This window comes from Puma concolor, chromosome A3, assembly GCF_028749965.1.
Source record: "Puma concolor isolate L17-30 chromosome A3, mPumCon1.1.hap2, whole genome shotgun sequence".
Classification (NCBI taxonomy): domain Eukaryota; kingdom Metazoa; phylum Chordata; class Mammalia; order Carnivora; family Felidae; genus Puma; species Puma concolor.
This window is the reverse complement of record NC_141669.1, coordinates 37,035,521-37,322,590: the sequence shown is the minus strand read 5'-3', so window position 1 is coordinate 37,322,590 and position 287,070 is coordinate 37,035,521. Positions and strand designations below refer to the sequence as shown.

Here is a 287,070-nt window from a genome sequence, read left to right as displayed (position 1 = left end):
CTGAGGGATGTAGGCCAATATGAAAGACCCGCTGCTTTCGGGGCCATCTACCCAAGGGGTCATATCCCTGGGCGGCAAGAGGTCCCCACAGGAGTGCTTTGTAAAGTTTGGTCTAATCATTCTGACAAACATTTAATTTCAGTCTCTTTTATTTTTTTTAAGTTTACTTATTTATTTTGAGAGAGAGAGTGTGTGTGCACACATGTGTGTGCATGAGAGTAGGGAAGGGGCAGAAAGAAAGGGAGAGAGAGAATCCGAAGCAGGCTCTGCACTGTCAGCACAGAGCCTGATGTGGGACTTGATCTCACAAACCGTGAGATCATGACCGGAGTTGAAATCAAGAGGTGAATGCTTAATTGATGAGACCATCCAGGCATCCCTAACTTCAGTCTCGCTTAGAGTCAGTACCATGTCCTGAAAATTTTAGGAAGTGCCCACAAGCATCCTCTCCCTATGGCCTGCTCACACAAGGAGCTGAACTTGAATGTGTTTTGTGCACCACCCACATTCTCAGCTTTCCATGTTGGGCCAAGTGTGTTGCTGATCATGCAGGGATCAGCCCTTATCTGGACATTGACACTCCTTATACATGTGACAACTAAAGTCATTTTCTAAAATCAGTAAGCACTGCATTCCTTCATTCTGCTTACTAGGCCATGCTCTTGTCCAGGGAATCGTTGTTTTCCTCTCCTGGAATAGATTAGATTAGAATAGAGTAGGTCTTTCCATCTTCTATTTCCTCCTCCCATGGGATGATGATAGGCATCAGGACAAGGGACTCTGCATTTTCACGGGCGTTTGTGTTCTGGTTGACACTGAGATGGGGTGGGTTCATGGTACCCCATGTTGAAACAGGTCTTGCTGAGGCTTGTTGGAAGTAGGTCGCCCCATATACCCTGGATTTGTTGGAGCCCCAATTTAGAAACAATTTCTTGGCAATGCTCTTGATCTCTTGATCATATGTGTTGTAATTAAGTAGGTACAAGAATTTCAGAGCCTTGGAGACCCAAGACCTTCCATAGAATGAGCATGCATATTGTCTCCTACATAAGGAATGCTACTGGGGGTCCAATGACTGGGGCTCATGATAACCAGATGACTTGAATCAAGAGTGTGAGTCAGGAAGTGAAATTCAGGAGGGGTGGATTGACTGTGTTGGTCTGTGGCCTCAAACACAGGCCTTTCCTGTCTCTCTTCCTTTGACAGAAGGTCTGTCTGGCTATGGTTTCATAATGTTGGGTGCCCTGTCTATTGCCGCATGAAGAGCCTGGGGGCTGGAAGCTAGGGGCTGGAGAGGACTGTGGGGGGTCTCCAAGGCCCCGTCCACATACCCCACCTGCAGACCAGAGTGGTCAGGGCTTGGGTAGGTTGCAGATGATGGAAAACCCAAAAGGGAGAAGTTTGCAAGAATTGGGGTTTGCTCTTTCTGCCCATGAGAAGTCTGAGTTGTTGGAAGTTCAGGGCTGTGTTGGAGGTTTAGGGTTGCTGACGCTGAGGCTTTGATGGCTTCTTTGACCTTCTCCTTAGGGTCATCTAGAAGGTGGCTGATACGGGTGGTGTGGGTTGGAGGGAGCGGTGGGCTATGTGGCTGGCACACCCTCTCTACCTGGTCATTCTGTTATGCAGGCAACCGTTTTGCGAAGAGTTAAAGTGCACTCATGCCAACGGGCCAGACTGGATTCCCAGGTGGGGAGGGGAAGTCCCAAGGCATGTGGGAGTTTTGGTGGGACTCATACTTCTTATGTTCCCGTGAGCTCCTCAGTCGTCCTGCTCAACAAGGCCAATGTCATCCTTTCCAACACAGTCGCCACCTGGCACTCCGTTCAACACCTAGATGCACCTGAGCCCTTGGCCTTACAGAGCTCACCCTGACTGCAGACAACACAGTGTTGAGGTGAAGGTGGAAGCATCGGTTATCTAGGGAGGCCCAGCATCCTGACCCTTGGGAATTGCCATGGGACAAGATGGTGGCACGGCCCCCACCACTCGTTTTCCCTTACTGCTTTTATCTGTTTTGCCTTCAAAACTTTGCCTCTCCTTCTTCCCTCCCACCTCTGCCTTGACTGTTCAGTTCAAGCAGGCTGAGTCACCATGCATCGCCGCACCCCTGCCCTTTCCCTTTCCCTTTCCCTGGGTGATTAAGGAGAAGCCACCGCAATTAACAAGACTCATGTCCCGGAGGCAGGCACCAATCTCAGGCCCTGGAGTCAATGGCAAGAAATGCACCTTGGTTTTTCTTTCACATAATTTAATTTCTCAGGCTCCCATTCTGCACAGGCAGAGGAAGCTTATTCTTGGTCAGTTGGCATCCTCTGTCTTTCCTGAGCATGTGCCCAGTGCTGAGGGCTGGGCCGGTTGCCTGGCCCTGACGCCAGAGTCTCTCCACTTGAATTTGTAAGATGCTTTCCTGCCAGTTCTTGGTCATGGGGCCCTGCTGGTCACTGCTGTTGTCTCTTGTTCTTGCTTGATCCCGACTCTGCTTCAAGCCTGCTCTCTCTGGGCCTGGGAAATTCTCAGGAGATCCCACCTCTCCTAGGGGAGTCGTGTGAACGTCACATGACCCAACTTCACATGTTGGGTCTGGCTTGCCAATTCTGAACTGTTAAATAGGTATTTATTCTGCGTGCCTCTCCTGGGGAATTTGGGGTTTGCTCCACCCAGGGCTTTGCTTTGGGGTCTGAGATTATCTTTCTGCTTCTTGGTCACCAAAAGGGCAGGGTGAGTATGTATGACACACGCTTTGGGGCACAGGCCTTTCCCAGAATCCTCCCCTCTGCTCAGGTGACCACTGCACAGCTGAAGTCAGAGACTTACTTTGTAAGGTCACACATTCCTCCTGGACCCTGGTTTTATCCCGGGACCTGAGATTTAAATTTTTTTTTTTTTAAGTTTAATTATTTTTGAGACAGAGAGAGACAGAGCATGAACGGGGGAGGGGCAGAGAGAGGGAGACACAGAATTGGAAGCAGGCTCCAGGCTCTGAGCCATCAGCCCAGAGCCTGACGCGGGGCTCGAACTCACGGACCGGGAGATCATGACCTGAGCTGAAGTCGGACGCTTAACCGACTGAGCCACCCAGGCGCCCCCCCGGGACCTGAGATTTAAACCCAAAGGGAAAGGGAAAGGCTTCCATTTCCTCTGCTAAGTCATATTTGGCAGAAACAGGGAACACAGAATGACCCCATTACATGACCTGGGAGAGGAGCCTTGGGAGCGGAAGAGCCCCATTGATACCTCAAGAAATTCCACCAAATCTGTGTAAGGGGAAAACAGAAAGGAGGGCGAAGAGAGGTTTTTCCCTTTTAATACAACACAGATTAAAGTTTGGGCTGTTTTGGTCCTTTAGATGGCAGAGAATTTCAGAATATATGAGTAAAAATAAACTCACTTTTCAATGCTCTTGGGGTCCCTTTTTTGGATGATCAGAAATTAAGAAACTTAGTCACACTATTTTACTTAAAATATATTTTTTGAACTTGTAAAGTGATCTGCTAGGCTATCGAACTTTTTAGGTGCACCCAAAATAACACCCTATTTCTGAAACCACCGTATTTTACACTTTCACTTCCCACATGCACCAGCTCGGTGACAAGAAACCATCTGAACAATGTGCGGAATTGAGGTTCTCGGAAACACACCCAGGACCTGTTGTTCGCAGCGTGTCTGCTCAGCCGCTCCTTCTGTCCGACGTGTCCCCATCCTGTTCACCACCCGCGCCCCCCCACCCCCCTGCAAAATGCTGCCTCTTCTTCAGGGACCAGCTCTGGCGCAGTCTTCCGACATCACCTGGCTGCCCTCCTCTCTCCTGCCAGCAGGAGAAGCGTTCTCTGCCTGTGTTCCATCCTCCATTAGAGCATCTCTCACTGGATTAGAGACACGGGGTCACCCGAGTGCCCCCTTCCTCTGTGTTGTTGCTGTCTATGGTTTACACACCTCTTAGGTGTAGTGCCTAATGTTTTAGGCCCTCAGAATCTGAAAGTCTCCCCTAACCCTACCTGTTGAAAAAGGTGTTATCCCAGTGTGCGTGGGTAGATTCTTTAGGTCCTGGGCATCTGAACTTGCTCTGGGCTAACATCTGTTTTGATGGGATCACAACTGTGAGAAGAGAGGGACGTGCAGCCATCAGTTTCCCTATGGGTAAGCTACTTCTTTCTCAGGGCCAGCTCTTTATTTCTCAATCTCCTGGGCTAATGTCATGCCAGACATGTAGTGTCATGGGCTGAAAATGTATCCCCCCCCCCCCCAAAATCTTTAAGTTGACATCCTAAATCCACATCGGAATGTGACCTTGTTTAGAAATAAGGTAGTTGCAGACGTGATTAGGTAAGACGAGATCACACTGGAAGTAGGGTGGGTCCCGAATCCAGTATGATCGGTCCTTCTGAAAAGGGGACACCTGGACACAGACATGGGAAGACGAAGGTGGAGATTGGGGAGACGCTTCCACATCAAGGAACCCCAAAGATGGCAAGCAGATCACCAGAAGCTGAGCTAGAGGCATGGAAAATAGATTTTCCCTCAGGGCCCTCAGAAAAAAATCAACCTTGCCGGCATCTTGATCTTGGACTAGTGGGCTCCAGAACTGTGAGACAATAAATTTCTGTTGTTTACCCCCAGTCTGTGGTACTTTGTTAAAATAGTCCCATAAAGGAATACACCTCGTATATCTTCTGAGTAAACAGTAATCAAGCAAATGAATGAACGAATGAATGAAACTTTCCGGTAGCAAAGGCCCACTGAATAGCATCTCACGCCAACTCACGCGCCAGTCCACACTTGTCCGATGACCTTAACGTTGGGAGAGCCATGTTCCTGGGCAACTGGTTGAATTTTGTGATGTGGATATGAAATATCGGGTATCCCACAGGCTTACTGATAATTAATGAGATGACCTTAAGGGTGTGGGGTAGCAGTGTGAGAATCTGTGCTTCTAAGAGGGTCTCGGATTTTTTAAAAATGGAGGATAGAACAAATGAGAAACTTTTCAGTCTTTGACGTGTATTAATATGAAGTTATTTTTGAACGTTTTATTCTTTCAGGAAAATACTTGTTTTTTCAGGGTAGATTTATTAAGGAGCATACCCATCAGGGCCTGAGTTGTGTTAAGAGATCTCCCCTGACTCCAGCAGGCTGGTTTTGATCTGAGCCTCCAGTCTGCTGTATCAGCACTTGGCAGGATGGGGTGGGGTGGGGTATTTACAGGGTTGAAGACCAAGGTGGGATCTCACACCTCAGTCCTCACTCATCGGTGCCATTTAGCTGTTGTTCACACCCTCTGCCCCTTGTACCCAGATGTAAGGAGTCCTCATCATTTGTTTTTATCTGTGCCTCTCATCCAGTTCACTGATGCCATCCAAGTGAATGTTTTATGTTAGAGCAGTGTTATGGGTTACATTTGAAAGGTGTTGTGGGTTAACCCCTGAAGATGCTGCCGTCCTAACCTTATATGACTGTGACCTTGTATGAAAATAAGGACTTTGCAGACAATTCAGTTACGATGAGGTATTAGGGTGAGTCCTAATCCGGTATGACTGGTGTCCTTACAGAAAGGGAGAATGTGGACACACACACTCGCACGCCCACAGGGATTGCGTCATGTGAACATAAAGGAGGAGATCGAGACATGCATCTACAGCCAAGGAATGCCACAGGTTGCCAGCAACCCCCCACGAGCGAGGAGAGAGGCATGGACACATTCCCCCTCACAGCCCTCAGAAGGACCCTGAAGACACCTTGATCCTGGGCATCCAGCCTCCAGAACTGGTTTCATCTCCATGGTTGAAGCCAGCCATCTGTGGTATTTTGTTACAACGGCCCTAGTGCACTAATACAGGAAGTGATCTGAACGTTTCTGGCCACGAACAGCGGCTCATTTGGAAGAAGGTTGCCAATTGGCCCTTTCCCATATCTGAGCATCTTGCATTTGAAGAAACAATTCTGGGCTGTTTGAGGATACTTGCAAATGCCCGTCTTAGTCACAGACTTTTTCAAGTCACGCTGTGAAGAATTTATTTACATATATATATTAATGTTTATTTATTTTTGAGAGAGAGAGAGGTAGAGTGAAAGGGGGACAGAGGATCCAAAGTAGGCTCCAGGCTGACAGCAGAGAGCTCGATGTGGGGCTCGAACTCACAAACCATAAGATCCTTACCCGAGTCGAAGTCAGACACTCAACTGACTGAGCCACCCAGGTGTCCCTGAAGAATTTGTTTTTAATAGCAGTCTTTTCCTTCCTGGCTTTCTTCCCTTCTCTTTTGCTTCCTTACTTGCCTCTCATTCTTTCTGGCACATAGACTGCCTACTATTAATGACGAGAAGTGCTTTGGTCTGGTCCTGCCGATAGATGAAGGAGAAGCACAGGGTCAAAGCAGGTTGTTGCGGTCTCAGTGGCAAAATCCTTATGTTGAAGCCCAACCCGCCATGTGATGGTATTTGGAAATGGGGCCCCTGGCAAGTAATTAGGTTTAGATGAGGTCATGGGGGTGGGGCCTCTTATAAGAAGAGGAGGAGACTAGAGCCCTCTCTCTTTCCTTTGTGAGAAAGCGGCCGTCTGCAAGCCAGGAAGAGGGCTCTCACCAGACACCGAACCTGCTGGCACCTTGATCTTGGACTTCCAGCCTCCAGAACTGTGAGAAATAAATGTCTGTTGTTTAAGCCACTTGGTCTGTAGTATTTTGTTACAGCAGCTGGAGCAGAGTAAGACAGAAGCTTTACTTTTTTGCTCCAAAGGGGCTGGCCCTCCTGGGATGGAGGAGAGAGCTGTGAATGCTGGGTTTTGAATCTGACCACTAATGACTGGCTGCTAAATCAGAGCAGGGACATACCAGCTGTGCCAAAAAAGAGACAGGGTGTTTTCCAGCCTCTGTTGAGTGGGTTTAGAAACTCAAATACATATGAATTCTCATAGCCCCACAGACTTAAGCTAGCTTCACCCCAATTGGAGAAAGCCAGTCCCCTGCCTGCCTTCCTCAAGCACTACCTCGTTCTATGTGCCAGAGGGTCCTGGGGCCTCAAGGATGTGTCATCGTTGAGACCCTGCAGGTAAGAAGCCCACCACCTCTTATGCAAGCATGCGTTAAGGGAAAGGGGGACGCAAAAGGTATCATTAGTGGCACAAGGGAGGGACTGTTCGTTTCTAGACATGTGACATCTCTTCCAAAAATGTTGCCAGATGTTTCCTTCTCGGCAGCCCATCCCCAGAGCTTCAGTAAAGGTGGAGACTATGGAGACTCTAAAAAAACCTTGACATGTAGGGGCGCCTGCGTGGCTCAGTCAGTTGAGTGTCTGACTCGTGGTTTCGGCTCAGGTCATGATCTCACGGTTCATGAGTTCAAGCCCTGTGTTGGGCTCTGAGCTGACAGTCTGGAGCCTGCTTGATATTCTCTCTCTCTTTTCCCCTCTCTCTCCCCCTCCCCTGCTCATGCGCGCGCTCTCTCTCTCTCTCTCAAAATAAATATATAAATTAAAAAAAAAACCATTGACCTGGATAAACTTTCCACAGAATTCTATGAAGTAGGTAAGTTTGCATCATTTCCCCCCCCCACCCCGCCAGCTTACAGCCTGAATATTTTGCTTTTGCAAATAAGTTTGATTCTGTTCAAAACCTGTCTATTCAGTACCTACTCTTTGTAAGCAGTGGGTTAGATCCCAGGGAAGATAATCACACGTGGGACATGGTACATGCCCTCAAGGGGACAGTCTTGTGACGGGGAGAGGCCATGCACAGAAAAATTACATACAGTGTGAGGCTGAGTGTCCAACACAAGTTACAGAGGATGGAGGAGGGAGAGGCCAGGTGCCTAGAGCGCTGCCTTGGACGACACCTCGGGCGTGGCCTAGAGGATCGAGGATAGTCTCATCCAGTGAGGGCAGGGGGCTCCTCTGCATCTTGACAGGTGGGGAGATTTTAGAGAGAACTGGGAGGCCTTCTGGTTGTGTAAGAGGAGTCTGGAGGCAGCTGTGTGTTTGGGTTCGCTGGGGTGCTGGGAGCAGAAATCTCATGACGGGGTGTAAGACTTGAGACGTACATAGACAGAGATGGTTTCTGCCTTGGGAACAGATAGGATTCAATTTTGTCTTCCGGGTCCCGGCCGTGAGTAGCCTACAAGGTGTTTGGGGCCTAGAGGTGACATATCCCAAAACCAAGTTGTAGGGAGGTCAGTCGGGTGGCAGAGCATGTGAGCCAGGAGACGGGAAGGGGAAAGAAGAAATGCACGAAGCCTGCCCCAGGACTCAGGGGCCGGCTGGACGCACAGACCTGGAGTGAAGGGCAAGGGGGTAAGCCCCCTGAGCCTCTGCATCCTTGACCAAATTCGACATGGATGGCATTAAAGCATACCGAGTTTGTCCCCTCTCAGTGCTTGTTCCCTTTCCATAAATATTCGTATTTAAAAACCCATCTCTTGGGGGCACCTGGGCGGCTCAGTCGGTTAAGCCTCTGACTCTTGATTTCAGCTCAGGTCATGATCTTACGGTTTGTGAGATCAAGCCCCGTTTTGGGCTCTGTGCTGACACAGTGGAGCCTGCTTGGGATTCTCTCTCTCCCTCTCTCTCTGCCCCTTCCCTGCTTGCGGCTTTCTCTCTCTCTCAAAATAAATAAATAAACTTTAAGAACAAAACAAAACAAAAACAAAACAAAAAACCCATCTCTTGCTTTGGTAATGAATAGGGGCTGAATTCCACGCCCAGAGGGGACTGTCTTGTTTATACTCGCTTCATGGTAAATGGCACTGAGGACATTTTTAAAGACACTGAAACTTCCTTTTCCATTTTAATCAGTAATAACTTTTACTTTGGCAAATGGAGGAACGATTGAATACTATTTTCTCAAACCTCCCTGACAATGCAGAGATGCCCACTGGGGAGCCTGGGAATCTATTTGGCAGAGGGAGCATCTCCTTTTATTCCCGTACGGGGAGAGACATAAATTTGGGGAGTGCTTGCAACCTTCCCTAGGTTTCTGTGGCCCACGTTAACAATCTTCTCAAGTGCATTTCAAATTCTCTTTCCAATGAGCTGCAAAAGTACTTAAACCATTTATTTGCTCTGGTCCTGAAATCAGAGATACTTAGTAAACCCCCAAAGTGCCTGAACCATGAGGAGTCGAAGGTAAAATGACATGTTTAAAAGTTGCCGTAAATGCTGGCAACTGGACGTGATGATAAATCTGAGCCGTTTCACGTGGTCAGTTGGGTCAGTAATAAAAGACGTGAACTTAAAATATATTTCTTCTTGCCTTTCATGGCTATAAAGATCAATAAATTTTGTAAAATTTAAAGATAAAGCGTGAGACATTGTGGAGTTTATGTGAACGGCTTGCATCGTGACAGTAACCATGTCGTGGCCCTTGGAACAGAGTAATTTACAGCTGATGGTTTCTTGGCAAAATATATATGCATTTTGGAGGTAATATTTAAAAATCACCGAGCACATGGTTTCTGATAAAATGCATAACTCAGGTGCTCGGAGTTGTTTTATAGGAAAAATATGAATGCGCATCGTGCAGCTAGAGTCCGGGCACGTCGCCCCTCCCTTGGGAATGACAAGGATGGAAACCTGGCTCCCGCCAGGGAGTGATAAAGTGTGCCTGTGGAAAATGAGTCCTGGATTTGAGCTCAGTGCCAGAGTGCTCCGAAATTCAGGGCTCTCCCAGGACTGTCTGCATTGTTCCTGTCTCCGCTGGGACCCCTTGAAGCTGCAGGGGCAGGCAGGGCAGGGGAGGGAAAAGACCCCTTCCCTTTGGGAGGGAAGACTCCCTGCCTGAAAGGGAGACCTTGGGGCATGTGCTGTCACCATGTCAGTGGGTGCACTGGGCCCCCAACCTCCACCCAGACTCGAAGCCTTGCTCTCTGACACTTGCTTTGAGAAGACCAGGGAGAGTGATGGAGACTGGCCTTCACACCCAAATTCTGCTTCACGTGGAGGCCCGCGGGTTCTCTTTGTGTAGGGCCGTGTGTCTGTTGGAGGGCTAATGCACGCTCATGCTAGTTGTGACAGCACTCTGCCCCCTGTTTAGAACAACGTCTTTCCGGGTATAGGGCCTGGGTGAGCCTGGAAACCGTGAGCTCTCCAATTAGCTATTCAGTGTTAACTGGTATTTCATCGTAATGGTGAAGATGGGTCGAGGGAGCGTTGAGAGTTGAAAACAAGGTGGCTGACCTAGTTACATGGGCTGGGGGTGACAGTCGGGGAGAGCCTTTTTGAGATAATGGTACGCGATGTCTGAAGGATGCTGTGGGAGGTATAGGGAGGAGGAGTCTCAGGCAGAACAACAGTGCCTGCGGTGGTCCTGGGGGAGGAAGGGGTTTGGCGTGTAGGACCAACGGAGGTGGGTGGGACACAGTGTGGGAGGTTAGAGGGGTGTGGTACAAGGCTGCGGGAAAAGGCAGGGGCCAGGCCCGAGAACGTTGGGTATCCAAGAAAGGATTTCAGCGGGAGAGTGGTGTGAACAGATTTGCGTCGTAAGAACATTGCTCTGGCTTCTGCATGGAGAAGAGATCGGGGGTGGGCGGGTCGAGTGACAGAAGCAGTGAGACCCGTCAAGGCAATAGCAGTAGACCCAACAGGAGGTCAAGGAGCCTGGACTCAGAAGGTGGCCATAGAGTCAGAGAGGAGTGGACATATTCAAGGTGTCTTTGGTGATAGCATTGACAGACGTGGTTAGTTCTTTTTTTTTTTTTTATGTTTATTTGTTTTTGAGAGAAAGAGAGAGAGAGAGCACAAGCAGGGGAGGGGCAGAGAGAGAAGGAGACAGGGGATCTGACGGCAGAGAGCCCGATGCAGGGCTTGAACCCACCAACTGTGAGATCATGACCTGAGCCAAAGCCAGATGCTCAACCGACTGAGCCACCCAGGTGCCCCAGATGTGGTTAGTTCTTGATCTGACATCGTCTCTATTCATCGCTTTCTTGCACCGTCCTTGCCAGTGACAATCACTCTAACCCGTGCGGCTTCTGGTTGTTGGAAGGGAAATGGCCACACATCCCCAAAGGTGTGTGCCCTTTCACTGCCTCACACACACCTGCACAATCTCCCACAACATACACTTGCTAGCCCTGAAGTTGCCGACGAAGGTTTATTCCCTCTTGGATTCCAGTATTTGTCAGGATAGACTGAGTTTTGCTGCAGTAACAGATTTTCCCATAATCTCAATAGCTTAAGAGAACAAAGGTTGGTGGTTGTGAATGTGTCAAACGAGTGCGGTGCTCTGCTCCACACTGTCACTCAGGGACCAAGGCTGGTGAGAGCACCTCTGCATTGAGAAGAGATACTCATGAGCCTCTTCCTTGTGTATCCCTGCCACTCAAGGTTCTTCCAGAACTAACAGCCATGACCCCTGTTTTACTACGAGGAGGCTGGGAGGGGCACCTGGGTGGCTCAGTCGCTTAAGCGTCTGACTCTTGACTTCGGCTGAGGTCGTGGTCTCCCAGTTCATGAGTTTGAGCCCCATGTTGGGCTCTGTGCTGACAGCTCAGAGCCAGGAGCCTGTTTTGGATCCTATGTCCCCCTCTCTCTCTGCTCCTCCCCTGCTCACGCTCTGTCTCTCTTTGTCTCTCAAAAATGAATGAACATTGAAAAAAACTTTAAAAAGAAAAGGAAGCTGGACAACGTAGAGGAGCTCCTGCAATGCTGGATAATGAAATGAGACATATGGTGGGTATTTCTGTTTCTGCCACGAGCCCAGATTCAAGACACAAGAGACCCAATTAGGGGAAATCCAGAGAGAAAAGGATTCATAACTTTGCACACAGGGCAGGGGAGGTGGTTCTATTGCGGAGGGGCTAGTGTCCCAGAGCTTGGAAAAAAATGCGTAGAAGAAGAAGAAGAATTAATAAGAATTTCCCTTTTTCTTCTGTCACCTCACAATATTTAGTAATAGCTTAGTTTGTTTACGACAGTACATAATGCCCGCCCCCCTGCCAAAGCCATGTCTGATGGGGCCACCACAGGCCCTGTGGCCTGGGGTCTCGCCTGGATCCCCATCTACCCTTCCCCAAGTGCGGCACAGCATGGCTCCAGATGGCCCCCGGGGATTCCTGACTGTGGTCCCCGCCTCCAGGCTGTGCTGGATAACCAACGTTGTGGAGAAGACAGTATGCCTCCTGAGGCTTGGTCGTACAAGACTTTACCCCTTCTGCCATGCTATGTGGACGGCACAGATGGTTTGCTCTGGGGAAAGCTGGCCGCGGTCTTGTGAGGACACTCGGCATCCGGCAGCCCCTTCTGGAGAGGGCCACGCGTCAAGGACCGAGGCCTCGTGCCAACGGCCAGCATTCACGTGCCAGTGCTGTGTGGGCACCTCCCCTCATTGGAGGTGGACCCTCCTGTGCCATCGGGGCTTTCGGATGACCGCGGCCCTTGCTGACATCTGCCCGCAATCTCAAGAGACACCCCGAGCCCGATGTCCAGCTAAGCCACTCCCGAATTCCTGACCCCCCTAAATTTTATGAGACACCAAATATTTGTTGTTATTAAACCTCTAAGTTTTGGATTAAATTACTATGTGGCAATGGAAGACTGATACACCCCAAATTCATCAGACTGCTCCTTCTGCCCCTGCGGGCTTCCACCATAGGACATTTCCAGCCTCTCCTGTGGACTTGACTGCCCCAGCCTTTGTGTCCCCACAGCCTGCGGCTTTTCACTTGACTTCACTTTATTTCTATTAAAAAAATTTTTTTTTCTTAACGTTTATTTATTTTTGAGAGACAGAGAGTAACAGAGAATGAGCAGGGGAGGGGTAGAGACGGAGGGAGACACCGAAGCCAGAGCAGGCTCCAGGCTCCGAGCTGCCAGCACAGAGCCCGACGCGGGGCTTGAACCCATGAACCGCCTGATCATAATCTGAGCTGAAGTCGGACGCTTAGCTGACTGAGCCACCCAGCCGCCCCTACCAGACTTCACTTTATTTCTAAATTGCATTGAAGTGGTTTCTTTCCTTGTCAGCCTTTTTCATGTGAGGACAACAATTCTGTCTGGCTCACTCTTAAAACCTCCGACTTGGTGGCATAATTTGGTAATAGCAGCAAACACTCATATAGCTCTCAGTTCATACGGCATGGTTCTAAGAACTTTACGTATATTAACACGTTAAATCGTCCCATAACCCCTGACCGAGGTACTGTTATTAGCCTCAGTTTTAAATCTGAGGAAACTGAGGCACAGAGAAGTTAAGTAACACACCTAAGGTTGCACAGCAAGTAAGTAGCAGAATCAGAATTATGAAACCCAGCAGTCAGGCTCCAGAACCCCTGCTCTTGCCTTGTTCTGCCGTCTAATTTGGATCGTGTTTCTTGGGAACGGAATGAAACACTCTCAGGCGGACCAGGTACTCAAGGGACTAGGAAAAAAGATTTCTTAGAAAAAAGGAAATAGTGAGAGTAGTAAGTCAGGGGATGACGGGAAAGGACTTGCTGGCCAGGTTAGAATCCCAGAGACACAAAGAGACTTCTCTTGCCTGGCAGAATAGTTTTCCAGTTTCTAGATTAGAGGCTTGATTGCATTTGGGATTAAATCTATAGGAAACGCAGACAAGGGGTAGATCGTGTGGTCTGTGAAGTTAGGGAAGTCTGAAATAAAAGAGAAATAGCCCAAAGGGCATCTTTAGTATTTCTGTTTGTTTCCATGTCTATCTGGCCGTGAACGCCTTTGGGTGGGTCATCCGAGGTCACTGCTTCCTCCAGGGCCCTTTCGAACTTGGTGCATTTGGGTAAGTGTGGGGAACAGACACAGAGGACCAGGCGTTGCTGCGGGTTTGCTGCTTCCCCGTGGGCGCCTGGAGCGTGAGGCAGGAGGTGAAGCGCCAACCACCAGAGCAGGGGGTGAAGTTCAGGACCACAGAGCCGAAGCCGGCAGAGGAATTCCCCAGGAGGACAGACAACGCCCGTCGGAAAAGGTCCAATACAGCCTACTGTTTGCAGAGCACGAGTTCTTCCCGGGCTTCGTCCAGAGGATGAAAAGTCCAGGCTGTCAAAGTAAAGAATGTGTCTGCGATGCTTAAGAGGAGACGTAATTGTCATCACAGCCTGTTAGGCGTGCGCTAGGGTAGGAGATGGTCTTCAGGGCAGGACCGTGTGCGGGGAGGGGGTCTGATCCTGCAGACCTCACCTGCTCCGGGGACCCCTGGTCCCTGGCAACATCCGCGGGTGTATCTGCAGCGAATCTGTTACCCATGCTCGGACCCCCCGCACCAAGGTCTCACTTTCTCAGCCACTGATAACAGTAAGGGTCGGCTTTGCAAAGACCCGGACGACTCGATGGTAGAGTGAGGGAGGGTGGTCATCTGTCTCACCGGCAGCAATGGGCAGAGGGAAGAAAAGGGCTCGTTTCTGGTGCGGGATACACAGAGACAGAAAATTGTAGGAGCGCATCGTGGCCTGTTTTGCTCCCCTTAGAACAGCTTGTCCCGCAGAGCTTGGAAGGAAGAGCGGCCCAAAGAAGAGCCTCCCTTGTGCCTTCCTCAAGGATGCTGTTCATGACTCATCCACCGTGGGTGGGAGGGATGCTGAGGGAGGACGAGGTGGGGATGCCGCCACGGGTCAGCACTCGTACGAGCCGCTTCTCCCAGACCATGCTTTCTTTGTGGCCAATGGACAGTCGAACCATGAGGCTGCCTGGGCCACTTTCTTCACGGTGGCTGCTGGGGCACCCGGAGCTTGTGGAGTCCACAGTGCGCATGGGCCACCTGCGTGACTTTGTCTTACTTTTCTTATCATTTCTTCCCTGATTGCTTATCCCGTTGTATTTTCTGTATTTTGATAAGCTGGCTTAAATTCACTTTGGAACAAGGTAGGGGATCGACTAAGAAATAGATCAGTGTTTGTAGCTTAGACAGTGGTGACTATGCAGTCCATCCTGGGAATGGGGATTCCACGGTTAGGGATGCTTGTCTAGTCCTAGGGGAATGAGTCAATCCCTTCTCTCCTTGGCTGGAAGCGTATCGTTTTTGGTGGATTCTTTGATTCGGAGGATACTTATTATATGCCGGAGGCTGTGGTATGTCTGGAGCAGGTGATTTTTTTTTTTCCAACGTTTTTATTTTATTATTTTTTGGGACAGAGAGAGACAGAGCATGAACGGGGGAGGGGCAGAGAGAGAGGGAGACACAGAATCGGAAACAGGCTCCAGGCTCTGAGCCATCAGCGCAGAGCCTGACGCGGGGCTCGAACTCCCGGACCGCGAGATTGTGACCTGGCTGAAGTCGGACGCTTAACCGACTGCGCCACCCAGGCGCCCCTGGAGCAGGTGATTTTTACAGAGAGCTATATTCCGGTGGCAGGACACAGGCAAAGAGTCTGTAAGGGGCAGTGACAGTAGTTATAAACGGGGCCTTCCTTCCTTGAAGGAAGTAAACAATTGGCAGAGAATGAGAATGGGGTGTCTGAGCCATATTATGCCGCCATACCAAAATACCACAGACCAGGTGACTTCAACAGTAGACATTTATTTTTCATATTTCTGGAGGCTGGAAGTCCAAGGTCAAGGTGCGGGCAAGGTAGGTCTCATTTTGAGGACTCTTCTCATGGCTTGAGGGAGACTAGCATTTGGCCGTGAACTCACAGGGCCTCCAGTGTGTTTGCACACGGTGGTGGTGGGGCACAAGTGAACTCTCTTGTCTCTTATTAGTGTCCTTACACTAATCTTCTTGTATCAGGGTTCTATCCTTATGACCTCATTTAGCCTTAAAAGCCTTCCTAAGGGCCCCGTCTCCACATATAGTTAGTTGCCTTGTAGTTGGGGCTTCAACCTACAGATTTTGGGAGACACAAATATTCAGTACATAAGAGGGATGGGCTGGATCTACATTCTATGGAATATGAGGGAAGCCCCCTGTGAAGAGGGCAACACATAAGCCGAAAGGGAAAGGAGGAGAATGAGTGGGCTGTGGGAGAGGTGGGTGGGGAAGAGTGGGAGGGTGCAGAGGGAGGGCACAGCCAGAGCAAAGGTCCTGAGGCACCACTGAAGCGTAGTGTGACCGGAGCTGCTCAGCACGTAAAGATAACACAAGTTGGGTAGAGAGGTGGGCAGGGCAAGGTGGTGCAAAGTCTTGTAAAGCAGCCAAAGTAAGGAGTTCAGGTTCAATACTGAAACCACTGGGGTGTCATGGAAGGATTTTAAGTGGAACAATGTCGTGACCTGGGTCGGACTCCAGAAGCTGTGTGGGAGGGTGATGGATTGGAGGGCTTGGGAGTGGAGGTGGGGGACCGAGCGAGGAGACTGCTGTATCAGTTTGGGTCACTTGCCTAAAGTGAAACTCTTCCCGGGTGGGAACGAGCGCCTTCATGATAACACCTGGCACCTATCCCTGCTGACCTGCCATCGTCCTAAACATTTCACACATGTGATCTCATCCTAGAAAAGACCCCGTGAGGCAGGTGCGTCTCCCGAGAAATGGAGGCACACATGGGTTAAGGAACCTGGGTTCTCCCATAGAGCGGGTATGGGGTGAGAAATTTGGAGGGCCTGGCCTGAGCCAGCACTGCCACTTGGCTTCTGGCTCCTGGGCAGGAGGCGACAGGAGGCAACTACAGGGAAGATGCAGCGTGGGAAGAGGGACAGTGGGAGAAAGATGCGTGTAGAAGGAAGGACAGCGTTGTGTGTTGAAGGCATCCGCCCTCCAGGATGGTAAAGGGAAGAGGGCCCAGCACTGGACCTGGTTACCTTGGGAAGGACATGTTCTCTTGTCCCTAGGGAGGGACACAGGGGTTCCGAATGCAGTGTTTACAGGTGTGGGCCACAGGGACTCGTGGTGAGATGTGCTGCTGTCCCCTTCCTGCTGGATGCTACAGCGGTCGGCACCCCTTCGGTTTTACAGGGTGGAAAGGATGTGGTCCAAGGGTCCAGACGATGGAGCGAGACTGGCTGTGGAGCCTGGGGAAGAGCATGTGACCGCTCAAAAGCCTTTGTTCCATTTCCTTGGCTTCTTTTTTTTTTTTTTTAATTTTTTTTTCCAACGTTTATTTATTTTTGGGACAGAGAGAGACAGAGCATGAACGGGGGAGGGGCAGAGAGAGAGGGAGACACAGAATCGGAAACAGGCTCCAGGCTCTGAGCCATCAGCCCAGAGCCTGACGCGGGGCTCAAACTCACGGACCGCGAGATCGTGACCTGGCTGAAGTCGGACGCTTAACCGACTGCGCCACCCAGGCGCCCCTTCCTTGGCTTCTTAACAAACAGGCCTGGCGTCCCCAGACTAAGGAGGTGAGAGGGTGGCTGTGAGAAAGTAAGGAAATTTGTAAAAAAAAAAAAAAAAAAAAAAAAAAAAAAATTCTTATGAGCGTCAATATCTTTTGAGCCAACACTTGAGGGACCTAATTTCCTTAATACAGTAATAACAAACATTTCCCTTCTGTTCATGACTTCATGTGTAAGCCACTGAATTGACAGTAAAAAAAAAAAAAAAAGGTTAGATACCCACTTTAATTTTAATAACTGACTTCAGGAGAAAGACAATATGTCACTGTGGGGTCCCTGTGTTTGGGATGGACTAGCGAAACCCTCACCTGGGTGTTTCTGATGCTGCTCTATGCACCGAGCCGCGATTTAAAATTCTTGCAATGGCTTTAAAATTCCTAGTTTTATCAACCTAGGTGAAATAATAAACTGTTTTTAGTTGCTACGGCGGAATTTATTTTAACCAGCAATAGTAGGATCGGTTCTGGAGTCAAGACTGCCCTTACATTTTACTCCCGACCCCACCAACGTGCCTCTGGGAGGGGTTGCTTCTGTCTTGCAGCTTCTGGTGAACTGTAGGCAAAATGCGTGTGATGGGTTTTCTCTCAGATGTGTCTTGAGGAGTTATAAAAAAAAAAAAAAAAAAACACACGTAGAAGCACTTAGATCAATAAATAGCTCTTCTTACCTTCCGTGTTTGTCCCCATCTAATAATAGGATTACCTAGGTCCAGAGTCTGCCTGGCCCAGGAAAAGGGGAGACCCAACCTTTCCAAGTGGGACAGATTCCCTAGCTGTGTTTTGTATGCTGGATCTCCTCCATATCCTTTGGCCATGGTCTGTGTGGGTACTGAAAAGGGGAGATGAATTAATGCACAAGGGAAATGGAAAAGGACTAGTGTTTGGCAGGTACCAGGGCAGGGATGGAATCCTGTGATGCTGGCCAGGCATCAGCTTGAAGACTACACTTCCCAGCTACCTTTGCAGCTGGATGTGACCAGAGAGGAAGTGTTGTGTGGGAATTCTGAGGCGGTCCCTTAGGGGAGGCGAGTGAGCTGGGCACTACGATTCCTGTTTTGTCCCTCCTCTCTCCCCCTTTCTGGGATGTGGATAGGATGGCTGGAACCACAGGTGACTCTGAATAAGGAGGTCACGCGGTGCAGACGGTAGGGCAGAAAGACAGATGCATCTCGTATGTGTTCTCTAGATGAATCCGGGTTCCTTAAGCCATCTGTGCCTCTGCGTCTTTGGATGCAGAATGAGTATTGATATCACACCCATCTCCCAGGGGCTTCTCCGAGAGGAGAGAATATGTATCAACTGTTTAGGATAAGGCAGCCCACAGTGGTAGGTTAAGGCTCGGGTTCCCAGCTGGCAAGAGTGTTTGTTTGGGCCGATTAGCCCCTGATGACCTTGTGAAGCTCCCGGATTAGCCCTGGATTGCCCGCTTTCTGTCTTCGATGTGAGAGAATAAACCCTCATCTCTTCAAGTTGCTTTTTGTTTGTTTGTTTGTTTAAATCTCTCTTAACTGTAGGCTGAGTTTAATTTCTAACGAACATACCCGCCAAACGATTATGTAAGAGGTGAGAACAGGAGCAAAGCAGACGGGCTTACACCTCCCTTCCTCTCCAAGTTTTACCCAGTCCCAGGAGGTGGTGTATTTCTTCTCCGCTTCTCAGCTACCTAGTGATTGCCGGCCGAAATCAGAACTGCTAGCCGATACAGGGTCTTTGCACAAATTAGAAAAAGGCACCCCTTTCCTAAGACAGTTCCTTGTCACCTGCCAGAAAAATGTCTTCATGCAAACTGACCATGTCTGGGATGGGAGAGGAATGTGGCCTTCAGGAACATGATGTTCCTGCACCAGTGCCTGTGGCCTCCTGAGCCAGTGATGGCTGCCACACTGGGGTCGATGCTCCGGCCAGTCCTAGGCCTTGACCTTCTTTTCTGGGTCTTCCACCTGTCCCTGGCCCAGGCCTTAGAACAGCCAGCTAGGGGGCTGGGAGCAGAAAGTCGCCAAAACGATGTGAGATGGGACAGAGGACAGGTTATAGCAAGTTCCTGGTGAGTAATTACTCTTTACATGAGTGGCTAATGTCTGTCCCAATCATTTGGACTAGTAAATGGGCAAAAGCTGTGATTGTGGTTCATATTCTGGCCCCCATTTCAAGCTTCTTGGCAGGCTCAGGCCAAATGTGCAGGGCCGCCTCCTTCAAACTCCCCAGAGATCTCTGGGGCTCCTGAGCTCCCCACTTGCCCCTGTGGCTTTTATTGTGAACAAGACAGACAGGGTCAGAGACAGCTCTGTGAGATCTTGCTTACATAACTACAGTCGCTGGAAAGGAAAGAAAACCCAGGCCTTGATTTCATGCCTTTTAGATGATCCTCAGTCCATGTTTCCAGGGCTGACTTCAGGATAATCCTTCTTTTCCTCTTTAGCAATTTCCCCACACCCCTGCCTGCCCACCCACGGTGGATTAAAGGAACGCAAGAGAACATCCTAAGCTCCAGACAGGAAGGTGCCAGAGTTCTGAGATTACTGCTCTTGACTCTATAGGATGGCCAACACCAGTCTGAAGAAATATGATCTGACACAAAAGTGCTCATGGGACTTCAGAAATTACCAGATTTGCTGTGAGAAAGTTAGTTGCCCTAAAAAAAAAAAAAATTCTTAGTATGCCATAGTTTAAGTTTCTTTTGTGTGTGTGTGTGTGTGTGTGTGTTATTGAGAGAAATTTTTTTTCCTCTTTTTAAAATATAATTTATTCTCAAATTGGCTTCCATACAACACCCAGTGCTCATCCCAACAAGTGCCCTCCTCAATGCCCATCACCCACTTTCCTCTCTCCCCTCTCCCCCACCCTCCATAAACCCTCAGTTTGTTCTCTGTATTGAAGAGTCTCTTATGAGTCTCTTATGAAGAGTCTCTTATGAAGAGGCTCTTATGAAGAGCCTCCCTCCCTCTCTGTTTGTAACTTTTCCCCCTCCCCCTCCCCCATGGTCTTCTGTTAAGTGTCTCAAGATCCACATATGAGTGAAAACATATGGTATCTGTCTTTCTCTGACTGACTTATTTCACTTAGCATGGTACCCTCCAGTTCCATCCATGTTGCTGCAAATGGCAGGATTTCATTCTTTGAGAGAAAAAAAAAATGTAAGTAGCTTTAACTTGTTCTGCAAAGAACATGAAAGCTAAATCTTCTTTACACATAGGAAATAATATTATAGACCAAGGGAATTAGAACACATTTACAAACATCCCCAAATGTATACAATAAAATAAATGCTGTTTTCTTCAGAGAAGCCCCTTGGGCGATGTGGACATATTCTAGCCAAGCCCTGAAGGGACCTGACCCAGACTTGATCTGGAATTATCTTCCCTAAATTCCCTCAGAACCCCAGGATGGGCCACAAGGGCACCAGCTGGCTGGGAGCAGACATGCTTCTTATTCCTGGCCCCTCTTTGGTTTACTGCTTGACTTTAAACAACTTTAGACTGTTTCTAGAAAGCCAATCTACCTCCATAGGACAATTTGCCACCATTTAGGATACTGATGAGAAAGGCCACAGTTTTGAGGCATTTTCCCAAATGTAATTAAAAAAAAAATTTAATGTTTATTTATTTATTTTGAGAGAGAGAGAGAGAGAGAGGGAGGGAGAGGGAGAGAGAGAGAATGAGCAGGGAAGGAGCAGAGAGAGAGAGAGAGAGAGAGAGGGAGAGAGAATCCCAAGCAGGCTCCACACTGTCAGCATAGAGCCCGACTCGGGGCTCGATCTCACAAACCACGAGATCATGACCTGAGCCGAAATCAAGAGTCAGACACTTAACCGACTGAGCCACTTAGGCACATGTTGCAAAACATGTTTTGAGCAATGGAAACGACATTGTGAGTGAGTGTGTGACCTCCCACAGGGAGGACGTTGATGGGGGGGCGGGGTGGCACTCGCTGAAAATCTAATTCAGATGTATTTTCAAAAAGCAGCTTTGAGGAGTGCATCTGACTTGCCTCCAGTCGAGGTCTACACTTCCTGTGCCGAGTGGGAAGAACAGAATTGACGCTCCCTAGCCATAGGAATGCGATTGCGAAAGAGGGAGCTCTCAGCCCCGTATGTATGTTCTAGATGGAACTTGAGTGGTGGCTGAACAGGACAAAAGCCAAACTTTTGTCAATACTAAAAGTGCTGTGAGTCAAGTGCTTCTAAATATTTCTTATCGGTAGAGGGGAAACTAATCACATACTGAAAACATCATGTTTCATTAAAAGGCACATGTCCAAAAATAAAAGGCGGGCAGGGGAAGGAAACATTTTAACCCAAGACTTTCTGGGTTTGATTCGGTCAAAGTGTTGGAGTCGCTGGGGGCATTTTCGGCAGTTTGTGCTGCGGTGTCTCAGCCTGTACTAGGTCCGTGGACTTAGGGTTCTGTATTTGCAAGAACAAGCTAAGTCAAGAGATCGGCAGTCAGGCCGCTGTGAGAGCGTCTTGGAGACCTGTCAATATGCCTGCTTAGCTCCCTGGGCAGGGCTCAGGGGAATACCTCCCAAGGGAATGAGCAGGTGATGGACGCCTTTGAAGACAGGCAAAAAACCTTTCGACGCTTTGTGACAGGCTAGAGTCACAGGGCACAGCCTGTGTGGTTTCAGGGCTCCTGCACCCACAGGTGCTCACGCCTGGTTCAATGCTCTGCTCTTGTGGTCTTGCAATGCCGAATACTTTTTGCTCAAACGACCCCAAATTCTGTGTGCGGTGACTCCTGAAAATTATGTAACTGATCCTGATTGTTGTCAGTGACCCCGAAAATAACAGCTTGGGTACTTTAGATGGCTTCTGGTGGGTGAGAGAGGTCATGTGACTTCAGACGCTACTGAGTTTGTTATGAGGAAGTCACTGGCTCTCCTAGTCTCTCATCCTTAAAATGTAAAGGGTTCTTCACGGTGCATTTCATCCACTGTGGACACTGTTAGTAGCTCCTGAACTTTAGCGGACACGTGTTACAGATATCAGCAAGCCTGCTGATCTGACCGCAGCCGCCACCCCCCACCCCCACCCCAGCCCGGACATTGGAAGTGGGAGGCTGGTGGGTGAGAGGAAGACGTCCTTTTGGTCAACCCCTCATTTCCACAAGTTGCTAATTATGCGACTGTGGACAGACCAGCGGTCCTCAGACGGTCACTCACAAACCCGCCCTGCGTCTGGAATCAGTAGGCTACCTTCAAACCACGGACTCAGGCAACGGCCGGAGGTGATCTACGGAGCTGACTGCCGAGTTCGGAGTGGCTGGTGGGAGACACGGAATCCGAAGCAGGCTCCAGGCTCCAGGCTCCGAGCTGTCAGCACAGAGCCCGATGCGGGGCTCGAACTCACAAACCGCGAGATCGTGACCTGAGCCGAAGTCGGTCGCTCAGCCGACTGAGCCACCCAGGTGCCCCTCGAGTACAGATTTTTACATTTTCTCCCCTTTTGCTAAAATTGGAATCTGCCACCATCAGGTGACAGGGGTTCATCACTCAGGTGGTCTGTCTTCCACAGCTGAAAAGTATTCCTAAGCAGGGAATACTTTTGCCCAAAATGATTGTATTTTAAAAAATAAATCCCTGGGGCACCTGGGTGGCTCCGTTGGTTAAACGTCTGACTCTTGGTTTCGGCTCAGGTCATGACGTCACGGTCATTTTCTTCCATCCACTGAGATTGCATCCAGGGGGTGTGAGGCTGGAAGACATACTCCACAGAAGCTCCCTGTGGGCTCCTCCTCTCTGCACCTCCGTGTCCTCGTGGGTCAGCAGGCAGCCCAGGCATGCCCCGCACCAGGCTAGTGACCAACGACACAATCCTAGACTTTCCTGGGTACCTTACTCACTAACTCTCAGCAACAGGCTCTGTAGTCCCGTCCCTCTTTCTGGCTCTGTGGTGTTTCCAAGTGGGAATCCCCTGATTCCTGTGGTCCACATGGGGCAGAGATTTGGAGGTAGAGGCTCTAGACCAGTTCGAGTCCCGACTTCCACCATTCAAAAGCTGTGTGATACTGGGCATGTGCCTCAAGTTCTCTGTGCCTCTGTTTCTGCATTTATAAATGGGAAAAATAATAGTGCCCCTCTCAATGAGCTGGTTAATCCATGTAAAGTGCTTTAGGGCAGTGCCTGGCCCATGGCAGGCTTAAATGTTGGCCATCGTCTCTGGTTTTCTCACGTGGAATTCGCAGCACCGGCCGCTGGTGTCCAGCCCAGCTGTGGGCAGCCCGCATTTCAACAGCCCAGGGACCCGAGACAGCCCAGGGTGGACCCGAATGCCTGGAGTATCCCTACCACACTCCCGTTGACTGCTTTGGTCCCACGCGTTGTCTGTGGATGCCTTCAGTGTGGAGGTGGAAGTGAGGAAAGGAAGCCTGGGTCCTTATCAGCAGCTTGGGACGAGCTCAGGTGTGACCAGAGTGAGGCTGCAGGGCTGGCCCCGTGTTCCCAGAATAGTACGAGTGGAGAGAACGCGTTTGGGGCGTGTGACGAAAGGGCTGATTGGATTGTCGGAAAAGGTTTCTGAAACTTAGAGTGTTTTTGAAGACATAGAATTTTCATGCTTTCTACTGTATATGGCAACTCATCTCAGAAGTCATTATTAAATTGTAATGACAAAAATAATGCCGCTGTTACTATTACTAATAACGAAGAGTGTGTTGACAAAGTGCTAGGCACTGGTCATGAGGGATCGCACAGGTATGTATTTTCCCATCGGAGCCTCAAAAAACCTTTGTGGGTGACAGGTTAATGTTAAATGATTCGAGTTCTAAAATAATTGTACGTTTTGTTCGATCGATCGTAGCAGCAACATGAGCGGAGCAAATGCCTTTCTGAGTAATGATACATACTATTCATATTCTGCATGAACATAAATATGTGAAGTAAACCCATCAGAGTTTGTTGACACGCACGAGATATTCTAATGCACTGTCCTGACATCCCTATTTGACAGAGGAGGACGGGGACTCTAGGGCGCTTTCCCCGGGTCACAGGCCCTTGGAGGTGGCTCGACTCCAGGCCCCCAGCCCTTGTGAGACCCGCCTCTCATTCTGCTCACTGCTTCTATTGAGCGGATTAAATAATTTAACTAAGAACGGCTGTTGACCGCGTCACTTCTTAAGTGCTTGAAAATAGTTCTCCTAAGCAGGGAATACTTTTTCCCAAAATGATTTATCGTGTTTTTTTATTTAATTTCATTAAAAAAAATTTTTTTTAATTTTAATTTATTTCTGAGAGAGAGAGACAGAGCGTGAGAGAGAGAGACAGAGAGTGAGTGGGGGAGAGGCAGGAGAGAGGGAGACACAGAATCGGAAGCAGGCTCCAGGCTCTGAGCTGTCAGCACAGAGCCCGACTCAGGACTCAAACCCGCAAACTGTGAGATCATGACCTGAGCCGAAGTCGGACGCTCAACTGACTGAGCCACCCAGGTACTCCAATGATTTACTGTGTTTAAAAAAATTCCCCGGGGCGCCTGGGTGGCTCAGTTGGTTAAGTGTCCGACTCTTGGTTTTGGCTCAGGTCACGATGTCGTGGTTTGTGAGTTGGAGCCCTACGTCGGGCTCCACGCTGACAGTGCAGAGCCTGCTTGGGATTCTCTCTCCCTCTCTCTCTGCTCCTCTCCTGCTCTCTCTCTCTCAAAATAAATAAATAAACTTAAACAATTCTTTAAAAAAATATTAAAAATGTAAAAACTCCCCTAATTTGAAGGCATTCAGGTCAAGAGTCTGTATTTCCTGTGTATAAAACCTGCGCCCCACCCTGCACCGCAGCAGGCCTCAGGGGAGATGCCCCAGCAGGACCACATGCTGCCCAGGGTGCCCTCTGCTCCCTCCAGCAAGCGCCCACCTCCCTGAAGCTCATCGTGGCTTCCCTGGCAGCATCCTTCATTTTACCAGCGACACCTGCAGCCAGCAGCAGACTGGAGGAAATGGGGTGGCTCCGGGCCCCTGCCCGGTCTTCAGGTGAGGTCCGTGCTCAGGGCACAATGCACCATTGCACCCATGGCAAAGGGAAAAGCACCTGTCAGCGCCGGTTGTTCATGGAGTTTAAGGTCATAGACAAAGAGGGGTTTGCGTTTAGACGGTGAGCCGTGGGATGTCAGAACGAGCTCCAGTATTATTTAGCATGCGTCACGCTCGAGGACCTTAGGGACACCGACCTGTTCCCCGGGGCAATGTGTGAGCCTCGCCACAGTGGTGTCATTACCGTGAGTCCTCTGGCCGCGCACTGCTCGCTCTGCCCGGGGCCCCTCCGGGGCTGATGTGCTGTTGGCGCGGCCTCGTGAACACGGGGTCTGGTTGGTGCGATGCTGAGAGGAAGTGTAGGTGGTCTGGATGGCTGTGCAGCCTGACCTTGATGAAATAGCAGCTTCACTGCCCTCCCTTAGGCTCTGACTCAGGTCAAACCTGCCTGAACTTTCCGGATGATCTGGGAAAATGCCATCCGAGCCTGGACAGCTCACTTTTCACCCAGCAACAGAGAAGAAGGGGGCAAAGGGTTGCCTCCTTCGAGGCTCCTGCCCTCCAGCCACACCCTTGTCTATTACAGCCTTGAGGGCTTTAGTGCCACTTCCTCCAGGGAGTCTATCCTGACTACACTCTACCCCCACAGGGTTCCACACTCCCCTGTGTTCCTGTTTCCACTGCACAGCTGGTCCCTCTTCTCATCACATCCTACTGAAATTCCTAGTCCTGTAGCTGTCCCCCTTGGCCCTGTCAGGGCTGTATCTTAGCTGCCTTGGCATTCCTGACTTACAGGAAGGGTGGTTACTCATCTCTGCCTTTTTAAAAATGTTTATTTATTTTGGAGAGAGCGAGAGAGAGTGTGTGAGCAGGGGAGGTACAGAGAGAAGGCCAGGGGCAGGGCGGGTGGGGGGACAGAAGATCTGAAGCGGGCCTTGTGCTGACAGCAGAGAGCCCGACACGGGGCTCGAACTCACGAACCATGACATCATGACCTGAGCCAAAGTCAGACGCTCAACCGACTGAGCCACCCGGGTGCCCCAGTCATCTCTGCCTTCTTACCCTGACCTAGTCTTCCTCAGTGGATGATACCCTTTGTCCTGCTAGTCCCCTAGTCAGGAAGTCACGGGCAGTGGAGTCAGTCTTCGGCATTTTGGTGAGAGACGGCCCTTGTGACTTCACACCCCGGCAGCAGTATCCTTCTGGATCTTTCCCAGTGGGCATCACGACACCATAAGTATTCCGTCTGCACACAGCCACTGAGCCCCGACTGTAGCCTGTAAGCAATGAAACGGTTTCTTTCTCTTCCTCTCCTGCCTTCTTCCGATTCCATTTTCTTACTATAAACTTAAAAACAACAACAACAACAACAAACCCTCCTCCTTATCTGTATGTATATCACCTACTGGCATCACTTAACAAAAAAGCCTCAAGGGTCAAGTCCCTGAGTGTCAATAGTGGAGGCGCTGAGCTCACGGACTGCCAGAAACCTTCATTATATCATCTTAGCTCTGGTGGTATTGATGTTTTTTAAGTTCCACCCACTTATTCAGAAGGAACACAGGATCATTCCTCCCTCCAATCACACCGGAAGTCCTGCCATGCTTGATGACGCCCCCCCCCCACCCCCCCAGCACCTTGCTGGGAGTCCAGGCGCCGTGTAAGCCCGCACCCCCAGATGCACAGGTGAGCGGCTCCCCCACCCAGCTGCAGCCAGTACGATGTCCTGCTACATGACAAGCCCTCACTGTCTCATGGCATCTGGTGGACAGTTGACCCCGGAGCTCTTGCTACCGTCGCTTGAAAAGAGCCTGCCAATTCCTGAGAGTCTTTGCCCTTTTCATCTCAGTTTGAGATTTCACAAGGCAAAACCTAGGTCTTTGAGGAGAGCCCACCCTTTAGCTAATTAAGGAGGGCAGAAAGAGTAAAATGCTTCTTACTAAGGGGGGAAAAAAGAATCCGAAAGGCAAGAAACTGTACCTTTCTTCTCCAACCCCCATTTGGTAGGTCTGTTGAGGAGGAAATGCTGAGCCTGCTGAGGCTTAGTTGGGTTGGGAGTCTACTGCTTATTCTAGAAACATCAAGGTTCCATGAGCATGTCCAAGCCTGTGGTTTTCTTAGGCACAGAAACAGGCAGCTAGTCTGACTCCCAGAGTCCAAACTCTTACCTCCCGAATCATGAGAAGGATCTGGAGAAAAGGGAAGAGCAAGTGCAAAGGCCCTGAGGCAGGAAGAAGCATGGTGTGTTCAAGGCACAGAAATAGCTATGGCAGTGAAGGAGAAGGTGGAAGGATGTGGACCTGACCTTGGCAGACAAGAGAAGGAGATGAATCCCTTTGTGGGGCAGTGGGGGCCACTGGAGAGGCAGTTTCCCTCTGTGTGGCTGGAGATGCCTCTGTGCTCGGGAACTGCAAAGGCCACTGTCACACTGATGTCCATGAAAGGAGGGACCTCCATCATTGACTCGTGCTCCCAGGGGTATGGTAATCCACCCACTCCCTCTGGGCCTGGCCTGTGAACAGCGTGGGACATTGGCAGGTGGCAAGCCCGTGGGGGGCAGCCCGTGGCTCTGACTGGCTTGCAAATGCTGAAGACAGCAGCCAAGTCTGCTGGGATTTCCATACCACCTGCCTGCTTGTCTGCAGCTTCATAACCTTAAGGCCCCGCCTCCTACCCCATCAAAAAGCCACACTGGTGCTTCCCAGCTCCTAGGGCAGGAAAATATCTTAGCACATCTGAGTGCAGTCACGGACGATCCCTTCAGGCCCTCTCCAGAAATAAATGCGGTGATTCCTGGGGATTGCCAAGCAACAGCGATAACATCTTACACACAGTCTTCAATCGTTTTGCCATCGATGTTTGCTTTCATCTCAATTTTCTAAAAAAAATTTTTTTAATGTTTATTTATTTTTGAGACAAAGAGAGACAGAGCATGAACGGGGGAGGGTCAGAGAGAGAGAGGGAGACACAGAGTCCGAAACAGGCTCCAGGCTCTGAGGTGTCAGCACAGAGCCCGAAGTGGGGCTCGAACCCACGGACTGTGAGATCATGACCTGAGCCGAAGTCGGACGCTTAACCGACTGAGCCACCCAGGTGCCCGTCAATTTTCTAGTAAACGTATCTGTGTCAAGGACCACAGCGTCTGTACATAATTTTCTCTTTTCTCTTTATTGACAAAGTATTCTAAGGTGTATATATTCTAAGGTGGAAAAGCTGCTGTAACCATATTCCGTCACAATAAATCACATCCCCCAAGAATGACTTAACCATTTTTGAACAGAGAATATATTCACACAGTTTAAAAATGAAAACCAGGGGCGCCTGGGTGGCTCAGTCGGTTGAGCCTGCGACTTCGGCTCAGGTCACGATCTCACGGTCGGTGAGTTCAAGCCCCGCCTTGGGCTCTGGGCTGATGGCTCAGAGCCTGGAGCCTGCTTCCGATTCTGTGTCTCCCTCTCTCTCTGCCCTTCCCCCATTCATGCTCTGTCTCTCTCTGTCTCAAAAATAAATAAACGTTAAAAAAAAAAATTTAAAAATGAAAACCATATTAAAATGTATGCAGAAACAAGTTTCTCTCCCACCCGTCCCATAGGCCCCATAACCACTTCCTGGTAACTGATTTTAATTAGTACTCACCTATCATTTACAGTTCCCGTACGCGAATACAAACAAGCAAAAACACGAAACAAGAGGCGTCCTGTTTTGTGTCTTGCTTTTTCCCTGTACCAGGCCTTAGAGGTCTTTCCATAGCTCCCCCTCCTCTGTCACAGCTGCATAGGGGACCAGTGTCGGGATGGACTGTTTGCTTTCACCCTTCCCCTGTGAAGGATCCTGGCCAACTCACTATTATTACGAGCCCTGCTGGGTAAGCCCACAATCCCCTCATTTCACACACACGCGGGCAGGGCTGTAGGATAGATCCTCAGAAGGGGAATTGCTGGGCAAAACGCAAATCTCAACATTGGTACATGTTGCCAAATTGCCCCTCAATGGGGTTCTATCGTAATTCCCGCCCCCCACCATCAGCAGTGAATGAGAGTACCTGCTCCCCTCCCCCTCAACGGCCTTTCTGATGTTGTTAACATTCGGGATTCTGCAGGGGACTGCTGGTAAATGCTTAACAGCCACCTGTCTGAAAAGCACCCCCCAAAACACGAGAAGTGTAAAAGCCCTGATTTGCAGTGTCTGCTGATTTCCAGCTACCACCACGAAGTCTCTGACCATGGATTTGGGAAGAGCTGGGCAATAGCACACCATCGCATGCTGCTTCCACCACACTGACACAAGTGATGCAGGTCACACGGGTGATACTGAAATGTAGTAATGTAATCAGGAAGTTCTGGGTTTTACTTCCTCTGCTTTTAATCTAATGTATTAATTACAAGTTTATATAATTGGGGCGCCTGGGTGGCACAGTCGGTTAAGCGTCCGACTTCAGCCAGGTCACGATCTCGCAGTCCGTGAGTTCGAGCCCCGCGTCAGGCTCTGGGCTGATGGCTCAGAGCCTGGAGCCTGTTTCCGATTCTGTGTCTCCCTCTCTCTCTGCCCCTCCCCCGTTCATGCTCTGTCTCTCTCTGTCCCAAAAATAAATAAACGTTGAAAAAAAAATATTTAAAAAATAAAAAAAAAATAAAAAATAAAAAAAAAAACAAGTTTATATAATTAAAAATTGTAATAGTGGCTGCATTTAACGACTGGCTTGCTAAATTCCTGAAAATTTAATAACAGGCTCCTGTGAGCTAGTTAGAGCCACATCAGAATACTACTGGAATTTTGCCAACCCTAAGAAGACTCCATGCTGTCAGTGCAGAGCCTGACATGGGGCTCAATCCCACGAACCATGAGATCATGACCTGAGTCAAAATCAAGAGTTGGACACTCAACTGACTGAGGTAGCCAGGTGCCCCTATTATGGTGGTTTCATAGGTTTAGGGACCATTTGCATTTCCTTTTCCGTGAAAAGTCTCCTCATGTTCTTCGTTCATTTGTCCATTGGGTTTTATGCTTTCTCTTATTGGTTTCTAGGAGCTCTTTATACATTAAGGCGATTATGTCTTGTCTGAGTTAGGAGTTGCAATGTCTCACCCTAGTCTGCTATTCACCTTTTGTGTTTGCCTATGATATACATATTGTTTGGCCACAAAAAAGTTGTTCTTTAAATGTAGTTGAATGTTTTCATCTTTTACAGTTTCTGGATTTTGAGCAATAGTTAGAAGGCTGATATAATTAAACCGGATGATGCAGCAGGATGATATAATTAAATTTTTCTAATCCTGAGTCTCACACAAACAGTTTCTTGTTCTCTAAACAATCTATACCATTCCTGTATCCTGCTGAGATCCTTTAGATTGGACTTGGTCTTTTTCTTTTGAGGCAGGTCCTTGTTTTAAAACCCTTCTCACTCAGGGATATCACAAAGATGCCTGCTACTGTGAAGGATGGGCCCGGCACCCTTTATTAGCAGGAAGTGCACGTTGAAACCATAACCTATCTATCAAGTGTTCAACTAGTTTTCGGACTAGTATTATTTCCAACGCGGGGAGTATCTTCACTTCTATATGACTTCCCATGTCGGATGTCCTGCTTGATCCAGCTCTCTCCATCGTACACAGAGAGCCAAAAGCTCCAAGTAGGGTGTTAGTGCGTGGTTTGTGTTCCAGAAACTTCAGCTGGATCACCAACTGCAGAGGTGAGGACCCCGCCGGGGGATTTTCGCCTGCACCCTCAGCAGCCCTGACAATCTCCTTTGACTCTGCATCAGCATCCACGCATTTCCGGGGTCCCTTGAGAAGGCGCACGTGTGGTTTGTATGGTGTGATCTTAGAACGCACTCCTGTGGAAGTTTCTACGGCAGTGTAGCTGAGAGCCCCCTGACTGTTTACAACGAACTTTTATTTTCAGCCTCTCATTTTTGGTCCAGACGTTCGAAATGAAGAAACGGATCCTCAGATATGATAAGAGGTTTGTCCAAAATTGCCCCATTTCTCCTCCAGCTTCGGGTACTGCTTTTCGGCATATGCCCTGTCCTCAATGAAATGAGGAGCATTTGAGATGACGTGACTTTCCCAACTCTCATCCGGGTGTCCACGTCATGGTCCCAGGACAGGCATGACTTAAGATGGCGGTCACTGGCTGGTTTTCTTCCGGAGGCGCTCTACCTGGGTCGTCAGGAGGAGCAGTGATCATTCATGCGGTGCTCTGCTCTCGGATCCCAGTCTCCCTTGGCCAGGAAGCCTCGTTGTCACAACACTTGCCATTAGGAAAACATACGACAACAATAATAACCAGTAATTATTGAGGGCATTCCGTATACCAGTTAATGTCTATGTGTTTAATCCTCATCCAATCCTGTTAGTATTATTACTGTTATTTTCTAGAGATGGAAATAGAAGCTCCAAGAGGTTATGGAACTGGTCCGAGGCCTGACCAAGGAAATACTTGAGTCAGGTGGAGATACAGATCTGTAGTAACCCATGGGGATTTCCCAGACCCACTTGGGATTTCCAAACACATTCTTGTTTTACAATCTTCAGACACAGAAGTCCTCACTTGACAGGAGGCCACGTTCCTTTACCTTGTAGGAAATGCAATGACAACGACTCACCGTTGGGGGAGAGCTCTGATCTCTCCTTTGTGGCCATCCCTGCTCTTAGGCTGGACTGCCCACTTTTGATGGAGACAGCCTTGAAGTTCTCTGTGTCTACGGGAAGGAAGGAGAGGGAGCCTGTTTTTCACTTTTGCTGCCATAACTAATTTTATTTAGGAAAGCATTGTGTCTTTTGAGAGAGAATTGTAAACACCAGGAGAATAAGAGGACCTCAGAGTGAGCTTGTGTGTGCTCCAGACTTCTGCTAGCTCATGACGGCTTCCTGACCCCAGCAGACTGGCAGCTCCTGGGCTCACGGGACGGACGTTGGCCAGGGGCCAGTGTCTGAGCTGAATGGCTTGGGCCGGGCGGTGATTCTCCCCAGCCAGCATGGCAATGGGCCCACTCCTGAGAAGGCGCCTTGGCTTGGGAAAACACACTGTGGGTTAGACATTGGCATTCAGAGCAGGGGTCTGGGGCCAGAGACATGACCAGGCATCCTCTGGGAGGCCTGGCTTTGTGCTGGGCTGCTGCGTGTTCTCAGGAGAACCGGGCCCGGCTTAGGAAATGTCCTGTCACTCAAGAGGAAACCCGATGCCTAAGAACTGATACAGTTAGGAGACTGATAAAAATTAGGCTGAGAAGTGGAAAGCCTAAATGTGGAGCCATAATGTTTATTTTTCCTTGAAAATACCTTCCTTCCTGCTTATCTCTGATTATGAATATACAACTTTTCCAAGAAAACTTGGAAAAATAAATAAAAATCTCTCATGATCCTTTCACCCAGAGATTTAGCTTCTGTTTTTTAAAAGACTACATCCTACCAATCATTTGATCAGGAGCACAAAACCAGATTAATTGAGACCTCTGATTCGTGGCACTCAGTATCATCAAATGCTTTCTTTTTTTTGTTTTTTATTTTTTATTAAAAATTTTTAAAAATGTTTATGTGTATTTGAGAGAGAAAGAGGGAGACAGAGCATGAACGGGGGAGGGGCAGAGTGAGAGAGGGACAGAAAATCTGAAGCCGGCTGCCACAGGCTGTGAGCTCTCAGCACAGAGCCGGATGGGGGGCTCGAACCCACGGACCGTGGGATCATGACCTGAGCCGAAGTCAGATACCCAACCGACTGAACCCCCCCAGGTGCCCCTGTTTGTTTGTTATTTTTAATAAGGAGCATCCCCACCCAACATGAAAACTAAGTACTTTACAATGATCTCTAAAATTTAGGGGCTCAATTTTTACCCTATATGTACACATCTCTCTGTCTACATGGCTTTTTTTTTTTTTTTTTTTTTTTTTTTTTTTACCGCTTATTTAAGCACAAGCTGTATACACACCTTTGCATGACTCTCAGGGGGGTTTTGGTGAGATTTCATCATTCAGGTTGTTTTCCACTGCACTGCCCTTTGCATCTCAAAATGGACTGCCCATTTATCTCTTTCTGTGCAAGGGCAGTCGGGGTTACGAGAGCCACCTGAATATGCCCTCTCATTTATCTCTGGGGCTGCAGCAAAAACCCCCCCAAGCCCAGGCAGGTGTTGGGTCAGCGTGCCCTTGAACATCTTCCATAAAGGAGAGGCTTCAGCGTCCCCCGCGGCTTCCAGAAACCGCTGTGGTCAAGCATGAGTGTTTCCATCTGAACCAGCACCTCCTGATTATGGAATTCACATGGTTTTAAAATGACTTGGTAGAAATGTAAAAAGCCGTTATTCACCGTCATGTGCTTCTCGGTCTTCTCCAGAATGTAGTTTGCTTTCTATGTTGTTTCTTGTCATTGATTTCATCCTTTGGCTTTTCTTCTCTGCACCCTTGATTTCTCTTTAAGTTTCAGACCAGTATTTCGGGTGTGTTCATACCCCAGCCTTCACTCAGGAGGCAACTTAGGATCGCTCAAGAGCCAGTACAGCTGGTTCATAGACGTGGGAAGAATACCTCCCTTCTGCCCCACTCCTCATCCTCTTTTCCCCTCTGCTCCAGATTTTCCCAGGTCTTCCCCACCCCATGTCCCCACGCCTTGCCTTCCTTCCAGGGTTTGTGGTGCCTGATCTTGGATGAGTCACATGCTGTACGTAGTGAAAGCCTTGTCTTTTGGATGCACTCATGAGGGCAGGAACAACTTCGATGCTCATTTGATATTGAAAGATACCAGGCAAATAGTAAACGTTGCACAGTATTGCTACAAATAAATGATTTAAAAAACAGATCAAAATCCACAAAAGCAAACAACAGAAACAAAAAAACCCCAGCATGCAAACATCCAAAACAAAACCCTTTTGTAATGTAATTAGCATTTCCGCCCAACTCTATTTGGGCTTTTGACTTTCCAGGGGCTTTTGACTTTCCAGACGCTTTTGCTATAGGTGCATAGGGCTCGGTTTTGTTTCTCTTTGATCATATGCTCTCCTTGTCCCCATCTTTGCACATGTGCTCTCCTCCTCTGAAACCAGTCCAGAGCCCCCTGTATAGGCATGTCAAGGTCAGGCCAGGCCAAGCCTGGGTGCAGAGAAAGGAACTGCATGGGAGAACGTGAGGGGACTTTTGTTGGATGTGGGAGCCTGATGCACAGTCCAGGCCCTCTGACATATCCAGAGGAGACAGACCTGAGTTCTGGCCCAGACTTGCCACTTACTAGCTGTGCAACCTTGGGACCGCCAGCCAAGCTGTCAAAGCCTTCGTTTCACATAGATCGAGCGAGGTGAATAATGGTTCCCACATTGTCACAATGTCGTGATGGATGAAAGGAGATCGAGTATGTCATATGTCACCAAGAAGTGTTCACTTAATGTTGACCACGCTTCTCCTTCTTCTCAACAATGATAACAACGCTGGAGGGAAGGGTTGGCCCCCACCGGGGCTCACAGCCACCAGGGACGTAGCACAGGCCACCCACCCCATCTGGACGCCAGTCTCCTGGTCTCTTGCTCCTGCCCCTGCTTCTGGGCTGTTTCCTCCTTGCTGAACGTTTGCCCATGAGCCCTGCTGCTGCTTGTGCTTTTCCCTCAAGGTTGGCCTCCTGGATGCCTGCCCATACTGGCACTTTTCAGCCATCTCCTGACATCTCCGTGCACCTCGATCTCTGGTGACTTACTCTGCTCTGTGCTCCCAGGGCCCCAGGTATGCATCCTTGTCCTTGCACGTACCATGTGTCTAGATGGCAAGGGTGGTGAAGACAGGAATAGGGTGCCCTCGTCTCATTCGCTGGTTCCTGGCAAGCATCTGGCCGCAGGACATGCTCCAGTGCCTAGTAGCCGAATGCACGAAGCAACGAATGTAAAGGAGAGGAGGTGGACGGGTAACTCTTCTTCCTTCGGTGAATATAGCTTTAACAGAATGTTCCTTTCTGGTTGCAAGACCAGAGCAATTCATGTCAAACACTTGACTTGGACATCTTTGTTTCTCTTAGTGATCCCTCAGATCAAGGCAAAAATATATCTACGTGTTGATAGTTTCATTAATGTCCTTTCCAATCATTTCATTTGGAGTCTACGCAATTCATCTGAGCAAATATTCACACAGTACCCATGGTATTATTATGCGGCCACGGCTGAGAAGAGGATGGTCAAAGTTCCTGCCTGAACGGAATTCACATTCTACAAGGCAGCGAGAGGTTGAACACCTAACCAGTAAGTATTCCGGGTGATTTCATTTTAATAAGAGCTACCCAAGGCACCATTGCCGCCACAAAAGAGTCAGAGTGGAATGATGGGCCGTGACTGGTGGTGATGCGTGTATATGGAAGATGGGTCCCGAACGGGGAGGGTGGCTGCCCGGTGGGGGGCAGGGAACAGCATTCTAACAGAGGAATGGCCAGTGGGAGGGCCACGGTGTAGCAGAGTCAGCATGTTTCAGGGACAGAAAGGAGGCCAGTGTGCCAGCGCACTGAGGAAGGGGGCCCGAGTGACGAAGTAGACAAGCATCTCGCTTGCATAGAAGTGCCTCATTTTCCGTTGCCCAGTACAGAGGAGGCTCTTTGTTCTTTTCTTTAACGTTTATTTATTTATTTTTGAGAGAGAGAGAGAAAGAAAGCACGAGTGGGGAAGGGGCAGAGAGCGAGGTAGACAGAAGCCCAAGCAGCCTCCCCACTGTCAGCGCAGAGCCCTATGTGGCGCTCGAACTCACGAACCATGAGGCATGACCTGAACTGAAGTTGGAAGCTTAACTGCTCCCCCCTCTTTGGACTCAGTATGTGGGTGCTGAAAGTACCACGCGTCCCAAAGCCATGGGCATCCTTAGCAGAGAGCGTTTCCAGGGTGGAATCTAAGTAAACAACGTGACAGTGAAAAGGATGCCGTCTTAAAAGTCTATGAAAATGGATAACAAATTGAAAACGCTGAAAAATGAGCCCGTTGGGGAAACATGTTTCCTTCATTTGCCTTCTGTCATGATATCTGAAAAGCTACGAAAGGACATTAAAGCTCTGGGAGGGAGCGCTGATGAACTCCTCTGATAAAATATCAATTATCTTATTTCAAATGAAAAGGAAGCAAAATCAGCACAGACCCTGTACCAAATTTAGAATTGGCGCGGAGCGCCAACATCCTGCACCTCACCCCAGACGTGCCGGGCATGCATCTAAGGCTCCAGGCTCAGTGGGTGCCAACAGAGGAAGAATTTTCATTGTAAAGCTATCTAGCGTGGAGGGTCAGAGCCCTCTTGGACAACAGCAGCAGCAACCGCAAAGAGCTGTGTTTTCTTGAGAAGTCAAACCCTTCCGGAAGAGCCAGGGGGAACAGAGCCGGCGCACGGGAAACAAGTTGTAATCTCCGAAAGTTCCTTTGTGGAGGGAGAAGACGCGGGCCCGAAGTACAACACTGCGCCGTCCGCTGAGCAAGTGCTTTTTGTAAATTACTCTCTTCTGGAGCTCTGCATTGTTTCTGATGTGGATAAGCCATCTGGCATCCAAAGCAAGCTCAGCTTAAACCAAGAATCCAAACAAATGATAAGGACGGTGGTACCCAAGTTCAAATGCCTGTGAAAGCAAAGAACAAAAGGAATTGATAGATGTTGCTTGGAGGAACATGATGATTTTCATCCGGGCTTCTAATTTGCCTACACTGACGTTTTGGATGGAGCGGCCTATCGCAGTCAAGGTACTCTCTCTCTCTCTGTTTTTGTGGACTAAGGAAGAAACACACCTACAAAATGAATTTAAAAATGCAGGATTAGATATGTCACACACATGATGAAATTTAAAAAATGAACACCAAAGACCAGCTACAATTATGACATACTTTTCAGAAAGATTTCTGGAAAAAATAACGTGGTGTGGGTGAGAGAGCAAGTCTTTTGACATTAGAAAACCCAGGAATTGAGCAAACGCCTGTATGTATTCCAGAATCGCCCCCTACCCTGCAAGTAACAAGTGTTGCACGATGAATCCAGCTTAAGAAAAATGCTGTAAAGGAGAAAGTCCACAGCCCTCTCCACATCCCGATGAAGAGGGTACATTCTTGACGCTTGTAAATATGAAGTACTTACAAACAAAATGGCTTAGAAAAGCAGTAGGTGTCAACACGAGTTTCTGATTTCAGTCAGGACGGCAGTGCGTCTCTACCTCAAACAAAAGGCAGACGCTGTGCTTTCTCCCGAAAAGGAATGGAATTCAAAAGGACCTTTGTTCCACACCTCCTTTCAGTTCTGGTCTCACAGCCAAATGGGTTGTGGAAGACCACCTAAACATTCAAGCGAAAGACCCTGCCCCACATCCCTCTTAAGAAGCCCAGTGACTGTGCACTTAGAACACGAATGGCTTACCTTCCATGAGATGCACTGGGAGGGGGAAATATTGGGAAGAAATAAAAAAGAAAATCTGAAGCCGAGTGAAATTAGACACAAATGAGACCTTCTTAGCAGAGATGATGAAAAGAGATCAGTAGTTCACCAGTGACTTCCTTGATGGAATGATTTCAAAGCAGCTACAAAAAAAAAAAAATCAGAATTTTAGGAGTTCACAAGCTGCGGGGAAAATAATTCTACATATGATGTTTTAGATATAAGGAAATTGCAGTCGTCGGTTGGCAAAATTTTTCCTCTTCAACTCCAGTATTTGCTGGATTTTAGTTCCAGCCCAAATGGAGTGATTCCATTCCTCCCAGGCCTTTCCTCTTACAACTAAAAAAAAAAAAAAAAAAAATCCTTGGACATAGCATGACCAACATAGGAAGTCTCTGAAAGGGGAAAAGAAGAAGGTGGACTGCTTAGGGACGTCAGGACTTGAGGAATGACACGGTGGGGAGCTCAGTTTGTTTGTTTTCCTTCTAAATGGGATAAAGTGCTGGAATACTTTGTAACTCAGAACCATCAACAGACACAAACAAACGAACAAACAAGGCTCCAAGAAAAGCCTGCGTCTCCTCAGCCAGAAGACTAGGAAGTGAGCTTCCTAGGAGAACAGAAAACCTTTGCAGGGCACCCGCCCTACAGCAGTCAAACACCAACCGAAAAACTGTCCCGGTTCCAGGATGAGAGAGGACTAATCTTCTATATGTTCCGTGTCCTGTAGGTGGAAGCAGGTGGTGACTCTCTCATTCCCTTGGGGGGGGGGTGCGGTGGGAGGAGGAAGGAGGGGGGGGGAGAGGACACCCCCTGGTAGAGGCAGGCAGCACTTATACCCCCCAGCCGGGAAACCATATGGGGAGCAGGTCTTTCACACTCCTACTCGGCAGACACAAAGGTGTGATACTTTTACCTCAACATTAATTTGTAAAAGTCCGGAGAAGTTGTCCCCATTTACCACTTGTTGTTCTTCCTTCCTGAAGTGCTACACTTCTTCTGTTACCATTTTCTTCCTGTTTAGAGAAAATTCTTTAGTCATTCTTCAAAGAGAGGCTGCTGATGACTGAGCTTCTTCTGCAGTCTTCCTTCATCTGAGAAGGTCTTCTTTCCCCTTCCTTCCTGCAAGGTAATTTTGCTGGATATATAATTTGGGATTGCCAATTTTGAGGGGTTTGTTTTTGTTTTTTAACACCAACAGGATGTGGTGCTGCTTCGTTCTGGCTTCTGTGATTTCAGAGGAGGAGTTGCTGCCATTCACGTCGCTGCTCCCCTGTAGGTAATGCCTCGTTTCTCTCTAGCCTCTTTCAGAATTGTTTATTTGTCTTCGGTCATTAGAAGTTTAATGACGATGCATCTTGGCAGGTAAAGCCCACCAGTCAATCAACCCTCCTCGCCATGGGGATCAGATACAGAGCCTGCTTACCCTCCAACAGCAGGCTTCAGACCCTTGCCAGCCCACGGGGTTATTCAAACGCACCAATCACGTCATCCCACGGGATACAGGGGTCACCCCATACTCTTGGTACTGCAAAGTCTGCCTCCCATGCCTCCTGTTGGTTAGTGAACCAACTGTATTCCACAGTGCAGGCCCCACGTGGCCCTGACTCCTCCTTCCCCAGGCTGTGAGTGTCAGTAATTAACAAATTGCTATTAATCTCATCTGACCCGTGTTGGGTGTGAGGTCTTCCGTTATCCCTATAACATCAGGATGGGAATCCCTGACCAATGTAGTGAAGAGAAGGTGTTCAAATGTGAATGATCTAGATCCAATAATTAAAAGACAGAAGTTGGCAGATAAAGAACAATAACAGCAACAAAAAACCCCCCATAGACACAACTTGTCTTATACGCTCATGTATAAGATAATCACATTAAATTTAACCATATAGGTGGATTGGAAGTAAAAGGATGGAAAAAATACACCATGGAAACATTAAAAAGGAAAAGAGTAGGTATGTTAATGTCAGATAAAGTAAACTTCAGAACAAGGAAGACTACTGGGGACAAAGAGGGACATTGCTTAATGAGAAAAGAATCAGTACTCCAAGAGCGTAGTAATTTCAAATGTAAATGCACCAAACATCAGAGCTTCAGAATAAATAGAGCCAAGCTGATTACAATCAGGGGCTTTAATATGCCTAACTCAGTAATTTATAAAGCTACTATATAGACATTCGACAAGGATACAGAAGAACTCAATGCCATCCATCAACAGGATCTAACTGACATTTACAACATTCCATCCAGCGGCCTCAAGATACACATTTTTATTTTCAAGCATTCATGTAACATTCACCAAAACATTCTGGGTCGTGAAACAAACTTCAACAGATTTGAAGCCATTGGAATCATACAGAATAAGATCTCTGACCACAATGGTATCCAATTAGAGGTCAGTAACAGAAAATTAACAGTACATTCTCAGAGCACTTAGAAATTCATTTGTCAAGGAGGTAACCTCAAAGGAAATTAAAAAGTACTTAATTCTGAATAAAAATGAAGAGACAAAATATCAAAATTTGTGGGAAGCAACTAAAGCAGCAGCACTGAGAAGGACATTTATAGCACTAAATGCTTACGTTAGAAAGCAGGAACGATTTCAAATCAGTAATCTGAATTCCTACGCTCCAGAGAAAAAGAACAGCAAAATAAACCCAAAGGAGACCAAAAGAACTGAACTCAGTGAAATTGAAAACCAACAATAGAGAAAAATCAAGGAAAGAAAAACTGGTTCTTTGAAAAGATCAATAAAATTGATAAACTTCTAACAAAATTGACAACAGTAAAGTAGAGAAGACACATATTACCAATACCAGAAATAAAATACTGAATTCAACTCCAGATCTTTCTGTCATTAAAGGATAAAAGGGGACACTAAAACAATTTCACACAATTCAACAGCTTTGATGAAAATGAACCAAATTCTCTAAACCACAAACCACACAATTCACCAGCATGAAATAGATAACCTAAATATTCCTATAACTATTATATAAATTAAATCTATAATTTCAATCTTCCAAAAAAATTCCAGGCCCAGCTGGTTTTACTTGAGAACTCTAGCAAACATTTTTAAAGTGGCAGGGCACCTGGGTAGCTCAGTTGGTTAAGCGTCTGACTTTGGCTCAGGCCATGATCTCACGGTCTGTGAGTTTGAGCCCCGCATCTGGCTCTGTGCTGACAGCTCAGAGCCTGGAGCCTGCTTGGGCTTCTGTGTCTTCCTCTCTCTCTGCCCTTCTCCCACTCACACTTTGTCTTGCTCTCTCTCAAAAATAAACATTAAAAATATTTAAAAAATAAATAAATAAAAGTGGAATGTTGGGGGACACCTGGGTGGCTCAGACCGTTAAGCATCCCACTCTTGATTTCGGCTCAGGTCATGATCTATCTCACGGTTTGTGGATTCGAACCCTGCATCAGACTGTGAGCTGACAGCCAGAGCCTGCTTAGGATTCTCTCTCTCCCCCTCTCTCTGTCTCTCTCTCTCTCAGAAAAAATAAAAATAAAAAAATAAAGAAGTGGAATATGGATTTCAATATAAAATTAAAAAATATAGGATCTTCAAAAGGAAACATAGGAGAAAATCTTTGGGACCTATGGCTAGGCAGAGTCTTAGATATAACATCAAAAGCACCACCCACAAAGAAAAAGAAAAAAACCCAATACGTTGGAATTCATCAAAATTAAAAACTTTTGTGCCATGAAAGACTCTGTTAATATACTAAAAGGACACGTTGCAGAGCATATTTTTAAACACATGTCTGAGAAAGGCCTTCTATCTGGACTATGTAAAAATCTCTCAAATTCAACAGCAAGAGACAAAGAATCCAATTAGACACGAGGAGAAGACACACACATACATTTCACCAGATAGGCTATAGAGACAGCAAATCAGCACACGAGAAGAGGTTCACCATCACTGGCCTTTGGGGAAATGCACGTTAAAATCACAACACTTGTCACTACGCACCTGTTGAAATTGCTAAACTAGAAAACAGGGACTTATTGCGGTGCTGGCAAGGCTGTGGGGAACCTGGATCACTCCTATGTTGCTGGTGAGAATGAAAGGTGTGTTAGCCATTCCGGAAAACAATTCAGCAGTTTCTTAAAAAACGAAACCGGCAACTACCATGTGTCCTAGCAATTATACTTCCGGGTATTTATTGCAGAGAAATGAAAACGTATATTTGCCCAGAAACCTGTACCGTCATGTTCACAGGAGCTTTATTCATAATAGCCAGAAAGTGGAAACCAAGCAGATGTCTGTCAGTAGGTGAACAGGTAAACGAGCAATGGTACCTCCATCCCCTGGAGTACCGCTCAGCTGTAAAAAGGAACAAACTAGTAACATACACAACGACGTGAAGGGATCTTCAGAGGAGTAGGCAAGGTAAAAAAAAAAGCCAGCCCCCAAAGGTGACATCCTATATTATTCCGTTTATATAATATTCTTGAAGTGGCAAAATCCTGGAAATGGAGAACAGATTAGTGGATGCTGGGGGTTAAAGAGTGGGCTGGGGGAGGGTGAGAGAAGTGGGCACAGAACGGTGACACGAGGGAATCTTGCTGGGATGGAAATGTTCTGTCTTGACTATATCAATGTCAGTATATTTTGCTACACTTTTACAAGATGTTACCATTGGGGAGACTTAGTAAGGAGGACACCGGGGTGTCTGCGCAGTGTTTTACAACCGCACAGGAATCTATATTACCTCAAATTCAAAGTGTAATTTAGAAAATGCTGAAAAAGACCAGTCCCTGCCATAGCCTTCCCCCAGAGAGCCATTTTTATCTATTTTGGTTGTATTTCTTTGAAACTGACTTCTACGATATTCTGTATGCTTGGATGGCTAATCTCTGACTTCTTAATGGAAGGTAATTTTAGATCGATCTCCAGCTACTGGCACTTTAGGGTGGTTAAAAATTTAATTGTCGAGGCAAAATTGTAACTGAAAATTCAACGGCTGTTGTTTTGGGAGTCGTCCGCTTTCCGCATCGTCTATTTTCTCTGCGCCTCCTTTGTTCTGTTTGTTTCAGAGTTCTCACGGTGCTGGGTACCCCTGCCTCTGTTTTCTTATTTGTGAATCAGGGCCTACAATTTTGATCGGCAGCCCGGTCTGCCTGTGCGGTGGGGAGAGGGCAGGTTTGTTAGTAGGTAGGCTTCCCTGGAAGGTACATCAGCAGTGAGCTGGTCTTTCCTCAGTGGACCTCAAATGTCAGAACTGGACATTCTCTGGCCTGGCCAGGGGCGGGTTTGGGGTGGATGGGATGACACCTGCTAGCTGCTCTGTGCAGGGTCAGGGTCAGGGTCAGGGTCAGGGTCAGGGTCAGGAACGGTTGTACTGGGTTCATCCATGTGTCTCACAGCTGATCATGACTGAGGACCACGGGCCATTTGCCTGGTGCCTGGCCCCGTGGGTTAAGGAGGGCTTCTGGAGGCTCTTGTAGCTCGATATGCAGTCTGTCTTCCAGACCTTATTTCCACCACTGTCCCCTCCTCCTCAGGAACCTGAGACCCCTGTTGCAGAGTCCAGAGGGTTCTACCACCTATTGGTGCCTCCTGTCTGCGGGCCTGTAGATGACAACTTCCTCACTCTCCTCAACATCTCCCTCCTGTTCCCTTTTCCATTTAGTCACTGACACCTTCGTTTGCTTGCAGGTTTTTTCGACGGTTTGGTGGGGTTTGGGAAAGGAGAGGAGATCAATGTGTGAGTCTATGATCTTCGTCCGGAGTAAGCTGAACAACGGTCACATTTCCTGCTTCCCAAGGTGCCATTGTTCATTTAATCACAGCACAGGCAGGGCAAAAGGAGCGGTCCCCATGTCACGTGTTCACATCCATTCTAAGACGCGTCCTGATCCTAAAACAACAAAGTGTTCCGGAACTGGGGAGAGAGTGGTGAGTCCGAACTTTCCTCCACGTCTGAAATCCCCAGTTACTTCGTCTTCCTTGGAGTCCGGTGAGTGCCTCTCTGAAAAGGAGGGCAAGTGAGAAGAGAAGAGAGTTGGGAGGAATAAAGATGGCAATAAGCTCTGTTCACACCACTGCACGTATCCCTGCTTCACTGTGGAGTCCGTATTCCTTCCCTTTTCCCAGAAACAACAATCAACCCAAGTTTTAGGAGTTGATTTCAAATACAAAGAATCGAGAGTCTGGATTGGGCCAAAGCCAGATGTGCTGACATCTGAGCTTGCAGGGTGATGTCTGGGGGATCTGAGGGATGGCTCTGGGCAGGAGTCGTCTGGGGGCTCGGTTGACTTCAATCCCCTGAGACCTGACCGCGTGACCCATACCCGTGGGACCTTGGGCAGGAATGTCTTTGCTTGGATCCTGGCCAATCCTCAGGCGCCACAAATGGAACATTTAACATGTGGAGAATCTTCATATCGAAACAGCACAAAGGACAAGGGGCACGTGAGGAGAGTGGGGGTGGAGGGCATCCGCCAGACCAGGGTCACTCAGTGTCTTACTTCAGCCCTAAGAGCAAGGCCAAGCCTGGGTCTAAACAGAGAAAGGAGATGTGTCTCAACCAGACGGGACTGTCACGTCAGCTTTGAAAAAGATGAGGTGGGGGTGCCCGGGTGGCTCAGTCGGTCCAATGTCCGACTCTTGATCTTGGCTCAGGGCATGACCTCACGGTTTGTGAGTTTGAGCCCCGCATCGGGGGCTTGAGGTTCTCTCTCTCCCTTTATCTGTGCCCCTCCTTGCTTGCACTGTCTCGGTCTCTCTCAAAATGAAACAATAAACTTAAAAAAAAAAAAAAAAAGAGGAGGTGGAGGGCAGCTAAGGATGGCCTGCAGGCAACTTCTGCGGAGACGGTGATGGCACATCCTGGGAAGAGAGTGTGGCTTTGTCTGTCTCTTGGTGCAGGAGAAAGTATCTCCAAAGAAGAGAAGCAGCACATCTTCCCCTTCGAAGTGGAGATCTCTGGGAATATTGATTTCAGCACCTTCTTAGCAAGAATGCCTGTAGGGTTGGACCTATGGATAACATTTTTTTGGCTTCTTTTTTACTTACTCATAGTTTCTGCGTGTTATATCACGAGCACCAGATACTTTGGTCACAAAAGAGCAAAGGAATGCGAAAAGGAATTTCAAATCTTGCATACCTCGCCTTGGTTGGGCCTTCGGAGCCCGGTTTTCTTATCTGTAAACTGGGGATGATGACAATGCCAGACTCACAGGCTGAGTGACAGGTGAACGTAGACACCTGGCACGTCACCTGCCCGGGGCAGAAACCTGTTGTTACAATTTCACGTTGATGTTGGTTGTCCTGGTGACCTGTCCTGAGCCATGAAATGACCTGTGCGCCTGGGGACATGTGGGATGGCAGGAAGGGCACGAGGACAACTGTACTATAAAAGCTTTGTCTTGCCTTTGAGGAATTGTAGGGTTGCCGGGTTTAACAAAAAACAAACAGGACACCTAGTTCTATGCGAATATCGGATAAAGAATGAATAATTTGGGGTGTAAATATGTCCTATGCAATATACTTGGGGATATGTGTATACTGAGAGTCATTTGTTGTTTATCTGGATTTCAAATTTCACTGGGCGTCCCGTAGCTTATCTGGCAGCCCTCCTGTTCCGCAGTGGCATTCACTTCCTGTGTTAGTCACCTGTCATCTCTGCTGTCACCTCTGTGGGCTGCAGTGGAGTGACGCTTTGGGGCTTGCTGACCCTCTGAGGGAATGTAGCCTGGGCGTTTTCCATGTCCATGATTCTCATTGTGGGTCAAGGGCACAGCCAGGCTCGAGTCGGCCCCACCCCTCCTGGGCCCTCTTTCCCAAATCTGACCCTTCTGTAACCTTCTTGTGGGTCCTCTTTTGATGTTATTGGCCTCAGATCTGGCCGCCTTAAAACCTGGGCTTGCCACGAGGTCAGGGGGTAATGGTCTGCTAGACCATTGAGGAGCCTGGGGTCTTCTGGGCACACGTTCAGCGTTCCTCTTTCACAAAGGGGAGGTCTGTTAGGCAAACCTCAGACCCTGGAGAGCGGGGAGGCAGGGTCCAATGCTGGCCACCCTTCTTCCCCATCTTCCTCTTCCAGTGCCTCCCTGCCCACGACCCGACATTTTCAGCCTTTAGGAATTCCAACTAAGTCCCTTGCTCAAGGCTAGCAATTGAGTTGGTGGCTCTGGTTGATGGTGGGACCAGGATCACTGCCTCTTTCTGGGCCTTTCTAATAGGTTCTGCTGTCCCCATCCCCCCCACACCCCCACCGCCCCCCCCCCCCCCCGCCCCGCCTTGTTCTCCGGCTGCTGCCCCTCTAACACGTTCCCACAGTCAGATGCTTTCATGGCCTGTTGTAGCAACATCCCCGAAATTCCCGAGGGGCCTCGGCCTGGCCAGCGTGTTTCCTTTTCTCAAGTGTACGTGGGAACGGGACTGTCTGCCGGGATTAACAGCGCACATGATTTCCTAGACTCTCTCAGCGCCTGCTTCCTGTTGGGGGCCCCTGAGCTCTGAGCCATGTGGGTCCCGCGTGCCCGAAGCGTGGGCGTGGCAGAGCCCTGGGGCCCTCCCGGGCCCTCCAGCTGACGGCCACTCCCCTGCCTGCCTTAGCAGACACCCAGTGCAGAGGTGTGTGGAGAGGCGGGTATTGGCTCTTCTAGAGTTGACTGTAAGATCTTCAGGAAATTTGTGAGTTGGTTGTGGGCCCTGGCCCTTCTTAAAAATTATGTAGACTTGCAATTGAATCGACTGTATGAAAAGCAAAGGTAATGAATAGCAATGAACTCAGAACTTAGCACTTCCTATTTATTTCAGTACGGTTTTCTGTCATCGGTGCTCTTGAGTTATTTACATCTGTTGTTACGTGTGCAGTGGGAATACTCCACTGCATGACGGTGTGCGGCTGCCCAGCTCTTCCCGATTCCGGGCTCAGTGACATTGTCACGTTGGTAACTTGACACGGACCCCACAGGAGTCTTTACCCCACGGAAGTCAGCAAATCTTATAAATTAGTGCTTTGTTCTTTGGAGACCTGGTGGTTTTTGTTTTTTTGACACAGAGAGAGAGAGAGAGAGCGAGCATGAGCGGCGGATGGGTAGAAAGAGAGAGAGAGAATGAGAGAGAGAGAGAATCTTAAGTGGGCTATTCGCCCAGTACAGAGTCCCACTCGGGGCTCAACCTCACAATGGTGAGATCACGACCTGAGCTGAAATCAGGAGTCACACGCTCCACCCACAAGCCACCCAGGAGCCCCCGGAGAACTGGCTGTTAAACTTTTATCGGCACACCGCCGCTGATGTGCCATTGGCTTGTCTATTGAAAATAAGCGATCACACCATTTGAGTACGGTGCAAACGGGTGCCAGCCTGGCCCGCGACATCGCTGGTTTAAATTGGAGATCCTCCCCTCTCTGCTGCCCGGACTCCTGAAGCTTCTCTGGACCTTGGCTCTCCCAGCTCGTCCTCCTCACCCCTCCCTGCCATGCCGCAGCTTGCTGCCTCCCCACCTGGGTAGGTTCTCTGCCTCCCCACAGTGACTCTCGAGCGTTTGTTACGTAGAGCCCCTTGGCCTTTCAGCCAAGTCCTTCTTTTCTTGCCACTATGCTCTCTTTCTCCGTTCTCCTGATCACATCACAACATGCCCTGGGCACAGTTTCCTTAACGCTCACCGGACCCTCCTGGGCTGCACTAACACACTATTAACATTACCAAAACCAGTGACAGCTGTCTATACCTGTGCCCATGCTACCTGGACAGGTCTGCCATATGCATTTCTTCCTCTATCCTGACACCTCTGGGAGAAATGAGAATTCGGGGATATGACTGCATTTCATCTGGAGGAGACCTTTTCAGACCGCCCTGACCAGCATACAGAACCTAAGGATTTTATCTGACGAGGAAGGTGCGGGGTGGGGGGGACTTCACCCACAGCCCTTCAAACTCCAGACCACAGAGAACATTTCGTTGTTGAGAGATGGTAGTTGAGACTGTGGGCCTTGTGAGCAAGACAGTTAAGTAGCTTCACTACTCTTACTGGCTGAGCGAACTGGGGCACTCTGCCTCAATGTCTTCATCTGAAAAATAGGATAACCTTAGTGCTTGTCTCATTGGGCTGTTTTGAAGTTTAAATGAATTAATACACACAACTCCTAGAACACCGCCCCGCTAATAAAATGTTAGTCGTTGTGCGTTACTGGAGCTGTGCGCAGAATTATATTCGGTGAAATAATTCTGCTAAGGAAGAGGTTAAAAACCAGTGACGTAGCCCCCAGGCTTTTGTTTTCTATGTGACAAAATGAGGCTCAGGCCTAAGCACTAGACCTCCACACGGAGGCCAGAGAGGTCAGGGGCAGCCAAGGGGAGGTCTCTCTATAGCTTTATGTATGCCCTCCTTCCTGCAACCTGTAATATCCTCAGTATGAACAGCATTGTGCTCTGAGAGCTGGGCTTGACTTCCAGCTGCAGCCGGGAGTCTCCATCTGTGATTTGGGGTGACAGTCACTTGTAGCACGAGTCATGGGGGCTTAGGTGAGCATACGTGTCCAAGACAGTGGAGATGCCAATGGTGATGAATAACACTGGGTGGGGTGTTTTTCTGTGTGCGCGTATGAAGCTCTGTTGCCAGAGAAGTTAGACTCTAGTAGGGAAAACAGACAATAAATGAACGATCATGATATAATATAATATCAGGTGGCAATAAGGAAAAAAATCACAGGGCAAGGGGCTGGACAGAGGCAGGGTGTTAGGCCAGGCACCTCTCAGGACGCCATCTTGCCCCGTGAGTTTGTGTCCAGCGCTCCGTGGGCCGATTGGGGGGCTCACTTGCTGGTCCCTCGACAACCGCTGTACTGTCATCTGAGCTCCTCTTCTTCCCACAGCCTCACCTGTCTTCCCTTCCTCTAGGTGGGGCCCGTAGAGAGTCTCATTCAGCACTGCTCCTGGCACTCTCCTGGGGAGGGGGGAGATTAAATGTCTTTGCAAAGTCACAAGCCCTGGGTCCTTGAGCTCCTAGGAAGACAACTCTCTCTGGGGTGCCTGGATGGCTCAGTCCGTTGAACCCCCAACTCTTGATTTCGGCTCAGGTCGTGATCTCACAGCTCGTGGGATCAAGCCCTGTGTCAGGCCTCATGCTGACAGTGAGGAGCCTGCTTGGGATTCTCTCTCTCTCACTCTCTCTCTCAAAATAAGTAAATAAACTTAAAAAAAAAAAAAAAGACAGTTCTCTCTTGTACTCCTGCCCCTCCAGCCATGCACACTAGTGGGTGTTCCCGAGGGGTGCCCTTCCTGGGATCCAGGATACTCCCTGGGCCCCTCTGAGGGACACCATAATTTGCAACCATTTCTTTAAAGTTCAATAACAGAACTTTTAAGGGAAGCGCCGATTTATAATTTTTCTCGTCATGCATTCACAGGTGCTGAGAGCGCTTCACGATGTTGTAAAAGATACGTGATAATGGGGTGGACTGCAGTATGTTTTCGCGTACCACAGGTGCCATTTCCCCCCCCACAAGTGACTCTGGTGCTGTGGTCAGGATGGGTTTTGTCAGAATGATTCTAGAGTGTGAGGGCTTATGCCGTCAAGGGCCTAGGCTGTAGTTGCCGTGATGAACGGGGACCCCGGCCCCGGGGGCTCCGGTTTTCTGCACGGGGGCAGAGCGCCAGCGCTGGTTGGCTGTGATGGATTGGGCACGGCCCGAACACGGACCCTGCCGAGGACCTCCTCGGGACAGTATAAATCACTCTAACTGTAGAGTGACCCTCAGCGGCCCACATCTCCCCCTCGGCAGCTGCTTCCCAGACACCCTGCTGGCTCTAGTTCTCAAGTGTGTTTTCTTGAGAAACCCCCCGCCCACCTCCTTCCCCCCGACCCCGTTCCCACCCCCCACCCTTCTCTCTCCTCCTTGCCTCCTCCCCACACCCTTCCTCCACCATCTCCATCCCACCCCAGGCTCCTGAACCTAAACCCCTGTTGCCAGCTCTTCCCCATCCTCTGCTCCCCCAGAGCTGTCCACACGTCTCTGCAAAGCAGAGACACCCCTGGCCTCGGCTTGAGGCAGACTAAGTTTCCAGCGGCTACTGGAACCCGATTTACACACGTGCCCCATATGGTGGGGACTGCCGCCGGGGTCTTGCTTCCAACCAGCCGTCTTGGCAGAGCAGAGGGCTGCCTCCCGAAGTGGCACGATTCCTCCCAAAGACCCCTCCCAGGGTCAATAGTTACTTGCAGAAAGTTTTAGTGGAAACATGCAAATGGAGACGAGAAAGAATGAAACCCTCTTGGTCTGTAGCACATTCCACGGGAACCAAGAGCCGGCCAAAATTGGAGCGTGTTTCTGGAGTGTGATGGGGAAGGTGCAGGGTGAGGGTGACCCAGGCAGGACCCATCCTGTAGCTTTTGCCCAACACATAGAAGGCTAGACCCGGGAGGCAGTTAAGGCCATTTTAGGCAGTTTTACTGCCCAGGGTGGTGGGTGGGCTCTAAACCAAATGCCTGGCGTGTCCACATCTAACCCTGGTCAGGCAGCAGGTGCAGAACCAGCATCAAGTGATGCCCTCATATGCCTGCGCCCGGCATGCTGGGGGCAGGTGCACGGGGTGGCCGGGCCCTGCAGTGATGGTCAGGTTCTCTGGGGCCACCTGACTCCAGACAAGAAGGCTTCACACTTGAGAGCACTCAGGAGCAGGGCCTCTCCGCCAACCGAGGTACATCCTGAACAGGCTGGGTCTCACAGGGCAGCCTGGTGGGATGCTATTATCCTTGGGAGGTGTAGCTCCCTCAAACATCCCAGTCCTGTTCAGAGATGTTCTACCACGTTGGCTGGAGTGGGTGGAGTGATCTGAGGCCTGGCAGCCTGGGCCGACGTCTGGGGGGAGACTAGGAGTACCACAGTGGGGGGCCCTTACTTGCTGGCATCCTGGTTGAGGAGGGGCCCCCACGACCCGCTGCTGCTCAGCTTAGCAACAAAGGAGAATGGAGTGCGGCCGCCGCTGAATTAGTGCAACCAAATTTCTCTGAATTGGAATCGTGGAGGTTTGCAACTTTTGGAATAATACCAAGTTTCTCTGGGCGAAAAACAAAAAAATCACACAACTTCAAAGCAGTGGAGTTGTGGGTAAGGCTGGGGAGCGTGAACGGATTGCCTTTTGTTTCAGCGACTGGGCAGGTAGGTCCCACGGAGGTCCTTTGCTTTCTGGTGCAAACCACGCTGCTCATGTGCTATGTGATTCTTGGGCTTTTGTGGATTACCGCGCAGTCGTTTTAACTTTTGCCGTGTTATCATCTTTAAAGCGGAATCAAGATCATCTAATTAGCCGAGGGATGATTCTGGTGCCAGCGTTGAAAACAACATACCCGCATTCAGTAACTTTGAGATGAAAGTTAGATCAGATTGGATGTCGTGAGGAAGGCTGGGCCCAAACCCCAGGAAACACCAGTCTGCTGTGTTTAGGACAAGCATCCTAAGAAATAGTGGAGATAATGCTGAAAATAAAAGTAACACTAAAGATCCACAAATAGCCCCTGGCCCCTTACTTTGCGGTCAGTGCAAGGGAAAAATCACTCCGGTGTGACCTAGGCTTCTGCAGCCCATTCCTCTTCTAGAATGTTCCATCCTGCATCCTTAGAGTCACCCTCCCAGGGCAGATCATTTCCTGACAGCTGCAGCTGGATTAACACTAGATGGGGGGTGGGGGTGAGGGAGGGGGGTGGCCTCAAAGAAGGGTGTGCACATTTTCAACCCCTTCAAGACAGGGGTCAACAGATCCACTCCCGGGTCCATGTCCATGCATCTAGCCATTGCTGCACCCGCTGGATGCACATAGAAAACGGCGAGGAAGTGGCACGTGTGCGGCATTGGATTGGAGGTGGTGAAGGGACCCTGACTTCTTCCCCATGCACTTCTGTAGCTTTTGATTATCTATAATGATCACATTGCCAGTTTTTAAAAGTGGCCAATTAAAAACAACGCGGGAAGAGGGACAGCAAGAAGGAGGTCAGTGGAAGATCCCCATACAAGGAGGCCAAGCGTCTGTCTCGCTGCTGGCTGTCCTAGTGCTTCTCTGCAGAATAGTCACCTGCAACAAGGACATCGCATGCCTCCCTCACACATCCTCGAGCCAACGTGGTCCTCACCTGTGCAGTTCCTGGCCTGGCCATGTGCAGAAGCTCAGGGGGAAAAGGGTAGCCAAGGTCTGCCAGAAAAAGGAGGGGACCCCATCTTTGTTCCAAGGAGGGGCCTCTGCAAAGAGCTGAGGCAAGTCCCTTGGCACTGGAATTGCTTGGGAAACGGGATAGCCTTGGCCATCAGACCACTTCCAGGGAAATGGCCAATAGCTGGGGGTGTGGGACCTTTGTGACCCTAAGAGACAGAGAGGTGGATATTGAAGTTACTGCAAAGGGGTGAGTCAGTTCTGTACTAGTAGCGAGGGAGGCAACCTGCTGGGCATAAGCCAGGGAGAGGTTGGCAGACTCCAGACCTTGCCCTGTCATTGTGAGGGGCGCGGGGGTGCCATCTCATGGAAAAGGGAGCTAGGGGACATGTCCCGATGCACAAGCACTCACTTAGATGGGGAGGGTCCTGGTGGTTCACCCAACTCCAGCATGACCACCTCCAGGGACCCCGCTGAGGCTCCACAATGTCTACACGCTGCCTGCCGGGTGCTCAGCTACAGCTCTGTTGGGCGCTGCTCTCTAGAGTTGGTGTCACCTTAGTGACAGGGAAGGACTGAACGTGCAAGCCGGGGGGCAGCGTACACAGTTAACAGGCTTCCTGACTCTGACCGGTTCTTCCCCATCCTAAATCCAATCACGACCTAATCGTGTTGAGCGTCATTTTGCTAAGAGTAGCAGTTAGCACCTCGGGGCCACGCAAAGTAACAGTGTTTAAACGCAGACCAGGCAGCCAGCCTTGAGTCATAAATGAGCATTTCTGCTGCACACATTCGTGCAGGCGTTCAGGCCAGAAGGGGATCCTGGTACCTTTGCTGTCTGTGTATGTGGTCCACACATTTCCACTCATCGGGACAGCAGACATTGTCAAGAGCTGCACCGTGAAACGAGATGATTTGCTGGCTTTTTTACTTTTTTTTTTTTTTTTTTTTTTCTTTGCAAAAGATAGTACAAAACAGAGGTTACCTTGAAACTGGAAAGAGTAAATTCTGGGTTAGCATGCTCTCACGGGTTTTAGCTCCTGTCCGTGGGCAGTTTGCAAACGTTTCCCTCCTCCTCTCGCCATTCATTTATAAAGAAACCTCCTACTGGTGCTATTAAAATAAGAGCTTACTCATGTGCTTAGTCAGTACTGAGAAGCCTTTCTTTCATGTGCACCCTATGAATGAGTTCTGAAGTAGCAGGCCTAGAAAACGAAACTGCTCGGAGAGAATACGAAAACGATTTGAAAGGGTGCCAGAAAAGACTCTGGGTGCACATGGAGGTGGTGGGGGGACATTGGCTCACGGGAGTGTCCCCAGGCCTCCGGGTTGTGACTGTAAAGGAGCAACCACGAGAGCTGTTGTGGGAATACGTGGCCCAGGTTTACCCAATGGAAGACCCACCTGTTACATACACCACGGGGGCTGCTTCTCCTAGTGAACGAGCCACTTGTAGACGCAAGGACTCATGGCTGCCTGTCGATTACGTGGGTGTAATTAATGCCCTGACGTTGGGTCCTGGCTCTGCTATTTATTAGCTGTGTGGCCTGGGGCAAGCTGCCTAACTAGCCTGAGCCTCGGTTTCCTTGCTGTAACCTGCAGATAATAGCAGCATTTACCCCAGAGGGCACCCCCATCCCTATCCCTCGAGCTCCACAGTTAGATCGACCACGATCCTAGTTATAAGAGTCTCTACTTCCGATCTGTGTGTGGCTGTCTTCGTCATTTATTATATAATCAGTTATTCCCAATAATATCATGAGCTCCCGACGACCCACTACCCAAAATGAAATCTCTGACGAGGACAGCAACCTACATCTCACTAGATAGTCCCCAGGGTGTCCGTAACCCCTACTCTCCACTCCTGAGGTCACTGTCCCCTTGAATCCCACATTCTTAACACTCCTGATTCCCCTTATTTGATTTTTGGCTTCTGTAGTTTTGGAAAATATGTATATTTTTATTTCAATTGTTTTTAACTTTATAAAAGGGCATGCTACACGGAACTTTGGGGGACTTGCTTTTTACGTGTGACGATAGATTGCTAAGATCCGTCCATAGTATTGTGTGTGTGTAATTCATTTGTTCTGACTGTGGCAGCATAGGGAATGAATACGCCAGAGTGTAGTCGCCCCTCTCCCTGCAGAGGGGCACCTGGGAAGGGGGAGGTCCAGATCTGTACGAGTTAGAGCCGTGCTATTATACTCATCCTGTGCGCATCTGCTGCTATCAAAGGGGAAGGGCTTCTCTCCTGGCGATGAACCTTGAAAGGGAATCACGACAGGGAATAAATGAAAGTTCAACATCAGGAGATATGCCAAACCTTTTTCTAGAGGCTTCTGCCAGTCCCCAAAGCCACAGACTTCAAGTTCTCCAACACTTCATGGTGTTAGACCTTTCATTTTTTTTTTTTTTTTTTTTTTTTTTTTTTTTTTTTTTTGCCAATTGGATGGGTACAAAATGTTATTGTGATCTTGACTTGTGTTTGTCTTCATGTCTTCATAAATTTATTGGGCAGATGTGTTTCCTCTTTTGCGAAATACCTCTTGGTGTCTTTTCCCCATGATTCTCTGGGGTTGTTTCTGCTTTCTTTTCATAAATTGATTTGTAGCACTTTTACGTATATTATGGATAGTAAATCTTTGTGGTAGATACTATGAATATCTTGTTCCAGTTTTTAGCCTGGGCTTTCACTTTTAATTGTTTTAAAGTTTTTATTTAAATTCCAGTTAGTTAACATGCAGTGTAATATTCGTTTCAGGTGTACAATTTAGTGATTCAACACTTCCATACGTCACCCTGTGCTCATCATGGCAAGTACATTCCTTGAGCCCCATCACCTTTTCCCCCATCCCCCCACCCACCTCCCCTCTGGAAACCATCAGTTTGTTCTCTATAGTTAAGAGTCTTTCTTGGTTTGCCTCTCTCTTTTTTTTTTTTCCCCTTTGCTCATTTGTTTTGTTTCTTAAATTCCACATATGAGTGAAATCACATGGTATTTGTCTTTCTCTGACTGATTTATTTCACTTAGCATTATACTCTCTAGCTCCATCCACATTGTTGCAAATGAAGCTTTCACTTTTAAAGGTACCTCTTGGTGAATAAAAGTTCTTGGTTTTGATATAGTTAAATTTATCTTTTTAGAGTCAACTTTATGTGCTCACCTAAGAAAATCTTTAGGTACCGGAAGGTATAAAAGGTAGCCACCTGTATTATCCACTATGAATTTTAAAATTTGTTTTTGACATTTCATTTCTGAATCTCTCTGGGGTTATTTTCCAGATATGGTTTGAGGGAGATAGCCAAGTTCTGTTTCACACATAGATATCTATTTTTTCCAGCTCCCTTTATTGATTACTGTCCTCCCCTTGCTGACCTTCTTTATCATCTGTCACAGACCAAAATTCTTTATACACACGAGTCTTTTTCTGGGATCTCATTCATACCCTTGACGGGTTTTTCTGTCCAGCCTCATAAAAGTCCAGATGTCCCATGAGGTACATATCCCTTGGTTCCTTTACAGAAAGGTCTGGCTATTTTGGTCCTTTACGCTTTCAAATGAGTTTAGAATCATCTTTCCAGGTTCTGTCAAAAAGAGAACATAATGGGAATTTGGTAGGAATTACACTGAACGCATAGATTCTGTTAAAATATCAAATCATATTATCTATAAATATCTCCCCATTTATTGAGGTCTTCTTTAATATGTCTTGATAAAGCCTGAAAGTTTTCCTCATGGAGACCTTTCATCTATTGCTAGATATATTCTCAGGGAATCGATATTCTCTGATACTTGTAAATGGTGTCACTTTAATTATGTTTCCTAGTTCTTCGACATATATATATATTTTATATCTTCACCAAATGTTATCATTTCTAAGGGTCTGTAGATTTGTGGAATTTTTTTTTTTTTTTTTTTTTTTACTTTTATTTATTTTTTTTGAGACAGAGGGAGACAGAGCATGAACGGGGGAGGGGCAGAGAGAGAGGGAGACACAGAATCGGAAACAGGCTCCAGGCTCTGAGCCATCAGCCCAGAGCCCGACGTGGGGCTCGAACTCCCGGACCGCGAGATCGTGACCTGGCTGAAGTCGGACGCTTAACCGACTGCGCCACCCAGGCGCCCCTATTTTTTTATTTTAGAGAAAGGGGGTGGGGAGAGGGGCAGTGGGAGAGAGAGAGAATCCCAAGCAGGCTCCACATTCAGAGCTGCACCTGATACAGGGCTCAATCCCATGACCCTGGGACCATGACCTGAGGCCAAAATCCAGAATTGGATGCTCAAGTGACTGAGCCACCCAGGCAGCCTGTGGACTCTTTTGGTTTAACTCACTGTCTTTTGGGTATATACCCAATAACACCAAGATACACATTTCCTTCTCAAAAGGTGTTTGTTCTAGAGTCTCTGTCCCAGGTTGGCAGCCAGAAGAGGGAGAAGCTTATGGATTCTCATGGTGTGAGGTGAGGCCCCTGAACTCCTCTACTCTTTGGGACATGGCAGGTGTTGGTTGGGCTGGGGCTTGCCTGGTCTACCCTTTGAGCATCTGGGCACCACTGGCCCTGGCTGGCCCTCCAGGTCCTTTGGGATTCCCATGGTTCACATCTCTCTGACCTTGCAGATTCTCTCAATCTCAGCCTGTCCTCAGGCCTTTTAAGGGTCAACTCATAGCTATACCTGTTTCCCCTCACAGAGGACACACCAGGGCCAGGATACCCCTCCTCTTCTCCCTGCATCTGTCCACTGGAAAAGGGCCTACATCCCCTTCCTGCCAGACCAGGCTAGACTTCTACCGAAGGCTTCCAACTTCTCTTCATTCAGGCTTGTAGCAAACTTCATGGTCAGGTCGGCCAGGCCTGGGTCTTGACTAAGGGAACCTTTTAAAATCTAGAATAATGCGTGTCCTTTCTCAACCAGACCTATGTCCTTATGACCTCTAAAAATGTCAGTTTTGACCTGCAATTCTCTTCCAAGCATTGTCCCTGTCAGCCCTGGTAATGGCTGGCGTTGGCGCAATGAGTAAGACTGAAGTTGTGTGGAACAAGCCTCTTGGTCCGTGCAAGTGTCTGTCTTTATGGACGCAGGATCCTGTTCTCCCCTTCCTTAGCCCACCCCTGAACTAATGAAAATCTGATCCGTCTGTCCTCTGCTTAGTTACTGCCCGCGATGCTGGAACTCAACACGCCTCAAAGAATGGCCTCCGACTTCCAGCCTGCAGATCCCTGTTCAGCATCCACTTGATCTCCATTCGGCCTTTACCAAGGACTTACTATGGGTATGGCTCCGTGAGAGCCCAGAGAGGGTGGGACAGAAGAGCTGCCTGCCAGCTGCTTGAAGAAGTAAAACACGTGCATAAAGGAACGCGTAGCAGACACACTTATGCGGCAAAATCCAGTATAACCGGGAAGACAGGTCCAGAGAATCAAGGAAAAGCAAGACCGTTGTATACTACGTTTCCTGGCTCCTATAAATAAGAAGGCTGAGCGATGTTTACCCTCTTGGCCCTAGTGGGTTGGAGCACACCTCAATCCTGAGATGCAAGTCGGTGTTTCTGCTGCTGTTCCTGCTGATGCTTTTAGCTTAATTACCTCCATGATTTTCCAATGAGCGGTAGGGATACCTCAAAAACCATGTCTGCAAAGAATTCCGATTTGTTCATCGGTGGACAGTGAAAGGGTGTCTTAGGTGTGGGCAAAGGTGAGGAAGCACAGAAATGTGCACCGAGGATGCCAATTCTGAATAAGGAAGGGATGCTCATTCTGAGACCAATCTACCCTATGTCCTCACACGTGTATTGTATTCTTAAACATTTTTATCCGAAAGTATTTGCTGCGTTGTGTCAATAGAATTGATAGCATCCTACTACGTTATCTTCTTAACGCCTTGTTATTAAAACTTAGGTGCTTGATGTGGTCAAAGGGAAAAACAGCCTAATGAGACGATGAACGTTTCCCGATGTTCCTGCTTTGTACGTCGTAATTCCCTTTTCCTGGAGTTTGGTGAGGATGAGGGAGCTTGCGTCTGGCAACTGGGGAGGATGCTCAGCAGTCACAGGGAACCAAGCGAGAATGGTGTCCGTCAGAGAGTGAGCTGTGTGCATTTATTTTAAAAAAATTTTTTTAACGTTTATTTATTTTTGAGACAGAGAGAGACAGAACATGAACGGGGGAGGGTCAGAGAGAGGGAGACACAGAATCGGAAACAGGCTCCAGGCTCCGAGCTGTCAGCACAGAGCCCGACGCGGGGCTCGAACTCACGGACCGCGAGATCGTGACCTGGGCCGAAGTCGGCCGCTTAACCGACTGAGTCACCCAGGCGCCCCTGTGCGCATTTATTAATACAAACCCCAAGATGCCAGGTAGCTTTTGTTACTGCGCATGAATCAGAGAGAAAAGAGCTATCTCATCTTCTGAGGAAATAAACAGACGCACAAATAAAGGTTTGCCTTCAAGTCCTTTGTGCTGATAAGAATAGTAGCATTTTTGATCATTTATCGCTTGCCGGTCGTTGTTCTAAAGGCCAGGCGCATATTCGCTCATTTCTTCTTACTACACCCCGTATGGTCAGTGGTTATATTATTCTCACCCCCATTTGACAGGTAAAGGCACGAGTGGAGCATTAGCCTGTCTGGAGTTGCACGGCTAATAAGCAGCCAAGCCGGGACGCCCACCCAGCAATGCGGCTCCAGGCCTGCCTGCTAACCCCCCTCTTCTTGGCAACTGTCTCCACAGAGGAATTCAAGAGGTGGGTGGATTTGATGTCATACTTTGTATTGGGCCCCTTTCCATTCACGTCCCTTGGAGTCTGCTAAGATTGGAGCTGGAGAAAAATTCCCTAGTTCTCTCTCTAAGTGTAGGGGAGTTTCTGGCGGCTTCTTCGGCCGGCTCAGGCTTCATCAGGGTGGGCATGCCCCCCCAGGAGCCCCCTCTCTGCCGTGGTCCACTCCGCCCCAGGCGTGGTGCTGCTGTAGCAGCGGGACTTGGGCAGGCACTGGTGGCTCATGGGAGGTGGTGTGCTTCATCCTTTATGTTCTGGGTCTCTTGATGTGGTTGTTTTCACCATTCTTCAAATCCTTTGAGTTTGGTTGTATAGGAAAAAGGCTTGTGTTTCTAATTTCCCTTTGGAGGCCATCTTGGGTCTGTGACGTGCGGAGGTGTGGACAGAGCGGCAGAGGCTGCCGGGACACCCAGGAAGTGGAAACCAGAACAGATCTCACCCCACCTCCGGGAACAGGCCAGCTCTAGCCTCTGGATGGGATTTCCGAGGAAAGGGGAAAGCAGATGTTTGATTCTGTGCAGAGACACTTAACCTGGAGAATACTTACTCATACTTTTTGATGTTTCAGGCAGAGAAGTTCATATTTACCAGCCTTCTTCCCTATACCCATCCCCCAAATCCACTGACCCCGCTCGGCCACCCCTTGAGGCCCATTCCCACGCCACTCCCTGGAGAGCCCTCCTTCTGTTCCCGAGGCTGAGATGTAGGCACCAGACTCTGGGCTCACAGAGCCCATGGAACACGGACCACATGTCACAGCCATCCAGGTCAGGCCCCTCCCTGCATCGGCTCCCCCTGTACAGAAGAGGTGCAGCTAAAGTCCGGGTCCTCGGACACGGGCAGCTCAGGCAAATAACTTGGCTGTGGGTCTGCTTCCCAGAGGGGTCCTCTAACTCCGGCAGCCAGCGACTCCCAGGCCAGGCCACGCAGACTCCAGATCTTCTTGAAAGGTAGGTGTAGTGTGGGTAAGAAAGTAAGCTTATAGGGAACATCTTCGCCTCACGGTTGGGCATGTGTGTGCCAAGCCCTATCCTAGGTGCTGGGATGCAGCAGAAAGAGGTGTGCGGTCCACACCTGCAGCACACGTCCCACGAGGGAGCCTCGGTCTTTGCCGTGCTGGGTCCACACAGTGTCCACAGGTCATGACCACAAAAGCAAGGTGTTCCCAACAGCTTCAGGAAGAATCGTCACCAGTGATTTAAGAAGAGAATTCACTTTGCTGCTCTTTCTCAGTGACAAAAGCAGTTTCACACCCTTCCTCTCAGGAGAGCCCCCTTCCACCCCCCCTCCCACCCCAACCCCCCACCACCCACAAGTGAGCAAGGACACCTACGGCTGGTGAACAGGGAAGACTCCCCCAGGGATGTGGCCACCCATGAGGCAGGTCGGCTGGCCTTTGAGCGGAAGCAGACTTTTTAAAAATGTTTTTTAATGTTTATTTATTTTTGAGACAGAGAGAGACAGAGCATAAACAGGGGAGGGTCAGGGAGAGAGGGGGACACAGAATCTGAAACAAGCTCCAGGCTCTGAGCCGTCAGCACAGAGCCCGACGCGGGGCTCGAACTCACGAACCGCGAGATCGTGACCTGAGCCGAAGTCGGACGCTTAACCGACTGAGCCACCCAGGCGCCCCATGAAGCAGATTTTTTTAAAGGAAAAGACACACAAAGGATTTTTAGGGCAGTGAAACGATTCTGTCTGATGGATACTGTCATCGTACGTTTGTTCAAAACCTCTAGAAAGTACAACACAAAGAGTGAGCCCTGATATGAACTGTGGACTTTAGTTCAGGGGCGCTGTTCATGATCCGGGTTACTGGAGTGGGGGGCGGGCAGGGAGCACATGGGACTTCTTTGTACTTCTGCTTAATTGTTCTACTAAACCTAAAACAACTCAAAAAACAACTCTATTAATAAAATCCATTTAAAGTAAAAAAAAAAAAAAGTTATAAAAAAAGAGAAAGGAAAGAGGAAGATGTAGGGCACCTTCAGTTCCCTAAGGAGTGCGCATGGGGCTTAACCAGAGCGAGGCCTCATCAGGGAGCCCCCTCTGGACAGCCATCCACCTGTGAGCCCTGATGGCATTTGACACGGGGGCAAGGGCTGCTGACAGGACACGAGGCTGATGACAGATTCTCTCTGGCCTGTGAAAGCCAACGGGGCTCCATACATGACCTTGATCTGGGGGCGAAAGGCAACTGCCAGAAGGGAAACGTATGGCCTTGATCAGGAGAGGTCCTTTCCAGTCCAGACTGGCCCCTGCAACACTGTGCCTGAGGGTGCCCAGTGGAGGCACTACGGCCAAACCCAGCTGCTGGTCACCTCACCCCCCCGTGCCCCTCGAGCGGGCCTCTGGTCCCCAACACAGGGGCGCTGTGCTCCCACTTTGCACCAAGACGCCCTGTGGGCTAGCACAGCCTGGGCGAGACCGGCAGAAAACCCGAAACGATCGATTCGGGTTTTGGACCACCCCAAAGTCAGGAGAGAAGCTCTCAGCTTACAAGACTTGCTGAAAATTGAAAGGAAACACCTGAGAGTAAATGGAGGCATTTTATTCATCCAGAAATAATTTATTGAGCACCCGCCCTGAGGAAAGCACTGGGTAAGGTAACTATTGAATAAAGAGCTGGTGGGAATGATTTGGAAAATGTGACCCCCATTGCTAGCATTTGGCCAGCTGGTTTCTAGCGGGTGTTGTCCACTTCAAATGCCCACTGGGTGATTTGCAGGAGGCGGGCATCGTGCGGGCCTGAAAATATGTGCTGGCTCCAGACTTGGAGGGCTTGCAGAGTAGGGGAGAGGCAGGCCTTGGCACCCTTGTTGATACTCTTGATAATTGCTCTGGGGAGCAGGCGGGGGGCGGGGGGCGGGGGAGCAGGTGCCAGGCAGGGGGCGGGGGCGGAAGGACACAGACCCTCAGTGGGGAAAATGGCTGCCTTGTCCGTTTGGCAAGGTGAGAAGGGTGTGCCAACCCAAACCCACATCTCTCCAACATCACATAATACGCTCGCGGCGCTCGCCTCACATGCACTGGCATTCTGCTCACTTGTTTGCTGTCTTCATGATGAGTCACTCGTTGTGCTTAGATAACTTGGCCTAGAGTGCCCGCTCTCCACTGCCGCCAGACAGGAAAAGCCAGAATTACTTGCCGTTCGTCAGCAATATTAGATCGAAGCATGTGATCAACCTTACACTGATAGACAAAGACCCCGCGGTAACAAAGTGATGCTGTTGATTCTCTTACCCGTGGGGGGCCAGCCTCAGGCTTGTCCTCTCTGTGGAAAAGGAAGTTCAGCAAGAAGTTGGACCATTTAAATAGTCACTCTTTCTCCTTCACGGAGTCAGAAGGATTCAAAGGAATCGAGCAGGACAGCACTGTTTCTCTCCAAGACCCAGGGCCCAGTAACAGCTAAATCTAGAGCAAAGAATGCCCGTGGGTGAAATCTTGTGTCTTGCCCCTTCATTCATTACTGCGTTCCAAGAATGTCCTTACAGCATTTAGCATGTGCAAAACATCATGGCGGTTCAGTGGAGAAAGCAGGAAAATGAGCCAAGACCCTTATCCTCCAGGGACTAACAGCTCTAGTGAGGCAGGTAATAGCTGTACCCCCACTGTGGTCTAACGCCCATGGAGTAGGGGCCCTACCTGGGTCAGCACACACTGAGGGTGAGGGGACACTGGCAAGGAAGATGCTCCTTCTGTCAGGCTGAGTAAGCTGGACAGGCTGGCCTTGGAGCTGAAGCCAGAGGACTAACTGGGATTCTACGCAGAGGCTTCAAAGCAGAAAGGGAGGTGAAGACTTCTGAGCAAGTCGTGTTGTTCCATTAGATTTTAAGGCCACAGGGATAGGGGCTTCCAGAGGGCTTTTGGGGGACTTTGGGTCAGATTCTGGACTGCCCCCAATGCCACCAAGGAGCTTGGGGTTTTGGTAGACAAAGGGGAGTCACTGAAGGTGTTTGAGCAGAAGGTGAGAAGGAGCTGATCTTTTAGGAGGTTATTGGCGGTTTGTACAAGATGAGCTGGAGCCAGAACATTTATTCAGGAGGCAGAATGAAGCAGTTAGGGACAGAGGATGACATTCTGTGCTCATATGTCCACAGGAAGAACGCCCATAAATGTTGCCATGGGGTTATAACACACAGCATAGGCACCTTATATAACGCACATGCTTGTGTATATTTCATATGTACTTTTGGGAATGAACACATAGAACTTTGTGAATTTTCTTCATATTTGAAAACTCAACATATTGACCCTTGAAATGCCAAACGACAATAGAGTCATTATGCTTTGCTGACCACCGACTGGATCCCAGGCACTGTTCTCAGCCCTTCAAATAATGTGCTAATCATTTAATCCTTACAGTAACCCAATGAAGTAGGCATTATTATCATTCCTGTTTTATACATGGAGAAACTGATACGAGTTGGGTAACTTGCCTGAGGTCCCACAGATAACCTCAGAGTTCTCTAAGATAACTTGCAGCAGACTTCCTTTAAATAAAATTCCACCCAGGCGTTCAAAATGTAGTTCTTTTCGCAAAGTGGATTTCACAGTTTTTTTGGAACGGAGCAGTGGGCACAGTGAATAAAGTACTCGACAGGTGGGGTACCACACTGAGACTTTTTCTGCAGGGCCTCTGGCCAAGCTCACTTTCACATCAGCCGGTCATTAGCCTTCCTTCCTCGTTTCCGTATTACAGCTACCCTTCCCTTCTGTTACATTGACCCAGCAAACATTCTTTCTGGCTTTTGGAAAAGTTTCCCACCTACCTACCAGGCTATGATAGTTGGAATAAATGTTTAATGTGACACCCATCCTGGTCCCCGGGAGATGCCACCAACTTCTTTCTAGAGAGTTTGCTCCTTTAGGAACATTTCATTCTTTAGAGTTCTCGATTCAGTTGATAGATTCCTTTCAGTTGTGCTGATTTGTTTTAGGGAACTGCCTTTTGAGTCTGGAAAGGATTCAGTGGGGGATGCGAAGGTCCCACAGAGAGCCCATGCAGGTCTGCATAAGTGACAGGAGTTCAGTTCAGCTCTGTTTACAGTTAGGCCATCTACCGTGTCCAGACTCGGCCAGTCCTGACCTTAAGGAAGGAGGGACAGTCCCAATGGGCCAGGGGCAGAGATAGGTGGTTTCCCTCTGTGTCTCTCCCTAGCAGGGTGTGTTGGTCTATTTTTTCTCATCCAAGAATTTGAAAATAAATACTTTGTTCATTGTCAGTAGTCAAGCTTTGTGATTGTTTCTTTAAAGGGTGTTTTCTAAGGTGGAGGCCAGTCTGCTCCATGTAACAGTGTATCTATCCGTGCTCAGTGAATAGCAGTTTGGGTGGGAAGGCCAAGTCACAGGATTTTGGGAGTGTGTCTGCTCAATGTGAGGCCTTGTACTCACCGCCCCATCACCCGGATTCCCGGGGAAGAAAGCAGAGCCAAGTGGAGAGGGGAGGAGAGAAGAGAGGAGGTGGGAAGAGGTGGAGAGAAGAGAGAGCTGTAACACTGGGGTTTCTTTCTTGCAAGACAAACACTGTGCAATGAAGATACAGGCAAACATATTTAAAGAGTTGAAGGAAACCGAGCCTCAAACTAAATAATTGTTGCTAAGAAAGACATTCCTTATCTGTCATAATATTGAATTTTTAACTTTGTGTTATAGAAAATCTCAAATATATACATAAGGGAATATTATAATGAACCCCCATATATCCATTACCTGCCTTCAACAGTTACCAACTTAAGAGTCCATTTTGTTTCATCAAAAACCCCATTTGGCCACCGTCTGGATTTTTCGAAGCAAATCCCAAATATTGTATCGTTTTGCCTGTAAGTATCTCAGTGGGCATCTCTAAAACATATGAACTCTTGTTTTTCTTAAACATAACCACAATGATTATACTTTTAAGGAATGATTTTGAGAAAAATTCATGAGGTTGGAAAAATAAATTTCCAGCAGGCACACTCTTCTTATTACTTTTGGTTTTGAATGACTCTTTCTGTCCTTTAAAGCCTCCTTTGCAGCCTGACTCTGATCCTTCCGGAAGCTGCTCTTGGAGAAGTAAGAGGTGCTGTGTGAGAATGAGCCACTTAGGCATCAAGCCTCTGGATTCTGGGAGGAGTTGATCCAGAGCCCTGGACAGGGCTTTATAAATGCACCTGCCCTCTTTCTCGATTTCTGTCCATCTGACCCTCTTATGTGTGAACCATCTCTCTTCACGGCAGAAGGACCAAAAACAGCCGTTGTCAGACGGAGCAGCAAGTTGAAGGTCAAGGGTCTGCCAACACTATCTCTTTGAAATGAAGAGAAAGACTCGGCAGAACTTGAGATGCATCTGACATCCAGATAGTGTTAGCTGACTAGGTCCCAAATAGGAGTTGGCTGTCTACAGAAATGCCCTGTGTAGGTGATACGAATCTCAAATACGCTCTGACTTGATACATTTATAACAGTGAGAAAGTAGAAAGCTTCTTGTCATCATGCTCAAGTGGAATAGTTTGGTCTTTCCTGGGCAATTGGCTCTGGGATGTTATTTACACGATTCCCTAAGGGTCTTGGGGGATGCTGTAAAAGCTGTCTTTACGTGGGTCCCTGAATTTCAGGTTGTGGGTGTGGAAAATGCCACCCTGGGGAGTTGGCTCAGCTTACTGGGTCAGATCTGTCTGAGAACCTTCTTCACTAAGGTTTACAGTTCAGTTTCAGAGGTGAATGAACCGTTTCAGATGATCAAAAAGATATGCTCCTTCATAGCTCCCAGAGAATACTCTTTTCCTTCTGTAGTTACGTTAAAGCTAAAGGTTGCGGCCAGAGTAGGAGCCAATCCATTCTATCATCATCAATGACATGAGTGTTTTGCTCAAGTTCAAATGTCTACCAAGAGTCATTTTCTTTCCGAGGGCGTGTTATCAGTTTCATGAATATATGCTCTGCATTTCATTAGGCATTCTTCTAGCAAAACACGATTCTGAGTCATTTCTGAAATATCTGCTCTCGCCTGCAAGTTGTTTCTCAGTTTTTACCAAAATTGCCTTTTCTACTTACTGGCAGAAAAGTTTAATACCGCACAAGCCTAAAATGGGTATGCTGAGAAAAACACAGCACACCTATGGAGTTGTGGCCGTAACAGAGCATCGTGCTCTGGGCCACAACCTCCATCAACAGAGGTTAATCCACCTCTGGGCACAGCCTTGCAAGGGAAGGCTGAGTCCGAAGCAAAGTTCCGGACGATGGATATTCACCACTGTGGTTTTCCCGGAGCGTAAGCCAGAATGAGGTTTAGCGAGCTTGTCAGAGATGCCAAGTAAAAAGGTAAAAAGCTGCTCTATGAATCACAATCAGAGAGTGTTCGGGTCCCAGCCCCACAGCGCTGTAAACACCACTCACTCATTGTCAGCTCCAGCCCAGCCCAGCCTTGCCCCCGTTCCCAGGGGACGCGTTCTCTAGAATGAACGAGAAAATATACCCTCCCTCATACCAGCTATTAATGTGTTTCTTTCAACTAGAGGTATATATGTCTCTAACTCTATCTGTTGTAAAAATTGTCCGGCTTGCCCCCCGGACGCCCACCAACCCAGAGTCCCAGTCTGCAGTGATGCACTACTGGGTCTCTGTCCAAAGTGATCCCGTTTGGTTTAAGAGCTCGCTTTTGAAGGACACTCAGGGACAGGCATCGTCCCATAACTCTGCTCCGTCCCAATTCCTTGGGGGTGTAACCACTCCATCCCCTTCGAGGATCATCTGCTCTCTGAAGTACATGTCTTTGAGATGAAGGGTTTATTCTCCCTCTGCGAGTAGGGCTTTGACAGTGGATATCCACAAAAGATCCCCAAGAGCTTCTGGAAGCTTGGTTCTTGGAAGCCACCCGAACAGGCCTCTCTGTGTGCATGGAATTGCTGTCTATGCCTCTCTCCTTGACTGCACAAGTCCCCGGTGGGAATCTCAGCCTCTTGGGGCTCGGACCAGTTGCTTTCAGTGCAAGAGAATTGTTCTTGCTTCTTCTCGAACCACTGTGAGAAACTGGGTGTGACCGCATAGAAGTGTTGTTGTGGATCCCGGGATTTGCAACCCAGAACGGATAAAGAAGAACATTCCATAGTCAACTCGTTTCAACCACCCGTCTCTTTTTTCTTTTTCACATTTGCTGTGGCAAACTTGTATCCAAAATGCTATGAGGGATACGATGTGATAAGTTATGTCTCCCATTCCTGTCCCCGCAGAACAGAAAGGTCCAGCAGGAGAGATGAGCCAATAAGCCAACTCTAACCCAGGCTAAGTCAGATGCAGCCCTCCTAGAGTTTCATATATGCCTTTAAAATATATATATTTTCATTTAAAAAAAAACCCTTTTTTAGTGTTTTTATTTATTGTTGAAAGAGAGAGAGACAGAGCATGAGCGGGGGAGGAGCAGACAGAGAGGGAGACGCAGAATCCGAAGCAGGCTCCAGGCTCTGAGCCATTAGCACAGAGCCCGACGCGGGGCTCGAACCCACGAGCTGTGAGATCATGACCTGAGCTGAAGCCGGACGCTCAACCGACTGAGCCACCCAGGCGCCCCTAAAATATATATCTTTTCAAGTAAATACCCTTGAACCACCTTGGCCATTAATATACCGGGGCCTATAACAGGGACTAAATTAGTTCCTTCATGAGCAGGTTGGGAAGCCTTTCATGACACTGCTGCCCCTAGGCCACCAAAGTCCAGTTTCAGCAACGTCCTCTGAGTCAGGTTGGTGCAATTCTTTGAACAGCCTCTTGCATTTTGCTTCTGTTGTTTTATAAGAATGAACAGGAAACAGAATGGACGTGTACGATAGTAGTAAGAAGCTTCACCTGGGTGCATTGAAAGAGGGGAGGCCACGCTGAAAATCACTGGAAATACTGAAGGCTTTCATTCAATCGTGCATGCATTCCCTCAGTAGCCATTGAACAGCTACAGTGTACAAACAACTTTTCCAGGCACAGACCAAGGTCCCTGTCCTCATGGAGTTGAGTCTAGGGAACAAACAAGATACATAAAATATGGAGTGTAGACAATGAAAAGGACCAATGATGAAAGAGCAAAGCAGGGAAGGGGTGAGGAAGTAAAATCGGGGGACAGTATACTTTTAAAAAAATTTTTAAAAATGTTTGAATTTATTTTTAGAGAGAGAGAGAGAGAGAGAGAGAGAGAGACAGAGCAAGTGGGAGAGGGGCAGAGAGAGAGGGGGAGACACAGAATCTGAAGCAGGCTCCAGGTTCTAAGCTGTCAGCACAGAGCCCGACGCGGGGCTCAAACTCGTGAACCGCAAGATGATGACCTGAGCCGAAGTCGGATGCTCATCCGACTGAGCCACCCAAGAGTCCCTGGGGAGCGGTATACTTTTAAAAGGAGGGCCCCTCCCAGGACAAGGTAACTTTTGAGTAAAACTTGAAGGAAGTAAGAAAAGGACATAGATACCAGGAAGAAGAGAAATCTAGGCAGAAAGCAGCATGTGCAAAGGTCCTGAGGCTGGTGCCGACAGTGTGGTAATGGCCTTCTCCTGGTGTCGATGTACGTGTCTGAGTCTGGGTGGGCCTAAGGGGAGCAAAGGAGCATTTACAACAGGTGCTTGTGCGGGAGAGCTGGGACATGAGCCATTCCTGAACAGCGTTGGGTGGACTTCGCTCAGAGATGACCCACAGCCCAAATGACCCATCTGTAAACGTTGAAAACCAATGAAATTGGTTTAGCAATGAAACCACCGAAATGATTTCTCTTTCTCTGGTGTTCTCGCTCACTACTTAATCCCAGCGCCTCAAGGGCTGCCCATAGCTACTGCTCAATAAGGGTTTGTTAAATGGATGTTTCAGGAGGCCTGTGGGGACCTTCAGTGTGGCGGTTGTCAGGGAGCATCCTAGGCCTTGGATGAGTGTCTGCGCGGGACCTGCACTGCCTAACAGCCATGCTTGGAGACCGTGGGCTCGTCGCCTGGGGGCAGTGGGGCCGGGGGCAAGGTTCTGACAGGACCTGGTCTCAGGAACAGCAGGAACATCACTGGCACCTTGCAGATCCAACCGGCCCATCTTCAGTAATCGAGTGTTTCCGAAGCACCGGAGAAATAGTTAATTCAATCCCGTGTATCCTGAGCATGCTCAGTACCACGGAGCCTCAGTTTCCAAACTTTCCAGGCAAACTGCTCTCTCTCTCTCATCAACGTGTTAGAGAGAGAGGACTTGCTTCCAAAAGTGCCCTTGCTTTCAAGTTCAAGCCAAAAAGAAGCAATGTGGCTGTGCTTCAAGCTGATCCGTGCAGAATAACCGCAAATGCCAGCCCCGGTGATGGTTTCTAATTGAATGTGACTTTCTTTGTTAACGCCTGTCCTTGCCCCCAGCAGCAAACTGACAACCAGGACTTGCCTTTGTGAGCTGAAGTGATGTAGCTGATAACCCACAGCTTGTCTTAATTTTTTCCTGATAATCTCACCGTACTTTTAATGAGATCGGTGGCACACGCTTCGTTTCTGGGGCAAATTAATTTGTCCTTGCAAAACAGGGTGTCAGCGATTTTTACTTCCTTTGTGTCTGCCACAGAACGGGTTGTGTTTTCAGTGGCAGTTGATACAACCTAGTATTTCGGCGATTCTGCGGGGAGGACAAGCTTTTGCCAAGAGCAATAAAGCCAGCGTGACCACCATTACACCTCAGAGGATCGAAGTCTGGAAAGTGGTCTGCCGGCGTGTCTCCTTTCGTTGTCCAGGTTGAAGTAGGTTGTGACTTAGCAGAGGGCCGGAGAGACGGGCGAGGGAGCCAGCCAGCCGCTCTGCCTCCAGGCAGCCTGGTCGTGAGAAGCAGCGTGGCTGTGGAACGTGACCCTCTGTCCCTTCTGGGCTTTCACACCTGCGTCCTTTGTGGTGGTGACCTGGGCTTATGCCTTTGTATCGCTTAAGCCAGGAAGGGGGAAGCTGCTCTGGTAGCTGAGCACGTGGTACCCACGTCTTCCGTGGTCTCATTTCCAAGGTCTTCTTGCCATCGGATCAAATCCTCTATCAGAACTGGAAGGGTTTGGGCCACAGCATCAGTCATTATGGCAGTCGCCACGTTCTTTGCGTGGAGTTTTGACCTGGGCAGGTCGCGGAACAACACTGAGAATTAGCCATCTCTTTGTCAAGCCAGACAGAAAACAACGGGGCCAACTGAGTTTGCAAAGGCTGCTTTTACAGTTTTAGACTCCTAGAGTTTGACCTGGGGCATTTCATGCTGTGAGGGGTCCCATCAGAGAAGGGAAAGAGATGCTGGTGTCTTCTTTGATGAGCAAAGCAATGGGGTCCTGGAGGCTATGAAAGTCCCGCAGGGCGGGGTGGGGTCTTCCCATGGCCACCCAACGTGAAGAGCAGGTGGGGCTGGTCGATTTCACTACATCCTCTATTTAATTTCAAGAAACCAGTCAAGGATAAGAGAGGCTTCTCCTGCGCTCTTCTGTCCTGTTGGGGGTTGACCCTACTCTTACGGCTGGCTGTGGATTAGACCACACCTGCTAAAACCCGGCAACAGACGGCGATTTTGGGTGTCTGCGACACCATGTGGGAGGGCCCACGGGCCAACTCTCCTCCCTTCCAATTTACCGTTGGCAACCAGGAATGGCCAGTGGGTAGCAGGTGCCCAGAAGGTGAGCGTCTCCCTTGAGCTGAGGTCAGAGTTTTATTTTTCCTGCCTCGGAGTTAAAAGGAGCAAGTCATACAAGTAAGTTATTATGAGGCAGAAGGGACTAGAACCCACTGTAAGCAAACAGAAGCCGGGTATTGGGTAGATGTCGTCAACACAGGCCTGGACAGTAGAGCCGTATGGCACTTCGTAGCTCCCCCGCGGGCACGGCTTTTGCAGCCTGTGTCCCGGGCTGACATGCCTACGTGCCTGATACAGTCATGAGTAATTTTGGTTCTGAAAAAAGTTGTCCAGTTCAAAAATCATGTTCAAGACCAATGTGCGGGACCGTGTCTTGGGTCACGAGTCTTACCCAGGAACTTTGGTTAAAGTGATACAGCGGGAAGTTTGGGTCCTCTCAGATGCCCACAGGCCATGTGGATACGGAATCAAGTTAGTCTTTGCACCCGGGTGGGAATGTAGACCAACTAAAAGGTTTCAGAAGAGCCTGACAGCTGTTTCAAGCAAGCCAGAATCCAGATGCAGCCAGAAGCCATGTTCAGTTCATTACTGCTTGCCTCTCAGCCTGCCCCAATTTTTATAACACGGAAACCCTGATAACCTCAGCCTGACCCTTCACTCGGGCAGCACGTTTTTTTGTGTTAATGCGAACCTGCCAGCACCGCCGATGGTAACATTTACAGCTTGGAATAAAAACTGATTTGTGGTGCTATGAATAGAACAGCGTATAATTTTGTTTTTTCACCCGAGGCTATCAGGTTACTTAACGATTCCATACATCTTCATATTCAGAGGGAGGATAAAATAAACTGCTTCCCCTGCTCAGTGGCTTGGCCACCTGAGCAACCCAGCCTCTGAAGTCAGTTCCCAGTGGGAGAAATCGCGCTTTACCACATCTACCTAAATCAGTCTCTGCTGTTCCAGTTCTGACTCAGGATGCTGCACTGTAAACGGAACGGCTACACTGTAAATGTCAGGGTCTTTCATACCAGAGGGAGACTGAACTTCTTTTCTGGGGCACATGGAGTCCCATGATCTAAAAGACACTGCTTTGAAATAATGAAAGTGCTCAGAAGCAAAGAGTGAAGTTTGATCCTGCACAAGAATGATATCGTTTAACCAAGCCTCCAAAGTCTTCATTTTGGGGCTAGGTCAGGTGCTTTTGGAATGTCCCCAGCATCACCCAAGCAAATCATATACATTCACAGGCACGTCCATGCAAATGCATTTAATATAATATATACTCATGAATATGTACAAATAAATATCATGAACATAACCTAGCTAGCAAGTATACATGTTTTATATAAATATATTCATTGCGAAAGTATATTTAAAAAAAATTTTTTTAAATGTTTTTATTTATTTTTGAGACAGAGAGAGACAGAGCATGAGCAGGGGAGGGGCAGAGAGAGAGGGAGACACAGAATCTGAAGCAGGCTCCGGGCTCTGAGCTGTCAGCACAGAGCCCGATGCGGGGCTCAAACTCACAGACTGAGATCATGACCTGAGCTGAAGTCGGACGCCTAACTGACTGAGCCACCCAGGCGCCCCGCAAATGTATGTTTTTAATATAAATATCAATAATATGTTGTCAAATGAATGACTTCTTCCTTAAAACAGTCTGTGTCTTAAGTAGTCACCAAGACCCATACATTTCATATGAACATCCCCTCTGTATGTAAATCGATACTTACGGCACATTGTTTTTTATTTCGCCTCATAAAATGGAAAAATTGTTTTCTGATATTTTGGCTCTCCTAAATTTAAAATAGGACACTATTGACATTAAAAAAATAGAACAATATTATAATTTTAGCAGTTACAATTTTTTTTACCCCACCCAGAAAAGGAGTACTTTCCAAGCTTCTGGTTTCTTATTTAAAAACAAAAGAGAAAAAAATGATGACAAGTACAAGCAGAGTAATATTCAAATTATATTTAAATTCAAAATTAATATTTAAAATAATGTTATTGAAAATCAGTTCCAGACACATGGCAGATTTAAACGTGAAGGATAAAACGATTCCACTTTCAGAGGACGACATAGAATATCTTCACAATATTGGCAAAGGCAAAAATTTCTTAGTGAGGATACCAAAGGAGCACGAAAGGAAAAAGGGTTACAATAATGATATTGATGCAATGTCGGGTACAGAAATGGATTCTCACCTGGGTGAAAAAGAAGGGTGAAAGAGTCAGGAAGAGGGGGTGGTGAGCCCCTTCCCTTATCTTAGAAAGACAGGCTTCAGAGGAGAGTGTGGAGTGGCAAACAGGTGACAACTCCTTGGGGACAGAAAGGTTCACAGGCAGCAACACTGTCCAGCTACCACGTGGCGGGGTTTGTAATGTGCTGGCCCTTTAGACACAAGATCTCTTCCATCTTGCTGGTAGCCCAACGAAGCAGAGAGGACACCGAGGACATTGAGGTTAAGCAAGGTCAGATGACCAGCCCAAGGTCGGGCAGCTCATAAACGGTAACTGCGGAATTGGAGTCCACGTCGGTGTGGCAGGGCACCATGCTAGGTCCTCCTGGATACCGGGCACAGGGCTGGGTCCCCCACCAAGAGATTGCCCAGCGGTCCCCAAGCTCAGCATGAGTTTGTGTCTGCTCCTTTCCTGCCTTTTTCTGGCAAGGGCTCCTGTTTGGCCACACGTTCTGTGTTGTTTCATTCAAAGTATGAACGAACTCTCTGATAAGAAAAATCACAATATAATTTAATTCTAAACAAAGCAGGGATTCGAAGAAAAGGTGCTGTTGGCTTTTCTTATAAATTATATTTTCATCGGCAGTCTTTTCGGTTTGAAGATCCTATGATACAATTGGAGGACAGAGAACAATGAGAACAGCTCCTCCCTGTAAGTTCCAAGGTAATTCAAGGTGGCGGTTAACTATTGAGTGATTAGAGAAATGTGTCTTGGGACCTGGCCCGGACTCAATGTCCTTGCATCTCCTTCCTTCCATAGCGTCTGCTACACTTCACGTTGCTGGCCGTCAACAGCTGTCAGATTTATGAAGAATGAGATAATCACACTCATTTGGGGGGCTCAGGCTATAGGAGCACTTGGGTGCCAGGTAGCATGTTGATATCAATTAAAAACGCCAATACCCACCTGCTGAGGTTAGTGGCATTAAGAGAGTGGGTTCGGTGCACATGCCTGGATATCAGGCGTTTGCTTCTAAGGGTTAATCCTGTGACTGAGACTCAAAAAGAAACTTCAAGAATTAATGTTCAAACTTCCAGGTTGAATGTAACACCCATGTGATGTAGGGTATGAAGAAAAATCTGTAGCGCAGGTTTTGAATAGATTCCTTCGTGTGTGAGCCTAAGCGTGTGTGTGTGTGTGTGTGTGTGTGTGTGTGTGTGTGAGTGTATTTGACCCTTGGCGATGTCAAGGATGTGCACAGAGCTTTGTTGAGGTCCCAGTTTCTCTTCACGTCCCAAGTCTCCGATCAGGAGCTGTGCCTCTAATACCCATTGCTCCTTGAAGCTCGAGACCCTTGCTACTCGATGTGCAGACCTTGGATCGGCAGCAATGCGTCCCCAGGGAGCTTGTAAGAAATGCAGAATCCCCAGCTTCACTCCAGACCTAAACAATCAGAATGTGCCTTCTACCGAGACCCTCTGGGGACCCAAATAGCCACGGGCATTTAACAAGCTGAGAAACGCTGCCCTGCAGTGTGCATGCAGGTGACATTCCTCCTACTCTTTTTAGAGCATATTTCTACGGTTCTTCAGATCCTTGCTTTGGTGATTTTGTAATTAAACATGCTTAGGGACTGAATAGTTTAAAACTTGTTTGGCTTTCTCATGTTTGCTTGGCATCATGTCTGCAGTCTGGGGTTTCCTGGTCAGAAGTGTTTTCTCACCACACTGCTCCCCAAGCTCTTCTCTGGAGAACAGAATTACAGAGGAACGGGGTTCTGCAGCCAGAGGAACACTGGAAGCTTGCAGGATCTGGCCTCCTATGGGGCCGTCCGAGGGATGTCTCTGGGACCAGATGTCATCAGCACTAATGGTAGACTAGCAGAATATTTGGAACTGAGCTACAGCCCAGTCTCTGTCCTAGTAGGTGCCTACATTTGCGACCACATTTTTTTTGTTTGTTTGCTAAGAAAACAAACAACTCCCTCCCCAATTTAGACAAAAACATGTTTAAAATTCTATCATTCTATCATTCTATCTAAAATTCTATCATTCTATCAGCCACTTCGACTTTTTACATAAATGACTAATGGATTTAAAGGCCAGGCAGTTTAAAAAAATTTTTTTTCAATGTTTTTATTTATTTTTGAGACAGAGAGAGACAGAGCATGAGCAGGGGAGGGGCAGAGAGAGAGAGGGAGACACAGAATCGGAAACAGGCTCCAGGCTCCTGTTTCACAGAGCCTGACGCGGGGCTCGAACTCATGGACTGTAAGATCATGACCTGAGCTGAAGTCGGAAGCCCAACCGACCGAGCCACCCAGGCACCCCAAGGCCAGGCAGTTTTTAGAATCTCTTTTCCTTCTTGGATTTACCCCACTATTCCTGGCTTGACTGCAGTGAGTTTTCATGAAATTTGTTCTTTGTTGCTTTAGTGTGAACTTGTTGCAGGTATCACTCTCAGGCTCTGTTTTCCTCACTGCCTTTCCCTTCCAGCAGCCTCCATCTCTGGTTACTCACCCACATCTCATCCTTACTTGCCCCCACCCCGACTCCCAGGCCCCCAGCTCACTGTGGCTAGATACCCTGGGCCCCAACGTTTCTCACTGGGCCCTCAGTCTTATGTTCTACTTTTTAAAAAAAATTTTTAAGCTTATTTTACTTATTTTGAGAGAGGACAAGAGCATAGGAGGGGCTAAGAGAGAGAGAATCCCAAGCAGGCTCCGCAATGTCTGCGCAGAACCCCACGGGGGGCTCGAACTCACGAACCTCGAGATCATGACCTGAGCCAAAATGAGGAGTCGGACGCTTAACCAATTGAGCTAATCAGGTGCCCCAGTCTCATATTCTAAAAGGAAAAGCCTGGGAACCTTGACTCCCCAGTTCACCAATAAGGGACCCCATCGCAACTTACACCCATGCTTTACTGTTTTTATGGCCCATTCATGAAAATGGCATTCTTAGTGGAGGTCCCCATATCTCGCAGAGATCCAGCCACATTTCCGATCAGAAACCCACCCTAGCCTCACCGGCTCGGAGGCAGGGGACAGGCAAGAGGCCTTCAGGGACTCCAAGGTTAGCTGGGGCCTCCTGTCTTCTGTGCGGATCAGCGCACACGTTCATGACGTGGCCCTGTGTTCTCAAGCTGTATGGAAATCAGTTTTTTTGTAAAGCCAAATAATATTTTAATTGCACTGGGGGAGAGCTGTCCTGCGGTGAGTCGTTTGCACGATGAAGAAGCCTCCTGCGATGCAGTTAACGTAATAAAAGCCTACCCTGGCATCTCAGAATTTCTTAAAACAGTGCACACACCACACGTGCATATAAATACATTGATCGACACACAGATATATCAGATAGAGTCATGCTAGCAGCTATACAAGTAACCCCAACACGCCAGTGGCTTAAGGCTTGGGGAACAATCTGGCAACGTCCCTCCTGGGTGTCAGGCCTTCTCCTTTCCCTAGTGATTCAGAGACCCTGGCTTCTTCTACCTCGTGGCTTTCCACCATTCCGGAGGCCTTGGAGGCCTCTGCACCCGGGCAGCAGAAGACAGTGGAGAAATTCCATCTGCTTCTCAGAGCCTTGGCCTGGATAAGACCCATGTCACCTCCTGCCATCTCCCATTGGTGACAGTGGGACTCATGGCCACCATAGGCCACAGAGGGCTGAGCCATGCAGCTTCTGGCCACAACTTGGCATGAAGAGGTTGACAAAAACGCCTTCTCTCCCTCCCCTTGAGTGCTTATTCAAGGGTTCAATAAGCAAATTTCCTCTTAGATGTCTAACACTTCCTACGTGGAAGTTTGAGTGACGGCTGGTATCTTTAGTATATGGAAAGTGAATTGAGGCCCTAGGGAAATTTATTTGCATTTTTGGCAGGTGTGGGAGGAGAAGCACAGATCCTAAGGGCTTCCTGTGCTTTGCAAAGTCTGCTTTTTTCATCGTTACGATATCGATTTTAATTTGAAAAAAAAAAAAAAAAAGCAAGCAAGCGAGAGAGAAGTTAATCGCACAGAAGCAGCTTTGTGGTCTGTCACATAATGACACAAGACTCGGGGCTGTGGGGGACATGGGGCCTGTGTACCTCACCATCTGAATTCCTTTGGGTCTGGTTCTCGGGGTTCCAGAGGAATCATTCACCCTTTGCAGAACTGACCCAGGGCTCAAGCCTGCTTTGCACTATTGATACTTCTCTGGATCATAGCCCTACTGAAACCTGGAAATAGTATGTGGGTTTTTTTTTTCCCCCTAAAACATAGATGTACCAAGTTCTTGTGAAACTATAAGTAATCCAGTAAGCAAAACACGGCCCCGATCTCATTTGTTCTGAGTGCGAACATCACATTAATAAGGGCTGGGAGGGATCCAGCCTTGTGCCTGGAGACACAGGGCCTTGGAAGGAAGAACCCAGAAGTCGAGTCACATAAACTTAGGTGTCTCCTAGTTCTGCCACCTGAGAGCATCTGACCTTGGGTGAGAATCGTAGTTTCTTAGGCCTCCGCTGCCTTATCTATGAAGTGGGGCAAAATCACACACTTTGCAGAGTTGCTGTGTTGGTTGGAGACGCGGGGTACAGAGGCTGTCCCGCGAGGGGAGGGCGGGAGGTGATTTCCGTGGAATGCACTCCTCTCTCCGTGTTCCCTCCACCTCCTGGGGAAAGAGTCCCCCTCAGCCCCCTCCTCCCTGCTTTGACCATCGTGCAGGGCTGGCTCCAGTCCCAGTCCCAGATCAGATCTCGAACTAACCCGGTTTATTTGCCCTGAACCCCATGTTTGCTTCTCTGTGCGGCGCCTTCTCTTCAGGGTCTCACCGGCCCTACCCAAACACGTGCCCAATACTCCTCTCCTCTTTCCCCACCGGGCGTCTCCTCCTGCCTCCTCTGTTCCCATTTCCTCCCGTCCTCACTGCTCAGGTGCCCGGACGGTACCTCTTCCCCTTCCCTCTTCTCTCTCCGTCTCCGATGGCCTCCTTTCTGCTTCCCCACCAGCCCCTGTTCTTGCCTCAGCACCTTCCATGGCTCCGGTCTGCCCTCCACTTCGAGGCCAGTTGCCTCTTCTTACAGCTTCCTGCCCTTGGCAGCCAGTGCACCCCGCCTGCCGCCCACTCAGCGAGAGATTTGCTGGCGGCCGTCCCGCTCTAAGTGTCCTGAGTCTGAAAGAAACCCTTCATCTGATGGCCAACGTCCTGCGGGCTAATCTCATCTCATTCCTCTAGCTCCTTCTCCTGCCCAGATGAAATCATTCCAGTTCAATCTGCTTGAACTAAACGTTAGCCAATCAAAGCTATATATTGATATATAGATATATATTGATATATAAAGATATATATTGGTTATATTGGATGTTCATAAGAAGAATCCAGCTCTGTGTTCCCTATTGTAGTTTCCGAACTCACCCCCTTCCATTTCAGTCTTCCCTTGCCTAGAATATATCCTTCGCTTCCCACTCTCTTATCTTTTCTTTTTCTTTTTACCCGCTCCTTCTTTCGCAAAGTCTCTCACCCACGGGTGTTGGTGTGACAATGGGGGGTGGGGGGTGGGGGGTGGGGGGTGCGTGCTGGAGGGCAGTAGTGTGCATAGAGAAGACTGGGTCCAAATGAATGGGTTTTAAAGAGATGTTGCAAATAGTATTTTTTTATTGAAGTACATCAAACACAGTGTTGTATTAGTCTCAGGTGCACAATACAGTCATTCGACTGTACTATACATTATTCAGTGCTCATCACAAGTGCTCTCCTTAATCCCCATCACCTATTTCCCCCGGTCCCCCACTTCCCCTCTGGCAACTGCCAGTTTGCTCTCTGTGTTTAGGAGTCCATTTTTTTCACTTGCCTCCTTTGTTTGTTTTGTTTATTCAATGATACATAGGAGTGAAATCATATGGGACGTGTCTTTCTGTGTCTGACTTAATTCCTTTAGCATTATACTTTCTAGCTTCACCCATGTTGTTGCCAATGGCAAGATTTCATTCCTTTTTATAGCTGAGTAATATTCCATTGTGTGTGTGTGTGTGTGTGTGTGTGTGTGTGTGTGTGTATACCACACCTTCTTTACCCATTCATCTATTGATGGGCTCTTGGGTTGCTTTTGTATCTTGGCCATTGTAAATATCGCTTCAATAAACATAGGGGTGCATATTACTGAATTAGTGCCTTCAGTTTCTTTGGGTAAATACTTAGTAATGGAAATACTATATCATATGACATTTCTATTTTTAACTTTTTGAGGAAACTCCATACTGTTTTCCACAGTGGCTGCACCAATTTGCATTCCCACCAGCAGTGCATGAGGGTTCCTTTTTCTACACGATGTCAGAAAAATGTTAGAATTAGAAAACTTTCAAAAACTTAGTTTCCTTAAGCTTTAGAGTTCAACTTATAAGTTTATTATTTTACTTACTAATCCTATTAATTATACCTCCCAAATATTTTAAATAACATTAAACATCTAATATATTTCATTGTCTTCTTAAGCACTCCCGATGTCTGTGACAAGCAGAAATTTCCAGGCATTTGAAACATTTTGTAACTCCACTGAATTAAACTTACAACGCATATTTGGTTTATGTACAACCTTAGACAAATCGTGTTATACTTTTCAACTTATATCCAGATTCTAAACTCAAACACTTGATTATATGTTTTATTTATTTATTTATTTATTTATTTATTTTTAACGTTTATTTATTTTTGAGACACAGAGACACAGAGCATGAACGGGGAGGGTCAGAGAGAGAGGGAGTCACAGAATCCGAAGCAGGCTCCAGGCTCCGAGCTGTCAGCACAGAGCCCGACACGGGGCTTGAACTCACGGACCGCGAGATCGTGACCTGAGCTGAAGTCGGACGCCCAACCGACTGAGCCACCCGGGTGCCCCGTTGATTATATGTTTTATAACCAACAGGTTAATCTCTTGGATTTGTCAAAAAAATTCTGAAATATTATAAACCCTTTAAAGGTGAGACTTGCCAAGAGATTGGTCCTTCTGACCATGGGCCTTCCATCGAAGGTGAGGTCACCCAACTCTGGGTCCTTTTGAACCTGCCACTGCCTGGATTTGCATTTCTGGTTGTCTTCTTCATCCCCGTTCATTCTGGCATTGGCAACCCTCCACTGCCCTCCAATCAGGCCTTCACTTCCTCCTATCAACCATCAGAACCTCTTTCACCTTCATAGGTGCTTTCTGTGGAAGGGATTCTCTTTTCTTGCTGGATAAGCCCCAAACTCTCAGGGATGTTAAACTGACATACAGAAGGTTCTTCATCTGTTGCAGGCTCTGCCTCTGACATTGAAACCCTGCCCAGGACGGGCGCCTTGTCCGGACGGGGTCCCTCTCTTTTTCTGGGCCCGTTGAGGACCTGTTGTGTATGGTGTGGAATTGCCTGTCTGATCTCACATGTCTTTGAAACTGCAGTGGGTGCTGTGTGATTCACATCCTCTCCTCCCGGTCCCCATGGTCTCTAACATGTTCTAGGCAAGCAATACATAACTGTTGTCCTGCTGAATGCACTTACCCAGTGATGGAGGGCCAGATTGGGGCATGCTTAGCACAGGGTCAGACAGGCGACTGATAGCAGGGGCAGGATCCGCGTACCCACCCCCATCAGCTGTACCACATCTCACCTCTTTCCACTTCTAGTTTAGCTGCTAACATAAAACTAATGGGTCTGCTCTTACCCCCATATTCTCAAGGTGGCTTTTAACGGTAGAAACACTAATTCACATACCCTACATGAGAGAGACGCTGAGATCTTAAAATGTCATCACACTCTTGGTCCCTGGGGTTGCAACCATGGTCCTTCACTGCGGTTGTGGGAAAACGTTCACTTCTCTGTTCAGCGCAGCTTTGTGAAGTTGTAAAAACTGCACGAATGCCGTCATCTGGCGGGCTGGCTAGCTTAGGCTGCCAAAGAGGGGTGTGTATCAGATCTTATATTTGCGAGGCCTTTTTGGTAGCAAGACAGAGCCAACTCAGAAAGACGGAGGTCCCACAGGAAAGAGGAGAATTTTGAGAAGATTCAGAAGTATCTTATAGGATCAGAGAGAGGTTTGAACAGAGAGGCGTGGGAAGGGGTGGGACGCAGGTCTTGCCAGCCGGGTCCCTGCCGTTCAGAGTGAGCGGCAGGAACATAGCAGATGGAATCACAGCCCTGTGGATGGTGACGGCGATGGGCTTGTCATTTTCTAGATTTGCAGACTTCCTCCAGGTACCCAATTTCTTCACCGCGGGCTGAGCTGGCCTTAGGGAACACGCGGGTAGAACAGGAGGTTTGGTTCTCATGGAAAGGATTTCTGCCTCTGGAGCACATGGTATGCTGAGTCACAAAAATGTTAGGAGGAAGAAATGGGAATTGACTGATACTTTGAGCGAGAAAGGGGCGTGCATGTGAGAACGAGCCTTCTTGGTCCTTGAGGAAAGAGACCCAGTCTGGGGGCTGGCTCCCTACACACCCCTTGCAGAAGTCCGTCAGATAGTACTGGAGATTTCTTCCTGAGGGCGTCTAGACTGGAGACAGGGCAGGCTTCTGATCTGCTCTGTCTGGATCCACGCGGCCTCCCACTCGAGGACGAGGAGGGTCCAAGTTCCCCTGTGGTGATCAACCAGCAGAGGAAGGCCTGATATGGAGGGACAGGCAGGAGTGAGGCTAAAATCACAGGAGCCTCCTTCCGCTGCCACCAGCCATGGGGTCGCCCCAGACTAGCCGCGCTTTGCTTGCTCACCCGTGAACTGGGTGGTTGGACTACACGGATCCTCCAGTTTTCCAACAGGATTGGGATTTGACTATTGCAAATTAATGATGGGATTGGAACGTTGTTCTAAGCGAATGGCTACCACCTCCCCAAGTAGTTCCGGGGAAATATGTTTTCACATCATATTTTTTTACAGAGTTCTGGATTTCAGTTGACATACCTGGAGATGCCACGTTTAGAAATTGGTGAGTACATTTGAGTATCCCAAGGCCGGGGAAGGGTCTGGCCGGATGGTGTTCAGAGGCTGAAGTGGAAGAAGCTGAAAGACTCTCTTTCATCTGGAGCCAGGGCTGAGCCACATGTCTCTGCCACCGACTCCACCAAAGCAGCTCCAACAGATGGAATCAGGATTGAGTTCGGTGATGATTATGGAGCCTGCTTAAGGGTCTGATGATCTTTGAAGACTCAGCGCGTGACCTGATTTTTCTTTTTATCCTTTTTTGTTAAATGTTTATTTATTTTAAGAGAGAGAGTGTGAACGGGAGAGGGGCAGAGAGAGACGGAGAGAGAGAATCCCAAGGAGGTTCCAGGCTATCAGCACAGAGCCTGATGTGGGGCTCGAACCCACGAACGGTGAGATCATGACCTGAGCCGAAATCAAAACTTGATCGCTTAACCGACTGAGCCACCGAGGCACCCCTCTCTTTATCTTTTCATAATTAAACATTTTTTAATTGTGGTGAAATATACATAACATAAAATTTACCATCGAACCAGTTTTATTTTATTTATTTATTTAAAAAAATGTTTATTTATTTTTGAGAGAGACAGAGACAGAGTGTGAGCGGGGCAGGGGCAGAGAGAAAGGGAGACAGAATCCGGAGCAGGCTCCAGGCTCTGAGCAAGCTGTCAGCACAGAGCCTGATGCAGGGCTCGAACTCACAAACCGTGAGATCATGACCTGAGGTGAAGATGGACGCTTAACCAACTGAGCCACCCAGATGTCCCCCATCGAACCAGTTTTAAATGCACAGCTCAGTAGTGTTAAATACATTCATGATGTGGTGCAACCATCACCCCCATCCATCTCTAGAACTTCTCCTGTCATCCCAAACTGAACCCAGTAAATAATAATCCCCCAGTTCCTTCTCCCCCAGTCCCTGGCAACCACCTTCCATTCCACTTTTCTGTCTCTATGAATTTGCCAGATATTTCAGATAAGTGGAATTATATGATATTTGTCCTTAGGGCCTGGCTTATTTCGCTGAGCATAATGTCCTCAAGGTTTATCCATGTTGTAGTAGGTGTCAGAATTTTGTCTCCTCTTTAAGATTGAATGATATTCCATGGTATGCATGTTCTACATTTTGTTTATCCATTCACCCATCATGGACACTTGGATTGCTTCTATCTCTTGGTTCTCGTTAATAATGCTGTTATGGGGGCACCTGGGTGGCGCAGTCGGTTAAGCGTCCGACTTCAGCCAGGTCACGATCTCGCGGTCCGTGAGTTCGAGCCCCGCGTCAGGCTCTGGGCTGATGGCTCAGAGCCTGGAGCCTGTTTCCGATTCTGTGTCTCCCTCTCTCTCTGCCCCTCCCCCGTTCATGCTCTGTCTCTCTCTGTCCCCAAAATAAATAAAAAACGTGGAAAAAAATTAAAAAAAAAATAATGCTGTTACGAACACAGGTGTACAAATATCTCTTTGAGACCTTGTTTTCAATTCTTCTGAATAAATACCCAGACGTGGAATGACTGGATCATAGAGTGATTCTTTTTTTTGTTTGTTTGTTTTAACTTTTTTTTTTCCTTGAGAGAGAGAGAAAGAGAGGAGGCACAATCAGGGAAAGGGCAGAGAGGGAGGGAGAGAGAGAACCCCAAGCAGGCTCTGCACTATCAGTGCAAGGGGCTCGATCCCACCCACTGTGAGATCATGACCTGAGCCGAAATCAAGAGTCGGAGGCTTCACCAACTGAGCCACCCAGGCACCCCGCGGTGATTCTATTTTTGATTATTTGAGGAGCTGCTGTATCGTTTCCCATAGAAGCTGTACCAATCTACTTTCTTGCTAACAGTGCACAAGAGCTCCATTTCTCCCCAACCTCCCCAACACTTGCTATTTTCTTGTGTGCATGCGTGTGTGTGTGTGTGTGTATGTGTGTGTGTGTGTGTGTGTGTGTGCGTGTGTGATTTTTCTTTTTGTGGCCACATTTTTTTTCTGGCTGGTTCTCACACAGGCTTTCCTTGCCTCTCTCTAGCTTTGGGGACTGGCTGGTTTCCCAGGCGCAGTACCTTGGCCTGGGGAAGCCGTGAGAACTCAGTGCCTTTTGAAGGAGAGTTTGGTTTCTGCAGTGAAAGAACCTTCGTGCATGGGGAGCGTGGGAAGTCTTCCTGTTGCTAAGGAATGAAGTTGTCATGTAAACGGACCAATAGACCTGAGGAAAGGGACGGTCCTTCCAGGCTGGCGGGTCCTGTCTGCTGATGGATCCAGAGCAGTGGGGTTGGAAATGGACCATAAGAGCTGCTTATTGCCAGGAACTGAGCAGCCTGTGTGACTAAGGAATTCCTTTTGTATTCCTTTTGTCCTGTGTGCTAGTGAGGGGGTTGATAGAGAGATGTTGGTGTCTGTCTCTCCCGGGCAAGCCCAGCCCTCTCAGAACATTTTGTCTTCCGGGGTACCTGGGTGGCTTAGTCGGTTAAGCCTCGGACCTCGGTTCAGGTCATGATCTCACAGCCCGTGAGTTTGAGCGCCGCGTGGGGCTCCGTGCTGACAGCTCGGAGACTGGAGCCTGCTTCAGATTCTGTGTCTCCCTCTCTCTCTGCCCCTCCCCTGCTTGCACTCTGTCTTCCTGTCTCTCTCAAAAATAAAGAAACGTTAAAAAAAAGTTTTTTTTTGATAAATGAAAGAACATATCATGTTCTGCCAGGAGGCTAATTTAAGAGATTATGCCTCGATGTTCGCTTTTTCCTTGAGTAATATTGTGAACTTCCTTTCTTTTCTGAGGCCAGTAGTAGAAATCCAGTTATGTTTCCATGATATTGCTGCTTAGGATGAAATTCTTTCTAAGAAATAGAAGATGTCTCTGAGCAAAGGATGAGAGCCTTGTTCTGTAGTGTTCTAGAGTGCTATAAACACTGTCGTGAGGGGTGGGGGGACGCAGGCATGGAGGGAAGGAAGGAATCAAACCACTGCCAAAATAAATACCAGAGAAAGCCCCCAGGCTCCTCGATGTGTAGAATTTCCTCTGAGCTCTCTGCAAGACCCCAGGGACAGCCATTCATCACTTAATGCATTGAAGCAAATCATATAAAAAGGCTGGACAGATTTTTCTTTGAATTTAAAGTGGATTTAGAATGTACAATAAGAAATATTGCCCTTGCCGTGTAAATAACTTTTGGGGGAGTCGTGTCCCCGCTGTATGGGAGTGCTGTAGATCCTGACCATAAGCGTTTAGTGTGTCCCTTCCTGCCCTTCCTAGGGTGAGGGCGTGGGGGGGGGGTCTGGCATGGAGCCCCCTACCCAGCCACCCTCTTTGCCATTTACCCTTTTCCTTGCCCACCCTCTCTCTTACCCATGGCCACCCCCACCAACCGACATGCTTTTCATCTCCGTTTTGCAAAATCCTTTTTCCTTGACCCCTCTAATATCAAAGTAGGATTTGGCAGTCACATGTTGGTGCGACGCTTTTAAGTGGACTCACGTCAGATTAAAGCGTGTGATGAGTTTTATAGTTTGCTTTAGGCTACCATTTAAATGACTTGGATAATGAAATGGACAACCGGGTGGACTAAAATAAGAGTCTCATCTGACTTGGACAGCAAAGAACCATCCCTCCTTGCCTCTCGAACAGCCGCCAACATGGTTTCCGAGACCCTTGAAGCTGATTCTGAAATCAGTTCTCACTTCTGCATCAGTTCATACGTTATTGGGGAAATTAGTGGGTTTTTGCTTATGCTAAGAGTCTGTTCATTTGACCGGTAACTTCTTGCCCTCACACATCATATTCACGTGTACTTCAGTTGAGCAAAGTAATAAATAAAACATTTGTTGAATTTTAGATCCACAGAGACATGTTAGGAGGATTAAATACTCTTTGACCTTAATAAGGTGTCCCATGAGGAATTTGTCTTCAGTAAATCACAGAACAGGGTCTACTGGCCAGCCAGGTCAAATTACCTCCAATCATGGTCGGCTGATTTGATGCAGTTTGTTATTTTCCCCTTGTCTTTACCTGTGTGTTTTGCTCAATATTTATTGAGGCTCAAGGCACTGTAGAACAGCTCAGCCAGAAACCATGCCTGTTATTCATTCGTTCACTCACTCATTCTATTGAGCACCTGCTATGTGCCAGACTCTATGCCAAAACTTCTATCCAGGAGCAATATTTCAGTGAAGTTGGTATGGGCTAAGACATACAATAGAAGACTTAGGGAATAGACATGATGTTGCATATTAATCCAAGATAATCAGAGGATGTACTAGTTATCTGAAACAGCCTTAAAACAATAAGCACTTACTCTCACAGTTTCTGTGGGTCAAGAACATAGACATGGCTTAGCTGGACATCTTCGGCTCAACACCTCTGATATGGGTGCCGTCAAGTTGTTGGTCAAGGCTGCGGTCTTATCTGATGGCTCACCTGGGGCTGGTAGTATCTGCTTCTAATTTTACTCGTGTTGTTGTTGGCAGGCCTTGTTCCTTCATCACCTGGGCCTCTCTATAGGACTGTCTTATCATGTAGAAGCTAGTGTGAGAGCACAAAAAAAACAGAAGCTCAGTCTTTTTATACCTTGATCTCAGAAGAGACATTCCATCACTTCTGCCATATTCTTTGTTAGAAGAGAGTCAGGAAGTCCAGCTCAGACTCAAGGAGATGAATTATACAGAGGTATGAATACCAGGAGGTGGCTTCTGGCCTTAATATATCATATTAATGTGTAGTTTAGTCAGACATGTTAATAAATAAAACTTTTGTTTACTTCTATACCCAAAGATAAATGTTGGGATTTATTAAGTAGTATTCTAACTCCATATTACAAATAGTATTCTCCCAGGAGGTATGAGAGGCCATCATCAAATGGGGGATATCTGAGAGGCTATCGACTACAGAAGGTGTGTTAGTTAGGAATTGGATTTGGCTGCTCAGTGGCTTAAACACATAAGCATTTATTTTTCTAACATAATGAGAAATTTCGAGGCAGATAATTACTGGCCTTTGCTCAGAGGCTAAGGGCTTTGTGTCTCTTCCAGCTTTTTTGCTCATGGCCTCAAGGTCACTGCTAGAACTCCTGCCTTCATGTCTGCATTCCAAATGGCAGGAGGGTAGGTGAAGAATGGGGGGAAGAAGGTGAAAAGACTACCAGCCCAGTCTCTTCCTCCTTTGTTCTAGGAAGTGCCACTCAACAAGCTCCATTCACATTTCCATGGCTCTCCCTACCCGTTGTAGACCCTGGGGAATGGTAACCGTATGAACCATTTATCTCAAAGTGCCCACTGCCTCCAGCCTTTCCCCCAGCTCATGGCTACAGAGACCTGACTACTTTGCTACACCACCACACCCCCCTCTCAAGCTGATCTTGTGCCCATCAAGCCAATCATGGCCTCTGTTAGCTGCTGCTCTTGTGTTCTATGAGTTTGTGTTACCAGGCAGGGGGATTCCAGTACTCTCCCCAGAGCCTGCCCACTCTCAAGCTGACAAGGAAGGAAGCATTAGACTTTTATCGTTATGAATGGGAGTACAGAAATCACGGTACAGACAGCTTGGGAAGCCTAATTCAAATATCAGAAACTAACTTGGGGAAGTTGACAGTGTGAGATGTACTTAAGAACAGGGTCATTCATATGTCCGTTCGACAACGATCTGGCGAGCGTCTGGCGTGTGCATGTCACTGCCAGGGCCACCCCAGTGAATAAGAGAGGCAAGCATGTGGGCACCTTTGAGAGACCCACTGCCACCCTGTTTTGCCTGGGACTTAAGTCAGAGTCCTGGAATCCCATCTGCCTCTCTTGCCTATTCCTTATGATAGTGAGTAGTTAGAAGCTGGGAGTCCTGGAGAAAGCCGGTCCAGGTTCGAGTCCCTGCCTTGCCAGTCCTGTGTCCCCTCGGGTGAGCTGCTGAATGTCTCTGTTTCCTTGTTTATAAAGTACCTGCCTTATGAAGTTGTGGGAGGATTATGTGAGAAGATGCATACTGCTTAGCGTAGGGCCAGGGGCACTGTAAAAGCTGTGCACATGTCAACCACATAGATGACAGTGCCGATAAAGATGATGGTGATGACAGGGACGACGACGGTGATGGTGACTGTTTCCACTTTAGAATTTGATTACACTTTCCTTACTCGTGAGGAAGTGCATGTCAGTTTATATCACTTTTGTGATTGTCTACTTTTCTAATTACAGAGAAAACACTTTTCCACTGCAGATGGACCCTTTTGCCTCCCCGTCTCCCAGGGTAGGAGAGATTCCAGAACAACTCTTGATTGGTCCAGAGGCCCCGACAATTCTGCAGACAAGCAGCACCTAACTTAGGAGAGCACATGTGGTCCAAAGAATTCTTTTGAAGTCGTTAACTGTCGTTGCAATTTCCCAGAAATAAACTGATATAAATTGCATGTAGGTCTGCCCACTGAAGGTACACTTAGCTCCTTTTTAAACATTTTTTTTTTAAGTTTATTTTTGAGAGCGAGAGACAGAGTGCAAGCAGGGGAGGGGCAGAGAGAGAGGGAGACACAGAATCTGAATCAGACTCCAGGCTCTGAGCTGTCAGCACAGAGCCCGACGCGGGGCTCGAACTCACAAACAGTGAGATCATGACCTGAGCCCAAGTCGGATGCTCAACCCATTGGGCCACCTTAGGGTGCATTTAACTCTTAACGTGACTTGTCCGTAGCATTAATAGGATCAACCTGAGCCCTGGATCCAGGGAATTAGGGGGAGGTAAAGGAATAAGAAATAGGGAAGAAGAAATTTGAAGAAGACAGGAATGCTGAAATAGGGAAGTTTACCCATGATCACCTCTACCTCCAATGCTCAATGTGGTGTCCCCCTTCCCGTCCTTCTGCCCTTCTTTTGCTGAAGCTGAGCTCACTTCACCACGGAGAATAGGCCAGTGAAGGGACAGCAAGCCGAGAGGGCTGACCCATACCCTGCAAGAGGGCTAAGCATCTTTGGAGGCAATGGCTCCTTCACAAGAAAGTGCTTGTGAACGCAAATTGAGTTGTAATTGTCAACGTTTAAAGGCGTTTGTAAAAAGAGTCATTATGCAGTGAACTATAGCAAATGCTTCAAAATGCGCCAAGCACGTGCGAGGTGCTGGGGACACAGAAATGATCAAATAAGGCACAGCCTGTTCTCATGTTGCAGCATTTTTGTAGAAAAAATGTTTTGCTTTAGAAAAGCCAAATCAGACACCAGGGAGTCTGGCAGGGGATCCACGCCAGGGTCAATGTCTGGGGCTGTTCAGCTCGCTGTACCTGCTGTCTCCCCTCATCCAAGTCCAGAGCTCCCGTAACTCTCTGCGTTACAGGCAGGGATGCGGTTGCTGTGAATCGAGTGTGAATTAGGACAACTCCTTCTTCTCATGGAAATTAAAACGAGTGGTCTTAAAATCTTACCTTGCAATCGCTGGCATAGTTTACTTTTTTCTTCTTGTGTCTGGATTTTTCTCCCCCCCCGGGACTGCTCTGGTGTGGGGTTGCATCCTTGGTTCAAAGCCAATGTGTGTGTCTGCAGGAAAGAAAGTATGGATTAGTAAGACTGCTTTGCAGGCAAGAAACCAGCCCTGGAAGTGGGCAGCTGAACAAGTCCGGGCATGTCCTGCCATCCGGGACTCTCTTAGTTCTGGTTCCTGTTCAGGAGAGGAGGAGCAGCTCACTTTGGTGGGAACTTGCCTTTGTGAACTGAAGACACGGCGGGATGATCCCACTGAGGACCATGCAAGCTTCAGCATGAAATTAGACGCCCCCACCCGCCTCCAGGCACTAGGGAATTTTAATAATGAAGAAAATGCTTCTGTTGTAACGTTAAGTGAAATAAAGCAGGGCACAGTTAGGTATACAGTGTGAATACATCTATGCAAACAGATGAGGAGAGAAAGGAAGAGGGCAGGAATGGGCAGAGGGAAATACATCAAAATATTAACACTGCTTGGCCTCGGGCAGTGGGATGAATGGTCTCTACTCTTCTGTATTCTCTAGATTATCCCCAGACAGCATTTATAGCTTTTATAATAAAAACTATATAAGCTTTATATGAAAACATACATGCTTTCAAGATCTTAGTACTTTCCCGCAGCTTTAAGAACACCAGATAAAAGAAACCCCTGTTATTCTGACCAGCAGATGCTATCTTGATTAGTATGTATTCTCTCACCATTAACCATATAAATGTTAAACAGAAGCTGGTGGGAGCTATGGTTTGTTGGGTAATCAGCAGATGAAATCACCTGTGAAATGAAAGCAAAACAAAAATGATATGAAAACAAAAATTAAAATTTCATGAACTACATCCGAAGACGATTTCCTCTTAGGGGCAGGTTAAGAAGCATCCTAGGTAAAACGAAGGTATTTTTGCAATCATTTCTCATGCACAGAAAAGATGCAGACTTCAATGCTGTTTTCCTTTACTGCTTTGCAGATCTGTCTAGAAACTCCAGTGTCCAGGGAGGCAGCCTATAGGCTCAAGGATGACTCTCTTGCCTGAACTTGGCAAGTTCCTTGTTGTAATTTTTAATGTGGGATTGTGGCATTGCTCTGTTGGAAACTGTTAGTGCTCTGATCAAGTTTTTGGAAAATCTTCATATTTTCAAGTATTTATATAGTGTTTGTTGCGGACAATAGCATTTTCTTTCTTCCTCCCCCCTCCCTCCTTCCCTCCCTCCCTCCCTCCCTCCCTCCCTTCCTTCCTTCCTTCCTCTCTCTCTCTCTCTCTGTCTCTCTGTCTCTCTCTTTCTTGTGGTAGGAATATTTAACATGAGATCTACTCTCTTAAAATTAAAAATAGAATTACCATATGATCAAGCAACTCTACTTCTGGGTATTATGGGGAAGAACTGAAACCAGGATCTCAGATTTTTTTACACTCCCATGTTTAATTGCAGCATTATTCACAATAGCCAAGGTGTGGAAACAATCCAGGTGTCCGTCAATGGATGAATGGATAAAGAAAATGCGACAACATGGATGAACCCGGAGAACATTACGCTAAGGGAAATAAACCAGTCCTGACAAATACTGCATGATTCCACTTACATGAGCTATCTAAAATAGCAAAACTCATTGAACAGAATAGAATGGTGGGTGTTGGGGGCTGAGGGGAGAGGGAAATGAGGAGTTGCTATTCAACAGTTATAAAATTTGGGTTCTGCTGGGCGCCTGGGTGGCTCCGTTGGTTGAGTGTCCAACTCTTGATTTTGGCTCAGGTCTTGATCTCACGGTTCATGGACCCTGCCTCGGGCTCTGTGTTGGCAGCCTGCTTGGGATTTTCTCTCCCTCTCACAAAATAAATTAAAAAAACATTAAAAATTTTTTTGATTATGCAAGATGAATAAATTCTAGAGATCTTCTGTACAACAGTGTGCCTGATCAATTTTTGAAAGGCCTGACAGAATGGGGAGGTTCACCAAATCCAAGATGATGGTAGCCTTAAGGCTATTTGCAGACTCTCACATTCTTGTACCCAGAGTTGAGCAGAGTAGAGCCCACTGTATCGATTATGACTAGGGTTGGTCGCATATAATAGGAACCTCCAATAACAGAGGCTCCAATATGGAACGTTTTATTCTTTCATGTAAAAAATTCTAGAAGTGGGCAGTCTAGGGTCACATGGTGCCTGTCCATCGTGGCTAACTCAGGCAGTTTCTAGCTCCTGATCCTGCCGTCCTCAGGTGGTGGCCATGCCCAGCTGCAAGGGGGACTAACAAATATGGAATTGTTCTAGGAAGAATTATTCTGGGTTCAACTGAAAATCAGGAGCTCCATTATTTGGGGCAAAAGGGAGAGCAGATGTGGAGTTGGATAGTGAGCAGTGGCTGCCATGCCATAATTTGAGCTGTGTTTGGTAGAACGTTCCTGGATCCCCCGGCGATGCATGGCAGTCTCTCAGTAGGGTCTGATGCACCCTTTCTTGACCCAGAGGCCTATAAACAAATAGTAGAGCAATAAGATAAATTACCTGCCCCACACGGCAGAATAGGGCAGGATAATGACAATGGCATTGCCATTCCATGAGGGAAAGATGGGGCGGGGAAAGGGACACACAGGGGTGCCTGGTCCAGCAATTCTGAAGTCTTCCTGGCAGCCAGGGTGAAGCCCCTGTGAGATGGCGTCGGGAGGGGGGGTTGTCCCACCGTCTGTGGGCTTCTCCTTGGGGACCCTGCCTGTCCATTGTGCTTTGGGGTCCCTATTGATTTGGAGGGCCTTCCATCATCTTGGGAGACTGCAAATGATATGGGTTTGGAAACATGTCCTCAGTGGGAGCTGGGTGGTTTTTCTACCCTACTTCCTGTTGCTGGAAGGTTGGGGGTCCCACAGTGGAACAGTAAATGCTTTTTTTTTTTTGAGCTGAAATTCACATCGTGTAAAAGTAACCATTTCAGAGTGAACAATTCAGTGACGTTTAGTATAACCACAACATCCTGCAGCCAACACTTCTATCTAGTTCAAAACCTTTTGCATCACCCCAGAAGGAAATGTTGCATCCATTTAGTAGTTGCTCCCTATTCCTGCCTTCCCCGGCCCCTTACAACCACTAACCTATGCTCGATCTCTGTGCACCTGCCTGTTCTCCATATTGCATGTAAATGGATTCATGCAGTATACGATCTTTTGTGTTTGGCTTCTTTCACTGGGCATAATGTTTTCAAGGTTCAGCCCCATTAGAGTACGTATCAGCATTTCACTCCTTTTTATGGCTGAATAATATTCCATTGTATGTATCAAATCCTTCTTTCACAATTTCTTTGACAAGTCAGGTTCTGCAAAAACAGTCAGCTTCTGATCTGTCTGCTTCTGGTCGGTTCCGCCTGGATACAATCATACCCAGAGTGGTTGCCAACACACAGGTCTCAGCCCTACTTTATTTCCTTTCTTTCTTAGCCTTTACCTCTCTCTGTTTTGACTGAATGGTGGCTATCTTGGATCTTCCCAGAACACAATGTGGGGAAGGCCATGCCAGTTCAGGCCTCGGTCACTCAAAGACCTTCTCAGTTCCAACTCTTACTATTTGAAATCTACAAGCAGTTGACTTTTTTGACTTTGCAAAGCCCGAGTTTCTGAACTCTTTCTATTCCTTTCATGATAATAACCATTCCGTTGACTCTCAGACAGCATTGACTATAAAAAAGGGCATGATTTTGCATGCCACCAAAGAAATACACCTCAGCTGATTAAATCATGGCACACCATTTAGGGTCGATGCCATTACAATGCATATGTATATAAAAAGGGTGCATCTCAGAGTCGATGGCACGCAGTAATAATAGTAATAACATTAATGGCCAACACTAAGTGAGTTCTTACTATATGGCCAGGATTGTGGATATTATCTTGAGAGGTATCATTATTATGATCTCTTTTATCAAATGGAGCAGTTGAGGCAGAGGGAGGAGTCTGACAGCCTCTACATCTCTTGATTAGAAGACTCCTGCTGGGATACAGTTTGCATTTGCCAAACCATAGCACAATTGCTTTTCATTCAGTCGTCTGGTGACAAACATTTATGGTCACCTGTAGGAGTGTGCATGTGGGTAGGGCAGGATTTTCTTATCAGGACCTTTCAGTCTCATGGGAGGGGTAAAGGATTATAGTAAAATATGAAGGCAAGATAGGCAGATGGGATTTCAGTTGGCAACCTCATTCCTGGGCACCCTTTGTCCCTCCCCTGGCTCAGATTCTTCTGTGTGCTGGCAGTATCTTCTGTGGGGGGGGACTATGCCCCTCCATAGGGAACATGGACCCGTTCTTTCCTGATGTCATAGACCAGATGCTATGGAAGGGCGTTGATGGCCCAGCCTGGACCCATACCATGGCAGATACTGCTAGTTGCCAACTAAGAGCTCTGCTCCCCTTCTTGCTTAGTTAAAAAACACATTCTATGTCAAGTGGCAGTGCGTCCAATGGAAAGACTACCTTTCTGAGACTAGCTTGTGGCTAGGCAAGGCCCATGTGACTTAGTTCTATGTGTGGAATTATTACGTAGGATTTTCGGCAAGAGTCCATAATGGCGGGGGTGGGAGTGGCATTATACGCTTCTTTCGTCTTCCATGCGTCTCCCTCCTGCCCATCTGGAGACTGTGGATTTGTTGGCTGGAGTTCTGGAAGCCATCTTGGATCATGAGGTCAATTGGAGGTTGAAAGCCATGCTCCAGCATGGTAGGTGCCCACGTTCCTAGTGACCTTTAGAGGCTGCCACATCAGCCTGTTCTTCCGGTGCCAGACTGCTTTTACATGAGAGAGAAACAAAGTCCTAACTTAAGCCATTGTTACTTTTTTTTTTTTTTTTTTTTTTTTCAGAAACATGCAGCCAGACCAAATCCTAGTCGATGTACTTGCTCAACTGTATGAAAGGTGGTGAGGCACACTAGAACCATCGAACCGCCATTACCACATGAAAGGGGAAGGGGAGGGTCCACCAGGAAAGGGTGCTGTTAGACACAATGACAGCATATCCACTCCAAAAAGCTGCCACTTGCTGGGTGCTTACTAAAGGCCCAGCCAGCCCTCGGTTAAGCACTCTACTTGCCCCACTCTTTAATCCACACCAAAATGCTGTGACAAGACTCTCTCATGACCATGCTTACTCTCAGTTCACAAAGGAGAGGAGGAAGGCCCAGAAAGGTCACTTTCTCAAGTTGGGATGTGGTTCCCATCTGGGCCTCTTTGATGGAGGCACAAACCCTACACGGACCCCAAGAAGCTGGGTAGATGTGGAGGCTGTGAAGAGTGGCTTGATCAGATCTGTGGCTTTGTCGCATCACAAAAGTGAAAGAAACAGTTCAGAGAAGGGAGTGGTGTATGATAAGCCAGAGGCAGGAAGACATGGCAGACCCTGCAATACCATTGTTCCTGCAATGGAGGCGGGCAATACCTCTGAGTGAGGTCGGGGTGAATGATGCGAAGACCACAATGCTCTCAATGTAACTTCTACTCAAGCCCTCGATGGGGTTGACCCCTATTACATATGAGATTTAACCTGTCAGTTTCCATTAAGAGCCACTCTAGATTGAAGGCACTCTTACGTTCTCGTTTGATTATATCAATAACCCATCTGCGGCCATCAGGAAGTGTACTGATCTTTTTCAACCCAGTTAAAGTTTTTGATTAGGAACTGTTTCAAAGGGAAAACTCAGATCGCGTGAGGTGTGTGTGTCCACGTGAAGTGAAGTGAACATTAAGAAGGTAATGCTGATGCTAAAAACATCACGGGGCTTCAAATGGTTTGTTTGGTTTTGTTTCTCCAGTTATCAAACCTAAGGAACTCCCCAGTTACACCAAATCATGCAAAATGATGAAGACGACCATCCTCTGGGGTTTACAATGGAAGAAGCCATTCGTAAGTTCTTCTGGTTAGCCCAGAATGGAGAATTTGACTGCCTTGACTCTTAGTAATGATTTCGCTTTGTGTTTTTCTGGTTAACATTTCAATAGGGTCTGTCTTCACCAAACCAGAAACAGCTGATACAAACGGTAACTCAGAACGTTATTAACATGTTTGCCAGGATTAAATAATATCATGGTGGGTTGAATACTTACTCGTGGATGATGCACTCTTTACTAGCACTCCCCCAAACCTAGGCCATAATACTTTTTCCATTTGAGCACAACTTCTCCTGGCTTTCCTCCGCCTTCACTGGCCAAGGATGCTGGATTCCTTTCCTGTGTTCTCCCTCTCTATTTGTCATCCAGACCAGATCTTTAATTTCATCTTTAGAACTTTAACTCGCAAATCTACCTCCAACGTTGACCTTTCCCCCTCGACCGTTCCTCCCTACTCGACATCTCTGCATGGTTGCCTGAGAGGCATGTCCAAATGAAAACGACTGAAACAGAACCCACGATTTCTCCCTGCCCCAAACCGCCTCCTCCTGCACCACTCAGTGGCTCAAACTAAAAATCTGAGAGTTATGCTTGATTAATCTCTCTGTCAGTCCCCCCGAGCCCAATCCATTCATCAGTGTTACCTCCCAAACTTTTTTCTAATAGGTTCTCTTTTCCCCATCCCTGATGCAATCATCACATCCCCAACAGGACACCCTGGACTTTCAGTTTCTACTTAGTCGTACATGAGTGATTTACACTTAGCGGTAAGAGTCAGCCTTGGAAAGTTCAGATCAGACCACTCACTCTCCTGTTTGTTTGTTTGTTTGTTCGTTTACTCATTTATTTAATTTATTTTTAAATATAATTTATTGTCCAGTAGGCTAACATACAGTGTATACATACAGTGTGCTCTTGGTTTTGGGGTAGATTCCCGTGATTCATTGCTCGCATACAACACCCAGTGCTCATCCCAACAAGTGCCCTCCTCAATGCCCATCACCCATTTCCCCTTCTCTCCTCCCCCCCCCCGCCCCCCGCCATCAATTCTCAGTTTGTTCTCTGTACTTAAGAGTCTCTTATGGTTTGCCTCCCTCCCTCTCTGTTTGTAACTATTTTTTCCCCTTCCCTTCCCTCCCTCATGGTCTTTTGCTAAGTTTCTCATGTTCCACATATGAGTGAAAACATATGATATCTGTCTTTCTCTAACTTATTTCAGCCCTCAATGCCTCCTCATCGTACTTGGCATAAAATCTGAGCTCTTTCCCTGCTGCCCTCCCCAGCCCATCTTCTCTCCTTATCGCTTACCAAGCATTGGCCATGCTGGACTCTTTCGCGTCCTGTGGCCCATCAACCTCCTTTTGGCTTTGAGGGCCTGAGCATTCGCCGACTCCTTATCCCAGGATGCTGCTGGCAGGCTCCCAGCTGCCATTCAATTCCCCACTTCAATGGCATCTCTTCAGAGTGTCCTGTCTAGATGGCCTACTTATCTCAAGTAGTCCCCTCCTACCTATGCTAATTTGTTCACAGTTCATATCATTAGCTTGTATTTTTCTTGTGCGCTCATCTGTCTCACCACATCAGAATGTAAGCTTCATGAGAATAGGGCCCTTTGGTGTATTTTGCCCAGCTGTGCCCCAGGGCCTACAGCCGCACTCGGCACCTGGCAAGCATTCATTAAATATTTGTTGGATGGTTGAGTTCCCAACTGCTCCCATTTTGCTCCACGTCGTTTTCTAGCTTTTTGATTATAGTCTGCTTTGTTAAGTCATGTTTTGTAATCATGCCGCTCATTCACAGTCACTGGGTTTTAGAAGATGATGCATATTTAGTATGTGATTCATCCATTTGAAATTCTAGACTTTTGATTCTATCCTGTGAGTCAAATACTGTATTGATAGGACAACTTTCAAATAATCAACCACGCATACCTGGCATTTTACCAAGAGCACTTACGAATAACAGCCAATACTTAGAGATATAAGCACTTTACATCCATTATAAGCCAATTATTATAAGCCATTATAAGCCAATACTTAGAGATATAAGCACTATGCACCCATTAACTTTTTTTTTTTTTTCAACGTTTATTTTTATTTTTGGGACAGAGAGAGACAGAGCATGAACGGGGGAGGGGCAGAGAGAGAGGGAGACACAGAATCGGAAACAGGCTCCAGGCTCTGAGCCATCAGCCCAGAGCCTGACGCGGGGCTCGAACTCACGGACCGCGAGATCGTGACCTGGCCGAAGTCGGACGCTTAACCGACTGCGCCACCCAGGCGCCCCTTAACTTTTAATTCTTATGTAACCCTATGAAGTTGAAACTATTTTTGTCTCCATGTTGCAAATGGGCCGAGTGTATTAGTTTTCTGATGCTGTGTAACAAATCCCCACAAACCCGAGTGTCTTGAAACAGCCCCCATTTGTTAGTTCACACTTCTGTTGGTCAGAAGTCTGGGTGAGTTCACCAGGTTCTCTGCACAGGGTCTCACCCATTGAAATGAGGGTGCCATCAGGGCTGGGCTCTTATCTGAAGGCTTCTGGGGGAAAATCCACTTCCAAGCTCATCTGCCTAGTTGGCAGACTCCAGTTCCTTGTGGTTGTAAATCTGAGGTTCCTTGTTGGATCTCAGTTCTTAAAAGGCTGCCCTCATCCTGACAATTCTTGTGCTTGGAGTACCTGACTTCCTCTTCTGCCTGCAGCTGGGAAAAACCCTCTGCTTTTAAAAGGCTCACCTGACAAGGTCAGGCCCACCCACGAGTTCCCTTATCTTATGGTCCATGGACTTGGCCTTAATTACCTCCTTTCTATTTTTTTTTTTTTTTTTTACTTTGTTCGGTCCATTGATTTATCGATTCATTCAACAAATATTTATTAACAATCTGCAAGGTGCCTGGCAATAATGTGTGGCAGGGGATGGAGTACGGCACAAAATAGACCCAATCTTCACCCTCATGAAAGACACATTCTTATGGGGAAAAATTAACAAGAAGAAATTAGGGAAATATGTGTACAGCCAGTTAACAAGAAGGGGGCATCCAGAAGAGAAACAGGGGTCCCTTCCCAGAAACCCTTAGATTAGTGTGGGCCTGAATAACCAGGAACGAGAATAACATCACTGTGCAAACACTGACTGGTCCAAATTGCAATCTTTGCTCACAAATTATTTGCATCAGAAAAACTCCTAGAAAAGCCATATCAAGTGCTTAGTTTTCCTTTTTCTTTTTTACCACCTGACAGTGCTAGGGATCCCTAAACAGCACTGATGTCGTCAGTTTAAGTCTACGATGGGTCCTTTTGGGGGGTAGAAGATGAGGTGCCGGGATTGACCTTGAGCAGTTGTGTGATAAAGCTCCTAGCTCTGACCTCCTGCAGTGGTGCTGGCAGAAAGAAGCACATCTTGTTCCAAGTGAAAGAATCAGAGAGATGAGAATATGATTTATTTGAGCTGATGTTTCCAAGAGATGAGTGCCTGTGTCTGAGGAGGGCAGCCACTACTCTATACATCAGCCTGAACTCTGCCTCCCTGGAAAGGTCCAGTGTGCCCATGCTCCCTGCAGTAGAGACCAAGAGTCAGAGCTCTAGCTCCCCGTGGCCAGAGCTCCTGGCTGGCATTCAGAAGTAGCCCTCTGCACTGCACTTAGGCTGCTGTTTCTTGGATGGCTGGTGTCTGCAAGGTTGTTGGCCCTGCCATCAGCCACCACATCCTCAATTCTGAAGTTCCTTCGTATTTTTTTTTTTAATTTTTTTTAACGTTTATTCATTTTTGTGACAGAGAGAGACAGAGCATGAACAGGGGAGGAGCAGAGAGAGAGGGAGACACAGAATCGGAAACAGGCTCCAGGCTCTGAGCCGTCAGCACAGAGCCCGATGCGGGGCTCGAACTCACGGACCGTGAGATCGTGACCTGAGCCGAAGTCGGACGCTTAACCGACCAAGCCACCCAGGCGCCCCGGTTCCTTCGTATTTTAACTCACATGAAACGTAGAGGTAAACTTGAGAATCTGTATTCTTTTTGCACCTCTTATCTCCTAATTTGTCAGATGTCACCATGCGCCATGGTGTGAATCAATGCCAACCGTCAGGTTTAGAGTGGAGTAGACCTTTGAGATTATCGGGTCCAGGGATTTCGCCCCTGACATGCCTGGATACCTGAGGAGTCCAGGATTAGCACAAATAGTCTTTGTGTACAAAGTGTTGCACGGTGTACATTTTACTGCTCTTTCTGGAGAGCCATCTGTAGCTTTTATCAGACTCTCAAAGGGGTCTCCGTGCACCCAAAGTTAAGAACAACTGATCTAACCTAACCCTTTACAAATGCAGAAATAAGTGCTCCTTGAGGACCCTGAACAGGTGGCCAGTTAGTTACTGTATGAAAAACTCCAGGGCCAAGGACCTTCAGGAGGTTTGGCGATGGATGGGTGCAGTGGTATGCTGGCTTGTCCCAGCTTGAAAGAACTAATTTGTGCCTTTGTTCCCAACTAACTTTCAGTGACATCATGCTGGTAGCATGAAATTAACACTGGAGAGAGAGTTTGCGTCAGAGAAGTCAGGAAACGCTACAAGTCAGGGCTTGTTTTCTTCATTTATGTTTGGAAAGCCTATTAGCACACTGTTAGGTAGACGTAAGGAAGATGGAGGGGGTGACAGACAGGAAAGCCTAGGGCTTCCATTTCCTTGACTGGGAGTGTGGAGGTGCTGGCAGTGCCTGTGGGGACTCGGAGACGTGACTGACAACTGCCTATGTCAGCCCAGGAGAATGGCCCCATGGGCTGGGATAGTGGAGTCTCTTACTGAGAGAAAAAGGGGGAAATCTGGACTAAGAACCTTGGCAAATAGTCCAGAGAAGAGGCAGAGGGGAGGAGAGAGAAGAATGGTCAGGAACAGGAGGATGATTAGCACACTGGAGACATTAGGACATAACACGTGGCTTACTGAGCATACAATGCTTCATGAGTTCCTTAAACAGGGGAGGATGGGAGTGAGTGGTGGCTTATCTGCTTCAGTCCATGGTCAGCACCCAAATCTTAGGACTAATAAGGTGAGGGCATCAAGTCTTGGTAGCTATCTATAAAATAAGACTTATAGGATTCTTCAATTATTGAAGGCAATGAAAGGACCAAACCCACACTCTGTAGGGATGACAATTTCTACCTCATATAGAGGAGACACCAAGCCATAAAGACTATACACAGATACCTGAGCAAATGGAGAGACATACCATGTTCATAGATTGGAAGACTCAACATCATAAGGATGCTAATTCTCCCCAAATTGATGATGTATAGGTTTCATGCAATTCCTTTCAAAATCCCAGCAGGATATTTTGTAGATACAGAGGACCTGATTCTGAAAGTTATATAGAAAGAAACAAGAATAGCTAAAAGAATTTTGAGAAAGAAGAATAAAGGTGGAGGAATTACATTACCTGATTTTAAGACTTATCACATAGCTACAGTAATCAAGACTGTGTGGTATTGGGGAAGAGATGGACACATAGATCAATGGAACAGAACAGAGAGTCCAAATACAGAGGCACACAAATAAGGCCAACTGATATTCTACAAACTTTCAAAAGTAATTCGATGGAGGAAGGATTGTTTCTTTTCAACAAATGGTGTTGGAACAATTGGACATCCAGGCCAAAAAAAAACCAAAAAACAAAAAACAAAAAAAACCAAAAACCTCGATCTAAACTTTGTACCTTGTAAAAAATATTAACTTAAAATTGATCATAGATCTAAATATAAAATGTATAATACTAAAACTTTTAGAACAAAACAGGAGAAAAATAGTTATTACCTAGACTTAAGGCCAGGAAAAATTTTCTTAGATATGAGACTAACAGCACAATCCATAAAAGAAAGAAATCAATCAATTGGACCTCATTCAAATGAAGGGTCTTTTGTTCTGTAAAAGTATTATTGAAGAGGATGAAAAGACAAACCACAGCCTGGAGAAAATCTTTGCAAATCATACATCTGATTTGAAGACTTGCATCCAAATGTATAAAGGAAACTGTAAAGTCAATAGTTAGAAAAGAAACAATTCAATTAAAAAGCAGGCAAAGATTTGGACAGACCCTTCACCAAAAAAAGATACACAGATGGCAAATGAGCACACAAAAAGATGCCCAACATCATTAGGCATCAGGGAAATGCAAATTAAAGCCACGAGGAGATCACATTACACACCCATTGGAACAGCTAACACAAAAAATACTGACAATAGCTGTGCTGGGAAGGATGAGAAACAATTCATGCATGCATCGGTGGAAATGCAAAATTTCCCAGTATGGCTACTCTGGGAGACAATTTGTCAGTTTCTCATTAAGACATGCAAACAGTTACCATATGAACCAGCAATTCCACTGCTGAGTATTTACCATAGAGAAATGAGAATTTGTGTCCATGCAAAAACCTGTATGCAAATGTTCACAGCAGCTTTATTTGTCATAGCCCAGAATATCTCTCAACAGGTGAATGGATAAACAACCTAAGGTATACCCATACAATGGAATAGCACGTATAAATAAAGGAATAAATATTGATCTGCACAACTTGGAAGGATCTCAAGTGTGTGTGTGTGTGTGTGTGTGTGTGTGTGTGTGTATGTGTGTGTGTGTGTGTGTGTGTGTGTGTGTGTGTGTGTTGGGGGTATTTTGAAGGAGGGTGGTACCTCTGCATTTCAACTCCTGTGTCAGCAGAGCCCAGGAGGCCTTGCACCCAGGCCTCAGCACAGCTGGCCTCCCCCTCTCTTTCGGTGCAGAGAGGGACTCATCCCCCTGGCGTCAATCCAGCCCCGCAGCGAGGCACGATCCATCTCAACAATATTTTCACACCAACCTCCTCTTGGGGAAGCTAGACTTGATTCCCTTTCCAACCTGTGCCACCACGGACATTTTTCTCTAGTATTTTTCTCCCTTTCTTACGAACGCATGCCTCTTCTCCACTTCCCGAAATCCTGCCTCCTACATCCCTCGAAAGGCATCCTCATTACCTTAGTGAAAAATGCCACCTCCTCATCAAAGGGGACTTTCAGTTTAACCTGCAATGATTTAAGGTTTTTAGTAGAAGGACTACAGTCATGTACTACTTGGCATTAAATGTAAAAAATTGATGTCACTTTTCTTTTACTACGAATGACGAAATGTACCAGAGCATACGGAACATGGCGTGTGTGGGCCCCTCCTCGCCTGGTCAATGTCGGCTGCTGTGGAGGGCTCCCCCGGGGCCAAGCCCTCCCCTTGAGGAGCAGGTCTGGTCCTTCCTACTGCATCATCAGTTCTTTTCCCTTTCTAGTAAGTCATTTCTATCAGTTAAGTATCCCAATAAGTTGTTATCTCTTTTAGCCAAAAAGGACATTTCCCTGGACCCTATTTCCTTCTCCAGTCACAGCCAGTCCCAGAAAGCGGTGTCTCTTCTCACTCTCTTCCACTTCTCTCTCCCCTCTTCTCTCCTGTCTCTATTCAGATCTTCGCCTGCTCCTCCCAACACAGACCTTGCTTACCAAATCCATGATGCTCTCCAGCTGCCACCTCCATGATCTCACAGCAGTGCTTACACAGGTGGTCACTCTCTCCTCTTAAAGCTCCGTCTCCGCTTGCCCCCTCAGGCGCTACACTCTCCTGGCCTCCCTCCCACCTGGCTGGCCCCTGCCCCCCATCTTCCCCCACCATCCCTTCTCTGCTGGCTCCTTTCACCACACGATCTGCTAAAGCTGCAGGGCCCCCGGGCTCAGTTTTTGCTTCCTTTTCCCACACTCGTTCCTCTGGTGAACTCATGCACTCTCATGGCGTTGCAGACCGCATCCCATCTAACTTAAGATGCACCACCAAGTTCAAGTGCCACCAGGAAACACTGCCAATGAAACTCTTACCCCTCACCATTCCAACTGCAGGTTTCCCTTTACTCTCAGAGTCCTTGGACTGCCGTGGGGTGAGGGGTAATGCTTCTCTGGACCCAGCCCCCTGTGGGGGAACAGGATGCAGACTCTTCTCTCTATTTTTTCTCCCCCGTTCTCTTTACCTCCCAGGCTGTGGGATCCTAACATGGTGTTGGAGAGGTATCCTTTCACATGTGTGATTGTGTACATCGTAAATTTGTTCTCTGGGGTTGTACAGTGTACAACCTGCACAACTATATATTGTTGCCTGACTTCACTCATTTTTCCATATCGTGTTTTTTCTTTACTTATAATACCCTGTCCTAAACTTTCAAGACTTAAGAGTCAGAATGAGACTCTTACGTTCTGTTCATTCTTCCCTGTCATATGGCAATGGCCATAGTCATGGGCTTTGCTCCACTTGGGTACGCCTGACCCCATCAGTGTGATTAGAAGTAGCCAGGCCCTAGCTGACATAAGCTTGGGAGCCTATCCCGGAACCAGTCACAGTGACAAGGGGTGACATTCCCTTGTTTTGTTTAGCCCAATCCAAACTCTGCCCTGGGTATGGGGGTGGAGTCAGTCCCAACCAAGTGTCAAGGCTGCTACTAACGGGGGAGGGATAGGATGAATGGGGCATCCATGGGGTCTGCTCCACGAGGTCAAAGGCAGGGAAAGGATTTGGGAGATGGAAGTGACTGGAGCCTGTGTTGAGGCCCACAGACAGGAAAAGGTTCAGGATGTTGGAGGGAAAATACCTGTATTTGATTATTAACAAAATCCTAGAAAAGAAGTAAGGATAGAGCGCGGGGGAAGGACAGTGCTGAATTTACAACAAGGGGATGGATCTTCTTCCAGGCAAGAGGGTGGTGGGGAGACCCGTTTGCTCGAGTGACAGAAAGACCATTAGGGACATTCCCCAATGACCTCGTGTCCCCTATTAAGAGGAGTACTGTCTGTACAGGCATTGGCATCATGGACAGCTTTGTATACTTCTTGGGACGTGCCGGTGGGCAATTCTAACCAGTTTTTTCCATTAGCGAGAACTCTCACTGTTGTAAGGGATCGTTCACTCCAAGGCTAGGATTTTGATTTACTTCTCAAATGAATAGGAAAAACGTCTACGTTACATCTGCAGAATCTGGGAGAATGTACCATGATGTGAGGAGACGTGGGCACAAAGGCTTTTTAAAACGTTCCTTGTGGGAATTCATGTTGGTCTGGTGGTTAGGAATGGGGGCTCTGACACCAGGCGGCCTGGGTACGTATCTGGGCTCTGCAACCTTGGGCAGCCTTCTGGCTCTCTCTGTGCCTTGGTTTCTTTGCTAGAAAGTGGGGATGATTTTACTCATAGGGCTATTTTGAGGATCAGAGGCGGTCATATCTGTGCATGTGTAGGAGAGTGACTGGCATGTAACAAACACTCTTCAACATGAGCCATCGGCATCTATAAGAACCCTACAACATGTCCTCAGTCTGCGTACTTTAGGAGCGAAACTTGATTATTTTCCTAATTCACTGAAACCTAAATTTTCACAGTGCTATTTTCATTGGCGAAAGAGCATGTAGATGTTTAAATCGTGTTTCCATGCAGCCCTATCCAGAGGGTCATCATTGTTTCCTTTCTGGTGGAAGATGCAGAAATCAGCCAGCTGAAAGAGAGTCCACTCTAGAACATTCCATATTCACAACGATGGGAAGCAGTGCTACCGATATGCCTTAATGAATGCTTTATTTGTGAATGTGTTGGGAGTGGCCTCCTCCTTCTCACACTAATACCCTCTCCCTACTTCCCAGCCCAAACGAGAAGAGCTCTGGATGGAAGTACAATCAGGAATTTAGAGATAACATTCATAGGATTATTCAGCAAAATACTACATAGGGAGGACACAGTCCCAGTGACCTTCCACAGTGAGGGCTCAAACTGTCCTCTGGGAGGAGGCCCAGCTTCAAGTCTGAGGCTTTGACCTGGAATATTCCAGAAGGCTCATTGTTAACACTGTTACTGTGGAAGGTCCCGCTGCTAGGCAGGAGGATGTCCCTGCTATGCAGGGACCTACGTTTCTCCGAACCATTTCAAATTTCTTTCATTCATTCCTGGCGATTTTTAAAAAATTCATATATTTTTTAGTTCTCTCCCAGGGATTAATGAGTCGGCTTAATCCAAGTCTTCATAAATAAAATAAAGTCTGGCTTTTTATAACCCATAACCCCTGCTTCGATAGCCCCCGCAGACTCCTGGCATCAGGGTGGACTTCCCATGGGGCTGCTGGGCCCCCGCTGGCTAAGATATGTCCCTTGGGGATGACACATGATGCTGCTGAAGCCACATCTTTAGGCTGTTCGTGAGTCTGCTGCCCCATCCTCGTTCCCCCTTCTCCCCTAAGGAAATCACTGCAATGAAAACTAGCAGGTTTTCCGTTCTCCTGAAAAAAACAAAAACAAACAAACAGACAGACAAAACCCTGCAAGAAATGAGACTATTTGGCCAGCTGGCACACTACAACGTTCATGGGGAAGTCGAAGCACTTGGTCCTGTCTGATAGAAAATGCCCTACTTATCCTGTTAAAAGCACCTGAGATATAGAACTTATGTTTTCCCTAAGACGAATCTAGCTGTAAATGGAAAGTAGATCTTCTGACCCCGCCAGGATGAGGTCCACACTGCTCACAGATGCGGCTGGCCTGGGTCTTTTGCCCCCTCACAAAACGCCATTTCCTTAGTTTCTCTATATCCCTTAGGGGTATCAGAGTGTGGCCTACACAGCAGGAGGCACTAGGTCAAAAAGGGTTTAAGAGCATCGGTGTTCACGCACGGTCTTGTGTGTGTCGCCTTCTGGAAGCCACGGTCGTCCTAAAGCAATCATGGCCGCATGTCTTGGCTTCTTAGGAGGCTGCTGAATATCACATGGTCTTGCTCCCGTCTTAGTGTTTCATAATTTAAAAATGCAGGAAGCTGTGGAAGACTGCCCCACGCCCAGTATCATCCCAAAGAAAACTGGGGGGTGGGGGGCAGAGGCTACTCTCTGCTCCTGCGTGTTAACGTTCCTCAACAGCTTTTGAAAAGTTGATTGTTACACCTTCCTTTCATTTCTTGGGGTTTTCATATTCGCGTCTGGCGAACGCTGGAAGTCTGCAAGATGGATAGAAAAGGTTTGGTGAGTCCCTTAATCCGAAAAGCAGAACACACACCCTCCTGATAAACAGCTTGGGGGAGATCACGATTTGAGATCCCATGATCTGCTATGTCAGAGGAAGATCTGCAGAAGGAAACATGCACTGAGGTCAGTCGTGCCAGGGTGAAGTAAACCCAACCTCCTTAAAAGAGTAAGACAATATTCCTTTCTTCTCCCTTCCCTGAAATGCCCTGAAAAAGAGGAAGAGGTTCCTTTGGGCCGTGCAACCCAGGACAACGTTGCAGCGTGTATTTGAAATTCAAATGCACATGAGATTCGTGCATTTTATTTTTCCTGTGGCTCAAATCTCCTAAATAAAAAGCATTTCCCCTGGGTCGGCGCTCCCGCCCCCGTGCTGGCGAGGGGGTGGGGGACGGGGGGGGGGGGGTGCTCCATGTGAGGTCAGCGTTTGGGTCACTTTGCCAGGGGCAGGAGGCTGTTCTTCCAGGAAGGCCTGCAGAGACCCTGGGAACGGGACCAGCCCAGCTAGCAAGTATGAAGAGAATGTCGGAGAGGAAGTGGTGGCTGTGAGTCAGCGTGAGTCATCTTGTTCCAATGAGAATGAAGACTGAGGTGTGCGCCCTTTTTTTTTTCTTTTTCTTTTTCTTCTTCTTTTTTTTTTTCCTTTTTTCTTTCTCTCTCTCTCTCTCTCTCCCCTCTCTCTCTCTCTCTCTCCCCCCCCCCCTTTTTTTTTTCCTCTTTGGTCTCAGTCATGGGGACACCATTGGGAATGGAGGGAAGCCAGTGACTGCATGCTAGAAGCTTTCTAAGTTGCGCACTGATATTCCAGGCCGGCTGTGCCTGAGCCAGTGTGGGCTTAAGTTCTTCACGGCCCCGGGGCCCTGGGAAGGTGGAGCCAGCTGCTTCTCCCCGGTGAGTAGGTTTCTGTCATTTTTACAATCATTTCTATAGTCTGCCTCAGAGGCTCGGCTGGGTTAAAGCACTGCCCTCTTGGAAGGGACAGCGCATTCGAGACTTCAAGGATCCATCATTTTAGAAAAGTGGCTTCTTCTGCCCCTACCCCCAGGACGACTGTATTTTAGGCTGCTTGTCTCAGCCATTAATTGGGAGCGGGTAGCTATTCGTCGCATGTTATGCTGTCTTGGAATAGACTGTAATGCTTGGTTGGAAAAGAAGCTGTTTCCAGACTCCCCTCTGGAGCCCTAGGGAAGTTCAGAGATAGAGGTGGGTGAACCTGTGTTAACCCAGGGCTGCCGCGGCTGGGCCAGCTTGTGCTTCTCCGAGGTGAAGGAAGACAGCCCCCTGAGACATTTCTGGCTGCATGATCTGAGCCGCCCAGTTTCTAGTGCAAGAAATACGATAGAGAGGCAGAATTCTGGCTTCCCTCTCTATGGGTGTATGACTGATTCTGGGAACGTAGTTTATGCCTTTTCCTTTTGCTCGTGACTGAATATCACTAACTGTGGTAAAATCAGAAAGAAAATGTGCTGGGGGCTGGGGGCTGGTGGGCTGGGGGCCTGGGGGGCCTGGGGGCCTGGGGCAGTGGGTGAGGATTGGGTAGTTGAGCCCTTGAGGCCTGATAACGACCTTGATATGCGTTTCTCAGCCTGTTACTATTCTGATGAGACTGAGCCTTACAGTCAAGGAAACTACAGGAAACTTTTTTTTTTTTTAAATGTCATTCTAGTTACTGTAAATGAAACGGTTAAAATGTCATAAATACCTTGTGATAAACATTTTTTGAATTTGCTTAAAAAAACTGCACATCAGTAAGCAGGGGATGACAGGGAGCTTTTTCAGTAGGGTCATTTGAGTGTGTGGGCTTTCTGGGTTAATAATGAGTCAGCACCAATTGCTAAAATTGGAGCACCTCAAAGAGCACATGCGATCTGCCCCCGGGCACAGCACGGTGGCTGGCTGGCCCCTCCAGGACGTTTGGGCTGTTTGGTCTGTGGTTAGAATCGGCTTTGGGTGCGTTCCCTGTTCTGTGACCCCCACCCCCTCCCAGCTTTAGTCCCAGCCCTTCCTTGTGCCCCTGCGAGGCCCCTTTGCTAACAGGTCCCTGTGTGGAGACCCTCCCCTTTGGATGATCCTTTTTAGGGTCTGCCTTGACAGAACTGGTTGAGCATACAATTTGTTAAGTTAAAAATCCAGAGCTTGTGAAGGGCTGGGACAGCCCGGGGTTAAAAGCTGCCTCTGTTGTCGCGTGACATCACACTTGCTGGGGGACCGAGTGGCGCAGGGAGCGGGTCCCTGCTTGCGCTTCAAAGCTGGCATTCTGCAGGTGACACATAGCGGGGGGGGGGGAAGGAAGGGCGCGTCACCTTAAAATCAGAGAGTAGGATTCCGAGGAAGAAAATCTCCCTTGCATCTTACTCTTTTTATCTGTAAACTGAGAACTGTGTTAAGGAACACAAAATTTTTTAATAACTGGGGTTGCAGGTGGGCGGCTCAAAGGCCAAATGCAGTCCTGTGTGAGCCCACCCCCGCCCCCCATCAAATTCTGTTTGCCCGCCCAGGATTGGGTCTTTGTATTCAGCTGACTCTGGTGAGACCCCCTATTGGTTAGATCGCAGGCCCTGTGAACCCTAACGTGGCAAGGCTCTGATGGCCTTGGCTTGGAAGCCTTGGGCTTCTGGACCATGATATTCAGAGGCTGCTGGGAGGGCTCGGAGAGGTAGCATCTGTCCAGGGCTTGCTTCCAATAGGGCCTGGACACAGAAGGAACCCCATCGATGTTAGCTCTACTGGCTTCCCTCCTTACCTGGACTCTGGAGGTATCTGGGCTTGTGGCCCCTGAGCAGTGACTTTTCCAGGCAAGATCCCATGATTTCAGTGTCCTCGGTGGCAAGGCTGAGAGTCTCGAAACTCAGGACCTCAGCAAGGCACACACCAGGGATTTCCGAGGTGGGATCCCAGCCCACTCTGTCTCTCTCGATGAGTAATCTCTGTAAGTGCTCAGAGAAATGCCATCTTCATGGAGAGCAGAGCCCAAAAAGGCGAAATGCCCTAGGCCGTGCCTCAGTGGTTTGTCCACACTAGCACTTTCTCTTGTCCCCATTTCAGAGAACATGCCAGGTATCAGACGGGTGTTTATCACCGGCTCCCGTGTCTTAATCCTCCTGGATAAACGCTGTTGGGAAGGAGATATAAGCCTGCGGTGAACTGAAATGATCACTCTGATAATCAGGAGAGTCATGTAAAAAAGGCCAGAAATAAGGCCACGGGCAGGTCTGAAAACAGAGCGTTCATTAATACGATTTGCTGCTTTGTCATATTTTCCAACTACCAAAAGATGCTGATTCTAAGTGAGGGTGCAGGCAAGGAGTAAGAAAAGAAAGTAAGAAAAGAAAGATAGAAACTGGGCAGATCTATTTTAAAAGGACACCTACTGCAAAAAGAAAATGCTGACAATTTGATGACATTTGGAAATTGCCCAGTGCCCTGTGGCCATGGCTCCCTCAGCTTAGAGACTGGCCTGTCGCTGGCCAGCCCTGTCGACCACCCCTCACCCTTCGGCAGCACCCCAGCCTGGGCTCTGGTTACCTCCCTCCAGGAGGTTTTCACGGTCCCTGACGGGTGTCCCCGCTAGCCGTTGATGTACGGAGAGCTCACCCTCACGCTGGACAAGCTGCTGAACTTCTTGGGGTCTCACCATCCTCATTTGTGAAATGGGGTTAATGAGACGACCAGCCTCTTGGGGCCTTGGAAAGATCGGTGATGCTTAGCACGCAAGTTACAAGGGGACTCGGCAGCTGCTAAGTACATATCCACTGATTCAGACCTGCGCTCAGACACCTTTCTACGTCTACCTGGGCCCCGGGCCCTGGGGGTAGCCATAAAGAATTGGTTTTCATGCTCCTGGAGTGAGATCTCATCTGTGTCCTGCTCTGATTTGTAAGACCTTTATTGATTTGGTAAACGGAGGGTGCTTCAGGGGTCTCTCCAGGAAAACCCGGGGTTCTATCCTCACTGCTATGACCACCGTCGTTTTTATCGGTAACATCCTCGCAATGAGAGCAGCTCCCCCTTCCTTCAGCCCAACCACATGGTAGTAACTTTCTGTGCATTTCCTTTAACCCCCTGCCCCCAACGCGCACACGTACCCACCCTGGACGACAGGAAGGATGGCCAGTTGCTCAACCTATTCAAGGTACGGGAGTCCCAGGCAGGTGTATCAGACGGAGTGGCTGCTTCAAGATGTGCGTGGCTGACGGGGGCGGGGGGGGGGGGGGTCTTCGCCTCCATCAGGAGAGGAGAGTCAGGAGACGCAGGGGGCCAAGAGGGCGCTGTCTGTAATCCAGCAGACTGGGGCCGCAGGCCAGAAAATCCAGGACCACTGGCCTCAGACCTGCTTCCAGGGTGGAAGCAGCTGGATGCTGTCCTCATGCTTCCTGTCTAAAATGAGCTGCAGGCAACCTCTGGTGATTTGAAAATCATCGCAGTATATGGAGGTGACTCATATTGAAAACATTAAGTAAGGTACACTTAAAACTAAAACCAGGGTGAGCATAATATGGCCTTTCCTTGCCATTTCTGAAGATATCCAAGATCACGCGGTGCCCCAGAAGCCAAATCTTTACGCTCATTCGTCAGGGTCCGAGAGAAGGGACCACATGGGTCGCCTTGCTCAATCAGCCCTCTCTGGTATTGCAAAGTCAGGCATCGGGTGCTTTAGACATCTCTTTTCTGAGAGTTTAGGCTTTGGCTGCTGAGCATGGCTGTCTCAGTTAGAAACGGTACCACTTTGTGGGTGGTTTTCTCCCACAGCGGTTACCTGTGCCAAAATCCAGAAGCCCCTTTTTGTTCACAGCGTGGTGGCAGGGGAGTCGTGTGAGTCGTGTGCCGGGCCCAGTGCTTTGGGGCAGAGCTTGGGTTCCTCACAACTTCAAGAGGGTTCTGGTTAGACCACAGAGCTCAGGCAGGGAGAAGCCAACAGAGGATCAGAAGGAAGTTGGGTCCACCGGAAGGAGGAGAGGTTGGGAGGCTTGATGACTCCTCTGATTAAAAAAAAGAAGAAGAAGAAGAAGAAGAAAAACAATAACCATCTGGTTTTATTGCATTTTTTATAATCAAAAAAGCTAATGGTGATGGCAAATCTTATCCATTGCGGTTCTCCTGCTTAACTTTTGCATTTAGGATTGATTACCCTGCAACTGAGGGCTTCTGCCCCAGAGGCTTTTAGCCTTTCCCTCCATGCTGTCCTTTCAAAAATTTATCATACTTATAATATTGGAATTTTTAGCAATGGCAGAAATGTATCACTTTAGCTGTTCTCCCTGGACAAATCTTTCATAGAGTGTGAGAGGGATGCATGGGTTTCTACCAATGTAGACAGATATAAAGGAAATCTTTACAAAATAACAGTGGCTCCAGCAAGTGTCAAGCTTGCTTTCTCTCAGACAGAAAAAGATTGGAAGCAGGCTGCTCCGGGTGATGGTCAACGGGCAGCTAGTTCATTCATCTCTCTTTTCTGTTATCATTAGCATCGACTTCCTTCCTCAAAGTTATCACTTGGTTTTAATATGGCTGCTGGAGCTCCAGCCATCGCCTCTGCGTTCCACATAGGAGGAAAGAGGAAAGTGGAGGGATAAAAAGCTAAGCATTCTAGACATCAGGCTCCTTTAAAGAGCTTTCCCAGAACCCCCAACTAACCCTTTCTGCCTACATCTTTTATTGGCCACTGTTTCTGTACGGCAGCCAGAGGAATATAGCTTTTTAATTGGGAACATTGCTGCCCCTGACAACGTAAGGGTTGTTGACAACACAGGAAGTAAAGGAGAATGGATATAGGACAGACAACAAGCAGTCTCCACAACAGAGTGCGCCAGAAGACAGCTAGATTTATGCTTTACGGCATTTAGCTCCTCTGGGACCAGGGTCTACTTTGTGAAATAACCACATTGGGCTCATCAGAACTATCAGGAGGAGACTGGCTTCAAGAGCCCCGAACAACTTGGAGCGGGGCATTCAACGGGACAGAAACCGCTTGCTTTTTGTATTAGAGTCACATAAGATTTCTTTTCATGCCTCCATTAGCAAATATTTACCATTTCCCCAATAAAATAAAGATAATTCGAACACTGCTTTGTTTCCTGAGTGCTTGCTCGGTGCCGGGTGCTGTTCTGGATGCTTTGCAAATATGACCTTACTTAAGTTCGCACAGACCTGTGTGTGGCAGATCACCATTATTGTCCCCATCAAGCAGACGAGGAATCTGGGACACGGAAGGGTTAGGGGTGATGGCAAAATTACACCGTTAGTAAGGAATGGAGCTTGGCTTTGAACCCAGCAGTCCGGTTCTTTGACCCAGGGATGCGGAGGTGAAGCGGGCAGACCAGGTCTTTCCCATTTGTCTTTCTGGTGAAATAGACATGAGCCCAATAATGTCAGGCTGCTGTCAGTGCCCCAGCGGAAGGGCGCAGGGAGGTGGGGCGCCCTCACGTCTCGCAGCACCTCCTGCCTGGAGGGAACTCAGTCCAAGCTGAGCGTTCTTTCCCCCACAGAGCACATACCAGGAATCTCAGCTATGTCTGGGTTCATGACTCACCCCCTCCCTCGCAGCCAGCTTTTCCAGAGTCAGCTCCTGAGTCAGGACCACGCCCTTCCAGCCCTGAGGATACAGACGGGGCTTCATCCAGACTGGGCTTCAAAGCTTCGGCAGCGGTCCAGCAAAGAGCAGAATGGCCCAAGTAGAAAAGTTTCGGTTCCAAGGACATGCAGTGTATTCACATAATTCAACCTGCGCGAAGGCCAGAGAAGGTGAGCCTGTCACACCCTCTGCTCCACACGACCCCGTTATCTGGTGGCACAACCAGGGCCACGAGGATGCCTGAGAACAAGATGGATTTTTCGGTAAGGGGCGTCTGCTTAATTCTACCTCGGACCAAGTCCCCTCCTGTGTTTTGCTTGGCACCGTCCCAAAGCCTTACTCCGTGCCTCCATTTTCTTCCTCCAGCTCCTTTACAGACAGACAGATGGACTGGCCAATGAAACACACAGGCTGCGGTGGGTAGTGGGGATTTTAGGAAAGCTCCTTAAAGGAGCCTGGCATCTAAGAGGCTTAACGTTTTGTCCCCCACTTCCCTCCGTCCTCCTGTGTGGAATGCAGAGGTGATGGCTGGACCTCCAGCAGCCTCCTTGAAGTCAGAAGACAACTTGGAGAAAGCAAGCCAGTGCTAACGACGGCAGAGCAGGCAGATAGTCACAGGGCTTTGCCTGGAGATGTAACTATTTTTGGAGCGGGTTTACCTGCATGATGCAGAGGGAGGTATGAGAAATCACTGCTGAAATTCAATCTGTAGGTCAACCAGGAGGGTCTGTGGGGTGCCAGTTCCCTTTGTATGGAGCTGTCTTTTATGCCTCTGGAATAAGGAATGAGGAAGGACTCAGGGCTGCATACCTGGGTTATGGACTTTAGTCGCCCCTTCCTCATGTGAGAACATACGATGACCGTCTTGGTGTAAAGATAAATGTCATGCAAACGGGATTCATTGTTATGTATTCATATTCACTATGTTCAGGTTTTTCTTCTGATTTTGAAATAAACGGAAACATTTGATTTGCAAGAGTATTATGCAGAGGGTGGCCCCGGGAGGGCAGAGGGCAAGCACAGGAGGGCCTCCAGAGAAGGGAGCATGGGGGCTGGTCCCTGGAGGGGCGCCTCTGGATGGCGGGTGGCCCCGAGCAGCCTCTCTGCAGACGGCAGGTGCGCCCGGCTTCTCCTGGGGTCTTGATGAGCCTCAGCGGCCACGACACTCCTGTCACCTCTGGAAATGATACTGAGGATTTTCAGAGCAGATAGATATGCCCTTCCTGTGCCACCTTTCCCATCGTCCCTCATCTCCCCTATAATTGCTCTGCGTGTCCAGTTGTCCTGTTCAGTGGGAGGAATTTCGGTCTACAGGAGGAATTTCGGTCTAAGATATCAAAAATCTAACACTCCCTTATTCCTGAAGTCTCTACATTATATCAGATCTGCTTTGCACTCATGCTGCTGCTACGTTATCCCCTCAACCTGGCTGAGGGCACATTCAGATTTGGTCATTCTTGGGGATCTCTGTCCCAGTGCTCCTGGCATCCTCACACAGCCTCAGGGCTGTGAGATGCCAGAAAACCAGAGCGGGGCAATCTGCGATCCAAGGTGGTCACCACGATTCCCACTCGACACCTAAGACCCAGCACCTGTGGGGCTGCGGAGTTGGTTGGGGGCCCCCACTCCAGCTGGAGGGGCCCGCACGACCCGGTTGTCTGTCCCTGAATTTGGGCCCTTTCTGGAAACGTGCCCCTGCTTTCCTGACCATGCTGTGAGCTCACAGCCCGTGCAGCTGAGGAGTATCCGGTGGGGGGCCCCCTTCACATGCCTCATCCTGTCCGCTAACTGCTGCTGGGCCTCTCGTCACTTGGAGCCCCCCATCTTGGTGTGGGGGTGGGGGTTGGTAAGAAAGAACAGTGATGGCAGGGCACCCTCGAAGGACCAGGGAACAGCACTGTCCAACCGAACTTCCTGTGATGATGGAATGTTCTAGATCAGTGTTCACATGTAGCCACAAGCCACCACGTGTGGCTACTGAGCACTTGCAAAGGGGCCAATGCGACTGAGGAGTTGGACCTAAACTTCTATTTTATTTTGATTAGTTTCAGATTTCAATGCCCAAATGGCCACATGTGGCTAGTGGCTGCCATATTGGAAAGCCCAAATCTAGAGCATGTTTTCCTGATCTGGGCAGCTTTGAAAGATGGGCCATCGCCCTGAGGACGGATGTGGTACTGGTGTGAAGGGGTGAAGTTGAGTCTGGCTCTCAGTCAGTCCTCAGCGAGGTGGAGAGCTTCTGGGCCAGGAACTATGGGCCAGGCAGGTAGGGGGCCACCAGTGCCACTAGGGCAAGCCTTGTCCCCCCCTTCTGGGCATAAAACCTGAGTTGGGCCTTCAAGGTCTCCAGTGGCCCAGAAGAATGACCTGCCCAGCAGGTAGCCCAGGTTGGGCACCTGTTTTCTAGAGCACTTCTGCCGGTTGTGTTGATGGTTTCTTCAGGCCTCACCTGAGGCCCACACGACAGACGGTCCCGGCTTGTGGTACTTGACCCTGCACATTCCTGTCTGGGGAGACGCATCCTCATTTTTGTCTGCGTGGAGCTGTTCCAGGGACTGACCAGAGTGGCCTAAGGGAAGCCTCAGGCTTGGTTCCTGTCACTGTCGTTCTACAAGTCCCCAAGACGTGTCTTTTGACTCTTTCGGCTTTTTAAGGGAGAAGGATTAGCCCATATTCAGCCACGACAGACAGGAAACACACAAGCAGCCGGGAGATACGGTGAATGGGCGGAAGATCGCACACTCAGGCCCCAGGCCTGTGCCCCTCCTCCCCTCTGCCCTGTTCCACTGCAGCATCACAGCACAGCAAAATGATGCTCCCCCACGGTGCCCCTGAAGTCACCCCCAAATTCCAGGACTTTGCTTCCGGCCACTCCCCCAGGCACGGTGCTGTGTGTTCTATTCCACCGACCATCTGTCAGTGGGGCGGCCACGAGCCACCCGGATGAAGCCAGCTCAGCTCCGCCAGCTTCTCGCTGCCCAGCGCCCATGCCTGCCGGTCTCAGTCTCTTAACCTGTGAAATGGGAATATAGGAGTCACTGCCACAGAGGGCTGTTGTGAGGATGAAAGGGGTCAGTGCCTGAAGAAGTCTTAGCAAAGTGCTGCCCACAGTAGGTGTTACAGCAGGAGCTGTTGTTGTTGGAATTGCTGCCTTTTTGCTGTTTGTTCCTGACCAGAGACACCTTTCTCTGGGCCCCGGATCTCCACCCAGCAGTGGTCCATCCACTCCAACTTGGGCATCCGGGGAATCCCATCATCCTGCCTCCATGTTTCATTTTCTCCAGGCCCCGGGCAGCATGAGCTGTATTATCTTAGAGCTCGGGAGACTGATTCGATTGTCCAGGCCTTCAGTACTCATCGAGTGTGTATTGAGACCTATGGAGGCAGGGAATGAGCAAATGTGGTTGCTGGAAGGGCTGCTGGAGGCAGGTGCAGGTGGTGTAGGCCACGGGCCCCTCATGTATGGGGGGGGTCTCTGAGGGTCCCTCGAAGGGTCCCTCCATTTGAGTGAAGATCTGAAAGGAGTCAGTTTGTGCATTTTTGTGTTGCTTTGTTTTCTCTGCATGGATAGGGCAGCTAGGGTAGGTCCCTGGCTCCCCCTGGCTAGCTGTGTGACCACAAGTGAGTCACCAAGCGTCTCTGATGGTCTGTGGAGGGTGGTGAGGTGACCCACCATGGCGAGTGCTCAACAACCCAACTTGGAGCCACCATCATTAACAAGACACTCTTCACTGTTCATCAGGAGTTCTCCAGAGTCAAAGGGCGCTGCTCACCACAGCAGTCCCTCTATGTGAGCCCCAAGAGGGGCCATTTAATCTATACTAAAACCCCTTCTTTCCTTCCGGAGACAGCCCAGCCCATCTCAGCAAAGCACCCACTGAGAAGATATTCCATAAATAATCCAAAGCTTGTTTTCTGGTATTTCCACATTGTGGACCTCCCTCTGCCCCCCTGAAGCCATTCGGTCATATCCGTGGTCATAATTATGGTCCTAATTCAGCACATTCGGTAACATTCACTGAGCAATTATTCTGTCCCAGAAACAGCTGAATAATACCACGAGCCCCGGCTTCTTCCACGATGAGCCCTTCCAGCTGCGTGGCTGTCACCGCTGTGTTCAAGCTCTCCCTTCTTTCCGAGGTTCCTGAATGTGTGTGCTGAGGTGTTCGGCAACCTTGACCCCGTGCTGCCCTTCTGGTCACGGACGGCAGTGTTTGGCGTCCCGCCCTCAGATGAGTACAATGACCCGCCTTGTCCTGGATGCTAGGCTGAGGTTTGGGGCCAACCCATCCATCAGCCCCCACACTGCACTTGTAGTCGGCTTGCCTCCCTGCCTCTTTGTGTGGGGCTTGTGCAAAGCCACATCTCCCTCCTTTTGCACTTGGGTACTGACTTCTTTGTTGGTCTCTTAATTTATTTTTTAGCCCAAGTAGAACTTTACATTATCCTTGGTTGAATCTTCTAGAATTGGCCCATATAGTCTCTAACATGAAATGTGAGGCTTGACGTCATCTGCAAGTTAGAGAGGTGTTTCTCTTACGTCTGCACCAGAAGACTGTTTGGATCCGTGTAGACCAAGAGCAGAGAAGGGCAGCCCTCCACTAGCGACTGTCTTCAGGGTTGCCATTCTGGGGCACCTCACGGACAGCTCACCTTGCTGTGCAAGGTTTCACCGATGCTGACGATAGATGGCGAAACACGTCATATAATCAAATGTGTGATGGGACCCCGGTGACAAACGGGGCAGGTACTGATAATTTAGACACTCAGCCAGACTTCTCCTGATGGGTAGCCTTACCTCTTTCTGTCTCGTTCCCTCCTCCCCCCTCCTCAAATCCTGGCAGGTTTTGGCGAGGACAGCTAACCCTGGGGTCTGCTGTTGGATACCAGCAGTTTACCAGCAGTTAAATCTAGAACATTTAAACGCTCAGTTGTTGGGGGATTGTTGCTTTAGTTGGTTATGCATAGTCACATCCTCAGGGGTTGTGGGTTGGATGCATTCGATTCCAGATATGTGTGAGATATGCCTTTCAGCTAGGCCACTGAGCCCGGCCTGACACATGGGTGGCTGTCTCTGTGTGGCGGTCCTTTTGAAGTCCCCAGAAGTGCCTGCTCTGGGGAGGGGAGAGGAGAGATGCAGAATGAATACAGACTGCCACCCAGCAGCACAAGAGGTGACTGCAAACCAGAATGCTCCGGGTGAGAAAGTGAGCCACCCAGTCACTGTCTCACCTTCCCAAAGTGGGTATCATGTGCTCTGTGTTCACTGACTGAGTCCGTCACCAGGGGCACTTGGACAGAATGGAAGCAATCACTCGAGAGAGGCCAGATTACACTGTCTTTAGGAAGTGCTGCCCCCCTCAGCTCATGCCCCCCTCCCCTTGCCCTCTGGTTGCCAGAATTATTGGAATCTTCCAACTCTCATTTCTACCACTCTGTGAACACGAAGGGCCAGTGGCAAGAGACGGACTTCTTATTCAAATGGACATTGTTCTCCAAGTTTCAGGAAAGAGAGAGTTCCAGAACTTTCTGAGCCAACAGATTCCAAAGATCATTACAGTTACTCGGTGCTCTGCTGGTAGAAAAGGGGGGCCCCCTGGTTCTCATGTTGGAGGTTTTAATCTATATCTTGTGCAGGATTTAGGGGAGATTAACCGTGCGGCCTAAACCGTAGGTAGTAAATCAATTCGCTTTTGAAAGGGCCTCCTGGCAGCAGCAGGGGATGGAGAAACGAATATTTATGGAGCGGCTCCCATAGGCCCCGTGTATGCTGGGCTGCTTTCTATCCATTATCTTGTTCAACCCCCATATCCATCCCACGAGGGCTGGCAACTATTCGCCCATATTGCAGACGAGCAGACTGAAGTTCTTGAGAGTTTCAGGGTGCACAGCTCAAGGCAGAGCCAGAATGCCCACCAGCCTCCCCCAAAACACCACGAACCTCTCAGCGGGCCAGATGTCAGGCCTTGTGCGGCATTCTATTTCCCAGGACCGCATCCAGATTAAAGCCTTTGCGGATGGTTCAAATAAATCCTTCCCAAAATGGAGGACGACTTTTTTTTTTTTTTTTTTTGGAACCTGAGCAACTCTTGCATGACCTCAAGGAATCTTGCTGGCAACTCGGTGATTAGTCGTGGGGGGCACCCTCCCACCGGGGGCACCCTCCCACCAGGGGCACCTTGAGGGACTCACCTGGAAAAGGGCCCTCATCGAAGATGACACCGACTTTCAGCTGGTTCTTTTTGAGTCATATGGATGTCTTTTTTAATCTGCAAAAGTGACTAGGGAATAGAGTTTCCAGCTTTAATTAATTTCTTGAATAAGGTTCAAAAGTGAAAGTAATTAAGAAGGGGTCTGGTGAAAAGCGTCCTCGCCCCACTTCTCCTACTCAGTTGCCATTGACCTCTCCTCTGAAACCCTTCTCTTCGTTGTTTACCTGTCCGGAGTTTCTTTCTGCAAATGCAAGCAAGTAGTTGAATGAATCTTTTTCTTTTCTTTCCTACTTTCCATAAAAACTAGCACAATCGTTTTTACTGTTAAACTACTCTTGGGTTCTCGAGAACACCAGGTTGTATGTTCCCTGCATTTGGGGCTGCTGAATTTCAGAGCTAGTGGGGTGGCTATGCTTCCCCATCTCCAGTGTCCTGAGGGGAGGCATGCGCTTGTCCAGGCATTCGAGTGACAGGCGGGCACGCAGGGAAGGCACTGTGTTCCAGCTCCTGTCCCTAGCAAAGCCCCAGGGGGCCAGAGCGGGGAGGGCCATCGTGGGCGCTCTGAGATGCGCTCTAATGGCCTGGGACCACATTCCCCGGGGTGGTGATCTGGCAACTAGCCAAGGGCCAAAAGTGAGTGGTGACTTGGCCGCCCTGTGTTCCATGAGGGTCCCGGGTCCCCACAGTCAGCCTGGCACCAAATTGTATTTATAAAAGACACAGAGGAGATGATGGAGATTGAGAGCTGAAAAAAAAATCCATCTCAGAATTCTTTTAAACAATTCCCTCCCCTCCCCCCTCACCAGTGACAGCGTGTGTTCTCACTACACCATGAGGCACCCAAGTGGCCACGGCTGACGTTTCACAGCGCCTTCTCTGGGCCAGGCACTATTCCAAGTGTAACCCTCAGTGATGATCTCCATTTTTCAGGGAGGAAGCTGGGCCTGTGGTCACTTAGCTAACAAGTTGGGGAGCCAGAGTTCAGGCCAGACAGCCAGCCGCCCAGCCACAGCCGGTTTCTCACGGCAGCTCCTGGGCCCAGGAGGCTTCCTGGATTTTACTCTCAGGGCACCCACGGGGTGGAAAGACAGAAGACAGCACAGAGCCCAGGGGGGCCGGACGTCCGCACTGAGGCGCGACAGACAGCCTTGGGCCCCTGTCTGGGTGGCCCCGCTTCTTTCGGAGGACTGGCTGGCCAGTAGCCTCCTTGAGAGGCACATCCTGACCAGCACCGTCTCCACCGGCAGCAGCATTTTTGAGCTGTATGGAATTCTACACTTTTAACAACCTTTAATTTAACTCTTAGGGTAGACATCGACACTGACAGAAAAGAAAGCACATGTGTTTTTAAGAAGGCAATTTATTTTCAGGGGAGAGAGTTTGGGGGGAAACACTGGCAGGAGAAATAGCAGAGACTGTGAGTAGAGATCCAGACTCTGTGAGTCATCATTCAAGGCCTCTGTGTGTGTTACGGGCTGAATCGTGTCTCCCCGAAATTCACGTGTTGAAGCCCTACCCACCGCCCCCCCCCCCCCCCACCGGCCCCGAGTAACTCAGAATGAGACCTTATTTGGAAATGGTGTCATTGTAGACATAATTAAAGATGAGCTCATCGTGGAGGAGGGTGGCCCCTTTTCCAACATGGGTGGTGTCCTTACAAGAGGGGGACATTTGGACACAGACGGGCACACGCGGAGGATGTCAGGTAGAGACTGCAGTGGTTCTGCCATAAACCAGGGAAGCTGGGAGGGAGGCTGGGGTCCGATTCTCTCCCTGGCACCTTCAGCGGGAGTGTTGGCCCTGCCAGGGCTCGGGCTTCTTGCCGGCCGAACTACTGGACGCATTTCTGTGGTTTGAGTTTATGGTAGTTTGTTACAGCAGCTCAAAGAAACTAAAACGGTGCACATGCTTCCAGATGCGGAAGGAGGCTGCTGGGAGCCGGTTTCCACCCCAGGTCCAGCCCAGCCTGTTCCCGGGCAGTCCTGCTTTATCTAAACAACTAGGACGTTCTCAGTTTGTTTTAACTTTTCCTGAACTGCAAAAACGCGGAGGTCCAAAAGCGGAATTTGGTCTTTACGTGAGCTTTTTAAAAAGGGGGTGGTGGGTGGGGTGGGGGGAGAAGAAGAAAGAGCCACAACATCTTCATAGGTGACGGGATCCATGCTCTGGTGGGCCGTACGACGTGTCCCCAGGCAGGGCCGGCTTCCCGGCCACGGAATCCACGTGAGCGGAGGTCGGTCTAACCTCACTCCGAGGACCTCCCCCCACCAGCAATCAGCAATCGGAACTTTCACCCGCGTTGTCTGTTCCCAGTCCTTTCCCTTCCACCAATGTTCACAGGCATCCCTCCAAGTGACAACTTACGGAGCAAGCAGGGAGGCTCCCGAGGGCAGGGAAGTCACACTTTCCGTGGGGACTTTTCGCCGTGTTTCCTAGTTATTGAACAAGGGCGACTGTGAGCCTGACACAACCGTGGCTTCGACAAGCAGTTCAGAAAAACAGGAACCGCCAATTCATGAGAACTTAAAGAAAAAAATAGTTTAAAGAACTGAGAAATTGCCACATTATAGTGAAAGAATGTCAGGTTTTGGAAATGACACAAACGAGCAATTTTCACCTCGAAAACCTGGTGGAGTCAGTTACACAAGACGTAACCACACACAAACACGAGCATTTCTTATAATGTAAGGGCATTTACAGTCAAGAGTATTTCATGGAAAGTTATTTTAGTAGCAAGGGTAGCCTTCAGCAAATGAGTATTCGTCAAGAGAGTGAAACCCTGACTTCAAAGTCAGGAGGCAGCGGCTGAGTGCACTCGCAGGGTGCACCGGGGACCGGGGGACTGGGCCCAGCCAGGGGTTCGAGGCGGCTGGAGGCGTTGAGTCTCCGCTCACACGTGTGCTGGCTGGGATCCCCTTGTGACCCGGCAGGGCACACCCCCACTGCTGGGGCCCCCCGGGTCACTGCAGTTGGCTCTAAGAGCCAGCTTGAAAATTTTTCAATAATTCTTTTATTGTAAAATTGAGGGCATTATTGGCTGCAGGGAAAATGGCATGCAAACTTGTGACTGTGGGATGTAAACAGCCTATTACCTTAAGGTAGTATTTGAAGAAAATATAAAGGCACCAGGTGGAAAGTGTCCAAAGGGTGGAGGTGCCGTGTGACTGCCCCGGGGAAGAGAGAGGGCTCGGCTGGGACCCGGGTGGCGGTGCTTGGTCAGCCGTCCGGACACCAGGTGCGGGACTGTAGGTCCCGCAGGTGTGGGTGTAGGACACCCACAGGTCCCCCCGCAGAGCAGCCTGCTGGTCCCACTCAGGCTTGTTTTCTTCCAGTGTCGCCTGGGCAATCCATCACATAATTAAAGTTTCTTCAAACTGTCGAATGCTACAGTTCACGCGGGACTCTTTGCCCCAAATTTGTGGTCACCTTACTTTGCAGCTACATACAATTGGTATCTCTTCAGAAGGCTCTGCCTCTGGGGACGGACTTAAAAGTGGCCCTCCCTGGGGCACCTGGCTGGCTCAGTCGGGGGAGCTCTCGACTCTTGATCTCAGGGTTGTAAGTTCGAGCCTCACGGTGGGTGTAGAGAGGACTTAACAATAAAATCTTCACATCTTGCCAGAGAAAGACAAACGCCATATGATTTCACTCATATGTGGGATTTAAGAAAACAAACGAGCAAAGGGGGATAAGAAGAGAGAGAGGCAAACCAAGAAACAGACTCTTAACTACAGAGAACAAACTGGCGCGTACCAGAGGGGAGATGGGTGGGGGGATGGGTTAAATAGGTGACGGGGGTGAAGGGGTGCACTTGTGCCGGATGCAAGTGTTGAATCACTCTATTGGACACTTGAAACTGATATTGCACTGTGTGTTTAACTGGAATTTCAATAAAAACGTAAAATAAAAAATAAATAAATAAAATAAAATAAAACAAAATAAAATCTTCAAAAAAAAAATGTTGCCCTCCCTGCTGAAGAGTTTTAGGGCCTAAGTCCAACAAAACAGTAACCATGCCCTGAAAGAAGATGGAAAGGATTAAACTCCGCCTCCGGAAGCACTCATTTTATTTTTTTTTTAAGTTTTTTTTTTTAAATGTTTTTTAATGTATTTTTGAGACGGAGAGAGACAGAGCATGAGCAGGGGAGGGGCAGAGAGAGGGGGAAACACAGAATCGGAAGCAGGCTCCAGGCTCTGAGCCGTCAGCCCAGAGCCCGACGCGGGGCTCGAACTCACGGAGTGTGAGATGGTGACCTGAGCTGAAGTCGGACGCTCAACCGACTGAGCCACCCAGGCGCCCCTAGAAGTACTGATTTTAAAAACAGATACATTGGGGCGCCTGGGTGGCTCAGTCGGTTAAGCGGCCGACTTCGGCTCAGGTCACGATCTCACACTCCGTGGGTTCGAGCCCCGCGTCGGGCTCTGTGCTGACCGCTCAGAGCCTGGAGCCTGTTTCAGATTCTGTGTCTCCCTCTCTCTGACCCTCCCCCATTCATGCTCTGTCTCTCCCTGTCTCAAAAATAAATAAATGTTAAAAAAAATTAAAAAAAAAAACAGATACATAAATCGGGGCGCCTGGGTGGTTCATACGGTTAAGTGGCGGACTCTTGCTTTCTGCTCAGGTCATGATCTCACGGTACATGAGATCGAGCCCCACATCAGGCTCTGTGCTGACAGCAGGGAGCGTGCTTGGGATTCTCTCTGTTCTTCCTTCTCTGCCCCTCCCCTGCTTTCTCTCTAAATAAATAAATAAACAAACATTTTTTTAAAAAAGATGAAAAACACAAATACGTAAATTAGCGGATTGTGCTGGGGGGAGCTGGTTTAAAGAAGGGCTGTGGCCTACTCATGACTCTTTCATAAGTTGCTTTGCTCTCGTTCCTTTTTTTTTTAAACTCGAGGGGAGAAGACCCTCTATGTGGCCGAGCAGAACACTGCGCATTTAAGTGCTTCCACATTAGAGCTCCCGGGAGACCCCTCCCCAAGGGGCTCCCCCATGGTTACTCCAGGCCTGTCCTCAGAGCTGGACCGAGTCCCAGACTGCATGGCAGCAATGATGTTCTCACTGTCTCTCGCTTTTTTTTTTTTTTTAATTTAATTTTCAATTTTTTAAACTAAAAAAAAAAAAAATTGGTTATACCTTTCTTTCAGCCTGTTCATATTCTTTGTCTCCTCTTCCTCCTTTCCTTCCTTCTTTCTTTTCCTTTCTTTTTGGTTGTTCTTTTTTTTTTTAAGTTTATTTATTTTAGAAAGGGAGAGTGCAAGTAGGGAAGGGGCAGAGAGAGAGGAAGACAGAATCCGAAGCAGGCTCTGTACTGACAGTGGGGCTTGAACTCACGAACCATGAGATCATGACCTGAGCCTAAATCGGATGCTTAACTAGCTAAACCACGCAGGCACCCCTGGTTGTTGTTCTACAAGAGCTCTTCTCATATTCTGGGTCTTAAACCTTTGATATATATGTGCAAATTATTTCTCCCGGTCCGTTGTTCGACCTTTTACTTTGCTTACCGTGTCTTTTATTTTACAGAAATATTTAATTTTTATGTACTCCAATCTGTTATTATTTTCTGGACACCCAGGTTCTGGCTTGCTTAGAAAGTCTACTCCCACCCCTAGATTACAAAACTATTCTCACATACTTTTTTTTTTCTTGTGGCATTTTATAATTTTATCTCTCTGGTTTAAAATACCAAGTTCAGGGGCGCCTGGGTGGCGCAGTCGGTTAAGCGTCCGACTTCAACCAGGTCACGATCTCACGGTCCGTGAGTTCGAGCCCCGCGTCGGGCTCTGGGCTGATGGCTCAGAGCCTGGAGCCTGTTTCCGATTCTGTGTCTCCCTCTCTCTCTGCCCCTCGCCCGTTCATGCTCTGTCTCTCTCTGTCCCAAAAATAAATAAACGTTGAAAAAAAAAATTTAAAATACCAAGTTCATGGGGTTTTATTTTCCTTTACATCTTGAAGAAGAGGTATCCTGTCTTTCTTTAAAAGGATAGCCGTTTTTCCTAGTACCATTTATTAAGCAGCCTACTTTGTCCTGCTGAAAATATTTTAAAGGATTTCTTTGAAGTTTATTTATTTATTTTTGAAAGAGAGAGAGAAAGCCCACGTGGGGGAGGGGCAGAGACAGAGAGGGAGAGAGAGAATCCCAAGCAGGCCCTGTGCTGTCAGAGCAGAGCCCAACACGGGGCTCGATCTCATGAACCATGAGATCATGACCTGAGCCAAAATCAAGAGTCGGACGCTTAACCAACACCCAAGCACTGCCCCCCTTGCTGAAAATATTTTAAGTTTATGGGTTTAGTATTGGGGGACATAAATGGGGGAAAGGAGGCAATTTTGGTTGGGATGCAGAAGTCAGCGGGTTGGCTGGGCCTTGGGACTGAGGGATGGAAAGAAAGTGTAGAGATTTCGGGGAATAGGACATAGAAACGGGAAGGGGTCAGGGTGGATAACCGGGGGCCAGCGGACAATGAACATGGTGGAAGAAAGGTAGGGCTGCAGCAGAGGGGGCTGTGAGTGGAGAGCCAACAAGAGGCTTGGAAAAAATGGATCCAGCTGGCAGTCAGCTCACGGGAAAACAGATGCTCACGCTGGACACAGGCCAGGCTGAGCCAGGCCCCGGGGAGACTTGTAGGCACGGCGAGAATCAGGTTCGGATATTTCCGTATTGAAACATTTGATCTGACGTGTGCAAAGTAGGCACGAGATCCAGGTAGAAGAGAAGCCTGATTTTCCCGGGGCCAAGGAAAATATCCTGAAGAGTAGGAATGGACGCAGCCTACGAGAAGGAACCCGACCCCACCGAAGCGTGGAGGTTGAGTCAAACCAGATGATTTAGTGGAGCTCGAGTCTGCTAACAGCTTCTGAGGGTAGAAATCTAGAAAGAGCTCCCAGAGGGCCCGTCTGAAGCCCCCTTTTCAAAGAAGTCTTTCCAGGATGCTGTGCCGCGAAGTCCTCAGGGGGGAGACCATCAAGTCCTCAGAACTCTCCCATCTGGGTCCATGGCAGATACCAGCCGAACCAGCCTCATGGGCTTATGATCTGTGCAATCGTCCAGGGCTCTGTGCTCAGAATGCTCATACCTAGATTAATGTTCTGCTGTTGCCATCTTGAAATTCTCCATCATTTCCGAACAAGGGGCCCCGCACGTTCTGCATTCGGGCCTGGATGTAGGCCATGGGTCTCAGCACTCTTCCTGGGAGCCCAGACGTTCCTTATGGTCCTCCAGCACCGTGTTCCAGGGAGTCTTGCCGGAAGGCAGAGGCAGCAGGAGATGAAATGTAGTTGCCTTTCGTGACTGGATTCTTCACTACTGCTTTATGTAACAGCAGATCCTGATTTATGAAATGCGCCTTAAAAGCAACTTACAGAAATGCAGGGGTGGGGATAGAATTTGCAGTGAAATTCTGTCCCCATTAAAGAACCTCCAGCCACATGACTTGCTGTGCTTGGACCGTGTTCTCTGTACCAGGCGGAACCCACAGAGAAAGAAGGCTGCCAGCAGGAGGCCTAGGTGCTCTACTGAACAGATGACTCAGCCGTGCACTTATCCTAAAGGTTCCCAGAGCTAAGAGTCAGGGGCCCTGACACATGAGTTGTAGGAGGCCTCTGTGTCCCCATCAAAGACACGCTCCACGGTGGGGAGCTGTTGGACAACCTTCCTGGTTTATCCACCAATCCCTGGGGATTCCTGCAGATTGAAGGAATCTTCCTTTCTCTTTGGGATCCTTCTCTTACTACCCACTGTGTCCTACTGGTGCAAGGACTTCCCTAGACAGGAGCATCAGCCTGGCGGCAGCATTCAGAGACTAAAAGAGCACCAGTCAGAGGGGGACCCATTTCTACCACTCCTGCGCACTAGACCCAGGTACCCCCCCACTTAGGGAGAAACTTGCTGCCCAGTTATAGAGAAAGCACCGTAGTGCGTGATGCCAACAACATGGTCCCACTGTAATTCTCCTAAACACACAGTTATCTGGTGAGTTCTCCTTCTGGATTTGACAGATCAGGTTCCCAACAAGGAGAGTGCCCTGAGGACAGGGCTTGCTGCAGGGTTCTCAGACTCTGGTCGCTCACCCAACACCATGGCTTATGAAATGGAACCTCTGGGACATCCAGTGACAGTTGCCCCCATAGGAAACAGAAGTTTCCATAAAACTTCCTCTCTGCTGTGTTTATGCTCTGGCTGCTTGTGGGTCAGTTATTGGTAGCGTGGCAATGGAAGCGAAGGGGTACCAGTGAGTAGTGTAGAACATAGTAGATGCTATGCCCCAAGGGAATCCACACTCAAGTACAGAATGAGAAACTTCTGGGTGATTCAAGAGAAATTCGTTTTATTACTATTATTATTGCAGGACTTCTCAGAGCCTTTGGCCATGCTTTGTAAATATCCAAAATGGCATAACCTGGACAGTATATGCTAAATGTCGATGGTGGATGGAACCTTCCCCTCTTTTTTTTTTTTTTTTTTTTTTGTCGGAGAATTATATAGGACCAGAGTTGCCAAGACAAAACATACCAATGTTATCGAAATTTAGAAGGAATATGTGAGTACGGGATAAAAGAGAGTGACATTTGGATTGAAATTCAGAAAAAAATCAGAAAAGACCCCCAGATCTTCCCAGAGGGGAAGAGCAGCATGGCAAAGTATGGCAGCATGTGGCAGGTCTGGGGTTGGCTGGCAAGGGCAAGCTTGGGCGCAAGAGGAGACTGGGGCAGTTTTTTAGGACCTCCATTGGCAGCTCACAGTGTTGGGCCTTTCACCTGCAGGCAGTGTGCATGTGTGTGTATGTGTGTGTGTATGTGTATGTGTGTGTGTGTGTGTGTGTGTGTGTGTGTACAGTGCTTAAAGCTTTTGAGCAAAGGATAGGTTGATTAATGATGCACAGCTTCAGAAAAATGACTTTGTGGGAAGAACTAAGGACATCCTGGAGACTCACAGCCCTCGTGGAAGGCGGCCTCAGGATGGAAGCTACGTGTGGCCAGGAGGGAACGGACCCAGGTGGCAGGGTGGCAGATGGACACACGGTTCGAGGTAGAAGAGGCAGCACGGACGACTGGCTGAGGTTTGAAACGCCAGGCCGCCCAGGTCACCACCGACATTTCAAAAGCTCAGACCAGATGGTAACACCTGGGCCGGTACAGATGAGTCAGGAGAATGACTGTGACCATGTGAGGGGTGGGCCCAGAGTGGAAATAGTTTCTCCCACCCGAGCATTAAGAACATTACAGAGGGGTGGCACCTGGGTGGCTCAGTCGGTTAAGCGTCTGACTCCCAGCTTCGGCTCAGGTCATGATCTCACAGTTGGTGGGTTTGAACCCCGCATCGGGCTCTGCGCGAACAGTGCGGAGCCTGCCTGGGATTCTCTCTCTCTTCCCCTCTCTCTGCCTCTCCCCCTCTGGCGCTCTCTCTCAAAATAAATTAATCAATTAAAAAAAAAGATAAGAACATTACAGAGGGGTTGCCCCTCTTTCCCTCAAGTGGGTGCTGGCCGAGCAGCCACCAACAGCACGTGGGAATGCGTGCGTGCCAGGAGCACACCGCGGTGCCCGCCTTCGAAAGCTGTCCACGTGAAGAAGGAATAGTGACCGGGAGAAGGAAGAGGCCAGAGCAGGCCCTTTCACTATGATGGACAGCTTACTGTGGCTGGTCCAGAACCACAATCCTGGAGCCAACAGAATCCACTGCTCACCAAACTGCTTGTCCTGGAATCTCACAAATCTGCACATCGACTTTGTTAATAAACGGCTAAGGAGATAATTCAAACAAGCCCTGTGGTTTGGAAGTCACACATTTTGGTGCTTGATGCTCACGCATACGGCGAAGCATTTGAAGAACATTTCCTAGACCGAGGTTTGTTTCATGTTTGCATCAAACACGCAGCAACTCTAGACAATCTCCCGAAGAAATTCAGCTGGCCTCCGTTGTCGGTATATTCCCCTCTTATGGCCTCATCCCGTGCACATAGGTCTGTGTGTTCACATTTACGTATGAACACGCATGAGCGTGCCCTCGTATGCAAACATTGGGGTTTATGAAATTTTAATCCACCCTCAATCGAGGTATATAACCAGGACAGATTGATGGAAAGCTTTTAGGACTTGAAAGAACAGTCGTGATAGTCATCTTGCATTATAAAGAGCACCAACGTGTACCGAGGAGTATTTCTGCATTGCATGAGGAAGTAATGAGTTGTGAAAGGCCACAGTTATTTCATTAAGTGCAAAGGTACTGACGAGGATGCAGCAAAGAATCAGAAAGGAATCCTGGTGGAAACAGCTTACAGCCTTGAAGGAGAGAAGTCTAAGCACAATGGGAGCGCGAAGGAGGAAGGGAGAACGCTGGAGAGGGGCCGGAGGGTGACTTACCCTGACGCCCACGGTGCTCGAGAACGTGGTGGCATCTGGAGCAGGCCTTGAGAGGCAGGCGGATTTGGATGTGCGGCCGTGGCCACGGGAGGCTGTGCAGGTGTAGGGGTCCGTGTGCGCAAAGGCATGGAGGTGGGCGCGTCCCGGCGGTGGGCGTGTCCGGCGGTGGGCTCGAACAGGGGTGTCCTGTGCCCTTTGGCTGAAGAATCAGCACAGAGGTGGAGGACCCAGCAGGCAAAGTAGGTTGGTTCTGATCTGGCTGCTGTGACACAAATACACAAATGAGTACAGACCCTCAGGGAAGCGCCCGTAGGACACAGGCTTCTTTCAAGGTTGACTTTCTCAAACCATGGCTGGAATTCCGTTGGGGGGATTACTCTCAGAGCCCACGCAGCAGCCACCGGGATAAAAACCCTCATTGCCCCAGCTGGCTCACTTCACCTGACAGTTTCTAAAATCTCTCACACGGAATTTGTCACTCTATTAAGCATCCATAAAATGCACTTTGAGCCTGAAAAGCTTTTCCAAAAGAAGAGCTTGAAAATTGAACCTTAAGCAGCAGAAACCGTGACTTCCAAACCACAGGGTTTGTTTCAATTATCTCCGTAGTCCTTTATTAACAACGTCAACATGCAAATATGTGCGATCCTAGGACAGGCAGTTCTGGGAGCCGTGGGTTCCGCTGGTTCCAAGCAGCAAGAAAATTCCTTGTCTTAAGGACCAGATCCATTTGGAATATTCTTTATTAATCACGTACTACGGCATTAATATAATCCAAATTACCTAACTGTGGTCTTTCCTTTTGTGATGGTGGGCACTTTCTTCTATCATCAGAGACTTGTCACCGTGCCCAGCCTGAATTCGATGGCTTCTCTCCAACTATTCCAAGCTAACTCTGGGTGTGTGTCTATCTGTCTGTCTGTGTGCTTCTGTGTTGTCCATGCTGCAGTCCAGACTCTATACTGTTTTCCTTATTATGTAAGATTCCACTGGAAGGACATTACTAAGTTTTGTGAAATCAAAGCTCACATGTTGACTGAGATGCTGTGGGCTGAGGGTCCTCTGAAAGCTTGCAGGCTGGGGCTGCCTTGGTTGTGTCTGATGGCCCACAAGATATAAACCCTGGACACCTTGCAACTCTTTGTCACCAAGCAGAAAAACCAAAGGGATTTTCAAACCAAACTGGTTTGAGGTGTCCTAGGGCTTCCGTAACAAAATGTCACAGACTCGGTGGCTTAAACAGCAGAAATTCATTTGCTCACACTCCCGGGGGCTGGAAGTCCAAGATGAGGGTGTTGACAGGTTTGGCTTCTTCTGAGGCCCCTCTCCTTGGCCTGTAGATGGCCACCTTCTCCCTGAGTCCGCACCTGGTCTTCCCCCCCCCCCCCCACCCCGTCCATATGCTTGTCTTCCTTTTTAAAAAATATTTTTTAAAGTTTATTTATTTTGAAAGAGAGAGAGAGAGAGAGCCAAAAGCAGGGAAGGGACAGAGAGAGAGGGAGAGAGGAAATCCTGATGCAGGGCTCGATCTCATGAACCCTGAGATCATAACCCGAGCTGAAATCAAGAGTCAGATGTTTAACTGACTGAGCCACCCAGGCACCCCTTAATCTCCTCTTCTAATAAGGACAGTCACATTGGGTTAGGGCCCACTTGTGTGACCTCATTTTGCCTTAATTACCTCTTTAAAGGCACGATCTCAAAATACAGTGCTCTACTGCGGGACTTCAACGTATCAATTTCAGTAGAACACAATTCAGCCCATAACAATTGGTTTTAGGTACTGCCTTTAGGACTCCTCTCCATGCCTTTGTCTCACCAATGGATGAATCACACAGTAAGTGGCTAGATGAAATGCTTGGCCAATTAATACTGTCATGCTCAATTATAAAGACAAAATATGTCCACCTTTGCATTCTTTATTGCTGGCTTCTGTGGTTTAGATCTAGCAGCTACAAAAATTCAGAATTTTGCTAGCCAGAGTGTCAAATCCCATCCTGGTTTCAAATAGCACGTTTTCATCTCAACCAATTTTGGCCCAGGGCCCCTAGATTTCTAAGCACGATCCCCTGTTCCTGTGGTAAAGGGCTGCATCGCCTGCCTAATGACTTGCCCTACTGTTCCCTCTGATGGAGGCAGCTCTCGGGCTCAGCCGGGCCCCTGACCAGTCTCAGGCCCCGCACCGAGACCTGCCGATTCCCTGGCACCGCATCGTTGTCCCATGCTCTCGTGTCACTCCCGGCGCTCCTGCGTCAGCCCCACGAAGGCTTCCTTCCAGCCCGCCTCCCACAGGCCCTTTTCCTTACACCTCTCAAGTTCAAATTGTCCATGATCATCCTCCAGTGGGTGGACTATCTTTGGAGACGCTTTTGGCCTGAATCCTGCCCTGGATTTATGGGTTTTATGTTGCTTTGCAATTGTTGCCATTTTCGCCCACGTGTTCTGTTCACACAGGAAGTGACTAAGGTGAGGACCAGGTGAAGACAGACTTGTTCTTCTGTTTTATGCTTTTAAATATAATCCACTCCGCCCTTCCCTCAAGAGCCGTGGTTCTTTTATCACCGGAGCCCCACACACCAGGGTCTGAATTTCTAGCCCACTGCTTACTGGTCAGGCAAGTAGGATAATTCAGTTTGCATCCCGAGGTCTCAACATCCCCATCCATAAGATGGAGGTAAATGGTAACACCTTTTTCCAAGGCTGCTACTGATATTAAATGTGAAACTCTTAAAAAAATTTTTTTAATGTTTATTTATTTTTGAGAGAGAGAGACAAGAGTGTGAGCAGGGGAGGGGCAGAGAGAGAGGGAGATAGAATGTGAAGCAGGCCCCCGGCTCTGAGTTGTCAGCACAGAGCCCGCCATGGGGCTCGAACTCACGAACCGGGAAACCATGACCTGAGCCGGAGCTGGATGCTTAACAAAACAGACTGAGCCACCCAGGAGCCCCTGAGTTTAAAGCTCTTAATGCAGAGTTCGGTACTGAGTAGAGGCATGGAAAATGTCAGCTACGTGATTATTTTTACCCCTATTTTGCACATGCTGTAGCATTTTACAAAACTATTATTCCTTTCCTAGACTCACCTCCAAGGTGCCACCTCATACAAATCCACTCTAACTTTCACTCTACTCTGCGATGCTCCCCCCCAGTGACCCGATGCTGGACCACCAGACCACCTTCTCTAATGGCTGGAAAAATCTGGTTTGCATTGAACCAGTCTGTTTCAAACTTCTGACCCCCCATTCTGCCCTTTGGTGTAGCACAGTTCAATCTGTCTGTTCTCATGTTCCTGCAAGGCATTCTCAGGTCTAAAGTTCCTTTGACTGTTTCACATTTAATAAACAAATCCCTCTGCTGTCTGGCCACTCTCCCCTGAATATTCTCAGCTGCTTCCATCCTTCTAACTGTGGATCTTAGAAAGAGACAGGATGCTTCAGGTGAGGTCTGAGCAGCCCAGAGCAGAACCGGCCGGCACCTCACACCCCACTAAGCACCCTGGAGCCCTTTGCTTAGCTGGTGTCCACATTACACTTTTGTCAGTATCACATTTATTGTTAATGTAATCCTGTAAAATTTTTTTCCTCTTTAATTTCCGTTGCAAAAGACAAGTCTCCTATACTCTAAACTTATAGAGTTACGGTTTGGGGTTTTTTTTTTTTTTTTTTTGCATCTAAAAATACATAACCTAATAATACTGCCTTTGTGAAATGCATTAAACCATTAAACCATTATCTCACCAAAAGCCTCTGGCATTCTGTTTGTAGGTCAATAAATGTGCTCCCTGCAGAGAATGGGTCATCGGTAGATCTGACGACCACGTGACTATGTCGTTGTCAAGTCGGCCGAAGTGGTGGGCAGGGCAGGGCGGAGAATGTGGGCCTGGAGGGTGGCTGGAGGGAGACAGCCCTCCGCCTGACAGCAGTTAGAATTCTGGGCTCAGTCAACCAACTGCGAAACGACTAAACTTGTTTCTGAACACATTTCTCCATCGTGGCCTCTAGGACGTCTTTGGCGCTGCTGTCTTCCTGAAGCCTAGACAGGCCGCTCTCCCCATTTCCTTGATGTCCCAATCTCAGGCCCCCGCAACAAGAAAATGAGATCAGCTGCAGGTGACCCGGTCTTACTAAGCTGGCTGGCTCTTTCTTTCTCTAAGGTCTGCTAAAGCCTTATTTTTGGCGTTTTAGAATTTTGTCGAGTGTAACCAGAAAGGTCAGAGCTTCTGGGGTTAACTGCTTGCCCTTTTTAGCCACCAGAATAGCCCACGTCTGTGAATCCTAGAGCCGCCGACCAGAGCTCATGGGCTGGCTGTGGGCTGTAGGTCACTGAGGCGGGAGGCAGGACCCCGCTTGCAGTTCCTGGTACACTTTTAGCATCTCCACCCCCTCTTGGGCCTCAGTTGCCTCAAATGCTGCTTATGGTGCTTGGGATGGTTAACTCCTTTTGTGTCAATCTGGCTGGGCCACGGTATCCAGGTATTCAGCCAAACGTGATTCTAGATGTTTCTTTGAAGTTATTTCTGGGTGAGATGAAGATGTAAATCTGTAGACATGGAGTAAAGCAGATTGCCTCCACAGCGAGGGTGGGCCTCATCTAATCAGTTGAAGGCCTAACTAGGAAAAGACTGAGGTCCCTTGAGGAAGAGGGAATTCTACCAGTAGACGACCTTCAGACTCGAACCGTACCTCTTCCCCGGGTCTCCAGCCTGCTGACCTACCTTGTAGAGTTTGCACTTGTCAAACCACAATTCCGTGGCTCACTTCTTTAAAATACATCTTTCTCTCCCTCTCTCTTTTTTCTTTCCCTTTCTCTCTCGCTATGCGTCTTCTATTGGTTCTATTTCCCTGGAGAACTCTGACAACTACAGTCCTCTGCCCAGGGTTAACGTTACTTTGACTGGCAAAACAGATAAAATAGAAGGGAAGAAGTTGTGCTTTCTATCATGAGCCACACTCTTCTGTTTCTCTGTAGCCCACTTTGAATTGTTCCTTCCTGAAGGTACTCCACCAGGGCTCTGTTGAGCTGTAGGTGTTGAAGTGAGCACCTACTATGTGCTGCGTGCTGGCTCCCCTTTCCATATTTCATGCGTGCCCTTTCCATGCGAGCTAGGCTGGTCATGTGGCTGTGACGATCCCTGTAAGTACGCAGCTCTTTTTCCTCATTCTATTGTAGAGGAGAATTAAACATCGGAGAGCCTCCCAGCCCTCTCGAGCCATCCTTCCCCTAGGGACTCGGTCTACGCGAACGTGCCTTTTTGGAGCCCGCTTTCCCGGCGTGGCAGGAACGCCAGATTGGTGGAGCCTTCTCCTTGGTCCCTCTGAACGCAGCGGACGGGGGAGTTGCAAACCCAGGGCCTGGGGTCAGAGAGCCCTTGGTCTCAATCTAAAATCTGCCACTTGCTTGCAGTCCGATCTAGGGCAAACTTTTTAACCTTCCTGGGCCTCCGTTTCCTCATTTGTGAAGGGGATTTTGACAGCGCTCACTTCATGGAGAAGTCGAGGGGATTAGGTGAGAAAGGGTAGCTAATGACTTAGCAGACCGCCAGGCCTGGGAAAGGTGGCTCCTGCACTCACCAGACCCACCTTCTTAGGCCTTCTGAGCCGCGCTTTTCTTTTCTTCGCCCATCATTCCTGCCGGCAGCCCCTGGTGTTGCTCACGAATATTCCTTCTCTCTTCTGCTGCACACGCGGGGCAGGATTGTAGTTGCCCCGCCTTTGTGAAGTCACACACGCCTTTGTGAAGTGGCCCTTGTTTTGGCCAAAGAAATGAGTGTTGGACATGCGGCGTGAGGAACAAGTGCAATTTTGTCGGGACAGGCCACTACGATACGGGGGGTGGACTTTGTCCCCGCAACACAGCCTAGCCTGCTCTGACTGACACCCTCCTTAATCGTGTGAATATCTAAAATCACGCCGCCAATATATCCTTACATCTGTAGTATGTATAAATAGCATTTATCATATGAATGTGTTTACATAAATATATAGAAATATTTACATAAATGTATAGAAGTGCATTTAAATTCCTAAGGAGTTATTGGGGGGGAATTTTTTTCAATGCCCCAATTTAACTTCCTATTAAAAATAGGAATTCGGAGCAGGCGGTGCAATTGCCTAATTTACTCATATTGGCTGCGGTTGGAAAACGACCCAAGGAACTACAGTCAAGTTCCCAGTCCAAGGCTTGACCCTGAGCTGGATTCAAAGCCCCCCCAGAGTGCACTGAGAAGAGAGCATTCACGGCATTCTCCTGACTGTGGTGGAGAAGGAGGTGACATCATACGGGGCAGAGTCTCTTGAAAACTCCCCTTGGCCACTTTGCTCCTCCTGCACCTACGCTCCCTGAGGCAGCCTCGCGTCTTATCACCTCTCCCAGCACACCTCTCTTCTGGTCCACTCGGCTTCCCCTCCACGTGGCCCTTCCCCTCCACGCACCTCCGGGTCCTGCCCTTTGAGCCCTTCCCGCTTTTCCTAGGCAGCTGGCTAATGAGGCTTCTTTGCTTTGCTCTAACCTTTATTTCTTCCTCACCCCCAAACCTACTGATGGTCACCCCTTGACATCTTCAGAATCCACCTTCCTTGGAAGAGACGAGCAGGGAGATTTTCTAGAACTCAACTTAAAGTTTTAATGTTGTCGGGACGCCTGGGTGGCTCAGTCGGTTGTGAGCGTCTGACTTCAGCTCGGGTCATGATTTCACAGCTCGTGGGTCCGAGCCCCCTGTCGGGCTCTGCGCTGACTGCTCAGAGCCTGGAGCCTGCCTCGGATTCTGTGTCTCCCTCGCTCTCTGTCCCTCCCTTGCTCATGCTCTGTCTCTCTCTCAAAAATAAACAAACATTTAAAAAATGTCAGAAAAAATATTTAAAGAATATTTTTAACGTTGTCAATGATTCATTTTTTCCTGAAAATCGCTGGTGTTCGATTTTAATAGATCTTTCCTATCACAAAGAATGAGGTTCCATCTCTTTGATGGGGTTCAGTCTTTCTCTGCTGCATCAAAAGCAGTAGTGTCCAAAAGAATCAGTTATTTGCTAACTATACCTGAGCTGTTTGGGCCTTTCAAACTTCTGCTACCAGATTACCCTGAGCAGATGAATTCATGTGAGTCCCTGTGAAGTATTTCCTACCTTGAGAGCAGGTTTTTGGCCAGGCTTTGGGGGAGAGCTGTTTGGATCTCAGACACTCTCACAGAAGGTAGGTCCCAGGGAAGGTCCCCAGGGCATCCAGTGAAAGTTCATTCACTGTCCCCTGGGAGTACCTCTGAGACTAACTGTAAGCCATAGCAGGCACCATTTCGTGCAAGCCAATGTGAAGACGCGCCGATGTTCCCACTAGGGATTCAGAGACCCTTCTCCCTTCCCTGCATCAGGGCGATCTCACAGCTTCAAAGGAAAGAAGGAAGAGAAGAAAGACCACAAGCGTCTCTTGCAGAGTGGGAAGGAGACTCGGGTTCTCAGATCCCATCCAGGGGGGAGAAAGGGAAAGGGATTCTCTGCAGGCCAGGCCACTAGAGAGACTCCTGAAGCAAGGCCAACACACTCCCAACCCCCACCGGACATCAGCTAATTTTATTGACAGAGCTGTTGGAGAACATGGTTTTGGCGTGTGGGAGCACTGAGATCCCTAACGCCACACCCCGGAGCTAACCAGATGTGTCCATGAAGACCAGGAAGGGCTGGGCAACCATGAGCCTGGCCGCGCATGGCAGGGAAAGGAAAACCATTTTTGGGTAAATGGCTTTCAGAAGTGAGGCCGAATCTGTACATCTGGTAGTTCTGTTCCCGCATAGATGGAATAGTACATAGGGGTCAAAACCAAGTGCCTTGAGTTCTGGCTTTTTCAGAACCTCAGGCAAGTTACTGAACCTCTCTAAAGCCTCGGTTTTATGACCTACAAATGGAGACAGAACCCATCTCCTGGTTCGGCTCCTAGTGCAGGGACAATGCTCAGGCCAGTGCCCAGCAGGGAATTAGTGGACAGCCGGGTGGGGACTTAGCTGCAGCCACAAGCTTCCTCAACCTGGCTTCACGCCCATGACCTTTCACGGAGGCGCAGGCAGCCTCCGAGTTTGTTGGGAATCCCTCGCAAGGAAGTGTGGGCTTTGTCTTGCCTTACATTTGATCGATCTTGCAGTGGAGGCATGAGAACACCACACTCAAGGCGCGTCTGCTTTAAAGTGGAGTGACAAGTCACTTGAGGATTTCTTACTAGTCGGGGCTTTCCGAAAGGCGTTCTGTGCTTCGGTAGTTTTTGTCTTATAAAAGTTTCCCACCTGCAGTTTAGTTTATAATTATTTTAAGAGCTTTTTATAAATGAGCTAGATTTCCTTTGCACTCAGGATAATTTACAGAGTCATCAGTCACTCGGTGGCAGCTGTGAGCTTTACCCGAACCCGGCAAATGCACCTTGAAAGTGAAACCAAGCACAAGTGGGAGCAAGGAAGACCGCCTTTAAGGGAAGTAGAAACGACTCTCCCGCACACGGCCCCCGCCGTGTATCTGCTCGTAGAAACCCCTGCCATCTTCCAGAAAAACACTCAGAATCGTTCACGAGGCTGACGTGAATCCCGTAAACGAAATGGTAGTGATTTCAGCTTAAAAGAACGGTGCCGGTCTACGAGTCGTATTTAGGGTATCCCTAAATAATTGACGGAACACAAGGGTAAAAGGAAAGCCTGCCTCTGTGGCAGCCTCTTGACCCCTCCAGATTGCACTGTTTCCAGTTGGGAATTTTTTTTGTGAGTGGGATGTTCGCTTGAGTCACTCAAGGCAAAGCGTAAATGAATCACACGGAACGCAGACAAAAGTCACCGCACTTCCCAGATTCAAAGATGTGACTTGAATGGGAACCAGACATTTGTTTTCCCCAACCCGGTAAGATTCTCAGAGTGTGCAGGGCGGCCGGAACCGCTCTCGGTGGGGCCTGTCCCCCGGGGCCTGTCCCCCCTGTCCCCCCCCCCCCCCCCCCCCCCCCCCCCCCGCTTGGACCCACTGGGAGGAGTCAGAACAGCCCCCACCACCCCCAGCAGACTCCTGCTTTTAATGTGCGCGCCTTTCACCGCTCCATTTATGTTCCAAGTTTGGCGTTAGCCTCGGGCGTTGCTCCTGACACGGCTACTAATTCAATACTTTATATTCACAATTGCCCTTCTGAAAGGAGAATCTTGTTTCAGAATTGCACCTGGACATTTTAAAGTAAATAGGATGCAAATACTTAGCTGGCCTCGGGTGGACAGTAACTTCAGAAGGAAGAATGAATATGTAAGACTGCCATGGGGAAGGGGGGGGCGTGTGGGTGAGGAAAATAATTTGCATAATGGTGTTTGCTGCCTGGCGAAACTGAAACCCGGGCTCTGTGTGGGTGGGGCCTTGTTTCCTAACGTCAGCGCTGTCGCCCACGGACGCCCCCACTGACACATGGCGCCCTCCAGCCGCCCACAGAGGCAGCGGGATGGCAAGGCAGAGGGGCCGGGGCACCAAGTGTGAAACCAGAAAAAAACACCTGGAGCTCGGGCCGTAGGATCCCTGGTCTCAGCCTGGGAAGAAACACATACCCAACAGTAGTAGCCAGGAGCCACACAGACCCTCAGGGATCAGGTTCTGGAACACTCAAGCGGACTCAGAAATGGACTCAGGGAGAAAAAGAAGAAGAAGAAGAAGAAGAAGAAGAAGAAGAAGAAGAAGAGAAGAAGAGGAAGAAGAAGAAGAAGAAGAAAAAGAAGCAACTCTTGAAAAATGATTTATCCCCATTTTTCAAGACTTGTGTTGCCACACACACTGAGACCCCACTGAGACAGGTGGCTCTTACCCTGGACGGGGTAGCTCCTGTTTACTAGAGAATGGCTCAGAAGCCCCAAGGGTGTCCTAAAGGGGGGTTCCGTGGGCCAGCAACTTTGACCACCCGCTTGATCTGTATCCCTGAAGCATTGCAAGGCATTTTGGTTAGTAGTAATTTGACAATGACGCGATCTTACAGTTTCTGTCATGTTTGGCTAGCTAATGTCTCTAAGTGACAGGGTGAGTCAGGGGGTGGGAGATAATAGAATGTTTCTGATACAGGAGTGATGTGCTCAAAGTACCAGATTTTCCGCTGTAATATATACACTGCCCTGTAGAGTTGTAGGAATAGACGCGCTTCGTAGCCGTGTTTCTTTTCGCTCTGTCTTCAGCCACCCGACCTGCTGGTGGCCGCTCGGGAAACGCTGTGGGGGAGCGGTCCCACTCTGGATGTTCTCGGGGACTCTGAAGTCCACGTGCATGTCAGCCATTGCAAATCACTAAATCACGAATGTTCTGTGATATAGGCGCTCTTTTAATGTAAATAATGCAAATTCTTTAGTCTGTATTGCCAAACTCATGTTATTTTTTTTTTTTACATCGCCAGAGGATACAAATGTTAACTACTATCATCGTGTGTGTGTGTGTGTGCGCACGCGCGCGCGCGTGTGTGAGGTGGTGGTAACTCAGGCTCAGAGCACGAGCCTCACAGCTTTTTTTTTTTTTTTTTTTTAAAGGAAGATTTTTTTTTTTTTTTAATTTTTTTTTTTCAACTTTTTTTTATTTATTTTTGGGACAGAGAGAGACAGAGCATGAACGGGGGAGGGGCAGAGAGAGAGGGAGACACAGAATCGGAAACAGGCTCCAGGCTCTGAGCCATCAGCCCAGAGCCTGATGCGGGGCTCGAACTCACGGACCGCGAGATCGTGACCTGGCTGAAGTCGGACGCTTAATCGACTGCGCCACCCAGGCGCCCCAGAGCCTCACAGCTTTGAGATGGGCTTTGGCACTGGGCAGGAAGACTGCAAGGGGGTGGTGGTAACAGTCAGGAAAGGCGCTTTCTGGGCATTTTCGGTTATAACTTCATTTGCCATTCATTTGACCCCAGGATGAACACCATGGTCTTGTCTTGTCTTTTCTTTTCTTTTCTTTTCTTTTCTTTTCTTTTCTTTTCTCTTCTCTTCTCTTCTCTTCTCTTCTCTTCTTTTCTCTTTTTGTAATGGGTATAGCTTTACCCATGAACTTCTTATTTAAAAGTATTTTAATGGAACACTGAAAAGAAGGTAATAGACACATGTGTCATTCTGTTAGGCAATTGTGGGGTGTTTGCCCTGAAACCTTATAGATGAGGCCAAAAGATAAGAGCAGGAGGGCTTTATTTAGTTAACTTAAACTTTCTAACTGGGCTGTGTTACTTATCTTGTTACATTTTGGAAGAAGGAGGAAAAAACAGTCCTAAAACTAGAATTGGGTTATTACGTGTGCTTATTTCCACAAACATTACCTGGATGATTATGTCCCAGGTACCATGCCCCCCTGGGGGATAGTGCTCTTGTCCTTGGGAAGTGCCCGGAGGGCCAAATGTATGCCATTTGGCCTACATTTGGAAATGTAGGCAAAGAGAGGGAAATGAGGCAAAGAGAGGTCAAGCAATGTGTCCAAGGTCACACAGCAGGGTAGGTGGCAGGGCCTGGATTTGAAGCCAGATTGTTGGATCCCAGAGTGCATGGTCTTAACAACCATGTCGCTAAACCACACTAAGAACAAAGCACTCTGGGAGCACAGACCTTAACTCGGAGAGATCTGTCGGCTGGCATCCCCAACATGTTTCAAGAGGAGTTGATATTCCAGAAGCCAGGAAGGGTTAGGGCTCCCGTGTTGATTGGTGGCTTCTTCTGCTAGTGACAGTAGAAAAATAGTGTAAACCAGGGTCACTTGTTCACATCTAAATATATGGTCATGGTTTAAAGGAAGCTGGTTGTTTATAATCTTAGATCTCATCCAGTGTTACCAGTTCCGCATTGGTGAGGCTGGCATTCCTGTCCCACATAGTAAGATGTCACTTCTCGTGCACATAATTTGGGGCATAAAGTGGGTAAAAATATAACACTAACCAGAATGTTTCATCAAGATATGCTGCCCGGGGATTTCACTTATTGGCCCTAGAAAGTTTCCTTTAAGTCGTGAAAAAAAAAAAAAAATGCATTTGGAATGCTCTGACCTAGGCTGCAATCACCCGAAAGATGCAGAGACAGGCTGTGGAGAAGCCAGGGGCCCCTCCTGCCCTTTGGTGGCATTTTCGTGTTAGAAAGCAGGTAGGGGAGAAGAATTTTGTCCCACGAGAACTGAGCTTCCGACACTTTGGCCACAGACTTCTAGATTCCAGAACTGTGAGAAGATAAATTTCTGTTGTTTAAGCCACCCCCTGTGTGGTGCTGCGTAATAGAAGCCTGAGGGAACGAATACAAGTGCCCGATACATTTTTGTCGACTAAAAAGCAAGGCTAGATGGGTGGGAGGAAGAAAATGTCTCACAGCTAGGGCAAGAACAAACCATAGAGGTCTTTCTCAACCTGGGCAGAGAATTAAAACTCAGCGTTGGGGGCATTAGGGCACACTGGAGCTCCTTGAGCAGGGGAACCCAAGGCCAAGGTGACTATAGGAAGACTGGTGTGGGAAGGCTCCAGAGCTCTGAGCCAGGCCTGGGGACTGCAAGAAGGCTTGACAAGGGGCTAGTCGATAGCTGATGAGCAATGGTGAAGTGAAGGGGGTTCTTGCCTTCCTTTTCTGTTAGTATTTTCTCCTGGAGGAGCAGAAAAGGACCTCCGGTGGACCAGAAAATTAGAACTCCACCTGGAGACCTGCCCACAAGGGCTCCCCTCACTTGGAGGATGAAAGGGAGCAAGCTGTTCTCTAAGGAATTCAGAGTTCACACTCTGTTAATTTTATGTGCAGGTACAATTTTAGGGGGACCCAGTGCGTTCCCAGTACCAGCCAAAGGCTTTCACCCAGGAGAGTGGCACCCCTGGGAAGCAAAGAGTGGCTAAACTGGGGCATCCAGGATCAGAATCCATTCTTAGACCAAAAAGGCCCAAAAGGGAAAGCACATGGGCAGCAGTGGGGGCTGCCTCTAGGCCTGATGGGCTCCCTGGCATGACTTGGCCACTGCGTTTTAATGTCACCAGCTTTCTTTGCTTTTCGGCCCACTGCCAGTGGGGGGCTGGTTGGGATTCCTTCCTAGGTCCTTAGCTTAGGTGGATCTTGGTTTCGCGTTAAACTCCTGCTTCAGTGCCATGGCCCTTTTAGTTTGTACTCTGAGCTACACAGTGATGAATGAATGAAAGATCAGGGCAGATCATATGTCAAATCTCAGCAGATTTGCCCTTATCATTAGAATTGTTTCTACAAAGCAAATCAAAGCTGATTAAAGAGTACATTTTGATCAAAGTTGGATTCATATTTCTTGTTATTTCAAAGTTAAAGTTAATCTCTGTGAACATCTTTTATTTTACTATTTTAATTTTTTTAAATGTTTTTATTTATTTTTGAGACAGAGAGAGACAGAGCATGAGCAGGGGAGGGGCAGAGAGAGAGAGGGAGACACAGAGTCCAAAGCAGGCTTCAGGCTCTGAGCTGTCAGCACAGAGCCCGACGTGGGGCTTGAACTCACGGAGTGTGAGATCCACGACTTGAGCCGAAGTCGGACGCTTAACCAACTGAGCCACCCACGCGCCCCTCTGTGAACATCTTTTAAAAGCCCTTGTGATCCTGGGTTGTTCTGAATCTCAGCGGGACCCCAACAGTGTCAGGAAACCTATAGCATTATTTGTTATAAGCCTTTGTATCTTAAGTTCTTCAAACATTATTCTATCTTCAAGCAAAGAATATTGGGAGCTCAAAATAAAATCCCTGGGGAACTGGTGTTTTATAAAATGGCTAGATAAGAAACAAAAGTTGAAATTGGGAGGAATTCTAATAATTAAATCATGTAGCCCCTTGTCATTACTTAGTCTTCCCTGTTGCAGCAAACGGTTTAACTTGGTTTAACTTGGTTTCCTGTTGTTTTCCGTATGTTTTAACTCCCATTCCAATTTCCTATATAATCGTACAATAAAACAGAGTCTCAGAGGGACACTCCTGGCAAGCCTAGGGTGACATCTCTCAGAGTAGGATTTTTCATCAGATTAAGGCAGAGAGGCACAGAAGGGCTGCCTCCTTTGGACTTCTTTGGGTCTTTTGGTGTGTGTGTCTGCATTTCTGGTTAAATGGGGCAGACTACGGAATAATGCCAAATGCCTCGCAAAGGGAGAAGAATCCATACTTGTAAGCCTTCTCCTTTAGAGTGGATAATATACAACTACAGAGGCATTTCTGATTTAAGTAAGAGTCTTTCGGTTGAAAGTGACAGAAAACCCAACTCAAAGTGGTTTCAGCAAAATCTAGGATTTCTCATCTCACCTAAGTAAAGAATCTCAGAACAGGGTTGGCATTGACACCTCTCAAATGCGAGGCAATCAAGACAGATCGCCGCCTTCTTTTTTCTTCTCCTTCTGGCTCGGTTTCTCATGCATTGCCTCCCTTCTCAAACAGACTCAACTCCACGGGAACGTTGTCTTTCTAATTTTTCTACACACCGCTTAACTACAGGCAGTGAGTTGCTTCAAAAGTATTTTGCAATCCTGATAAAATATTTTGTCCACTCTTATGCCCAAGGAACAAGTCCACCCTTAACAGAAAGTATCACCTGAAGGTTCATCTGTGCTTGCGAGGCGAGAATGCCACAGGGATGTTCTTTCCAGAGTTGACCCAGGGAGTCCCCTTCCCAGAGCTGACCACTGAGAGGGTCGACCAAGGCCACTTGGCAAAACAAAACAACCCTGCATTTCTTTGTCATCCATGTTCCAGGCACAGCCAGTGAGTTCCCAATGATTACAACCAGCAAGCAGATGATGGCTGCTGTATTATTTGGTGGATTTCACCGCTTAGTGTGATTATTCAGTTCGCTTTTAGCCCCTCACTGTGCTTTCCAGAAAGACACTATTCGTTCTGCTAGAGCGTTCACAGTCTGTTTCTGATTAGTTAAACTGGTCTTGATCCGTGCTAAGTTCACATTTCAGCCTTGATTTATACCTTCTATCTGCAGATATGTTCCTTGTTACCCCATACAGTAGAGGCGTCTTCTCATTGACTCCTTTGCATTTCCATGCAAACAAGGTAATTAGTATCAGGAATACCTAGCAAGGCCATGCATGTTCATATCACAAGAGAACAAGACATGGAGGGTAGATAATAAAATTCCTGATGCTGGGGCATAGAAAGAAACCCAGGCAATTCACTGAGTTGATAATCCCAAATTTTCAAAATATTTGGTTATTGATTGATTGAGGAGAGAGAGGGTGAAGGAGAATCCCAAGCAGGCTCCATGCTGTCAGTGCAGAGCCCGACTCAAGACTCCATCTCACAAACCGTGAGATCATGACCTGAGCTGAAATCAAGAGTCAGACCCTTAACCGACTGAGCCACCCAGGCGCCCCAATAATCCCACTTTTTTAGTGTCCTTCTTGAGTGGGGAAAACCTGATATTGGAACTATTCAATGTAAATGAGACTCTGCGGAGTTTAGGACAAGAGGAGCAAAAGAAAGTTCCACACAAGTGAGCCTAGGCCTTTGACGAACACCTGTCCGTAAAGATACACTGCACACTCCAGCCTATTTTCAAGAGGAAACGTGGCCATCAAGGTTACCCTGTGGCCATTCATTCTCTATTCCCTCAATCTCATTGGCCTTGAGCTCAAATGTGGACAAGGAAGGGGCCTGAAGAACAACGCGGCAGCCAAATTAAGGAAGAAAGCCAGATTCACAGCAGTCACTGGTGATTGAGCAATGACCTCATGTCTTAGCTGGAATGACGTCTTAGCTGGGGCCCAGTCTTATGAGGAGAAATACAGATGTCTCAGTCCTTTGTCCACCTCTGAGCCTGCGAACCCGCAATTTGATCACATGCCCTTATCCCTTTCCAACACACCAAGTTTTGCAACAAAGGTTATAGGAGACATTTGGTTTTTTTGTTGTTGTTGCACACTTGGGTATATCTAGCAAAATGCAAAGTCTTATTGATCAAATGTGTCTTTTCCAGTGTGAAACTGGAAAACAAGCCCACTTAAATTTTTTTTTTTACTAATATATATTTTTTGTAAGATCATGAATTCCGTGGATTCATGGAATTCAGCTCTGTCTTCAGAGACATTTGAAGACCTGGAGTGGTTTCCATTAAAAATATCCAAATGAACCAGCATTTGAAAAAGGGTTTTGTGCGTATATTGTAAGACTTTATAGTGAGTGCTTTTGTTTTCTTTTCCCCCATTTATACAGACTTTTGTTCTGCTCTTCGATAAAATACTAATAAACAGGAAGCTGAAAAAAAAATGTGGTGCAATTGTTCTGAACGTTGTTTTTCTGGTGAGGCTTTCTGGGCCACGCCACACCGTCCTATTCAAAGCAGTCCCTGTAGGTGGTGGTGTTAATAAAGAAATGAAGTCGGCCTGAGCTTGCTCGTGGCTGCTAGCCTCCTGCTGAGGCCTCAGTCTCCAGGACCAGTGGGGCTTGCTCAGACGGTCTAGCAGTTTCCTTTTTATTTGTCCTGAACCAAGTTGCAGAATTTGAAGGAGGTAAAAGTTAGGCCATTCCTGTGGAAAATATCTTCTTTCTTCTTTACTCCTCATACTGAGTTCACAGGAATATTCTATTTCCCTTGAATGTTCAGTGTGTGTGTGTGTGTGTGTGTGTGTGTGTGTGTAAACACCAGGAACAGTATCATAGGAATGTACAACCTTTTTTATCTTTAGGACAGTTAGTTACCTATAACCCTGGTCTGTTGCCGTTTGAACAAGTTGTTAAGAAAACCCATATCTTGTTCCTTTTTTTTTTTTTTTAAAGAATGACTTTAATAATCATAGCCACAGTGACTCAGTGGCACGAGCTACAACAGAATTACGGGCAAGGAAAGATACCCCTGAGAGTAACCCTCACCGTCCCAGGACCTCTGCCTGGCCAAGTCCCAGCCTGGGTGAACTGGGGGGCGGAAGCTCCGGCCTCTGGAGCAATCAGAAGCCAGACTGGAGAAGCACAGGGATGTGTCCCTTCTTGGAGAGCTGTTGTCACTCATGGTACAATGCCTCCTTGGCTGTTCTAACGCTGCACTTGTGGGGTTTCAGGTCTCCCTTGATCTCCCACCTCTGAGTGAGGGCTTGCAGACCAAGGCCTGGAATTTTGGACCCTCCTAGGCCTTGCCTTTTCCTCCTCACCAGGATGTCACCTCCAGATTTCCCACAGCTAGAGAAGCCAGGTGGGAAAAAGAGGTGCAGAGTTGTAGGAAGGGAGAGCCGAGGAAATAAGAATTTCAGGGAGGGAGGAGGGTCCCTGACAAGGAGATTGAGGCAAAGAGAGCCATCCCTCTCCAAAAGCCCCCAGAGGGCCCCTTCCTCCACCACTGAGTGGGTGTTTTAATTTACAGCCACCCGAAGTCATCTAAATACCCCCACCTGCTCCAGTCAAGCCTGGACCCATGGCTGATGCCTGCACAATCCTAGACGGTTGCTTGCCCTTCTGCCCTTTTGTTTTTGTATTTATTAGAACTGAAACTAATGCTTAACACTAGAAGGAAAGGTAGAGATCCCAGGGTAGCAATCCCAGGAGCGTGAGGCTGGGCAGGAAGGGAAGGGAGAAAGGCAGTGGCCAAGTGTATGGACCTGCCTCCAGGGATTCCCACGGATCTGAGCTCTGAAGCCATTTAAAAAAGTTGTTATTAATGTCAAAAAAAAAAAAAAATAGAGGGACTAAATAAACATCTCCTCTGTTACTCGGCACCTGGAGAAAAGCAAACCTCCTGGGCATAATAGGATTTCACCAATTAGATATCCCACGAGGACTTTTCTGGGTTTAGCCCTCTCCGGGGAAGAAGTAGGATATGTAGAAGTGTGTGAACAGTCGCTGAGGTTCTGGGCAGAGGGTCCAGAGGGGAAAAGGTTTCTACATTGAGTTTTGTGTTTACAGGACCTTTTATGGCATAGCTGTAAAGAAGCCTGGTTCTTACAGGATTAACCACGTTTCCTTTAGGAGCGAGGCAGCCATTGTTCCTGGAGACAGCGAGCAGTGTTTTTTTCATTAACACATTGCACATTCTAGGGCCAAGTACGTAGATATTCAGTACCCTCATTCCTATTTTGGATATTTTATTTTCTGTTCAGACTCAAGAATTGCATCCACCTAAGTCAGCCCCCGTCAGTAAGTGAAATGTTCCAGCAATGAAGGGTCTAAATGTTTCCTAGACCAGACCCCTGCCATGTTTGTGAACAGAAGATATTTGGGCTCAGATTTCATGAATTATTAAGTCTTTTCTTAGATGACTGCGCTCCGCGGTTAGAGAGCAGATCAGTTATTTTTCTCTTTAATGCTAAGCGTTTTCACTGATTTCAGTCTTACTCATTAGAAAATAATCTGCTCACCCACAGATGCCAGGGGTTCCAGAACACAACCGCTCTACCTTCTCCTGTAGACATTTTAGACCTCCCCCCAACCCCGCTGTGGCTTTCACAGTCAAATGTGAGTTGACTTGCAGTCATTGGTGAGTCGTATTTTTGGAGTATGTTCATCCCCACTGACGGTGTGGGGGAGATAAAACATCCACCCCAGAGCCCTCTGAAGGTCACACACCCTTGGATTCTGCCGTCCGGACAGGAAGGTTTGGACGTGATTATCAAAAAAATGCAACGTGACTAAACACAAGTTCTCAATGGCCCTGCTGTAAATTTGTAGGGATTTCCATGACAAATGTTATTTTAGTCATTTAAAAACATCAGTGCACTGAGCCTAATCAGCACATTTTTATTTTTGACATTTTTATATTTTAGGAGGGATTGGAAATGAATTCGATCTTTTTCAGTTTGGAATTTCCCCAAAGGTCATCTTACCAGCTTTAGACCTATGTTGATAATGCTTTCATTTTACACATAGTTATTTTCTGTCCGGTTAAGTGATCACTCCTTGCCTGGTGGGTGGTCTAGTGACTTGGTGATTTCAAAATCCTATGGTGCAGCGGACGTGGACATAGAGGCTGGGCCAGACCCGGCCCGGCTGCTTGCTTGGGCAGTCAGGTGGCTAATCTGTGCAGCAGAGAGTATGTGGGCAGCAGAGGGTCCAAACAGGGGAGGACTTGGGTGGTGTAGTTTTAGAGCTTTACTGTTTGGTTGTTGGTTCAAAAGATCCAGTCTCAGGGCTCCTGGGTGGCTCGGTAGGTTAAGCATCCATCTCGTGGTTTCGGCTCAGGTCATGATCTCACGGTTCATGTGTTAGAGCCCTACCTGGGGTTCTGCACTAACAGTGTGGAGCCTGCTTGGGATTCTGTCTCTCCCTCTTCTCTCTCTCTACTCCTCCCCTGCTCATGCTCTCCCTCTCTCTCTCTCAAAGTAAATAAATCAACATTGAAAAAAAAAACAACCCACAAAAAGATCCATTCTGTCCTGTAAATATCTATAAATATACACCCTCTCTAGCCTCTCCCCCAGAAAATTAAGAGAGCCTACAATTAATTGTGCCATATGGAGAATTTGCTTTCCTAGAAGATTTTTCCCTTTTCCTAGGAAGCTTATTAATAAATCTTCTTGGTTACTGTAACATTTCAGATATCATAAATACACAGACACACACACAGACACACACACACACAAACTATGTGAGACTTTTTTAAAAGAGAGAAATGATATTAGTTGATTAATCAGGATTTCTTTTCAATATCAAAAAGGGCACTGGGTAATACCCTCAGTAGGAGAAGCTTCAAAAATTAAAACAAGTTGACATGTACCCAGTTCTGAATTAAAATGCACATTTGACTTTCGTTTTTTTTTCCCCTGTCAACCCTTCATAGTTTTTGCGGGACATCAGGCCTTTTCAGATCTAAGGCAAATATGATTTGGAATTATGTTTCAAATTCGAACTGTCATATGGCCATTCACGTGTTTTGCCATTGTTATGATATAGGAAATAATACTCTTTAATCAATAATTCACCTACTGGGTCAGTGATTTTTTTTACCTCCATCTTCCCTTGTATTTCATGACATTAATATTTCCTTGTTTACCTATTAAATTAATATTTTATATAAGCTCACCTATGAGATTCATACTTCATAGTTGCTCGCCTGGGCAAGCAGTTTTTCTGTGATGCCACAGCTCACTTGACTTGCCGTGTACAAGTCAAGAAAATTAGCAAGATGCATGTTGTTCCTTATTCTGCAAAACAAATGTCACACGCTGCCTTTATCAACGACTTTTGGTGCTAACAGATGAGTTTTAAAAATAAAACTTGCCTTTTCTATCGGCAAGGAACACTTCCTTTTCCCTCCTCCCTCTCCTTTCTGTTAGTTCTTTGAAAATTAGTAAACACTAAATAATCAACCCCAGTCGTCCCCATCTTCGGGGGAATTACTCACCATATTTTCTGCTTACAGTCACTAGGAGCTAATGTCGGGATCCACTATGAGCTTCCTGTTGTTTCACAAAACTTTCCTCAGCAGTGAGAGAGAGTTTGTGTACAGAGTGCTCACGGTGGGTATGAGATAGCACCCTGGTTTTATTTTACTTCTGAAATGACTTTTAAAATATCAGTTTTAAAAGTGTGTCTTTCACCAAAACCAAACAGTATTTCCCCAATGTTTCTCACTGGGTTCTCTCCCTGCAGGGATGCTATCTAGGCAGTTAGGTGTTTGGACTCAACTTCCACTTTGCCAATCTGTGAAAGAATTGCTCATGCCAGCAGCTGTAGAGAGGTCACTCTGTCGTGGTGTAATTTACCTGCCGCAGGACACAGGGGAAAAAAAAATGCATCGTAGAAAATAATCTGTGATCCTGTTCAGTCCTTATGAAGCTGAAGCTATTTGTGGATATAAAAAAGTGCTGTTATGGGAGCGCCTGGGTGGCTCAGTCGGTTGAGCATCCGACTTCAGCTCAGGTCACGATCTCACGGTCCACGAGTTCGAGCCCCGCGTCAGGCTCTGTGCTGACAGCTCAGAGCCTGGAGCCTGCTTCTGATTCTGTGTCTCCCTCTCTCTCTGTGCCTCCCCTGCTCAAGCTCTGTCTCTCTCTCTCTATCAAAAGTAAAAATAAATAAGTAAATAAAGTATTGTTGTGATTCCACTTCTATGAGACACCCATCTTGTACAACTCACAGCAGACTTGAGGTTAGCAGAGCCTCGGGGTGGAGGCATGGAGGCTAGTGTTGAAGGGTGCTGAGTTTCTGTTTGGGAGGAGGAAAAAGTTCTGGAGAGTAGCTGCAAAACAGTGTGAATGTGTTTCAGGCCACTGAGTTGTATGCTTCAAATGGTTAAAATGGTAAATTTCATGTTGTGTATATTTTGCCCCAGTAAAAACAAAACAAAACAAAACAAAACAAAAACACGTGCATGGAATGGAAACAGTGTCTGAATTACTTTGTGCAGTAAAGTTAGATGCTAGATGTGATTTGCAAAGAATTATAGAAGTTATAGGGGGGAAAGGTCTTCCGAGGCACCACGGAGTCCAGACCTCTGGTTTTGCAGGCCTGGAAGCTGAAGCCCCGAGGGAGCACGAACCACCCCTGAGTGCTGGCGAAACACCAGGCCAGGGCTCTTTGCTGACCCTTTGCCGCCCCTCCCCAGACCTGTCATTCCTTCTCATTCTAGCAAACGGTGCCGCTGATGAGATTCGCTTTGTGATAAAGACTTGCAGAAAGGCTGTTTTAATCCTGCAGCCTTTAATCTGGATGGTTCTTGAGTTAGTCGGGTATGTCTCTGGGGGACAGCCTCCCAGCCCGGAGGCCATCTCCACTGCACCCGGTGGCCTAAGAGTGCCGTTAGACCTGGGGCTTTCATTTCACGGGAAAATCGTGTTTGAAACCAAAGTGGCTCCCTGGTGGCAGCTTGCAGGTCACTGATTCTCCAAGTGGGTAGTTCGAGACTTCTCCTTGCACGCAGCTGCTATTGCTTTATGTGGGCTTTGGACTGGACAGGGTATCCCCGTGCTATTACTACCGTAATTCATATTTCCATACAGCTGCTATTCCTTTTTCTTTTTAATGTTTTTTGTTTTATTATTGAGAGAGAGAGAGAGAGAAAGACAGAGCATGAGCAGGGGAGGGGCAGAGAGAGAGAGCGAGAGACAGAATCTGAAGCAGGCTCCGGGCTCTGAGCTGTCAGCACAGAGCCGAGCGCAGGGCTCGAACTCGTGGACCGTGAGATCCATGACCTGAGCTGAAGTCGGACGCTCAACCAACTGAGCCACCCAGGCGCCCCCAGCTACTATTCTGGAGTGTAGCATTCCACTAAGGGAAGTACGTATGTGACAATCATCCATGTGATTTTTATAAGTGTCGTAAATTAGCTGGGAAGCTAAACCCTCAGGAAACAAATTTCAACAAACACTCTGCGGCCTTGGGATATACTTTCCCGAGACTTTTCTGTGATATGCCTTTATTTATTTATTTTACTGGTACCATTGAACAAGTGCTTGAAGCCACATTTGAGATAGATAGATAGATAGATAGATAGATATAGATATAGATATATAGATGTGTATATATATATATTAATTTCACCTTAGTGGAATTAATACTAATTATATTTCTTTCCACCCGAGTCCCGGTTGTAGACGACTTACCTACCTCCTAGCACCAAACACCCTGCCACACAGCATTTGATGGTAACACATCCGTGTTCAGCGTCAGCATTAATACTTCTGGGTGGAGGCCACGGCCAAATGAAGAAATTGCCTGATCAGGGGACCACAAAGCCCTAATGTGTGAGACAGGCATGACACAATTTTTCTTTCCAAATGAGGCAATACTTTTGCTTTTCAAAATGTGTCTTGCTGAAGAAAATGGCTGCTCAGTCCCATTCATTGGGATAGAGCGTGAGAGATACTATTTCGGGTGGATTTGTGACTGGGGATGAAACACCATCCCAGTCAGTGGGAAGCGCGAAACATCACTTTCCAGGTCAGGGCTGTTCCAGGCTATTTCCGCGGTCCGTTTTGTAATGCCACGAACGGGGAGTTTTAGGCTAAGGCCTATTTCCCCTACTCTGATAAGTGTTTTTTCTGATTCTGAGCTCCTTCAGAAACGGACCACGCACATGTAGTTGGGAATACCAAAATGGGGTAAAGAGGAAGGCCGAGAACCTGAAGTGGCCGAAGGAAATCGCTGAGGACAGTCTGCTGGGCTTGCCCGAATGGCCTTGAGTGGGAAAAGGAAAATAACTCTGACATACGTGAAGGTTATCGATACCCAGGAGGTAACAGAAGTGCTTGGCACGGCACAAAGGGTAACCAGAGTAATGGGGCGAAGCCAAGGGAGGACGTCCTGGAATTTAATATGAGAAATACGTCCAAACACGGGTGTGTCCATCAGAGTGTGAAATGGGCTTATCAGAAAAAAAAAAAAAAAAAAAAAGACAGGAAAAAACTAGCAGACTAGTGACATTGCAAAGAAGGTGAGAAGAAAAACCTAATGAACAGAAAGAACAAGCAAATGGGGTGTGTGTTTAGGGGGGCATCGGGCCCGGCCCAGGCTGCCGGCTGGAGGGACAGTGTAGATGTTTTACATCCAAGCAGCCGGCTGGTTAGGGCAGAAGAGGTTGACACCCGCAGACCTGCCCCTGGATGGGGAGCTGCTGGACAATCTTCCTGTGCCTGGAGTTAAGCTTTTTGTTACCTTAAGACCGTGGCTTCCCCAGCTTGGCAGTCAGTGTTCCTCTGAAAGCCTCTTTACATCGTGAGGTAGTGATATAGGGTCACGACCGGGAATTGCATAGACAGTCATAATGGGTATGGCTCTTATTTCATGGTATTTTGTTTAAAATCTTTTGACTTGCCAGGGCTGCCTGAGCGGCTCAGTTGGTGGAGTGTCAGACTCTTGATTTCGGCTCAGGTTATGATCCTGGGGTCGTAGGATCGAGCCCTGAGAGGGGCTTCTCTCTGGGTGTGGAGCCTGCTTGAGATTCTCTCTCCCTTTCTCTCTCTCCCTCTACCCCTCTCCCCTGCTCATGCTCTCTCTCTCTCTTTCTGAAATAAAATTAAAAAAAAAAAATCTTTTGACTTTCCAAGTAAGTTGCAGAATCGTCATTAATACCAAAACCTTTTCCCTTTCTTTAAAGTTCATTTATTAATTTTGAGAGAGACAGAGATAGTGTGAGTGGGGGAGGGGCAGAGGGAGGGAGAGAGCGAGACTCCCAAGCAGGCTCCGCGCTGTCAGCTGCAGAGCCCGACATGAGGCTCGAACTCACAAACTGAGAGATCATGACTTAAGCCAAAACCAAGAGTTGGACTCTTAATGGACTGAGCCATCCAGGCGCCCCTCAAAACATTTTCCATTAAAGCTATAGTTTATTAAAAGTGCCTAGAAATGCCCCCTGCCGCCTTCCTGAGTCATCTCCTTGGATTTGTTCTTCCCCTGCAGGCAAAGAGATTTATTTCCATAGCAGGGGTTTCCAGTGTCCTGTTTACAGACTTGAGATAATTCTTGCTGGCTTCATGTACTGACCTGCTTTTTAAATAGTCCTGTCATGAAGCTAGGTAGGCAAAGTGATATTTTTATAACAAGGCAAGACTGACTTTCCCCCAAGGGAAAGGACCGTGCTCCACAGAATAGTGAGACCAAATCTCCATTTCTCTTTAAAAGTTCTACCCCTGCTTATTTAAAACTGCATGAAATAAGTATCCGAATCTAGAAGGAGGTGGTGGCTTCCTCCAGGCTCTGTCTGGATGGGGTCAGTCTCCGTGTTGATTTCTCTCCCCTCCCTCCTTCCTTCTTTCCTTCCCAAACTTCTCTTCCTCCTCCACTTTTTCCTCCTGCTTTTCCTTTTGGGTCCCCGTCTTCTCTTTTCTGTACAATTTTTAAGAAACAACGTACATAAATTGCTTCAAAAAACAAGAAAATGTTATTTTTATATTTTCTCTTTAAAAAAAATTTTTTTTAAATGTTTTTTTTTTGAGAGAGACAGACAGACAGAGTGCGAGCAGGGGAGAGGTAGAGACAGAGGGAGACACAGAATCAGAAGCAGGTTCCAGGCTCCAAGCTGTCAGCACAGAGCCCGACGTGGGGCCCGAACTCACAAATCGCGCAAGATCATGACCTGAGCCGAAGTTGGTGGCTTAACCCACTGACCCACCCAGGCGACCCTATTTTTATGTTTTTTTCTTAAATAAAAAGACATGAATTAAACAGTGCAACCACCCGGTATTATTAGTCTGCAGGAAGAAAAGGAGGCCGAGGTAAGCTGCAAACAACAGAAACACAATTATTTTATTATCATTTTTCCTTTTTTTTTTTTAAATTTTTTTCAATGTTTTATTTATTTTTGAAGCAGAGAGAGACAGAGCATGAGCAGGGGAGGGGCAGAGAAGAGAGGGAGACACAGAATCCGAAGCAGGCTTCAGGCTCCGAGCTGTCAGCACGAGCCTGACGCGGGGCTTGAACTCACGAACCGTGAGATCATGACCTGAGCCGAAGTTGGACGCTTAACCGACTGAGCCACCCAGGTGCCCCTCGTTTTTTTTTTTTCAATAGTGGAGTGACTCAGAGAGGATTGTACTCCCACCAAGTGGGGGAGACAGGATCGGAGTTAGGGTGCCCTGGGGGCGAGGTGTGTCAGAACACTGGCAGGTGAAAGGAATAAAGAAGCCCCTGGGTGGTCTGAGAGGGGTGCCCCTTGGGCCCACCGGCCTTCCTGGTAACCACAGCCATCTCTTGGCTCCCCTGGAGTGGGACTGTGGGCCAAGCGGGAGACCCTGGTCAAAGGGCTCCCCTGGGAGAAGCCCTCTCTGCTAGTGGGATAGTCCTGTCTGCAAACATGGCCTCTCTAACCCCAACCCCCACCCCCACAGTGTGGCCTGAAACGAGGCCGGAAGAAGTCACCTGTTAGAGTTTTGCGGACATGCTGGAGCCTCTCCTCTGGGAGTGTGTGAACCACTGGTCCAGAAGGCTGAGCTCAGTGACCCAATGCCCACACCCCACCTCCCCAGTCTTTCCAGGGAACGGAGAGGGAGGGGCCGCAGGGGGAGGGGTGGCAGAAGAGAAAGGAGGTGCTGGGTGGCTTTAGGAGTTGAAGCGGGCATTGGGGTGGGCGGGGGTCCCTGGGAGAACCCTCAGGTACAAAGGAAGTCTAAAGTGGGCTTGACCCAGGCTGGCCTTTGTGAGGGAACGGAAAGAAAGCTGTGTCTTTTTCTCTTTCCTTCTATTCCTGTTACACAAAGTATTCCACTCTCAGCTCCCAGAGTTTGGCTGGTTCTGGCTAGTGCTGTGACACTGTGGGGGAGGGGGCCCAGTAACGTGATGACCCTGTGTGTGTGTGTGTGTGTGTGTGTGTGTGTGTGTGTGTGTTTAAACGGTATTATTTTTATTCATGTGAATTACCTTGCTAATCATTTCCCAATCTTTATGGCGATTGATATTATTTTGATATGTCTTCAAAATCCGTAAGATTCACGGTCTTGGGTCCCACTTAACACGCAGGAGTGGTAAATTCGATTCACTTATGTGGAGTGTCTCCTATAGGCCAAGCACAGTGCCCAGCGTAGGGACTTTGACAACGGACCAAATGGTGCCTAGAGCTTAATTAAGACCCAGCGCTAGGAACCAGCACCTTGCCCTTGAACCCAGTCCTGTGCCCACCTCCCCTTCTGCCCTGAGGCCCTGTGTGTTTTACTGGGCGAGAGCGCCCTCAGATTACCCAGACAGCACCACTCGCACGGCCCTGGGAGGCTGTGGCACACAGATGTGGGGGTCAGGGGGCCTCGCCCCGGGTCTTCTTGATGTGATTTGTCTAAGCAGCCACTTCCCTGGGCCTTTCTGTCTGTGAAACAACTTCATCTGTGAAATAAATGAATGGGCCCGAGCCCGTCTGCGCCGCCTGTCTCTCTGTGCAGTCTTGAAGTGTAGATGAAACCTTATCTACAACTGCCCCTGTGAGCTGGGAGCTCCTTTGCAAACCCAAAGGGAAAAGAAGAACAGTATTAGAATAGTCAATCTAATACGCTTCTAATTTCTGTGAAACGCACACTGGATTCCTTCCTTGGCATGAAGGCCTTTGCTTCCTCCACCGCAACCCACTTAGCCCACCTTGGAATAGACTCAGTGCATCAGCGTGGCACTTCCTCCCGATTTATCCACAGCGGCCTTCCATCCAACGTGCCCTCTTCTTTTTGCTGACCTCTGCCCCTGAGGACGTCTAGCAGAACAGAGGCCTGGGTGTGCCAAACGTGTTCTAGCCTTGGTTAGGAAGATCATACACCCACAAACCTCCGAAGCGAAGTGCTATTGAATTGGATAAACGGCCTTTGTGGAGCTTTTCTTTTCCGTTTTATTTCAAGGAGCTGCTGACGTGGTTAACGGGGCAAGTTTTGAAAAGAGTTTTGAGTCCGCATCGAGGGGAAAGGCTTCCTCCTTGCGCGCCCTAGGCGCTTGGGCAGAGTGTGGAATGGGTCAGTGAAAGAGTGAATTAATAAATTGGTATTCAGGGATGATTGCCAACAGGCAAGCCCGCGGGATAATGTTGATTTCAAGGTATGGCTGGGGAATCTGATAGAGGGAACCATCTGATGAGTGGTCAACTCGAGCTGTCCTTCCTCCCTAGCCCCTCAAGTGGGTCCTCTTCATGACTTTACAGGAGGAAGTCCCCCTCCTCCCCTGAGTGCATTCTGCACTTGCACCGACGGAACCAGCCTGACCCATCCTTGATGCTCACTGTAGGGCATGTGGCTCGGCCCCTCCATAAGGCGCTCAGTCCTCTAACAGACGGAAACTTAAGGCTCACCAAGGTGCAAAGCCAAAGTGATGAGCCTTTTCCAGGTCTGCTGATAATTTGTTTTTAGCACAAACTTGAACACCCAATAGGGAAGACGGTTTCCTCCTTGCTCCAGAAGGCCTCATGTGTAGGAGATGGTAAACCACTTCTCACACGCTGGTACTCCAGCCAAGGTGCTTGGTGCCGGCCAGGCAGGGTCAGCCAGCCACAGAATCTGTCCCGGAGAAGTCACAGTCGAGCCAGGCACGTGGCAATATGGACAAACAGCCTCTATGGAAGAGGCTCCATGGGATTTGGGATGGTGACCATCAACTTGAGTGGCACTGAAGAAGACATAGTAGGAAGGCAAGGTCACTGGCTGGGCCAACAGATGTCTGCCGTCCTCCCCTGACTCCTCACTTACTGTCACCTGCAGAAGTGGACCACCCGTCTGATGGCTTCCGTCTCTCTAGATCAGGATACTAAGAGGGACACCTGGGTGGCTTAGTCAGTTGAGCGTCCGACTTTGGCTCAGGTCATGATCTCGCGGTCTGTGAGTTCGAGCCCCGCGTCGGGATCTGTGCTGACCGCTCGGAGCCTGGAGCCTGTTCCGGATTCTGTGTCTCCCTCTCTCTGACCCTCCCCCGTTCATGCTCTGTCTCTCTCTGTCTCAAAAATAAATAAACATTAAAAAAGAAAGAAAGAAAGAAAGAAAGAAAGAAAGAAAGAAAGAAAGATACTAAGAGTATCTGGCTCAGAAGATTGGGCAAACTTGATCGTTTACACAATGTACCTGGGACACTACATCGGCAAATGGCAGCTGTCAGCTTCCTTCACCTCATTGTACCAGTCTGTGTCAGCCCTGGGACTCTAGTATGTCCTGAACAAGCAAGTCGACTCGTGCTACCTGACAACTGTATCCATCCACCATTTGTGAATGCACGAGGCAGAGTCTCACCAGTGCCCACTCTGCACCAAACACTGTCCCGGGAGGGGACTCAGGGAAGCCCTGCCTTCCTGCCCCAAGAGCCTGAAGGAGCCAATCTCGACATCTGGGACCTTGCAACTATGCCAGGGAGCCTAAAGCATGAGGCCTCTGGGTTGCCCGGTGACAAGGTCCATCCTCCCAGGGAGAGGTAGAAGGAGGTGCCTTTCAACCCACAGAGTGACATTTGAACTTCTGTTAAGTGTGGGGGGGGTGGTAGCACCGAGGGAGAGAACGGCCTGGACCATCTGCACCAACTCCTGAGTCCCAGCGGCCAGCGGGGGCCAGACTGTGGTCACCCCCAACGGGAGGCACATAAAAGGGCTGGGGAAGGCATGTCCCAAGAATCGAGGTGAGTCTGGGTTTGAGGACAGGAGTTACTCTTCACTCATTGCTGGCAAGAAGCAAACAGACCATTGGGACACCTATGATGTTGTGCTTCTAAATGAATCCAAACGGAAAATGACAATGGATTCCGAATTACTTCTTGGAAATAAATTGTGGGTAAATACCATTTGCTTCAAGCCTGGAAACCCTAGTTTCCTTTGGTTTGTGTTTTTAGATGCTTTGACGATGTGGTTTGCTTCTCTCCAAGAAAAAAAAAGAGAGAGAGAGAAAAGTAAATAAAGGCTGACAACTGAGTGAGATCACAGCCAAGAATTCTAAGAGCCCACAGTCACCTGGGGCACGACGGTTGGCAACAGGGGACAGAAATTCAATATGGATGTGAGATCCATTCCAAAGGCATCAAACCCAACACCGAGATGAAGAAAATATACATTTCATAATGGGGCCCACATTGCCATCCTTCTAAGGGGAAATGTAAATGAGGATGTTTTTAGGGATTATTTCCACTTTGTCACCAAACTGAGATGTTGTCCTTGCTCCCTGCCAAGGGAGGATTGTGGCTGTTGTTCTCGGGAAGCAGTGGGGCTCATCCCCTAGCAACAGGCAGCAGCAGAGAGAAGGCTTTACAAGCAGTGTCGCCTAATAAACGCAGTGGGAACAGTGTCAACAACAAAGACAGCCACCGAGGGAGGGACACTGGAGGCAGAGCATGTCGCCTCCCTGGCGGGAAGGGAGTATGCCTCCAGCCGTAGGCAGGTGGGAAGGAGGTCTCTATGAGGTGGGAAGCCCCTTTGATTTGCTGAAATGGAAGATCCCACATTTTATTTTGCAGGCGAGCTAGGATGGCCATTCTGAATTAGTTCCATCAGAAGTGCTTTAGTGCTGTATTGTAACTTTTTTTTTTTTTTTCTTAATGCATCCTACTCAAAACCAATCCATAAAGCAAATTTGCTGATCAGCTGTCCCTGGGACCTCTGTGTGCTAGCTCAGAACCTCATTCTGGTATTCAGAGGAACTTGTCAAACGGGGCCCTTTAGAATCTAGAAGCAGGGCTCCCCGGCGCTTGGGGGAGAGTGAAACTTCTTCATTCTAGCCTTCCTCGGAGACTGGCTTTGCTGGTCTTCACGCACCCGTTTTTGTAACTTCTCAAATGAATGTCACAGCACAGGCAAGAAGAGAGCTCTTAAATAAAGTCCAGGTGTTTGGGGTTCATAGAAGAAATCAAGGTTGTTATTTTCCACGAATGAGATGGTTGCCGAGCAGGTAACAGGTTGCAATGGTTATTGTCCTCTGCCTGTTCCCCGGGCCCCTGTGCTGCTTCCTTTTCTAACTGCTCTGTCAGAACCCGGGTGGGGATTTCCTCTGGCCTGGCTCTCCTGGGCTTGAACGGCAACCTATATAGGCAGATTTCAATGCTACGTTTTTTTAATCGTTTCATTTTATTTTTATCCTAAGTGTACTGCTGCATTTTTTTTTTTTAAACAAAATGATTAACAATGAAAGAGTTTGGTTTGGAGAGAAGCCTTTACAGAAAACAAACAAACTATAGAAAGTAATTCACGAGGAGTGCAGTATATAAAAAAACATTTTTTTTTCCTGTAACCTTTTAAAAACAACGTTACCAGCTGTGCTATCACAAGACTGCCCTTGACCTCCACAATGCGAATTAAGGCAGAAGGGTCGTAAGCAGCAGAGTTCCTATCTGACTGTACATTTTTGTCACCTATATCAACAACCATTTCCCTTTCTGTTTGAGAGATCTATGAGATCCCCTGCACGAGGTTCTGTGGTTCAGGGCTGGTGGTGGCTGCAGGGTAGCGATTTCACTCGGGTCTGCGACAGCTTGTCTTAAGCTTCATTTGTCTTAGAGCTTAATTTCCGCTCCCAACAAATCAGGCAAAATGGAAAGTGGCTTTTGGAAAAGAGTGGGTGAGCGACCGATCCATGCACCAAACATTCTTCTGGAGAGAGACGGTGGTGATTCACTTACCCATCTCTGAAGAAAACAGATAGTGTTATTACTTCTTGGTTGCTAAACCAACAGACAAAAAACTATGGACCCATGTTCCTGGCTGAAGATAGGACGTTTATCCCGGATCTTTTATTGTTCCTTTGATAGGACTTCTATCGAGACAGTTTTAATCGTGGTGAAACGTTTGGTGTCGCTCTGGGTTTTCCTCCTTGTCGTCAACAATTTGAGGTGTGAAGTGAAGGAAAGCCCGTGTTATCAGAATGTTCTTTCCAAGACAAGTCTCAGCGAAGAGGCAGGCTAGAGAGTTCGGACTCTTCTCTATTTCAGGCAACACCGTGCTTATCAATAACTCCCCCTGGGTGCTCTGTTCACGGTGGCGTGCTCGGCTCTGTCACCATCCCTGTGACGAGGTGTGAAAGTGGACTTATATTCCACTTGTCATCCAGGGGCTCCACTTTCTGTTTAGTAGATCTTCGGTAAGGAAGTGAGAAGACATGAGGAGATCTGTATTCAGTAAATAAGAGTTAAGTCTTGTCAGATTTCTGGGCTGGAATTTAACAAAACAAGGTCTGCTCACCAAAGTGGTTCCATCTAAACTAAGTACAGACTGGAGATAAATCTGACAACCCCTGACATCTTTAAATGTCAAATCCACCGCCCATCACAGATGACATCGTACCTAATGATCGAACTCCCTTTAAAATATATTCATGTAAATACATTTTTGTGAAACCACAAGCTGTTTCTCTCAGTTTTGTTTTCAGCTGGCTTTGATAAAGAGAGTGATTGGCATCCTACAGTTAATTAAACAGCTTTCAAGCCACCATCAATGAAAAAGTTTTAGGTTCAGAAATATACTAGGCTCTTCCTAGTCCAAGAGTTTCCACAGTGCTTTTTAATCGTGCTAACAGACCCTGCCAGAGCAGAATTACTTAGCTCTAGCCTGGGTTTACAACCCAAATTCTCCTGTTCTTGTCGGTCTGATCTGTCTTTGTTCACTCACTGTATCACTAGCATGATGGCTTCGGTTCAGACTAACAAGAAACGCGATTCCTGTCTGTGTTCACTCCGATACAACAGTGTTTAATACATTACACAGTCCTTATTCTTGTACACATTTCATTTTGTGACTAGAAAGCTACTTGTTTTCTCTTTGTGGAAAATAGAAAATAAAATGAGAGAGACTCCTTTCCAGGTCAAGAATTCTGAGTAACCAGGTTTCTCTCATCCTTGTCTGTCTGAGTTCTTTTTTCTTTTTCTTTTTTTTCTTTTCTTTTCTTTTCTTTTTTTTTTTTTTTTTTAACCAGTAGCAGTTATTTGTAGATTCTGGAAAACTGTTACTTGCTTTCAAAATAAATAAATAAAAAGCCTGGTCTTCTGATTTTACAGTTGAACCTTCCCTAACCCTTAAAGCCAGGTTACTTTACCAAAATTGTCATCAGTTCATACAGGATGGATTGGCTTCAAGTAGAAAGGGATATCTAGCAAATTGGGGGGGAAAACTCTATTTTACTTCCGCTTAGGAGTGTCTCTGAGTATAACAATGGTATTTGAAAATCTTGCCGTTCACAAAGGCATTTTGTGAGAAGAAAAGTTAGCTAGTTGCCCATGAAGTAATTATGCTGAAGACAATTTTTAATATGGAAGCGTTCACGTTTTGGTTCATAAACTCGTAAAGAAAAAAAGTGGGGAATTTCTTTTTAATGCTTCGAACATTTCTTCAGTGAAAGCTCTTCTACTGTGCCACTCGGCTCTTAAGAAATTCCCGGGTTACAGATACAATTGAGGGCGAACTCGAATCTGTTCCGTGAGCACGGCCTTTTTAGTTGTGGTAAAACAGAGTTAAAATGACACCCGTTTTGAAGAAAGTGCTTCAAGATCATGTCATGTTTCACTCTTTCCAGATGACTAAAATCATCATCATTTCCCAAGTCTTACCTCGGGGGAAGGGGACATGTGTGGTTTAAAAGAGTGGGCAAGTATTAGTTAAGGTCAGGCTTTTTCTGAATGTGAGCCTTCGATGGTGCTGGGTAAGGGCAAGGGCAGATCTTCTAGGGTAAAATACTCATACAGAAAAATCTCATAAAGTGACAAATTCAGGTGGTTACCATAGTCTTCTCTATTCCCTGTCATCATGCACTGTAGTGTTCATTCAAGGCTTTTTGGTTTGTGTGTTTTTAAATGCTCGTGTCTCGCTTTAAAGGTTCAAGCACTGAAAGGATTGAAACACAAAAGCATGAAGTGTAAAGTCTGAATCACATGTTTTAGGTCTGGAATTAAACGGCATAACCCATGACCTTGAATAGAAGATGTCATTACATGGATACTGTCACCGGGTCACGCTCACCAAAAGCAATGTCTCCCTCTCCCCAAGAGTGTTTGAAACTGACCACAAATGTGTCCAGTGATTATAAATTCCCCCCTGCTAAGCTTTCTGTCAGTCAGTGTGGATTTTCAGTGTCCTTCCTGAATTTTGTCATTTCTTTCTTTTTAGTTCTTTTTACTTGTTTATTTGCTGGTCTATGATTTATGAAGAAATCCACTTTCAGAAGAAATAATGACTTAGTCTCTGTGGGTGTTTCCTTTCTTTACTACCTGAAGAATTTTCGAGTATGAATAGATTACAAGAAAACAGACCTGTGCAAAGAAGGTAGAGGAAAAATATGAACTAACTTTTCAATTGTTTGAAATGAGGGGGGATACTGGGCTGAATCTACTGGTGTGTTTCAAATTGTTCCTCAAGTTAATTAGCCAAAGCACAGAGTAGCAAGCATTTCTTTCTAATATAGATGTTAAAAACAGCTTAGCTTTTCTAAATATAAATAGCAAAGACTAATGCTCTTAGTATTGCCTGAAAAATTTAGAAATGTCTGCAGGCTGTTGTGAACAATTGTGTCTTTATGGAGAGTTGTTTGGGCTTTTTAGAAACTCATTAATTTGATTGTAAGCGTCTGAGTGTTATCAGGAAAAGAAGCTTTAGAAAATGGTTTCAGAATGTGTCATTTTCTCCTTGGTTTAATCTGAGATGGTGTGTGGGCATGCTGGTATTTTAAAAGGCTAAAAATGGTGTATAATTGCTATGCCTTCAAATATGAGGTAGGGCTGCAAACAGAGAAGTTTTCTTCAATCGTCTCTCTCTGACATTCTGCTTGTCTTCCAAGTAGTAATTCTTGGATTTTTTAGCAAGGATTCTTTCATTCTTTTTTCATTTTCAATTTGTTGTAGTAATAATTCAGCAAGAACAAAATTTAAAAAAAAAACACACAACAAACCATGTCAGCTTTCTATCGTTTTGATCTTAATATTTAATGTTTCATAAAATTAAAACCCTGTGTTTTCATGTTAACTAGTTTCATTATTATTTTTTTTTTTTTTTTGTGAAATGATTTGCGGTATAAGACTGCCATTTGGTTTCAATATTAATCTATAAGATGAACTACGTGGGTGTCATTTATTTTCAGTAGTAAATAACTGCTTCACTGGTTATTTACCTTAGCATAATTCCACTGATTCCTCTAGGCTTTTGGTCTGCGTGGTCAAATAATACTTGATGTGTGTGTGTCTGTAAAATAAAAATGACATGCTACCTCATTAAAAGCAAGTTCATGGTGTAATGGTGACCAGAATTGGGGAATGTCATGTAGTTGGTTTCAAAATCCAAGCAGTGGATTATTCATTAATTATTCTTTTTTCCAGGAAAAGTCTGATTTGGTTGTTGCAAATGTGGATTTACTAGAATTCTTTTTTTTTTTTTATAAATCATTTATGTGTGTGTGTCATTTTAACCTTAAAAGGGGTTAATTTAGCAAGAATAGATACCTTTTCTGTTTGTATTGTGGCTTGTTCAATTTCTCATAAACTGTATTTGGTAGCTAAAATGTTGAAAGCAGTTTGGGAACAAAATGTCTGCTTAAACCATGACAAAATTGGCCACAATTTGCCGATTGGGCTGATAACAAAAGCCAGCAACACAAAATAGGTAGAAAAACAGTTTGTTCGGTGATGTGAGACCACTGAAGGTCTTTATGCAGGTTATTTTTTTTTCATTCTGGTGTTTATGTTGCGCTGGAAGATAAGTTTTTGCTCTCACCCATAGATTTTGATTAACCATTTCATCTAGTGGATTTCTTTTAAAACTCCAGAAAACAAAGCTGTTCACCTGGGCTCTGAGACACATCTGAGTTGAAATCCAGCTTTGCCCCTAAACCCCACGTCTCATTCAGGCTCCACCTGCTTGTAAATGTCTCAAAGCTCACAATTTGATCTTTTAAAGCAGCCCTGAAATGCCATTGTTTCAGGTTTTCACCATCGACTTGCATGGCTCTCACTAACTTTTTTGCAAGTGTCAAACAAAAATTACAGTTTGCAGTTTAAAAAAGAGCTCTCTCCCCGAGCATGCAGTTGAGAAAAACGCCAACAATTAAATGTACACATCGACTCTCCTATAGCTTCACAGACTGTGCAAAAATATCAGGGTTTTACGCGAGACAATACATGTTTTCAAGTGATAGAAAAAGACAACGGCACCCTCTCTCCTCTCCGTTGTTTTGACTTCTCCTGCCATGCCTGCGTGTGTGTGTGTGTGTGTGTGTGCGCGCGCGTGTGTGTGATGGTCTTATTTTTCTGTCTTAAAAATCAGATACTCCAGGGCAATAATTAGGATGAGGCTTATGTTTCTACTTATCTAATCTTTGTTTTCACAAATAAATACAAATAACTCAAACTGAAACTTGATGGCTTTGGTGATAATAAAATAGCAGCCACGGGGAAATTTTCTTCATTTTAATGTTCTTTCACAACCCACATTCAGTTTCGGTAGGAAAATTATTAACCTTTCAACAGCCTGCTAAGACATAGGCTCCTAATACACTCTGGAGGATGATTTGCAGGTTTTGGTTCTATTTTGAGACTTTGTTGTACAGTTTTTTCTTTTTCTTTCTTTCTGTCTTTCTTTCTGTCTTTCTTTTTCTTTTTTCTTTCCTTTTTTTTTTTTTTTAAGACCAAGGGCTTTCTTTGACAGCGATAGCAATGACTTGAAATCCTTTCGATTGATATTTTTTCAGCGCGTGCATATTTTACAGTGTTCGTATTTATATTTGATCACGGGCAGAGGGAGGGCTCCTATTTCCTGTTCTCCTGCTGTCTGAGGCTGTGAAAGAGGAAATGTTCTGTGGTCTCACCGGTTTTCCTCATTCTAATCCTTGGGTGGACATTGTGAGTCCCGTGTCCCCATTTTTCAAAATCCAGCTGAGCCGTATTTCGGAGAGGGCCAGTGGCTCTGTGTTAAGCATCTGGCTTGACTCCTGCCTGCCTGGGGTGGCCTCACGTCAGTGTCCGTCACTCCAGAGCAGGTCAGGCCCGTCTGGGCTTGTGGTCCTGAAGGTCTGCGTAGCCGCCAGCTTGCATGGAAGGCTCGGCACGGGGGTTTCTCCCTGGCTGACTGCTGTTTGGTTTACATCTCTGGTAGGGGCGTGCGGGGAGGTGATCATGATCTGGTAACTCCTGTGTCCTCACCTGAAACGCACAGCGGGGCAGAACGTGGGACAGGAGAGGCACTGGGCGCGTGGGGTGATCTCAAATGGCAGTTTCCATTTTAGGTGTCTTCTCCAAGTCTGGCTGGGACGGCCACACCTGCAGAGAGGGCCCTGAATGGGACGTGCCCTACGTCTGGCGAGGCTGGGCCTCGTGACTCATAGTCCCCTTCTCTGTTCCATCTCCCCCACCCTTGCAAATCCCCGGCCTCCCCAGTGCCCTACCCTACCTGTTCCCACCACCCCGACGAGGCGGACGGTGGAAGCTGAGGAACATCTTGTTATCTGTGCACACCTCCGTCTCTGCCACTTTCAGTGTCTTCCTCCTCCTCCTCTTTCTTCTTCTTTTCATACTTCCTGTATGGGGTTAGTGTTTTTCTTTCTTAATACTAAACAAACTATGTTTTTAATGTTTTTGGGGGGGCGGGGGGCGCCTGGTCATGTTGCCGCCTACCTGCCCGGTCGCGGGCTTCTGCTGGTGCCAGGTGTCGGTGCGAGCAGAGCTCTGAAGCCCAGTGAGTTTTGCCCCCACCGCTCCTCCCAGGGTAGCAGTAAGGAGGGTCGAGCTGGTGAAAACGTTATCCTCCTCAGGGAAAACATACTGAGAGCGAATGAAAGGAGAGCCATAGTGGGGCAGGGGGCCTGCAGCTTGGCTGAGAGAGCAATGTGATGACCGGGGGTGGGGGGGGGAGGGTAATCACTGGTGCGGGTTTAGTATCCCAAAGGGCTCAGCCTATGCCAGGCAGATGAGCAGTGCCCAAAAAAGGAGACTGAGGGGCACATCGTACCCACCTTCCTTCCCAGGTCACTCCAAGAACTTGTTGAAAGTCTCAAATAGCCTCTGAGTTGCTGGCTCTTTCCTGCCACCGTGGGGATCTCAGGAGAGAACCATCCGGTGAAGAACTTGCGAACAGTTGACTAAATGGAGAACATCAGTACATGGCCAATGTGCAGTCACCCGCGGTCACTAGGGACCAAGCCCATGTCCCCTTATCCAAGAGCATCACTAGGTCTTCTGAACATCAGTCACCACTGGGGATTCTTAGGCGTGTGTCTGAGCCACCCTGAGACATCCCTGGGCCCCACTGCCAAAGTTTCCAATCTAGAAGGTCCGGGAAAGGGCTTGCAGATTTGCATTTCTAACAAATTCTCAGGTGATGTGATGCTGCTGGTCCAAAGACGCGTGTTGAGAAACACTGGTTAGGGCCATGGGCCGTGGGTGATGGGAATACCTAAAAGGCCAATGTCTGATGGACCTGTTGGTTGTCTCCATTCTCCCTCCAGCGCCAAGTCCCTTCGTGCGCTCAGCACTGCCTCTACGATAAACCCAGTCCTTCAGAGTTTTGTCTCTCTTCGTAACTAGAGAGCAAGTTTACCCGTAGTTTTGGACTTCCACGGCGTCAACCAGACTACAGGTCTGCTAAAATGGGTTTGAGGTTTAGTTCTTTGAAAAGTGGGTTTTATCTCAAGGGTAGTGAAAGTGGCCAAGGTGAGGGGGTGGGGTGGCAGGACTGGACCAGGAAATAATCCAGTGAGGGCCACCCTTGGGTGGCCCAACACTCTTGTCTCCATTTCCATCTTCAGTACAGATGGAGGGAGGTATTTAATAGGTACCTCTCTGTACCAAAAGATGGGCAAACTTCCAAGATCCATGGGGGAGCGAGCTGATTGAATCACCTGTGAGCTCCTGTTCAGCCCAGAAAGGGGGCCGAACATCTTGATCGGGATGCGAGGTGGGAAGGTGGGTGGCACTATTTTACTAGCTACTTGCAGAACTCCCTGTTGTCTTCCAGGTGAGAGGGATGAGCCTACTAGCACCAGCCTGAGAGGGCCGATGCCACGCGTAAGGGAGGGCCCACGTCTGAAACTGTGTCTGACATATGGGATGTGCCCGATAAATGACGGCCAAGAGGACCTTGGGTGTGTTCTGGGGCAGCCCGGGGATAGGCTCGTGCTCTGCTAACAGGGGTTTTGAGGGACACGGAGTCTTTTCTGAACCACGTGTAGGTCTGTAATGATGCGTGGAACACTTTGCAAAAACTGCTTCTCAGGGGACATCCCCTCAGGAAAGGCTCTCGATCTGCTCAGAGTTACGTGGCTTTGGCTCTAGAAATGGGAGCCCCCTTCAGAAACCAGGGAAGGGGGGCCCCTCAAGCGTGGGCTTCTCCCTCCCCTGCCCTGACATGTCTGGCAGCCCAGAAGCCTAATAATTTACACAAGGGACCCGTATCACTTATCTCCGAAGTTAATCTGTGATCATTTTTGGCTGTGGCCTCGCAGTTTTAACTTTCTGAGAAACGAAAACCAGTGGAGTCCCAAGAGCTGGGCACCTTGGTGTTGTTGAATACACTCTATCCTCCTGGGCAGCTGTTTCGAAATCTCAAAAAGTTGGCTCCCAACCCTGTCAGACTCCACCATGAGTCAGCACGAACAGGATGTGAGTGCCTGGCCTGTCATTTTCCCAAGCGTTGACAAAGACTCTGGTGCAGAACAGGCTCAAGTGTGTGATCTGTACATGGGTGGCTGGGGGCTCTGGCTTGGCCTTTCAGCGGTGAGACATTGACAGCACCATGGATGTTACAGCAAACTGAAGTCTCTGGCTTTGCTCCCCCGCCCCCGTGCCCCGGTCCTTACTGCCTGGGAAAGAGGCTTGGGTGAAACCATCCAGTGAACCATCTGGTCTGGGGGTGGATGTCTGAGCTACTGTTTTCTTCCCCCTTCTCAGTTTCCCAGGCCTGGAGCCTTTCCTCTGCCATTAGGAACGGAAAGGGAAGGATCCGGGAGCTAGCTCAGGGAACATCCAGAAGGTCGCCTGGGCTCCATTTCGGGTCCACGACGAGGGCTTGTATTTGCGGTGTGATGTTTGTGACCCTGGGGCCATGCCTCAGATCTGAAGGAAAGTGAAGTTGTGTGTGCAGGGGGAGACCTACCTGGGGGGCCCTTCAATACTAGAGATGTAATTCAGCCAGACTGGGAGTGAGTACAGGAAGAACATGTGACCTTTGGGACTGTCCAGTGTGAGGCTGGTGGTTTCCACCAACTATCAGTGGATGCTGGCATGTGGGAAGCCACATGTGTGACTGGCTCTTAATTAGGGGCAAATCTTTTTTTTTTTTTATTTATTTTTTATTTTTTTTTCAACATTTATTTATTTTTGGGACAGAGAGAGACAGAGCATGAACGGGGGAGGGGCAGAGAGAGAGGGAGACACAGAATCGGAAACAAGCTCCAGGCTCTGAGCCATCAGCCCAGAGCCCGACGCGGGGCTCGAACTCACGGACCGCGAGATCGTGACCTGGCTGAAGTCGGGCGCTTAACCGACTGCGCCACCCAGGCGCCCCGTGGGGCAAATCTTTTAAAGTTCCTGAATGGGCTCTCTTAGGTTGTTTTTTGAATGGTAACTACATAGCCGGCCAACATGGAGCCATTATGGATTTTACTTATCCATGCAAGAGCTCCTGAACAAGCTAGCTCTGAATGTGGGGACCAGGTAGGAGGGATCCACATCTCGGTCCCAGCAGGGTCCCTTCCAGTCTGATCTTAGGACAGTTGCCAACTTCCTCCCTGCGGGTGCCTGTAAAATGAAGGTTGAGCACATGATCCTTAAAGCCCCGCCACGTCTCACTCTGTGATTTTGGTCAAGGTCTGCATGGTTGGATGTCTGTTACTAGAGTCTGCCCGGGCTGTCATACTTTGGTGTTTCATCCCTCAGAAGTGGGGTAACTGGAGGACAGCACAACGGTGACACTAGAGGACCCAGGTTTTCCCTTGCACCCTTCTCCCTGGCTGACACATTTCTTCGCTCCTATTTTTCCTTTGCCCACCCAGGAAGGCACTGCATACGAAATCTTGGGGTCAGTTTCCAGACGTCAGGTCACAATAGAAAATGCCAGCTCATAGGACACAAATCAGGAAGTTGGTCTTCCCAACAGATTCATCTGGGCAACGTTCTTCCCAGAATGTTAGATACCACAGAGCCAGATTTATCACCTTTCAGAAAGCCCGGTATTTCACTGCCACCGGCAAATGGGGCCCTTGACAAAAAACAAAACAAAACAAAGCAAAACAACAATAACAAAAACCCTCAGGCTGCAGGAGTTGATGTGAATCAGCTAACGCATTTGCACAGAAGGTTAGGGGAAAGGTAGAAGGAACAACAATACAGAGTTTCCAGAAATAAATACAGACTATCACAAGTGCCACGCGAGTGTTGGGAACAGCAGGGACAATGAGTGTTAAGGGGAGATTGAAACTCTGCCACTCGGGGCGCCTGGGTGGCGCAGTCGGTTAAGCGTCCGACTTCAGCCAGGTCACGATCTCGCGGTCCAGGAGTTCGAGCCCCGCGTCAGGCTCTGGGCTGATGGCTCGGAGCCTGGAGCCTGTTTCCGATTCCGTGTCTCCCTCTCTCTCTGCCCCTCCCCTGTTCATGCTCTGTCTCTCTCTGTCCCAAAAATAAATAAACGTTGAAAAAAAAAAAAAAAAAGAAACAAGAAACTCTGCCACTCAACAGAACTCTGCCGGCAAAGGCTCCAAAGTCTCCTTGTGCAAAAAGGGTTTGGGAAGCACACGATGAATGAATTTCAACAGCTTTCTTTATTTCCTAACTTCTCAGCGTCTTTTGTATGCTACTGTGCTTTGTGAATGAATCTCTAGGGGGAGGATGGAGTTTTTCCAAAATCGGGCACCCCTTTCCTCCCTTTTTACAGAGAATTTTGCGCCATTGACAAAGGTCAGGAAATGGGAAGGGCCAGGGGCAGCCGGTTTTCCTGGGAGACTCAGGGCTGCATCTTGGGCAGGTGGCACATGGAGGGGACGGCAGACCCAAGGAAGCTCTGAGTAGACAGGCAGAGCCCGTATCTTCTCTGCCCATCAGCAAGCAGTGCCCGGTCAGAGAACACGTCTGCAAAAGCACAGACTGGTGTGGATTTGACCTCCCTCCCATGGCAGTTCTGTCTCCTGCCTTCTCTTCCTCCCCTGGAATGTCTGAGCCACAGATTTAAACGCAAAGCTGGCTTGCAGGGCCATGATCTTTGGGGGAGGGGACATCATCTATCTTCCTGCATTGACCTGTCCCTCTGCCTGCCTTTGGAATGATCCTTTCACTTGTTTGGGAACTGAGAATAAGCTTCCGCAAACTACCTGCTGCTTGGGAGCCAAACCGTAACTGGTCTCAAGTGGCAAAGTGGTTTCAGTTAGACCCTCTGTCCTTAGAGCTGTCTCAGCCTTGTGCTGTCCTCAGGGCTTTTGTACGGTCAGGGGCCCCTTCTCTCTCCACCTCACTGAGACTCCTTGGTGCAAGTCGCTCCATTCGCGATGTTTTGGTGCACCTGCTAATTCTCTGGGGATGGAAAGAGGACAGGGGACCAGAAGTTCAGCCTCCATATTCCTTGTCCCTCCTCACTGGGCTGCAATTCCCCGGTGACCTCTCTCACGTCTCTTTGGACCCTTGAGGAGTGCTGCTCGGTGTAGCACCTGGGCAAACACTGAGCAAATACCAGACTTGTCCTGAAAGTCCTGTGTGACCCTTTAACAAGGCCAACAGGAGCACGTAGGGGAAGAGCCTCAATGTGCCCCAGCAGTAGACCCTGACCCAGAAGGTCAGAACTAACTTCAGCTTTCAGTAAACAGGTAGTGGGCTTCTGGGAACATCTGCCTTTTCTGTGTCTTGTGAATTATTTTTAAACGAACGCCCTGCTGCCCACCCGCACCCACCCCCCATCATCACCCCCGCAATTTTCGTTGATTATCGCTGTTTGAATAGGTGGTGATAAATTTGATTCCCCAGCTCACTGTGGCATTTATGATCTGTCTTTCCCTTTTCGGTTTCCATGTACTGGAGTGACTGTCTCTCAATGCGGTTGGCAGTGACCTGTGTTTTTCATGCATGTTTTTGTTTCAGAATAACTGGGAGGTGAAACAAGAAGCTCTATGACGCAGTTGATCGAAAATGACACAGACACAGAAAAGTCAGGACTCAGCCCCCTCCAGTGCCTCCACCTGCTGCCCACGGCCAGAGTGCAGGTGAAGGGTTTCCCCTGGGGCTTGATCCTAACTAAACCCCGGAAGACGTTTGGAACTCTTTTTCCACACCTACTCTAATCGTGGCCTGTTAATGATCACACTAAAATCATCAGTAACTTTGAGCTTCTACTGAAAACCTCTGTCTTCTCAGCTGCCTCCTTTTCTTCCCCCGCACCTCAGTCACCTTCGTTCCACGAGGTTTCTTGGGCTCATACTGTTATGGCATGTTCTAGAGTTGAGTTGGATGGGACCCACTCTGTCCCTCCCCCTTCCCAGCACTTACCAATATCAACAATTATGCTGTTTGTTCACTCATTAATTGGCCGTGTACCTCTCAACCTGCCTTCCAAATTTCAGTTCAATAAAGGAAGATTCTAGTCTGTCTCATTGCCCAGTCTGTCCTCAGCACCTGGCGCTCTGCTCAATAATTATGTGTTGACTGGATCCATCATCTTATCACTTCTCATACTGACTCTGTGATATTGAGTTGCCCAGTATTCTAACCACTGTTTGGTGGATGAGGAAATTGTGAATCCATTTACCTCTGGTGATCTAAGGTGGTAAATGGAATGGCCAACGTGGGGACACAGGCTTTCTGTCAGTATACTGGCCGGCGGGAAAGGTTGATCATAAACTGTCTATTACCTGGATAATCAGATTCTCACCTGAAACCAAGTTTTGCCTTGCAAATCAATGTCCTTAAGTTCAATCTCATTTGCTTATGTTCCTGGAAGATTAAAGGCAACCATGTAGCAGAGGGATGTGTCCTCAGTGGGGAGTCTGGAGTATGGGGCCCTTGTCCTCGCTCTGCAAGCTGTTGCCTGGGTGAATCATCTAACTTCTCTAGGCACTACTTTCCTCGGCAGAACACCAAGAAGACCAGATGATCCCAAAGATCCCACCCTGCCCTGAGGTTCCTTTCCCTTCTCTGCCAGTTCTGTTTTTCAGAGTCTAGAACTCTGAGGAGGCAGTGCAGAAAGGTATCGTGGGGAAACACAGGCAAAGCCCCTGAGAATACACAGAGCCCAAGCCCAGTTGTGGGTTTACGGACGTGCCCCATGGGGTGCTCACACATACCGAAACCCCTTTAGACACATCCTTATCCTGGTATGTTTCGTTCTCAAGAACAACAGGAGGAGCAAAATAAATTGAACACACAATTCTAGATGGATGGGGCAATGGTTCTGAACCCTGGTCAGACATCAGAATTACCCAGGAGTTTTCAAAAATCCAAATGCCCAGGCTCCACCAGCACCATTCACAACAAAATTTGGAATGGTGGGGGCAGACATGAGTATTTTGTTTTTTTTTTTTTACTCCCCAGGTAATTCTGTCATGTAGCCAAGGTGAAGAACGGTTGATCTGGGGCCATGTTGCCCAATATGGCTAGTAGCCATGAGCCACATGTATCTCCTGAAAACTTAAAACGTGGCTGTGTGACTGAGGAGCTACATTTGTAATTCCTTTTTATTTTAGTTAATTTAAATGTAAATATCCACATGGGGCTGTGCTTGTTGCATTGGAAAGCACAGATCTAGAACACAGGTATCATCACAGAAAGTTCTACCAGACAGCTCTGTCTGGGTGAACTCTGAGGCCTATAACCACCAAGTGAAATTACACTGAGTGCAAGGGAAGTTTAAGGTAATTATCTCAGTCTGTTAATTTGACTAGGGCCTGCTCTCCTGTCTTGGGCCTGCAATATATTTTTCATCCACCTCTTGAGCCCGGGCCTGGGCAGCAGCAAGAACGACACGCTTTCAAAGCAGTGCATGGTAGGATCCAGAAGAATTTACAATACCTACAAAGGTCCAAGGCTCTGACTCAAGTCATCTGGCATTTACTCTGGCTATCCCTTCAGTTTGCATCTTTGAAGCCCCAGCTCTGGAAAGGGAGCTGTCTGAATGATTGTTTCATTACCAGAATGTAGGACAGTGGGAAGCAGGCCTTCCAGGAAGAACTTTTGGAAAAGCAGATTGCCAAGGGGTGGGGGGGGGGGGGTGGGGGGGGTGGGGAGGGTTGGAGTTTTGCAGGAGTTTGGAGTTCTGTAGGAATTCAGGCTTTGAGATGGGCTCACTGAGGCCACTCAGCCAGCTCAGCCAGTTTGGGGTTACAGCTGGAGAAACAGAAGCCAAAGCTGAATCATTTTCTGCTTATCACTCAGAGACTGTCAGAGTTTTTTTTCTTTTTTTGGAGGGAAAGCACCTTACAACAAATAATAATACTATTTTGAATTTCGAAGCTTTCCCTTTTTCAAAGCACTTTACCACCTCTGACTTATTTTGTCCTCACAACAAGGCCATAACCTAAGTAGGGAAAGGGTTTTTAGTGCCTGTCTAACACCCTGAACAAAAGCTCAATATTACGGAAAGAATTAAATAGTAAAAGTGGAGACTCTGGGGCATTATTTTGTCCTCTCTGGTCACACTCAAGCACGTAGCAGCATAGCTAGAACCAAACATACCTGAATGTTGCAGTCTTACAGTGGATTGTGTTTTTCAAAAGAACATAGGCTTCACATTTGTTCTGTCTCATTTCACCCTAGCTTTCTAACTCCTGCGAGTTGATGGTTGGAGGCCATTTTTTCCTCAGAGGTTTGTGTGACTGGCAAAGGTGATAAATACACCTTCAGTGTCTCCCCACCCCCACCCCCAAGTTAGTTTTAAAGTGGAGTGTGGGACAGAACAGAGGACAGGGCCCCTGTGGGTCTCCATGGAAATATCTCTGCTTCCCTCCAAAGGACAGAACTGGAGCAAAAAAAAAAAAAAAAAAAAAAAAAGCCATAGACCGACACGGTCACCTTGGAGCCTTCAACTCTCTCTACGTGTAGAGCTGCCGAGAATCGTTTCAAACCTCACTTGCCAGTGGGGAGAAAACACCCAAGAGTCTGTGTTGAGATCAAGTGGGTGGCCTAGCCAGGACGGCCATCTCCAGCAGCGGGCATGGGAGTAGAGGTAGCAGGACCGAGGTAATGCCATGGTCTGACCTCTTTGGGAAGGTTGTCCCAGCCACTGTGAATTCTCCTGGTCATTCCATCATCTGGCCCATCTTTGGTATCTTATGTACCTAGGATACGATGAGAGGTTTTCAGATGCTTTACTGAAAGCAAGACGCACTTTCTGGGGCATTCCCCTAATCGACTGTTCTGGTGAAGCTCGTCAAAACAGGAAATGAGGTTAGCATGGAATGACTTTCTCTTAGAGAACTCGTGGTGCCTCTTAAAGACCACCACTTTCTTCCCAAATGCTTGTGAACTTTGTCTGATGCCTCTTCTGAGTTTGCCCGGAAACTGGAGTTGAGTCTGCTCTTCTGTAGTTTTTAGAACCCGTTCCTTCGGAAAATGGTGGTGATACTTGCTCGTTCCCAGCCTTCCAGCCCCTCTCCCTTGCACCTCAGTATCTCGAAGATGTCTGCAAGTTGCTCTGGAGTTAGAGGTGCGCATACCTCAAGCCCAGCAAGAACGTGGCTCCGTGCACATGCCTTTGGCTGAGGTGGTCACACGGGGGCTTTAGGGAGCTCCCTCCTCATGCTGCTTGGCCCCCATGCTCCCTTTTCATCAGCTGTGCCAGTAAGAGAAATGAATCCAGTGGACGAAAACTTAGTGAAAACAATCCACTTTCTTGCCCTGCTCCACGTGTGGGCATCTGGCTCAGAAAGGCACCGTAGTTGAAACAGCTGTGCCCAGCTTCCTTCATGTGAATCCCCACGCAGGGTTCTTTGACTCAGTTTTCAAAAGCAGTGAGGGTTTCATAGTCTGGGCGAGCGGCAACACGCTTATCTCTGCTGAGGCTTTCTGACAAATGGCTTGACCTCAAATTTCTAGATTTACATGTCTTTTTGTTAACACTGAGATCCTTTCGAGTCACATTTGCTTTTCCCCAGTAGAAGGGAGTCAACCTGGAGAACGTCTGGCCTTGAGTCACAGGTGTCCAAATATGAGAAGTGGATTACCTCCTGGAGGTCTGCCTATGCATAATGCTCTCACTTCTGTAATCAGGGGTCTGCCTCCCTTTTAACATGACGTAGCAGGACCTCAAAAGCCACTCTGGGTCCCCATGATGAGTGGGACCTGCTCTCCTTAACCTGGGGTCCCTGCCTCACTTTTTCCAGGTCTACAACAGGTACCGCCTTTTCAGGGACGGTCACTTAAGTAGTTGGATGAATAAACATGCACCTAGAACAATCCCAGCTACCACCTGAGGCTTTCATTTGTTCGGGACACAACTTTTGGTGGTTCACACGTTACAGTTAGCTCTTGAACCACATGGGGGTTGGGGGCACCAACGCCCCACACAGTTGAAAATCTGCCTATGGCTTTTGATCCCCCCCAAAGCTCAACTACGAATGGCCTACTATTCACCGGAACCCTTACCAATAACAAACGGTTGATTCACACATACTTTGTTATATGTATTATTTTTACTAGGCAGTGAGCCTGAGAAAACAATATTAAGCAAATTACAAAGAAGGGAAAATACATCACAGTGCTGCACTGTAAAACATCCAGGTATAAGTGGGTCTGCTCAGTTCAAACCCATGTTGTTCAAGGGTCTGCTGTATTACCAGGCCTCATCACAGGCCCCAGAGATGGCATTATTATCCTTTTGTTTCAGTTAAGAAAACTGAGTTTCGGGGCACCTGGGTGGCTCCGTCGGTTAAGCGTCCGACTCCTGATTTTGGCTCAGGTCATGATCTCACGGTCGGGTGTGTGAGTTCAAGCCCCGCATCGGGTTCTGCACTGACAGTGCAGAGCCTGCTTGGGATTCTCTTCCTCTCCCTCTCTCTGCCCCTCCTCTGCTCGTGCTCTCTCCCTCTCTCTCTCAAAATAAGTAAATAAAATGTTAAAAAAAAAAAAAAAAGGAGTGTGACTAGTAAGTGACAGAGGAAAGATAGCTGAACATAACTGAAAACAGAAGGCAATCAAAAGTCCAAGGGTCCCTGCCGAGTCCTGGGCACCCCCTCCGCTGAGCAGAACTTCAGGCCCACGCGGCAGCCACCTGAGACTTTTCCTTCCTCCCTCAACACTGGCAGCCATGTTGGTCTTGCCTCCTGCCCTCTTAGCAGAGGGTCTTTGGCAGGGCGGGGGGCGGGGGGGGGCAGGATGTGGATACACTTTGGTTCTGCAAAACTGCCCACTACTCCAAGTGTGGTTGGAAGGTCAAAAAAGGCAGAGGTCCCACCCTGGCCCCTGGCGTCAGAATCTGCCTTCTCACCAGATCCCAGAAGACCTGTGAGCACAACTGCTAGAGCTCAGCTCTCTGGGCCTCTTGAGGTCAGAGCTCTGTGGTAACACCTTCTACCTCCAGAGCCCAACGTGTGCCTGCCTTACGTAGGTGGTGAGGAAATGTTGGTAAAGTGAATTTGGTCTTTATTCTTCTGAGAAGCTAGTTGGGGAATTTGGGGGGAATCAGTCAGAGGCTCTCTGGGGTCCCAGGCAGGCCCCCACCCCTCAGCAAACAGTGAGGTTGTGTGAGAGTCAAGGGGACGGAGAAGGGTATTGGGCTAAGAAACCATAAAAAGAGTTACATCAGTAGAAGGGGTTGCTGCTGCTGTTTGAGGAAGAAAAGCAAAAACGAGGGAAATGTGGCATCCAAAACAGGGTCCCGCCTGCAGCCCTTAACGATTCTTACTCCATTATTTTCATCTTTGGAACCTCTAGAGGCGGTAGAACACAGCCCTGTAATCGGTCACTGTCTTTAGGTTACCTTCCGTCCATCTGCTGTTTTCTTTCCTCCAGAAGTTAACTTTACTGACAGTAACTCCCCCACACTCCTGTCCTCTCCTTGAGAAGGAAAAGCTATTTGGCAGTTCATCGACGGTTCTGGCATGGCTGCCTTACCACGAGCACAGTCAACAACGGGAGCGTGAGCATGAGCGTGTGCGCGTGCATGCGTGTGTGTGTGGGGGTGACCGTGGGTGTCGGTAGCGCGCGAGCACCTGTGTACGTGCCGCGGTGTGCGTGGTGGATGTCTGTGCGTGGGTGGAGGGGGCGTGGGGGCGGGCGTGTTGTGTATACCGTGGGTGTCCCTGCTGTGCGCAGGCGGGTGGGTAAGCGGGTTATCTGGGATGTGTGCCGGTTGTGGGTGGGTGTGTTTGTGCGCGGCACGGGTGTTGAGCACACCCCTTATTGGGGGGCTCTCTTCAGAGCCCCGCAGAGCTCCACATGGCACCACCCGAAGAGGAGGCGGCACCTCAGGAAGGATGTACCCAGGACAGGGTCACCTGAACAGAGGCCCCATCCTCCTGCCCTCCTCGCTGACCTAGGGCCAGTCGAGGGGCGCATCGGCCTCCAAGTGTCGTGTCTGGTGTCCGTGCTGGAGGACAGCTGAGTTCCTTTTCCAGCACTACGTCTCCTGCTGGCACCCACAGCAATGCCTTTTCTTGCACAGGCAGCCAAGGCCAACCATGGATCTACTGGGCTGCAATATGCTGACAACAGATGAGGGTGACCCACCCGGTCCCCAGAGCAGCTGGTGCCCGGTCTGCTGTCCGCATGGCCCCCGCCCCAGCCCTCACATGCAGTCCCTCGGCAACAGCACTGCTCGTGTTAGGTAAAGGCTGCCTCACTTTCCTTGACACGTCTCTTCCGAAGACAGTCATGGCCCCTGAAGGCATGGCCAGTGCTGGGGCCTTTCCTTTAGGGTTGGAACAATGGAGACCCCATTAACTACAAGACTCAGGCAGACGCGCCCCCAGTTCTGGTCTGCCTGGTCCCTGGCAAGCTGTGGGATCTCTGAGCTTTGGTTTCCAACTTCACCCTGTCAACTAGGAGGCTTTTTGCAGTAATGCACGAAAGCATAGTGTACAGATTCAATTATGGTGGCTGTGATCATTATTATTTTCATTTGTAAAGATTGAGGATTAAAAAAAAAACAAATATATCAGGAAATAGTAGGAACATACCGTCAGTGAAAATACTTGGGTAGGGTCCTAATGACCTAAGCTATAAATATAAAATATGAAAAGGAAGAAAAGATCTAAAAGGCAGTGGGGCCAAGACAGCAGTCTCAGAAAAGGAGAATAGTCTTAGAGAGAGAGAGAGAGAGAGAGAGGGCATGCGAGTGAGAGCTGGAGAAACATAGGACCAGCCTTCCAGAACTCTGCTTCCTCTTCTTGGGACAAGCGTGACAGGCCCTGATTCCGAATCTGCAGAGCCAGACGTGGTATAGAAGCATCGATTTGCTTTAATGTAAATATTTTGATGTCTTTCTTTGCCTGAACTTTTAACCTTGCTGGTAAACAGGGTAGGTAGAATAAATGATTGTTTTTCTGAGAACTGACTTTTGAGGAAACAGGGGGGGAAAAAGGATTTTTATTAGCTAATTGTCAGTCTTGTGCATGATTGAAAACCTCACTTTTCTGCTTCTCAAAATCTGCTTCAGGAGACCAAGAACTGCTTTATTCTAATTTCTGAAAAGGAAAACTGTAAAATGTAGAAATATGCCAATTCAAAAACAGCAAAACTTACAAAGACAATGGAGGGAGGGGAATCATTCTGTAGAAGGTTTCTGAAATGAGAACAATTCAATTAAAGTCCAAGTTGTTTCTAATTAGTAACTTTCCAGGGGGCGCCTGGGTGGCTCAGTTGGTTGAGCGACCGACTTCAGCTCAGGTCATGATCTCGTGGTCTGCGAGTTCAAGCCCCACGTCGGGCTCTGGGCTGACAGCTCAGAGCCTGGAGCCTGCTTCATATTCTGGGTCTCCCTCTCTCTCTCTCTCTGCCCTCTCCCGCTCATGCTGTGTCTCTCTGTCTCTCAAAAATAATTAGTAACTTTCCGCCCTCCATTCCCCTGTGGACTCTGATTAAATGCTCATCTCCTCACTCCATTTCCATCCGTTGTCACCTCTGAGGTCTTGGGATGGAAGTCAAGAGGGCATCGGAGGTCCTGACCTCAGAGCGAGCCATGAAATAGACTTGCAATATGCAAGGTACTACTTTTCTCTCCCCAGGCAGGCAGTGTTTTGTTTACAAGCACTGTCCCTGTCAGTGGATTGTCCAAGAATATTGTGTAATAAATGGAACAATGACAGGGAACCAACAGAACGAGGAAGACACGGATTCTAGCACAAGTTTTCCACCTGAAAGTGTCATTTAACCTCTGCCCTGCGATTTCCTTAGCTATTAAATGAAGATACGACTTTTTGGCTTCAAGCCCCATGAAGTTGTTGTCAAAATACAAGACCTGATTCAAAGGGATACATGCACCCCAATGTTTACTGCAGCATGATTTACAACAGCCAAGATATGGAAGCAGCCCAAGTGTTCATTAATGATACGGATACAGATAAAAAAAGTGTGCGTGTGTGTGTGTGTGTGTGTGTGTATACACACACACAATGGAATATTATTCAGCTATAAAAAAGAAAGAAATCTTGCCATTTGCAATGACACAGATAGAGCTAGAGGGTATTATGCTAAGCAAAATAAGTCAGTCAGAGAAAGACAAATAGTATATGATTTCACTCATATGGAAATTTTAATAAACAAAACAAATGAGCAAAGGGGCAAATAGACAGAGAGAAACCAAGAAACAGGCTCTTAACTGTAGAGAACAAACTGAGGGTCACCAGAGGGGAGGCAAGTAGGGAGATGGGATTAAGGAGTGCACTTGTGATGGGCACATGGTGTTACATGGAAATGTTGAGTCACTCTGTTGTACCCCTGAAACTAATATAACACCGCATGTTAATGATACGGGAATTAAAATGAAAAACTTTAAACAAAAACCCAACAAGATCCAAAATATGCTTTGAAATAGTTAGAGGGAAAAAGGAAACCCTCTCCATGCTCAGATTGTGATGGAGTCCCACCAATGTCGTAACAGATGACTGTACATCCTTTGGGTTCATAAGACTTGATGGAGACCCCAGTCTTGGAATGACTCTCCTGCCCCTCACTGTTTGCACCTACGATATGTGTGCCTGTTGGTTGAATGCTGGTGGAATTTCTTTCAAATAATGGTCCCATTGGGAGGGAAAACTGAGGACATTGAGAATAAATGTTTCAAGTCTTCTAAGATAGGGTGGTACAGATAGGACTTCTAAGGAAGTTTCTCCCCGCCTTCTTATAAGAAGGATGAAGGGGAGGAGAGGGAGTCCCAGAAGAGGAAACAAATGGCCGCATCTTTTTAAAGATGGGATTGAGGGGCGCCTGGGTGGCGCAGTCGGTTAAGCGTCCGACTTCAGCCAGGTCACGATCTCACGGTCCGTGAGTTCGAGCCCCGCGTCGGGCTCTGGGCTGATGGCTCAGAGCCTGGAGCCTGTTTCCGATGCTGTGTCTCCCTCTCTCTCTGCCCCTCCCCCGTTCATGCTCTGTCTCTCTCTGTCCCCAAAATAAATAAACGTTGAAAAAAAAAAAATTAAAAAAAAAAAAATAAACAAATTAAAAAAAAAAAAAAAATAAAGATGGGATTGAAAAAAACCCACAAAGCGTGTTAAGAGAGGCAGCTCGTGAGAAGCCAATTCCTAACGCTCTCGGTCCTCATCCTTCTCCCCTCCTTTTGCTCTCAGAGTAAATTAAAGAACCGGCTAAAATCCAAATTGTGTGTGTGGTATCTTTATCTGATCAACCTCATCCTCTAATCACATCTTATCTTTTCTTGTAAAGCAGCTCCCTGCCTGTTCTCCAGGCACATTACTTCTTTAAATGTTATGAACACACACACATATGAGTCAACCCCGCAGAAAAACAGAACTGAAGGTTTTCTTCCTCTGCAATTCGTTGGGAGGCTTCGTTCTGGAAGGCCTGAGCTGGCCTTACTAGCAAACGGTTCCACACATCCCAAAAGCTCTGCAAACGGCTCAAAGCAAACAAGGTGGGACATCAGATGTATACTAAAGAATGGAAATGTCATTCATTTCCCCATCTGTGTCCTTCCTAGACGACAGGGAGCATCAGTCACTGCAAGTTTGTTGAGACTGGTAAGTTAGAGGATTTATTTGGAAAGCTGTGTTAATAAGATATTTTATTTAAAAAAATGTTAACATGTATTTATTTTTGAAAGAGCAGACGGAGAGTGAGCAGGGGAGGGGCAGAGTGAGAGGGCGACACAGAATCCGAAGCAGGTTCCAGGCTCCGAGCTGTCAGCACAGAGCCCGACGCGGGGCTCGAACTCAAGACCCGTGAGATCATGACCTGAGCCGAAGTCAGACACTTGACCGATGAGCTAGCTACCCAGGTGCCCCAAGATATTTTTGAGAAACTCAGTTGTGCGTGGTTAATGCTATCTTTTCTTCCCCTTGATTCATTTCAAACTGTTGAAGTTGGAAAGTTGGGGGCTGTTTTAAGATGCACTAAGCTGAAAAGAGTCATTTTGTTGTGGTGGTGTTTATTGTTACTGTTCTTGTTGGCTGGTTGGTTCTAATTTCTACAAGGCCCCTCCTCTCTGGGTTCCTGGGTAATGACCAGGCCAGTATTTTTCCAGCCAGACGGTGAAATGGGTGCTTTTAAGGCAAAGGCAACATGAGTCGTGTCTCTGAATATCATTCCTTTGTGTGTGTTTCCACACTGAGCGTTCTTTGCAAAATTACATAAATACTTGTATGTAAGCTGCAGTGCATGTAAGAGTGTGCCCCATTATGGAAAAGGGTAGATTTAAAAGTATTCCTTCCATGGGGCGCCTGGGTGGCGCAGTCGGTTAAGCGTCCGACTTCAGCCAGGTCACGATCTCGCGGTCCGTGAGTTCGAGCCCCGCGTCAGGCTCTGGGCTGATGGCTCAGAGCCTGGAGCCTGTTTCCGATTCTGTGTCTCCCTCTCTCTCTGCCCCTCCCCCGTTCATACTCTGTCTCTCTCTGTCCCAAAAATAAATAAACGTTGAAAAAAAAAATTTTTTTTTTAATTAAAAAAAAAAAAAAAAAAGTATTCCTTCCGTTGGCGAATAAATCTTCCCCGTTACCTCATCATTACAACTGTTAGTCACATTTGAAATTCCTTCGATTTCCTTCTCCTAACCTCCTCCCCCATCCCGCCTTGGAAAGAGGCCTCCCTCGTGTAGCAAAGCGTTTGTGACTTTGGCATAAAATATAATCTCTGATTCCCACCACACCCATCCGAATTCAAAGAGAAACGCATCTTTCTATCACATTGAGACAGGAGTATAATATTTATTGAAAATCTATGAGCCTATATTGTTCTCAAAAGCACTTCCAGACACTCATCCATGGCCCCATGGGGCAAGTAGCAACTTCATCCTCATTTTAAGACAGAGAAATGAAAGGGCGCCTGGGTGGCTCAGTCGGTTAAGCATCCGACTTTGGCTCAAGTCATGATCTCACAGCTCGTGAATTGGAGCCCCGCATCGGGCTCTGCACTGCCGGTGTGGAACCTGCTTGGGTTTCTCTCTCTCTCTCTCTCTGCCCCCTCCTGCTTGTGCTTTCTCCCTCTCTCAAAATAAAAAAGCATATAATGTATTTCTAATCATCTGGAGCTCCAAATTCAGTAGCAATCATTTAAAGAGAGAGAGAGAGAGAGAGAAATGAAGTCTCAGAGTGGGCATGCAACTTGCCCAGCGACCCAGTTAGGAAGTGGCGAAGCTGATACTCAGAGTGGGTTGGTTTAACCAAATATTTTAAAAATTTCAATTTAATTTGTGAAACAGCCCTATCTGGTGGGTATGACTGTCCTCAACCTATCACCAATCCGGCAGGTCTGAGGCAAAGCTGTACAACCAAAGACCGGCAAGACTTGGAAGAGGCACCCATGGCCGCCTGGCTCCCATCACCAGCCGCCAGGGAGATGGGTGCTCCTGGGTGCACTTCATTGCCTCCCTGTCCACACGCAGGCTGACCATTCCTTGTGCTCCCTGTGCATGGTAGAGTCACCTCCTTCTAGAAAGGAATTCCCTTCGGAGCCGCCGTGCCTCTCCCTCCTCTCTGTGAGAGGCATCTCCTGCTTTCTGAGTTTCAGCCCAGAAAGGAGGTGGGGAAACTTGGAAAATAGGAGGTCTTGCTCTTCTGGACTCACTGGCACTCAGCCCCAGGGACTATAACCGCAATGCACCTGACAGCAGAGTCGCAGCCTGGAACCTGGAGACGTTTGCCGGGAATTCTCCGAGTCTCTTGTGGAGGCACAGTGGCCAGCTGTCCCGGATTCGGCAGCGGGGGGCCCCGTGCGGGTGATACTTGGCAGATCATCTCGAGCAGAGGGGTGCAGGGTGAGAGCATCACAAGAACACTTTGTCTCCCGGAAAGCTCATTCCAATCATCCTTCCTCGGTGCTCAGATCGCTGAAAATTAAATACAAGATCTGCTCTTATCACCCCTGCAGCTTTTTTTTTTTTTTTTTTAAGTCTCACACACTCACACAGAAATTGGGAACTTGATCACTGTGGGCTGACGATGTATTTTGAAAAGGAGGAGGGCAAAACCCTTCTTTCTCTGAAAGTTCCCATCCATTGTTGGGTAAACATCATAAATCTATTGCAGAGAGACAGGCTGCATGTACTCAAATTACCTCCTGCTACAATTTTAGCTTTGAGTTTTAATGCCCTAAACATGAACAGCGCTGGATCCTAGTGCAGGTCTGATTAATGAGGCAGCTTTGCTGACTATAGGGTCGGAGAGAGGCTCCCCACTCCCTTCCTTTTTTTTTTTCCTCGTGGCTTAGTAACTACTTCGGCAAATTTCCCTATTAAACATACAAGGCAACTGAGTGTAATAAAACCTAAAGGTTGTGGCAGATAAACACTAGCGTCTCTCTGGGCAGACCTCGCCAGCTGACAGAGAGCGGGTCTGCTCAAGTTTGCCCCTGGAATCCCCAGCGTTGCGTCCGGAATCCCAGCCTAGAAGCCACGCACACCTTGCCACTTGCCCATGGGTCATCTTCAGTCTGTGGGTTACACTTGCAGGGCCGTCTGCTTCCCGGGTGGTTACGTGGTTTGTACATGGAGGAGTTGGACGTGCCCTAGTTATGTGTGAGATCATCGGTGCCCTCACTTGGCATTTGCCAGTGGGGCAGAAGGTCATACTTGGGAAGTGACCCAAATTAGCGCCTAACATCCAACCAGGAACGCAAGGGGGTTTTGTCTCGCCCAGATATTGCCTGCCCCTGGAATACGGCCCTGAATCATATTTGTCGGGCATTTCATACGCACTGGGTACATTTAACCAAAAAGGCCAAGCCCTCTGTGAGGTGACAGAGGGGCTCTGCATATACGATCTCATTCACTGTCCACAACAGCCCTGTCCAGCCAAAGACATCATCTCCATGTTTCTTACACATAATCAAGCAGGCCTATGCGATGACATAACTTGCCCAGTGATGGAGCTGGAATCTAAGCCATGCTCTGACTCCAAACTCAATATTCTTAAGCAATAAAACCTCTCCCTTCCCACTCTGTTCCTACTTGCGTTCTTTTCATACACACACACACACACACACACACACACACACACACACACATACCCCTTTACACTTGAACCCTTGGGTGGGCCAGTTACATCAACAACTTAACCACAGAACCTGGGTTGGCCCAAATTACAGGGATTTAGAATATAAAATTTGCCTGATATTGAGGCTTCAACAGAGTTAGTATTTCAGGGGAGTTCTGATTCTTTTCTAAACAAGCGTTCTGTACACTTTTTGTCTGAAGGGTCAGATGGTAAATATTGTAGGCTTTTCAGGCCTTTATGACCTCTGTCACAACGATTCCACTCTACCACTATAACGAAAAGCAGCCATAGGCAGTATGTAAAGGAATGAGAATGGCTATGTTCCAATAAAACTTTATTTACAGAGACAGGCAGTGGGCCAGATTTGGCCCAAGGGCCACAGTTTGAGACCCCATTAGTTTCAACCCAAGCCATCACTAAAAGTGCTATCAACACCCTAAGGTTTTAAACATTGGGTCTGGCTAAACTATCAGGGCAAGACTAGGTGCCAGGGCCCTTACAGTTAGGCAGCAGAAGTTCATGTCTGCTAAATAAGCCCTGGGATCAATGTCGCTCCCACCCCACAGATGGCCAGGCCAGCAGGTCTCAGTATGTGCTTCACAGGGAGGTAACATAGGCCTTTTGCCAGAAAAAAAAAAAAAGAGTTTTCTGGACTAGTAAGTTTGGGGATCTTGGGTTAGGTAGTCAAACTATTTCTATGACTGCAGGACTTCTCAGGGCTTTCAATATACTGATGAACATTCTTTATCTCTATAGGAAGGGAAAGCCATTCAAGTCTCCCAACTTTGTTGGACTTATGTGTGCAATCCTTAGTTGTGCAGAGAGGGCAGCAGAGGGGAAAAAGATGTGACTTTGGGTTCGGACTCATTTCCATTTCAACAGATGGGTGAATTGGCTGAAAATGTCAGATCTGTGGAGCTGTTGTTATTGTCCCGTTTTTTTTTTTTTTTCTGTTGTTGTTTTAATAGCCTTCGGAGTTTCCTCGTAGTCATTACGAAGAAAACCCCTGAGCTGAATCAAAACAACAATGACAAAAGCAAAAACAAAGACCTGAATCCCCACCAGCACAATTCAGACCTTCTTGGCTAGTGTCGGTATTCCACAGGCTGTGTTTATTTCAAAACGCACCTGCTTCCTTTTTTCTCCCTCATTTCCTAAGTGCCGCTGAGAATCCCTCCTTCTTGTCCAGGGACCCAAAAGGACCCCCTGGGGCAGGACCCACACAGGTCTTGGGTTGTGCATTCCTGGCAAAGCTGCCACCCCTCCTACCCTCTGCCCCCATTCCAGGATGAAGGACCCTTCCCCACGTCCCCTCCACTCAGGCATGTGTCTGGTCCTGAAGCCAGGCTTTAGTGAAAGCCTTTTGTAGCTGTCTCCCTCATCCGGGGAACCTCGGTCTTTCAGATGAGATCCTTTGTGGGCAGAGTGACCCCTTTCTTATTGGGAATCAGTGCACAGGGGGACCCTGGCCCATCAGTGGGGCTCTTGTATTTGCTGCCTAGAGAGTCCCCTGTTTCCTCCTGGGATGGGAGACATTGGTTCTAATCCTTCCCTCTCCACAATCTCGCCTCCCCAGCCTTGACTTGCAAAAGAACTCCAAGAAAGCTGCCAGGCCTCTCCTTGACTCAGGCAGGGGAGGTGAACGCGGCCTCCTCTTGCTACAGTGAGCCCGGCAGAAGAATGGAGCAGGTAAAGGCCAGACAGGCGTGAGTTCAAATCCCAGCCCTGGCCCCCACCAGCTGTGTGATCCAACCTCAGACCCAACCTCTCTGAGCCTCAGTGTCCCCATTTGTAAAATGGGGACAAGAGCAGACCTTGCCCTACGGGGTTGTTGTAGGGAAAGCAAATCAGTGCCTGCGTAGGGCCTGGTGCCAGCGCCCAGTAAAGGGGCGTCCCGGCGGGGCCTGACAGCTCATCAGGAAAGGCTGCTGCCTGTCCATCCCGGGGAGGCTGTGCCAGATCAGAGGGAAGCTCAGCAAGCCACTTGAAAGGGACCTTGACTCATATTGTGGTAACTGAATATGCAGTTCAGGAAGTGCTTCGCAAGAGCAAACTGGGCTCCAGCCGCCCCCTCGTCCCCCTGCCCCTCTGCACAGCACTCATGGTGCCATGACGCTGTTCCCAGCAGCCTTCCCGTCTGAAGTCAGCTGGTGCTCAGGGGCAGTGTGGACTGCAAGACCCAGGCGTGTGTGCTGAAGGCTGACGGGTGTGGGGGGCCGTGCGTTCATGGGCAGACTGTCCAGCCGCCCGGGTTCTAATTCTGCTCCATCCGTCAGGTCAGGTGCTCAGCTCTCCTCTCTTCTCCACCTGCACCTGGCACTCGCCTGTATCAGGCCCGCGCTGAGCCCTTGACGGGCCCTGTATCACTTAATCCTCATAAACAGCTTCACAGGGAAAAGCTCTAAACTTCTCACCACTTAAGGATGGGGAAAGTGAGGCACCCAGAGTTTATGAAACGCTGAAGCACGCGGAGGGTGAGTCCCGGAGCCGGGATTTGAACCCGGGGAGTTGTCCTCCAGGGCCTGTCTCCTAACGGCTCGCGTCTAGAACCTGTCCTACAGTAGGTCTCTGTGCGGCGTCCGTTGGCCGCACGCAGGGTATTGTGAGCCTGGAGGGGAAGGTGAGGTGTGGGGCAGCTCCACTCGGGCTGCTGCTTCGCTGCCAGGCAAGGGAGTGGCTCCTGAGTTCCTGCCAGGGTTCCTCTGGCTCCCCACGCCTCCCGTGCCCGCCACCCCGGGAGTGCGCCGGGCCACTGTTCCCGCATCCAAGCCTCCTGTACCGGCCGCCCCGGGAGTACTCCTGACCATGTCCACTGCTCTGTCTTGGGACCTTCCAGCCCCCCAGAGCCTCTGACTGAATGTTCCGAGGCCAGGGCAGCAGAACCCCACGTGTGCGGGGTACGGAAGAGAAGTGGGGGGTGGCTTGGGATGAGGCCGGTGCTGAATGGGGCAGGGGAGGCCCGGGAGGAGGAGGCCCATAGTAGCAGGAGGCGGCTAATAGTAGCCCCATCCCCACTCCCTGTGCCTATCTCCACATCCCAGGCCAGGCCGGGAGGTGGGGAAGGGGTGCGTCCCAGGGAGAGGGACGTAAGGGTGGGGAGTGAAGTGACCGGAAAGTGCCGTGCCACAGTGGCACAGAATTGCAGAGCTGGCTCACAGGTCCTGAGACCTGCCTCACAGGCCTGCGGGAGAGAAAACTCTGCTGGCTGAACCATCGACTGCCGGGAAATCAGGGCTCATCCTAGTTCCTCATTCAAGGCACACACCCTAACTCCCAAGGCAGTTCAAAGCTTGGTGTTGCCCAACTCAGGCAGGGGACGCTGGGCGTGCCCGGGTCCTCCTGCACACCCTCAGATCTCAAGCCCTGGCCACCAGTGTCCGGACTGTCTGGCCTCCAAGGCCAGACGGTGACCCCGTCCCTGGGTCCCGGAGCCCACGTGTCGAGGAGGAAGCTGTCATTCTGATGGCCCAGAAACATCTGTTCCCCATTCGTCATTGTCAAGCTCTGATGTCCTTTGGGACTCTGTTTGAAGGACAGTTTTTACTGTTGTAACCAAAAAAGCAAAAGGAAGCAAACAATCACGGGCCCCTTTATTTCGGGACTTTTTTTTTTTTTTTCTGTGTCAGAAGAAAGCTATTTCAGTAAATAGGGCTTTGCACCAATTACCTGCCCCCACAGTGAGCGACTGGAGCATCCCCCCGCCCCCTCTCCACACCCCACCGTGCTGAGAAATTGAGGTAAATACATTTGGGCCGAGGCTGGAACAAAATGAGCCAGCAGGAAACATTTGGTTTCCACCTGGGTTTGTGCATCTTTTGAAAGATACCTGTGACCCAGCCCAGTGTCCCTGATGCTCTGTGATCAAATGCCTGGAGCACAGGGCCAGTGTGTGTGTGTGTTCAGACAGTGGATAAGTGAGTTTGGAACTCATGGGCACCGTGGAGGTTCACCAGTGCACGCTTCAGCCATCCGGGCTCACTGCCGTCGTCGGAGGCAATTAAGCCAGCTCGGGGTTCTGGAAGGCCATAAAATGCCCTACCTGCTGGAGGCCGAGGGTGGCTGAGTGGCCCTCTTGGAGCTAATGAAGGATCACAGGCTTGTCCCGGGGCTCTGCTGAACCCTGGAGGACCCGGTGTTTTCTTCCTGTGGATTTTAGGGAGGTGCTCGCGTTGGGAGGCCAGGAGGGTGTTTCCCAGCAGGATGCAGAGGTCTGGGTTCCTGGGATGTGATGAGTCAGCCCCTTGGTCCCTCTCTCCCTTCCTGCTTTTTTCCCCATGCAAAGTGTTCTAGTTTCTTACGGCTGCGGAAACATCCTTGGTAGCTAGAAACAACACAAATGTATCCCCTGACAGCTGTGGAGGCCAGAAGCCTGAAATCGGTGTCACTGGGCTAATGTCAAACGGGGGGCTCCTCCTGGAGGCTCTGGGGGATTCAGCTGCCTGCACTGTTCCAGCTTCCAGAGGTCACCGGGATTTCTTGGCTTGTGGCCCCTTTCTCCGTCTTAAAGTGAATCACTCTGACATCCGACTCCATTGTCCCTGGCCTTCTCTCCTTTGGCCTTCTTGCCTCACTCTTACAAGGACCCTAATGATTACACTTGGGGTGCACCCAGATGATCCAGGGCGAGCTCTCCATCTCAAGATCTTTAATTTAATCACGTCTGCAAAGTGCCCTTTTGCCATATAGGGTAACATTCAGAGTTCCCAGGGATCGGCCCGTGGGATTTGAGGGTGTGCGGGAGGACCCGGCGTGCCCCGCGTCCCCTGCCTGAGTTGGGCAACCCCAAGCTTCGAACTGCCTTGGGAGTTAGGGTGTGTGCCTTGAATGAGGAACTAGGATGAGCCCTGATTTCCCGGCAGGCGATGGCTCAGCCAGCGGAGTTTTCTCTCCCGGGCTGCCATCCTCTGGGCCCTTTGTGACAGAGTTCACTGGAGCTTTGGACTCAGACCTGTGACTCTGGGATTGTCTGCTGTGTGGGATGAAGGGAGGACTTGAGGATTCGTTTCGGTGCCATCCTACAGATGGACGAGTGCATTGGTAACCCAGGCCTGGCATAAAGGACCCCGCTTCTGTCACCAAGGGGTATGCCTGGGGCGCTCTGGAGCAAGAGAATGATGTTGGCTTCACCAGTTTCTGCCCCTGGCTATCTATTGTACAACAGGCTCTTCTATTGGCCTTGTTATTGCCAGAGCCCTGATGGAGTTCATGACCCACTACCTCGAAATATGGCACCTTGCTGGACATACGGGGTAGCTTAAGATGAAGGGGTCTGAGAAAATGGCAGCTGGATGGTCACTTGGACCTCCTCCTTGCCTTGCCCTTCTTCCCTGAAACTGGTCATGAAACACTGATGGGAGAGGTGCACCCCGCCCCGTACCCAGAGGAGAGGGGCATCCTGATCCCTAAAAACAAATAGCAAGGAGATTCCTACAAACAGGCCTTACGGCGTGTCCCCCAGTCTACAGCACCTACCTCCCACTCCTTAATCGATCACACTTCTCAACTCTTTACCAATCTTTGCGTAGAACACTCGGGTCTGACTGTTTCCCTGGTTTCTCATTTCCTGACGAAGGCTCCTGTGTCAGGTGAAACTCTCGTTACGTCAATCGGCATGCTTCTTTTCCTATTCGTCTGTCTCTGTCAGTTTAATTTTCAGGCCCAGCCGAGCATCCCCAAGATGGTTGAGGAAAAAATAGGTTTCCTCCCCTACAACCAGTCTCTCACTGGTTGAGTGTTGCCAGGGGAGGAAGAAAATCTTCCTCCTTCTGGGATAGTAAAGTAGTAGCTAAAGTAGTATCACTTTGGGGTGCCTGGGTGGCTCAGTCGGTTAAGCGTCTGACTTCAGCTCAGGTCATGATCTCACGGTTCGCGGGTTGGAGCCCCGCGTCGGGCTCTGTGCTGATGGCTCAGAGCCTGGAGCCTCCTTCAGATTCTGTGTCTTCTTCGCTATGTGCCCCTCCCCCATTTGTAATCTGTCTCTCTCTGGTCTCTCAAAAACAAATAAATGTTAAAAAAAAAAATTAAAAATAATAACAAATAAAGGACAAAAGACTTTCTTTAATTATCAGAATTGATAGCTATGTAAATTTACAGATAACTCACAGGTGTTAAAAAAAAAAAAAAAGTCCTAAACTCTGAGTCCTCTTGGGAACAAGAAGGGTGTTGTTGGACAAGAGGTGAGACAGGTCACAGCCAAGATCATAGGAGGCATGAGGTGGCGTGGGGTTGATCACAAAGAGAGCACAGAGCCAGAACAGGCTGAGGCAGATAGGGCACAGATGAAGACATCAGCCTCAGGAAGACTTTCAAAGAAAAGGCTCCGGGACAGGAGGGGGCCGCTCTGCAGAGAGGGGGCGCCTCGAACCTACAACTCTTGACCAAAGCATAATTTGCACAGGACTGGGAAAGATCCTGAGATGTGGGACTTTAGGTGTTAAAGCTGGGGACAGTCCCAAGCAAACTAGGATGGTTGGTCACTCAAGTTCCAACCTGTCTCTAGAATGTTCTTCTCTTTTCTTTTTTTTTAAGAGAGAGAGTATGAGCTGGGGAGAGGGGCAGGAGGAGAGGGAGAGAATCTTAAACAGGCTTCACGCTCAGTGAGGACGGAGAGGCTCGACCCCACGACCCCTGGATCATGACCTGACCCGAAATCAAGAGTCAGGTGCTTAACCGGCCAAGCCACCCAGGCACCCCTAGAATTTTCTAGTGATGAAAGAATCTCAGTCCCCCGAGGCCACGGAGGTGCCCCTCTCATCCACTGCTCATGCTTGGGGATGGTGGGTGTGGAAGATGCAGGGTAAGGTCACCCCACCATTTCCTCCTAGAGAAGACGCAGAGCTTGTCTAGGATTTAGGACCCAGAAGTGGAAGGGGAGCACTCAAACGCTTGTAAGATTTCATGAGAATGACAAGATTTTAACAATCAACTTTAATAGGTGACTTGGTTTCTCAGACTTGGTACTGAGTCAGTGTGGAAAAGATTCTTTCTCTAGAGGAGAAACCGCACCGGAGTTCATTTGAATTTCAAAGAGCAGTTTATCTTAAGCTAACACAGCTCAGTGAAGCCTACTGCAGTGGGTTTTATGACCAGGGGTACACCTGAGTGCAAAGGAACCCCGAAATCTAGATTTGGGGTCCTGGAGGCCTCAGCCACAGTTTTCAGATCCTCTAGAAATACACAGACAGCTCAGCTACGTGCCAGAAGTGCAAAAAATTATAACTTTCATCCTTTTTTTTTTTTTAATAGCTAAGCTCATCTTAACAGGCCCCTTTCCTGTTGGTAGCAACAGAATATTTCATTCTACTCACCGCAGATGTCTCGCTTTCTACTGTTTTAAGACTTACACTCATCGAGCTCTAAGTTTTCCGATGCTGCCCTAGGTTTCTTTTCCCCCCCTCTTCTTTTTCCAAGATGCAGCCCCAGTGCTAGAAGTGGATCAGTGTGCCCTGTGGCATGGAGGAGGATCTAACCTCACGGGGAAACAGAGGTCCTCCGTCCTGGTCTCCAGGTGTCCGTCTCTGACCTCACCGTGTTCCCGAACCGCGGTGTCTCTGTCTGGGTTTACTCTCAGCCTGTCCTTACTGGGGGCCCCGCGCTAAGGTCTGCTGTAACTGGTATCTGTCCCCATATTGGGTGACAAGTAACCCCTATTGCGCCATTATAAGACACTCTGTTTATACATTCACCTGTGGATGGCCGTTGGGGCCATTTCCAATTTTGGAGTATTATGAATAAACAAACACACATTGTTTTGTGGACGGACGTTTTTTGCTCTTGGAAAACCACATAGGAGAAATATGGCCAGGTCGCACTGTAAGTGGATATTTAATTTATCATAGCTGTCAAATAGTTTTTCGAGGAGATGGTATGCTCCCACCAGCCAAGTATGAGGGTTCCAATGGCTTTGTGTCTTTGCCAACATTTGGTGTGGTCAGTCCTGATAAGAATTCTAAGCATTCTAGTGCATGAGAAATGGCATCTCACTGTGGTCTTTTAAAAAAAATTTTGGGGTTTTTTTTTTCAATGTTTATTTTTGAGAGAGAGACAGAGCTCAAGCAGGGAAGGGGCAGAGAGAGAGAGAGACACACACACAGAATCCAAAGCAAGCTCCAGGCTCTGAGCTGTCAGCACAGAGCCCGAGACGAGGCTCGAACCCACGAACTGTGAGATCATGACCTGAGCTGAAGTCAGACGCTTAACTGACTGAGCCACTTGGGCGCCCCAGTCACTGTGGTTTTAATTTGAATTTCCCTAATTAGTAATTATGCTGAGCAGCTTTGCCTGTGTTATTGGCCATTTGTGAAGTGTCTATTCTTGTCCTTTGCCTATTTTAAATATTGGATTGTGTATCTTTTATTATGGCTATATAGGGATCCTTTATATATTCTGGATACAAGTCCTGTGCCAGCTAAAGAGGTTGTGAATGTTCTCTCCCAGTCTTTGGCTTGTCTCTGTGTCATTTTTTTCCTTGAAAGAGAAGAATTTTATGAACACCACTGTATCATTTCAAAGAGGTTATGAGTAGAGCTTTACGCATCCTACGAGATCTTTGCCTGCCCCCAAGATTGCAAGAACCTTCTATGTTTTCTTCCACAGGGTGTATAATTACAGGGATTTACTTTTAAGCTTACAGTCAATAAGCCTCCATATGTGTAGCTAAATTTGTATATGAAGATTTTCTAGGGATTTTGTTGTCGATTTCTACTATCCACGGGGTCAGAGATAAACTCCGTATGGTATCATAGAAACCACAGGCAACAACAATGGGCAATTACCTTTCAAAGAAATTACATACGAATGTACAAAGTAGTCTTTATTTTACCCTCATCTTTGCCACGTTGGGTAGCCCTTTTCCGTGTCAAGGGCACAAGTGTCCATGTGATGTCATTTCTCTTCACCCTGAATAACTTCCTTTCACATTTCCTGAGGAAGCGTTCTCTCACCCTGACAATGTCTACGTCACCTTCCCTTTTCAAAAGATGTATTTGACTGGATGTCAATTCCAGCATTTATCATTTCGTTATCTTCTCTCGTAATTTCTCGTTGCTTCGGAAAAAAGTCAGCCGTGCTTCCTATCGTTGGTCTCTTACATCCGTGATATTTTCCTTTCTGGCTTCTCCAGGTTTTTCTCTTTATTTTTCAGTAGTTTAACTATGATGTGCTTTTCCATGGCGTGTATGTGTACATGGTGATATTCCCTGTGCATATTTTTTGTGATTCTTGGGTTTATACATTAATATTCTCTGAGGAAATTCAGGACATTTTCAGCCATATTCTCTCAAGTATTTTTTTCTGCCCACTCTCTCTCTCTTTTCCTCTTCTGAAATTCCAATTACACATATATTAGAATCTTTGATACGGTGCTAAATGTCACAGAAGCTCTTTCATTTTTAAAAAATCTCTCTCACGCTGTGTTCTTAAGATTGGATACTTTACATTGTCCTGTCTTCTGGTTCACTGACACATTTCTTCTCTTGCCCCCAACTTGATATTAAGCCTAGCCACTAAATTTTTCATTGCTGATTCTTGGCAGTTCTAGAACTCCCACTGGATTCTTGTTTGTTTGTTTCTGTTACTCTGCTGGACTTCCCACCTGGTCAGTCATGTTGGCAATCTTTTCCTTTACATCCTCAAACATATTTATAATAGCTACTGTAAAGTTTTTCTCTGCTAACTCCAAAATCTGAGTTATCTGGGAGTCTGTTTCTATTGAATGATTTTTTTTTTTTCCTGAGTATGGGTCAGTCACATTTTTCTGTTTCTTTGCATGTCTAGGAATTCTTTTATTGTATACTGGTCTCTGTGGGCAATAGTTTAGAGATTCTATATTCTGTTGACTTACAGCAGGCAGTTAATTATGGCATATCACCTGAAGTTTTAGAAGCTTGGGTTTACACTCTTTAAGATGGATCTCTTTTGATTTTTCTTTAATCCGAGGGACAATCTTTAATCCCAAGACATAGTCACCGCTCCTAGATATGATTCCCTCCCATCGCGCCCCACCCCAGGATTTCAATGGAATGTCCAAGGTGTTTATGAAATCTCTCTTGGAAAAAGAGGCATGATTCAAACTCCAAACTCTGTCTCTCATTAAATGGGCAACAGTTGAAATCTCTGCTCAGCTTTTTAAACTTTTAGCTCCTTTCAGGATTTACCCCCTCCATTTCCAGCCCCTCTGGTAGCCTTGAACTCTGTCCTCTGACACCTCGAGCAATAAACTTTCTGCCTGGCTGACTGAGGAAAGCCCTCAGCAAAAAACCGTCTAAAGATAGATTTTGCCCAGTGTGGTTCTTTCTCTCAAAGGTCAAAGTCTCTCCAATTTTTGCCTATTTCTGGTTGTTCTGCGATATTTAAAAATAGTTATTTTTAAAATATTTTATTCAGAGTTTGTTATTGTTATCTGCAGGAAGGTTGAGCCAGTAAGAGCTACTCCATCATCCTCAGAACTAGAATTTCTTCCACACCCATTTTAAGGTTTTTTAAATGTATTGCAAAACTGACCTCCACAAAGGTTATACCAGATTATGTTCTCACCCGTGGTAGATGAGAGTCCTTGATATTCTTTCCACTTGGCAGCTAGGATTTTTAAGCTAAATATCACGAATGCTGGAAACTTAGAGATCACCAGAGACAGTGATTCTCATTTAGGGCCCCTGAATCCCAAAACGATTCATCAAAGTCATACTGGGTTGAAGGACAATTTCTACAAGTTATAAACACGATTTCCAAATATAAACTATACAAGTATCCCTAACTAAAACCTTAAACGCGGTTACTTTTGGTTAGAATGACATCCCATTTTTCATGGAGACACTGGTTTCCCTGGCTGGCCAGGACTTCTGCTTGACAGCATGATTTTGGCCAACCCAAACTGACAAACTACATTATTATTGATAAGGGAAGTGTGGCTTTTAGGACATAACAACCTTGGGGAGCAATTCAATCCGAGGAATTATTGGTGGCCCTGGGCCCTAGGAACAGAGATGGGAGTTTCTTGAAGATGAATTTAGCCTTCATCATTGGATCTATCTTTGTTCGTACAGCTTTGTTGGTGATAGCACTCGCCCCTTTATTTGCTGAAGCCCAAAGACATAAAAGAACTTGCCTGGAGTTACACAGACTTACTCCCACTGTGGGTACAGAGATCAAAACCCAAGATCAGTCTTTGTTCCGAACACAGCGGCGCATTTCAACTGCGAAGGAGTAATTCTGATATCTACCATGGGTTCAGAGAGAAAAATATAAAAGAGTAAACTCAGAGAAGACTATTTTAGAGAGCTATCCTGGGAGCACGGTAATGATCGGGTGGACAGTCGTGTTCTTTGAAGTGCCTGTGATTTCCAAGTCATTAACTTTCAGGGGCAGCGAAGAGCCAACCACAGTCCAGGTGAATGGATTTTAGCTGAATGCAGACCCATTGTCCCCTGCCAGGTTTTCCTTTATTTGTCTATGATGTCTGTTTCTTATGTTTTGATGCTGGATTCAGATTCACATGTGCAGATTCATTTCTCCTCAATTTCCAAACGCAAATGCTTCCCACCTTTTGTGATCACGTAGAAATGACTGGAATAAGGTAGACACACAGACTGCTTTCCTTTTAGAACTTCTCCATCACCCAGCCCACTGTTCCATGTTCCTTAGTATATATTTTCTGTAGCAAGACTTAGATGTGTCTCACGTATTTATTTTTTTTCCAGAAAAGTCAGGGTCCTCCTTTGAGGCACTGATCACGACACCATGGAGACTTTAGCAAAGACTTGATGCTTCAAAGGGACTTAGGTCAACGTTTAATTACCTCCCCCTGGAGACACTTGGTGCCTTTTGCTATGTGTGCATATGAGTTTGGGTGCGTGAGTGTGCAAGGTCCCGTGTGTGTGTGTTTGTGAGGTTAGCTACGTAAGAGCAAATGTGAGCGTCCTCTGCCGCCTCTCAGCCATTTCAATGCTAACCGTGCTCTGGAAGGCTGACGGGCCGAGCGGGGCACTCCCCGCCCGGTGTCTGCGTGGAGCTTGTCCCAGGAACCCGGAGTGCAGTTCAGACTGGCTCAGACCCATCTCAGAGGGCTGGGATTGTGATGACCAGATCCTTCAGGAAGCAGCTGCCACTGAGGAAGGAGAAGCCAATCTAACCCCCCAGGTGGCCATAGGCTTTTACCTGTTCTCAGGAGCACACCCTTTCCCACCTGTTTTGCCAGCCAGCCAGGCCAGCACCGTAACAAAGGGGGAAGCCCCCAAGGGCCCCACATCCTGGGGGTGTGGCCGGGACTCCTGTGCGAAAAGACACGGGAACGGAGCAGTGATGGGATACCGCGAGGGGATAACAGCTCCGCAGAGACTGGCTGCAGGAGGAGGGGCAGGAAAGGCCATCCAGAGGAGAGGCAAGAGCTCAGTACACACAGCAGGGAGCCGACTCAGCCAGGGTCCCCTCCGGTTGTGCAGGGCTAATCCTGAGGGCGGGGCCAGGCTGAGATAAACACAGAACCCTGCTTTTTTACAGATAAGATTGCAAAAGGGGTCTGTTCCTCCTCCAGAAGCTGCAGCACTCTTAGCAAAGCTGGATGCTTCCGGCTGGGGGCCTTAGGTCCCGTGCCTCCATCTGATGGTCCCTCGTGCCCCTTCACCATTTTTCTAAGCTTGACCTGACGGAATCTCGCTTTTTGCCTCTGCTTTGTCCTTGTCTCCATTTGTGACAATTGAAGGCATTCTGTGTGGAGAGAATATGACCGCAGGACCCCTCCGACTTCAAGCCTGTCCACTTGGATCTATGTTTTCTCTACTCTCATATGAGCTTTTCAAATAAAAGGATTGAGAAGCTGAGTGCTTTGGATGTATATTGTAGAGATATAGAAATGGGTGTGGACTCTGAAGCCAGACCACCTCGTTTAACTTTAGCTCCAACGGGTACTAGCTGTGTGACCTTGGGTAAGTTGCTTAACCTCTCTGGGCCTCGATTTCTTTATTTGTAGAATAAAGACAACGATAGTACCTACCTCATAGGGTTGTTAGGCAGATTGTATTAACTATTATGTATGAAATTTATGAACAATTCCTGGCATATAGGAAGTACTATGTGAGTGTGAGCCATCATTGTTTTTATAAGTATTATTTTGCTGCATTTCCTTGTGTTCATTGCACATGCCTAATTTCTACAAGAGATCCAAATATCTTTATTACTAAGGTGAGGGGAAAGCCTAGCTCCCTCCCACCTCCCCAGTCCTGGCCTGTACACAACCCCTTACCCTTGCTTTTCTGGCTGGGGCCAAAGACACAATTCTTGTCCCTGTGCCTGGGTAGGGGTGTTGAAACAGAGTAGATGCATTTACTAGACTGTGGTTTGGGCTCCGGCTGTCTTTCAACTTATAAAGTGTCTGCGTGATTTTTTTTTTTCCGTCATCATTAACAATGGAATTCTTTTGTCATAATTTTTTTTTACAATTAATATGTGCACATTGTTGGCAAATACATATATTGTAAAAAAACTTCAAGTACAAAAAGCCCCCCAGCTCTTGCCGAAGGCTGATTTCCTTCCCTTGAGGCAATCACTGCGATCAGTTTCCTGACATCCTTCCAGGCTCCTTCTAGAACAACATTTATTTTTTAATGCCTTCTCTGATTTTCCACTAGGCACCGTTGGTGCAGCTGCGTAAATGAGCCTGGGTGCACAGGCCTGGGTGAGAATGACCTCTGGGCTAAGGCCATCTGCACAAACCTACAGGTCACCAAGTCTACAGATTCCGGGGCTGGGCCTTTCTCGGCCCAAAGGAACTCAAAAGCCCACTTAAGTGGTTTGAATGGCTTGATATCAAGGTCATTTTCCCACAGGGCCCAGGCTAATCTCGTAGCGTGGTTCTAGAAACCACCTTCAGCCTTTGGTCTGCTACCCCAGGCCTGGTGTCTGAACCCCTCCCGGCCTCTTCCTTTGAGCCTGGCTCTTTGACCTGAGACTTTTTGCAGGCGTTTGCCCTTTCCTCTCCGGCCCTGCCAAGAATGGGACTCCCTAGAAACCCGCATAAGACACCAGAACTGACCCAATGCAGCCCCAGCCCACCCATTGTGTCTGGTCTCCTTCATCCCTCCGGGTCACTGGACTCCTCCACCAAGACCCTTGCTGGAGCCACCGATCTTGCCCCCCTGTCCTGCGCCGCCTCAGATTCCGTGGGCTTCATGCTTTCCCTGGCTATAGACTGTGAGGCAGCATGACCCTGCTATCTGTGGCCTCTGTGGGTGATTGCCAGGTGACTTTGGGCCTCCCTACCTACCCTGGCCTTGGTTTCCTCACTTGAAAAGTGGGGAAAGAGAGGGTTCCCCTGGGTGCATTTATATGCCCTGGATACATTTATATCCCCCGGATATAAATGGTGAGCTCATGGCCATAGTCGAAGCAGGGGTGTGGGTCAATGAGAGCCAGTCCAGTCCCATAGAAGAGGAACACGCGGCAGCTTTGGGAAAGGCACTCAGACCTGTCCCTGGCCTGCTTCACACCTGGCAGAGTGGGCCTTGTCGCCAGTGGCAGGTGCCCCGTGAGCCCTGTGAGTGGCCCATGCCATGGCATAGCCTGAGCTAATTGCAAGGGAGGCCAGTGGCTGCCCGGGGTTGCTTCTCAGCCTCCAGCCAACCGCCACGTTTGAAAAGCTGTGCCAGATCCCCATAGATAATTCTCTGCCCGAAAACCGGGAACAAGGACTGATATAGCCATTTTCATTTTGATAGGGGGAAAAAAAAGTCGCTCCAAAGCACTTTATTGTTTTCTAAACAGTCTCAGGCAGAAAGACGTGGCCCAGCCCTGTCTTAAGGCAAGGCTTCCTTCCTCGTGGCCTTCAGCATCACATTGATGACAGCCATAGGGATGTAACAAAAAAAAGTAACAGTAACAAGTGCTACCACCTTGCAAATTTCAAATTATGTGGGCAGATACCTGAGGCTCACTGCTGTCGGGAGAGTGGCCTCTGCCCCCCCTCCCACCCCCCCACCCCGCTACAAGCAGCTCAATGACAAGGACTTTGGCTTTTAGTGTCTGCACCTCCAGAAATGCAGGCCGGGCCGCCGAGGTCATGCACTGGGGCAAGGGTAGAGAGTATCAGCGTCAGAACCAGACATTACCACAAACTTCGTGTAATTGGCAAATGGGCGTGGAAAGGCTTGCACATTCATGATCTCTGCAGAGGAACCATCCATACGGGGACAGGCCATCAAATCTTACAGGGTCAAACCCTGAGGGTTCCCCCATCTCTTTCCTCCTCCAGCCCCCATTGGGCAGACCTCTGGTTTCTCCGCTGAGCTATCCAGGATTCTGATGGACAGGATCGCTCTCTGCCAGCTCAGCTCTGTCCCCAAGGAACTCGGTCATTGTGCGCACGCGGGCTGTTTTGGATGGTGGATCTCCCCTCTCTGCCCCACTTTCGATACCCAAGCTGTCTCTCGTATTTTCTTCTTTACAAACTGCGTTTTTCCAAAGATTGGGAAATAGCCACATCAGGATGAGAGATGCGTGGAGGTAGGTGAAAGAATGGTGGTCGCTTTTCATCTTCTTTTGGTTTTCTGTATTTCCAAACTTTCCACAGTGAACATCTATCATGTGTGTGTAATCAGGAAAACAGTCTGATGAAAGGGAATGGGGACCTTGAGGCTGAATATTCTGATCCACAGGTGGATCAGAAGGGTCTTAGAAGGCTGCCTGTTAAGACAGTACTGGAGACCGGGCAAGAAGATGGGAGACTTCCTGAAATTTTGCTAAAAAGCCCTTTCTCCCTCCCTACGATTGCTGGGGTCACCGGTCATGGAACTGCTGAGGATCATCTTGTCCTGAGCTCCAGACCTCTGTGGCTCCTACACGGGCAAGGTTCTCCTGCTTCAGAGACTTGGTGCTGCCTTCCTTGGGGGGCCCACGCCCTTATCCAGCCAGCACCCGTGCACACAGCCTCATACTGAGCAGGACGGCCACTGGGCCACCCGGGCGCCCCGGGTGCCTGCCCCACGGTCCTCAGAGACGACAGCCTCAGACTGGATGGTTTGCCTCACCTAAGGCAGCCAGGACGGTTTCCACTGGGCACTTTTTCTGTGTGGTGTGTTTTTCTTTCTTTGGTAGCTCGTAAAATCCCCCCGCCTGAACCGGGCCCCTTCGTCTTTCATCTCCAACCTCTCCTGGAGCTGTCCCTATTTCTTTTTAATTGTGCCTCCTTTTTTTTTTTTAAATGGAAGTTTCCTATTGAATTTTTATGACAATATAGAGACGTGGATAGACTCCAACAAAAATGAAATCTTTATGGAATAGTCATTTCTCTCCTGGAGCCTTCTGACAAATGTTCCTCTGCGGATATATATACATATCTATACATTGGTGGGGAGCGGGGTGGGGGGGCAGCCCCTCTCGTGCTTGGCTTCAGCTCAGCCGGCTGAGGGGCGGGCCGCTGAACTGGTTATTATTGCGGCGTCATGACCGCTGGGGGAGCGGTGCGCAGCCCAGCCGGGGGAGTGGGGGCAACATGAGGGAGGGAAGGAAGACGAGATGTAAATCTTTCTCAGGTACGATCCCTTTGCCTCGGTGTGAGCTGCATTAGCACACTCCCTAATCCCAAGCAACCCGCCTACGTGACTGCACTTGCGTGGGGGTGACCCACTCGCTTAACCCCTATCCAGCACCTCCTGTCCTGGCTCCCAGCCTGGCCCGAGAAGCCTCTGTTCTCAGGCCTAATGCCGTGTGTGACCGTCTGAGGTCGCTGGCATGTTTCTCTTGGGTGAGCTTCACCAAGTGTGATCTGGGGATGGCTTGGGATCCACAAATGGCTCTCCGGGGATCGGGGGCCTGGGTTGCCTTCGCAGGGTGTGAGTACTTGTGCCAGGATGGGAAGGAACAGTTACTCATTTATAAATAGGTATTGGGAACCACCTACACCGTATGCCTGGCCCAGATCTGGGCACCAGGGATTTCAAAGTCACGGTCCCTTGTCCCATAGAGCTGAGGTTCTTGAAAGAGGCAACAGGCAAAAATCAAGTACACATGTGAATGAATGTGATGATTTTGGATTGTGGCACCTGCTGTGGGACAAAGTGGGAGCAAAGAGGGGCTGCTGAAGGAGAGGAAGACCCTCCAGTTTAGACTATGGTCAGGGAAGGCTGCCGGCTAAGAGAGTGCTGGAGACCGGGCAAGAGGATGGGAGGCTAGCATGCTCAGAAGAGCATTCCGGCCAGAGAAACCAGCAAGTGCAAAGGCCCTGGGGCCAGATGCACTCAACATGTTGAGAAACAGAGAGAAGGTGAGTGTGGCTGAGTGGTGTGAGCCACCAAGGGAGCAGGAAGGGCTGGAGCAGGTCGGGGGTGCTTTGTGAGCCGCCCTAATTAACAGCTCTTAGTTCAAGTGCAACGTGAGCCACTGAGTGCATTTAGGGAGTAGAGACCTGACAGGAACTGGTTTTCATTTTGAAGACATCATTTTGACTTCTGCGTAGAGAAATAATGATAGAATTGTATTAAAACCAAGGTGCCAAGTGTTTGGAGCCTCAGAAAGGCAACACGACGCTCCAACTCTCAGGGGAATTTGGGAGGAGGGACAGAGTGGGATCGTTGTTTCTTCAGGTTGTTTGGATCCAGAGCTCTTTCCTCGAGCTGCGAGGCCTCCCACATAACTTGTCCCCGGCCTAAGTTTTGAAGAGAACTGAGCAGTGGTAGTTATGCTTGCCTCCCGGCAGAGAATAAACTTTCGAGCAAGAACAAAGCACCATAGATCTTACATGTGAATTTCGTCAAGGAGTGGAGTCTTCTGCGTGAGCGTGCCAACTGTCTGCTCGGAGAGAGGGACAGTCATAAACATCCTAATAAGGAAGAAATGAACATATTTTAGCATCGGTCATGCGGCAGGCTCTGTGCCACGTGTTAGGTCCCATCCCTGCCCCAGTGCCCTGAAAAGTACATTAAACATAGAAACTAGAACCAGAGAGGTTAAGTAACTTGTTCAAGGTCACACAGCTAAGGGGCAGAACTGGGGTCTGAACTCAGATTTGCGGGATTCCAGCGTCCTTGTTTCTGTCACTCACCCTGATGGCTTTGGACAGTATCCACGCACTGAAGGGTCAGCGGTCCCCTTTGATAAAAGCTGTCACGGTTTGTTACAGACAATGGGGACCATGGCAGGGTGAGGCTGGGGCACCCTCAGGAGAACCTGGTGCCTTCAGGGTTCCTTCCAGACCCTTCCAGCCATTGGCCCATGAGTGCAGAGCCTGCCTGAGGCCTGAAACTTAAAAAAAAAAAAAAAAATGCTTGACACTTGAATGAAAATTAACTCCAAAATATAAGAAGAAAACTATAAAACCACAGCTGGTAATTTAAATCAATTAAGGCCAGGAAAAACGAAAAAAAAATTTTTTTTACCTTCATGTCTTCCTTCTCTGACACTCACCCCTGCCTTACGCAGACCCAAGTTTCTTACTGAAAAACTTCTCGTCACATTTCCTGCAACGTGGATCTCCGGGCAGTGAATGCCTTCTGATCTTGTTTGTCTGAGAAAAGCTTTACTTCTCCTTCACTTTTTTCAATTAAACTTTTTATTTTGAGATCTTTGTAAATTCATAGGTGAGGTAAGAAATAAATCAAAGAAATCTTGGGGGCCCTTTACTCTGTTTCCTTTGAAAGTGACATCTGGCAGAACTATAGTGAAATATCACAGCCAGAATGTGGACACTGGTAACTTTCACAGATATTCACCAGTGTGTGTGTGTGTGTGTGTGTGTGTGCATATGCATTCTGCCCTGTGTACTTTTATCTCACGTGTGGATTTGGGTATCCGTCACCACAGTCAAGATACGCTTTTCTTCTGTCACTGAAGGATCTCTCAGGTTGCCATTTTATTTATTTTTTAAAATCTTTGTTTATTTATTTTGAGAGAGAGAGGGAGAGAGAGAGTGGGAGGGGGAGAGAGAGATGGAAAGAGAGAGAGAGAGAGAGAGAATCCCAAGCAGGCTCTGCACTGTCAGCACAGAGCCCAACTCTGGGCTCGATCTCACGAACCCTGAGAGCATGAGCTGAGCCTCAACCAAGAGTCAGATGCTCAATGGACTGAGCCACCCAGGCCCCCCTCATGTTGCCATTTTATAGCTATACCTCCGTCTCTCCTATTCTCTCCCCTTCCATAACTCCCGCCAACCAAGAGTCTGTTCTCTGCTTTCATAATTTTGTCATTTCAAGAATATTGTATAAGTGGAATTGGGGGGTATATCTATGCCGTTTTTGCTCAGCAAAACTCTTGGGAGATTCATCCATTCATTCCTCCAGGGGGAGGAGACCCAGCATCCTCTTGATCCCTGAATAGCACCCCAAGGCACGGATGTGCTGCGGTTTGTCTGCTTAACCCATCATCACTGAAGGACATCTGGGCTGTTTCTAGTTTGGGGTGGGGAGATCAGGGAGAAAGTGGTCCAGCAGGGGATGGAGAAGGAGGCCGAGAGAGAGCACAAGCCTATGTGGAGAGTGAGGGTGCACAGAAGGACAGGGCACAGGAGACAGGTGCAGGTGGCTGCCTCCAGCAGAGGACGCTGCGGGTGAAGAACAGTCAGAAGATTCTACCATATATAATCACACCCCACAGATTGCTTACTTGCCGTGAAATCTATATTCTCGGATAAACGAAAGTTTCTTAGTGGACTCTTCTTCTTTTGGGAAGAGGCAGAGCAACTTGCAGGAGAACACCAGCACACATGTGTGTGCGCGTGGACCTGCTCCCTCGGTTGCTACTGCAGAGACGTTTGTGCGCACGCACGTGCACAGACGTGCGCGTGCAAAGGCCAGTCTTTGGGTCTATGGGAAGAATGCACCTTGAGTTCTGTCTTGCAAATGAATTTTTTATGGGTTTGGGTTTTATGTGAACTCTTCATGGCTCTCTAAAGATACATGTTTATTGTTTAAAAAAAATTTAGAGGACGGGGGTGGCTGGTTGGCTGCTCAGTTAAGCGTCTGACTCTTGGTTTCGGCTCAGGTCATGATCTCACAATACATGAGTTCGAGCCCCACATCAGGCTCCACACTGAGGGTGAAGGGCCTGCTTCGGAGTCTCTGTCTGTCTCTCTCTCTCTCTGTCCCTCCCCTGCTCGCTCTCACTGTCTCTCAAAATAAATAATAAATAAACCTTAAGAAAAAAAATTTCTACTTTAGAGGACAAAGAAGAAAGCAAACATTACTCACAATTTTTTATTTTTTCTTGTAAAAACATTGTCGTATTGCACATATTACTTTGTGTCACTCCTGATTTCATTTGCTAATTGTTTAAGGCAGAATTCTAAGTATGTCCCTCAAGATTCTGTGCCTAATCCCCAGGACCTATGACTCTGATAAGCTATCATGCCCATGAAAGGCAAAAAGAACTTTGCAGACTTAATTAAAGTTATTAATTTGTTGACCCTCATCTAGAGAGATTATCCTGGATTATCTGGGTTGGCCCAAGGGAATCCCATGAGCCCTTAAAGAGAGCTGAGAAGCATAAAACGGATTTGATGTACCCTAACTGTCTTTGAAGATGGGTCCACAAGCTAAGGAAATGCAGGAGACTTCCAGACGCTGAGAATGATCCCCAGCTGACAGCTAGCAAGGAGATGGGGCTTTCAGCCCTGCAATCAGGGAACTGAATTCTGCCAACACATTCAATGAACCTGTAAGGGGATCCTCCCCCAGAGCCTCTGGATAAGAGCATATGCTGGCTGGCACCTTGATTTCAGCCCGCAAGACCCCGAACAGACATGTAGCTGAGCCATTGTGCCCTAACAGTGGTTCTATCCATATCTTCACTCACCCTAGTAGGTACACTTTTTAAAAGCAAATCCTGGGGCGCCTGGGTGGCGCAGTCGGTTAAGCGTCCGACTTCAGCCAGGTCACGATCTCGCGGTCCGTGAGTTCGAGCCCCGCGTCGGGCTCTGGGCTGATGGCTCAGAGCCTGGAGCCTGTTTCCGATTCTGTGTCTCCCTCTCTCTCTGCCCCTCCCCCGTTCATGCTCTGTCTCTCTCTGTCCCAAAAATAAATAAACGTTGAAAAAAAAAAATAAAAAAATAATAAAAGCAAATCCTTCAGGCTTCCAAAACAGTCAAAGGGAGTAGCTTTATTGAAATTTATTCTCTCACACGAAACAAACAAACAAACAAAAAGGTAAAAAAAAATATATGAATCTACAAAAAGTCACTGAAAGGAACCAGCGTGTCTGGAAGGGGTGCAAGATACAAGATCAACACAAGAAAATCAGTTGCATGCCTATGTGCAAGCAGTGGGCAATCCGAAATCGAAATAAAAAATACCATTTCTAGAAACATAAAGATCAGAACGACTTGGGGATAGATCTGACAAAGGATAAGAAAGGCCTATATACTGAAAACGATCCAGTATTGCTGAGAGGGATTGAGTACAATGTAAATAAACGGACGTAGATTCAACACGGTCCCAGTCAAAAATCCCTAATTCCTTTGGTTTTTGTCCAAATCAACAAATTGGTCCTAAGATTCAAAAGAAAACACAAGAGCTCTGCGAAAACCAAGAGGATTCTGAAAAAGAGAACCCCTTTTTAAGACGAGCACTACCAGATTTCAGGTCTTGTTATAAAGTCCCTGGAAAGAAGCAGTATACAGTGGCAGACAGACGGACAGACGGATCAAGAGAACAAAATATATGTTTCGGAAATAGACCTGCAGATATGTGCACAACTGATCTTCAGCAAAGATACCAAGACAGCTCCATAGGAAAAAAAATACTCTTTCGGTAAATGCCGGGGAACAACTGAATAATTACCTGCATGAAAAATTGGACTTTGACAAACACCTCACACCGTATCTAAAAATTAACTCAAAATGGATCACAGGCCCATTTTAAAAACCTACAACTGTATAAAGTGCAACATGAAAATATAGAAGAAAAATTCGAGGCAGATAGGCAGGTCCAGGAGACTTTGAAACTGAATCTGCAACTCTGAGTTAGGCAGAGACTTTTAATTAATTAATTGATTAATTAATTATTTAATTTATTTTTTGAGAGAGAGCACGCCAGCAGGGGAGGGGCAGAGAGGGGGCGGGGACAGAGGATCCGAAGCGGGCTCTGTGCTGATGGGCTGACAGCAGCGAGCCCAGTGTCTCACAAACGCGAGATCATGACCTGAGCTGAAGTCAGACGCTCAGCTGACTGAGCCACCCAGGGGCCCCTATTTACCTTTTTAAAGTAGAGAGAAGGTGTGCGCACATGCGTGTGCAAGCAGGGGAGGAGCAGAGAGAGAGGGAAAGAGAGAACCCCAAGCAGGCTCTGTGCTGTCAGCGCAGAACCTGATGTGGGGCTCAATCTCAGGAGCTGTGAGATCATGATCTGAGCGGAGATCAAGAGTCCGTGGCTTAACCAACGGAGCCACCAAGGCGCCCCTAGGCAAAGACTTTCTAGATAAGACAGCAAAAGCATGACGCATAAAAAGTTTGATAGATTGGACTTCATAGAGTTTTAAAACTTCTGCTCTATGAGGGACCCTGTAAAGAAGGGAATAGATAAGCCACGGACTAGGAGCTATCTGCAGATCACATGTCTGATAATAAACTTTGAATCCAGAATATTAAAAAATAAACAACCACCTCCAAATCAATAAGAAAAATGCAAGCAACCCAGTTTTATAAGTGGGAGAAGGAACTGAGCGTGTACTTCACCAAAGAAGAAATATGAATGGTACAGAAGCGCAATCTCGTTAGTAACCAGGGAAATGCAAACAGAAACAACGATGAGATAGCCCCACACACCTTCTGGAATGTCTGAAATTAACTCTCCGCGCTGAATACTCTCTGTGCTGAAGTGGGCGAGAACCAGAACCTTACACACGGTGGTGGGAATGGAACGTGGTCCACCCACTTTGGAGAACGAATGGGCAGCGTCTTCAAAGTTAAGCATACTCTTACCATATGACCCAGCCATTCCACTCCTAAGCGTTTAGCCAAGAGAAATGAAAGCGTATGTCCACACAAAGACTCCCACACGAATGCTAGCAGCGGCTTTATTTTTAATGGCTCAAAACTGGAAAGAATCCAGAGGTACAGCTGCAGGTAAATAGGTAAACACACAGTGGCACATCCACATGATGGAATACGACTGAGCAGTAAGAAGAGACAACCTATCGACACAGGCAAGAACACGAATGAATCCGAAATAATTACGCCGAGTGAAAGCAGCCGGAGGGACGAGGCACACACTGCACAAATCTGTTCACGTAAAATTTTTAAAAACAGAAACTAACCCATAGTGACAGAATGCAGGACAGTGGAAATGTATAGTGTGAAACGCATGTATTAGAAAAAAATAAAGAGCCAAAATCAGTCGTCCGGGTTTTCGTCTCAGGAAATTTTCAAATGTATGCAAATTTTTAAAAATTATTCAAGAGGCTGGGGGATTCTGGGATGGACTGCTGAGTCTGACCAAAAATAAATAAACAAATAAATAAATCTAACGGTAATACAAATACAGGAAATCCCTCCCCTGAATGGGTGGGTATAAAAGGTGCTGACCCAAGTACTACTGGAAATGAGTGGAAATTGTAAAACCAAAAGCAAAAGGAATTATAGGTAACACTGTATTCTGACTGATAAAGTTGTTTCCCATGGGACACGCGTTAATGATTCTGAAGCCACCCATTGTGAATTTTGGAACTGACAACTGAAGTAGATGGAAGGCCGATGGCGGGAGCCAACGTCCTCACTGCTGGAGTGACAGGACACAGGCAAACAAAGTGGGGAGGCTGGAATGATTCACGTGGCCAGGGATTAGCATTGGAGACGTCAGTAAGAACTCACGTCTAGCCTAATACAGACACAGAGGGATGCGTACAAAATATCTGTAGATACAGGTTGGTGTGAACACATATTTACATGTTTACATGCGTAAACACATCTGTTAGCTAACAGAGCATACAAGAAATGACACCCTTGTCACAATGAGAGCATCTGGTGCCCAGATTTCAGATGTTAGGATCATTCTCTGATAAAAGGAATTAGGACATCTTGAAGAAATGGCCAACTTTAGGATGGGCAGGGAATATACAAGATGATCCTGGAGCATCTCGTAACGTCAGAAAGTAAGAAAGTGCTCAGAAAAGCAAACAAACGACAACGCACAATGGTGGGGGTGTGTCGAAGGAACCCAGCAGCCATTTGAAAGAGCTCTCAATGACCCAAACTGGTATAATCTGAGCAATAAAGTAGTACTGGATTATAAATAACACAAGTATAAAGCAAATATGCATGATTCATACTGATACATATGAATATGAAATATTCTGTACTGATCACATGAATACACGAGTGGGGGAGAATAGACAACTCTCCCACGGGGTACAATTTCAAATAATCGAGGTAACTACTCCTCCCCCAAGAAGGTGGAGCAGAGCTCCCCATTCCTTGAGCGTGGAGTGCGCAGTGGTTCCCTTTCAAGGTCTACACTATGGGCAGCGTGGGTGGTTCAGTCCGTTAAGCGTCCAACTCTTGACTTCCGTTCAGATCACGATCTTGTGGATCGTGAGTTTGAGCCCTATGTGGGGCTCTGCACTGACAGCTGTCTCAAAATAAATAAATAAACTTAAAAAAAAGAATAAAGTACGAAAAGGGAGAAAAAGAAACTCAACACATATACACACTACCTCAGCCGGACGTCAGGGTCAACATCAAGAGTGATAAGTCATGTAGATGTCTGTACTCTTGATATGATGTGATGAGAATGGCACTTTACCTCTGTGTCTTCCTCCCAGAAATCCACAATCCTACCCTAATCATGAGGAAACACCAGACAAACCCCAGTGTAGGGACATTCTACACAACGCCTGACCAGTACTCCTGAAAACCGTCAGGGTCATCAAAAACAAAGAAAATCAGAGAAACTGCCCCAGCCAACTGGAGCCTAAAGGGGACCTGACAACGAAATGTAATGTGGGATCCTGGATGGAACGCTAGAGTGGAAGGACATTTGGTCAAAACAAATGAAATATGAAGAAAGCATAGACTTTAGCTAACAATAGTGTTATCAATATTGGTTATGAAACAGGACAGATGTTCCATCCTAATATAGGAGCTGGACCGTAGGAGAAACTGGATGTGCCGTACGTGGGAACTCTTCAGACCCTTTTTTCAACTCTTCTGGAAACTTAAAACTATTTTAAAATTAAAAAAAAATTTTTAAATAGAGGCTAATCCCTTCCCCCGCACTTCTCATGCTCTCCCTCCTTTCTCCCTTCCTTTAAGAACAACAACACCATCACACATGTTTCAGCACCTTGTCATTTCCAGCTGTCTTCCCGGATCATTCTGCAGGAGCCTTGGCACGACCCTATGCTGTGTGCAGTCTGCTCCAATTTATAGACGGGCCAATTTATAGACGGCCAAGGAGGCAAAGAACCCATCCAAAGTAGCAAGAGTGCGAGCAGTGACCCCAGGACTCGTGCTGGGCTCTCCTGGCCCCACCCCATCACCCTGCCACTCTGTTTCCCACGGGGCCCTCTGACGACAAACCGCTTGGGGCCCAGTGTAAGAGGTACTCTTACACTCCAACTTGACTTGCCTGGACGTGACCTGCAGGTTGGAGGCATCATCTTGCTCCTCCTTCCCCTTAGAAACAGTCATCTCAGAAAGAAGACAGCCAAGAGCTGGCGTGGGTGCCGGGATTCCTTCCTGTCGAGGGCACTGCCCCTCATCTCTCTGTGCCAAGCACTTTCACAGGTAATGATCGCATTTGGTGAACCCCAAAAATATCATGGAAGGAAGTTATTATTATCTCCAACTTGGGGTTGGAGAACCCTGAGGCTAGAAAGTGATGACAACTGAATGCAAACCCTTCCCTTTTCTCTTGATCAACCTGTTGTCCCTGACACTGGTTCTGGCCAGCACCCACCTGCCCGGTGTCCCAGATAGAAGGTGCTTATTCCCCTCCAGGGTGAGCTCGTGGTACCCATGACCACCATGGCTTGATGCGGCCTCTCTAGCAGCCAGATACCACCTGCTCTCTGCATGTGAATGTGCCTTAGGGAGCTCATCAAATCCCAACGGAGAAGTGACATCCTCTGGGGAAAATATCTGCAGTGAGGTGACCATCCTGTTACCTTTCTCCATCCTTCTGGACCACACTCGAGTCCCCACGCATGCACCTGAGAGTGTGGGCAGAGAAGCGTCTCTGCTGAGTGGGATGAAACGTCGTAAGAGCTCTGAGGGTTGAAACTTTGAAGAGGTTGAGATCTTTGAGTGCTGAAGAACCTTTGAATCTCCCTTCAGCTCCCCCTACCCCGACCACAAGCCCTTCTCTTGATGTAAAACATGTGTTCAGATTGAAAACAATGAGGCATATGTCTATGCCGACAAGACTGTTTTGCTTTATGCTTCCTCAGTGGTTGGAAACAGACCTACCTCTGAGATCTGCATGACTCTAAGTGGAAAACAGTCCCTGTCAGTCATATCTGTGGATTTGCGAGATGGAACAGGAGACTGTTCCATCTCTGCTGCTAGGAACACCGTCTGTGTGACCTGATTGTGTTGGGAGTGGGTCCGTCTTCCAGCTGCCCCCACGCAACCCCTGTGGAGCAGACATGATGAAGGTGTCTGAACTCACTTGGAAGCTGTTAAAGTTAAGCTGAAATGCCCAGGAGCCAACGGAGGAAACTTCCAGAACAGATACGATGTGACGCCCCCACTCACCCTACACCAGCCATACAGATGATGTCTTCATCCACACGATCAATGGCCTCACATCAAACCAGGATATTTGGCTTCTCTCTTCCGTCACGTACGTAACCAGTTGACCCCGGACGAGTTACCTGGCCTCTTATTAAGAAATGGACTAAATACTTTCTGGAGAATCTTTCAGCCCTAAAAATGTATGAGTTCTTTTCCTCCGAGTTGATGGGAAATCAGCTACAGTGAACACTCCTGTCTAAATTAGGAGATACCAGCATCCCTAGAGGAGACCAAACCCTGAAGCGGGAGGAACTCCGGAACCACACAGGGAAAGGATTTGGGACCAAAACAGATAACAAGAGTAGATGAACAGAAGACATTCAGGTTGAATCCACCTTCAACAAATCTGGACTGAGTAACTTCTACATGCAAATCACTAAAGTGCAGGAGTGGGGGGAAGGATGACAGCACGAATCTCTCAAAATCCTACGTTCTAACTGATGTACTAAGAAATTCTTGGCAGAGGAGAAATAACTTGTATAAACAATGGGACGCCGCGGGGTAACAGCGAGGCTAAAAGAGGCATTTGGCGGGCAGATGTAGAGCAGGAGGCCAAATTCAGGTGTAAAGCAAGGGAGAAAGGAGGGCACTCGAAGACCAAGTCTCATAAGCCTTACTTCCTGGTCCACGTTAGCACTCCGGAATTCAACCCTGAGAGCCACCATGTCCAATGCTCCATCACTGGGGGGAGCAGCCAGGATTCCGGGGCTGGTGGCAAGTTCTGGAAGGGCTTCCTTAGTCCGAGAGGATGTTGGCGTCTCTGGGCTCCACGCCACCAGGGGAGGGAAGCCAAAGGCACAGGGGTATTGCTGCTGCCACTCCAGGAGGAGTTCCTGCCAAGGGGGTGGGGGGATGTTTCACAGTCAGGACTACATATCTGGTCAGGGCAGAAGGCAGAGTGTTGGCCGACGCTCCGTGTGACCTAATTCCCTACCCGAGCGAGCTAACCCTTCAAGCTCCTGACTGGCTGGCATTCATCATCATAGTCGTGCGACTGAGTTTTGGGTGAGTTTTCTCCTGAAAACTAGTTGGGATGGCCAGGAAGTTAGCAAGAGGGTCGGCCCTGCACTTGGTTGGAAAAGAGAGGTTCTCTTGCCTTGGGGTCGTTTTGGGAGAATTATGCAGTGTATGATTTCTGTTGAGAACAAAGGAGGGTTAGGATTTTGAGAAGAGAAAGGGGACTTCCCTTCTTTTTGCCGGCAGGATTTTTCTGGAACGGAGCACTCATGGAGCACTCTTGAAATTGCACCGTTTCACTCTTTGTTCGGACAACGAGGCATAGAACAAATGTCTGTAAGGCTGGAAGGGGCTTCAAAGCCCATTTTCAAGGTAGACTAACCAGAGATACCTTGGCCTTTTCGTCATCTGTGTCTGCTAGGGCCGTCATAGCAAAGTATCGACAACGGTACCGTCTCACAGTTCTGGAGGCCAGAAATCCGAGATCAAGGGCTCAGCAGGGTTGGTCCCTTCTGAGGACCGTGAGGGAGAATCTGGTCCAGACCTCTCTCCCCCTGCTTCTGGGGCTGGGTGGCAATCTGTGGCATTCTGTGGCTCATTGACGCGACAACTTGATCTCTACCTTCGTGTCCACGTGGTGTTCTCCCTGTGTGTGTGTGTTTCTATCCAAATTTCCCCTTTAAATTTTATAAAGACACCAGTCATGCTGGACTAGGGGCCTCCCCTAATGCGGTATGACCTCATCTTACTGACTACATCTACAGCGGCCCCAGTTCCAAACGAGGTCACGTTCTGAGGTACCGGGGGTTAGGACTCCAACACGTGACATTTAGGAAGACACAATTGAACCTCTTGCCGTATCTTTTCTGCCCAGGGAGCCAAGAGTGCGGGCCCGTCAAGCCACAGGCAGGGAGAGAGATGCCGTGCTGGGTCCCTCACTCTCTGGAGCAGCTCTGGACGGGCTTGGCGCCATTGTCCCTGTGTTGCAGGTGGAGACTGGGGTCAGGTCCGTGGCAGAGCCCGGCGTGAACCGAGATCACCGGACACCCACCCACTTCTGGGGCTGGGACTGGGACAGGACACCCAAGCCCACCTTGAGGAGAGTGGGTTACACCAGGTAGAGGATGACCCCGAGATTCTGACACATGAAGTGAGAACCACCGTCCTGTGCCGACCACCCCTCACGTACGCCTACAGGAGGGCCCGGGTAAGGGTCTGTTCTTTGTGCCCACCCAGGCGAGATGCGGCCTCCTCACGGTGCCTCAGTTCCTTCCCCCGCAAAATGGCGGCGATGCTCTGCCCTGCCCGGCTCTGCCCACCTAAGGTCAGGTGAAGCCCCAACCGGGTGACCCCATGGCACGGCTTTGGAAAGACCCACAGACCTGGGGATGCGGGGAGTGTCGTCATGACCGCTGATGTTCGGTGCAGCCCGAGCCGACAAGTGCCAGCCGGTGGCTGTGTCATCTCCTCCGGGAGTCCTAGCGCCTGCTGACAGGGACAATGTCTGATGACTAAAGCATAGCTGACCCTCCCCGAGCCCGTTTCGCATACAGCAGAGACTCAGCCAGTCTTTGCTGGCAGTCTGCCTGCCGCCGGCCTGCCCGTCCAGCTGCTCAACGCGGAGATTGAAACCCACCCGGGGTTGCATTTCAGAGGTCCCGGCCTGCTCTCTCCCCGCTCAGTGAGCTCTGAGGGGAGTGGACTTGCGGGCTGGGTTCTGGCCAGGTGAACCTGCCCGGAGGGGGAGGAAAAGGAGGAGGAGGAGAAGGAGGAAAGGAGGGGGAGGGGGGGGAGGGGGAGGAGGGGGTGGAGGAGGAGGGGGAGGAGATCCCAGCATGCACCTGTGGCTTAGCTTTCTCCCTGGCGGGAGGGCCTCCCTCTCTCTCCGCTGGCTTTTTCCAGAGCACCTTCACCCTATGAGATTGACAGCTTACTCTTGGTTGGGAACAGAGTGTAGGAAGGGGTCTTTTCAAACTGCCCTTCCAGCCCTGCCTGCCAAAACCCCGCCACTGCCGCTTTGCCTATTTACCCTGGCCACCAGGTCTCTCCCAGCTGCCCTAAGAAAACAGATTACTGTCCAGAGCAAAGTCCTTGCGTGTTTCCTCTCTGGAGATGGATCAAGTTTTGAAAGAAAGGTTTCCTGCAGCCCATGACACCATTTGGGTTTGTTTTATCTGTCTCCACCTGTGGGGCAGGGACTTAACCTGTTGCCCAGGGCTGGGCCAGCAAATGACTGAAAGGAAAGCAAAGCTGGCCCGGTGCGCTTTTCGACAACACACCGAGCGGCCTTGTTCTCCTCTGCCCAGCATTGTGCGGGTGAGGCCCAGGCCCAAATCTGAATAGGGCTCCGCGTAACTTGATATGTTTTCTTTCTTTGCTGTAGTCTCAGTGTGCCAAATTTAACTATGCCCCAATCTGCGGTCTGTATATATAGTGTTGTTGCAGGAGTGTGTGTGTGGGGGGGGGGGGGGGGGTTGCCAGAGGGGGGAGGGGAGCGTATCCATGTTGCAGGAGTGGGGGGGGGTTGCCAGAGGGGGGAGGGGAGCATACCCATGAGGTTTTTTTTGTATCTTTTTTCCTCTTGCCTGCTTTGCTCACTGTTTGCTATATATAACTTAACATGACCGTCCTCACTCTTTGGTCATTAACCCTTTGGAGATACCCACTGCAATTTGTGTCTCCCGGAAGGCCCCTCCACCAATGCCCTCAAGCGCCCTGTTCGGGAAGCGCCGGCTGGCACCGTCAGAGTTAACCGCAGGCCTTTGGAAACTTGAACTTCCCCAGAAGTGCTTGTGCAGCAATTAGCAGATCCCCACTCAGATACAGAAAACTATCCCCTGCCCCCCTTTGCAAACAAGCAGAGAAGGCCCTCGGAGCCACGAGTCAGCCCTGTGCCTCCTTCCAAAAGGCTTGTATCCTGTACCTTCCAGAAATGTGATAAAAGGTCCATCTTGATGTTGCTGCAAGGTTCCTAGGGGAAGTAGGAATCTGTTGTCCAATTAAAACTCATGAGGCTGGGGGCGCCTGGGTGGCGCAGTCGGTTAAGCGTCCGACTTCATCCAGGTCACGATCTCGCGGTCCGTGGGTTCGAGCCCCGCGTCAGGCTCTGGGCTGATGGCTCAGAGCCTGGAGCCTGTTTCCGACTCTGTGTCTCCCTCTCTCTCTGCCCCTCCCCCGTTCATGCTCTGTCTCTCTCTGTCCCACAAATAAATAAAAACGTTGAAAAAAAAAAAACAAAAAAAACCTCATGAGGCTGGGCCTCACTTCGGAGATGCTGGGGTGGGTGAACACAAGGGTGGCGGAAAGCTTCTCATTTCCGGCCTGCGTGACGAGTGACCCTGCCTAGGTGGATAGAAGCCCTGTTTCACTCTGCTGGAGGGAGAGGGCTGGCAAAATATTTTGGTAGCTACTAAATGTTGGGGACCAAAGAGAGCTCCTCACCCAGGCCACGCGCTCCTCTCGAGGGCAGGTGGACATCGCTCCTTAGGACACAGGGTCCATGGGATCAGGCGATGGGAGGTAAAAGCCTCAGCTCTCGCTGTTCACTTCTTTCAGAAGTCACAGAAACGCGGGAAAATACAGAACCTTGAGTCTCCTTGTGAGGGGGAAGATGTCTTGGGTCATCTTGGGCTATATTTAGAATGGAAAATGTGCTGGCTCAGAGAAAACCGGTCATGTGTCCTTCTCCAGGCTGTACCCTGAGCAGGGAGCCCGGCCCCATCGGGCCCCCTTCCTCCCATCTTTCACACAGCCCAGATGCCCCTCCTCCTCTAGGGAGCCTTCCCAGCCATAGGAAGACCCCGCAGGGTCGGGCTGGATGACCCTGTTAATAAACTTTACAAGCACGAGGACCATGACGCTCTAGTGTGGCACTGTGTGCCAGGCATGGTGTGAGCTCAGAAGTGAGCGTTTGGCGTGCAAGTGGGAATTGTGCTACCTTGAACCGCTCCCCACCCCTGCTTCGCCAGGTGTGAGTGCTGGGAATGGACACAGGGATCCTGGCCCGAAGGGCAGTCACTGGTCTGGCTCACCTGTTGTACTCTGGGCCACAGGCACGTCGGGCTGCACGACGGCGATCGTTTCTTTTTGTAAGCATCAAAACGTTTTCAAGAACATGGAAGTTTGTTGCATCGCCATTTTGTTTGTGGATCGGCACATGATTTCTCAGAAAGGACAACCCGACCCCGCCCTGTCACCCCTTCCAGCCCAGGCCCTACTTCCCACTTTACTGAGGACGAGGGTCAGAAGTAGCCTTGCTAAAGATCGCCGTCTGCTGTGTTCGTGGGGACAAAGGGGACAATGGGAACGCAGTCTTGGGTACCTGTTGTGGGTCAGGCACCACTTTTAACCTTCACAACCTCTCCGAGAGCTGGGGGTTATTGAGGCCTTTTCCCAGTATGGAAACCAGGGGTTAGATGTCTCCTCCAAGGACTGGCGCGTCCCTCACCCGCCTCACCCTCCTCACCCTCCTCCCCATGCTGTGCTGGTCCTACCTGTGAAATGCAGTCCCTCAGTCTCCTGTCCCATGGCTTCCCACCTGGCCCACAGCCCAGCCTCCTACCCCTCTAGACTCTGATCCAGACAGAAGCCAGCATGATCTTCAGGAAATGTAAAACCAAGCCACATCCTTCTCCTGCTTGGAACGTGAGAGTGGCTTCTGGGTGTTCTTAGAACAGGATTATTCAGCCTCCCCCCCCCACCACCACCACCCCTCCCCCCGTGCATGGCCAGTACCCCCCACCCCAGCTGTGCTACAGCTGTGGTTCACCCACTCTGCACTCGCCCCGCCAGTCCCAGGGCCTTTGTATTTGCTATTCTGTGCCCGTGGTTGGGACCCTAGACCCTGAATCATTCTAGTCTTCCTCAGCGAGGGTCAAGGCACTGTTCTAGCTGGGGGTTAACTCTGCACGCCTGCACACCTATTTTCTCGGGAGGAACGAGACACTCAAGCTCCCACACTGTGGGGCTGCTGCCCGCCCCCTCCCCCCCGACCCAGCCCCAAGACCCATGTTTCTCCCAGCAGCCTGAGGGAAGTTGCTTCCTTCCTGCACATGCTGTGCTGGGTGTGAATCTTCCACCATGGGCAGATCTTAAGGCTCTGTGTTTGGGGCAAATAGCTACTCTTTCATGAGGCTTTAGGTCATGAACTGACACGTCATGTCTTGGAAGCCCATCCGGAGAAGAAGCTGACCACCTTTGCTTGCTCCTGTCGGCCTTTCTGAAAACCCAGTACGGTGACATACTTTCAGCACCTGGATTTTCCATTCCAGTGTTGCATCAGCTCGGAAGAAAATTCTCTTATAATTGGTGACACTCAGGTTGGCCTGAACGTCCAGTGGGCCATCCGTACACCATTTAATCTATCCCTTCAAAATAATTCATTCTTAGTTATCAGGCCTGCTAAGATGACCCAAAACTGGCCCTTTCAAAGGGTTTTTCCATGGTGGCCTGGGACAGCAGCCACTTGGAGGAGGCCCTCTAGGACAACAACCAATCCAATGCACAAGATCATGTGGGAGGCCCCCAGAGAGCAAATTAAGTCTCCCCCTTCTCGTACCCCCCTCTGGTCCCACCAGCCTCCCCACTCGAAGTCTATAGAGATTGGAATATGTCCCCACTCGCTTAGAACAGAAATTTTCTTTTTTTAATTTTTTTTTTTTTCACGTTTATTCATTTTTGGGATAGAGAGAGACAGAGCATGAACGGGGGAGGGGCAGAGAGAGAGGGAGACACAGAATTGGAAACAGGCTCCAGGCTCTGAGCCATCAGCCCAGAGCCTGACGCGGGGCTCGAACTCCCGGACCGCGAGATCGTGACCTGGCTGAAGTCGGACGCTTAACCGACTGCGCCACCCAGGCGCCCCTAGAACAGAAATTTTCAAATGGAAAAACAGAGAGAGACAAAGAAGACAAACATGAAGTAACATTGACTAGATCACTGAGACAATCTGTCCACCAGGATTTGCCTTCCTGATTTCTTTTATAGCCGTAGTGTCGCCCTTTCCTTGTCATCAATTTAACATGTAACATTTTTTTAATTAAAATTCAGTATCATTGAACAGGTCATAGGGTGTGAGCAATATTTTCTTTGTTCTAAAAGTCCACATGTAATGAAGCTGCCATTCACGATTGTTTTCCACTGGGCTGCTTATTAAAAAAAAAATGAGTTTCAATGAACAAAAATAGGTGCATTTTCACAGCGTGGGGTCCATCAGGAATGAAAACCTTACCAATCACAGCCACAGCCCCTGGGGGTGCCGTGGGGGGATGTTGTCAGATGTCAATTTGGGCTGATTGTTTCTGAGGCCATGTGACTGCGATTGTCGTGTCCTGTGGTGCATTTTATAGACTGATGTCGTCTTTTGGAGATAAATGATTAGATCAATGGTTATAGATGAACGCAGTTCACAGCGTGCTAGAATCAAGGGAGGATTCCCACAAAGTTATCAGAAAAGGCTTTAGAAAGGACACGGGGTGGGGGTGCCTGGGTGGCTCAGTCGGTTAAGCATCCAACTCTTGATTTCGGCTCAGGTCATGGTCTCACGGTTCGTGAGTTCGAGCTGCTCGTCAGGCTCTGTGCCGACAGCCCAGAGCCTGGAACCTGCTTCGGATCCCGTCTGATTCTGTTGGATTCTGCTTCTCTCTTTCTGCCCCTCCCCTGCTCAAGCTCTCTCTCTCTCTCTCTCTCTCTCTCTCTCTCTCTCTCCCAAAAACAAATAAACACTTAAAAATTTAGAAGAAGAAGAAGAAGAAGAAGAAGAAGAAGAAGAAGAAGAAGAAGGGATACAGGGACCAGGGTGCTGAGCTGTGGCGCTCTTTGCTTGTGACCGCACCTCCTGTACCAGGAGACAAGGATCCTGATAGTCAGACCCCCAAGTCACTACTCAGATGCCTCTGGAGGCATCCCTGTAATGGGATCCCAAACAACAGCAGGCGGGTGTTTGACTTCAATACCTGAGCCTACAGGTAAAAACCTGGTGATTTCTGGCTTTCTTTACCAAATCCAGGAGATCTGCACCCACGATATCTTCACTCTTCCCCCTCCCCTTTGCCCCAGTATCAATCTGCTAAAGCTGCTTCGTAGCTGTGCACGGCCCCTGGCTCCTTCCATTTCTGCTGGGCCCTGTGGGTATCTGAGTTGTGGCCTTGCCCCATGGGACATTTTTTTTTTTTTTTAATGTTCATTTATTTTGGAGAGAGACAGAGACAGAGTGTGAGCAGGGAAGGAGCAGAGAGAGAACCCAAAGCAGGCTCCAGGCTCTGAGCTGTCAGCACAGAGCCTGACATGGGGCTCGAACTCATGCACCTCGAGATCATGACCTAATCCAAAGTCGGCTGCTCAACCGACTGAGCCACCCAGATGCCCCCCTCCCCTCACCATGGGACATTTAGATGAGAGGAAAACTCTTTCTAGCTTCACAGCACCTCTTTCTTTACTGTTGGTGTGGTCCTGAGCAAATCATCCTAGAGCCTCAGTTTTCTCATCTCTGTAATGGGATGACCTCAAAAGGTGGTTCTGGTGCGATGTAAGAAAGTCTTGGGAAAGAGCACAGCACCTGTGTAATTCTGTCCTCCCTCCCTGCTATCTGCATGTCCTTGGGGGCCACTGGTGTCCTCCAGGGGAAGACAACTGGGCATTCAGTGTGTGAACAGCCTGCCTACCATCTTCTCCCTAAACCGACTGATGCAGGGAGTGAGGACGGAATTACTCAGAAACAAGTGATTTCCCAGCTGTGGTCTCTGCTCTGATAACAAAGGACTCGGCCCAGATTGGAGGGGAGGCGGGAATTGTGTGCAGAAAGGCGGTCGGGACATCTTGAGTTTGTTTGTAACTAATCTCAAATAATTTAGATCTTTTTAATTTGCAGCAAATCCGATTCCCTCAACAACATCTGTGGTAAAATATTAGGAGCGTGTGTGGAGAGCAAGTGTGGAGGGTTTTTTCTTTTCCCCCCACCAAATCCAGAGTTACCCTCCAAATTGTAATCTTATCAGATTTAACTGGTTCCACGCAAACAGATCTATGTATATTTTCAGTAGTTTCAGCTGAAACCTGTTAAGAACAGATGTGCAAAGGGCTGCCCGGCACTGATCCATTTAAATGTATTTTTCCATGAACAGCCTTTTCTCTCTGCGCTTCCTCAGAGGAGGGGAAAACAAGAGAGTGGAACCGTCATTAAAGTGGATATTACACGCTTCTGAGTTCCCCGCAGCCAGTGTTTGCTGTTCGTTTCCAAACAGCAATTTGGCACACAAGGCTGTGAACACAGGGTGTGCATTTGACGGGCAGTGTTGGCTGCGAGACCATGTGGCTGAGAGGACCGGCCCGCAGCTTGCTCTAGCTGTCGCCTGGGGCCAGCCCTCCCCGCCGCGGGGCGACTCACAGCACACGCAAGTAAGTTACCCACCTCTTCGATCCTTCAGTTTTTTTCAGCTAAAAACAAAAAAAGGAGGGGGGTATTAAAAAACTCCTACAACTCAACGGCAACAAAATAATCCGATTTCAAAATAAGCAAAGGGAGGGGCGCCTGGGTGGCTCAGTCAGTTAAGCATCGGACTCCTGATTTCAGCTCAGGCCGTGACCTCCCAGTTCGTGAGTTCGAGCCCCGCGTCGGGCTCCGTGCTGACAGCTCAGAGCCGGGAGCCTGCTTCGGATTCTGTGTCTCCCTCTCTCTCGAACCCTCCCCCACTCATGCTCGGTCTCTCACTCAAAAATCAATAAACATTAAAAAATAAAGAAACAAATAAACTTAAAAAAAAACAAAAAAAACAAAAGATTTGGATAGATGTCTCTCCAAAGATGAGATACAAATGGCTAACAAGCATATGAAAACATAGTCAATATCACTAAGCCTTAGGGAAAAGCAAATGAAAACTACAAGAAGATATCACCTTATACCCACTCAGGGGGGCATATATGTATATATACATATCAACAGAAAATAACAAGTGTTGGTGAGGATGTAGAGAAATTGGAACCCTCCTAGATTGTGGGTGGGAAGGTGAAATGGTTCAGCTGCTGTAAAAAACAGCATGGAGGTTCCTCAAAAGATTAAAAATAGAACTATCATATGATCCAACAATTCCTCTTCTGGGTATATTGCCAAAAGGATTGAAAGCAAGCTCTCAAAGGGGTATTTGCACACTCGTGTTCACAGTAGTGTTATTCACAAGAGGCAAAAGGTGGAAACGCCCCAAGGGTCCTTCAACACGCGGCTGTATAAGCCAAAGGTGGTGTTTACATACAATGGAATATTATTCAGCCTAAAAAAGAAGGAAAATCTGTCACCTGCTACAAGATATATGAAACCTGAAGAAACGAGCGAGTCACAAAAGGGCAAATCCTATGTGATTCCATATACACGGGGTACCTAGAGTCATCAAAGTCACGGAGACAGAAAGTAGACCAGTGGTTGTCGGGAGCTGCACGGAGGGGAGAACGGGGAGTGACTGTTCAATGGGTTGAGTTTCCGTTTTGCAAGACGAATAAGATCTAAGATCTGTTGTAAAACAATGTTCATGTACTTACTAACGCTCCTGAACTAAACACAAAGTGATAAAGACGGTAAAAATGAAAACAAGGGGGAGAGGGTCTAATTCAGATGCTGATCTCGCAGATGGAGATCTGTGGGGATCCAAGGCAATAAACACACACGTAGCAGGACTTTGGGCCTGTTGGCTGTGGAGATTATATCTGTGACAGAACGAGATAAGATGGGTGATGCTTTCCCAGGTTTGAATTTCTGCTCTTAAGAACATTTTTCTCGGGGCACCCGGGTGGCTCAGTCGGTTGAGCGTCGGACTCCTGATTGGGGCTCGGGTCACGATCCCAGGGTCATGAGATCAAACCCCGTGTCGGGCTCTGCGCTGAGCATTCAGCCTGCTTGGGTTCTCCCTCCCGCCCCCCCGCCCCCGCTCCTCTCCCCCACCCACTAACACATTCTCTCTCTATCTCTCTAAACAACAACAACAACGGCAACAACAACCACTCTTCTCTCCACCTTCCCATTTCCCACCTGACAGAGTTCATCCAGCCTCCCAGGACTCCACCACAGCCTGCGGCCATCTCCAGAGGTGTCCCCACTGGGCACTGGGGCCTCTTTCTCAGCGTGTGCCTCTGGAGCAGAGCTCTGTTGCCGTGGCCTATGTTTCCCCTGTGGCTGGCACTGTGGGGGGGGGGGGGGGGAGGTGAAGGTGCATGTCCCAAGTTCATGGTCTCTGAGTAGCCACGGGGCTCCAGTTGCCTCCATTCTGCAGGTTTCCATTGCACTGACTTTGCCCCTGCACTGGGAGAAGGGAAGGCGGTCTTGGCATGGGGGGGGGGGGGCGGGTGTTATGGCAGATGAGACTCAGGGGTTCAGTGCCAGCTGGGAGAAGCAATATCATTTCTAGGTCCAGTTCTGCCACCTCTTTGCCCCCGTGTGTCACCAGTAAACGAAGGGCGAAGGCAAAGCTGGCTTCATAATCTTTCAAGATTCCAGATCTTTGGGGAGGCGGGGGGGGGGGGCGGGGGAGGCTCTGTCTTCCTGGAGTTCTCTCCAGCCTGATTGCCTCCACAAGGCACAGCATCTGGGAACCTCATCACGTCTGTGTTGCCTGGTATCTAATGGGACATTCTGGGTTGAGAGTTACCACAAGCCCCTTTGTGGTTTTGACACGAGTGGAGACCCCGTGGTGATGCATCCTGGGCTCTGATTGCAGTGTGATCTGCTGACCCCTGAGACAGAGCCCGGCCAGAGTGATCTTTGGCAAGGTGGGCATTTCTGTCACCTGACAGGAGGGGACCCCCTCTTGCAGAGCTTGCCTCACAGGAGCCGGAAGATGAGCAGCTGGCTTGGGAGGTGAGATCAGATTTTTTCAGGGCAAAGTAGAACCCCGTTTGTCTTAATGAGGAGGAAAGAACAAAATCAAAGCGTTCGTGAACACTTCAAAGGGGTTAAAGGACCACATTTGGTTCCCAATTAGTGTCCCTCCTGGCCAGGCAAGTGTCAGGTGGAGAATCCCATTGTCCTAATCAAGGGGGAAGGTGCCCGGGGCTTCTCTTATTGGCTGAGAATTGGTGGGGGCTGGGGGGCCCTGTTTCTGGGATCTCCAGCCCCATGCAGACCTCTGGTCTGTTTAGGAGACAGCTCTAATGAACCATACTTGCCTGTGAAGGACCGTGATCTTCTCCAAGCTTCTTCTATTTCCCTTCTATATTTCTTTCTCCTGATTATTTTCTTGCCTGCTATTTTTGTTGCATTTTTGTCTATCCAGAAGTTAAGACCCAAAGGCCTTGATTTCTATAACCAATTCTGTGCTTTACAGAAGCAAAAGTCAGTAGGTCCAAACTTGGCTCTTTTATTCATGTGACTCAAACTGGTTTGGGGCAACATCTCTGAGCGCAAGCCAGAAACTTCCATAAAGGGGGCTACTGCCTGGAAACCTGAGAACACTTGGCAAGTGAGCCCAGCCCGGAATGTTTTCAGACCAGCACTGCCCCTGACAAACAGAGACTGAGGCAAGACAGGTCAGGCCCCCCTGCTCTACCTCCGTCTTCTCCAGAATGCTTCTGGGTTCCCTTCTTTTACTCATGTTCCTACCCCCCAATCCACCAGTTTGTCAGAATCCACATTTCACATCCATCCACAGCCCTGATTTCCAAATCATTATAATCAATGATAACGATCAACTATCATAATCAATGATAATTAGCATTTATCAAGACAGTGGTTTCCCCAAAACGACTGCCAGCCCAGCCCGTGACCTTTCTTTTCAGTCACAGACAAAAGGGGATTTGTGTGTGTGCGCGCGTGCGTGTGCGTGTGTGTGCACACGCACGCACACGCGCGCACACACACATACACGGGCACTTGTGCGCACACCTGCCTAATGAACATACCCGTAATGAAAAACAGGATAGATTACAGAGAATGGCAACCTAATGGTTACAAAAAGGTATATGAGGCATAACCCATTAGTGAGCTACATTTTGTTCAAAACTGAGGTACTCAGGCAGAATAACACGCCTTTGTGCCGGAATGCACTCAGCTGTAGCAATGACTAATAATATAGCTGAGGACCTGTTCACATTTTTCCCCTTTTGTGCCTATTTTCATAAGTTAATAACTCAAGCATGAAATTATTTCAGGCTGAAGACTGGTGGTAAGAGCAGGGCAAATGTGTGGGAAACAACTTTTTGTTGTTGTTGTTACTTATTTTAGTTTGGCTGTTTTTAAGTTAGAGGAGTGGAGATGTCAACGTGCATTTTCTCCGGCAACGTGTTTTGGTTAAGCCCCCCAAAGCTGGGATTTCATTATATGAGACAAATGTTTAGTGACTGCAGATAGGAGTTAGTGTTCCTACAGGTATATGCTTCTGTTTGGTATAGGTTGGGGTTGCAGGTGGTTCCGGGGGAGGGGAGAGGGTTGGATGAAACGGACTCAGAACATTCTAAGTGCCATCATTCTGGACTCCCATGCCTTCAACTAGAAAACTCCTATCCCACCAGAAAGGTATTCAGCTTAGTGAGCAAACGGCTGGCTGTCTTACACAGCGGAGAGTGTGGGTAGGGGTGAAGCCTAGTGCTGAGTATCAGTAAATTCCTGGAGCAGTGTATAGAACAGAAATGTGATGAATAATATTAATGCCTCTCCTTAGAGTCTCAGGACTCTGGGGTTTACTGAGCATTTCCCTGTACACAGAACCAGAGGGTGTCCATCTGGAGGAAACCAGATTTCATACAAATCCTTTAAAAATGTTTCTTTCCTCTCCGTTTATCGGACCAAAGGACTTTGAAAGATACAGAAAAACAGAGGATGATCTATCAATCACCTGAGTACCCCCATCCCACAATTAACAAATGTTAATTCTGTTTTGTGACGATGGCTCCAACTTTTTTTTTTTTAAGTAAAATAACTGAATCATTACTGCTAAATTTGTACCTTTTCCTTGATCTCACAGATGGGCCAAGTAAGGAGCAGAAAGCAAAAGAACTCGGCTGAAGTGTGCAGCCTCCAGCAGCTCTCCCGTCCTTCATGAACTGGATCCGGAAAGGAGACTCTCAGGAGGGTAAGACTAGCATTATTGTCCCCCTGACAGATGACCAGGAAGGGGCCCCCAGTGGATGTGAATGACAGCCTCCCTGTTCTAGATCCTGTGCTGGGCTCAGGGGCCGGAACAAAAAACAAAGCCCAAAGCAGTCCAGATCCCAGCCTGAGAGAGGGGAGCCAAAAGCACCTGCATGAAGGAGAAGCGATCCCCTCCGGCCAGGGTCCGCTTCACCAGGCGTGTAATTCAGAGGCAAGTCAGCAAATACTTAGGGAGACATTCCATAGCACACATGTACTTCATAGGGTATATTTTAATCAGTAGCTCAATCATGGATCATTGCCAAAGAAAAGCAAAATACGCTGCCCTCCTGTGACACAATGTGATGATTTTAATTTTTACTAGTAGATTGCTACACACACACACACACACACACACACACACACACACGGGCGTCTGAACCTGTTGAGAGGTCTTTCTTTCTTTCTTTCTTTCTTTCTTTCTTTTTAAAGGTGCAATTGGACAGGGTTTCTGCGTATTATCTGCTTGTCTCGGAGCTTCTGGGGCTACCGCTCTGTGCGCTGCATGAGCTAAGCCCACCTTGCGGTTGCATCATCAGGTTCCGCAAAGCCACTTGCGCCAGGAGCCCCACAAGAGCTCGCTCAGGGTCCACCAGCTGGAATCTGAGCGAGAGCAGACTAAAAATACCCAGCTCTGCGGACTCACGCCCGGCTCCTGGGGGGCTTCCAGACTGACAGCTCCGTTTATACACCCACAATGGGTTAAAACAAAAAAGAAAAAAAGAAAAAAAAAAAAACCCAATCCGCACGTTTTCTTCGCGTTGATTGATTTGAGCTCAGCTCTAGAGAGTTTTGCTGGCCATTTTCAGAATGTTGAAACTCCCCAGAACTGTTTTAGGAAAAGTAAAAGGCGGCAAAGCGGAGAGAGCAGGCTGGCTTTGTCAGGGTCTGGGGCTCTCCGGCCACGGTCACTGCGAAAGCTGCGCCCAGTCTCGGAGCGGTCGGACCCTCACGGGACCGCACGCGGGTCCCTCTCCCACTCCAGCTCAGACGCTGCCTCCCTCCGCCCATCCCCAGAAGGCACGGGACTTTACAGTTCACACATTTAACGGAGAAAACCCCGGTCCGGAGCCCGGAGCCCGTGAAATGGAGCGCACAGCTCTGGGTGCGCAGCTCTCACAGTCCGGATGTGTGCAAACTGCTCCCCTGGGCGGTATTCAGGCCGATGCTTTGCGGGGAAGTACCTCCTCCTAGAGAGTGTCCTCTCCTCCCAGGCCTCTCGGGGAAAACTTACAAAGACAGAAAACCACAGGGTTCCTGGCACATGGGCTTTGGGTTTATCAGCTTAGAGCAGATTCTTCCTGGCCTGAGCCCGGGCCCTTCCTCTGACTGCAAAGGCAGAGAGACACAAGCAGACAGAAACGCACTCGCTCAGCAGCTGACTCACGCCCAGAGTTGTATTCAACCCTCAAAAAATTGTCTACAAGAGATTGCTGAGGGTCGTGGTGCCTTCTGTCTTGCTCTCTTTCTTTTTATCCTGCGCCGTGTCCCCTTTCAAGACACCTGAAATCAACCGAGAAGCAGACCAAAAGAGGGCTGGTGGGTTTTGAACACATGATACTAATTCACACTCTGGTGCCTCAAATAAACAAACAAACCAACAAAAAACCCAAAAAACCAGCAAGAGTGTTTCTAAGGTAGATCCACCCCAGTTCACTTGAAGGGGAAACCTCACTACTACAGAAGGTGACCTTGTGTGACATTGGAAAGCTGGCTTTACAGGGGCCCTGAGCAAAGCAAACTGGGCAGGGAAGAAATGAAGCCATGATTCCTTCAACGGGGTTTGGCAAGATTTGGTTAATGACAGCCCCATCATTTCTACAAACCCATTAGCAGTGTGTGAGAGTTCCAGTTCCTCCACATTCTCATAACGCCTATTATGGTCAGTCCTTTTTATTGTAGTCATCCTAATAGCTGCACAGTGATATCTCGTGATACTGATTTGCATCTCTCTAATGGCTAATAACGATGAGCACCTTTTCATTTACTTGTTTATGATTCATAGATTTTGGTGATATGTCTGTTGAAATATTTTGTCCGTTTTTTAATTGGGTTGCTTGATTTCTTATTATTGAGTTTTGGGAGTTCTTTATGTATAATGAATACAAGCCCTTTATTAAATATATGATTTGCACATGCTTGCTCCCCAATGGTAGCTTATCTTTTCATTTTTTTAACAATGACTTTTGTTTTTAATTTTGAAGGAGTCTAAAAAATCCATTTTGGGGCGCCTGGGTGGCTCGGTCGGTTGGGCGTCCGACTTCGGCTCAGGTCGTGATCTCGCGGTCCGTGAGTTCGAGCCCCGCGTCGGGCTCTGTGCTGACTGCTCAGAGCCTGGAGCCTGTTTCAGATTCTGTGTCTCCCTCTCTCTCTGCCCCTCCCCTGTTCATGCTCTGTCTCTCTCTGTCTAAAAAAAAAAAAAAAATCCATTTTTTTTTCTTTTATGTGTTATGTTTTGCTATATCTATGAAAATCTTTGCCTAGCCCAAGTCTCAAAGATTTTCTTCTATTTTCCTCTGGAAGCTGTGGGTATTTCAACCTATGATGACCCATTTTTTGAGTTAATATTTGTCGATGGTATGAGGTGTGGATTGAAGTTCATCTTTTTTGCCTCTGGATATCCCAGTGTTCCTCCAGCATTTGTTGAAAAGACTACCATTTCTCCCTCCCTGCCCTGTTTGCACTTTTGTCAAAAATCAGTTGTTCATGCACGAGTGGGTCTGTTTAGTCTTGATTCTGACGTTCCACTGACATTGGTACTTACGGTCACTCCACTGTCCTGATTATTGTCACTTTATAATAAGTCTTGAAATCACACAGTGTTAGTTCTCCAACTTTGTTCCTCCTTTGCAAAGTTGTTTTGACTATTCTAAGTCCTTTGCATTTCCGTATGAGTTTTAGAAGAAGTTTGTCAATTTCTACAAGTTTGCTGAGATTTTGCCCAGAATTGCATTGACTTTATAGATCAGTTTGGTGAAAATTTATACCATAAAAACATGGAGCCTTCTGACCCATGAACACAGTATCTCTCTACCTATTTCGGGTCTCTTTCATTTTTATCAGCAATGTTTTATAATTTTTAATGTGTAGGTCTTGTCCACCTTTTGTCATTTTCACTCTAATTTATACTTTTTGATGTTACTGTAAGTAGTACTTTTAAAATTTCAATTTCCAATGGTTCACCGCAAATATACAGAAATGCAAGTGATTTTTGTGAATTACTCCTGTATCCTGTATCTTTACTAAAGTCACTCTTTCAGTTCTAGTGGCTTTTTAGTTCTATGGGTTTTTCTACGTAGACTCTGTGTCACCTTCCAATAAAAACAGCTTTCCTTTTCTATTTCCAACATGGATCTCTGGATTTCTATTTCTTGCCATATTACACTAGATAGAATCTTCAGTACAATGTGGAATAGAATCTGTGGGAATTTCTGATCTCAGAAGGGAAAGTATTCAGTCTTTCATCATTAAGAATGATATTAACTATAGGGGCGCCTGTCTGGCTTACTCAGTAGAGCATCTGACTCTTGATCTCTGGATTGTGAGTTCAAGCCCCACGTTGGGCATGGAGCCCACTGAAAACAAACAAACAAAAGAATGATGTCAGTGGTAAGTTTTTAGTAAATGTCCTTTATCAGGTTGAGGAAGTCCCCATCTATTCTTCGTTTGCTAAGAGTTTTTATCAGGAATATTTGCTGGATTTTATCAAATCATTTTTTTTTGTATCGTGTGAGACATACCACAGTTTACTAGTGTCATCATTTTCCAAATTTGAGTGAAGTGGGGAACATTGACCTCTCTTTACGTCCCTTTACCATCTCTGTTAGTGATATAGCTCATTGTCTCAAATATTTCTTCTACATACTTTTAGAATCACATTAGACAGTGTTAGTTTTTGCCTCAATCATCAGTGTAATCTTGAAGACTCAAGAGGAAAATGAAAGTCTCTTGTAATGACCAATATTACCAATATTTTTGCTTATTATGTTCTTTCTTCCTTACTGATGTTCCAATAGTCTTTCTTTTATCGTTTCCCTTCTGTTGAGAAATATTCTTTTGTCCATTCTTTTTCCATATGTCTGCTGGTGACAAATATTCTTAGTTTTTCTGAGACCGCTTTGCTTTCCCTTTCATTCCGGAAGGATCTTTCCACTAGAAAGGACCTTTCAGCTGGAGATAGGATTTTGAGTTGGCCATTTTTTTCTTTCAACACTTCTTCGATACTCTGGCCTCTATGTTCTAGCAACAATTATCCATCAGTCAAAAATGTTTCCCCTTTAGGTGGAGTGTCATTTCTTTCTGTTTCCAATATATAGATACTTCTCTTTGTTTTTCAGAAGTTTGAGTGTGATGTGCCTTGATATGGATTTCTTTGGGTTTATCCTGTTTGAGATTCGCTTGGCTTCTTAAATCTGTGGCTTTGTGCTTTTTGCCAAATTCAGAAAGTTTTAAGCCATTACTTAACGAACACTTTTTCAGTTCTGCCCTCTTTTCTTCTCCTTCCAGAACTCCAATGTCACGGAAGTTAGATCTTTTGTTATAGCACCACATATCCCTGAGGCTCTGTTCCCTTTTTTCCAGCCCATTTTCTTCTCTCTGTTGTTCAGAATGGATATGTAACAATGTCCCGTCTTCCAGTTCGCTGTGTCCCCTCGGTTCCCCTGATGAGTGCCTCCCTTGACGCGGGTTTTATTGTTGTTGTTTTGGTTACTGTATTTTTCAGTTCTAAAACTTCCATTTGGTTCTTCTTTATATTTTGACTTTCTTGCTTGGGACTTCCTAATTTTTCATTTGTTTCAAGAGTACTTGTCATTGTTCTTGGAAGCATTTTTATGGTGGTTGCTTTAAAATGTCTGTCCGATCATTCTAACATCTCTGTCATCTTGGGATTAGCATTTACTGGTTGTTTTCTTTCAGTCTGAGATCATCCTGTTCTTGGTATGGTGCACGATTTTCTACTGAAACCGAAAATTTCGAATATTATGTTACGAGACCCTGGATATTAGTGCAATCGTCTGTGTTAAATGGCTTCCTCTGGCATTGCCCCAGTAGGGAAAGGGATTGGTGAACAGTGAGTTGTGTTGTTCCTGCCAGGTGGACGTGGAAATCCACGTTCCCTACTTGGCATCTGTTGACACACAGGTAAAAGTAAGAAGAGGTCTCTACCTCACTGCTGGATGGAGACAGAAGTTCTGGCTCCCCACGGGGCCACCACGGATAGCTCCCTCAAGTAGAAGGTCAGAGTGCCCCACTGATATTCCCCACAGGGCCTGGTTACCACTGAAGGTGGAGAGAGCTTCCTCTGATGCCACTCCAGTGGGGAAACGGAGGAGAGCCTGGTCTCTGCCAGGCGGGGGTGAATGTCCAAGCTCCCCCTTCCCAACCCCATGATGACAGTGTAGAGAAGCTTGTTAACTCTGCAGATGGAAGTCCGAGCTCCCTGCTCAGTCTTCTCAGACACCATCCTGGGGTGGGAGAAGTCAGTAGATGGGGATGATGTAACACTCGGCTGGAGCATCTGCCCACCTTATCACATTTGCCACCACACACACCCTCAGCAGAGCTGTGAAAACACTGGCCAGGGAGCTGTTTACGCTTTATCTCATTTAGCTGTCACACCCACCGCGTGGAGCAGGCAGTAGGTTAGTGCTCTCTATTCTCACAGACGGGGAACTAGAAGCAGGGAAGCTGAGTAACTTGAGCAAAGTCAGTTGGGGTCGACAGCAGAATTCTCAGCTGGGTCTGTGTGATTCTCATTCTCTTGCTTTTTAGCCCCCACGTCTTATTGTTGATGGAATTCCGGTTGGAGGGAATGAGGGCCCTTTGGGGAAATGAGTTTGCAGAGGTCAGAAGGAAGGACCTGGAAAAAAGCTAGCGAACGTTTCCAGGAGAGGCGTGGGTGAACAGCAGACCTGCATGGTTCCAGGGGACACCTGGGGAGGCAACCCGTGGCGTTTCATGGAGGGAGCTGGGATTCCAGAATTGGAGAAACCTGGGTTCAAACCCAGACTCCACACTGATCCCCCCGATGGCAGGAGTTCGGGCGAGTTGTCGAAGCCCTCCAAGCTTCTGTTTTCACATCTGTACAGCAGGAGGATGACGGTATCTCCTTGGAAGCTTCCCAACGGGTACAGCGAGGCACTGTCCATGAAATGCCTGGGCTGTGCCAGGCCACAGGAGATGGCAAATAGGTGCTGGCTGTTGATTTTATTTGCTAGTTCTCTAGAAAGTGGCAGGGACTACGACCCAGAAACTTTCGATGACTGGAGGACGACACCGGGCTACATGGCAGGGGCAGCCCAGAGCTTGTCCGGAAGCAGGGAGGCCTCGCAGAGCCCAGAACCTCATCGGAGACCATTTGCAGGGGCCAGGACGGTGGGACGGAGTGCCTTCTGACCTGGAGAGGTCGCTTCCAGTCTTTGCTCCGGCAGTGGTGGTGGCTCCGGCGAAGGGAAGAAGCATCAGTTTCTGTTGGCTCTCAGACACTCCAGCTGTCGTCTTCGGGAATGTGTTTCTCCACCCCAGAGGGAAGTGGATGACTGAGAAGGGAGGCGAGCGGTTAGGCTGGGCCTTGCAAACTCTAGCCCGTTAGCTCCGGTGTGCTGGCCATGGACCCCAAGCCAAGGCCAGCGTCACGGCAGGTTATGGCGCACTGCACGCCCACTGCACCAATGAGATGTATTTGCAAACTTAATATAAACAGATTACATTTCTTATCCTAATGTGGCTGTTGGCTAAGTGCCCGTGAATTTTAGCCCCCGAGAGGAAAACGATTGCTTAAGCCGAGCGTTCACTACTTTTACTTTCCATACACGGCTCGGGGCTCCTTCCGGGCACCCGTTCACGCCCAACACACGCAGACACACGCACACGTCCACGTGGGCCGCCACGCACGTGCCTTCACAGGGACAGGCCAGTCGTGCACTCGCTGACCCCCTTTCTGCTGGCTGCAGACTGTGGCAATATTCTGGCTTTGGGGGAAAAAGTCCTCTCCATGCCACCGTACATTTTCACATTCAATACACACTCTGGCTTCGGCTTCCAGATTCTTCTTCCTACCCAACCCCCCCCCCCCAGATGAATACTTTAATAGCCCACTCTATCAGTCAGTGTCCAACATGCCTTTTACATGGGGAGGGGAAGGCCGAGGAAAGGAGGTCATTTCCCTGAGGTCCCTATAGACTCAGCGAGTGACAGAGGTTCTCCGGAGCCACCACAAGCACCATCACCATTGTGAGGGGACCCTTTCGGCCACCTCGACCGGCTCCTTGAGGCTGACCGGAAGTGGTTATTGGAGATTCTAAGATCCAGCCATGCCAGACACAGAGGAGCCATGGGCAGTGGGACTTGGGCTCATTCCCATCAGCGGCGTGCAAGTGATTTCGTAAGAGACAGTCAGGTGTGGGCTTGCACACCATTCCCTCCCTGCCTCTCCCAAATCCCACCCCTCCTGTCCATGTTTATAATCCCTCCCTCCTACCCTGTCTCTGTCTCTCCTTCTTCCTTTCAGAAAGTCCTCGCTCGTCTTTCCCTTTCCTCACGCTGGCAGCCAAGCTTATGCCCCGCACGGGCCTACAGAATTCTTTCCTCCCGAGCCAAGGAAGTGGGCACAAAACAATGTCCAGGCTGCGCCCGTCGGGGGCCCCACATCAAAGATGCAGGAAACAACTGTTTCCCTGTCTCCTGACGGTCAGCGGCATAGCCCTCCAGGCAGCGTCTCTGCCCAGGGAAACAGCCCCGGCTGCCCCCACCCAGACGTTCAGATCCTACGGGGCAGGGGGCCAATTTCTCTGGCCCTTTCTCTGTGGAAAAAGTGCAAGACGCAGACCAGTTCAGGAAGGCGATTCTAGTCAGACCACGGAGCAGATGGGAACGACTCCAGGGGGATGCCTGCGTGTGTCAGGTGTCTGTGCGGTCCTGGCACACACACGGGCACACCCACGCGTGCACATTCACGGCATTCACGCACGCACCCACACAGGCGCGCGCAGGGAGGCCCATCCACGGGGATGTTGCCCTGGGCCTCTCACTTGGCCCGCTGTCAGCTCAGAGCAGTCTCTCTGCCTGGTGGCTTGTAGGAGTGACCAGCCTCCCCTCAAATTGTCTGCACTCGCACCCATCTGACAGCCAGCCTCCCGTCAGGCCCAGGGGAGGGCCTAGCGAGACGCACACCCTTCCAGAAGGGCCAGGAGCGCCTCCCGCCGGAGAGTTCCCTCCAAACATTCACGGGCAGCTGGCCAGGCCCTTGGGTGCCAAGATGACACCCATCCTTCACAGAGTGACAGCTGGACACTTGCTCCTGCCAGCCCCCTCTGCCACACTATCGGCGTCCCCGTCCCAGGAGCCAAGCAGCCCAATGCCAAGGCCGAGCATACCAGGGGCTTGCACCAGGATGTCACCCGCAACCGCTGTGATTCAAAAGACAGGACTCTGGGGCCAGAAACTTGGGTGTGGTGACCCCGTGTCAGAGTTCAGAGCCACAGTGCTGTGTCCCTGGCAGGAGGGGCGTCCCCCCCCCCCTTCTCGGGGTCCAGTGTCAGGAGAGCTCATTTTTAACTGGGGTGGGGCAAGAAGGGTGAATTACGGAGTTTTGTTTTATTTTATTTTTAAAGTTGATCCATCTTTGAGACAGAGGGAGAGAGAGAGAGAGACAGAGCTCAAGCAGGGGAGGGGCAGAGAGAGAGACAGAGACACAGAATCCAAAGGAGGCTCCAGGCTCTGAGCTGTCAGCACAGAGCCCGACGCGGGGCTCAAACTCACGGACCGCGAGATCGTGACCTGAGCCGAAGTCGGACGCTCAACTGACTGGCCCACCCAGGAGCCCCCCTAGTTTATTTAACCAGTTGCAGAATGTTAGATATTTGGGTCGTGTCCAGTCTTTGGCAAATACAGACAATGCTGCCTTAGGTGTACCCTTAAGTGTGCACTTCACTCACACACCTGTGAGAGCATGCGCAGACGACTTCTCAGAGACCGAGGTCCCAGGGAAAGGGAGATGTGCCTTTGTCGTTTGGATAGATATCGCCAAATCGCCCTCCCCCAAAGCCACTATTTCACAAACAGCTAGGATGGATCAGAGCACCTGTTTCCAAATGCGTATTTGAACATGGCACGTGATCAAAATGTGAGAGCCTGAACAGTGACAAATAGTATCTTGGTGTAACTGTATTTTTCTTCTCGTTAATGATGCTGAGCGTTTCTTCAAATGCTTCAGGGCTGTCTGTTTCCCATTCCTACAGCTCGTCAATTCATGTCCTTTGCCCATTTTCTATCTGTTGGCCTTTTATTGATGTATGAGTCTTTATATATTAGGGAGAGTTGCCCTTAGTGATGTTAATCAAAACAGTTTCCCCCAGTTTGACATTTGCCTTTTAGGTTTGTTGATGATAGGATCGGTTGGCCATGGAGAGGAAACTCGATTTTTATGTAGTCCTTTTCATCAATTCTTTCTGTTTGGGGGCGTTATGCTTTGTGTTTGGGCTAATACGGCATTCCTCCTTCTGACGTGAAAGGGTAAAAGTTATTATTTTCTCTTAAAACTTTGATGGTTTCGGAGCACCTGAGTGGCTCAGTCAGCTGAGTGTCCGACTTCGGCTCAGGTCACGATCTCATGGTTTGTTAGTTTGAGCCCTGCGTTGGGCTGCCTGCTGTCAGCTGAGAGCCCACTTCAGATCTTCTGTTCCCCTCTCTCTCTCTCTCTCTCTCTCTGCCCTTCCCCTGCTCTCTCTCTCTCTCTCTCAATAAATAAACATTTTTGAAAAAGTTTAAAAAATTTGATGGTTTCATTTTTGTTTTATATTTCAAAAGTTGATCTATGTAGATTTTGTTTGGATAGATCATTAAAGTATGGATTCACCTTTTTTTTTCTTTTCTTTTTGGATGGTCCCCCCATTCTGTCATCCCAATACTGTTTCTTCCCATCCACGTACTAACCAGGCCCGACCCTGCTTAGCTTCCGAGATCAGACGAGATCGGGCGTGTTCAGGGTGATATGGCCGTAGACCCAATACTGTTTCTTGAGCGAGCCACCCTTCCCCACTGACCTGAGATGCCTCACTTCTCCTCTCACAGAGGCCTTGCTTGCAGTTGCCTCTCCTGGGGGCCTTCCACTCTGAGGAGGAGAGATGCTTCTTAATGAGTGAAATGCAGAGGTTCAGAGCCCCAGGCCAGAAAACATCCCCAAAGGCCTTCCTTTTTATGTATGGCTTAAAATACAGAGAAAAATGCTCCTTGCTTTAGAAAACACAACCTTTTCCGTTTGCTTAACTTCTCACCCTTCTCTTATAGGTGGGCCCCCAGTGGTTGGAAGGGGAGCATTCGTGCTGTCCGCCCTGCATAAAAGCTCAGACATTTGGGCTGTAAGGGAAAGAACTTAACGCAGGAAGTAACGGCTGTAAGGGAAAGAACTCAACTTAACGGAGTTGAGAAAGAAATCAACTGGTCAGTGCCTGCAAAGTCCAGGACTGGCTTGACTCTATGACATCAGCAGGACTGGATCTCAATCGCCCCATCGCTCTTGAGGGGGGGGCTCTCCACTAGAGGTGGCTGTGAGCTGGCTGCCGGCAGCTTAGCTCAAAGACTGTCTTCTGAGCAGCCCGGGTGACAGGCATGGGAATGGCATGACGGGACCATCCGCCCATCCTGGACATTGGAACTGGGGCATGGGATGTGCTAGTTAGTGGTTCTGGGTCACTCGCCCACCTCCGGACCAGGCAGCCCACCAAAACGGCGTGAGCTGGTCCTGGAAGGACGCCGGTGCCAGAGAAGGAGGATCAGATCCTGAAAGGTGGTCACAGCAGGTGCACCCCACGCCCCACGCCCTGCTCTTTCCTTGACCTTCTACACCTTGGTTCTTCTTTCCCGGAAGTGTAACATGCAGCTGTTCCCTTGCCTAACTTGCCACCCTGGTCAAATGACTTCACCTCTCCATGCCTCAAACGAAGATGTTGAAAGGACCTTTTGCATGGGGGTTGTTGTGAGAATTCACTAAAATAACAGACCTCAAGCATCTGGCACCTGGTGCCTAGCAACTCACTGCTCATTTGCTCAACGAGGTTAAAAGGTTCTGATTGCTGTGTCCCAGGACAGAAAGACCCCTCCCTCTGCAGCTCCAGGGGCAACTCAGTGCGTTAAAAAAAAAAAAAAGGAGGGGGGGCAACTGGCAGGTGTAAGACAGACAGGAAGAGCAAATAAGAAGTCAAATTACTTCTTCGTAAGACACCTTGATGCCCTAAGGACAGCCTGTTACAAGCGGCCATCACTCTGGGAAAAGAAATTGGGGTCTCAGAAACCAGACCCTTTGAAGAGTAAAGCCTCTCACTTTGGCCAGCCTCTGTGACAATTCTGATTGAACATTGCCCAGAAATAAGTTTTGATGGCACGTGCTTCTCATGCGGATGCTCCCATGTTCGCGGTTTTTTTCTGAATGATCTTTACCAATAAACCTCTCTCGTGTCCTCACCCTATCTCTGTTCTATTTACAGAGCAAGAGAACCCCAATTTTATCCAGGGAGGTAATGTGCCTGACTAAAAGACTACATTTTCCGGGCTCCTTTGCAGTTCACTGTGGCCATGTAACTAATTTCTAACCAATGGGATACAAGCAGAAGTATGGAATTTATAGGAAGGTAAGTTAAAAGGAACTGATTCAATTGCGGGGATATTCTCTTCCTCCTTCATCGGGCCATAGATGGGAGAGCAGGAACTCCTGCAGCCTCCTTGTGACACTGAGAGCAAAAGCCAGAGCTAGGGTTGTGGAACAGAAAGGCAAGAAGAAGAAAGTTCTGTAAGTCTTTTCTATGGGTATGTAAACACTTGTGTTTTATGCTTCTGTCTTTGGAGTTTTCGGCCAAATGCAGCTAAATACAATCCTAGCTTGAAACATGATTCATCCCTCAGCAACCCTTGGCTGATCTTCACCCTCTGGAGAAGAGTAGAAATGCGTGCATGCCAGTATCCTGAATAATCTTGGCCTCCTCAGGACCTGAGAAGGGTTCCCATGGACTTTGGACCCCATGGGGCCTTAGGGTAGGGCCCAGGCTACTTCCCTCCGGTGAAACAAAAACACTTTCTCTTTGCTCTGGGAAGGATTTAAGATGCATTGACCTACCTCATCAAATCTTACAATGCATGTGATTTATTTTTCCGTGCCGGGCCCTGTTGGTTAAAACTGAACCACAATCATTTTACTGAATCGGTAAAGAAAACTTGTGTCAAACGGTAACTTACACCAGACGTGTGATTCTGTTTTGTAACAGTTTACAGTTGACCAATCACTTTCTGTGCATTATCACCACCCACAGAGAGAGAGAGAGAGAGAGAGAGAGAGAGAGAAAAGGGGATGGCTGTATCCGCTGTACTAGAACCTGGGGCTCGGTCACTCTGTCATCTTCAGACCAGCCCTGCCCTGGGTCAGACCAGGTGATGGGGACAAAATTTCACAGAAGTCCTTCCGAGAGTGGTCATGTTTTTAGAATAAGATATTGAAAACATTATCTTGACAGTAAAGTCAAAGCAGATTTTTATCTTCCTTAAGCTGTTTGCTGGTGGTTGCCAAAGGCATAGACACAACAATCCAGTCTCCTAAACTAGAAGGTAAGCGTCCTGTTCAGCATCGTACCAGTATGACACAAATGACAGAAAACTCCGCTCAAACTAGCTTAAACAATCAAGGGGAGGTACTGGCCCGGGACAGTGAAAAATCAGGCAGAGGCTCCGATCTTGGACGAGGCAGTTTCCTGAGTCCCCGAAGCTCCAGTTTTGTACTTCTCCCGTCATAGGATCCCAGAGGCTGTCCCTCCTCTTTCTCTCCACTGCTTGACTACTCGTTCCATGTCCTGTGCCATCCGGGGAGGGCCGCTCTTGCAGGCTCCAGCAGAAGAGAGAGGGCTTCCGTCTCCCGGGAAGCTCGGCCAACGGTCCCTCGGGTGCCATGGGCCCAAAGTCAGGGCAAAGGAACAAGCTAATTGGCTTAAGCCAATGCGAGCCGACCCCTGAAATATGGGGTAAGGGGAATTCGCCCGACTCACATAGCTGGTGACGCTAAAGGGGGGCTTGCCAAAGGAAATTTCGGGACCTAAGCTTTAGGGTAGGGAACGGATATCAGTTGCCCTATTTGTCCGCCTCTGCTATTCACCTTACCAGTCATGTTGACCGGCGTGACCAGTGATGTGTGATCCTTATCGACGATTAATCGGCTCCCACGTGGAAACTTTTCACACAGCCTCCACTCCTGGGGTTAGCTCTGTATCACCGGCTTAGCTTCGTTTTAACCCAGCTTGCACAGAGCTTGTCTCCCGAGAAATTATTTAAATCTCACTAAACTGTAATGAAGCAACTTCTGGGCTAATTGTCCTCTGCTACGGCGAGGGTATCAGAGCAGCAGGATAGAAAGTCTCAGAAATGAATCTGACATCACTTTTCGATGTAAAGTACAATGTTCCTGAGACAATGTCAAACCACCCCTTCCCTACCTTCTGTATGTTGATGGTTGCCCTGGCTCCCTTTCTTTGTCCCATAATTAATCATTCTACAGCTGTCCATCTTAAAAGTTTTTTTTTTTTTTTCAACGTTTATTTATTTTTGGGACAGAGAGAGACAGAGCATGAACGGGAGAGGGGCAGAGAGAGAGAGGGAGACTCAGAATCGGAAACAGGCTCCAGGCTCTGAGCCATCAGCCCAGAGCCTGACGCGGGGCTCGAACTCACGGACCGCGAGATCGTGACCTGGCTGAAGTCGGACGCTTAACCGACTGTGCCACCCAGGCGCCCCTACAGCTGTCCATCTTAAAGAGAAAACAAGAAGCTATCAAATCCAAGCCCCATGCAAAGCAGGAGACCTCTGCATGGATCCCCATGAGAGACCCATGCTTGCTTTCCGGGGGCCAAAATGCCCACCAACATCAAGAGAGGTCCCGAGGGCTCGAGTGTGGCCCCAAGTTCCTTACGTTAGTTAGTCCTAATCTTTTTCTTTAGACGGTAAGGTTATTGAGAGGCAGGTGACGTGCTATTCCAGAGGGCAAAATCGGGACACATCCTGATGTGACATCCATCAAATTTGTGCAGAGAGATGTCACAACCCCCACAAGACCTTGTCCCTTTCAGGCCGCACATGACCATCTTCTCCAATTATTTCATGCACTTCGAGGTTTCCAGCAAATCTAAACACAACGATTGACACTCTCAGGACACAGTTGAGGTTATTTCACTTTGTTTTGACTTTGCTTAGCCTCAATACCATTTTTCCACATTTTTTGGGTCCTAATAGCTTTTTTTCTGTTAAAAAAAAAAAATTGCCGGTAAGCCCACCACTTAGAAATAACCACTAGAAGGAAACAAATCAAAATTTTAGCCATCTTTCTTCTGTACGTAAAATAATATGTGTGTCGGGACGCCTGGGTTGAACAACTGACTCCTGATTTCGGCTCAGGTCATGATCCCTGGGTGGTGGAATCGAGCCCCATGTCAGGGTCCACACTCAGCGTGTGAATTCTCTCTCTCTGAAGATGCTCTCTCTCTCTCTCTCCCTCTGCCTCACTCCCCCATGCACGCTCTCTCTTTCTTTTCTCTCTCTAAAATAAAATCAAAAAAACTTTTTTTTTTTTTTTAATTTTTTTTTTCAACATTTATTTATTTTTTGGGACAGAGAGAGACAGAGCATGAACGGGGGAGGGGCAGAGAGAGAGGGAGACACAGAATTGGAAACAGGCTCCAGGCTCTGAGCCATCAGCCCAGAGCCCGCCCGACGCGGGGCTCGAACTCACGGACCGCGAGATCGTGACCTGGCTGAAGTCGGACGCTTAACCGACTGCGCCACCCAGGCGCCCCCAAAAAAAACTTTTTTTAATGTGTGCACTTTCTTTTACAAATATGAGGCTCGTTACACTTATTTTCATTAAGAAGTAGTCTTTTACAATGTACCTAATGTCTGCTTAGCACTTGGTCTTATAAATGTATCATGACTTATCTAGCCATACCCTGTTTGCTTACCTCTAATTAGAAAAGATTCCTTGAAGTGTCACCACATGGCTAGAGTAATCTCAACCAATCCCCCTGACAGCCTTGTCAGACAGGAATTATGATTATCTTCAGTTTACTGTGCGGAAGGTTAAGTAAACTACTCAGGGAGTGCCAGCGGGGAGACTCTAATCAGCACTCCCACCTACATGGTTGCCCTTGTCCCCGGACCCTTGGATAAATTGTTATCTTTTTTTTTTTTTTTTTTATGCTATCTTGAAAGAGAAATGTTAGCTTACTGCTTTTATTTGCCTGTATCCGGTTGTTTGCAAGTTTGAGCATCTTTTGATTTCTTACGGAACATTTGCATTTCTTTCCCTTCGCGTTGCCTTATCGTGTTTTTGCCCATTTTTCTGTTAGCCTTACGCTAGGCACGCACCTCAGTGATCGTGCAATTCACCCGCTATCTGTCATGTATGTTCCCCGGTTATTTCTGCGCCTTTGAGTTTTGTCATGGTGACTTAGGACGGAGAAACTTTAATATTTCTATATCTGCCAATTATTTTCCTCTGTGACTATTCCCATGAATTTCACCCATAGGAAGTTTTCATCTCTCCCAGGTGCAGATACATGTCTTACTTTTCTTTTCTTTTACAATGTGTTCATTTTCCACATTTAACTCTCTCATCTATCTGGAAATTACTGTTAATTTTCTTCTCGAAAGGTCAACCCAGAAGTGCCCGAATAAGCTTGAGTGGGGTGGCCATACCCATGACCTGTTCCATCACACCAGTACCTGGATGTGCTTGCACAGGACTGTCACTCGTGACACCTGGATGGGCCCCTGCAGGGAGCACACCCAGGCGTTATACTTCCGTGGGTACAGGTTGGCTTTCAGCACTCACGTCCTTTACTGAGATTAATCCCATGGCAACTAAAACTGCCAGACTTTCTTTTGTTCCACGGGTGAGGGTGCAACTTTTAGAGAAACATCTCTACCACTTGCTATAAATTTGGATGTAACCCTTTGATGTAACAGTATCCCTCAAGTAGATGTCATTTGGTCTTCGGCTTTTCATCTTGTTGCATGATTTCCACGTATAGGGTCAGGTGCCTGGAATATACTGGCCGACACCTAGTTCTCTCCCTTGAGAACAGTATTCTACTTCTCGGACCACTCTGTTGCCTTAGCTCTCTTGTGTACTGTTGTTGGACATTCGGGCTATTCCCTGCTCTCATGGTCACATAGGCAGCTGACAAAATAGTTTCTACTCAGCACGTTCTTCTGTGTTTCATTTTTAATTTTCTGTGTTTGTATTGATACGTATTCAGATTCAATTTGTGCTGATGATTTGGCCTCTTATTCCATCCAGTTGAAATGACTTTGTGTCATTCATGATTTGCTTATCTATTGCATTTTGGGGGTGGGCTCTTACACCCATTGTATGATCAAGAAAGACGTTGTACCTCCAAGAGAGGAAGCCTACAGTATGCAGAGAGCAGTTGGTGGGTAAGAATTTGCATCTGTCCCCAACACTGATACTCTTGGCCATGATGCTGCTCTGATGGTTGCCCATCAGTGGCATCAAAGGACGCTCCAAGATACCAACTGCTTTGCTGACATTATTTTAGGTATACAATGCTTACCAGATGCACCTGTTTAACCACAAAAGATTCCTAGTTGTTTGGGGAGACTTGAACCCGTGTTGTCCCTCGCATTCTTTTTGAAATGTTTGCAAGCCACATGGTCTATAATTCTAGACTATTCCCCCGGGGATTGCCATAAAGCAATCTATCCTTTTACGGTGTTTGAGAATGGACAGTTTGCTTAGGGGCTAGCTTCCCAATATTTTTATCAGTGTGCTTCTCCGAGGTCATCTGAGAACCTTCCTCTTTGCCTGGGCTGAAGACTGACTCATTTAGTGTATCCGAGTGTTGTCTCACAGTCCTGGGTTCTACCTTTTTCAAGATCACCTGAAAAACTAGAAAAGCGGGAGGCTAACTTGAAATTGCGGGCCGTCTTTTTTGTCAAGTCTTTACATGTTAGCACTTTCTCCGCGCACAGCCCTATCGCTTTCTTGTGCTCTTCAAGTAGCTTTAAAAAGCCTTGTGAAATCATGGTCCTTTAGTAGGTTTCTGCTTATTCTGGGCGTTAGCCTTCTCGATGCTGTCCTCAGAAGGGCAGTCCCTTCATGCACATTCTCTTTGATTCTGTGCCCCCTTTTCACATTTTAGGCATGCTTCTCTAAAGATCTGAGATCACCAATGACCACCTTTGGTGGCCACATTGGTTGTTTTTTTTTTTTTTTTCTATGTGTTTCCTCTCGTTTTGTTCCTCACTGGGATGAGTCACGTGAATGAGCAGAATTGAGGGTTTTCTCTCAGTCTCTTTCCTCACTCGGTATCTGTGCATTTGGACACTTGAGCCCCAGTCCTTCAGGTTAAGATTGGGTGGCACTAAGGAATTTTGTTTAATCTCTCCGGGCCTTGTTTTCTTTATGCCAGATTGGGGATGATAACAGCATTAACCTCCTGGCGTTGCTATAAGGGAAATAATGCATAGTTAGGTCCTTATTAGTATTATTATCTACCTATTATTGAAACCCTTTGTGGTTACAAGTGATAGAAAGCCAATGCAAACTGGCTTAGACACTAAAAGATTCTATTGGCTCAGAGGATTTTCCCCAAGGGCTTGCCTTCAAGCAGAATCTAAGTCACCCCGGCCTTAGGCATAGCTGAGTTCAGAGGTCTGTTAATGTCACCAAGACCTGAGTCTCTCCATTTGGCTTTGCTGCTGCTTCACATGGAGGCAAGATGGTCGAAGCAGCCCCAGGCCCCTGTCTCCCTTGGGCCCCCAGCCTGGCAGAACCATCCTGTTTCTTGGCTCCTCTTGGAACTGGCCCCATGCCCAGAGCAGTGGAAGCCAAATTCTGAATTGGGGAGATTTGCTTTCCCAAGAGGGAGAGCCCAGGAGCCTTCCTGACCGGGAGTGATTTCACTGACACTCTTGGGCACCTCCTCCACTCTGAAGCTCACAACTAGGACCTTTCAAAGCAGCTCTTTTCCAGCAGGATGGGCCCCCCAGAGTGCAGAAAGATGACCTTGAGCCCTGGACACAAGTCCTTGCTTCTTACTCCCTCCTTGACTTGTCTAGGTATTTTAGGCTTTGACCTACATCTCTGACAGCAGCTAGACTCCTTCCTGGGCTCCACACAGCTTCATCTTGGTGGCTGGGAAGCACCTTTGCCTTTACCCTTTGACCCCCGCCTGTGCCTGCCAGCTGGGTTTTCCACACCTGGCCATTGACCTTGAAGTCACCCTTCTAAGACACGCCTGGCCATTCATGGCGTTTATGGTGTAACACTTCCGTCACATATGGCGCTGGGTACCGTTGGTTTTTTTTTTTTTTTTTTTTTTTTTTTTTTTTAGTAACCGAGAATCCGTGCGCCCTTCCTTTGCACAACTGTGTGTTCCTCTGTGGCGTGGTCTTGACCATCGGGCAGTCCTGGTGGGCGGGGAGTTCAGGTGCTGTCTCCCTGTCTGGAAGCCGAAGGGTGTTGTCCCAGTGCCCTTTCCTGTCCCAGAGCAGAGCTGAGCAGCCTCAGAAGGAGTGACCGCGGCCCATCCCCACCCCGCAGAGGCACCTGACACACTTGTGCTCCCTCCCGGCCTGAACCCCGCGCTCCAGCTCAGAAAACCGCTCTCCTGTGAGCCCCTCGACAACGTCCCGCACATTCCGCTTTTGCTTGAGTCAGCAAGAGTAGTTTCTTTTCAAGAATCCTAGCTGATATTCTTGTGCTGTGCCTCGTCGTTTCTGGTTTTATAGATTTATTTGGGCTTTTTTTGTTGTTGTTGTTAATTCCTCCCTCTGAAGTTTCTGTTTAAACTCTTTCTGGTCACACTGGCAGGTCTCCTGCCGCATGTTCTCAGATTTGGGTTAGTACATCCTGCTTCCTGCCAGGACCCCGCTACTCCGGGGTGGATCTGGGCTGCGGTCCAGCAGACACAATTCTCCACTCTGACACCATCTACATGCCCAGATGTTCCCTCCGTATACTTCCTCCCTCCTCCTTTCACTTCCAAAGTCACGAACTTCAAGTGAAGGGAGAAATGAAAACACCACCTGTACCACCAATGCCTTCAGTTTCCTCCTCAGAACTTCAAAGTGCGTAGAAACGTACTGGATTGAGACTCAAAGGCTCACCGACTACCACCCTTGGAAGAAAAGTTGGAAACCATCACAGGCCTTTGCTCAAGGGCCATCTCTGACCGACGGGCTGTGGCTGGCTGGGTTTCCCACTGGGGCAGGGTAGGAAGGTGTCCTGAGGGATCCACAAGGCCTGCTCGGAAGTTGCAAAGGAAAAGCACAGTGGAGGGGCTGGTGAGTTCCCCTCCCCCAACACCCCCCTCTGCACATTACAAATGAGACTGAAGCACACACGGATCAAGTTGTCTAAACTAGAGAAGAAGCAAGGGCGGTGCTGGGGATAGATTCTAGGTTGTCAGGCCTTTCCTATTTTTTTTTTAAATTAAAAAAAAAATATTTATTTATTTTTGCAAGATAGAGAGACAGACACGGGCAGAGAGAGAGAGAGAGGGAGGCACAGAATGGAAAGCTGGCTCCAGGCTCCGAGCTGTCAGCACAGAGCCAGACACGGGGCTCGAACTCACAGACCATGAGATCATGACCTGAGCCAAAGTTGGATGCTTAACCGACTGAGCCACCCAGGCGCCCCAAGGCCTTTCCTATTAATGACAATGATGTCTCTTTCATGCTGGAGTCCAGTCATATATGAGGTCATCAAGGGCCACTTGCTGATTGCCTGTTATGTGTTCCATACTCAGCCACTTCTGGACACCCTGGCGGGAGCCTGCTATGCCTCTGAGCCTATGGATAATCCTTCTGGAGAACTTTCAACATCCCACTTTCCATGCCCTGGGGCCAGCATGGGCCGGGGGGAGGGGGCAGCGCACAGGATCTCCAGGGTCTGGAGGGCACCCTGGGAGCTCACCCATTAGTTGGGACACTATTAGACTGCAGCCAGCAAATTTCCGGGACCACCGTCCCAACAGAAACATACCCCATTTCATTCCAAGTGGGGAGAAAACAAACGGGCAGGTGAACCTCCCCCAAGTGCTAACGTTCATCACACTTGAGATGGTGAGTCGGATCCAAATCCAGATCTGGCATGACTCATTAGAGCTGGCTGTGGGGAGACGGGGACGGATTGTCTTCACCCTTCCTGTACAGCCAGGTCCTTATTTAAAAGTCCATCCTAGGGGCGCCTGGGTGGCGCAGTCGGTTAAGCGTCCGACTTCAGCCAGGTCACGATCTCGCGGTCCGTGAGTTCGAGCCCCGCGTCGGGCTCTGGGCTAATGGCTCAGAGCCTGGAGCCTGTTTCCGATTCTGTGTCTCCCTCTCTCTCTGCCCCTCGCCCGTTCATGCTCTGTCTCTCTCTGTCCCAAAAATAAAATAAACGTTGAAAAAAAAAAAAAAAAGTCCATCCTATTTAACTGTCAAGGTGGGAAACTTCATAAAAGCCAAAATGCCTAGAAGGAGCAAGGGAGCACGCTCACGGGTGATAAGAAGCAAATAGCTCAGGGAATGGGGCGGCTACCCCGCAAGCATTCACTCCGCAGTCCCCTGGGAGAGGGGCATTGCTCGTGGGCCAGGAGCTCCCGAGTGGAGTTTCCTGATAAGGAATAGAGAATGGCTCTGGGAGAAGCAGTCCATACGGACCTGGGACCCCTAGTCCTCAGTGGCCTTAGTGATGGGTGAGCATCCTGTTTTATTAAAAGCCTGTTGTTGGCAGGGAAAGCCGTCTGCCTGCTGTGTGGGCAGGGGCCCAATATCGCTGCGGGCAATTCCAAGCCAGTACTTCAAGCTGAAATCAAACCAGGAAAGAACAGGACTGTTTTTTAGCTGATGAAGCAGTACTTTTTCTTTCTTTCTTCTCTTTTTTTAACAGTTCTCTCTCGCCTGGCTCCACTGTGTACATTTTGTGTGTGCGGGCATGCATGCGACATTCTTCACCGGGCTGCAGCTGGGGCTCAGTCCTGGATGAGCCCACCCCTACTTGCTCCTCCCTCACCCCCCCTCCTCCCTGCGCTGCCTCACCCCGGTGTCACAGGCCTACCCAGCCCCCAGCCCCTTGGTAGAGGCGGGGAGCAGAGGGAGGCTCAGACTGTGGCCCGAGGTTATTTACAGGGTGGGGGTGGGGGAGGGAAGAGAAATTCACTGCTTTGTTTATCTTCGGAGTCTGGAAACTCTACAGAATTCATCCATTTCCAAGGAAGCCTGCATGTGCAGGCTTCCAAAACGAAAAAATAAAAGGAGATTCACTTCAAAAGAAACTAAGTGAAAAGCTGTTTTCTTTGTGAGCTGATTTGTTTATTATTATTGTATTTTTTTAACATTAGTTGCTGAAAGTAGGCAAAGGGAGTCTTTTGTTTTTTCCATATTTTTATTACATTTTTACTCTCATCCTCTGTTGCCTTATCAGTGAGGAGGGCAAATAATATCTTAAGAGACTGATAGAAGTATGTTCTCAGCTCATCTCACACATAGCTATGGGAAATCGAGGTTCTGCGCAAACGTTTACAATCACGTTTTCTGCTGAGGTTATAGAGGACTGAGAGTCTTCCATTCGTGTTTTCATCAAATTCACTCAAATTGTCCCACTTTTACAGATGAAAAACAGTGTGCTTCAACACAGATCGTTACGACCAGTTTTTAAAATAATAAAAACAATTTTAATATGCTGGATGGTTGTCTGTACATGAGTTCTCTGGGTCTTTTGACAATTTGGAGTGAATGGTGCCCATAGCAAATATAGCATGTTAATTTACTGGCCTCTTTTTAACCCTGCACTCAAACAATAAACTTTTCATGTGGTGCCAAAAAACAGTATATGTTTTGAAAAAAAAAATTTTAAAGACACAGTCAGTGGAGAAAAGGAGATTTCAGAAACAAACGTAAAATGTACTTGAAAATGTGTTACTTCACATGCGAACATTCGATTTCATATATCCTTAAATATAAATATTCGATTTTTAAAGTTTCTATTATTTACCGCATTATATGAATCATTGTACTGATGTAAGCCTAAAATCATGTAAACTTACAAGTGTTGCTATGTATTTTAATATCTTATGGGATTTGTTTATGGGAGTTTCAAAATCTTGGGGAGAGGTAGTCTATGGCGCAAAAAAACAATGGCATGAATCATGTTAAGTCTGATCTACTCTTTTCTAAACTGTGTCTTTTAGGTAAAAGATATATAACAAATTGGATTTTTTTTTTTTTTTCTCCACTCTGATTACTTAAGAGAAACTAAGGGATTATCTTTATGGTGAGGAAAAGGGCACAGAAGGCAGTATTTTTCTTTTTTTAAAGAGGGGCAGGGCTCAGTGTTCTGCTTACTCTGCCTTTGCTGGTAAATTTAAAACATTAACTTCAAGCTTCGATATTGTGCTTTCTTGTGAGTCACTGGGCCAAAAGCCCATCCTATATTGTCAGGCAAGGGTCCAAGATGAGAAATCAGTAAAGCACAGATATAAGAAGTCTTTGCCTGTGCAGCTAAACAATCGTCATGAAGAAAGTTCCATTCTTGCCGTGGAAATCCATTTCTAGATAAATGTAGTTAAAGCTTTTCAGCGCCAGAAGAAAACTTCTGCAAGGAAGAACTCAAAGAAAACCACTTTCCATGCTACAGACAAGTATTAACACTACTGATCAACATTTGGTCCAAGAAAGAAATGATTACCTGTTTCGGCTTTCAAAAGGAATTCAATATCCTGTTGACTACAGAGCGGGCTCAGAGAAATGGGACTACTGAGTAATGCAATCGATCCCTTCCAAGAAGGAGAAAGAGGGTGTAGCTTGGACCACAGGAAGCACCATTGATAATATTTTTTTTCTGTTTCTGGAAAATCAACCGAGAAAGAAAGTATGTCTGAAACATTTAGAAAATAGGCTTGTCCTGCCTCTGGTTCTGGAACGAGATGCCATAGGATCACTTTTCCCTACTCCATTTCTCCGAATACAACTAAATTCCCTGAAAACTATTCAACAGACAATGGTAAAAGAAATCTGAAAGTTGGAAAACAAAACAAAACAAAACAAAACAAAACACGGTGGACTGGAAAGAAACCTCAAGACTTGAGAAGCAACTTTCTGAGTTCCCTGGATTTTCTTTTTATTTCCCATGTACCCTGATCTGGGCACAGGAGGGGCTTGCAATCTGGAATCACCAATAGGCACAGACAAGAAAACAACAACAAAAAACGAAACCCAAGAATATCCTCCTCTCTCTGGTCAAAGTTCAGGAAAGGGAAAATCCAACAGAGGCCCAGTAAGAAGTTCCAGCCCCCACTACAATCCAGGGTCCTTGCAAACAGTCTCATCTGTAGGCAGTGGGGGCGGCAGCAGCAGAAGCAGCAGCAGCAGAAGCAGCAAAGCCCCAAGCAGTTCTGGCCTCTGGTCCACAACTGAGACATCAGCGGGTGGCCTGATCCACCCACAGCAGCAGCAGTGAAGCCCCATGTCTCCCTGGCCTTGACCCAGTAGTGTAAGGAGACCCAGGCCCAGCAGCTACTTCCTGGCTCCCAAGGGTTGCCCAGCAACAGTCTCCTAACATAATAATCACATAAGAAAACAATACAAAGTGATATCTTAAAAAATATAATTAAATCAAAACGGAACTCTAAGAAATGTTCAGGCAACCCACAGAAAGACAAGAACAAAGGAACAGAAGAATGAGAAACAGAAGGAACAAACAGAAAACAAATAATACAACGCCAGACTTAGCCTTAATAGATCGCTAGATACCTTGAATGGAAATGGTCTCAATACACCAATTGAAAGACAGAGATTGGCAGGGTGGATTACAAAACGCGACCCAACTATATGTTGTTTATGAGAAACTCACTACAAATTTAATGACACGAGGAGACTGAAAGCAAGAGAAAGGGAAAAGATATACCAAGCAAGTATTAATCAAAAGCATGAATGGCTATGTTAACATCAGACAACATAGACTGCAGAGCAAAGAAGCTACCATGGGCAAAGAGGATTATTCCGCTAAGAAAAAAATAGCTCTCCTGTGAACCAAATAACAGTTTCAAAATATCGAAGCAAAAACTAAGAAAGCTGAAAGAAAATTAGACAAATCTGCAATTGCCTTTGGGAGCTTCCCAGCCCCGCCCCCACTCCCACCCCCGCTGAGAAACTTTAGGACCACTAAAGAGAAAATTAGACCACCACCACCAACTACAAAGATCTGACTGGCATTTATAGGATGCTCAGTCAACAACCGCAGAACATCTGTCCTTTCAAAGGGCCCATGGAACATTCATCAGGGTAGACTGTATCCTAGATCGTAAAGCGAACCTTAACAAATTCAAAAGAATTAAAATCATAGAGTATGTTGTCTGACCACAATGGAATCAAACTATAAATCAAAACAGGAGGTCAACAGGAAAATTTCCAAATACTTGAAAACTAAACAATAAACTTCTAAATAATTCATGGGTCAAGGAGGTGATCTCAAAGGAAACTTTAAAAATCATAGCACTGAATGAAAATGAAAATATGTTCATTTTCATTTTCATTCAGTGCTATGATTTTTAAAGTTTGTGAGAGGCAGCTAAGGCAATGTTGAAAGGGAAATTTATGGCACTAAAAGCTGCCTTGGAAGACAAAGTATCTCAAATCACTAATCTAAGTTCCTACATCAAAAAATTTACGAAAAGAAGAGCAAAATAAATTCAAAGCAAACAGGGAAAGGAGATAATACGGAGCAGAAATCAATGAAATTGAAAGCTGGAAAATAGAAAAAAACCATTGAAATGCCAAGACGGTTCTTCAGAAAAATAAAATAAAATAAAATAAAATTAGTAACTTCTAGCAAGATTGGCAAAGATAAAAAGGAGACACAGATCCCGATCCCCAATATCAGAATTGCAGGAGATACCACAATAAATTCTGCAACCATTATAATGATAATAAAAAATACTACAAACAACTTTATGGTCATAAATTCAACAACTTAGAAGAAATAAGACGATTCCTCTAACACCACAAACTACCAAAACTTAGCCAAGATGAATTGGATGATCTACTCAGTTCTTTAACTGTTGAAGAAATTGAATGTGCAATTTAAATGCTCCACAAAAGAAATCTTTAGGCCCAGATGGCTTCACTAGAACATTTTACGATTCAAAGAATAATTAATGTTATTTCTATATAATCTCTTCCAGACATACGAAAGGATAAATCACTTCCCACTTCTATATATGAGGCCATCATTGCTCTGATACCAAAACCAACTAAAGACAGTACCCTCCCCCCAAAAACCCTGAAGACTAATATCTCTCATGAACTTAGATGCAAAAATCATCAACCAAATTTAATCAAATCCAACGATGTATATATAAATAGTAAGACACTATGACCAAGAAGCATTTATGCCAGCTATGCGATACTGATTCAATATTTGAAAATCAATCAATGTAATACACCATAGTGACAGGCTAAAGAAGAAAAATCATATGATCATATCAACTGATGCAGAAAAATCATTTACCAAATGCAATTACCATTAATAATGAAAAAACCTGTCCACGCACTAGGAATAGCAAGGAAGTTCTTCGGCCTCATAAAGAATATCTTCTGAACCCTGCATCAAGCATTGTATTTAATGGTGAAAGATTAAATGCATCTAAGATCTGAACAAAGATGTAGAACAAAGCGAAGATGTCTGCTCTAACTACTCTTAGACACAGTATTAGAAGTTCTAACCACTGCAGGGGCGCCTGGGTGGCTCAGTCGGTTGAGCGTCTGACTCCGGCTCAGGTCACGATCTCGCGGTTCATGTCGGGCTCTGTGAGGAGCCTGGAGTCAGCTTCAGATTCTGTGTCTCCCTCTCTCTGCCCCTTCCCTGCTCACGCTCTGTCTCTCTCTGTCTCTCAAAAATGAATAAACGTTTAAAAAAAAAATTAAAAAAAAAAAGAAGTTCTAACTGCTGTAACAAGACAGGAAAAAGAAATCAAAGAATCAGTAAAACTATCTCTGATTGCAAACAGCATGACTGTCTGCATGGAAAATCCCGAGGACTCTGGGACAAATAGCTCGTCCTCCTTGCCTGGGCTGCATCAATCAGGCAGGTATTTGCAGTTGTTCTCAGGGTTTGCCGCAGTAGACAGCAGCAGGGGGACTGAGAGCACAGCATGGGCATGGTAGGCCAGGGGGACACCCCAACTCCCCCACTCTCAGCTGTGTGCCCCCGGACACCTTCCTTGATCTCTCTGAACTTTGGGCCCCTCATCCGAAGTGGGGTTTGATGATAGAATCCAGAGCCTATAGCTGTTGTGAGTATTCAACGAGAGCCGGTGTGCAATTGATCACTCTATACTTGCTGCCCGTCCTGCTACTGTGGCTGCTACTGAATGTGATGATGCCATCTGCTGAGCTGCCCCCAGGCACGGTCACTGAAGCCAAGAGTCCTGAATTCCCCTGTTAGTGGTCCTGTGACTTGTCGACTCACCCAACCATTCTAAGCCTCACTGCTCTCATTTATAAAGTGGGGACAATAACCCCTCTCTCATAGGTTTCTTGTCAAGACCTATGAGGTCTTAAGACCAAGTGGAACAACGCATAAAAGCGTTTTGAGCCCTTGATAATAATAATAATTATAATTAATAATAATAATAATGGCCAGAATTTGTTGAGCACTCCCTGCTCAACACAGATCGCTTTTTGCCTACGACCTTTTACCTAATCCTTATAACGATGAATTGTTAGTCTATGCAGTTTGGGAAACTAAGGCCCCAAGAAGTAATGTGTCCAGAGACTTAATTTGTAAGGGATAGAATCCAAATTCAGACACCCAGAATCTGGCTGGGCTCTCATGCTTTCCAGAGAAAGTAAGCTAGTGAGGACAAGAACAGCTTGGCATGGGGGCTCACTTCCACTGGCAAGATGGGTACGATCTGGTGTGGGAGGCTCAGAGAGCCGTTTGTGACAGGCAGGAGGGGAACCAAGAGTCATCCTTGGCAATGGCCACTGGCTCCAAACTAACAAGCTGTCTGAGAAATGAGGTGCCCTTTGGTGGAACACCAGGTGGGACGTTAATGAGAGAGCCATCCTCCCCCCACCCCCATCCCGTTTCCTTGAAAGTTCCAACAATTAGGCTGAAGCAAACTACGTGCCCAGGTCTAAAAATAACTCCGTCACTTCCAATAAGGGCTCAGTCTGGGCTGAAGTCATTCTTTCAGGTGCAGCAAAGGAATGCTTGACTGTGCGTCATGAACTTAAAATAGGAGCAGGGTCAGAGGGCCAGCTGGGGCTCACAGATGCCAAGTGGGCAGTTTCTCAGCTGGTGTTTTCTAATATTTCCTGCTTTAAACAGCAGGTTTCTGTCTTTTTTTTTTTTTTTTTTTTAGTTGAGAGGGGGTGAAAATGTATGTTTAAAACGTTCACTAGCTTTGCTTTCTCTCATCTCCATGTGTATTCTTTCCACCCGTCATTTGCATTCATTTTTACTGGCTGCTCATGCGTTGTCCTGAAATATACTAGTTACAGAAATTAAAACAGGCAACTCCACCTCTTTCTCCCATCATGGATGGATCCATAATATTTTTCCTGAATATCCCTGGCCAGAGTGCCCCAGGGAAACCGCTAGTTGGACAATTCCCTGATCCCATGGTATGCTGGAAATGGGCTGTCCATTTGTCCGGGTGCTCTACAGAAAGTGTCTCTTTTGTAAAGGAGAGTGGAATAGAGTCTAAGATCCCACCAATTCTAAGAGTCTGTGATTGATTTCCTTTTTATAACCTGGCTATATTTAGGTTGATGAATTATATTCAAGATGGAATCATCGCTGATTCTGTCAATGAATGGTTTTTGTATTCAAAAGCTACTGAAAGGACTTCTGGTCCAGACAAGATAACATAAACTCATTTCTCCCTTTCCTCCTCCAGCTAGGTACAATGATGAACTCTGGAAATATTGCAAGAGGTCACCAAAGGAAAACTCTGAAAGGGGAAAGAGAGAGGGAAACAAGCTAGAGATCCTAGTACTGCAAGAACAACACAGCAGTGGGGTGTCTTACTACCCCCTTGTCCAACAGGAGAAGGTGATCTAGGCTTGGCATTTCCTGCTGCCCAACCGGGCTCCAGAGGAGAACCAACAGAGGTTCCCTCTTTTTGGTGGGCCTGACATTCTCTTCTCTCACTGACGGACACCTGGAATGACCAGATGATACCAAAAAAGGGGGTTACAGCATAACAAGCAACCTCACCTGGGAAGAAGCTTTTTTGTCTCCATGGACCCAAGAGGACCCCTTATCTAGAGGCACCGGGAGAACCAGCCTGAGGAATTTCCTTCAGCCCCCTCAGGTAGCAGCAGGGAGGACCAGTGGGAGCCCCAAGAGACTGTAATAATATGACAAACGCTCTGAAATTAAATTGCCATTGGACCCACAGCCCACTAACCCAGGCCAGGATCTGCTTGTTAACCTAAATAGGGTGAGAGCTGGCTTAAAAAAAAATTCAAATCGGATTGAGAGAGTCTCCTAACATAAAAGGCAAGATGTCCAAATATACACATCATATCAAGAACCAGGAGAATAACGTAGATGAGAAAAGACAATCAGGTGACACCCACTCTGAGATGAACCAGGTGCTAGAAGCACCTGACAAAGACTTTGAAGCAGCTGTCATAAAAATGCTTTAGAAAGGAAGTGCAAATTCTCTTGAAACAAATGAAAGAAGAGAAAAAAATCTTGGCCAAGAAACGGAGCTTATAAAAAAGGAACCAAATGGAAATTATAGCACTAGGAAATATAATAACTGAAATAAAAAACTCACCAGATAGGCTCAATGGTAGAATGGATACGACAAAAGGTAGAATCAATAAAATTGAGGAAAAAACAACAGAAGTCACCCAATCTGAGTGACAAAGAGAAAGCATACAGAAAAATTTCTCTACTGTAAATGATGACTTCGATTCACACATTAGTAGCTTTGACCACATGCAGATGGGCTGCTTAATCAACTTAAGAGAACTAATGGTTTTAAATAGTGACAAATAATTGGAAAATAACAAATTTTAAATGACACCATTTACAAAAGCACCTAAAATATAGGGAATAGTTGGGGCACAGATGATTTTTTTAGGGCAGTGAAAATACTCTGTATATTATAATGGTAGATACAGGTCATTATACATTTTTCCAAACCCATTGAATATGTATGCCATCAAGAGTAACCTGTAACGGAAACCATGGACTTTGGATGATAAGATGGGCCAATGTAGGTTTCTGAACTGTAACAAATGTATCATTCTGGTTGGGGATGTTGATTATGGGGGAGGCTATGCAAATGTTGAGGGAAGGAGTATATAGGAAATCTTTGCTTTCCTCTCCATTTTGTTGTGAACCTAAAACTGCTCTTAAAAACGTCTTTAGAAAATAGCAAAATAGGGGCTCCTGGGTGGCTCAGTCGGTTAAGCGTCCAACTTCAACTCAGGTCACGATCTCGCGGTCCGTGAGTTCGAGCCCCGCGTCGGGCTCTGGGCTGATGGCTTAGAGCCTGGAGCCTGCTTCTCTCTCTGTCCCTCCCTCATTCATGCTCTGTCTCTGTCTCAAAAATAAATAAACGTTAAAAAAAATTTTGTTTGAAGAAAATAGCAAAATAGGAGCACCTGGGTGGCTCAGTCAGTTAAGCATCTGACTTCAGCTCAGGTCATGATCTCACAGTTCGTGGGTTCGAGCCCCACATCGTGGGTCCGAGCCTGCTTCAGGTTCTATGTTTCCCTCTCTCTCTGCCCCTCCCCCACTCATGCTCTGTCTCTTAAATATAAAAAATAAAACATAATTTTTTAAAAAAAATTAGCGAAATAAATGTGATGAAATTTAATTAAGAACCATAAGATTATTGTTGAAAGATATTAAAGAAACCCTAAGCAAATATTTATAGAATGAAAAACTTAATGCTCTAAAAAATTTTTTTTAATTTTTAAATTTTTTTACTTGAGAGAGAGTGTGAGTGGGGGAGAGGGGCGGAGAGAGTAAGAGAGAGAGAGAGAGAGAGAGAGAGAGAATCTCAAGCAGACTCCATGCTGAGCATGCAGCCTGATGTGGGGCTTGATCCTAAGATACTGGAATCATGACCTGAGCTGAAATCAAGAGTTGGGTGCTCAACCAACTGAGCCACCCAGGTGCCCCAAGACTTAATGCTTTTAAAGTCAATTCTCTCCAAACTGATCTCTAGAACTAGCACAACTTCAATATAAATTCCAGTAGAGTTTTGTTAGTTTTATTTTTAGCATAAACTTCATCCTATAATTTATTTGGAAAATTAAAAGACCAAAAGAATCTTGAATAGGAACATTTTCAAGACTTATTCTGAAGCTTTAGTAAATAAGACAGTGTAAGATTTGTGTAAGCATAGACAAATAGACCCATGGAACAGAAATGAAAGTTCTAGAAAACAGACCACTCATATTCAATACCTTGATTTGTGATTTTAAAAGACACTGCCATGCAATGAGATAGGAGGGATGGTCTTTTCATAAACTCTGCTGGGTTGACTGCATATTCATTGAAAAAAAAAATTAATCTTGACCTTACCTCACACCAGACACAAACATTAAATCAGGTAGGACACTTGGGTGGCTCAGTCAGTTATGAATCTGACTCATGGTTTCAGCTCAGGTCATGATCTCATGGTTCCTGAGATCTAGCCCCACATTGGGCTCTGCTCTGATCGTACATTGCCTGCTTGGGAAAATCTCTCTTTCCCTCTCTATCTGCCCCTCCCCTGGTCGTGCTCTCTCTCTAAATAAATAAATAAATAAGGTTAAAAAATCAAATCAGGCAGATTGTAATCTAAATATGAAAGGTAAAATGATAAAACTTCCAAAAGATAACATCAGAGAATAATCTCATGAGCTTGGACACGAAAAATTTTCTCAAATACAGTACAAAAAAACCACTAAGAACACGAGAAAAGATCAGTAAACTGGACTTCATTAAAACCAAGAAGTTTGCTCATCAAAAGACACCAAGAAGAGACTAAAAAGGTTGGGGTGCTTGGGTAGCTCAGTGGTTTGAGCGTCTGAGTCTTGATTTCAGGTCAGGTCACGATCCCAGGGTCATGGGATTGAGCCCCGAGTCAGGATCCACACTGACTGTGGAATCTGCTTGAGATTCCCTCTCTCTCTTTCTTTCTCTTTCTCTAATAAATAAATAAATAAATTAATTAATTAATTAAAACCTTAAAAAGAGAGTGAAAGTCAAGCCACAGAGAAACAATATTTGCATATCTTAAACTTGATTTAAAAAAATTGTGTCCATGGGGCGCCTGGGTGGCGCAGTCGGTTAAGCGTCCGACTTCAGCCAGGTCACGATCTCGCGGTCCGTGAGTTCGAGCCCCGCGTCGGGCTCTGGGCTGATGGCTCAGAGCCTGGAGCCTGTTTCCGATTCTGTGTCTCCCTCTCTCTCTCTGCCCCTCCCCCGTTCATGCTCTGTCTCTCTCTGTCCCAAAAATAAATAAACGTTGAAAAAAAAAAAATCGTGTCCAGAATATATGAAAAATCTTCAAAAACCATTAGTAGTCCAATAGAAAAAAAATGAGCAAAAGACTGGCACAGGTACCTCACTAAGAGGCTATACAATTTATCAGTAAATATGAGCAGGGGAGTGCAGAGGACATTCACAGGGTAACACCACTATATACCCACCAGAGTGGCTGAAAATGAACAGACTAATAACACTAAGTGCTGGAGAGGATGTGTGTGGCCATTGCCACCGCCATCCACTGACCAGCATGGCTGTAAACCGGTGCAGTCACTGTGGAAAATTTGGGGCAAGATTTACTGCACCTGAACAATGTAGACTGAAACATACATACACGCGCGTGCCGAAGACACGTACGAAACCCTTCAGAACTATCTAGTTAAGGAGCCAAAGTCTGGAGACGTGAAAAGTTCTAAAAGGAAACCACACTAAAATGGAGTTGGGAGGCCAGAGGTGGGAGTTCTCATGCCCTACCCCTCCTGGCCAATTGCAGAAAGAGCCACACCTCAAAAAATTTTTTTTAATGTTTATTCATTTTTTGAGAGAGAGACAGAGAGCATGAGAGGGGGGAGGGGCAGAGAGAGAAGGAGACACAGAATCTGAAACAGGCTCCATGAGCTGTCGGCACAGAGCCTGACGTGGGACTCGAACCCATGAAGTGTGAGATCATGACCTGAGCTGAAGTCAGACGCTTAACCGACTGAGCCACCCAGGCGCCCCAAGGTGGTACTACTTTAGCTACGACTTTACTATCCCAGAAGGAGGAAGATTTTCTTCCTCCCCTGGCGACACTCAGCCAGTGAGAGACTGTAATAACTCAGCCAATGAAAAACCACTATAATTTGAGCCCCCAGTTGACCTTAATGGACTTTTTTTTTTTTTTTTTTTTTTTTTTTTACAACAGACCTCCCAACTTCTCCCTTTCCTCTGTAAAAGAGCGTTCCTCTCCTTCAATCTCTGGACTTGCCTATGCTTTTGCTCTGAAGCTACTTTGTCCCGAATTGCGATTCTCTGCTTTTTCTGAATGAACCCATTTTTTTACTGGTAAAATAACTAGCAGGGTTTTTTTAAGTTTATTTCTTTATTTTGAAGAGGTGGGGGAGCGCGAACACGAGGAGGGGAGGGGCAGAGAGAGGAGAGAGAAAGTCCCAAGCAGGCTCCACACTGTCAGTGCAGAGCCTGAGCAGGGCAGGGGCTCCAATTAGGAAGAGTGAGATCATGACCTGAGCTGAAATCAAAAGTCGGCCGCCTCACCAACTGAGCCACCCAGGCCCCGATCTTCGAGGTTGATAGAAACAGCCCAGAGTTCCATCAACAGTGGAATGGATAAATATATGTGGTGTCCTTAGCGGTGAAATTGAACAATCTAAAACAACACGAACTAACACAGAACTGAAACCTTCAAGTTCAGGGTAGGGAGCCAGACAACCAAGAGGGCACACGGGATGATACTATTGACATGAAGGTCAAGAACAGACAAAGCTACTTGGTGGGGATGCAAGTCAAGATGGTCGTTATTTGGAGGATGTGACTGGGAAGAAGCACAAAGGGGCTGTTGGGGTGTTTGTAATGTACTGTTCTTTGTCGCTGTTGTTGTTATCTGTCTCTTCTTTTTCTGCTGAAGTATAATTAACATCTAGTGTTATATTAGTTTCAGGTGTACAATATAATGAAGATTCAACAGTGTCCTGGTCCTCAACCGGGTCATGGTTTCATAGATTTGGTTCCTTTGTGAAAATTCGTCATGCTCTTACGCAAATCACTTGTGCACTTTTCTCCATGCATGTCTTACTTCGGCAAAGGGTTGACCTAAAACACTATGTTGGAGTTTGCAGAGGTCAACACAGCCACAAAAACTTTGTTGCTTCACAAAGAGTATTTTATATGATGCCCCAAAACTTTGGAAACCAAGATGCCGTTTTCTCACTCTGAACCAATAAACACACAAACTGATAGAAAAGTCATGGGGTTCACAGATGACTTATTTGTAGACAGTCTACACCACATGTCCTAACATCTTCCATCCAAAGGCAGGCCAGCCTTCCATTCAGCAGAGAGGCCCTGCTCACCTGTCAGACCATCCGCTTCTCTAAGCCCAGGGAGTTTGGTCATGCCCCACTCTGGTCCTCCCGCCCTCACACTGGTCCTCCCAGCTGCTCACCTGACGCCATGACTGACATCAGGGCAGGCCGCCATGTCAGTGTGGACCTCACCAGTGACCCATTCTTTTCATTCCATGCTGACATAGAGAATTGGAGACGGAATTCTTTGGGAATTTCCGGTCTAAAACCATCTAGAGAGCTCTTGCTGAGTTACTGCAGATACCTTTGCTGAAACACTTGGCTAAAATCATCCTGGTATTTTTTTATGAGGAAGCGGGTTTTAATTTGGAAGATGCATCTGCTGAACGATAGGGCCATTAAACACCAAAGAGCTGGTTTATTTCCTTTTGAGATGTTTTAAGCTTTCTAGTCCCTCATTCCCTTCAACCAGTAGGATGAGAGGTATTGGTATAACCAGCTGGACATTTTTTTTTCAGTTTATTTACTTATTTTGCGAAAGAGAGCGTAAGCAGGGGAGGGGCAGGGAGACAGGGAGAGAGAGAGAGAAAGAATCTCAAGCAGGCCTCGTGCTGTTAGTGTGGAGCTGAACTTCGTTGGGGCTCAATCTCATAAACCGTGAGATCATACCTGAGTGGAAATCAAGAGTCAGACTCTTTTTTTTTTTTTTTTAACGTTTATTTATTTTTGAGACAGAGAGAGAGAGAGCATGAACAGGGGAGGGTCAGAGAAAGAGGGAGACACAGAATCCGAAACAGGCTCCAGGCTCCGAGCTGTCAGCACAGAGCCCGACGTGGGGCTTGAACCCACAGACCGCGAGATTATGACCTGAGCTGAAGTCGGATGCTCAACCAACTGAGCCACCCAGGCGCCCCAAGAGTCAGACTCTTAACTGACTGAGCCACCCAGGCACCCATCAGTTGGACACTGTTTACAAACCATTTGTGTGCAACCTGTCATCTTCTCTCCCTCCGTAGGTAGCTAAAGTTATGTTAGAGCAAGGGGACCCTCGAGAACACCCAGCATAGCCCCCTGGTGTGCCAAAGACAGGGCCAAGTCTGGGGGAGGGAAAGGGATTTGCAAGTTGAGCTGTAAGAACACAGGTCTCCTGGGACACCTGGCAGTGACCCCACACTCGGGGATCTGAGAACAAAGCAAGGGGTTGTTGAGCCAAAATTAGCTGTCACCTCCTTCCCTTGATTCGTTTTCTTTGCTTCCTACCATCAAAGTCAGGTTCCAAATGCGTCCATGGGAGGGGCCAGGAACCGTCTCTGTCCCCTGCTACAAGCAAAAGGCCCTCAGGCGTCCTCATCTGGGGTGAGCTGGAGGACAGAGGCAGCCGTGTGGAAGGGCCAGCCCCGAAAAACACGAGTGCTTGAGGGGGCTTGCAGAGGGGTGTAGCAAAGAGTAAAATTCTCGGCCTCTGGAAATGCACATCATGGGTTCAAATTCCACCTCCCCCACTTACCGTCTCCGGGCCTCAGTTTCTCTAGCTGGGAAGCAGGAATGACGGTAGAAGCCCCTTGGTCAGATTGCCGAGGACAACGAACAGTGTTCGAGCTACTGGAACAGTGCCCCAACGTCGAGGCACCGCAGGTGGTGAGGGCGGACGCGCTCCCAAAAGGGCAAGGGGCCACGCTTCGGGTGTCTTCAGTGGATACAAAAGGCTGAGACGGCTCTTGGTCATGGAGGTAGAGCCTGTCTGTTGCCCAAGCTAACCACTTCCTGGCTTCGGTGAAACCCTCAGCTCTTAGTATGACCAACCAGTTGGGCTAATGACCACATGCCATGACGCCAGAGACAGAGAGACAACAAAGGGAGAATCTGATCAGTGGAGCCTGGACGGGGCGTGGAGAGGTACCAAAGGCAAACCAAAGTCACTAACCGGTGGGCCCCCCCTGTGGAAGGGATAAAGGCAACCTGCCGTACCCTGAGAGCTGGGAATATCTTCCCCTTGGAAAACATTCCCTCCTGGGCTCTGTCTGTTGATGGCTGACATGTGCACTCTTAGATAGCCATTCCTTTGGCTTAATATATGGTCCTCTGTCCAAAAGACAGAGTCCTGGGGCACCTGGGTGGCTCGGTCAGTTAAGCATCTGACTTCGGCTCAGGTCACAATGTCCTGGTTCGTGAGTTTGAGCCCCGCATCGGGCATCGGGCTCTGCACTGACAGTATGGAGCCTGCCTGGAATTGTCTCTTCCTCTCTCTCTGCCCCCTCCCCAACTTGAGCATGCTCTGGCACATGCATGTGCTGTTCCTCTCTCTCTCTCTCTCTCAAAAAAAACAAAGAGAGAGAGACGGAGAGACAGACCCCTTACTGGCAAAGTGGGTGGCCCCAATTTAAGATGTGCTGTGCTCACGTGGTTCTGCACGGTTTTGTTTTTGTTTTTGTTTTGGAGAGAGACAGAGTGTGAGTGGGGGGAGGGGCAGAGAGGGAGAGAGGGAGAATCCGAGCAGGATCCTCGAGGTCAGTACGCAGAGCCAGATGCGAGACTCCAACTCACAAAACCGTGAGTCCACGACCTGAGCCAAAATCAAGAGTCAGACGCTTCACTGACAGAGCCACCCAGGCGCCCCTGGTTCCTCACGTTTTATACAAAGCCTCCTTTTCTGTGTCTCCCCGTGAGTGTGACAAGAGTCTGCTCACCCAAGAGCTCTGGGACAGCATGTGCAGCTTCCAGACTGCCCATGTTAAATATGGTTAGCTGACTACCACGACCTGTGCTCTCTGTGAGGGGGCTCCCACCTCAGAGCCTCATTCTGGCTTCTCTCTTAGCCTGGAGTGTTCAGCCAGGTGCCATGGTCCTCCGACCCCTCGGGTCTCTGGGGTCACTCCTCAGACAGGCCTCTTGCCCCACACAATCCCGTCGCCTTGCACTCTGATTTTCGTCAGTGCTTCTGCAGGTTCCTTCTCTGTGATCTGTCCCCCTCACTAGCATGCCGGTTCTTTCTTTGTCTTGATGGCACAGCATTCTAGCCCCTGAAGCAGTACTTGATATGGGCAGGTGTTGAGTAGGTAACTGATGAATGAATGAATAAGTGGATGAATGAATAAGTGCATGAATGAATGAATGAATGAATGGACGAGTGGATGAATGAGTGGATGAATGAATGAATGGATGAGTGGATGAGTGGATGAGTGGATGGATGGATGGATGGATGGATGAATGAATAAGTGGATGAATGAATGAGTGGATGAATGAATGAATGAATGAGTGGACGAGTGGATGAATGAGTGGATGAATGAATGAATGGATGAGTGGATGAGTGGATGGATGGATGGATGGATGAATGAATGGATGAGTGGATGAATGAATGGATGGATGAATGAATGAATGGATGGATGAATGAATGAATGGATGGATGAATGAATGAATGAATGGATGAGTGGATGAATGGATGGATGGATGAATGAATAAGTGGATGAATGAATGAGTGGATGAATGAATGAATGAATGAGTGGACGAGTGGATATGAGTGGATGAATGAATGAATAAGTGGATGGATGGATGGATGAATAAATGAACGGATGAGTGGATGAATGAATGGATGAGTGTATGAATGAATGAATGAGTGGATGGATGAATGAATGGATGAACGAATGAATGAGTGGATGAACGGATGGATGGATGAATGAGTGAGTGGATGAATGAATGAATGAGTGGATGAGTGGATGGATGGATGGATGGGTGAATGGATGGATGGATGGATGGGTGAATGGATGAATGAATGAATGAGTGGGTGAATGGATGAATGAGTGAGTGGATGAATGGATGGATGAGTGGATGGATGGATGTATGAATGAATGAATGAGTGGATGAATGAATGAATGGATGACGAATGAACTGGACACTTCTGTCACAACCTACGCAGAGCACCGGGCTTATTAATCCTAATTAAAGCAGAGTAAGCGCTTTCCCTCTAGGTCCCCGGGGCCCTTCTGTAAAGGCTCCAGTGGAGACTGCGCAGGACAAAGATGTGACAAACTCATTCGTGCGGAGGAGAAGCTGGCCTGGGGACCATGTTACGCTGCATGCTTTCATCTGCTACATTTGTGTTTGCTTCGAGGGTTTCGTGTGCTTTTTCAACAAGAGAGTACGGGTCGGAGAAGCCGTTTCCGGACTCATCACAAAACCAGCACCACGGGCAGCATCGAACGTCCACGGAGCCCTTGCAACGTGCTGAGCGCCATCCCAGGAACCTGACGCCCGCGATCGCATCCGATCCCTGCCACGACGCCTGTGTAGACATGAGAAAACCAAGGCCTCGACCGGCTGGCATCCCAGCCTTTCCAGTTGGTCTCCTTTCCTTCCCAGTTGCTGGGGTAGCTCCGAGTGGGCAGGAGACACCCCAGCTGTCCTCTGGCAGTGTGCCAAGTCACCTCATCCTGCGCTTTTCTAAGATGGGAGGGTCAGCCTGCAAAACGACGAAAATGGGGCCCGCCACTCTTAGAAGGTCTGCCTCATTCCCTGACACCTAGGGAGTCACCCCAGCCTGCTCCGGCCCAGCTCTGGGTCAGCACATTCAGCAAATCAAGTGCAGCCGAGGCCCGGCCTTCTAGCTCCAGCCTCCCCGCCTCGTCACACGCACCACCCCTCCCAGCGGAGCCTGCGCTGGTTCATTTCCACGTCCGCCGGGTGGGCTGCCTGCCGGAGGGTTTTCATGAGATGTCCGGTTGCTGCAGACTCAGTGCCTGACAGGGCGGACACTCAGTAAACTGCAGATGCCCCGCAATGTTTTTCTGTTACTGATTCATTTTTTAGTCTAGCTGACGCCCCTCTGTGGGCACCGTATTTCACACCCGCTGTGCCCCAATCCGACATGACAAGCTCCCTCCTTGGGAGTACAGAAACAACGAGAGGAGGTTCATGGCCTGCACGCTACCACAGGGCAAACACAGGTACAGGTCCCCTGTGGAGTGTTAGTAGCCTGGAGCCATCAGGCCTCCCAGGAGCCTGTTTGTCAGGATAGGAACCTTCCAGGCTCATTTCAGCAGTGTGTGGACAGAGCCCCACCGGATAGATGACCCTGAAAACTGGTAGGGAGAGAAGAGTCAGCTGGTTCTCACCTCAGAAACGAGAAGACTTTTCTCCCCACGTGAGAACAGGTGGATGGAGACGGGACTTCGCATCATCCGTCTTCCGCGAAGTCACTTACACCGTGACCTTGGGCAAGTGGCTCAGCTTCTCTGAAGCTCAGTCTCCTCTCCTGCAGAAGGAGAGTGGTGGTCTGAACTTGCCTCTAGGTCCTCGAGGCCGCAGCCTGCCCTGTGCAACCAGCTGGGGGAGTTTTTGTCAGCCAGACTCCATTCCAGGCCTATTACATGAGAATCTGTGGTAGGTGGACTCGGGTGACGCCCACGCCCGTGGCGGGGAGGGGGGTTGGAGGTCCTAGAACAGCTGGCTCCTCCCCCCGGTCTCAGCTCTGACGTCTGTGAAGGCCCGAGGCTCCCCACCCAACTCCCCCCACACACCCTTGTCCTGTTTGCCACAGATTCATTTCCTGACTTAAGGATGGACGTGGTGGGGCGCCTGGGTTGCGCAGTCGGTTAAGCCTCCGACTTCCGCCAGGTCACGATCTCGCGGTCCGTGAGTTCGAGCCCCGCGTCGGGCTCTGGGCTGATGGCTCAGAGCCTGGAGCCTGTTTCCGATTCTGTGTCTCCCTCTCTCTCTCTGCCCCTCCCCCGTTCATGCTCTGTCTCTCTCTGTCCCAAAAATAAATAAACGTTAAAAAACAAAAAAAAAAACTGAGCGTACATTTAAAAAAAAAAAAAAAAAAAAAAAGGATGGACGTGTTTAGGCCCGAAGGCCCCCGAGAGGGAAATGTCTACTCACTTTGTCATCCTGCTTCCCAGGGGTGTCCTCCGGGGACAGGCCCTGGGGGCCCAGATGGCTCTGGCGCCTCCGTTAGGAGGTGTGGGCTTCCAGGACAGTGTGGACAGTCCCTGGGGACATCTGAAGGCCTCTCAAGAGAGGGTGACAACAGACTCAAAAGGGAGAATTCCTGCCAGTCATAAATTATCCTCTCCAACGCCGATGATTTTTCTGTTGTTAGAGATGATTATTACAGGCGTGAACAATGGCCCCGCTGTTCTTTCTCTGCTGGCTGAGAAGCAGGACATCTAGCTAGCTCCCGAGTCACCTCACAGCAGTAGGCATGGAAAATATCGACTTCCTTCTTATTTCTTGATCCTCGTTGCTTTTCTTCCTTCGTTTCTTATCACCTCTTAGGCGTTTTCATGTTCCTGCTCTTCTCTTCATTCTTCACGCGATAATGCTTATTTAATTTTGAATGTTCTCTTCCGGTCAAAAGTTGGCTTGCTGGGTCCAGACCAAATGGAAACAAACATGATGAAATTTGTGCTATGCTGAAGGGCGCCTGGGGCGGCTCGGTCGGTTAAACGTCCGACTCCAACTCAGGTCATGATCTCACGGTTGGTGGGTTCGAGCCCTGTGTCGGGCTCTGGGTTGATGGCTCAGCACGGATTCTGCGTCTCCCTCTCTCTCTCTGCCCCTCCCCCGCTCACGCCCTGTCTCTCTCTGTCTCTCAAAAATAGTAAATAAATGCTTAAAAAAAAAGTTTAAAAACGTTTGTTCTATGCTGAGAGGGATGAAGATGAAAATGAACGCCAGCGATTGTGGCAACGATGACATTTGGGGACGGGCGGAGGGCACCGGGAAGCGAGAGGCCGGGCTCGCAGGAGATGTGCCATTCACTCTCGCGGGTGTGTGTGTAAGGCACAGGTGTGATGATGCTCCAGCATTCTCCAGTAGAGTGCTTCTCAGAGTGTGACCTCTGGGCTAGTGGTCTCAGCATCACCTGAGAACTTGGGAGAAATGCAGATCCTCGAGTTGCATCCCAGACCTACTGAATCAGAAGCTCTGGGGGGGTAGGGCCTGCGAATCCACTTGAATAAGCTTCTGGTGATTCCAGTGCTGCTTGAGGTTTGAGATCCATGACGTTGTGCTGCGTAGACACCTCACTCACTGTCATTAAGTGAAAGATTCGCTTGATATCTGGACATGGAGTGGGGGTGGTGGTGAGGGGGGGTGCTCAGATGTCTGAGGAAGACGGCACCAGAAGGCGAGGAGGAAGGGAGGTGGGAGACACCAACCTGCATTGGTTAGGGGGGCAGCCTGGGGCAAAGGAGGCTGAACTGGGGAGTTAGGAAGCTGGGAGAAGTGAATTCAAAGAAGAATCTTTTTTTCCCAAGTACGATTTCTATACCATCTTGGTAAAGTAACTCTAAATCATTCTTCTAGGGTCTACAGCAAATGCTAAGTGAAGTAACCGCTTGGTTCCTAAATTATTTCTGAGAAAGGGCAAACATTGCTTCTTCCAAAAAAGCTCCGGAGAGTGACATAACATACACCCAATAATGGTGACACTGCTTAATACTTCGTGAATGGTAACATTTTCTGTAAGTGGCTTCGGCTCTTTTTACTTTATTTTTTATTTTTTAATGTTTTTATTATTTTTTGAGAGAGGGGAGGGGCAGAGAGAGTGGGACAGAGGATCTGAAGAGGGCTCTGCACACGGGCAGCAATGAGCCTGATGCAGGGCTCGAACCCACGAACCGCGAGATCGTGACCTGAGCCGTAGCCCAACGTTGAACCGACTGAGCCGCCCAGGTGCCCCCAGATCTTTTTTTTTTTTTTTAATTTTTTTTTTAACGTTTATTTATTTTTGAGACAGAGAGAGACAGAGCATGAACAGGGGAGGATCAGAGAGAGAGGGAGACACAGAATCTGAAACAGGCTCCAGGCTCTGAGCGGTCAGCACAGAGCCCAACGCGGGGCTCGAACTCACGGACTGTGAGATCATGACCCGAGCCGAAGTCGGACACTTAACCGACTGAGCCGCCCAGGTGCCCCCAGATCTTTTTAAAGAAGATGCAGCTTGACCTCACCTCCCCTAGCCCCACCGTTTACTGGGCTTTACACATTAGCGGTGAATGGAGTCATTGGGCTATTTGCTTTCCTTCCTCCATGGTGTTCAGCTCTATCTTTGTGGCCATCTGTGGATGCGGTTCATTCTCATTGTGAGGTGGTAAGTGCCCCGTCATTTGGACCCTTCTCATCCTGATGGGCACGTAAGCGAAGATCCCGTTCAACGCTCCCATGTCCTCATGGGGGAGAGGGGATACTCCCGGTGGGAAGTCACCTTTAAATATATTAAAGGGGAGTTTGGGGTTTGTTTGTTTGCTTGTTTTTTCTAATTTGAACGCAAAGGTCTCCAGAGACACCGCTGGGGCTACATTATCAGTTCTCCAAGAAAAGATCTCTTTGTCCATGAACTCACTCTCTTCTTCTTTCAGTCACTCAACCACCAATTGTTAAGCAGCTACCCTGGGTCAGGGATTGCACTGGGTGCTGGGAACCAGAGTGAGCCAAACCCCGGAGGTTCGTAGAGACCCCAGCATCGGGCGTGACTGGGGGCTCTGCCTTTGTGCGGATGACGGAGCAGGGGCTGCCCAGATAATTTTGCCTCGTGGAGATGGCGGAGTGGGGGCCATCTGCGTGTTCTGACCTAGGCACCTCCAACCTGGAGAAATGAAAGAGCCCATCACAGCCAGTCCACCTGTTTATAGCTTTCCTAAAACTTGAGCGGTCCCACTGAAACAGACCCTCTCCTTCCCCCCTCCCCAAGTGTCCCAAGTGTTAGAACTGGCCGGGTCCCTGGATTTGGAGGACCCGTACTCCACACGGTACGGGACCCTGCCTGCCAACTGCTCTGACCTGAACTGTTAGTTCTGTCCAGTCAGAGGCTCAAATCCAGTAAACCCAGGGTATTTTCATGCATTGAGTATTCTGAGGAGTCTGCTATTGCCAGACTGTGTGAGGGGCACTGTGGTTATATCAGTGACTCAGACTGACCCTGTTTTTCCCCAAGGAAGACCCATAAGAGGAATACCATCATGCAGTGATGGGACCAGCAGGAGGACAGGGGCCATGGGAGCACGGAAGAGGCCCCAACCCAGTCTTGGAGGGCCAGGAGAATCCCCAGACCGGGATGGGAAAGACAAAGTAGACAGACCAGGATGGTTAATTTGGGCAAGTTGGCTAGCTAAGGGATGCCCAGAGAGCTGGTGCAAGCATTATGTCTGGGTGTGTCTGTCAGGGTCTTTCTGGAAGATGTTAGCATTTGCACTTGTAGACTGAGTAGAGCAGATGGCCCTCCCCAGTGTGTCCAGGCATCACCCACCCGCCCCCACCCGCCCAATGGGCACCCAGGTAGAAAGAAAAGCAGAAGAAGGGTGACTTCATTCTCTCTCTGCTTGAGCTGACGTCCCTCTTCTCTTGCCCTCAGACACCACTCATGGTTCCTGGTCTTTCGAAGTCAGATCGGGACTTATACCAAGTCCTATGATAATAAATATCCTCTCGGACACATCCTTTTCGTTCCGTTTCTCTGGAGATCCCTGACTAACACATAGGCCAAGGTGGAAGTCCCAGCTTGAGCACAGGGCCAGAGCAAGGGAGACCAGGCCTCTGCAAGGATCTGAAAGCATTTCAGGGGTAGGGACCAAAGGAACAGGGGCAGAAGCTAGCCCAGAGGAGGTGGTCCTCATCCCAAACTCTGGTCTCAATTTAGGGCAGAAGGGTCTCCGGAAAGGCAGACAAGCCAAGAAGGGGCATAAGCCACTTCTCAGCCCTTCCCCTGGGCAAGGAGTTCTCTCTTGGGCATGGTGATGGCCTACAGGGGACTCATCGCCTCTTGCAGCTTTCAAATCTCTCCCCCCACTGACAGGATCCAGGGACTGGGACGGGGCAGGGGGGCACGGGGTACCCCATCAGCTCCCAGGCGGAGAGCGCCAGCATGCTCGGCAAATGTGTGCCCACAAACCTCAACACCCGGGCTTATTTATTAGGCCATTTCAGGTGCCTGGCCCATTTGGTGACCTGACACAGAGCCTGTCTTTCTGCACAGCTGGCGGGGGACCGATTGGCAGGTGGTGGGGCAGAGACCCAGGACTACAGACAATGGAGGCTTTAATCCCAGGTCTGATGCCAAGTCTGGGATAAAGGATGGCTCTGCTCAACTCACACTCTCACCCAACAAACCAGTGAGATGGCGTGAGGTCTGAGGGCCCCGGACACCTTGGTGTCTGTCCCCCTACTCCCGTGCTTGATGGGGCTACTGGAAACCACAGGGGCAGGTTGTCAACGGTGCAGCCCTGTTCTAGCTGTGTTAGTGGCTCCAACGCCAGCCTCACACTGGCTTTCAGATGATTTTCACGTCTCTGTCTCCCTTGGGGTGTGCCTATGGGAGAAAAGATAGGGTGGTTTAACGTCAGGGCGCAAGTTATCATTTAAGGTGAAATTTCCACCATAACTGTACCCAGTCCTGCTGGATATAATAATCCAAGCTTACGGGGAACAGCCTTTCTCCCCAAGGACAAAAGAGCCCTCGGTCCGCAGTGGGGCTTGGTGAAGGGCTCAGCCGCCAAACTCAAAGAAATAGTTCCCTGCTGACTGCAAGTTTTCGCCTTGCTTATTGTTCTGTTTCGAAGCCTGGGAAGACAGAAGGAAGTCGCAGAAATACCTCCAAACCCTGGGGGCCTGGTGAGGGGAACGTGTCCACATGCCTTGCAAACCCCACCTTGACCGGCTGGGATGAAGTCCCACCCCAGAATGGAGTCAGAACCTCCTCCAGGGACGGTTGTACCTGCTGGCGTGGTTTCACCTTTGGGGGCCTCTCTCATTGCCACGATCCCTTTCCTCCACCTGCAAGACCGAAATTCCCTCTTCCTCACCTTCTCCCTCGGGTTGCCCCAGACGGGGTGCAAAATGGGGACCGACAGCAGAGGGGAAGACCTGGGCCCCAGGCCAGGAGCCTCCCCAGGCTTCAAGGGATCCTCATCCAGGCAAAATGCCTTCTTTTTCTTCGGGAAGCTCCATTTCGTGAAGTGAAGGGGGGCAGGGATTGATCTGGGTGGCACTGTGACCCCTAAGCCGGAGCCTGGGGATTGCAGGACCCCAAATCCAATACTCAGAGCGGACTCTGCAGTGGATGTGACTGCTGGGAGAGACCCCGGGGCCCAACAAGGTGGTGGGTGGGGGGTGGGGGCAGGGTGAGGGCAGCATGTCAAGACCACAGGGCTGCCCGGACAGCCTTCCTGGACGGTTAGCAGGGTTTGCACCCCATTCATGATGACCACACAGGGGTACACACCCAGAATACCCCAGACAAGTAGCTGTAAAGGGGACAGAAAGAGGGCTGATGATTGCCTTAGTAATCTGTACAAGTGTAGCTCTTAACTTCCTGGTAAGGAAAGGGAAAGAAAAAAAAAAAAAAAAGGAAAACAGTGTGGTATGCAGCTCTTATTGTCTAATAAAAGAAAATATTCTTCAGGGAATTTTTTTTTTTCCTGGCCACAAATTCTTGGAAGAATTTATGTGACAGAATGCTCCAGGGGAACATCCTTGTGCTGGGAGGGAGGCCACCGAGTCTGAAGGGCCTTGGAAATTCCAGTCATGCACATGGCAGGGGGGGCTGGGATGCCATGCTGGTCCAAGGGTTGGAAGGTTGATCACAGGATGTTGCTCAGAAGGAGGGAGGGAGCTGAAAGATGTCCCCAGGGATTTGAGGTGGAGGCCAGGGGCTGTGACAAAGACCATGTACCACATCACCTCACTGTCATATCCTGCCTCGGTGAAAAGTCTGGCGTCTACCCTGAGGGACAACAGTAAAGGGGGGGCCGGGAATGTGGGGGCTTGCTCCCTGGTTCTCTTCATGTTCTGGGGCAAGAAAGAGAGGGAAACAGGGGGAAAGGAGGGGAGGGAGGGCGAGGCCAAAAGAAATCTGGGAGGATGGGGGCGTCTGGGTGGCTCAGTGGGCGAAGTATCTGACTTCAGGTCACGATCTCGTAGTTCATGAGTTCGAGCCCCACGTCAGGCTCTGGGCTGACAGCTCAGAGCCTGGAGCCTGCTTCAGATTCTGTGTCTCCCTCTCTTTCTCTGCCCCTCCCCTGCTCACGCTCTGTCTGTCTCTACAAAAATAGATACACGTCAAAAAAAAAAAAAAAAAATCTGGGAGGATAGAGAATAGGACAGAGGTGAATGAGGCATAGATCAGGGTAAGAGGCAAAGCCAAGGCCGTGATTAGGAGTTCTGCCTTCGCTGCTGTCTGGCTTCAGGCCTCACGAAGTAAATCCTGACCACCAGGGAGCCCATGGGAAGTTGGCCAAGTGGGCCTCAAGGAGCTGACTTCCATGATACTGGTGGTCTAGGAGGCTCCAAGCTGCCATGCTGGCAGAGTGAAGGAAGACAAGCTTGTGGGGAAGAGGGGAGAGAAATATCAGCCGATCGAAGGGTGAGTTAAGTGTCTGGGAGACAGAGGGTTCAAAGACTGTCTGTCCCATGAATCAGAAAGGAGGGGGCCGCATCTCGGGGCTGCACCCTGAAGGTTGCAGCGAGGACCCCACCGTGAGGATTCCGCCTGGCTTCTCTGCTACTCAACTTCTCCAGCCGCCAGTGGAACTCAAAGGTGCTCCCCCAGGGGCCCCCCAGGATTCTGAGCGTCTTGGTCCCCGAGTGGGACCTCCCATCTGGGCATTGAATGGGTGTGGGGGGAGCTCAGTCTGCACAACTTGAAGTAAGCCCACCTTCCACCCCAAACTCACATCCCCCGGGGGCTGTGAGTCAGCCCCCTGCACCGGGGTAAATCATACCAACAGCCTCCACAGAGCCCTCACTGTCTACACAGCTGTCTACACAGCCCAGCCAGCTGCCCAGGACTCGAGAGGACTCAGCATGGCTGAGACCCATCCCAAAGATGCAAAGCCGCTTCAGGGAGCAGAAAGGCATCTTAAAAGATGCCTGATCGAAGGCATCTCCTTCTGAGTTTTCAGAAGGAGTTTTCTACCCAAAACCAACCAACCGAAGGACCAAATTGCAAGCGTGACTTGTAAACGGCGAAGGAATCGATGCCTTGCTCACATTTTGAGCGAATTATAAAATCTCTTACCCTGGGTCTTCCCCATTCTCCTGTACCCTCCTCCTTCTGTACTGAGTTTGTAAAAAAAAAAAAACCACAAAAAAACAAACAAAAAAAAAACTATAAATTTGGAACTTGATTTAAAGTTTTAAATAGATGCCCTGCCGTCTGTTACTTAAGCACGAGTAAGAAAGTAATTGTTTTACGTTTTCGTTTATAAAGTTTTACAGACACGTCCACGTCGTCATCAGAAAAACAAACAAAAAAAACGTTTCAGTTCTCCTCGAAACGGCATCATTTTATAGAAACTTCTGAATCTTCGCCAAAAGGCCCCAGGGTTTGGGTTTGCCGTTGGTGGCTGCAGCTGAGCGTTGTCCTTGAAGCGGCCGTGACTCAGCTCATTCAAAATAGACTTGAGTGTAGTTCTCCCCTTCAAAGATTCAAAACTCATCCCTGGCACACACCCTGTGACCGTCGTGTTACCTCCGTAACATCTGCTCAGTGATGTCCCAATTCTACTGACTCACGGGGGAACCACAGGCTGCAAATGGCCACAGAGCTCACACATATGGAGTGGGCCGCACGTCACCTGCTGCGTGACTCAGCAGCCAACAGATGCCACCACGGAAGAGCAGAAGAAAGACAGAAGGCCGACTCGTGCACGAGAAAACACAATGACGTGTTTATCGCAAGATTCCGGTGGCACGCGTCTTGTCGGGTGGGGACCACCGGGGTCTCCGATCAAGTGGGTCGAGATGGAAACAGTTGTCTCTTTGGGCAGCAGAGGCCCAGGCTGGTCTGGAAAAGGAGAGGCAGCTGTGTGTCCCTCTTGAGTCCCTGGCCAGGGTCCGTGTGCTGCCCGGGGCCCTCTTCTGCCCAAGAAAGACCCTCTGTTCAGGCGCTGAGCACCCCCACGCTTGCGTCTGCTCCTGCCGCCGGCACCAGGGTCACTTGGGACGGTGCCAAAAGGGAAGTCTGGGCCAGGAACCTCACCAATTGTTCTGTGCCCGCTCTCGGCCCTTCCCGTGATCCTGCTTTGCCGACGCTCCTGCTCCCCGCTTCGGAAACAAACAGCCCACAGGGTGAGCGAATGGGAAGCCTGCCCTCCCAGGATCCATGGCGAAGCTGAACTGAGGGCAACAGGCGCTGGTGCATCTGGAAGGCCAGGGCCACCCAAGTTCCGGGGACCTCTGTCTGTGTGTCATCGTGACCAGTTAGGAGAGAAAGCACATTCGGCACAGCTTATCTTTTGAATACACCCGAGGGGACTGTCAGTATGATCACCAGGTCCGTGTGACGGATGGGGAGGCCCAGTCTTCCAGAAGGTCACTTTCTGAGAATGAGGGGGGCCGCCTTTTGGGGAAGGGTAGGGAGCCCAGGCGTCTGGTGTGTGCCAGGCTCAGCAGACTCCCTGGAAGCTCTGGAGAGGGCCTGGTCTGGAGGGAGAGCAAGAGGCTTGTGGCTCAGGGACGGGTGACGTGGACAAGGCTGGGAAATCAGGCCAGGCCCTCCAGAAGTAAGCTTTTGCACTGAGCTTTGAAAGTCGACTCTGAAGCTCCCCAGTTTGAGTTCTTTTTCTTCTCTCCCTTCCTCAATTTCAGGGTTTCCTCCCCTGGTCCTTCGGCAGCCCAGGGACTCAGCATTGTTCTAGGGTATCTAAAGCCTCCTGTTCTGTGTCCCCCCTGGGTCTCCCTCCTTTGCAACATCTCTCTCTCTCTCTCTCTCTCTCTCTCTCTCTCTCTCCCTCTGCAGCAACATCTTGTGTCTCCTCACTGAGACGACTTGCCTCCTAGGGCCCCCATGCTTCGTTATTGGGATCAAAACCTCTAAGAATCAGATAAGTGACCATTTCTGGAAAAAATGTGCTAAAATAAAAACATAAAACAAATATACAATTTTAGGACAACGAAGGCACCTTGAATCTAGGTTCAGAGCTTCTGAATGCATTAGCCTCTGGCCCGTGTACATAATATTTCTCCACATCCACATTGAGCTTCCTAACAACAAGCGGGAAATGAGCCCTCTGATCAGCCCCTCATTTGGGAGGATCTTTCTTGAGCCTGACCTACATTTTTGAGAATCTAATGAGAGCCATGGATTCCTGCCTCCACCCCATAAAACGCACATATCTGAATACATCTCAAACCCAGCATTCATTTTCAGAAGTTTCAGATTCCTCCTGGAACTCGTTCATAAAAATCCAACTCTATCTTCTGATGACACACAACTAATTGTGAGTCTAAGGACCCCATACTGTAATCTCCTTCTTTAAAAATTTTTTTTTTCAACGTTTATTTATTTTTGGGACAGAGAGAGACAGAGCATGAACAGGGGAGGGGCAGAGAGAGAGGGAGACACAGAATCGGAAACAGGCTCCAGGCTCTGAGCCATCAGCCCAGAGCCTGACGCGGGGCTCGAACTCACGGACCGCGAGATGGTGACCTGGCTGAAGTCGGACGCTTAACCGACTGCGCCACCCAGGCGCCCCTGTAATCTCCTTCTTTAAATGGGTCCTCTTCCATGGGGTCTCCCCTAACCACCAGCTGGAAATCCCCTCTCCTTCACTGGGTCTCTCTCCTCCCTCTGTGAGGTCAAGGCCGTGGGTTTTCAGTACCTCTTGCCATGGCACCTGGACATAGGGTCAACATTGCGGGTCTGTTCTTTAATACCCTGAACACTGGGGTGTCTCCCACCCGGGTGTTAAAGCAGGTTGAACAGTATACAACTTGGCTGAATATGTTTGCTTATTGGATAGGAAATGTAGCAGAACTAGGAGAAGGAAAACTGATAAAACTCTGTGTAAGGGGATACCAAAAAGAGTCAGAGGTTTTTTCTTTTAATGTTTTATTTATTTTTGAGAGAGAGAAAGCAGAAACAAGGGAGGGGCAGAGAAAGAGGGAGACTGAGGATCCAAAGTGGGCTCTGTGCTGACAGCAGAAATCCCAATGAGGGATTTGAACTCACAAAGCATGAGATCATGACCCGAGCCGAAGTTGGACATTTAACCAACTGAGCCACCCATGTGCCCCAAGAGTGAGAGGTTTTTGTTTTGTTTTGTTTTTTAAAGTCTATTTGTTTTTTGAGAGAGAAAGAGAGAGAGACAGAGCTCAAGCAGGGAAAGGGCAGAGAGAGAGGGAAACACAGAATCTGAAGCAGGTTCCGGTCTCGGAGCTGTCAGCACAGAGCCCAACGTGGGGTTTGAACCCATGAACTGTGAGATCGTGACCTGAGCTGAAGTCGGGAGCTTAACCCACTGAGCCACCCAGGCACCCCAAGAGTGAGAGTTTTTATCTGTGAAAGTGGTGGCTGACAGGGGGCATATGTATATATAATATCAAGGAAATCATGAAGGCACACGCTGGGATTTGCTTACCAAAACCGAAAATACTGAAATTAAGAACGCCTGCAAAAATTGAGAGAGACAACATGTTCTATTGGCTTTAACACTAATTTATGTAGTGGGTAAGGGAAACATATGGCCCTCATTATCCTGAGAGGTTATGTGAGTCACAGACACAAATAGGCTGAAGAAAGTTTTGGAGATTGCTGAAAGGAATTAAAGGAGCCCTAAATAAATGGAAAGGCATCCTGTGTTCAAGGGTAGGAAGACTTAATGTTGTGAAAATGCCAATATTATCCAAAGCAATCTACAGATTCAATGCAGTCCCTATCAAAATTTCAACAGCTCTTTCTTTCTTTCTTTTTTTTTTTTTTTTTGTAGAAATGAAGGAATCTATTCTCAAAATTCGTGTGGAATCCCAAAGGGCCCCATATATTCGAAACAATCTTGAGAAAGAAAAACAAAGCTGCATTATTTGTAGCCAAGGTATAGAACAGCCCAAGTGTCCATGGAGAGATGAATGGATAAGGAAGATAAAGAAGATGATACCTCTATGGACTATTGCTTGGCTATAAAAAAGAATGAAATCTTGCCATTTGCAATGACATGGATGGACCGAGAAGGTATTATGCTATGCGAAATAAGTCAGACAGAGAAAGACAAATAGTGTGTGATTTCACTTGTACGCGGAATCTAAAAACCAAAACAGAGGTACCAATGAAACAAACCAGAAACAGACTCATAGATGTTGGAGACAAACTGGTGGTTACCCCAGCGGGGAGGGGCAGGAAACTGAGCAAAATACGTAAAAGGGACCCAGGCGCACAAGCTTTCAGTTATAAGTCCTGAGGATGTAATGTACGGCATAGGGAATATCGCCAGTAATATTATAATAAGCGTATATGGTGACAGATGGAAACTAGACATATTGTGGGAGTCATTTCGCAGTGTATACAAACATCAAATCACCATGATGCACACCTGAAACTAATAAGATAACTGTGTGTCATTTATACTTTATTTTTTTTTTTTTAATTTTTTTTTTCAACGTTTATTTATTTTTGGGACAGAGAGAGACAGAGCATGAACGGGGGAGGGGCAGAGAGAGAGGGAGACACAGAATCAGAAACAAGCTCCAGGCTCTGAGCCATCAGCCCAGAGCCCGACGCGGGGCTCGAACTCACGGACCGCGAGATCGTGACCTGGCTGAAGTCGGACGCTTAACCGACTGCGCCACCCAGGCGCCCCAATATACTTTAAATAAATAAATAGAAAAACAAAGTCAGAGAATTTGCACTTCCTGATTTCGTAACTACTACAAAGCTACAGTAACCCAGTGTGGTACCAGCATGAGAATAGACACGGGGATCAACGGAACAGAACCGAGAGTCCAGAAGTAAATTCATGCATCTACGGCCAATTGATGTTTCACAAGAACGCCAAGTCCATTCGAGGGGGAAAATATACAATCCCCTCCGTAAGTGGTGCGGGACAAGTAGATTTCCATAGACAAAAGGATGAAGTTGAACCTCTCCCTTACACCACGTGCAAAAAGTAACTCAAAATGGACCAGTGGCCATAATATAGATGCCAAAACCACAAAACCCTTAGAAGAAAACACAGAAGTGAACCTTCGTAATGCCATATTTGGCAACAGATTAGTGGATTTGACAACAAAGGCATAAGCAACAAAAGGAAAATATACTTAGGCTGAACCTCATCAAAATGAAACTTTTGTGGGGGCGCCTGGGTGGCTCAGTCAGCTGAGTGTCCGACTTCAGCTCAGGTCACGATCTCACTCTGCGTGAGTTCGAGCCCCGCGTCGGGCTCTGGGCTGATGGCCCGGAGCCTGGAGCCTGCTTCCGATTCTGTGTCTCCCTCTCTCTCTGACCCTCCCCCGTTCATGCTCTGTCTCTCTCTGTCTCAAAAATAAATAAACGTTAAAAAAAATTTTTTTTAAATGAAACTTTTGTGTATCAAAGGACATTATTTTTTTAAAGATTTTATTTTTAAGCAATCCCTACACCCAATGTGGGGCTTGAACTCACGACCCTAGTCAAGAGCCACAGTCTCCACCGACTGAGCCAGGACATTTTTTTTTTAATGTTTTATTTATTTTTTTTGAGAGAGAGAGAGAGAGAGAGAGAGAGAGTGAGCAGGGGAGGGACAGAGAGAGGGAGACAGAACCCGAAGCAGGCTCCAGGCTCTGAGCTATCAGCACAGAGCCCAACGTGGGCTCAAACTGACACAGGGCTTGAACCCACGAACCTTGAGATCATGGCCTGAGCTGAAGTCAGACGCTCAACTGACTGAGGCACCTGGGCACCCCACAAAGGACGTGATTAAAAAAGTAGAAAGACAATCTATAGAATGGGAGAAAATATTTACAGATCACATATGTGATAAAGATTTAATATCCAGAATATATAAACTACTCCTGCAAATCAACAACAAAAAGACAAGCTCAGTTTAAAAGGGCACAAAGGACCTAAATAGACATTGCTCCAAAGAAGATATACAAGTGGTCAATAAGCACATGAAAAGATGTTCAGCATCATTCGTTAGGGAAATGCAAATCAAAACCACAGTGACGAAGGGTTTGGCCTTGGCAACCAAGGAGAGATGTGGTTTGAGATTCCACCCTGGATCAGCGTCATGGCCATGTGCTTGCTCATCCCCGGCATAGCCACTGCGCACATCCACACGTTCACTAACAGGGGAAAGGGAAAAACGGCTTGCCAGATTTTCATATCAGTGGAGTTTGATGGAAAGAGGCACATCTCTGGAGTTAATCGCTACTATGTGTCAAAGCGTTTGGAGACTATCAACCAAGGAAGAATTTTCCTTTTTTTTTCTTTAATGTCTATTTATTGATTTTGAGAGAGAGGGAGTGTGTGAGCAGGGTGGGGTAAAAGAGAGGAAAAGAGAGAATCCCAGATGTGGAGCTTGAACTCACAAACCATGAGATCGTGACCTGAACCGAAATCAAGAGTTCGACGCCTAACCAGCCGAACCACCCAGGTGCCCCTGGGTGGAAGGAAGTATTTTCCTGATTGATGTAAAGTAACTCAGTTATGCTCATCTACCTCTTCTAGAAGGTTATGCACTGTATTAATGTAGTGCATAATAAAAACCACTGGTGTACCAATGTTCATTGCAGCCTTCTTAACAGCTAGAAGATGGAATCAAACCAAACATGCATCAAGAGATGTCTAGATAAAGATAACTTGGTATCGACACACAACGGACTATCATCCAGCCTTACAAAGGAAGGAAGGACTGACACATGCTGCAACATGGATGACCTTGGATATGTTGTGCTAAGTGAAAAGAGCCAGACACAAGAGGACAGATTTCGTGTGCTTCCACTCAGCCAACGTACCTAGAACAGGAAAGTTCACAGAGACAGAAAGGAAAATGGTCACGAGGGACCTGGGAGCAATAGAACGGGGAGTTACTCTTAAAGGGCACGGAGTTTCTGTTTGAGGTAATGAAAACGTTTTGGAAATAGATAGCGGTAATGGTTGCATAACGTTGCGAAAGTCCTGAAAGCCCCTGAGTTGTACACTTTTAGAAAGATTGAGAGATGGGGCGCCTGGGTGGCTCAGTTGGTTGAGCTTCCGACTTGAGCTCAGGTCATGATCTCTCTCTTCCTGGGTTTGAGCCCCGTGTTCGGCTCTGTGCTGACAGCTCAGAGCCTGGAGCCAGCTTCGGATTCTGTGTCTCCCTCTCTCTCTGCTCCTCCCCTGCTTGTGCACTTTCTCTCTCTCTCTCTCTCTCTCACTTTCTCTGTCTCTCAAAAATAACTAACTAAATAAATAAATAAATAAATAAAAGATTGAGAGAAATGTGTGGGTTATAGTCTCATCACAGATCATCAGGAACATGGTGGGATGAATCACGGGCCTTTGCGGGCCCCCGATGGTCCCCAAGCCTCATTCCTCACAAGTGTGGGTGACGGCATTCCAGAGTGGAGTGCCTCAGCTTCTGCCACGGAGGTGCCCCTGAGATCCAGATGACCAGGGCGAGGCTGAGCCAGAGGCTCCGCAGGGACCTGTCCTGGGATGTGGACAGTGTGTTAGCTGTAGATGTTCCTCAGGCAAAATGGAACGGCCATGCACGTTTCCAGAAAGTCCACTGGCCACTGGTGTGCTTTGGAGCATCAGACGTGTCTCAGGTAGAGAAAGTCCTTCAGGCGCAAAATATTCACTCTTTTAGAGGAAATATAGTCCATTGATTGACTAGTAAGAAAGAAACACTCTCGGGGAGCCTGGGTGGCTCAGTCGATTAAGCGCCTGACTTCGGCTCAGGTCATGATCTCACGGGGCTCGTGAGTTCGAGCCCTGCATCAGGCTCTCTGCTGTCAGCCCGTCAGCACAGAGCCCGCTGCGGATCCTCTGTCCCCCTCTCTCTCTGTCCTTCCCCGCTGGCACTCTGTGTCTCTCAAAAATAAATGAATCTTAAAAAAAAAAAAAATAAAGGAACAAAGAATGCAGTGGCAGGTGATGAGGGGATCTGGGAATTGGGGGTGGCGTAGCGGGAGACCAGAACTGCGCCAGAGGGCTGGGAAAGCAGGAAGTACAATCACTGCCTCGCGGATGAGTCCATCTGCCCCGCTGATCTTCCTTCCTGCTTTAGTCACTACAGATACCACCCCCGGTGAGGGCCTTCGAGCCAGGGCTAGGTCACACCCCCTTCCGTGAGTGGCCCAGGACAGGGAGAGAAGGGCTTGCTTCCCAGACTTCCCTGCTGGAGGGTGGCCTACAAGACCATTCTCCCATCCACATCAAACGCACTGGGGAGATGTCATCCCTTAAAAGGGAACTGGGGGCCAACAGGTAGCAGGAACCAAGGAGGCACAGCCCAAAGCCCTATCCTTCCGTGAAATCCACGCCCCTCCTGGATGAACCTCCAACCCCTCCCAGATTCAAGGGTCAGGACCCACACAAGGCTCTGTGACCGTCTCCTCCCCAGGAATCTTAGGGGTATGTTTGTGCATTGGGAGTGGCCGTGCCAGAGAGAAAATTCGTGGCTTTTTAACTTTGGCCGCACAACCTGAGGTCCCTGGGCTGTCCCACGAAAAAAAAGAAAAAAAATGGCGATCCCACTGCCTAACTCTCAAGATCTTGGCCACTCTAACAGGAAGCAGCTCCAGGCCCACCGCTGGAGGGGGACATGTCCCCAGGGCAAAGGACCCCTCTGGAAGAGACTGGGGAAGTCTGGTGATGTCACCCCCTTCTCCCCATGCAGCTGATCCCAGGGAGACAGAAGTGACTCCTTGGAATGAATGGCAAGTACGACCTGTTCCTGGTCTCAGCAATCTGCAATGTTTGCACCGACGCCAGGCCAGAGGCAGGGCGGGAAGCCAGGAGGGGGGGTCAGGGCCCAGCTGGCACAGAAGGACGCAGGGGGCCGGGGTGGCTGGGATGGGGGACGCAGGCGGGCTCGGGCTGCCGCAGCAGGGGCTGAGATCAGTCACACGGGGAAACGTCCCAGAGGAGGGGTCAGGCCGGGCGGGCGATCCGAAGAGGGAAAAGAAACAGGCTGACTCCATGCCAGGCCTGTCACCAGCAGAAATGTGCCAAGCCTGGAACGTTTCCCATTTAACAGATGAGAAAGTGGCCAGAGCTTCCATCTTCCCCAGGGCGGGGCGCGCAGCCAGTGAGTGGCAGAGCCGGGGGTCCAAGCCCCAGTCCCTCCTGGTCACATGGAACCAGCAAGGAAGATACGAATGGACGGTTGTGGATGGTGGCGATGACCCCATGAAGGACGGTGTTGGGATTCAAAGGGAGAGAGGCCTTGCTGGGAATTGCAATTCAGGGCTGGGTCTTACAACCCCAGGGGAGCAGGGCGTGGTGGGGGGGGGGAGCTTCGGGGGGCCCAGGCTTTTATCTCTTCCTTTTCCTGTCTCCTTCTACAATGACTGACTGACCACCACTTCAAAGTGACATTGGAACTTCCAACCCTGGACACAGCAGGTGTCACCTCCTGGGAACCTTGCAGGCCAGTTCACGGCTTGCAGCAGTCCCTCAGGCAGAAGGGTGGCCCTGAGGGCGCTGTCACAGGGGCAAGAAAGGTGGTGCACGCGGACCGGACCTCAGCAGAGAGTTTCCTAAAGGCCCGTGTGCCCAGTGCCGAATGCCATCCCTCCCACTGCAAACCCGCTCTTTTGGGCTCCTGGATCCAATCCCAATGTGTTGTGGGGCGCAGGGGTGCTTGCTCCACAACACCGAGCAATGCTCAGACAACACCAGGGTGCCCCACAGACTCCCCCTTACACACACACACACACACACACACACACACGTGCGCGTGCATGCACTCACTTCAGACACCAATCCAAAATCCAGGCTGTTACCTGTGCTTCCTACGGGCTGTAAATCAGAGGTTCCTAAGACCCCAGCTCGGGTTGGATTCATTTGCTAAAGAAGCTCACAGACCTTAGGGAAACATTTAGGGAAACATTTTGCTTCCTAGATTACTCGCTTACGATGAAAAGACACAGGAACAGCCAGAGGGGAGAGATGTGAGGTGCTGGGACAGGGCTCCGAGCTTTCATGACCTCTCCGGGGGTAGCACCCAAACTGTTTCCGCCACCTGAGAAGCTGTCTGAACCCAGTCTTCTTGGGACTTTGTGAAGGTTTCATCACACAGGCGCGAGTGTCTACATCATTGGCCATTGGCAATGGATTCAAACTCCAGCCCCTCTCCCCTCCCTGGAGGGGGGCAGAGACTGAAATTTCCAACCTTCCGATCACCTGGTTGGTTCTCCTGGCAACCAACTTCCAATGGCTAGGTTACCTAAAAGCTTTCCAGCAGTCCCCTCATTAACATAACAAAGACACCTTTATCACTCTTATCAGGGAAATTCCAAGGGTTTAGGAGCTCTGGGCCTGGAACAAGGTCTAAGAGGAAAATACATTCATTATAAATCAGGACAGCACACTTAACCAGCACATCCCCCTGCCATCCAGCTGTGCCCACCCAGTGGGTGGAGGCAGGCAGGGAATGCGGGCAGTGGGTCCGAGGGAGGTACCTGTGACTGGTCCTGCTGCCCCTTGCCAGCACCTGAGTCAGGAGCAAACCCATCCTGAGCTTGTCCTCTGCAAAAGCAATGGCTGCAATTTGCAGAGACCATTTTCCTGCGATCTCCAGCCGGTCCTGGACTCTCTCTTGCACTGATGCTCCCCTTGGCCTCTGATAACTGAAATCATGCAACGGTGAAGGTAATTCTGAGCGATGTTATACAGGACCTCAGGCCAGACTGGAGTACACGAACATCTATTAAAGATCAATCGGTATTTTCTCCCTTGCCTTCTCAGCTCACTGTTCAAAACAAAAACTGAATTAGGACAAGAATGTTGATACAGTAGCTACTAATAAGAGTTAGGCCGTTATCTTATCTTGGGGAACTTGCTGAACTCTTCCCAGGACTGTCCCAGGAATCTCCTTTCAACGTTTATTTATTTTGGGGACAGAGAGAGACAGAGCATGAACGGGCGAGGGGCAGAGAGAGAGAGGGAGACACAGAATCGGAAACAGGCTCCAGGCTCTGAGCCATCAGCCCAGAGCCCGACGCGGGGCTCGAACTCACGGACTGAGAGATCGTGACCTGGCTGAAGTCGGATGCTTAACCGACTGCGCCACCCAGGCGCCCCCCCCCCCCCCAGGAATCTCCTTGATCCCATGTAACAGATGAGTAAAGTGAGGCTCAGAAAGGGGAGGTGAGCTGCGCAGCCCATACTGCTGAAACAGCAGCACAGGGCAATGAACCTGCAGTGTTGGCCCCCCAACCCATATGCTCTATTTCACTTGCATAGGGTGAATGCTACCGCCTCCCTCCAGCCCCCCATCCCCGATCCCGGTGGTCTCTCTAATTAGGAAAGATTTTTCAAGTGAGAATAATCAGGACTACTAGGGATATACTTAACTGTCAGGTCCCACCCTTGCCTATTAATATCCTATTATTCCCGGAGCTCCCAGCATTGCAGCTCAGTGCTCTGCTGGCATTAGCTAAATGTGTGTGGCACAGCTATTGCTTCCAGGACAGTCTTCAAAAGAGGATTATGATCCGTTTACCTGGTTCCTTAGTTGGCTGTAGGGTTAAAAGTCGTCAACACCAAATACTTATGTGCAACGTTTTTGTCCAGCAGCCCTATTTGGAGTGGGATGGGGAAAGGAGAAACATATAGAAAGTTAAAGTGAAAACCCAATGCTACATTGTCAATTTTAAGCAATAAGGAAATATCCTGGGGGGTGGGGGGTGGGGGGTGGGGTGGGGGGGAGAGTCACTTCTGATGTTACCAATATAATGTTAATGTTAATGTAATGTTACTAATGTTGATGTCACCAATGGAGCATTATCCCTATTAACATCGGGGAAAGTGTTTAGCTGTCCTCAGGGTGCAGGGTGCTCCCTAAAACCTGCAGCTGCCTGGTTGTGGCCAATTTTGGGTTTTAACCGCTAATTAAGCTCAGCTTATTCAGAAACAGGCTGCCTTCGTGATCAAGGGGAAGCGGCTCCACGCTCCTGGTACAAGAGGCCCTCCCTGTGGGTCCAGGACCCTTGGTCTTTGCACTTAGCTGCCAGCCACGCTCTGTTTCGGTGCTCAGCTCTTCTGGACAAGCCTGGTCTCCACCCAACCCAAACCAGGTCAGATTTAAGGATTAAGGTTCCCACATTTTAGCCCTATGAGCACAGTTAAATAATGATAATAATGAATCTACAACGACCAACCAACATCGAAAGACCTAAGTGTGAACTATGCTAAAGGAAACTGGCCTTTGATAACCGATTGGGGAGAGCGGATGGGGGGTAATGCATTGAGCACTAGGTCTCAGGACAGACGCTCTGAGGCTACTGTAGTTTGGGATTTGGGAGTGACCCCAGGAGCTCCTCCCACAGAGAGGTCCTCAGAGAACCTCAGAGAACTCAGAGCTTCCTTGGCGGTGATCCTCGGGCTTCCCTGGGGTCGACTCGGACACTTGAACACGGCTGCTGTTCTGGGGAACGCACCCCAGACTTAAGAGCTGGCTGGGGCTGACAGCGGCCGGGCCCCCTGCTTGGTAGAGGCGGGAGGGGAGGCCTGGCCAGACCCCCTGCAGCCACCCCCCAGCACTGGCTCAGATGAGAATGGACCGGAGTTGCCTGTAAGTCCCAAGTCACTTCTGTTAAAACCCAAACCTGGGAGTCACTGCTCTCAGCTGCTACAATCCTCAGGAACACTGGGAGGACATTCCTTCCTCGGACCTTATGAAGGTGGGCACAGCCTCCCCCACCAGACCCGGAGTGCCTCCAGGCTCCAAAGGGTTCTAGAACCTGCCCCGTGGCCCCCATCACACGCTACCCCAGGGACCTCGAGTAGAAAGCTTCCTTCTTTGCCTGTGCGGTGCAGTTGGGATAATTTGTAATACATTCCTTTTTGCTCTTCATCAACTTCAAATGTATCAAGATGTCCTGAGGGCAAAAGAACCGATTTAACTCTCTGATTAGAAGGAATGCTCTTGGCCTAACGCCTCACTCATTTTGAAATACTGACATTAACCGGGAAAATCACTCAAGCTCTCTTGTTACTTCCTGTGCTTAATTAAGTGGCTCTGCAGGTGACTCACCCTTTTATTTTTCAGAATGACATCAGACTTATTTTCCATTTTAATAGCCTGGTTACTTCATTGATTTTTTAAAATCCAATTTCACTTTCTAGTGCAATTTTTTATCTGGTTTTTTTTTTCCCCCTCCACCCCAGGAAATGTTAACTCCCATAGTGGCTAAACTCCAACTAATACAAATGCCTCAGTTTTGTTTTGTTTTGTTTTTTAATTAGTCCCGGGTCCAAAATCAGAATTTGAAGAAGGAGTTAGAGGTATAGTCTTTACATGGTAATCACCTAAATAATTTCACAAAGTGTTGGAGTTTTTAATATAATTAACTATCGGTGCTATGCCCGAGAGGGGTCCCCGCATCCTGCAGGTGGTGTTGGGGTCCCTGCAAAAAGCCCCACCCACAGAAGTCACCTCTGGCTCTCAGGTCCCTCCTGGCCCAATGAAATCTTCACTCTGGTCACTTTCCCCCATCGATGCAAGGAGGGTGATTTGAGCTCCTTCACTATTGATCAGGAGGCTGTTTAACATTTATTAATCTGGAGGTTAATTGCCATTGTTGTTTGGTAAAGCCCGTTGTTTGAGGGAAGACGGGAGATTTTCTCCATATAACACAGTTTGGACTCACAGTCTTGAGAAAAGGCAGATGCCAATGTTTTGCATGGCCCCTGACATTTGTTTATTATTTGTTTCTCTTTCTGTCGGGGGTGGAGGGGGGGGTTGTTTGGCGCTTGGGCGAGCTGAGTGAATTTCATTTTCCACCCCTCACTGAGGGGTTTTCCTGCATTTAAAGGTCATGTCCTGATTCGATTTCCCAAAAGGACGCACCCTGGACGGGACAGGGAGAGCACTCATTCTGGGCCCAGCCCTGCTGGGCCCTCAGCGTTACATCAGGGCAACGTGCACAGACCCAGTAACAGCAGCCCAAGGTGGCCCCAGCCTTCTCTCTGGACAGGACAGAAAAGGAACCAGACACGGGCCAGAGGTGAATCTGGTGCTGCCCAGAGCGCTTCTTCCCCAAGGTTCGGTTACAGCCAGAGAACTTGCCGGGCCGGGTGCACTACAGGACTTCATGATGCATTTTTGTTTTAATCCAGGAGGAGTCAAAGATATAATGCATGCGGTAGGCACTCCCACATCCCAATTGTCTTCCTTCTTTAATATTTGCATAATGATAATGTGAGAGAGTTGACCGATTGGCTGCAGGACTGGAAGAATATACACTCCGATGATCCTTTCCCCGCTAAGAAAGGTGTCGACTATTTGCTCGTAGTCGCCTTCTTGCTCTTAGAATGTCCTGGGTCCTCTGAAGAACTGAGATGACCTCTAGACTAATGTCTCATGTGAAGCAAAGCGGCATCATGATGAAACATGTCATGGTCTGTCCCTTCAGAAAGTTCTTTCTAACCCGTCAGCAGTGATCAGAAATTATACTAGCCATGGGGTGGGGACAGAGAAACCTGAGCTGGATCCCTGCACTTGACTAGTTGATGATGACCCAGCAGGGCAGCTGGTCCACAGAGACACCCATGACAAGAAGCGATGGATGGCAGTGGGACAGGGAGAGAGGGGCCCAGGCGGTAGGGAATGACGTCTAGATAACAGCACCCACATTGCTATCAACTTTCATAGCTTTCTAGAACCCAGCTCCATGTTTCTGCTTCCACTGGGTTCCATGTGTGGATGATTCCCCATATCCCTAGAGCCTCAAACCCAGAGACAGATTGCCAGCCCCTTTACTGACATCCCACAAAAACTCTTCAAAAGACATTCGTGTATGTAATAGACTTTACTGAACGGTGGGTGGGGGTGCCTGGCTCATAGAAGGTATTTAACAAAGGTTTATCGGAGGACTCTGTGAAAGAACTCCAAACTGAACATTGGAGTAGACGTCTTTGTTCTTTTTTAAAAAATGTTTATTTATTTATTTTGAGAAGGGGAAAGGGGCAGAGAGGATCCCGAGCAGGCTCTGAGCTGTCAGCACAGAGCCAGAGTGGGGGCTGGATCTCACGAACTGTGAGATCATGACCTGAGCCGAAGTCAAGAGCCGGATGTTGAACTGACTGAACCACCCCAGCGCCCCATAGACGCCTTTGTTCTTGGGCATCTCCAGGCTTCACCCTTGAGGATCTTACTCTGGGGACTTCATTCTGCAACATGGCCCTCCCTGCCGGGGCCACCGAATGACTGAGTTTACTCCTCATGGGTCCCGATTAATCCCCGCACTCTTCCAGTCATGCCTGCTGGGACGATGCGCCCTATCATCCCATTCGTCCACCCCAATTGTTCCGGGGGTGTCTGGGGTGGGGGTCACCCATACCCTCGTCGCCAGAACATGAGGAGGGTGGAGTGGCTGGATGGGAAGGAGGAGGTGGGTTTCTCAGAACACCGCCCCACCTTGGGCCTCATCGCCTGGGTGTCTCCACTGGAGGGACTGCCTCGGCC

General features: G+C 48.1%; 1 protein-coding gene, 4 long non-coding RNA genes and 1 pseudogene across 21 annotated transcripts; 4 read left to right on the top strand and 2 right to left on the bottom strand.

Moving 5' to 3' along the window:
• Positions 1–85,349: 85,349 nt before the first annotated feature.
• On the bottom strand, positions 85,350–88,696 carry LOC147582374 (uncharacterized). Its single transcript, XR_015248702.1, has 2 exons — positions 88,450–88,696; positions 85,350–85,580 (listed from the first exon to the last, which is right to left on the bottom strand). It is a non-coding gene; the product is annotated as an uncharacterized LOC147582374 (long non-coding RNA).
• Positions 88,697–105,844: 17,148 nt separating this feature from the next.
• LOC147582371 (uncharacterized) lies at positions 105,845–264,265 on the top strand. Of its 8 annotated transcripts, XR_015249051.1 has the most exons (7): positions 106,008–106,301; positions 170,872–170,993; positions 224,985–225,092; positions 236,635–236,778; positions 237,687–237,745; positions 253,087–253,503; positions 262,815–264,265. It is a non-coding gene; the product is annotated as an uncharacterized LOC147582371 (long non-coding RNA). The 8 variants fall into 8 exon arrangements; XR_015249053.1 differs by lacking the exons at positions 237,687–237,745; positions 253,087–253,503 and adding an exon at positions 105,845–106,001 and having other exon boundaries at positions 106,219–106,301; XR_015249049.1 differs by lacking the exon at positions 237,687–237,745.
• On the top strand, positions 112,139–112,957 carry LOC112864210 (uncharacterized). Its single transcript, XR_015249056.1, has 2 exons — positions 112,139–112,244; positions 112,348–112,957. It is a non-coding gene; the product is annotated as an uncharacterized LOC112864210 (long non-coding RNA).
• On the bottom strand, positions 199,103–216,248 carry LOC147582373 (uncharacterized). Of its 10 annotated transcripts, none has more exons than XR_015249040.1 (7): positions 216,075–216,248; positions 215,485–215,673; positions 215,288–215,385; positions 214,967–215,048; positions 213,885–213,957; positions 213,426–213,531; positions 205,439–213,021 (listed from the first exon to the last, which is right to left on the bottom strand). XR_015249040.1 is itself a non-coding variant. In XM_086700554.1 (5 exons), exons 2-4 carry the CDS (start codon positions 215,518–215,520, stop codon positions 202,120–202,122), a joined length of 321 nt encoding a protein of 106 aa, XP_086556680.1. In that variant the 5' UTR covers positions 215,521–215,673; positions 216,075–216,226; the 3' UTR covers positions 199,103–199,978; positions 202,108–202,119. The 10 variants fall into 10 exon arrangements, 1 of the variants encoding a protein (XP_086556680.1); XR_015249038.1 differs by having other exon boundaries at positions 213,426–213,528; positions 216,075–216,245; XR_015249041.1 differs by lacking the exon at positions 213,885–213,957 and having other exon boundaries at positions 216,075–216,245.
• On the top strand, positions 238,166–239,745 carry LOC147582372 (uncharacterized). The gene is made up of 2 exons (XR_015249055.1): positions 238,166–238,700; positions 238,942–239,745. It is a non-coding gene; the product is annotated as an uncharacterized LOC147582372 (long non-coding RNA).
• A 13,331-nt stretch (positions 264,266–277,596) lies between the features above and the next one.
• LOC112864153 (NADH dehydrogenase [ubiquinone] 1 alpha subcomplex subunit 1 pseudogene) lies at positions 277,597–277,899 on the top strand (annotated as a pseudogene).
• The last annotated feature ends 9,171 nt before the right edge of the window (positions 277,900–287,070 follow it).

Excerpts from the sequence above, each read along its gene's own strand:
- LOC147582373 (XM_086700554.1), bottom strand. The coding sequence starts at position 215,520 with ATGTCCACCTGCCCTCGAGAGGAGCGCGTGGCCTGG. Across the intron at positions 211,920-215,484 it reads GAGAGGAGCGCGTGGCCTGG|GAACTCCTCCTGGAGTGGCA; the intron begins GTGAGGAGCTCT and ends CCCCCTTGGCAG. Across the intron at positions 202,189-211,703 it reads GTGCTAACGTGGACCAGGAA|GATGTTTATGACTGTCCCTC; the intron begins GTAAGGCTTATG and ends CTTCCTTATTAG.